Source organism: Diabrotica undecimpunctata, chromosome 2, assembly GCF_040954645.1.
Source record: "Diabrotica undecimpunctata isolate CICGRU chromosome 2, icDiaUnde3, whole genome shotgun sequence".
Lineage (NCBI taxonomy): Eukaryota > Metazoa > Arthropoda > Insecta > Coleoptera > Chrysomelidae > Diabrotica > Diabrotica undecimpunctata.
The window spans coordinates 36,239,132-36,453,904 of NC_092804.1; the positions used below are offsets into that span (position 1 = coordinate 36,239,132).

The 214,773-nt window shown below is 32.8% G+C and overlaps 3 protein-coding genes and 1 non-coding gene across 7 annotated transcripts; 1 reads left to right on the top strand and 3 right to left on the bottom strand.

Moving 5' to 3' along the window:
• Window positions 1–9,124: 9,124 nt before the first annotated feature.
• LOC140434412 (uncharacterized) lies at window positions 9,125–64,845 on the bottom strand. The gene is made up of 4 exons (XM_072522656.1): window positions 64,522–64,845; window positions 50,864–51,043; window positions 16,076–16,194; window positions 9,125–13,957 (listed from the first exon to the last, which is right to left on the bottom strand). Exons 1-4 carry the CDS (start codon window positions 64,616–64,618, stop codon window positions 13,142–13,144), a joined length of 1,212 nt encoding a protein of 403 aa, XP_072378757.1. The 5' UTR covers window positions 64,619–64,845; the 3' UTR covers window positions 9,125–13,141.
• LOC140434413 (single insulin-like growth factor-binding domain protein-1) lies at window positions 46,081–197,135 on the top strand. 4 transcript variants are annotated; one of them, XM_072522658.1, is made up of 4 exons: window positions 46,081–46,148; window positions 187,588–187,691; window positions 194,843–194,966; window positions 196,785–197,135. In XM_072522658.1, exons 2-4 carry the CDS (start codon window positions 187,627–187,629, stop codon window positions 196,929–196,931), a joined length of 336 nt encoding a protein of 111 aa, XP_072378759.1. In that variant the 5' UTR covers window positions 46,081–46,148; window positions 187,588–187,626; the 3' UTR covers window positions 196,932–197,135. The 4 variants fall into 4 exon arrangements, with proteins under 4 accessions (XP_072378759.1, XP_072378758.1, XP_072378760.1 ...); XM_072522657.1 differs by lacking the exon at window positions 46,081–46,148 and adding an exon at window positions 149,139–149,399; XM_072522659.1 differs by lacking the exon at window positions 46,081–46,148 and adding an exon at window positions 181,796–181,927.
• TRNAR-CCU (transfer RNA arginine (anticodon CCU)) lies at window positions 131,585–131,657 on the bottom strand. The gene has a single exon. It is a non-coding gene; the product is annotated as a tRNA-Arg (tRNA).
• Window positions 197,136–197,907: 772 nt separating the features above from the next.
• LOC140433646 (uncharacterized) lies at window positions 197,908–203,025 on the bottom strand. Its single transcript, XM_072521627.1, has one exon. The coding sequence runs from the start codon at window positions 203,023–203,025 to the stop codon at window positions 197,908–197,910; it is 5,118 nt and encodes a 1,705-aa protein (XP_072377728.1).
• Window positions 203,026–214,773: the final 11,748 nt, after the last annotated feature.

Sequence of the window (214,773 nt, forward strand, 5' to 3'; positions counted from 1 at the left end):
TTCAAAGGACTTTTAAAAAACAAGCAAATATGAAAATCGTTACGCCTTGGAACTGGCAGCAGTTAATCCGCTCTACAGGTGCAACTGTGATTGAAATGGAGGTATCGGATTTCAAAAATTTCGAAATATTGTATGCCAAACCACAGTTACCATGTATTGGTAAAAAACGGAATAGTGAAAAACCAGAGTTCCTTATTTCAACTGTGGTGCACTTTAAAATTCGCGCTGCATAGCCCTTACAAATTTTTAATAAAACAAACTTTACAAACCAAAATTTTACGATTTTGAATGTGTCAAGTAATAGACTTTCATTTACGTAGTATAATATACCAATAATGTTTAATTCAACGTAATGGAAGTACAAATTTTTTAATAGTTTATTGACTAATCTGTATGTTTTGCGCTTTCTTGCAAATGTCTACATTATAGAGATACGACTGTTTACCTCAACAGATATATATATATACATATATATATATATATATATATATATATATATATATACATATATAAGAGTAAGAAAAAAGAAGTATAATACTTGTGACTCGTTTGGAAAAAATATATAAATAGGTTTTGGCTGGGTTGGAGTCAATAAAAGGGGCTATCGTCTAACTATTTATTATCTCGAGCTTTCAATTGTGTTTGCAATTACTTTCAAGAGATGCTAAAAAATACAAAATATCTTACAAATTGGAACTAGAAAAAAAAATTATATTAACGCACCAAATCAAATTAGTTTCGTTAATAAATTGCTGCTAAACATGCAGCATTTTAAAATATGTTTATCAGCAATTTATTAACGAAACTAATTTTATTTGGTGAGTTAATATAATTTTTTTTCTAGTTCCAATTTGTAAGATATTTTGTATTTTTTAGCAGCTCTATACTGCCGTCCTAACATGATGTTTTATTTTATATACTTCTTATGTCGGAGAATAGAATTTAGTTGCTAGTCATAATTTTGATTTATTCTTTCTAGGTTACTCGATTTTTGATTATATTGTCACTTAGGACAATTTAACTTAGTGTATATGAAGTACGTTTTTTTTATTTCTTACTGAAATTGTCATAAATAAAACTGAAATTCCAATTAATTGAACACTTTAAATTTTATTATAATAAGTTTTACACTTAATACACAATTTACATCGTAATATATGTAATATAAATTATGCATCGATAAAAATATTAAAATAATACTAATAATAATCATTTTCTTCCTTAAAAGCATGTTCGTTAACCGGCAAATATTCTCAAAATTATATCTCAAATTATATCTCAATTATCTTCTCAAAGTACGATTTTGAGGAATGTGCGCTTTTAATTTGGATATAAGATTTTTTTCTATCTAAAGTTACAGCGCGACATGTATTACGAATCTTGGGACTCGTTAGCCTAGCCTTAACGTATCTCATTATAAAAATATCTTTTAAATCAATAAAATTGTTTTTAAAATCTGTTTTGTAATAATTTCTTCTTTTAAAATGAAGACAAACTATATCTTTTAAGTAAACGCGAGAAATCAGCTTTTGTAAATTATATTTGGAGATACAGTCAGTGAAGTTAAAAAGTAGCATTTTTATTAAATTAACTTTTGATGAATTGGCTTGTTTTACCGTTTCGAAAAAATCGTCAAAATCGTATACTTTTTTTTTCTTTTGGGGGCAAGCTCAAGTTGGCGATGAAATGAATCTGCTGCCATAAAAGTATGACCTGGCTCAAAAAATTTGATTATTATATTTTCTACAGCAATGATCCTATCATCCTCTTTTTCATAGCCCAATGTCGCCAAAAAAATATCTTTTCACGCTTTTCATTGTACAAATACAAACCTCTTCGGCTTTCTTTGATGTTAGATAGTATTTGTAGGAATACACTCTTGGTAATATTAGATTCTGAGATGTACTTCTTTTTTTCTCACTTAATTTCAAGCAGCTCAAAACAAACTGTTTTTGGTGTTCTTTTCCAATAGCCAGTATTGTGTATTAATGTCTTTTTGCCTAGTATACGAAATTTTTTCAGCGCAATTACATTTGAATTTACCTTTCAGACCTTTCACACTTTTTAACTTTTTAAGCTCTTATGTAACTCTCCCTTTTTTGTTTCTTTCTTTCGACAAATGGCTCTTCAATTTGTTTTCTTTTTCTTATTTTCCCAGTTTTTGCATACAGTTTACTCTTAACTTTATCAACTGTTTTGTTTATAATTGTGAGCTGTAAAATGAATATCTCAAATGAAATCCTGAAAGAAGTTAAATTCGTTTTCTTCTGGTTCTATATCGGATATTATTGTCGAATTCATTGGACGGCCCATGTACATAATCTGGATCATTCTCTATTTTGGCTAAATACCATAAGTTTACATCTATCACTGTTCCGGCTGTGACGCTACATTGCTACTACCAATGAATTTAGACGCATATGCGTCTATATTTTTTGCTACTACTACAAACAATAATTACATTCAGTTATTGCTTATACCTAAGGTAACATTATTAAACTTACCCTTCATCCATTTCTCACAATATACATATATTTACTTAAAATACAAAAAACAGGAGCGTACACCCAATGTCTGACAATAACAAATACCTTTTATAATTAATTATTTGAAGTTATGTTACAAACATGCTTTTGTCATACTACGCAAAATTGTCCTAACTGATGCCGTTCAGTATAAAATGCTACCTTTAATAGTCCTAACTGCATTTCTACAACATTCCGACAATTTTTCTTAGCATATGTGAGATAGGACAATTTATGTTAGTAAACATTGCTTTTTAGTCAGTTAGGACAAACCATTTAGGTATATAATAAGGCACTTAAGACGCTTATAGGACAATTTCATTTTGTACTTACATAGATAATACTAGCAGACCAACTCGACATCGAGTTTTTTAAATGAAATTTTTATTTTGCGAGAAAAATATACAATATATACAATGACCGGAAGTAAAAATATTTTTATCAATAACTCAAAAACTATAAATGATAATTTCGTGAACTTACATTTTTGAACTCTACGTTGAATTCTCTATTGATTTGACTAATAAAAACGAAACCGGAAGTCGACCTCAAAACCGGAATGCAATTTTTAGTTCATCAAATGTTGACATGGATATCATTTAGCAGTTAATTTTGCATGCTGATCACGAATCCGGTGTCAGATTTGCTCTATCTTGACGTTTTATGCGCGTTTCGGGTCACTTCCGGTGTCGGATCGCAACCGGAAGTACATATTTAGATTCGTCTCGACGAGACCTTTCGATTCATATATACATTGTGGGGTCTAAAACTTAAAGTAAATTTTAACTTCCGGCCATCTCAAAACCGGAATTGAATTTTTGTACCAAAAGTATATCTTGACAATCTCATACGTAATACTAATAATATTCCGAAAAAATATTTTAATTATCTAATACGGTTTTTGAGTAAAGTGGTGGACAAGAAAAGGGCTTAGCGTTTTAGTATATAAGAAGACCAAATTTTGCAGATAGGACCTTTCATATTAGGATGGCAGTATATTTACTTATATATATATATATATATATATATATATATATATATATATATATATAAATATATAATTTTTAAAAATATTCTTCATTCACATCTAAATTGTTTAGACGTTTTTTAAAGTTTAACATGCAACCGATTTTTTTAAATGAAAGTTGAGTACACGAAGGACTCTGTATAAATGGGTCAATGTATTTTGTTACAATGATAAGTTCTCGCAGATTAGTGCTGTACCGAACAACAAACAAAACAAGAGATGCATTCTTATTTAATAATAAGAGCATCATTTTTTTGTTTACAACTGTTCCTCGGTCCAGATACTCGTTTAAATTATTTCATTATTATTAAGTTCATACGAGTTATATTAGATTTTACAATACTAACTTATACCTAACCTGTTACTAATATATCTATATGTAAATGATGGATTGATTGCAAATGTGAGTCTATTTTCAAAGGGTAAAAGAAAAAAAATGACTTACTCATAATTCATAACGGTTCATCGGTAGTGTTGTTTTATTAAATTCTCAGTTTTTTTATTAAAAAACAACAGTTTAATATTTTTTAAATTAACGAAAAAAAAAAAATACTATTATAAGTAATAAAATAATAAAAATACAAAACGAATTTATTTACATTTTTAAAAAAAGTTACGATACAAATAAAATGAAAACTTTGAATTTGTATCTTGGTATAAAACATTTAATTTAAATATTTTTGAAAAGTGTCGTCCAAAATTTACAGGCGCATAAGGTGACGTTTTCGATCTAGTTCAGATCATCCTCAGTGCCTTCTGTTTGTACTTGAAGCTAAAACTAAAATAGTAGAGGTGACATCATTATATGGTTTTACATGTTTAAAAATTTAAATTTTAATGCGACCCTAGGTCGATGACAATGGATAAAGATTTTAATACTTAAAGAACAACATGTTTCTTTGCTCAACTTGAACACGTAGTTCTTGTCAGTTAAAACGACACAGACCAAGTTGCACAACGTTACTTTATGCACCTGTAAATTTTGGACGACACTTTTAAAAAGTTTTAAATTAAATGTTTTATAACAAGATACAAATTTGAAGTGTTTTACTTCTGTATAAATTTTTAAACTATGGTATACAGCCAACTACTGGGATATTCCCATTAATTTTTAAATAAAATGAACAGGAAGTAAAGAATCCTAAAGAAAAAATTATTGAGATTTACAGCAAATTTAAGAAATTAAATCTACCTGTTTTTATACAACGTCTCTGTCGGCCCATCAAATGTTTAATTGGCCTCCTAGGAGTTAAGGATTACATTTCCAATAATCTAAAAAAAAATACCAGAAAAAAAAATACCAAAAATTGCTATTGATCCTACTACACACAAAACACAATTCTTCACTAAAAACGGCCTATTCACAAACTGAAGCACAATGACTTTTGCTCCTACTACATCATTCCACTTGACATTGACGGGTACTAACTGATTTTTCATACCATCTTTCTATCAGTTAGCCCTAGACTCCAGCACAGATCAGAGGTAATGTAAGTCGATAAAACCTCACCAGCTCCAGGGGGTCATGTAAGATGCCCCATTTTCAGTTTTTATTAATTAACAAATAAATTAATTAATAATAAAAAAATTAATTCCGACCAATCTTGTTATATGGAAGCGAGAGCTGGGTTTTAACAAAGCAATTAAAAAGCAAGATACAAACCATTGATATGAAATATCTAAGACGAGTCAAAGAAATAACACGACGAGACAAAATAAGAAATGAAGATGTTAGAGAAGAACTGGGCATAGAATCTGTACTACACACTATTGAAACACAACAAATAAAATGGTTTGGTCATCTGTGCCGAATGAGCGACAACCGACCCGTTAAGCAAGTCTGGAAGGCTAAAGTGAAAAAATTTAAAACCAGAGGCAGACCACGGAAAACCTGGGATGACGAAGTAGGGCAGATTTTGAAAAGTAGAGGAATGGAATGGTCAGAAGCTCAAAATAAGGCAAAAAACAAGAAAGAATGGACAAAATTCGTGCACAGAATAGAATAAAAAAAATTCTGTATTTTCATTGGATTTGAGATGTAATGTATATCTGTAACCTGTATTTGTATTTGTATTTACCTCACACCTTAGGGTAGAGAGGTGTTCGATTATATATATATATATATATATATATATATATATATATATATATATATATATATTAATTAACAAAGTTAACAGTCTATTGCATTATATTGCATTATACCTTTGTAAATACCATGAGGATTGTTTTTTAATACTGATGTCCTTCCAATGTGTTTCTGTGGCCATACAATGTTTTTAACAACTTTTTATGTAAGTAGTAAAAAACCAACGTGTTCTTTCTATATATTTAAATTTTAACTTACTTACTTGTTTTTTAATATTGGTATTTTTACTCTCTCTTTTAGTAAACTGATGATGGAATGATTCAATTCCGAAAAGATCTTTAAAATAAAAATTTTAACCTTTTAATAAGCATTTTTTATACCTTAATACAAACGAACACCACGTGCTTTGTATTCAACAGGTATACTAGCCACTCCTGGATATCTCCACTTCATGGTTTTGTTTCAGTTTCACTTTTAATTTTAATACTAACAAGAATCAATAACTTTGACAATTAGTTCTTTTCATGTATTTATATTTTCTCGGTAAACAATTCTTTCAATTAATCCCATAAAGAATAGTCACCAAGATTAAAACACGGTGATCGACGTGGTCATGCATAATGCCTTCGTGTCTTATTCATATATTTCCATAAAATGCACGAAGATGTTGACGAGCACAACTAAGAAATGTGGTGAAGCTCCATCGAGCATAAAGTACATATCTCAGGCGGCTACATTGGCTATTATATTCGGCAAAATATTTAAAAAAAAAATCTAAGTACACAGCAGCTCTCAACAATGCATTAAAAAAGTGGGGACCTATTACTAATTGTCTGTCTATTACTTATATCAAAACATTCACTGAAAATGTATACCTACTGCGAACAGGATTCAAGAATCTTCTTCTTCTTCTTCCTTCTTGTATGTAGGCTTTAAAGCCTGTTCCTTCTTCAACATTAGCCTCCTAAATTGTTTAAATTATCGCACCAGATTTTTCTTGGTCTGCCAATACTTCTTCGTCCATTTGGTGACTTATCTCATGCTATTGGTACTATCCTATCCTCTGCCATTCTACTAACGTGTTCGTTCCACTCCTGTTTTCGTTTTGTCACCCATCCATTTATGTCTTCTATATTGCATGCTCTTCTTATGTTTTCGCTTCTCTCCCTATCCATCAGACTTTTCCCTGATATTCGTCGGAGTATTTTCATCTCTGTTGTTTCTAGTAGTCGTCTCGTTTTAGATGTATCAGGTCTCGTGTCCGCCGTGTATGTTACTATAGGTCTAATTGCTGCTTTATAGATTCTTGTTTTTGTATCTTAGGTGTTTGTTCTTCTAGATTGTGTCATTAAGAGATCCCGCCGCTTTACTCGCTTTTAAGCTTTGTAGCCGTACTTCTTCTTCAACATCTCCGTAACTAGTTATATCTATTCCCAGATATCTAAACCTTGCTTCCTGCTTTAATATTTTCCCATTAATTTCGATTTACCTGTAACCATTACCTTTAAGTACTGCTTGTATTATTGCATCCATTATTATATAAAAGAGGAGTAGGCTTAACGAGTCACCCTGTCTGACTCCGCTTTGTACTGATATACACTGTGTTAGTTTTCCATTTATCTTTGCCTGTATTCGATTCTGGAAGTAGATGTTTTCGATGGTTTGTATAATATTGATTGGCATGTTTCTTTTATACAGTAGATGTAAGATGTCTTCGACCTGGATGCGATCGAAAGCCTTTGTTAGGTCTATAAAACATAGACATGCTGGTTTATTGTACTCGATGGCCTTTTTTGTGATTTGTCTTAGTACAAATACGGTGTCTATGTAGGATCTTCCGGATCTAATATTTGTTATTCTTGTTATTCATCTGATAAAGTTGTTAGTTTATTGATTTTGTTGTTTAGAACGTTTGTGGTAAGCTTAAGTGCGGTGTTCAGTAGATTTATACCTCTATAATTGTTTGGGTCTTCTTTATCTCCTTTCTTGAACATTGGTATCATTATGCTGTTTCTCCATGCGTCTGGTATCTTGCAGTGCAATATTAGTTTTTGTATAAGTTTTGTCATTTCAAGGGTTATACTTTCTCCTTCGTGTTTTAGAAGCTCTTTGGTTATTCCGTCTGGTCTTTGTGACTTTCTATTTTTATTTGAATTTATAGCTATCTCTACTTCCTGAAAATTGATTTCTATTTCGTGTCTTGATTCAGGTACGTTATTTTGTTGATTATTATTTTCCTTTCCTTTAAACAGTTCCGTCAGGTATCTTTCTCATTCGTTTACTGGTATGTTATTGTATTCCTTTAATTCTGCCATTTATTTCCATTGGTTTCTTATGAATCTCCAAATTTGTTTTTGTGTACCGTAGAAGTCGCTTTCCGTTCTTTTTATAAACTGTTTTCAATATTCATTTTTTGTTCTTCTTACCAACCGCTTTGTTTCATTTCGTATTCTTCTATAGGTGTCTCGGAATTGTGGAGCATTTGATGTTTTGTACTTCGTGTAGGCCTCTCGTTTCTCTTTACATTTCTCTTTTATGTCTTTTCTGAATCATGGTGTATTGTTGTTGTTTCTTTTGTTCAGTATGACTTTGCGTTTTTCTAGAGCTTCTGTTGCTGCTTCTTCAATGTTGTTTTTAATTTTTTCCCAGCTCGCGTTTATATCTTCGATGTCGTCTATTTGTTTCAGTTGTATCTTCTATGCTAGCCTCCTTTGGCACATTTCTCTTGTAGAGTCGTTCCATAGTGATTCTACATTGAATTTTTTCTCGGTGATTTATTGCAAAAAATGTGTTGGTGTTATTTTCATTCTTATTTTTGCTAGTACTAGTTTGTGTTCACTCCCTGCGTCTGCTGAGTAGTATATCTAGAATCTGCTTTGGGTGGATTTTTCTATTAGTAACTACAAAATCAATCATAGATTTGAGCCCATGGAGTTTTCAAATGGAGAAGAATCCACCTGGAGAATCGCATGAGGATTTTCGTCTGCACAAATTTGTGAGTTGCATGAGTTTTCTATTGTAACTTTTTATGTGTAACGTTTTACCAAAACATTGGAGACATCAACCTTACCGTTCAAAAGTTATGACGAATAGAAAGTTCAGTCAAAACTCACAACTCGCCCTGTCCCTGTATATTAGTAGATAATGGGAGCAGGCACTTTTTAATGGTCATTTGATATTTCCCATAAGAGGTAGGAGTGTAATCAATTTTTCATGACTAACATGTACATATTTCTGTCTATATTTCTCTATTTTTGTTGTTCCTTCTGGTATTTCAAAAAAATTATATAAATATTTTGCATTTAGTAATTTTCTGGTTCTTGTATTTTTAGAATATTTCATACTTTTTCAACTCAAGGACAACTAAATATAATACTCTACCGCAATCATTTCGGAAATCCATTTGGATTTTCCAGTTCTTTTTAGAACAGATAAAAAATTTGGGACAAATAATGATTCTAGGAAAACAATACAAATATGCTTTTTAATTTATTATGGTACAAATGTGTAAGAACATGTAAAAATATATACTAACTTATAATCTAAAATAAATAAGTACAAACTAAAAACTAATGTAATATTATCATAAATTAAATGACGATGCAAATCTCTTTAAATAATATTTTTAAATAACTTTTTAAAATGTAGCAACTTTATTTACTGTCAAGTTACGTCAAGGTAAACAATAATTCTTATTTATAATTAGAAACGAAAAAATAAACTTTGTATACTAGTGATAAACAAATTAAATATAATCCCATACAAATCACCTTTAATTTTACTAATTCATATCGTGAAATACACAGATGGGAAGAAGGAAATTTCAGGAAAAATGTCATGCTTGATAAATAACCAGTTCTGAGTGAAGGTGAATAATTTTCAAGAATATTAAAGCTGGAGAAAATCTAAAAAGACTAAGAAAAGAAAAATGTGGCGTTACATTATAACAATAATAAAAATCTGATGTAGATGACAAATTACATAAAAACCTAAATGATCTCAGATCAGCTAAGTGGGCAATACAACCAAAAATTTGAACTTAAGTACGCTTAACCCTTAACCCGAAACATTGGTCTAACGGACCATAGCGAAAGGATAGTCTGCTAATGGCGGCAACAGTGTAAGCCGCATGCACTGTCCTTTTAAATACCTTCTTAATAGTGTAAAACAAGCATAGTTCTGTAGTATCGTAGCGATCGCTTAGTGTTAGTCGTAGTACCAGTAGTTTTCAAAACGTGTAGGTCTAGTAAGCCAGGTGTTTCGAAATGCAGTGTTTTTATGATATGTCTAGGAGGCCACTTGTTACGGATTGTGTACTAATAAACAATAAGGTATTTCATATTTTTTGTATAATAAACATAATTACTCTAAACATTTTTAATTTTGTAGTAATAATGGATAGAGCAGGACCTAGCGGAACTGGCCGTAATAAAAAAGTAATTCTATCTGACCGAGATTTTGAAAAGAATATACAAAGATTACTACTTGCCGATGATCAAGATTTATATTTATCAGAGCAAGGGAGTGACGAGGACATGAGAGATGTTATAGATGATTCGGATGAAGATCCCGACTATGTAATTCGGCAAACTGAACCCTCTAGCAGCGAAGAATCGAATTCAGATCACAAACTTTTGGAATCAGATGATCCGTCGAATGATTTACAATCCAGAACCGACTTTTTACAAGTAGAAGGGGATGTGAACATATTCAAAGGAAAAAATGGTTTTCAGTGGCAGGGAACAGAGCCTCCGAGAAATACAAAGACACGAACACATAACATTGTCAGATAATTACGAGGCCTAACAGCGGTAAGCAGGACTCTGGGAAATAACCCTTCTAAATCAGATATTTGGAAGTTGTTGATTACTGATGAAATATTGGAACAAATTGTAACATGGACAAACCAAAAAATTATTATAATGAGAGAAAAGTTATCTGATTCGACTAATACATCAAACTACAGAAGCACAAATATAGTTGAGTTAAAGGCTTTGCTTGGGCTTTTTATGCTATCTTCAATTATAAAATCTTCTTATGAAGATATGCTTCAACTGTTTTCCAAAGATGTTTTGGGTCGGCCAATATTCAGAATAACGATGTCTTTGAAAAGATTTGAACTACTTTTGTCGTGTCAGATTTGACAATAACATGTATCGCGAAGAGCGGAAGAAAACTGATAAAACAGCGGCTATTTCAAATATTTTTAATAATTTTGTGACTAATTGCCAGAGGCTATACACGTTGTCAGATTGTGTAACTGTGGATGAGATGCTACTTCCATTTAGAGGTCACTGTGGTTTTCGAATTTACATGCCCAGTAAACCTGCGAAATACGGCATAAAAGTAATGTGCATGACAGATGCTAAGAACTCGTATTTCTATAATGGATATATATACTCAGGAAAAGATTCGGATGGTGTTGGACTTTCAGAAGAAGAACTGAAGCTTTCCAAGCCTGCTCAATGTACCAATAGAGGGCTCTAACCGAAATATTACTGCTGACAACTATTTTTCTTCAATAGAGTTAGTCACAGAGTGGCAAAAACGCCACCTCACGTATGTGGGTACAGTAAAAAAAAATAAGCGAGAAGTTCCTTTGGAATTCCAGGCTAATAAAAGTAGGAAAATTAGTAGGAAAAAGTAGGAAAAAAAATAGAGCTGTTCTTTTATTATCCTCTATGCATCACAGCAAAGACAATGAATTAGAAAAACCAGAAATAATTTGATACTATAACAGTACAAAATCGGGAGTTGGTGTTTTAGACATGAAGTGTGCCAATTATAGTGCAAACCGCCGGACAAGGCGTTGGCCCCTAACCGTATTTTATACACTTATAAATATAAGTTCAGTCAACAGTTACATCCTTTACCTTTGTTACAAAGATAATAAATTACTTCCACGTTTTAAATTTGTAAAAGATTTGGCCTTTGAACTAATTCAGCCTCATCTAAGGTAAAGACTTGAAACAAATCTTCCCCGAGACCTTAGAAAGCAGATAGATTTTTTTGGGAATAAATCCCGAAGTGCCTGTTGAGAATATCGGCGACAATGTTTCAGACGAGAAGCTTCTTAAAAGAAAATTGTGTAGCATTTGTCCATCATCAAAAATGAGGAAGACAAATTATAAATGTGTGCGTTGCTCAAATGCTATTTGTTTGAAGTGTAGTAGAAAGGTTTGCGTTACTTGTCTTCAAAATAAGTAGGTAGCTGTAGTATATTTTTTGTTTTATCTAGAAATATATATGTTTGTTACTTAATTACGCCTAATATTGTTGTTTTCTATATTACACATTTTGTTTTATGTAAGTTTTATATATAAATAAGTTTTTTTTGCTCGTTTATACCTAATAAACCCTTTAATATTTTGCTTTTCTCTTCAAATGCTACATTTGTTTTTGATTTATTTCAATTTTTACCTATACTGGTCCAATAGACCATATATTTCGCATTAGCAATAAAAGTACTATGTTTCGGGTTAAGGGTTAAAAAGTTAACGATTTTTTATAGCTGGTAGATGGATAAAGACGATAGATAGGGAAGCCTGAAAGAAATTTGTTAACGAGGCTGAGACACACATGAGAATGTATCATAAAATGAATTTCAATTAGACAGAAAACTGTAAAACATTGGATCATTTAAACTTAAAATTTAGATATTTGACGTGGTAAAGAAGTCTGCAGAATACAACAAACCATTGGCACTAATATTTGTCGACTACGAGAAAGCATTCGATACCATAAGCCGTCAGAAAATGTTAAAAGCATTGAAATGCAAGAAATAAATAAATTCTGTATACAGCGAGGAGTACGGCAAGGGGACACAGTCTCTCCATAGCTATTCACGACGCTTTTAGAACATACTTGTAAGAAGGCACATCTGAACGAGCATGGTATCAACCCATAAATGAAGAGAAGCTCAGTCATTTGAGATTTGCAGATAATATCGTCCTTATAGCCGATCGTATGTATAATGCAATAATAATGTTTGAAAAATTATATCGCAAAAAAGGTAGTTAATAAGATTCGTGTTACTCAGATAGCTAAGGAGCGTTAGATGTTGGGTGTCTCTTTGAGCGACCGTATGCCAAACGAAGAAATACGTCGTAGAACAAAAACAACAGACGCTATCGAAAAAATCACGTATTGGGCAGTACACGTCACCAGATTATCAGACAATCGATGGACAAAACGTAACTGGATGTAAGCCGCTCAAGACAGAGATAGATAGGAAGAGCTGAGGGAGACCTATGTCCAGCAGTGAACGCATACAGGATAATGATGATAAAAGAACGCATTAACAGTTCCGTGAAATTTGTAACTATTTATCCGAACAAGAGGAAATGATTGTAAACTAACTTCTGATGACACGAAAGTATGTTTAGTTTCGGTTCATTTTGAAGATCATAATTTTATATTTTTATTTCTTTATTATTGGGACACATATCAAATGAAAAGAAAAAAAAAAAAAAGAAACATGCATCGGTTTCAATTTTGTATTTAGTATACAAACGTATATTCTCTCTTACAAATAGGGCATATCGTCGAATTATTTAAGCATTGTCGCAAGCATGTTGCATGAAACATATGGTGACAAGGTGTAATTCTTGCTCTTTCCATAGGACTAAGGCAAACAGCGCATACATCATCACAGTTCTTAATTTCGTCTTCAGTAGCATGTCTGAACTGACCTAAAACTGCTTGTTCGTGCTTTAGCTGTTTAAGACAGTTTATAACCATATCTTTAATTCTTAAAAATACTGTAAGATAAAATGCTAGGAGTGTAAATCGTAGTTGACCGTGGAAGCTTAAGAATATGCATATAATAGCGGCTAAACCAATAGTATAATATCTTAAAATTACAGGCGCATATAAGGGCTCTAATGCTTCTAGTGATTTAAGTTTCAACCACAATAGCAAGGGCAGGAATAGATCTACAAATACTTTTTCTGTACACATGTAGTACGTCCATGTTACAAACGTATACAGCGCAGTAGGTTGGTAGTGTTCTAATCCTTGTTCCAGTCCAAATACCAGCAACATAAAGGTAACAGTTATGACAAATGTCACAGCTTTCGTCCACTCCAAAACAATCTTCGTAGCTGACATTGCTACATGCTTGATATTGCTGTGTTGTGTCATCCTTACTGTTACTGACCAGTCTTCTTTTTCAATAAGTTCCTTGATATAACTCGTACAATACGCTATTACGTTGTAAAACATAAGGGAATAAAGACCGGTGATCTTTTTTTGTGGACAATGGGTACCACTGAAGTTACAAAGTAGAACTCTGTCACACATCATGAAGAAAATCAACTGAAACAAAATAAATTATTACTGTTTAAACATTAAATAGTAAATTATAAAAAAATATATTTAAAATGTATTTTTTCCTTATGTCTTATATTAAAACTAAATGTATTATCCCTTTATCCCTTAATTTTTGTTTATTTTATGTCCTACTTTTACTTTGTTCCATTTATGTCATGCTTTGTCTATTATAAAGATCATTCTCATCTACTAGTCACTTTCTATATCAGTATCCCATTGTCATTCTCCTGACCCAATTTATCGCTATTCTAGTCTAACGATTATATCCCTAACAGTTTGCGGATAATTTTATGACAATTGTTTTTGGTGTTGTATGGCTATCTACATTGATCAAGTAAAAATTTTATATTTATTAAACTTATAAACGTTTCGTTCAATTTCGGTGAACAATTTTCTTACTATTTTTTATCACGTCATCATCACATAGTCTCATAAGTTTACTGCTGAACATAGGTCCCTTCCTCGTGTTTTCAACCCCGTTTAGCCAGCGCTGCTCTTTTTATTTAGTTTTTATTAACCTTCTTAAATCATCAGCTCTATAGGTCGTTCTAGCTAGGTGTCCTGACCATCTCCATTTTAGTCTGGCTTTCCTTTAGATAGCGTCAGTCACCTGGGTTCTTCTCCTGATCTCTTCGTTTTTTATTTTTTCTAACAGAGTTATTCCTAAAATGGATTGCTCCATTCTTCTCTATGTGACTGTCAGTTTGGTAGTCGAGGCTTTTGTTAAGTTAAGTTTTCTGCTCCGTATATCAACACTGGAAGGACGCTTTGATAAAATTCCTTTTTTTCAGACATGTTGGTAGTTCACTTTTAAAAATTTCCCACAGTTTTCCTTGTGCTGTACACCCAAGACCGATTCTTCTCTTCGGTTCATGTGTCATTATCCCTGACAGTCATAATTTTATGTCCCAGATATTTATATTTATTTATGACTTCTATTTCTTGCCCACCAGTACTGATATTCTGGTTGGGTACCAAATTTGACATTTTTTTTTTCGAGATATTTTTATTTGAACCTACATTTACTGTAGCCACAAACGGTTTCTGTACCATCTCTTTTGCCATTCCTAAGTCTGCAGCTATTATGATTATATCATCGGGGAAACGTAAGTTGTATCGATATTCTCCATCTATTTTTATTTCCTTTGTCAGCCAATCCAAAAAGCATGTATCAGCACAGCATTAAAAAGTTTAGATGACATTGGACTCCTTGTCTAACCCACAGCTCAATTTCTATGCGAATACTATTAGTATTTAATTTGACAGAGGGTGGTGCCTACCTACAGGTATATATTGTTTAATAATTTTTGTATAGTCTAGCTTGCATTGTTTAAGCACCTGTAATATTTTGCTTAGCTCAACTACTGTGTCAAAAGCTCTGTGAAATCGACAAATATTAGCACTAAAGGTTTACTGTATTTCACTACTTGCTCTATTAGGGTTTTTATGCTTTATATATGGTCATTAGTTCCGTAACTTTTTTGGAATTTTTCCTAACTTAACGCGTTGGTAAGATCACCAGAACAAAAAAAAATGATTTGGGCAACCGCGCTTTGATATCCTTTGGAAATGTTATATATTAATCCTAAATCCTTGTTATTTAGATATTTTCACCTTATTCCTAATTATATTTGCTATTACTTGGTAATAAGTTTAAGAACTGAGTTCAGTAAGGTTATATTTCTGAAGTTATTGGGATTTTCGTTTTATTTTGTGTAAAAATTTACTTTCTATTAAAGTAGCAAGGACCGTATACTCATATTACCCTTGGTGTCTAGGACTTTCAACCACTAAATCTTCCCTGAGGTGGTAATAGAAGAGTTTCCATTTTGTAGTTTTTTTTTCGATGCTAATATCTGGCTGCAAAGTAGTTCAGAATCTTGATGTAGTACTATTTTTTGAAACTTTTTGGAAATTTTAATGCCTCTTCTGTTGGGCAGTGGATATTTATTGTATCTTTCCCCTAGAACAATTTGTGATATTGAACTTCAATATTAATATATGTACGTAAAACCCAATACTAGTCATATAAGGCATAATAAATTTGGACAATATCTACCAATACTTATTACACAAAATACCTTATTGAGCAAAAATATTCACCTGAATGGTTAGATTGCAAATATTGGACATCTTCATAAACACTTTCTCACATCGATCCAAGGGTTCATATATTTTATAAAGAACGTAGCATACTGGTTCGTAATATCTCATAAATAGATCTGAAAAAAAAAACAAATTTTTAATAAGAATATTTATTAAAAACATTTAAATGCACAACTAATTTATTTCAAATAATTTAAACAATTAAAAATTATTACAATGTCTACGTATTCTTAATAATAATATTGGGACCATTATCGTATCCTGTATATTGCTACAAATATCTGGCATATACAAAGCATTAAAAGTAGAAAATGTTATTACGTATACCAAATACGTAGTGGATTTCTGTAATTTAATAGTTGGCATAAGTTGTTCTTTTTACCGTAGAAAAACTAGCTCTATGTTCCGTTACACTTTTTTTAAACTCTTTTCTGTCTGACCTATGTATACTTCTTGGCATTTACCAGAGATCTTATATTCTACTCTTGAACTTTGTTTTATCATTCGTGTTTATCGTTATTATTGTATATTTATTTACCAAAAAAAAACTGTTGATTTTTTAAAGCTGTTTTAATACTTTTTTTCTCAAGTTAATCAAATTGAAGTTTGCAATTTTCTCAGCTGATTGGTTTATAAATTTGACGAACCGTGTTTTGTCTCGTGTAATAGGTTAGATAGATTTAATAGCTGGTTAGCATAATTTGTTAATAATTAAATTAAACTACCTGTGAATTTTAATTCATAACCATGGTTTATTGTTACTTGCTTAATGCGGCTTAATTCATTATTGTGAAGGGATTGGTTATGAATTGTAGTATCTCTATATGATAGTTAATGTAAGATAGCATCTTAATGTTTACTATTTTTTTAATATAAGAATGTTTTTAATTTAACGATCAGTAAGCACCAAATGAAAACAATATCGAAACTAAAAATATTAAAATTCATCGGGCGGACTCGTTGATTCAACTGTGGTTCTGTCTATCAATGAATGCTCTATCGCAGGTATTATCCCAATTTAAAAGCGGATTGTTATATTTTGTCTAATTTTCGTTTATTTTTCAAGAAAGAATTTTTGGCAGTGCTAATAAAATTCCCGTTATACCATCCACCTATCTTTTTAATTTGCCGTTATGGCTTTTGTTTGCCAATACTCATTTCTCCTATTTCTCCAACTATTTCCATCAAACAAAATGACTTTAATGATATTCGTTGATACCTAGAGACCTAGAGACAATGTGATTGATATTTTTTACATTGTTGCGTGTCCTTGTATTCTTAGAAAGGACATGGGACATATATGTCCCATTAGTGTTAAGCGGTATGATAAATAAATCCCATCAGTAAAGAAACAAACTTATATTTAAAATAAAAAAAGTACATTACACAAAAAAAAACATTACTTCTTATGAATGATGTGGTAAAAAACAATTTTTACATAGAGGCACATTGTACGCTGTACAAATAGTCGTAGTTCGAGTTTCTGATTTATATTGTGAACATCTAAAACACCTTGTCCTAGTATGTATTATACAGTGATGAGTGTCTTACCACCCGGCTTTTTAACGTAAGAGATAGAAAACACAGTTGCCCTGTAAAATAAAAAGAAATGAAACTCGTAAAAGTGAGAAATAATCGATAGAAACCTATAATTTACATTACATTACATTACCACTATCGATAGTCTCACACCTTTAGACGTTAGCTTCGAGCTAAATCACCTCGGTCATAATTATTATGTGTAACGTCGTATGTGTGACGTATTTCCATTTTTTAATTTCGCATAAAGTAAAAACTGATTGACCACAATAAAGCAAAAATGTGAATAAAATAATTTAATTAATAGTGATTATTTAATCTAAAGTGTTAAATTATTAACCAACAATAATTTCTACTATGATTTGAACAGCAGCAGAACAATAACCCAAACTGTCACTAAATAATTATTATAAAAGTCTGATGGATCAGAGTTCAAGGCACGATGTTCTCATCCAGGAGCTCAGGGTTCGAATCCAACATAGAGGTTTTACTTTTTTAAAAATTAAAATTTGAAATTATGCAGATATTATATCGTTTTGCTTTAAGTCACTAAACATTTATTTCAATCTTTATTAGAAGTGTTTATAGTAAAACATGAAAATCTTATTGAAAAAACAATGTCGTACTTTCGAAAATAAAGTAAAAATTCTTCAAACATAAAAGAACGTTCTAAATAAATGTACTTACAAAAAATGTTTAAATAGGTAGAAATTCTATAAAAATATTCTAAATAAACGTATTTTTTTCTAGTGAAATGTATTTACAAAAAATGTTCGAATAAGCCTCCATTAGCAGCAGAACAATAACCCAATCTATTATAAAAGTTTCGTCTAACATTAGTTAATGTTTCTGGACTAATACCTCTCATTGAATCAAAGACCGTTTCTCTTAATTCTTGGAGAGAATTAAGCCTATCGTCTTCAATTCCATATAGTTTGGACTTGATATATCCCCACATAAAAAAATCACAAGGTGCAAGATCAGGTGATCTTGCAGGCCAAAAAATATCTCCGTGACCACTAATCAATCGATTAGGAAAAGTCGCACTGAGATATTCACTGACGATGCGAGAATTATGTAAAGGACAACCATCGTGTTGAAACCATATGTAATCGAAAGTTATTGGTAAATTACGAAGGGCTGAGACAATTTGATTTTGCAGAAGTTCCAAGTATTTCCGCCCAGTCAACATACCGTCTATAAAAAATGGACCAATGACATGATTCCCTATTATGCCTCCCCAAACATTTACTTTTCGAGGACGCTGGGTACGAGCGACATAAATCTGACGAGGATTTCCTCGAGACCAATACCGAGCATTCATTGAATTATGACGGCAATGCAATGAAAACGTACATTCATCGGTGAACAAAACGTTCTCTAAAAAATGTTCATCTTGATGTGACATTTCCATTGCAGTTTGACAAAATTCTAAACGTCTATATTAATCCCCAGGGAATTGTTCGTTGGATTTATGAAGTTTATAGGGACGATATCCATGTCTTTTCAAAATTTTACCTACTCTAAATGTTGAAATTCCATATTGTTCTCCGAGACGAGATGTTGATTGGGTAAGATTTTGCTCAATACTTGCACAAATCAAAGTGTTCCTTAGTTCCAAATCTGGATTTACCTCCTTTCGTCTACGAACTCCTCTTGGAGCGAACACTGATCCATAAGTAAAAAAAAATACGTATAATAGACTGCACTGTTGATCGTGCTGGAGCCGGCCTATTTGGAAACATATTTACAAATTGTTGTCTGATAATCCATTCACATGCCAGACAACAATTTGCACTTTTTCCTCGACCGTTAAAACCATTTTTACGAATTGTTTTTTCAATAAAAAGTTTCTGTTTATCGTGCAAAAACACTTCTCGATATGTTATTATTTGATGGCTGAAGGCTTGATGATTTGGTTAGCTGTAAAGCAGGCAGCTGTTCGCGCGCATCCATTCCAATTGTTTTGAAAATCATTACCTGTACAGAGGAATTGATATTAACACTAAGAATTTAGTGATGGATTTAACATTAAACAGTCTTCACCGGATTATTTTGCATTCACAACTGAAGACTGTAAAACTGGAATTAAATTTGAATTATTTTGTATTTCTATTTTATAACATTGGAATAAGAATAAATTGGAAATAATGAGTTTTTCGAAAACTTGTTACCTAATATGTATCAAATTTTTTATTATTTTTTGATTGAATAAAAAGAAAAATTTTTTCCTTGGTGTGAATTGAACCCCAACCTTCTTGTCAATAGACCACGTCTCTAACTATTACACCAATTCCACATACAATAATTGTGTTCAGACTGACCATACCTACCTTTAGTTTGGTCAAATATTTTAGTTGAGTTATTTTTATTATTAACTAACTTAAAGATTTATAATTTAAAATCGCTACTAATTAATGGTTTTTACTATAATATTTCTTAATTTATTTAATCATTTATTCTAACATTAGAAATTATTAAAATAAAATATTTTCGAGGTCATCCGTATAATTATGACTAAAGTCAAATAGCCAGGTCTAAGAAATAGTTTATCGCGTACTATCTCACAACTTAATCTTCTATCCTTTCCGCTATTTTGCCGGGTGGTAAGACACTCATCACTGTATATGGTATATCCAAATGGTCTCCAACGTTGATCATCTGTTTCTGTCGTTTAGATATTCTTCCAGAACAGCCACTTATTCTTCTTTTTACATTAGATTTCGATCTTCCTAATTTAATTAGCTAGTCTGCTAGTGGCACCAGAAAATTTAAAAGTGTTGCTTATCAATAGGGTACATTACTAATCTATAAAGAATTAGATAGACCCGTCAAAGTTAGAGATTTGTGGTCAGAGTAAGTAATACATTAATAATAAAATATAAATATAATTATTATATAAACCAAATAAGATGTTTAAAAATAAAATTTGAGTATAGTTTAAAATGAATTTTTTAACAACTAACGTTAAAAAATTAATACAACGCCAGTATAGATAGTAGTGACGTGTCGTGGCGAACTATTTCGTATTGTGACGATATTATTTTGTAAACTAATATTACTTACATCATCTGAAATTATTTAGCCTGTAGATTTTTTTCTTCTTTGTAATATAAAAATTACGTACGATTTATTTTACGACTACGGTTTATTTTACAGTAAATTTAAAGCTTTTTAAATAAGTGCAATAATGATAGATATTACTCTACGAATAAAATTTTACGTATCAATTTAAAAATTAAACGCATGTGAAGTGACACTTCATGAATTTTTATAAGGCCTTTAATTTTCGAACTCATGACATGTTGTGTCTTTTACATCGCACCATAATATTTTTAGACAACGTAGATGCAAAGAGACGTCTAGCAAGGATGCTTACACATAAGTTACGTGTTTTCTTTATTTTTTAATTAGAATTTTACTTTTTTGTAGAATAATTTATTCTGAACCAGAATAATTAAAGGACAGTGACGGAGCTTTTAGATATGTAAAAAGTGAAAATTTATGTAATAAGACAAATAATTAATGTAATAAAAATTAAAAGAATCTCCTTCTTCAGGTGCTCTACCCGTTGCGGACTTGAGCTGTTAATATGGCAATTTTAATTTTGCTTACAGCACTTCTAAGTAGTTCGACCTATTTGAGCCCAAACCGTTTCCGAAGATTTTGGAGCGACTCAGGAGTGTCTTCTCCTCCCTGGCCCACTCCTGAGGTCTATTTTTTCCTGGATAGTCAATTGAAGTACTCGATAGTAATACTGTCTTAATATGTGCCCTAGATGTTTTCTTTTTAACTGAAAAACTAAGACTAAGAGGCCAAAAAACGTTTTTATTTCACTTCTAGTAGTGTCCTTCCAACGACTAATTCTTGATTGAATACCGCTTCTCGAAAGTAATTCCACTGCATGTGCATTTGCTTCAGCACAAAGAATGTCACACACCTCTTCCGTTACCAATAAGTAAAATAATCTATCTGCTCTGTCCCTCCTACGTTGACACGAATACCAGCAACACCTGTAAATGTAATAGCTGGCTTTTGTACCTCACGGTATGAACATTGAGAAGATGTAGTTCTTGCAACTGGTATAGTAGAAGCAGAATTTGTAAAAATTGGGTTAACTAGGGAAGAAGTTGTAGTTACAGATGTAGTTAGCGGTAATTCTAGTTCTATCTTCTTATCCGATTCACAGGCACTGGTAGGATTAAATTCGGGATTGTTATCACTATGATTTGCACGCAGTTCTTCATGTTCATCATGTATGAATTTTCTTTTATTGTCACACGTACACTTTTTCTTCGGGGCTTTATTTGCCTTTGAAGGCCCTGGTCTTCGATCCATGGCAATCTGTAACAGAACAAAAAGATATAAAATTGTTTGAATATGTGCGTACCACGTGCCAGGCACTGGTCAAGGCGTACGTGGTTTATACATAAATAAAAAAATATATAAATAAATACAGATATTTATAGTTGAATGAGCAGGAATATTTCTACATATTTCTACATCGATGTTAATTCTAGATATATACAAATATGAACTGAATCAACAAATATAATACTTACGTTTTAAAAATATTGCAACACAAATATTTATTTAACTGGACAGGTGCACACGAGAACTCCGAATCAACCACTATGTACGGTGTACGGTTACTAAATCAGTATTGTACGTTGTACGTGATGGGTAACCGATTATTCGTTGAAATCAAGCGATGTTCCTCCTTTCAATACAACGTTAAATTTAAACGACGATGAAACGCACCTAGCACGGTTGGGGCACCTGACGACAGTAAAAGTAACCACTGCGCTGTGGGCAGTGAATGTGTTAATACTGAATTCCAATCTGTAATGAGCATTAACTGAACTGGATAATTTCGTCCTGTAGCTTTGCTCTCCACCCTTTTAAGTAATACTGCAATTTTCCTACATTATTTTGTTCAATCACGATTAAAAAAGAAAGGAGGCTTATGGAATGACTTGTAATATCGAAAACATTATAAATACAATTAATATAAGATATCGTTATTGAACCTGCCAGTAAGTAGTTCATGCATCACGCTGTTGTTATTATTAGAGAGACAATAACAGCGTTGATAAAAGTTACCAGGAAATCCCTATCATATCTTGCTTCAGCCCGTGGAGCTGTTTGTTTCAAGCGGAATCCTAGACAGTATATTTATTAATGGAATTGCATAATTATTAAATTCAAAGTTCAAAGATGTGGTTGCTTTCTCTTTTTTAACAGTTGTTGTTTATATTCTTTTTTTAGATATACAATAAGTTGTGTTTGTATTATTTTTTGATAAAACGTTATCATAAGTGACTCACTGTATATATGCGTTAAATTAATATATATCTAAGGAAAAATATAGGTAATCAGCTAAGAATTAATTCATTTTATAACTTGTTTGTATACTAACGTCCTTTTTGAAGAGCTGGATAACATTTGAATGATTTAATTATTGTCTCCTTAATAACTCTTCTATAAATTAACTGGATTTAATCAAATTAAAATAATGGATATTGACTTTTATCTAATTATCTGTGTTATTTAGTTTATATTACACCATCGGTAATTGATACTTGATATAAAATTAATAGCTCACTAAATAATTTGAGGTTAAATATAATCCAATTGTTATATTATTTACAAGTTTTTTATCTTCGTACTTTTCTTTTTTGTGGCCTTTTGGTTTTCGTGTGGTAAAATTAATACCTTTTTATGACTAATATTATTTAAAATTGGCAATTTCAAAAATTTTTTATTCTACGTTTCAGTACGATAACATAAATCCTCTTTTGAATTTAGATAAAAATGGTCTGTATTTTTCAGATCCATTACCGAAACTTCATTTAAGGATAGCTCATTCATTACTTGAAACTTGAAAGCAACTATAACTTGCAACTTTAGACTTTATTAGTGCCACCCAATTTATCATATCCAATCGTGACCGTACAACTCCCCTGATAGCAGTTCTATTGTGAATTATGAAGAAGTCGAAGAAAAAGACTAAAAAATAGAGGCCCATAGATTGGAAATTTTCCACGGTTTTCCTCCATTTTCTTCTGTCCATGGCCGCAGTTCTCCAGTTTGTTATCCTGATTGTATGTAGGTCTTACTTACGCGCTTCTAGCCACTTTTTTCGTGGTCGTCCTCTTCTCTTCTTCCCCCCCCCCTCTCAGCAGCAAGTCCTTTACCAAACTTCCATCTCGCAAGATGGCCTAACCAGCTGTCTCTTTATTTTGACGATCTGGCTAATTTCTGGTTTCCTGTACAGCTCTCCGACCTATATAAAAACACTCAGATGTTCAGTATATTTTCTTAATTTTTGTTCATAACCGATTGAACATTCCGTACATTCCTGTACGGAAACTATGTTTCGTTTCCGTACAGGACTGTGGGTTGGATCACTGTTCGGTATAGTCTTAATTTTGCTTCTCTGAATATGTTTTGTGCGCTTATTAGTTTGAGTAAAGCTTCGACACTTCTTCATTCCCTTCCAAATCCGCTTTTTAATTTCTTGGCTTTCTTTCCCTTTACTTGTTAGGATTACTCCTAGATTCTCAAACTCCGTCACATTTTTGAAGCAATACTCTTTACTTACGTTCTTTCTGGTAGTTTTAAGTTAGGTGTCTTTATATGTGGTCTGCGCCATTTCTATATACCTTCTTTTTTGCCCATTAATAAAATCAGTCCATACTGTGTAGCTTTCGCTTCTCTATATACCTTCTTTTTTGTTCATTAATAAAATCAGTCCATACTGTGTAGCTTTCGCTTCGAAGCGTTTGAAAATCCTCAGCATTTTCCCTTTAGTTTTTGCCATTAACACTGTGATATCCCTGTAGTTTACGCAGATTTCTTTATCTCTTTTCTTATAAATAGGACATACTATTGCCTCTCTCCATATTCTTGGCATTTCCTCTTACTCACAGATGTTTAGCTGCAGGCTACATATCCGAGTTATAAGTGCTTCTTTTTCATGCTTGATTGATTCTGCAGGAATACCATTGCTGCCTGCACTTTTATTTTTTTTATGCTACATATGATTTCTCTTATTTCTTCCACGGTGGGATTCTTTATTGTTTCCACCATGTCGTTGGCTTCCCCTATCATTTCCACTTGGTCCTTATCATTTCCATCCGGTTATTCATCAAGCAGCTGTCTGAAATTCTTTTGCTATCTATGTAGCTTCCCCTACTTATCTCCTATTAGATGCCATTCTTTACTCTTGTAGTAATTCTGTTTTTTTGCACCTTGGTCACTGCCCCTTTTCGCCTATTGGTGAAAGTTTCTCACATTTTTATTAATGCAATGTTTTTCAATCTCTTAGAACTTTTTATCGATATGCTCCTTTTTTCGTCACTTAGGTTGTCCATATATTTTAGTCTTGCCCTGTTTCGTTCGTGCAATCGGCATGAAACCATCTCTCCCCTATATGTTTTAGGTTATGTTCTTCTCATGTTCGAGGAACCTATCCGGATTGTACTTTTATAAAAACTATCCGGTTGACATTTATTTTTACTTATTTTTCTTGTTTCCTCTATTGATAATCCCTTTATGTCCTCGTTTATTGCCATAGTTCCATTATTCTTTGATCCGTCACTGCTGATCGACTCAAGTTTGCTGGTAGGTCTAGCTCCACTTTTGTTCGGTTCTATCTCCCCCTTTTTACTGTTTTACCATCTCTTAGGGCCTCTTGGGGTTTTTCTTTATTCCCTCTTGCATTCTTTTCTCAGTTATTGTCAAGTCATCGCTTATGTAATTTTTTTAAAGTTTTTTAATTTTCTTTTATTTATCATTAGCTTCTCCTTTTCTTCTTGGTTTTGTAGCTGCATCAGACATGTTCTCTCTCCTATCTTAAGAGATTATTTTTAATCCCTACCTGCATATGTAAGGTTTGGTTTATTATTTTTCCCATAGCCGATTTCAGCACGTCCGGCTCATCAGCGTCTTTATCCAAACCTGTTACGATCACATTATTATTTTTCTTCTCTTTCTCTAGGTACTCAAGTCTGGTAAACTGCTCACTTCAAGTTGTCCAATCTCGTTAGATCCGTAAAAGACCAAATCTCCAATAAAGACCATGGTGTCTACGGCAAACCGACGAATCCACATCATATTTACGTATATTCTATATCTGTTAACATTCCGTTACTACTTCAGCCCTAAGCTCAACATTATATTCAGACGGGTTACAAAATATATTTCAAAAAAGCAAAAACCATCTCTCCTCTCAACTGCTTAAAATCAAGAATTATTCGTGAAGCCATTGAAATTGAAAGACGCCCCAACAACTTAAATACGCGTGATGACGCTAAAAGACTGCCGGCAACATGGCGACCGCTGCGACCAACAAGACATTAAGATCAAATTAAAATTTTATAAAAGGATACCTCCTACGGAAAATATAAATGTCCTTAATGAATGCATTACATAAGCTATCCTAGAAAGCCAACAGAAACGTTGTCCAAAATAAAGAGCCAAGAGAAACTCAGCAGTGAAACTAAAACCCTAATGAAACAAAGAAAAAATATAAAAGAAAATATAAACACAAGTGAAGTAGAAATGAGAAAGATGAATCAAGAAGTATACAATCCAATTACAAAAGATTTGAGAAAATATAATAACGATAATAAAACGATACAGGCAAATAAAAGCTTGAAGATACTTCAAAGAAAATTAAAAACTGGAATAAGTCAAATAATTTATTTAAAAAACAAACAGGGTGAAATATTAACCAAAGGACAGAGTGGTTAAAAACGGTGGAAGTTTTCTATCAAGAAAGACAAAAATGGCAACTGAAAAGACTATATTAAATCAAGGTTCTGAACTAATGCAACACACAGACGTGAAATCAGTCAAGCAATGGATAAGATGGAAGACAATACATCACCACGAGATAATACATTAGTAATCAAACCCCTCCAGAACGGGTACGAGACTGCAATCCTCATAATACAAAACCTTTTTGATTTATGCTTACAGGAAAAGCCAATGTCGTCTATATGGACTAAAGCATTAACGATTCTGCTAGAAAAAAGGAGATTACACTGACCTAGAAAATTATCGATCTATTAACCTGTTAAGCCATATATACAAATTCTTCACAATAATCAGCAAATGTACCAAACCAACGAGCAAGCAGGATTTCCATCAAAATTTAACACCAACGACCACCTGCAAACGATAAATTAACTCATTGAAAAATACATAGAATACAACATATCTCCTCTATGAGTGTTTATAGATTTCCACAAAGTATTTGACTCGGTGGAACTAGATAGTGTAATTGAGGAATTAAATGAAATTCGCATTGATAGCCGTTATTCCAGATTAGCATACAATATTTACAGAAATGCAATAAAGTTATACAAAAACAGTAGTAATATCACCAAAGCTTTTTATAGCTGCCCTAGAACGTGCTAAACTCTTGATTGGGATCATAAAGATTATAAATGTCGATGGGGAAAGACTACACCGCCTGAGTTATGCTGATGACATAGTTTTGATAGGAGATGACTTAGGCAAAATCAACATCATGTAAGAAGAACTGAAAAGAGCCTGCAGAGAAATCTGTTTAAAAATAAATATCCCCAGAACAAAATACATGACGAACCTTGTACCCAGTAACAATTTAACCTTGGACACGAACTTAGAATAGTAATGACAAATAAACAGGTGAGATATCAGGAAGAATAGCACATGGATGGGTAGCATATGGAGCTCTTCAAAAGGTATCAAATACTGCAACATACCGATTAATCTTAAGCGGAAAGCCTTCAATCAGTGTGTTCTGCCAGAAATTACTTACGGTACGGAAACACAGTCCCTTACAAAAAACATTGCGTTAAAACTAAGAGTAGCACAAAAAAGGATGGAACATTCAATGATGGCAGTAATAATAAAAGACAAGATTAGAAACGAAGATCTACGAAAAAGAACCAGAGTTACAGATGTGAAGAGAGCTTGCAGATTGAAATTAAGAGCGGCTGACCACGTGGCAAGGATAAAGGATGGAAGGTGGATACGCAAGTTAACCGAATAGAGATTAAGCACAGATAAATAAAGCAGAGGAAGATCACCTACACGATGGCGAGATGATCTGCGAAAGATGACGAATAATTGGATCCATACTGCACACTGACCGTGCACTCTTGGCTTTTAAAACGGGCTGATGATAATGATGATATATAAATATTTCTAGGTAGAGCTCTAACGTTAATAGTTGACAGTAGAGGCCGTGTAATCATAATGATAATGATGCTATAAATAGTCGTTATTTTGTCTATTCAACACTAAATTACAAGTTTCTCCATTTTTGTTCGCTGATAATTATATTCCAGTCTTAAAAGCTTATAACAAAGACTAAAGACTTGTTTTTCAACTAAAGCGGATAAACAACTAAGATCTCATAGTTGATCTTTCCACCCCAGTGTAGTGTATATATCTACTGTTGAAAGAATTTGTAGGTTCAACTAGATACTATTATTGTCAACAGTCGAACCCAAAGTTCATGTAAACATTGTTTTATGTTTTTTTTTATTAACGATCATTTATAGTCTTGTATTGAATCTAGGATAAAAGTTATTTTTCAATTTTGTTGACCAACGTTTTAATTCAAACAGGATAAAACTTATTTTGGTGATCTATCTACATGATTAAATTATTATAAATATTAACGAACTGATACGAATATAGGTTTTGAACACATGTTTAAATAAATTGTAGCTTTTAGTCAATGAAAAATTCAGTTTTTAAATCCAAAGCCTGTCTCAAAATATGAATAAATGTCAAACAAACGTTCATTATTTATCATCATTATTTAGTGGAAGCAAAACTTGAGATACAAGACAAAACTCCTTTATATATATATATATATATATATATATATATATATATATATATATATATATAAGTTCCTAGTATAAAAGCGTACAAATACATCCAAGGGAACTTGGACGTTAGGACAAAATATCAAAATAAACTTACAGAGAAGCTAGAGATACATTGGAATGAACATACAGATATCGAAAGTATATGTAACTATTTAAAAAACAGTTTAAAGAAATAGTTTAGGAAAAACATATCTGGGACAAAGAAATAATGATAATTATGAGAAGTATAAAAAAGTGAAGAAGAGTAGATAGAGACAATAAAAAATGCTAAGACACGAAAGTAGAAAGAGTTTGCACATAAAATGGAGAGCGACAGCAGAGGAAATGGTAAGCTTCTATATAGAACACTCAAAAATTTAAGAAAGGGTAAAGAAAATACCAGAAGTATTATTGAAGATGAAAGCGGCAAGCTACTAGACAGAAGAACAAATAATGCATAGGTGGTACGAACATTTTAAAGGAGTGTTAAATGCAGACAAATATATTAAAGAGTTAAAGCGAACCAATCTCGAGATTCAAATATTAAAAGAGGTGCAAGTAAATAAAAGGTGAAATAACATTAGAAGTTATAGAGTTGATAACCAGATTAAAAAAGGGGAAAGCAGTAGGCTCAAATAATATTAAACCAGAAATGGTAAAATACATGCCAGAAGCCAGAGTAACACTACTGCATAAAATTGTAAATTTAGCCCGGAAAACAACTGTATTCCTAAAGGTTGGACACTTGCGAATATCCTCTCAATGTACAAGAAAGGAGATAAATAGAAATACTGAAATTACACAGGCATATCTATTCTAAGCGTAGTATACAAAGTATACAAGACAAAAATGGAAGAAATATTAAGAAATGCTGTTGAAAAAACATTATATGATAATCAATGCAGCTGTGACCAAAAAAATGTACAACAGATTTAATATTCACAGTAATACAGCTATAATAGCAGGGAAAGCACTACATTAAAACGATAAACTATACTTTGGTTTTGCAAATCTGGAAAAAGCCGTAACACGGGAGGAAATATGGAAAACTTTTGAAGAGAGAGGAATTGATAACAAGCTACTCCTAGCTCTCAAAAGTATATATAGCTGAACAAGAAATGTGATCAAATAAAACAACCAAAATTCGAAAGAATTTGTTACGAGAATGGGTGTTAGATACGGAGGGGTACTAAGTCCTCTCTTGTTTTTATATTAATGGACAAAATAGCCAAAGAAATGTCAAACACGTAAGAGTTAGAATGAGAAAATTACGACAAATATCCATATCTGAATTAATTTACGCTAATGATTTAGTTATTGTGGCAAATAGCCAAAAAAACCTACAAAAAGTTTGCAAATTTGGAATGAATGTTTTAATAAATACAAAAAGCAAATCAACCTAGACAAAGCTGAAATTCTTGTGGTTTCCAAGAAGGCTAAAGAAAGTGATATGTCAGAATAGATCAAAGACAGATCAAGTAAGCTGAAAATTTCAAATATTTGGGATCGATTGTAAATGCGGAAGAGAAAATAAAACCAAAAATCAATAACAGAGTAAAGAATGCGACTAAAGTTAAGTACGCATTAAACAAGGCTTTAATCGAAAAAAGATCAGGATCAGCACCAAAATAAAAGTATTTGACAATGTATACGTGCCCATGACTATCTTCTTCTTGTAGTGCCTATTCGTTTCTGATGTTGGCGACCATCATGGCAATCTGTATTTTGCAAACTTCTTCTTCTTCATGTACCATGTCCTTTCAGAACGTTGATTACCATCATAGCATGCTTGTATCAACACCATACCAATCTCGCAAGTTCTTCAACCATGAGGTTCTTCTTCGTCCTGGACTGCGTTTGCCTGCTATTTTTCCTTGCATGATATTTTGTAGCAACCTATATTTGGGACCTCTCATTACATGTCCGAAATACTCCAGCATTTTTTGCAAAGTGCTACTCTGAAAATATTTGTGGTTGTTGTGTTGAACCACATACGTAGATTTTTCAGCCAGGAAATGCTTCGTCTTCCTGGTCCACGCTTTCCTTCTACTTTCCCTTGTAGAATTAATTGCAGCAACCCATATATTTCGCTGTTCCTTATGATATGACCGATTTATTCGATAATGGCTGTAATTATTGTGTTATACAACTCTTTTCCTTTTTGCATTTTTAATAAAACGTCCTGGTTGGTAAGGTGGTCGATATAGGATATCTTCAGGATTCGAAGAGCTACTATATGGCTCAGAAACTCAGAAAGTGACGGACAAAATTAAGATACAATCTTGTGAAATGCGGTAACTAAGAGCAGTTTTGGAAGTGACGAGAAGCAATAGATTAAGAAACGATTTTAAAAGGGAACAATATAATGTTGTATCGGTCTCAGTCGAAGTCGAACAAAACCAACTTGTGTGGTTTGGTCATATGGTCTGTATGGATGATAATAGAAAAGTGTAGCAAGTGTGACAAGCAGTAGTAAACAAAAAATGAAGAAGAGGCAGACTAGCAAGGACACGGAATAGCAAGATTGGAAAGGGGCTAAAGAGGCGAGGAAACAGTTAGTTGGAGGCAACCAAATTCGATTGCCAAGGAACACCGCATTTGCAGAGGCTTTTACTCCAAAATCTTGAATGCCTTACGCTCGTTTGAGTAAACAAGGCTTAAGGATTGAGTAAGTTAAGTAAGCAAGTAAGTAAGTCAAACGAACGTTACCAATACATCTGAAAATGCCACTTTCTACTATTCATCTTCCTTTCATCATTCAATGACAACTTCTGTTCGATAAAAATATTTGCATTTTTGTGTTGAATTTAATTTTAAATATAGCTTAGGAACACCAGATTTTTTTATATCCAAATATTTTTTATAAGATTCATTTTGCCATTAAGAATAGTTTATAGATGCACACAGCTCAAAAGAAGAATGAGAATAAAGTTATTAGAAATTATTAAAATTATTAGAAAAAAAATGTTTACCAATTAACAAAAATAAAGTTTGTTTAATTTGTATTTTGAGAATGACTTCGTAAATAAACTTACATTAAACTAAAATTGTGGCTAATTATCAGTAAAAATAGTAAATTTTATAGTTTCAATTTCAAATATTATTGCGGAATGTAATTTTGAAAAATCATTGTCTGTAAACAGAGCGAATACTTTACGTGATGGGCGATGTGTACACGACAAGATGACCTTGCGTTTCCCGTGAAATCACTGTTTTGATAGAATTTCTTGTCTCTAACAAGAAATTAACAACAGCGGTGATACCAAGGGCTTACAACTTTTGTCAGCATTCATTTAAGGGGGAAACCTAAGGCTATTGTACACTCGATAGAGACTTAATCGGTACAAACTTAATTTAACCCCAGATAATGCATTTTGTTTAAATATAATGTTTGTGCAAACATGTTATGAAGAAAGAGAAATAATGTCAACATGTTTGTACCAACATGTCAATATCTATTTGTTTGTGTTACCGCTACATGTAACAGCATTTCGAGAATTTTGTATGGGCAAACGGGTATGCGCATACCTAAATATCCGTGTAGCTCAACAGTTTGTTTGTACATACTAAACGTTCAAACACCAGAACTTAAATTTGCAGGATTTGATTTTTTGTTGGAAAGACAGTTCGCACAAACAAGTCCGTGCATGTAGTGGTACGACGAAATTTCCGATTTGTTATTTTTGGTAGTTTATTGAGCAACAAACAAAATGAGTTATATAAGAAATTATTCTAAACATTTTATAACCCAATTCATTGAGTTATACAGAGAGTTGCCATGTCTCTGGAAAATGATCCGTCAGAATTTCGCCAGTCACCTTGGGTTACAGTTCCATTTTCAGTATCTTCAATATCTAAACTTTGAACTGGAGTGTACGTTTGTCTGGAATTTCTACGTAAAAAATTATGCAAAACGCAAGTTGCCAAAAAGGCCTCTTCAATGATGGCAGGTTTTGTATTTATTGGTGTATGAAATATTCGAAACCTTGCAGATAATATTCCAAATGCATTCTCTATGATTCATTAAATATACGTTCTTCTTTACTCAAATTGTTTGTAGAAAATGGTTTCATTAAGTTCTTCGACAGCGGAAATTAGTGTTGCCCAAAATCGGTCTTGGTCTTGCAGTCTTGGTCTTGTTCTTGCGTTTTTGCAAGACCAAGACCAAGACCAAGACCGCCTAATTTTAGCAAGACCAAGACCAAGACTGACCGTGCAAGATTTAAGCAAGAACAAGACTAAGCCTGCGAGACTCTTGCGTCTTGCAGTTAGGACTGAGTGTGGTTTTAGCGAGAATAGTAGTTCGGGTATATGCTTAAAGACTCTATGAGACGCAAAAAAATATGTAATAAAAATTTGAAAAACTGGACTTACGCGCATTACAAACAATACCATAAACATACATACCGAATCAAAATATTCATTAAAAAAACACATTTGACACGTGCTCAGAGGTCATAATTTCAATGTAAAAATAAAATATTTTGTACATTCTTTTCCAGCAGACGACTTCTTCGCTCTGAAATTAATTGTCCATATTTTGAGAATAGCCGCCCTCTAATCATAAAAATAATATTCTTGCATTGCGACGCCGACAGTAATATCGTATCGATATTTTTTAAATATGTCACCCTAGCTAATAAAAAATATAATTGTTACGGACACCCACTTAATAATTCAATTTTTTTCCCGTTATAATTTAGTTAGGAGGAATCTAAATAAACAAATCTTATCGGCCTAAGACTATAAATTGTTTCTGCTGAGTGTGCGATGAGATCATTTGGTTAAACAAAATTTGCTGAAAAACCGTGGCTAATATTCAAAAGTACCGAGACAAATTAATAACAGATAATGTTAGTAATGAAATATTTAGACTAACGAAGTAACGATATATAATTCTCGGTTTGTTATTAGATACTTAGGGTATTGGATAGTAACGAACACAAAGTAACTAGTAGTATAGTAGTTACTTTTTCGACATAACTTAACTTTATTCCCAATTGAGCTTTCCATTGAGTCTAATGTAATAATTGTTTTTCATCTAATCCTTGTTGTTCCCTTCCCTGAGTGACAAGTTTACAATTTGACATAAGGGACAAAGATTAAAAGTAATTTGGTTAGTCTTTATTATGGCTATGTTAATTCAAGCTTAAAATGTATTTACTCTGTTACGTTGTTCTAAGATCTAAAGTAACGTTTAATAAATAGCAATAGGCTAATTAATGGGTAACTGCAAGACTTGCAAGACTCTTGCTACAAGACCAAGACCAAGACCAAGACCAAGACCGGGAGTGCAATACCAAGAACAAGACCAAGACCAGGTGTATTGGCGCAAGACCAAGACCAAGACTGTCTAAGACTCGTCTTGTTCTTGCATTTGGGCACCACTAGCGGAAATGCATCATCTGCAACAAAGACATACCGAACCGGAGTTTTATCCCAATATTCAAGTAACGGTTGTTCTGTCGGTAAATTGAGCTCATCTGATTGTAATTTTCTGTTAAATGTAGTGTTTTCCATAACACCACCAAAAGATATTCTTCTATTTGTTCTTATGTGTACCATGATAAATTCATAATTAGCATTAGCTATGGCAACATGTCAATGCTGTAAAATCGAAATCCTTTATAATTAAAGAAATAAATCCCACAACCAGGGGGCGGAACAATTTTTATATGTTTTCCGTCTAATGCCCCGCAACAATTAGGAAAATTCCAGGATTTTTGAAAATCTCTCGCAATTGTAATCCACTCTTGTTGACACGTTGAAAACTGAAAAAAAAATTTTTAAGGATGTTCTTCAAGAACCGAAGCAAACACCAACGAATAAAAAACGAAAAATAGATTCAAAGAAACAAAATCCGTATTTGCAGAAGGCTTATGAAGTGATCAATCAAGTTGATGACGAGTATATCGCATTTGGAAATCATATTGCACATCAGTTAAGATCTATGGCTAAAGACCAACAAACCACGGCAAAAAAAATTATTAACGAGACTTTGTTTTTTGGAAAATTAAATCAAATTACCATAGGCGCAACCACAAAATTTGCCAATTTTATGCAAACGGGGAATTTGTTTGGAGGCAGTTCATGTAATATTGCACAACCGTCTTGTTCAGTTAAATCTATTCCAAGTGAAGAGGGTTCTAATATTTATACTGCACCACCCTCTTCTGCAAGTATGCAAGTACACCTATGCCAAGTGAAGACGATACCCAGTTCAGGGATTTATAATTTTTTTTTGTTTTAGTTAATCTAAACTCTATATTTTACTTTATTTTCTTATTATTTGTTTTACAAACATGACATGACATGTAATCCTTGCTTTTTTTACTTTTACTTAGCTTACGAACCCCCCCCCCCCCCACTCCAGAACGCAAGAGCAGGATTTCGAGACTCTTATTCTTTGAGAGCGGCTTTGAGAGTTGGAAAACACTGATATAATGGGTTGTCTATTAAATATCTTATAATAAAAAAAGATACGGATTTTTGACACCTACGACTAAAATGTATGGAATTTAAACATAAACTTAGATATTGTTTCAGAGTTTCTTGAAAAAATCCCATAAAGAAAAATAAAAAAACTGCGCAACGTAATAAAAGAGAAATGCATAAAAATGGAAGACATAGATAACAAGGCGATACTCGACGCTATATATATATATATATATATATATATATATATATATATATATATATATATATATATATACATATATATATATATTATATATATATATATATATATATATATATATATATATATTATATATATATATATATATATATATATATATATATATATATATATATATATATATATATATATATATATATATATAAGTGTAATATCATACCCTTATTCATGTGAAGAGATAGCAGTTTGAATTCGTCTAAAAAGAGTTTATTATCGTTAAAATTCTACAATATAAATTATTAACAATAATAACATAACTAAAATAACTTAACAAATATACAAACCTAAAAAGAGAATCAAGAACAATGCTATTTCTTACGCCATTAAGTAATTTGACAATTGTACCATACAATTTACAATATGTCAATGTCAATAAAACTTAAACAGTCATACAACCTAAAACTTTAAATAACTAAAAATAACTAAGCCCTGCTGTTTCACTTAAAATAAACATAGGTTTACTTTTACATCCCCCTACCAAAAAGGTATGATAAACCATCTAAGTATATGGTTTATCACAAGGCATCAATTTTGAAATATGGAAATAATTCATATCATTCTTTTTGTATCCAATATCTACTTCATATAATGTATTTGAAATTTGTTTTTTTATTTGAAATGGACCTACTCTTACTTCGTCAAGTTTTTTTCTATTTAGTTTTGATTTATTTTCTACATATGCCCAATCTCCCTCTTTGAATTCATAGGATTTTCTATTTTTGTCATACAGTTTTTTATTATATTCATGATGTCGTACCGAATTTTTATAGGCTATTTCTTTATCTTTTGATACATTTGTTGTCTCACACAGTTCCTCGGGAACAATCGGATCTGCTTTTCCAAAAAGCAAATATTCTGGGCTATATCCGGTTACAGAATGATCTGTTTTATTGTATTCCTCTATACATTTTTCAGCTATTTTTGTCCATGCTCGAATTCTAGTTTCATTTTGTTTGCATCTTATTCTGTTAACTAATGTCTGATTAAGTCTTTCATTTAATCCATTCGAGAATGGACAGTCTACTGCTGTAAAAATTAATTGAATATTTAAATGTGTCATATGATTTCTAAATATTTTGGAATTAATTCCTGGATACTGATCTGTTAATAATGTTTTTATGGGGTGTTTATCTTGAATTTTGGCGATTAATTTTATGAAATCATCTGTGGTCTGATTTTTAGAAGTAACTGCAAACGCATATCTGGTAAAGTGATCTACAAGTAAGTGAAGGTATTTTTTTGTCGAACGATTGCCACCAAATCCTCCTATTGTATCTAAGGACATTATCTGAAAAGGTTCTTTTGCTGGACCCAATTGTGACAGAAGACCATATTTTGGACCGATTCTTGTTTTATTTTTACAGCAGATCTCGCATTTTTGACAGATATCCTTTGCTAGTGAATCTATATTCTTCATGTAGTAAAAATTTCTAATTTTGTTTGTTACTTTACTAGCACAAATATGACCATAAAATTTGTGAACTTTTGTTATTAACTCTTTTCCAAAATCTTTGGATAAAATTATTCTTTTTTCATTCTTCCTTTTTTTAAAAAAGATATCTTGGTTCAAAATTGTTCCTCTCATTGTATCTATAACTTGTCGATTATTATTTTGGTCTTGTTTTATCTTAGTTAATGTGACTAGGTTTACTGTTCTTATGAATGTTTCTGCATTTTTCATATTTTCCAACACTGGGTTTCTAGAAAGGCAGTCTGCTTCTACATTTTCTTTTCCAGGTTCATATTTAATGTCGAAGTCAAATTGTGAAAGAAAATGTGTCATATCTCCTAATTCTTCATCTGGTCTTGTACGAAGTTCTCTTCCCTCAAGGGGTTTATGATCAGTAATAACGAGAAATTTTCTTCCCATTAGCCAGTATTGCCAAAATTTTATTGCTTCTTTAATTGCCAGGCATTCTAAAAAAATAGCCTTTTTATTTTTTTGATATTTGTTCAATTTTTTTGAAAAGTATGCTACGGGTTTCATTTCTCCATCTCTTTGTTTTTGTTTCAGAACCGCACCAATTCCTAGAACACTAGCATCTGTATATATAGTTGTAGGAGCATTTGGGTTAAAAATGGCTAGTATAGGTTCAGAACAGAGGATATTCTTTGCCCTATCAAAAGCTGTTTGGCAGCTTAAAGACCAGTGGAATTTGATATCTTTTCTAAGTAAATTATGTAGTGGCTCTAATAACCTAGCTGAATCTTTTATATATTTGTGGTAAAAATTTACTTTTCCCAAAAACTGTCGTACTTTTCTTTTCGTGTCTGGTGCTGGAAAATCTCTGATCGATATTAAATTATCATGTAACGGACGAACTGAATTGTGTCCCACAATGTGTCCCAAATATTTAACCTCTTCTCTTGCAAAATTACATTTTAGAAGTTTGAGCCTAAATCCCTCTTCAATAATTGCTTTCATAAGTCTTTCTATATGGTCTAAGTGTTCTTCAAATGATAATGAGAATATTAAAATGTCATCTATGTAGTTTATACAAAATGAATTTAAATTATGCTTCCTGATAATATTACTTAAAATTCTTTGAAATATTGCGGGAGATGTTTTAAGCCCAAAAGGTAAGCATTTCCATTGCCAATGACCACTTTGAGTAACGAAGGCTGTCTTGTATTTATCTTTTATCCGAACTGGAATACACCAAAAAGCAGAATTTATATCTAAAGTAGTAAAGAACCTAGCATTCCTTGTTTTGGTCAAAATCTCGTCAATTAAAGGAAAAGGTTGGGGTTCAGGAATAATTAATTTGTTTAACTCACGAAAGTCAATGCACAATCTTGTTTTAGATCCTTCATCTTTTTTAAAAGCCAATGTAACAGGTGCTGCAAAAGGTGAAGATGATTCTTCTATTAAATTTGCTTTTAATAATTGTCCTATTTGAAATTCTATCTCTTTTTGGTCTTCTATCGAGCATCTATAGGGTCTTTTTGCAACAAATTTATGTTCTAAAAGTTTAATTTGAGCTTCATTATTTTGAACCTGCCCAATGTCAAATTTATGTTTTGCAAAAATATTGTCATATTTATTTAGTAATATTTCTATTTTATTTTTCTGATATGGCAATAAATGTTGTAATTTTGCTTCAAAAAGTTCTGTGGGAATTCCCTCATTAAAGTTTATGGAGTATTCTGTAATATTAATATTATAATTAAATTTTTCGATTTTTTCTTCAAGTTTTCCGTATAATCTTTGATAAATCTCTAAATCAAAATCTTGTTTCATTTGAAAATTTAAAATAGAATCTAATCCGAGTAGAATATCGTACTCAAAATATTCATCATTAATTACAAAAAGATTAATATTTTTCTCAATTTTATTAATTTTCAGTTTTGCAATTAGTTTTCCTGTAAAATTTGTTCTGCCATTTATCGTTTTAAACATATTCCTATCTTCTTGAATATCTAATCCTAACTTTCTTGCCACCTTCGAATTCAGAAGAGTAACATTTGAGCCTGGGTCATAAACTCCACATAATTCTTTATTATTTAGGAATACTTTTAATTTGATCAATGGCAGCAAATCTAGTTTTTTTGTTCAGTTACTGTTTCATTTAATGTCTCCTGTATAGCAATATTATTAATATATTTAATATCATTTGATTTGTTTTCTTTTGTTACCTTTTTATCTTTTTGCTTTAAACGGCATATTGCCTCTGGATGAAACCTCCCAGGGAATCCTTTTCTATCACAATATTGACAAGTAGTTTTCTGTTCTTCTGGTATTATAATAGATTTTTGATAAAAATTTGGTTTTGTCTCCAATTTATTCTTCTTTTTTATAACTAAACTTTCCAATTTTCGTAATTCACCTACCAATTTTTCCATTGTTGTAACGTCAGCTCTATTAATATTATCTTGTATATAAATTGGCAAATTTGTTACAATTAAATCAATTAGTATATCAATAGGAAAATCATTCTTTATATTTAGCAATAAATTTTCTTTACGAAACGCATAATCAACAATACTACCACCTATATACCTAAAAGAATAAGCTTGCCTATGATTATGCCAACCTGTTTCACAAAAACTATCTAAAAAATTAATTTTCCATACCTCAAAACTGTTATCTAAGCCTAATGTTATTATTTTTGATTCAAACCATTCTTTTGCTATTCCATCAAGAAACAAACGTAGAATCAAAATCTTGTCTTCATCAGCAACCACCTCACATCGCAAACATTCTGATTCGAAGGTCTTGAGCCATGAATTCATTGGAACATTATTTCCATCAAAATTTCGAAGTACAAAATCATCTTTTATTTTTTTTTAAATTTTTCTTTTCAACTTTAGGTAAATTTGTGTCATTAAATTTCTGGAGCAACTCAGCAAATGATGGAAATTGTTCAGCTGTTTCTATCTTCTCATACACTGGTAATAAGGTCTGTTGTAAGTACTCACTTTGATAAACCACATCACCATCTGAATCAAAATAAATCTCCTTCAAATTGTCTTCTAATGCTATAGTACATGTTCTAAAGGATCCTCTTGTTTTCATAGATGCTAATATATTCTTCACTTTTTTCAGATGAAATAGTTCAGAATGATCAATTTGAAGTTGTTTTTCAAAGGGGATTTCATAATAAAAACGGGACCCTGTTGGCTGCAGCCACTTAAATTTATATACATTTTTCTTACTATCACTACTGTTTGCTTCTATAGCCATGCAAATTCTCATTGATGTAAAATTCATTCTTAAATATCGTTTTATCCAAATAACGGCTTGGAAATTTATAGTTATCACTATATTTTTTTTTATCAGCTTAAGTTCTTGATTTATAAGTGTAATATCATACCCTTATTCATGTGAAGAGATAGCAGTTTGAATTCGTCTAAAAAGAGTTTATTATCGTTAAAATTCTACAATATAAATTATTAACAATAATAACATAACTAAAATAACTTAACAAATATACAAACCTAAAAAGAGAATCAAGAACAATGCTATTTCTTACGCCATTAAGTAATTTGACAATTGTACCATACAATTTACAATATGTCAATGTCAATAAAACTTAAACAGTCATACAATATGACTTTAAATAACTAAAAATAACTAAGCCCTGCTGTTTCACTTAAAATAAACATAGGTTTACTTTTATATATATATATATGTATATATATATATATATATATATATATATATATATATATATATATATATATATATATATATATATATACTTTTATGTATTTTCACAGAATGGCGCATAAACGTAGCTCAGTGCTCAACATCTGATTCCGTCAGACTGAGTAATTGTGTGAGGGTAGCGAGGTGCTTCCTGAGCTTGGTTGACGTAATGTCCAAAGGATTTTTTAATTCTGCACTGAAAACGTGTTTCTTTATAACTTAATAACCACATAGTCGTTCACACGGCGTAAGATTTCCAAATAAATGTAAGTTATTTTTGTTGATAATATTATCACGATACTTAAATAGCCTAGTTAAATGTTCTGGAACACCTTTTAAAAATAGAACTGGTACACCCCTACCTCTTTTACACCTCTTTTACCTTAATCACAATGCGCTTTAAGCTTTTCACTAAAAGATTTTCAGTAAGTCGTTATTAACTTTTTTCGTATAATAAAACGGCAACCTCTGTAATTCTCCTGATCTGCGTATATTTAAGAGTAGCACTCTGCAATATACAGACTCTAAAACTGTTACATATGACTCGATATCTTTATTAATTTTTGTTAGTTTTCCAAGAGCGGAATTTTTCGTATTTGTTAGTTAAACAACTTCAATTTTTTTTTAAATTGCCGTATTGTCGTATCCCAGTAAGAGCCTAAGGAGCTATCCATTGAATTATGACAGGTAACGGTGTTGGAAATCTTTTTTATATATGAAACTTCACGGAGGAAGACACCCTGTCACCTTTCGGCCGAGTAGGATACCTATAGAATTTCTACCACCAGAGTCTTATATATATTTTGCTTGTAAATTTTGGGTTTGCCTGTTAATTCTTTTAGTTTCTTGTCTAATAGAAGCTGTCGTGTGTATACTTGTATACTATATTCGCTTAGCTCGGGCACATTTTGACAGATTCATTGTTGGAAACCTACAACACAACAATTCATACTTCTCAGTATTAATAGCTTGAGTATCCTACTATTGCAGACTTCTTTCTTTAAAAAAAGAAGAATTATTCTAAATAGTGGAAGTGTATACTAAACCCATCAAATTTTGGGTAGAATATATTTAAAAAATATATTTAAGTTGTTATAATTTAACATAACTATTTATTATATGGTACAGATAAATAAATATTGATTGTCGGTAATTCGCAAAGTTCTATTTTATTTACTATTTAGTTTGTTTACTATTAATATTGGTTATGAGTATGTATGCTTGTTTGTATAGTAATTTCCAGCCACTTTTAGTATGTCAAAAAGTAACTAACTTCGCAAAAAAATAATTACTAAATTCACTAGACAGTTCGGACTGGGAATAGCAAAGCGAGTATATTATATTTATATCCACTGGGAATGCAGCTAATTGAATTAGCATTACTCGATCTAATAATGAGACAAACTTTCCTACAGACTTTCCAAGCCATTTCTTTAGTATGATCGCTAAGCCGTTTTGATGTGACTCATCGTTTATCCCAGAGTAATATTATTTTTAATTTTGCCTATCTATTCTGAATATTGACGACCAACATGGTTTGCTTACTTTGCTCGCGGCTACTCGTCATAATCCGGTTGTAGACTTGTTAAACCATTATCTTAGATTTTAAAGCCAAGAGATTATTCTTCTCGCTGGTCATTTTCTTCTGGCCCTAAAAAACAAGTTGTAACAAGCCATATGTCTGCTCATTCTCATAATATGGCCCAGATATTTCAATCTATGCTCTTTGATTTTATAAATGATGATCTCAAATTCCTTCTCAATTCTACGTAAAACATCTATATTAGTCATTCGCTTCATCCGTAAAAGTCTTTAGGAATGAAATTATTTTTTAAAGAAGCCTTAGAACGCGTCCAAGCGTCTACTCTGTATAATAAGGTAGAAAAAACGTAATATCTGAAGATAGCGACTTTCATTATGAGAGTTAAATCATAACTTCTGAAGATATATTTCATCTTTATTAATGCAGGCTGCCATCCATATGCACTGTTTTATTTCGATGGATCTCATTGAGCTCCACTGGCTGTTTTTCTTAGTTAACCCAGATATGTCTAAAACTTACTTTGAAATATGTTTTAATATTTTTCTCCAAATTTACGCTTTTATTATGCTAAAACATATGTATCGTTAAAACGAAATATTTATGCAATATAAGAATAAAAATACTTTACCAAAATATTGTACACCAGGCATATAACCTATTATTAAGTTTGAATATGGTATGAAACAAAACATTTTTTTATATAAGCCTGCATTGCATTTTGAACACCGCATTTTTGCTCTATGATGGCACAAACCACGTCGAGTTGGTAAATGATCTAGTCCAAGAGTGCTCAACCTTGTAGAGTCTGTGATCTATCACAAAATATTTTAAAGACAAGCGATCGACTACCGACTTCTACAACTAGACTGGAGCCTAGATACTAAAATACGTAGATTGACTGACAATGCTTATAAATACAAAATATAATTAAGGCATCTAACCAAGCATCTAATACTAATAATTGTAAAGTAATAATTTTCTTAAATGACTAATTTGCTTTCGATGTAGATGCATGGTCTTCTTCTTTGTCAACCATTTTCCATCCACTCCTGAATGTAGGTCTCTCCCAATTGCTTCCATCTTTCTCTATCTTGCGCCAATCTAATCCACTGTTTGCCTGCCACTGTTCTTATGTCATCTACCCATCTTTTTTGAGGTCTTCCCATGCTTCTTGTTGTCGTCCTTGGTCTCCATTCCAGAATTCTCCGTGTCCACCTGTTGTCATTATATCGGGCTACGTGACCTGCCCAGCGCCATTTCATTTTTGTAATTTCTTCCACAATATCCCTAATCTTCGTTCTACGTCTTATCTCGGTGTTTCTAATCTTGTCTCTTAGTGATATTCCAAGCATGATTCGTTCCATTGCTCTTTGCGTTGTTTCTAATTTTTTAGCAGATTTTTTGGTAAGGGCTACTGTCTCCGAGCCGTAAGTACAAACTGGTAGTATGCATGTGTTATACACCTTTTTCTTTAAGTTTACAGGAATGGAGGTGTTTTTCAAGATATATGCTAATTTGCTGAAAGCGCCATATGCCAGTTGTGTTCTTCTTTTAATTTCAGCATCTTGATTTGGTTTTCCTAGTTTGATAACATGACCTTGATATACAGAATGTGCAACATTTTCTATGGTATGATTTTGTATTGTTATATTTGTCTGGTCTCGGCTCAGTATTTGTGTTTTGCTGTAGTTCATTTTTAAGCCTACCGCTCCTGAAACTGCATTTAATTATTGTAACATATTATTTAGTTCTTGGATACTATCGGCTATTAAAACTATGTCATCTGCGAATCGCAAGTGGTTTAAGTATGATCCGTCGACGTTGATACCCTTATTGTTCCATTCTAGTTTCTTAAAAATGTCTTCTAGAGCAAGGGTAAATAGTTTGGGAGAGATGGTGTCTCCTTGTCTTATTCCCCGTTGTAGTCTTATGGGATTAGTTTTTGTGCTTTCGTCCAGCTTTATCTGCATGGTGGCATTTTTATATATGTTTTTAATTATGTTAGTGTATCTTGAATCTATACGTGCATTTTCTAGAAATTCAAGCACTGCCCATAATTCGATGGAATCGAATGCTTTATGGAAATCGACGAACGCCATATGAATTCGAACATTATACTCGGTGCATTTTTCTATCAGTGTTCTTACGGTGTGCAAGTGGTCTATGGTACTAAAATGTTTTCTGAATCCAGCCTGCTCGATAGGTTGATAGAAATCGAGCTTATGTGTTAGGCGGTTGGTTATGATTTTAGTTAGTAATTTATACAGATGTGAGAGCAAGGATATTGGTCGGTAATTCTCGATGTTTGCTTTGTCTCCTTTCTTGAATAGTAAAATGAATTCGGAGTTGTACCATTCTTGAGGAATCTTTCCTTTTTCAATTACTTTATTACTAATAAAATAAAGGTGCATGGTACTGCCTAGCATCCACAAATTATTCGTAAGATGTTTGTAATACTGACATAATGCTTCGTCACTGGAGCTTGTTATACACGAAATAGTCACTCGAGGACAATCGGTAACATTCGCCAAATCGCGCGGGTACAATGTCTCAGAAGCCTGGAATATGTAGATGAGGACCTGAATAATTCTAAATTCTTTTGCGATCGACTCCAGAAGCTGTCGTAATCGACCGGTCGATGGCGATCGACTGTTTGGGCACCGCTGACTAGTCGGTTATATCGAATATCTTAGCAAATGTTTTGTTGTAACAAATATATTGCAATTTGTCGTATCATTTTTTTCACCAATGAAATATTTTGTTTCATACCTGGGTCATTTTCATGTTCTGGGAACCACTTTACAGTTGCAGTCCTGCAGAGTTTGAACAAAGCGTTACTAAATTATTGTCATATCATTGTACTGCAATTATTTCTGTTATTTTATCCCTCTGTTTCCTTTTCTCATAATTTTCAAATATTGTAAATGCACTTTTTCTCATTTCCCATTTTCTTTAACCGTGTCGATGGCTAAAATCTTTCCGTCAGTTTTTTCATAAGGAGAATAGCGGTAAAACAGTACTCAAAATCAAGATTACACTTTTAATTTGGCCATATTTCTCTTAGCGCATCAGAGTATTCTAATAAAACGCTAGCTCCGACTCCATAATCTGTAAATATTTTCCGTCACGTAAATTATCTATCGGCATTATACCTTCAACACCAGAGTCTCCGTCTGCTAGGAGACCACATGCATGAAATAGTATGGTATTTGCCTGTAGTGCAATATTTTCTACACTAAAATCAAATAGCCTAACACTAATTACAAAATAATGATTTTACAAATTTTTAATCTAAATCGAAACATAATCGATACAAAAAATACCTTTTTTGCATAAATATAACAAATATTTAGTTATTTCGCAAATCGTACTTCTTATTCAGCCATATTATAAAACATAAACTTTATCGCAAAATTACCGTCAGATATCATAAAGCGAGCAATTCTCATCGATACCTTGATGATTAAGAGTTAATGAAAGTATTCAAGCAGTTACTAATAGAAAAAATTCGCACATATTTACAAGTCAAATCATCGTTAAGGTGTACATCTGGGTTTTAAACAATGGCTGATTATTGGTAAATCTTCTAAACTGTTTGCAAAAACTACTGCGTCGTCAGCATTCTCTTGTTTTTCCATCCTTTCTGGTTACCCTTTTAAATGTAAATCCAGATACCACTGATGATGGAATAGTTATTACGAAACGTTCTGTAATGTAACCTGATAGGGTTTTTATTATTGTACCTTTTATAAAGGAATTTTATAAATAAAATTTTCATGTTAAGAGTTCATGTTAAAATACAACGAGAAGAGCACCTTGTCCTTGTCTCACTCCTCTATCTATCAATATTATTGTTATAAAGTTATCTATTAAAAAAGATTTTACTAATTTCTTCTATTCGTATTTTCTCAATATAGAATATTGCAACTTTCATGTCTTGTTCTACTTTTTGATTTAATTTTTTTCAATATCTCATATTATCTCAAGTTTCAATATTTTATTCCTATTTGTTAATTTTTCGTGTTTCTTCTTATCGTCTTGATACCTAAATTTAAGTTAATTAAATACCCTTCATCTAAAAGTAATAACTTCCCTTCATTACGTACGCTTCTGTGTTCTTCCTACTGAAAAGAAACATGTCATTTTTTCTGATATGACAGGATTTAGATTCAACCGAGGGTGGATGCAGGATTATATAAACTAATATTTACCAAGAATCATCCTCACTGCTAGAACATCACTTCAACTACAAACACCCTTCTTTTGAAGTAAGTACTTACCATCTTTGTTATAATTATTTTTCAACTAGATAATTTTTGTGTTAAAGCATAAATATCAAAATCATATATATATATATATATATATATATATATATATATATATATGTGAAATTATCAAAAAATTAATTAAAATCAAAAATTAAGCAAAATACATCGAAAATTAGTACAAGATAATTAATTTTCTTAGCTATTCTCAGCGATTAATAATTTTATCTATGTTTTTTTTATTAATTAATAATCTCAATTAAATAAATTTACTTTTTCGCAATTTTATCCATCCAAATTGTTGGTTCTACACCATTTTATATTAAAACTGCAACTACTTTTGTAAATGCTGTATTATTTTTATTTATGATATCCTCATAAACGTTTTCTGAAGCTTGCTGCATGTGTTTACAATAAAAATATTATGCATTTCCTATTATTTTTCAACACAGTCTCATACTATGTTTTCTGGGGTCTCTTTTTTTATGTTTTACGAGGTTTATGTGCCTCACATGTGTCTGCTTTACACTTTTAGATATCTAGAAGTATCCAGTAAGAAGACCCGTACCAAACTTATCGTTTTTTGCTTACATCTGGGGTTCCTGAGAAGGAGTACGTGGGGTCTAATAGACCCCAAACTTCCAATTTTACATTTTATGTGCTTTTTGAAGTGGCGTATGGTATATTACACTGCGAAGTTTTATTTTCTATAAAAATACATAAAGTAAAACTTTATAACAATGAGATAAATTAAAAATAACAAATCGTCGAATAAAAATAATTTATTTTGTACAATTAGTAGTAGTAAAATATAAAATGAACATTGCAATTCTTATTATTATAACAAATGTTGCATAATATATTTACATGTTGCAGACACTCTATTTTTATATATTTTACAAAAATATTTTGATTCAGTCTGTTACCACGAGGACACGTATTACATCTGCGTATTTTGGTTTCTATGGGCAGAATTACGATTTCTTCTTCGTCTTTCCCTCTCAATCTCTTCAATCCACACCTTTTTCTTATTTTCTATCCTTAACTATTGATAATCATTTAGCAAAGGCATGCACATTTTTCCAAAAATAATTTATGCCGCATAACTTTGGTGTTTTTCGTGCAATAAATCGCAAATGAATTTATACCTGCCTCGTTCAAAATGGAAAAAAATAATTCAGTGGTCACCTTCTATTATTTCTGGACGTATTGTATAAACTACATAGTTGATCCAGAGTATCGACTCCACCTTTCGTTTCGTTGTAAAATGTTCATCTCTGGCTCCATTTTTCTCTGGAAATATGATCGATTGTTGGTGTGTAATGCATTGTACTGATAAGCATAACATTCTTGACTGATTTTGGGATGTACGAGACGATAGTTGCTTTTTTGTTCTTTCGAATAGTTCCAACCATTGTTGTGCTACAATCTTTCAATAAGTCCGTAACCAAATTGTAACTAGTAAACCAGTTATCTAAAGTCACATGATTTGTATTTCTGGTTGGAATAATTAACCTTTTCACTAGGTACATTATATGGTGAATTGCTAAGGGGGAAGTCCCACCGAGTTACTTTCCAATATATATATTCATAATTATTGTGTAGAATGTTCAGTAAAAATTTCATCAGTCAAAACAAAAAGTTCATCAGTCAATGTAAAAATTTTTATTCCATACTTTGAATGCTTATTAGACATATATTGCCTAAATGAGCATCTTCCTCGAAAATCGGGCAACGTTTCGTCCAAAGTAACCAACTTGAATGGAGTATAATTGTTTTTACAATTCTTGACAAACAATTAAAAAAATTCTCTGATTGGCGCGAGCTTATCAAAATGTTGTCTCTCCTGTACTCCTCCATAGATATGCCGGAGGATTTTACGCTCAAAGCATCTTAAACGTTCTTCATCGTTCTTTATCATCGTCCATGTTTCCGACGCGTAGGTGAGGATGGGCTTGGATTGTCAACATAAACACATAAAACATTTGTGTACTCAATAATAAATTTAACATTTTCATGGATATGAAGCAATCCCAAATAGCAACATTATCAAGTAAATCATGACATGGTCCTTCAGGTCCTAGTTTTTCATTTAGAATATTATATGCATGTTCACATGGAAAATTTGCTGTTTTCTTCCACTTAGTTTTTTTTGTCGCTCCCCACGAACTATTCCTCTGGAATTTCGTTGTTTTCCTCCTCCGTGGAGTTTCCTTCAATACATACATCTCCGGTAGTCAGATCGTCCAAAATAATATCTTCTTCTAAATCATCGCTGCTTTCAGAAAGTTTCTGTTCGTTTTTAACGTCTGCTTTTTCTACGTCAAACTCAGCGAACATTTCATCCATCATTTCCGAGAAGAAAGCTTGTTCCCTTTCTTAAGACATTCTGAAGGATTATTGTTGATTTATGTAAATATATGCATATACATACATACAAAGTAATCTATCTATATAAAAGACTATGATGATAAGTGATGATAAGTCACGCCGTTTGTCCAGTAACATACCGACACCATCTAGGAAAGAAATATGAACTACCATATTTCAATCATATTTGAACCGATACGTTTAATTAATCATACTCTATTAATTATATATAAATATAATTAATAATTAATTTTAATAATATTTTTAAACAGTTCTGACAGTTCAACTCATTTGACATCTGACAGTTCATTCATTTTTTGTCCTTGAAACAATATGGTTAATTAATAATACTATATTAGTTACATATTAATTGAATTAATAATTAATATTAATAATATTATTAAGGAATGATTTAATACAAAATAAATTAAAGCTTTATGTTAGTTTATATGTATTTGGTTTATATGTAAGAAGGTACATGCTGGTTTTTAACATCATTTAATTTTTTTTAACTTTTTATAACAACTCGAGAAATACCGGATCGACTTGGGTAATTTTGATTTTAAAAATAGAAAAAAATTAAATAAAATTACGTCAATTAAATTAATCGAATAAAATTAAAATAAATTACATTAAAAACCATGGCTCCGTGCTTAGACGATAAGAAAGTAATGCTTCCACTCCAAAAATTACAACATATATCAGTTTTTGATTTTTTAAAACCATTTTAATATAGTATAATGATAATCAAAATGAAGTCATTAAACATAAATACAAAATAATAATGAAAATGTAAATGATGAATAAATTCTATTTTATATTTATCAAATTTTGAAAATTATTAAAACAAATAAACAAAATTTTTAAAGGAAAAATTAAGATTTTTTAAACTGTAAAGAACTTGTGTGGTATTATTATAAAAAAATATTAAAAATTCACTAATAAGCAGATATGAAACTTCATTAACCCACATCTCCTTTGTTATTGGTCCGATTGGAGCATGTGATACGTTAAATATAAGGAAGGATATTACGAATATATTAAGATAAAAGAAACAAACAAGGCAACTGCCAAAAGGGTACTAAACAGTGTCTTCCTTATTAATGATAGTAGAGTTACATACGAGATGTCGTAGGGCACTATGGATAAAAATAGTTTAACTAAAAGACAAGTTTTTATTTACTGACTTTAGGAAGGCCTACAAAAATAGTTACTACGTTCGTATCGCTTTCACCTTCATTGAATATAAAAGACCTACTTGACTTATTTCGATAAATATTGACAATTCATATCACCAATCCTTTCACCAGCCACCTCTCTTCATTACAATACAATGGAAAAGCCGATTGTAGATATAATGCATTTTAAGGAGATTTATTATTAGTGTCTCGACCGTATGACTGAACAAATTTATTTTATTATGTCGTTTCCGGATTTTAAAGGATTATATTGCACCCAAGTGTAAATAGATGAATTCTAGGAAGCTATTAGAAACACCAGATACCTGCAATTTGTGTAAATATTTAAATTTTAATTTTGTTGTGAGCTGAGGTCTAATGGACCGTGCCGTACTAACGGAGGGTTAACCATGTTACTTACCTTTGTCACAACATGTTAACAAAATATAAATTTATAATTTTTCTAGCTAAGTCCTAACTGCAACCGAATTCCTTGATATAAAAATGGCCTGTAAGTTTTTGTTCTGCTGCACTTTTAAGTCTTGATTTGCGTGTTCAAATATAAAACAAGTCTTAAATACAGTTATAGACATACAGTTATAGATTATGTTAAATACAGTCTTAGACTTATACCCAGTCTACTAGTTTATGATCCAGACAAATTCGTAAAATCAAACTACATGCAAAGTTGTTATTTTTTATATTTACTTACCATCTATTTACAGCTATTAAAAACAAATAACTATGGAGTATGTTTTACTGAATCGTTTAATACTACCTACACGAATAACATAAACATTATAAAGTAGAGTTAATTATAGTAATAAAGCTAGCAATATATTAAATTTGCTGTAATATAATAAAAAATTTAATACATTTTAATAATTAAATTATAAAAATACTTTAAGTAGCAACTTATGAAATTTTCTTTGAACTAAGATGTGACTATTAGTTATGACATAAATATAATTTTTGCTTTATAGCGTCATTATTGGTTTTATTTTTAATTATATAAGGTATCTGAGAATCTGAGTTCGTATGTATTCCAAGTGATTCTTTGATCTATGTAAATTCTCCAAATTTAGATCGATGTATTGTTTCATTTACTGCCTAGAACGTATGCTAGCACGACCCTTTGCGCATTTTTGGTTTTAATTCCATTTGACTTACCTGCCACTTTATTACCCAGTTGCCGGAGCCATCTCACTGGATATTTGTAATTCGCTGAAATTAGTACTGGTAGTACTAGACACGAATAACTGGCTAAACACCATCCTCCAAGACTCAAGAGAAGTGGGGCGTGACCTCGGGAACAGTACGGTAATAGGAATAGTACTGACAATAGACAAACTGAAATAAAAAAGAACATAAAGTATAAAAAATTGACGTATTTAAAATTTTAACAATAATCTATAACATCAGTTTATCGATGTGTGTTTCCCTTTCTCTGGTTGAGAATAATTTTTAACTATAATCTATCCCGCTTTAATATAAAGTACTTTGTATTGACCAGTGTTCGACACTATAACGGGGTTTTTTAAAAGAGTTCATCATCATCAATGATATCATCATTTCTCAACAACTCCATTCCCTGCTATATTCCTCCCAAAGGTTATTGTCGCACTTTGACGTTCTCCTTATCCAATATATTTTGCACTTTGGTTATACCATCTCTACATATTAGTCATGATCCTCCCCTCCATCTTTCGCTTGTTTTAGGTTTCAAAATTATCAACATTTCTAGATACGGTATTTCTATGTCTTGTACTGTTGTCTCATTACCAATATTCAAGTGTTTGTTTTGTTGTATCTTAGACTTATGCAAAGTGTATATATTTTCTTTTTTCTTTTGAATATTTAGCTACTTTTAGTTGGATTTTGAAGAGACCAAACTCGAGTCACTGTAGATCATAACTGGATGTAGTAATTATGTAAATATTTTTTTTTGTTGTTGTTTGAAAGAGCATTTTTTTATGACAATATTTATTTACAATCTACATCAATAGAGAATACTAATATAACGTTACTATAGAATATTACGTTACTGGTTTTGGGCGTAAAGAAGGGACAGGGACCAGGTTCTATCCAGTCTCCTTGTGACCATTGTTGAATAATTCCCTTTCTATCTCATTTTGTGGTGAATAGTACGTTTATTTTAAGACTCCGTGGCTCAATTGATTTCTTCTCTGGTGACAGAAATCCTTAAGTCATAGTGAAATGTTTGATTATTTACGTACCATCGTACATCCACTATCGATCTTAGAACTTTAGACTGAAATCTTTGGATGATATTCAGCGACTTTGGCTTTGCACAGCCCCATAGGTGTAGTCCGTAGTGCCAGATAGGTTTAAGTATGACTTTGTATAGAAGAATTGTGTTTTGGATGTTTAGTTTTGATTTACGTCCAAGAATCCAATACATTTGCCAGAATTTAAAGTCAAGCTGTCTTCTTTTGGTCTGGATACGTTTTTTCCAAGTGAGACGTTGGTCAAGATAGAGGCCAAGGTATGTAGCATATGTTACTGTACTATTGGTATTCTCACATTACTCATTCTTACAGGTGGGCATATATTGTGGCGGTTGGTAAATTTTATTTGAGTTAATTTTGTTTGTTTACTTTTGTTCGATATTTTGTGTACCAATCACTGGGTATGTCCAGATGATGTTGCAGGTCTTATAATACTTGTATGTGATTTTCTATTACAGCTAGTTTTGCTACGTTGTCCGCAAAGGAAGCGATTGTAGTATTATTAATCTCTGGTATATGGTCTGTGTAGAGTGAGATAAGCAGCGGTCCGGGAACACTATCTTGCGGAACTCTTGGGTTAATAAGACAGCGCTTGAATTGCGGGTCGTTGAATGTTACAGAGAAATATCTATTTGTCTAAGAAGATAGCGTTGCAGTATTTCTTTTATTCAAGACTGAATATTTCATTTATCATTCGATGGACTTGTTGGGTACTGAAGTGATTTTCCCGAAAACCAAACTGATGTTAGAAATGTTAGAAATTCATTGGGATTCATTTGCTTACGATTGAGAGTAGGCTGATTTGTCCATAAGATGTTACTTCATTGGGCTCTTTTTCTGGCTTGAGGATCATAATGATTTTAGCGTATTTCCATATTTTTGAAAAGTATGATAAACTTAGCATACGGTTAAATATAGCTCTCAGTATAGTAATGGTTCTTGTACCGAGTAAATCATAACCTGGGGTCTTTTATGAGTTAAGTTTGTTTAATTCTTTTTTGACTTTAATTTTTTGATCGATAGGGATATTTGCATTAAAAAACATTTAAAAACTAAATTTAGCCTATTGAATGCTGTCCAATTGAGTTGTTTTCTTAGTTTTATTTTGTTTGACTATATTGACCACTAAAAGGTAAGTTTTTAACCAAAATTTACTTATGTGGTGGTCTCTATAGTTTCTTCATTTAATTGTATGTTTACCTAAAAATTTTATGGTTTTCCGTTACTTTTATTTTTGATGTATTTCTGTTTCGTCCTATTCTCTGCTTCTGGTTTGTTAGCCACCAACTATTTTCTTCAGTTAATTCATATTTAGTGAGGCCCTACTAAGACTGAAATAAAGAAGCAAATTGGACGAGGTAAGTACAAATCAATTAAATTATTTGCCATGGGACATACAACTTAGACAAGGTAGAAAAATAAGAATCTACAAGACTATAGTCAATGGAAATGGGATTTTGAAGACGCTGTTGGTTAAGAGATTTGAAAATGTCCTAGTAGATTATTGATTAGCTTTAGAGACAGCGGGTATTCTTGTAGAAGTATCCACTTCTTTTTATTTCAATCTGTTGTTTGTCGGTAAATAGGTTAACTGTTTTAGCGGCATCTATTTGACTTCTATTTAGAGAGGTTATTAATGCTCATGGTATTGGCACATCAAAAAGCTTTTTTAAATTTCTGGTAATTACCATATATAGTGGTATATTGTATGCATGTCATTTGTTATGTGTAAGTATTTGGTTCATCGTTCTGCACCTTTGTCTATATACTGCTGTTCTGGTGATTGAAATTCGTTTAGTCTAGAGGACATTCTATTTGATGATATTCTAAAGAAAAACGTACACATATGATATATTCAAGGTATAAGTCAATACGTACACTAACACAGACACTAGCGAAGAGAATTAGAAGTCAAATTTAAGTAGAGGACGATGTTAAAACCATGAAGAGCTTTACCTATCTAGGAAATTAAAAAAAAAAAAATGGCGAGCAACAAAGTATATTTCTCACTAACGGACATATTCCACTCTAGAATCGTATATCGGCAATTAAGGTTAACAAACCATAAATGGACCAATAGTATGTTATGGATGTGATATATGGGTAGTAACAGAAAACACAATTTGAACATTGCGAAGGCTTCTCGACCTTGTGCTACAATGCTACATGAAAATTCACTAATGTTTTGTAACCAAGGAACCTGTTTTCTATCTACACCTCTACGTCCTTCTATTTTGCCTTTAAGGATCAGTTGAAATATTCTATATCCAGAAAAAAGAAAAGACAGTTAAGATTTGATTTCACGTACAGAACGTTTGTGTATCCGCTTTTACGTATTTCACCCTAAAAGGGATCTTTGGAGCGGCTATTCACAACCGCTCTGAACATGAAAATAATCTTTCCTGTCATATTAGAAGCAACTCTAAAATGGCTTCGATCTGGACGCAATAGTGACATCTGATATATAAATCCGTAAACTAATTTTCGAAACCATGATTTATGCTTTATGCGTTTTATTTCTAAGTCTGGATCTGTGATATTGGCCCATTATGATAGTTCCCAAATATGTAATTTTGTGAATTTTTTTTAACTTGGACTTAATTTAATTGAAGCTAAATTTGGTTTTGTTTGAGTTTATTTTACTGCCCATTTCTTCTCCTACTTCGTGAATATAATCAAGCAGAATTTGGAGACTTTCAATATTTTTTGACAGATACTCCTGTTACTGTACTCCTACTACTGTATCGTCCGCGTATCTTATTACATTAAGTAGTTCCCCGTTAATTTTCATTTCGCCTGACAGTCTCTCAAGTGTCTTTTTAAATAACTGGTCCAAGTACTAATTGGACAATGTTGGGACAAATACTTTGTCAACTGGTTAAAGAATCACCTATCTCAGAATTCGATAGACTCCAGAGATTTCTCTTGGCTGGTTATGTAATGAGAATTGATGCTGACACACTCACGGGAAGAGCTCTATAGAGCTTAGATTTTTTTATTTGAACTTTACAATATTGTATCCTCTCCTCTAACAATTATTTTGCTGGTTTCGGGTTGAACTGCATATTACATTAATATTATTTGGTTTATTTAAACTTGTATATTTTCTAGTTTTCCTTCGCTATTAGCAAATATATCTTGATATAAATCATATTAAAGCGAGTAAAATGCCGTGAGACGAGCGTCACGGAAGGGCGACCTGAAATAAAAAACAGCGGTTCGTGGTTCACAGTCACAGTAAACAGTTGGGAGAGTCCATTTATTCGACGAGGGGAATTTTTTATAAAACGTGTAAACTTTTTTAATTTTATTAAAATCTATAAAAATTTTTATAAAAAATGTTTAAAATAATAAATAAATAATAAAATTATTTATTTACAAAGCACAACAGGCCTTGAAGTCCTAGGACTAAAATACAATTTATACTATTAATATATTACTTATATATTACAAAACTTGTATTAACTGGGATTACTTCTTGTCCAATCATGTTCCTTGCCTACTCCTATTCTCCTTCATTCATTCCTGTTTATTGCTTTTTCTTCCCAACCATCAAGTCCCCCTTTTCTGAGTTCTTTCAGTACGCTACTAAACCATCTTTGTCTGGGTCGTCCTTTTCTTTTTTTCGTGAGTGGTCCTCGTTTTAAAATCATCTTTGGCTTCCTCTTCCTTACCATTCTCATCACGTGCCCCATTTTTTGCCTCCATATATAGCTATCAGCATTTTCCTTTCCCATCTTTCCAATTTCTACATATTTGCTTTTTTCACTGTCCATACTTCACTACCATACGTCACTGTGGGATTTTTTACTGTTTTATATATCCCTAACTATGGTTTTCTCGATACATATTAGGATTTTATCAGTGGTCTTAGGTGTCACATCTTTTTATTTCCCTTTGCCAATCTGGCATTCAGTTTCCATTTTTCCTGACCTTTATCTTCTATTATAACCCCCATATAAGTAAAATGGACCAATCTCTCGAAATTATATTCCCTTGATTTATTAGATATGAAACTAAACTGACTTTTCTAGACTTTTCCTGGTCTATTTCTAGGTCAAAATATTTTGCCTCCTTTTCTAATCTTTTTATAACATTTTGTAATTTTTTTCTTGTTTTCGTTAGAATATTAAGATCGTCAGCGTAGACCAGACATTGATGTTCATTGTTGAAGATGAATCCACCCATTTTCCAATACCAAAATAAAAAAGCACCGTGAATAACCGATTTGTTTGTCTAAGACCTCTATTCACTTAAAATTCATCCGATGAAAATCCTCTCCAAACTACATGATTTTGTGTGCTGTTCTGAGTCATTCTTACTAACCTAACCAGTTTTTCGAGTATGACCAAGGAGCTCAGTGCTTCATACATTTAATTTCTTCTTATCCTATTATAGGCTTGTTTAAAATCTATGAACAATGCATGAAGGGTTGCCTTATAATCATAGCTGGCAGTCTGTATTTCTTTTAGTGTAAATAAAATTACTTTACTCAATTTAAAAAATATTATTTAAATTTTAAAAATACGTAAAATATAGTCACTTTTTTATGAAAGAAATAACGGTACATCTTATATAGAATAATGTTTTTACATATTCTACATAACAAACAATAATGTTTGTTCTACAACCCATTGTATATTAAAACAAATCAGTTTTGAAAATCAAAAATTATTAATGACGTTTTAAATAAACATCTTTTAAAACCATGCCAAAGGAAAATGGTTCTAAACCAACAAAAATATTGATCGAAGAGCAACATTTCAATTAGGATACTAAGTAAACACCTCTGTGTAAAGGCCACCGTAAATTTCGTACGGAAAACAACGTCGATCAAAGCAAAAATCACGTACGTTCAATTATTAAAAATTATGGGAGATATTTTTAGATAGTAAAGAAGATAACATTACGGTATTTTTAGCATCGAAAACAATGCATGTACACGAGAGAAACAGATGTACTACCTAATTTTCTAAGCCCTCATGTCTTGGATGTGTCCTCAAATATTATTTATGACCTGGTTGAACTGATAGTTTTACAGAGTCGTAACAAAAAAATCAAATAAATTATTACGTATTAGATAATAATTTAAGAAAGAAGTTTATCATATGATTTAATTAGTCAAATAAATTTATTAAAGTTCTTTAAATGTCCTTTCGATTGCTAACGTCTGGGATGGAATCAATATATGTAGTATAATGATCTTTGGTTCAACCCCGTCCAATCTCTTTTATTAATATGAAGATTTTTTTGGAATTTTTTTAAATACATATTTTATATATTTTCTAAATATGAAGAATTTCTTGAACCCTTTTTCACTTTCATTTTTTCCTCCATTATGAGATATAAGACGCTTTAACTCTTTGTAAATACGTGTAAAAGTGTTTTAGGTATTTTCGTAATGCTTACAGGTTCGCTCTACTGTTTTTATTATGTCTTCTAAATATTTAGCATTCTTCGCAATACTCATACACATATTTCATAGACTTTTAACTGTCTTGAACTATTTACTCCTAGGGTCCATGTTCCGCTACATAAAATAATATGCATACAATAAAGTGAAGTGATAAGGTGAAGTTTATGATAGTTTTTTATTCGTTGAAAATCTGATATGGCACTTCCAATTCACGTTCTTGTTTCAATATCATGATTAAGTTTCACTTCTCAGCTCTTCTGCTCTGTTTCTGTCTCTGCCTCTGTCTCTGCCTCTGCTGCATTCAGCAGCAGAGGCATTGTGACGGCGGTTACTTTTGTTTCCTTTGACTCTATATATCTATCTATCTATTTATCTATTTAAACAGCCGAAAGAATAAAGCTTTAAATAAAACAACCTCTTTCATCTTTTATAATTCTCTATTATACACAATTTGCATCGGTTTTGCCCCAAATGTTATCTAAAAAAATATCACTACTTTATACCATTTGCAGTGTCGATCTTTTTCATTTGCGGTTCTACGGTCTGCAGTGAATATTTTATTTTATCTCTCGTCTTTTTACTTTAGTAAAAATTAATTTGACGTTAAGTGTTTGTTTTGTCCATGGATTTTTCTGATTTTGCTACTTTTTTCATGAGTTCTTTTGTAAACGTCCAGGTTTGAACGTTTGTCCATTGTTAGAACATGAAATATAAATTGATTGAATACTTTTGACTATTGGTATTATTGATATTTCTTGTTCTTTAACAAGACAAGACGTACAACAGTTTTTCGTATGATGTCCACGCAACCTTATTCTTCTTGTTATTTCTTCATTTTAGTAGGTGATCGTTTATTTTATTATCATTCATCTGTAATTTAATATTTGCGGAACCTCTATTTAGCTCATCTATCATTCTTTGCACATCTTCTTCAGTTTTGTCTGTTATTGAGATATTTTCCGTTTATGTTAATATTCCAGTTTTCTCTGTATTTTTAATTATTTTATGTTTGACGTCTTCCTGAGTTATAGCGTTCGATACTTGCTGTAAGTTCCCAACACTTTCAGATTCTTGTTAACTTCGTTTACGTGTTTCAAGTTCTTTACATAGATATCATCATTCCGTATTAACATATGCAATATATGTAGATTTCTGGGTGTTTAACTTGATTATCTGCAAATAATAATGTAGATAAATCACGTAAAAACGTCTTTTCGTTGCTTACAACATTTAGAGCAGTGGCCCTAGTTTTTCTTGCAAGATATGAGAGCAAAATTTATTACCGTTGTGATGATGACTATGTTTTAACTTTAGTAAGTTTTAGAAATAAACTTTTCTTGGAAACTTTTAGTCAAGATTTAGAAAACTGGGAAAACATCTATTCAGGTTAGCTCACCGACAAATATCAGTCAATGTCAGAATGCCTGTAATAATTTCGTTAAGGCTAACAATAAAAGACTTGCACGTAGAAGCTGAAGTTTAATCGGAACGGAGTTTCAGAGCTTGTAATAATAGGGTATTAGAACTTAAAATAGTAGCTAAGACAAATGTAAATAGCAGAGAAAAAGTGATTGTAAAGATATAAACTTGTAATATCTATATCTAAACAGAGAAGATAATGCTATTATTTAATCCATTGTGGATGTATAATTTTTTCTATATATAATTCCTTAATATCAGCTCTGTTTTTACGTTTACTATTTTGTTTAGCAGTGATCTTTATTCTCATGTAACTTTTTAATGTATAATTTTTTATACCTGGCATTAAATTTTTGTTTTGCTACATATAATCTTAATCCTGATTTTTATTTTTTTTATTTAACCCTATAATCTACATATTAATTCTAGTCAATTGCAACTATTTTCATTATAATTATTATTGTTTTTATGTAACAATAAAACACTGAAAACTTTGTTTTCAAAACTTCCACAACATTTATTATAAAATCATAACACTACAGCTGTTTCGGCTGATTGCCTTTCTCAAGTGATCTATTTTTGGCATGCGTTTACAATTTAGTCGTGTTTACGAGTACACATGCGTTAGTCTTTAATGAAATAGGTTGAGGGGGGAGAACTGTTTGTCTCAAGTTGGTCATTCAGAATTAAATCTGTGTTTTTTAATTTGTTAATTTCCATAGATTCTAACAAGGATAGCTTAAGGAATTTATTTTGAATGTGAAGAATTTGAAATTCGTCATTAAAAGAATGATTATGATCTAGAAGGTAAAGAGCGTATGTAGAATCGGATTTTCTATTATTGAAAGCCCTTTTATATTCTGCTATTCGTTTATTAAAATTTCTACCAGTTTGACCGATGTAAGTTTTTGAACCGTCGCCACATTTAAGTTTGTATACACCACTGTGTGAGTGCTTTTTATTTTGGTTCTTGTTGTTTTTAATATATTTGTCTAAGTTGTTATTTGTTCTGAAAGCTGGTGTTATTCCTTTCTTTTTGATGCGAGTGTTTAAAAATCTATTTTAATTTGTCTGAGGTCTAATTTCAATTATGATAATAAAACAGATATAATAATGTTAAACCAAAAAGAAACTTTGTTTTCTAATCCAAGTACGCCACTGATCAAAACTAATTCGAAGCAAACAAAATAAAATGTTCTGAATTGGATAATGTGTTTTATTTTGTTTAGTGGGCGCTTACGAATAGACGAACCATTAATATTAATTCTATGGGCAATTGCCTTGGTAAGATCAAATCAAAAAATTAATTCCCTCGACTTGTGGAGTTATATTTTTGGGACCAGGAAATGTTTTGTTCTTATTATTAGAGAATATCGACCTTATAAGCCTGGTGATGATAAAATAAATCCCTAACCAAAAACTTTAATTAAGAATGTCTTCTTTACAGCTTAAACACTTTTTTAAATAAATTGTTAAATTTAAAGGAAATCGTGCGATACCTGTAAATAAAATTTTATATTAAAGAAATTAAATAATTAAAAGAACTGCTTTATTAAAGAAATTAAATAATTCAAAGAAAAAAATAACTGCTTTGTTTATATTTACTTTCCTAATTGAATCGTTTGTACTTAAGTACTTAAAGTTTTACTTATTTTTTTCACTAAAATCAACGATTTTTATTTTTCTACTAAATAAATTAAATGTTCTGAGTAATATATCCAAACCATCATAGTTGTTGTTTGCAGTAGAATATAGCAGAAGTAGGTATGCGCCTTTATTGTTCGTCTAAAGTAAAAACATAGTCCACATTTACTTGATTTTATCATTTGAAAATATTTTAAATGCTATATTCTGATAAAACGTTAGCCAGCGATAATTTATGAACATTACGAATATACAAAATAAACACATTTTTAAAAACTACAGTAGCATTTCCCTTCTGAATGCAACTTTTTAGACCTTCTATAAAAATGGAGTTCTAGAGCATTAGTAGGCATCATTGAAGACTTCTATATGCAGCCTATCAGGTCTTCATTGGTCTGTACCCAATAAAACTTCCAGGAACTTGAAACTTAACAATTCTTCCTATTGTTTAATTATCATTTTGCTAATGAACATCTCCTAATGATTTGAATTTATACCTCCTCACCAACATCAATTGTTACCACACCTAGACTTTCCATAATACAAACATGCTTAATATAATCCCTTTTTGTCATTCCTCATCAATCTACACACATTCGTTGAGATGCTTTCTTTTTAGCTATCCAATATTTAGTGTGACAGTATGACAATTTTATAGCATTTGTCTGTCTAACACTAGTGTCACAGCTAGTTTTAGAATGGGTGAGCAACAAACTCAAAAATTCTTAATACAACGTGGAGAACATCAGGGGGATACCATATTACCGAAACCGTTTACGACACTTTTGGTAGAAGAGCAAATCTCACCGACAAGGGCATAAATATAAGTATAGGCAAGCTTAGCCGTCTGAGGTTTGTAGATGATATTATGCTAATAACTGGCGAGACCAAGGAACTTCTAAATCAGCTCTATTGTTCCGCTTTACAAGGGGTATTGAAAATTAATTTGTTTAAAATGAAGATGATGACAAATCTTGTATTCAGCGAAAATATATGTGTATGAACAAGATCTATATACCAGGTAATAGTCTATAAATACCTAGGTCACTAGATTCGCACAGGAAAAGATAATCAAACCGTTGAGCTTTTCCGCCATATAAAACGGACTTGGGCAGCCCTGCGAAAGTTAAATCATATTTTCAAATCATTTAACTCTATAATATGTTTTGAAAGAACAAACTTTAATAAATGTGTACTGTAACCAGTATTGACTTACGGAACCAAAACGTTGACAATGACAAGGAGAATAGTGCTTGCAAAAGATTCATGTGGCTCATAGGACGATGGAGCGTGCTAGGTTGGGCATTTCTCTAATAGACTAAATCCCAAACCGCTAGAAGGTCAGAATGGCCGAAAATTGAACCATGTTTGGCATTTCTTTATGAGACAAGATCCCAAACCGCTATAAGGTCAGGAATGGCTGATGCTACAAAGAGAATAGCAACACTGAAATGAAACTGGGCAGATCACGAATGATAGATAACGGATGGACAAAGCGACGACTGGAATGGAGGCCGAGATAAAATGCCTACCGAAGTAGAGGTAGTTGCTCTAGTCGTTTTAGGATATTCCTTTTTTTTATTACTTTTTAGTGCGTTATTTTTGGATTTATCCTTAATATATGTTCCACAGAGCTATATTTTTTATCCTTAAAGTAATATTATATTCTGTTCTTGCTCTTCACCTTCTCGATCATTATCACTTCTCATATATTGATTCCTTTGTTTAGTAAGATAGTTTTGTTAGCAAAATACCTTATTTTTTAGGTTCTCTGTAGAAGAAATTGTTTCCTTTTGGAAACATAAGTCCATAATTAGATGGAATTCGTTTTTTATGTATAGTGTTCAGTATGACTTGGCTGTGGATAAAACGTAATAGGATATAAAAAAATAGAATGAAAAAAGAATAGTACGACGAGTACTGCGAAACAGTAACCAGGATAGAAATCTAGCACCAAAAAAATGGTTTAAGAGAGGTAGAGAATAAGACTTGGAAAAATATAGCAGAAGAAAGAAAGACAAATGCTGTACAAATAGACAAAAGAAATGAATTGATAAACTTATAGAAGAGTTGGAAGTAAATAGCAAGAACAATGTATATGTAGGTATACGAACAAGCTATATAAATATGTAAAATCACAGAACAAGAAAAAACCAACAGTTAAGATTGATGCCAAAATATGGGAGAAACATTACGAAGAGGTATTTAAGGCTAGGGGATGCGCTCACTACTGCACAGAAGAAACATATCTTAATGATAAAAACAAAATATGAGGATTTTTTACATGTAGTAAGAAATCTAAAGCAACAAAACGAAATACGACCTACTAGTAAGGTTTTGGAAATAAGAACGAATGCCCGAAGAATGGAAAAGAGGGTGGACATTTCTTATTCTAAAGAAAGGTAACACCACACAATGCAACTATAGTGGAGTAGCATTGTTAAACAGCTGCTACCAAATATTGACATCATTAATCAGACTAATGCTGCGCGAAAGATCTCTGCGGATGAGCGGTCGAACCATCTCCTCAGGTCTTTCAGCCACGAGTTCTGGCGTCTTCCTACTGATCTTTTGCCATGTACTTTTCCTTCCAGTATAACTTGAAGTAATTCATATCTTTCGCCTCTCAGCACATGACCCAAGTATTGCATTTTCCTCTCTTTGATAATTCTTAGTAATTCTTTTTGTTTACACATGCGACGAAGTACCTCAACATTAGTAACTCTTTGTACCCATGGAATCCTCAACATTCGTCTGTATATCTATATCTCAAAGGCATCTATTCTTTTTTCTATTTCAGAGTCCATTGTCCAACTTTCACAGCCATACAGTAAGACAGAAAAAACGTAAACATCTGATCATTCGGATTCTAAGCTGTAGACTAAGGTCTGATCTTGTAAAAAATGTTTTAATGCTCATGAATGTTTTCCTTGCTTGTTCGATTCTTGATAGGATTTCTTTTTTTGGATTACACTGACTATTAATATTTGTTTCCAAATATTTTATGGAATTTACCTGTTCTTTGTTGACAAAGACTCAAACTACATTAAAACTAAAATAGGAGACTATCAGCAGGGATTTCGAGAGGAAAGGTCAGCAATAGACGAAATACACATAACCACGCAACCAATTGAGAAGTGTTACGAACATGATATCTACTTAACACCTCCTTTTCATAGATTTTATGCTATCGAAATAAGAGGTAAAACCATAACATTGACGTCGCAACTTGTGGCTTACGCTGACGACATACCATTAATTAGCAGAAACCTATACAATTTAAAGGAATAATTTGCGAAGTTGTGCAAAGAAACATCTAAGATGAGTTTGGCAATAAATCAAGATAAAACAAAAAACCTAATATGCTCAAGAAAAAATACAGTTAATATGATATGATTAAATATTGGCGAATATGAGTTTGAAAAGGTAGGAAACTTTAAATATCAATCAATGAAAGAATCTTTATGGAAATAAAATTAATAAAATCAGTATTATGACGCTACATTGCAATAAATCTATTTTGCAAAACAGTGTATAAAATAAAAAAAATATGCAAAACACATACTGAAAATTTACATTAAGGAGGAATTTAAAAAACACGTAGTTCTGGAGAAGATAGCGCAGACAAAATGGTAATATGTCGAATGCAACAATATGTGAAGTTATATAGATAAGCTATAAAAAATAGACAAAAAATATTTAAAAGGAAGGATTAGTTTCTTTTACTACTCTGAGAATGAACGAATTAGTTTGTTTCAAAGGACAGAATGATTAAGACAAAGAAAGTAAACTATATAATAAAACTGGGGTATGTGTTTTATTTATTTGTATCCTGCAATACTGTATAACTTAGCTATTAACCTTGGTAGCTAGTATGTATTTTATATTAGTTTCTCGTAAAATATCTTTGATGTTTATAGATTCTTTATGAGCTATGAAACTACAAAAATATATTTTATAGACGACTATTTTAAATTTAGAAACATGTAACTGTGTTAACAAGTGTTTATTTGCGTAATAAAATGTGTCTATTGAGATTGAATATCAAAGGAAATATAAATTATCTTTGTCGTGACACAAACGTTAAATCTTTATATTACCTGTTTCTGCAATTTTTTCATCCCTTTCCTCGGGGTCCAACTTCGGCAAGGTGTGAAGGCTTCGTAAACGTCCTCTAACCCTGGTAATCATCCCCATTTCTCAAAAAATCATACCACAAAACCAAAAGTCCGTAACACTACTAAAAAGTTTTGACACAAAACTTCCACGTTTCCAATTTTCTGACGTTTGAATCGCACTGAAATAGATTTTCGGGAGAAACACTTCAAATACGACTTTTTGTGTTTATTCGAGATAGACCAGTCAACTTTTATTGAGGATAAATAAATATTTATCCCGATGGAGGCTTGTACGTGGCCTTTTGCTCGGGCAAAAATTTTAGAGGGGTTATTTGCGTATATAATATGCAACGTTGCCAAGTTTTAGCAAATTTTTGCATGGAACTTTGTATTTTTTTTATACTAAAACTGAAGTTCAAAGGACTGTTACTGTTTCGCAAATATCTATAAATCATCAACCGATTAGATAAAGTAAAGTTCGTGTAACTTTCTATTTAAGGTCTAGTATTAGGGTTTTTAGGTCACGCAAGCGCCCCTAACATTAGAAAATTAAAATTCAAAAATTTGTCAGTGCCGAGGATCGTACTCGATCCCTCCAGTTTGTCAAGTCAGTACCATATTTCAAGTAATTTTTGGTTGGTACAACCTGATCCTAAATGGCGAGTAAGGAACCTTGTGTTTCAGGGAACATCTTTCCTGATGTTAACCAATAGTTCGACGCTGTATTGCCGATATAGTCTTGGCTGACTCCATTGGGATGTCACTCATGAAGAGGTTTACTCATTCAGGTGCTCATTTTTTCGACCGAAGCAAAGTAGTTAATAAAGTTTGTCTAAATTGTATCTTAGCCTGTTGGTACTTTACATAATTTTGTTTTTGCCATCTAGATTTTATAAATTCAAATTAGGGGATGATGGTCACTTGCCATGCCTGCTCCTGTTTTATTACATACATCAAGCAGAGATAATCTGTATTTTTTTGATATGGCGATGTGGTATATTTGATTTTCTCTGGTATTACCAGGTGCAGTCCTTTCTGGATATTTTCATGTAGGAAGATGATCACACCAATACCTATGCTGTGGTTAGCCCATTACGGTTTTTAAATTAGCGTAGTCTTCTCCAATTTAAGCGTTCATGTCGCCCATCACTATAAATAAATCGCCTTGGTTTACTTGCTAAATCTTATTTTCAAGTTGTTTATAGAAAATGTGTTTATCTTTTTGGGGAAATGTGTTCGTAGGAGTATGGTACTAAATCAATATTATCTTAGGGTATCTGGTATCGAATCTGACAGTCATAAATCTATCATTATTATTGGTTTCTATAAAATAAGGCATTATTTGACTCGCTTGCTGAGTAGGAGACCAGCACTCTCTAGTGACTGCCATTGTCTTTGCTACTTTATAACACCAGTTCTCGTGAGCCATTTTGATTGGTTGAATGTTGTGTTCGCCATTGTCCCCCCCTCCATTTTACTTATATCGTTATAGAGTAGCTTAGTTTATATTGATTTAATTTTTTTACTGCTTCAGCTAACTAAGAAATCTCCTAAAGTGTATGAACATTCTAGCCACTAAATGGTGTCCATGTTTTTGATGATGCCAAAGTGGTTCAACATTCTATCCGCTCGGTTTGTTTCTTCCAATTTTTTTTATCTGAGTCTGGTGCCACTTTAGATTCCAGACAAGCCTCATGAGATAGAAATCCTGGGGGCAACTACATTTCCTTCGTGCAAGATATAAAGTTTATACCGCCCAGATTCGGTCGCTAGTCCTCGATTGTGATTATAATGATCACCAAAGTGAAGGTGAGGTTGACATTTGAGTAGGAGAGGCTATTTGAGACGCATCACTACCTAATGAAAACCCCAGGATATTGACTTAAATCAGTTAAATAGTTGACTGTACTAAAAAAGCAAAGGACTGCATAAAAACCCAAAAATTGGACAATCTTTTTAGATACCGAAATATCAAAGTTTCTGTGTTAAGCTAGTAATATACTAGATCAAAAAAGTACACAATTTTATATGTGATGCTTCTAGAATTAAATGCCTCCACATGCACTTGCATACTTATTTAGCAAAGTGGCAAAAGCTGTAACAAACAGACCCACCGCAATAGAAACGTACTTTTTTTACCAAAAATTTCTACATTTCAACGTTTCTTAGTGACAAATTATGAAAACATATCAACAGAATAAAGATTTGTCATGAGGAAAAATAGTCATTGTCATGAGGAAAAATAGTCTTTGTAAATTTGGATTTGTCGGGTTTTGATATTCTTCTGAAAAATAGTCAAAAATAAAGGTATAAAGGTATAATAAAAAAATTTATACAATGCAAATTCTGTATTGAGTCGTCACAGTTAAGTTTTAGAAATTACAGTAAAACCTCGATATAACGGACCTCTATTTAACGGACTTCGGATATAACGGACAAAAAATCCGGTCAAATGTAAAAAAAATAAAAACATACTGTTAATATTACACATGCGTCTCATATTATGTAATCAATATGGCATAAAAAAGCAAACTTTCGGACATAAAAAAACAAAAACAAAATAAATAAATTTGCATTCATGTGTGATGTAGGAGAGCATAGCAATCTTGGAAAACGAATGAAATTGGCTCGTGAAACTTCACTCGAAGAAGCAATATTAAAATGGTATGGCCAACAACGTTCTAGTGGGATCCTGGTCCGAGCAGTGGAATTGAAATTTGCTACAATTAAATTAGCAAATTATATGGACATACCAGAGCAAGTGATGGATGGCTCTTGCGCTTTCGTAAAAGGCACGGAATCATGAATCAAAGAATTTACGGCGAAGCTTCAACTGCACCTAAAGAAGAAACAGAACCTTTTAGGCAAAAATTAGTAGCACATATAGCAAGTAAGTAACGAAATGCTATTAGAATCTTAGATTTACAATGTTGACGAAACTAGTTTATTATGGCGTACTTTGCCTAAAAGCGCACAAGCCTCCAAATATAAATAATCGGATTCTGGAAGAAAAATCAACAAGGACAGGATCTTGGCACTGCTTTGTGCTAACGCTAATGGATCGCATAGATTAATACCTGTAGTGGTTGGCAAATCTCGTAAACCTAGAGTTTTAAAAGACATAATGCATCATATACCCCTTTCATATTATAGCTCTAAGAAGGCATGGTTCACCTCAGATACTTTCAAAAATTGGTTTTTCAAAGAAATTGTACCTTCAGTGAGAAAATTTCAAGAGAAGAAATTGGGAATACCGTCAGAAGAGGCGAAATGTTTATTGCTTTTAGACAACGCTTCTGCTCACGCCTCTAAAAATATTCTACGTTCAGAAGATGGAAACTTCAGGTGTATTTTTTTGCCAAAAAATACAACATCGCTTATTTAACACATGGATCAGGGAATAATTTTGGCAGCTAAACGAATATATCGTAGAAAGTTTTTAGACGAAGTAATGGTTGTATTGTACGATGGAGATAATGCAGAAGATACAAGAGCACAACGTACCTTGCAAAATTTAAGGTCTTACAATTTAAAATCAACAATTTTTAATTTTGCTGCAGCATGTAAAAGCAGGTAAGCAGGTAAAAGAGCAAACATTAAAAAACGGTTGGAAGAATTTGTTTGATGGCCAAGATGCAGACATAGATTTAGAAGGGTTGAAAGTTACTAATTTCTGTAGAACAATACGTAAGAATGCCGGAGAACATGTAGCTGAGGAAGATGTTTTACAATCGCTAGAAGTAGATAAAGGTGACCCTGGGTATACCATCATGACTGAAAGTGAAATAGCAGATGAAGTTATGAACCTTAAAAATGAAGACGGAAGTAAAGATAGCAAACAAGACGACAAAACAAGACTGTTAAAAATAAAGTTATCAGAGGTAAGATCGCATCTCGACGATCTAACAACATTTATTGATTATTAAATTAAACTGTATTTAGGGAGTTGATCATAGAAAAACAGCAAACATGGAAAGAGCAAACGAAACTTGTTCAAAACGGGATTACCGACAGCAAGCGCGTCGATATCCACAGCAACGTCACTTCACGACGAATATCCGAAGGCAATTACTTAAATAGAATTTTGTTTGTAGTTTGTATTATATATATATATATATATATATATATATATATATATATATATATATATATATATATATATATATATATATATATCTAATTACAGTGTATATATATATTTTCAAAAAAAAGTATTTTGATTATTTTAACCAAATTTTTATATGACGGACTTTCGGCTTTAAAGGACACCCCCTCCCCCCAAGTAGACCGTTATATCGAGGTTTTACTGTATTACGTTAAAACTAGGATATTTACACAAAAGGTAACTTAATCATTAGCAAATATTACTTACTGAGAGCATCTTTTTAGATTCGTTTTCACTAAAAAACTTCAAAATTGTCATCTTCAATTTCCTCTTCTACTTCTGTACTCTTCTGGTGTTTCTTCTGTATTTTTATTTTGATTTTTCTCCGATTGAAAGTAAAATTGAAGAGACTCAAGTTTAGCAACATCCCTAATTTTTAAGGGCTTTGGAGTCACTTCTTTTTCCATCTCAATCAGCATAATATTTTGATGTATGTCATTTGGTATAGTAACTTGCCTGAATTTACAGGTGTCTGTCCTATAAGCAACTTCGCCTTTTACCAGTTTTCTCTCTTTTTTTAAATCATTCGTTTGAAGGGGTTAAATCTAAATTGCCAATTCCCTGGTTTCTTTTATCTTCTTCTAAATGTCTATCTTTCAGAGATATTGGCGACCACATAACCCATCTTATTCTATTTATACCTTTTTAAATTCACGTTTAAATTCATAGACTGGTGCTGTCACTTCTACTTTGTGAACAGTGCCATATTTTGCCAGAAGCATAGCAATAAGAATAGTGTTCTATTTTCTCCACCACAACCATCAGCAAAACAATTTACTTTTATTTTTTTGTTAAAATTTTCATTTAACAAGTGGTGATAAAGACAGAAGGTGATTGAACTAAAGTTTTTTGGAAACTCACTCTCACACCAAGTGTAGCAGTGGACATTTGCTTTTGTTAGTTTGGTTTTAGAGTGGTCATTGATAACAGTAAAGTTGTAAAAGGAATACTGTCCGCTAAAATAAGCTAATTGATCCGGCACTCTGGTCAATAATAACTTCTTTTGTCAGTCAAATGTTAAAACTACGGTCTAATCATCAGCAGTCTTTAAAATTTCATAAAAGGCATCCGATTTTAACTTGTGTACTTGTTTTTGATTTTTTAACATTTGCTTCTTCATGTTTTTTCTATTTTTAACTGCTCATCCAGGTAAAAACATAGGTATATGTTCCAAACCAAGTATATGTTCTTGGTGAACCAAAACCAAAGTTAAAGTGAGTATTGATTACTCCTCGAAAATAAGATTTTAAGACGTTAATAACACAAGTTTTTGCCACAATTACAGCTAAAAAAGCTTATTCTAAAATGTACAGACTTAAATAGTTTTCAATGTTCTATCACCTTGTCAAAATCAAGCAGAATAAACTTGTGTGAAGAGATTAACACTCTCTGAGCGTGCTGGAAAGTCACATGACTGAACCAGGCGTCTCATTGATTGCGTTGGATGTGGCGAAGTTTGAAACTAAAGATGGCCAAAACGACGTTGGATTTGGCGTGTTTTGAAACTATTGGGATTGAAACTATGGGATAGGATGTCTAACGTCATTTTGAAGAAAAAGTGGATGTGACTGTAAATCGTACATCACAAAGAAAACCCTTTAAATAAAATTGCTAAATGGTTGAATCTACTATACTGTCATTTATACATAGGGCATAGCTTCCACCGATCATGGCTGAGTCACACAGCTGCTTAAGGCTATATAGGTGATAATATTGGACAAAAAATTAAAACAGTAAAATTAATTTTTCCAGGCATTTTTCCTTCTTCCATTTTTAAATATTATAAAGTTTGATTTTAGTTTTCTTTTATTAAGAGGTTGTAGAAAAAATGTCATGTTTAGGGGTAACAAGTGGCATTATTGTTCACAACTTATTTCGAGCAATAAGGTAGGTATTACTTTTCATTTTTATTACATAAAAACAATTTACTGGCAGAAATACCGTTCAAAAATAATCACATAAATGCAATATTAAGTTAATAAATTAATTTGTTTTCAACAAACTTAATGCATCCGCTTGCATCAACATAATTAACATAATTTACTAAACTTTCGTTCCTCATTAATTTTAAATCCACTTTTCAATTAATGTGAAATTTTAAAAATAAAACAAAATTAAGTATTACGTGTTTTGTGGCCATTTTTGTAGGCGACTTTTGGGAGTAACTTTAGTCTGGTCATTAATATAATCAAGGCCCCTATGACTTCATGGTCTACGTCATCTTCAAGGCAATCCATTTTAAGATACTAATTTGAAGTTTGAAGTAATACCGAGTTTGCGAATGCGATAATAATTTACGCCAATCTAGAGGGTGATCCGAAGACGTTTGTGGTTTAAGAAGTGGAATGATATAGACAACTTTTTAATTATTTAGGTACATATAATGTAGTATCAGTTATTCACAATTTTTAAATATTGAATTAAACACATTTTATTTGGATTTATTGTGGTTCTCACTCCCTTTACGGTGATAATCACTCTGAAAATAATCAATATTAAGAACAACTTTTTTTCTTCGTTTATCGCAATCAGTTATCAATAAACAATATGTACGAAAGATATAGAAAAAATGACACAGTGAGACCTACACCCAATGGCGTACATGTACAATGGCGTTTCCTCTCCTTCTCAGTTCTAATCCCTTTTGGGATGTGGTGACACCATCAGGCCTTTACAGTTTTTTCACGATTTTTCTCCATCCTTCTCCTTCATGTAACCCTTGGTTAATCAGTATTTTTGTTTGATCTACCCAACGGCTTGGAAATCTTCACCTAGGTCTCTTTCCTTCAACTCTACCCTCGACTATCAGTTTTTCCATACATTACCAAATGGTGTTTACATTTGATTGATTACAATGGTGTTTACATTACCAAATTTCTGATTTTTATACAAATGAATAACTTCTACCTAGTTTGTAGCGGTGGTGAGATTTAAAAGATCCAAACTTTTTAGTCTGCTAAGTAATGGTGGAATCACGAGATCGTTTGCGAGTGGATTTCGATGAGATGATAGTCTCTAAAAGTAGTTTGTACACTGAGTGACAGTTGATTCTTGAACAATTTTAACATTCAGGTCATGATGAATAATATAGTTTGGCACATACCATGGAGCATTGAAGACATCACAAAGGACTTTGGATTAAAATATTTGTAGTCTTTGCATGTCTATATTACTGGCAGTTCCGCAGATTTGAATCCCGTACATCCATACCGGTTGTAATATTGCCTTGTAGAGAAGAAGTTTGTTTTGGATACTTAAACCTAACTTCCGATTCATAATCCAGTACGTTTTCTTGTAAACCATGCCCAGTTGTAGTCGTTTGGACAATATATAATAGGTTTTCCTCAATTTAGGTGTTTATCTGTGTTGATACCCAGATATTTGACATCGTTCCTAGTAAGTAGTAATTTTCTGTTTATAGATACCAGAATGCAGTTCTCTCTTTTTAGCGTGAATGTGATGTGAGTCAATTTAATAATATTTACTTTGACACGCCATAGTTTTAACAAATCTTCTAATTGCTTTAAATGGTTTTGCAAATTTCTGGATGCTAATCTTGGATTCATATAAGTGGCCATTACGACGGCATCATCTGTATACGTAGCACTTGTAGTATTATTTCTGGTAGGGATATCAGCTGTGTATAATAATTATAGGATTGGACCGACTACACCACCTTGAAGGACTCCTGTCGAGATTGAATATAGGAAAGTGCAAGCTTCGCCATGATCAATTAAGAAGGATCTATCTGTTATATATGACTGTAGAATTTTGGCTATGGGATGTGGTTAGACCATTATGCCAGACCTTGTTAAATACCTGTGAGACGTTTAGGAAGACTGTACTGTAGGACTTGTTTTTAAGGGACATCATACCATGTTTTTGTCTAAAGCCAGATTGGTATCTTGGTATTAAGTTATTTTTCAAGATGATAGGTTCAATTCTACTAATCATAAAGATCTTTCTAAAAAGCATTGCAATAATTGGTAGAACACTTATCAAACTAGTTTCATTCATTCAAATCATTTCAGGTAAATTTTATTGTATTAGACCAGTGATACGATCATAACTGGGTGCTTTTTTTGTTTACTTTTGCAATGACCTGTAATTTCACAAATTTTTATTTTTTTGATCGGTCTGCATAAGCTTTTTTCTAATGAGGTTGTTCTCATAACATAAGATGTTTCGCAAAAGTGCTTGCTTTGTCTTCATCACTATGAACCCAGCTACCATCATCTTTTCTTATAGGAGTCATAGTTTGTTGTTTGCATTTAAGTTTCCTTGTCAGTTGCCATAGTAAGTAGTCTTTATTTTCACTTACAGAAAGGTTTTCCAAAAAAACGTTTAATACCAGCATCTTTGTATTCATTTAGTGCTTCTTTGAGTTGTCAGGGTTAGTTAAGTTAAGGTGTAGTTCTTTTTATATTTGTTTTGTCTATTAAGGCTCGAGTATTTTGACATTTTTTTCTTAGTTTTATTTTTACGAATCATCTTATATAAACAGTCCGGATAGGATATGAGCCTGGTTTTTTTATATAGGAGCTTTCTGGAGTAGCAGCTTGGACAACTTTTTAGATTGACATGGTTAGGTGTTGTATTGCATCGTTAACATCCTTTGTGAATTTTAGTGGTAGGTTTAAGTTGATTTAATCAGACACCAATTCATTAAATATGTTCCAATTTCTTATTTTGTTGGTTAGTGTTGGTGGTTTGTTGATGTGACATATCGCTGTGTTCACATTTATAAAGAAGAGAGAGTATTCAGAAGACAAATCAAATAACGGTTTATATTTAAGTAATTTGAGGCAATGCCTTTTATGGCACAGGAGTCAATGAGATATGGTATTTCTTGCCTGTCATTTGCCAAGTAAATAGGTTGACCTAAATAGTTGAGTAGAGTTTGTCCACATGTGGTTATGATCGTTGTGATCGTTGATCCCCAATCTATGATGCTTATTTTGGTCCAAGTATTTTAAAGTATGTAATATAATCATTTTCCGTCATTGTTTTTTTTTTGCTGGTCAATAAATAGCAGAACAGAAGATCAGTTGTCCACGCCAGTCCTTTATTGTTATCGAGGTCGTTTTATGTTTAATTCTCTAGTTTTGTTTGTTTCATGGAGACTAATACTGTTTGTTACCATTATTACAGTCACGCTATGAGCTTTTCCTTGTGGATTTTTAGTGGAGTAAGTTTGATAATTTTGAACCTAAAAATCACTTTGATATGTCATATAATAGGTTCTCGATCATTTAAGCAAAGAAAGAAAACTTTTCCACGCCATATAAGTCAGAAAAACATCATACTTTGGACACCCATTGAGGAATCACCAATATTTCCTCCCCAACTCGTAATAACAAAAAAAAAATTAAAAAAAAACCTGGAGTTGAGACAAAAAAACTGTCGTAGAAATTATGAAGATCAAATAAAATCAGCCGAGAGTAGAGAAAAATTTGCCGAAGAAATCGCACACATTCATTATTTGAATAGAGCGCCATAGGAAGAAGAAAGAAAAATATTCACTACGACCAAGCTCTTTGATGTTGACAAGCAGTCCCTTTCGAATAACCTTCAGTAGTAGAGAAGATACGATATAACGTCTAGGTACTTTCTGTACTCTATTTTCTCGATATTTGTTTTGCCAGGTTTACCAGTATCAACGAAGTTGATTTTTATTCTTCCTGACAAGAGTCCAAGTTTCTGCTAGAGTGCCACAGGTTTTGATAGCGCTTTCCAATATTTAGTCAGCGACTCTTTTATGTCTCTGCAAGGCTGCTACAATCCTTCTCACAACAGCTATGTCATCAATATGGGTAAAGTATTGAAGTAGCAATGTTCGAACATTGTAAGATCCAAGACAGGCGAACTACTTACTACAACAGATGACCAAGTAGAGAGATGGAAAGAGCATTTTCAGGAGATGCTAGGTATTCCCAGAGATAATGCAGACGAAATTATCGAAAACCCGCAGAATATAGACTTACATATTTCTTGCGAGGCCCCTTCCAAAACGGAGATAATAGCAGCTATCAAATCTCTGAGAAACAACAAGTCACCGGGAATCGATAAAATTGCTGCTGAAATACTTAAAGCTGGTCCGCATCTAACTGCTGAACTTTTGCTCCCCATAATCCGAGAAGTGTGGGAAACAAACCACATTCCAGCGGGCTGGAAAAAAGGTAACATAATCAAGCTTCCAAAAAAAGGCAACCTGACACTGTGCAAAAATTGGGGAGTAATAACCTTGCTTACTGTCATAAATAAAATTTTCACGACCATCATACTGAAAAGAATAACGAACAAGGTTGAGTTTCGAGCTAATCAAGCAGGCTTTAGACCAGAATCCTCCTGCATAGATCACATAAATACTGTGAGGGTAATAATGGAACAATCGGTTGAATGGAACACACCCCTATACATGGTTTTTTTGATTTTGAACGTGCCTTTGATAGCTTGTCTCACGCTGCTGTATGGAAAATTTTAGAGCTAAGAAACATCCCGCAAAAAATAATTTCTATTATAAAGTCACTATATACTGATGCGAAATGCAGCGTGACACACAATGGGATCAACAGTGACGAATTCGACGTACTTACTGGAGTTAGACAGGGATTCGTGCTTTCTCCGTTTCTTTTTAACATAGCTATAGACTATGTTCTCTCCAAACTAGACTCCGACACAAGTGGGATACAATGGACGTTAACCACACGCCTAAGCGATCTAGAATACGCGGACGATATCTGCCTATTAGGTCAAAGGTTCCAAGATCAGGCTTACCAATTTGAAACACTTTCCACTGAAGCCAATAAAATAGGTTTGAAAATCAATATTAGTAAAACCAAGTTCATGAGAATAAATGCAAGGAACAACACGCTATTTACTATCGACAATATGCAGATTGAAAATGTGGAAAACTTTACGTATCTTGGAAGTGTCATAACAGAAAACGGAGGTACAGAAGACGATATTCGTATGAGGATACGAAAAGCCCAACAAGCTTTCAGCACGCTCAACCCTGTTTGGAGATCTGGCGAGTATACTACAAGGACAAAGATCCGAATATTCCGATCAAATGTTATGTCTGGTCTACTCTACGGATGTGAAACCTGGAAAGTGACAAACACCCTCACAGACAAACTGCAGGTTATTGTTAACAACTGTCTACGAAGAATTGTTCGTATATTCTGGCCTAACACCATCAGAAACGAAGATCTGCTACACCTGACCAAACAAAAGAGGGTACAAAATAAAATTAAATCCAGAAAGTGGGGTTGGATCGGTCACACACTCCAAAAAAATAGTTCCAGTATCGCAAAGACTGCCCTAGAATGGAATCCCCAAGGGAAAAGAAAAAGAGGTCGCCCAGTATAAACTTGGAGAAGATCCATCATGGACGAGATAAGAGGCCAAGGAAAGTCTTGGAATGAGGTGAAGGCCTTAGCGCAAAATAGAACCCGATGGCGCGTTTTCACTGAAGCTCTATGCTCCACTTAGGAGTTCAAAAACCTTATATATATATTGAAGTAGCCTGTTAAAGAATGTGACAGCTGGCTTAACTCGAAGAGATTATCTTGTTCGTCTTTTTATAAGTTTTTGGGTAGCTCTATTTTTAAGTTTAAAATCAGCATCGAATCTTTTTTAATACATTTTAACATTTTTATCAATAGAAATATATCCTTTGCTATTTTCTTTATATTGTTACTTAGCTTTTGACTGAATTCTGTTTGATAAAGTCTCCGGAAAATCTAAATCTTCCAGCACTATAAGGGTATTATATGAAAGCATCGAAAAAGATAAATTATGAGTTCTACTCAATATTTCATTATTATAAAAAAAGTATCTGGTTTAAATCGTTGACTATTACAATGAACTTCCAATAAGACAGCGTATCTTCCTATTTCCTTAAAGAATTTTAAGTTGTTATAACAAAATGCTCAGTCTACAGCTTCACTGAAGCTTTTGCTACTCTTCAAGAAGCGAAGTTTAATTCAATTCGTAATATCTTCATAACTTTATATAATTTTGAAAATACGGTTTTGTTTAATTAGCTTTTAGCCACTTTTTCGGTTTGTCGGCAACGCAGCTCTCGTGTTGGCAGCAGCTAATTTGTGAATAAAACAAACGATCTCGGGTTTACTAACACACTCTGCGTTATTTTTATTTCGGGCTAAAGGTAAACATGTTTTCACTTTGTTACGATTTTGTTTTTGCGATTTCGGGAGGACGTTGAATGGGCCCGTCTGTTAACATCGACCCGTGGACTATTTTTTTCATTCGCAACGAAGCGAAATATTTTCTAGATGGGAATTTCAAGAAGTGGTTGGATTAAATTAATATTCCACCAAAGTTAAGGAATCATATCATACTGGTCCAACATCCGAGACTATTGTTATAGTTTTGTGAGCATTATATAAAATAAAAAGATACACTTAAAAACATTTTAGATAGAAGAGTTCTATCCTCATCCAACATAAGGTTAAATGTAAAATTAGATTAAATTAACCACCCATAGTAAAAATATTACCATCGTATACACAGAAGGTTAATATATGGAATTGAAAACAAACATAAGAGTTTATAAAACCTGTGTTGGACCAATATACCCGACATAAACAAGAGCTGACACAAAGAAAACAAAATAGATCCTGAGAACAGCTGAGATAAACACACTAAAACCTGTAGTAGTGACAACTAGACGGGATGGAGTATGAAACAAAGATATGAGGCAAAAATCTGATGTACAACATGTAATCAAATGAAAAAAAAAACACAAAGAAGAAATTGGAATCGATATATACCGAGTTATGGGAGAAGAGATAATAGCAAAAATTATAAGAATGGAAAAAACAAACGAAATAATTCTCCCAAGAAGACTAACAAAGAAATGACAAGAGAGTCACACATAGGACTTAATATTGCCCAATAAATATAGATCATAGACCTAATGCATGATAGAGGAGTAGGAGAAGATCTTACTGCTGACAGTAAGTAATACTATTATCCCCCCTAAAACATATGGAGTAAAAAATTAATTCTTATTAATCTTACTTTTGTAAGTTATTCTGTTTGCTATATCCACTATATTATATATTCCTCGATATCTTCCTATTCAGATAGATATAAAATTATGCTTCTGCACTATCCTTGTATCATTTTTTTTTCAACGATTTCTTGCAATTATATGTGTAATTGTTATATATGTGGACTAACATATATATATTTTTTTTAATTTTACTTGTCGTTATCTTCTTATATCCTTTTTGGTTGCGATCTCATTCAAATAAACTGAAACTCTATTTCTTTGTTTACTTATTTATTCATTTATAGTTATTCATTAACAAAGTAATCTGGAACTGATTTAGGAACCATTTTCCAGCATAAATCCAATCATACCGTATAATTTTGCACAATCATAAACTTTGTTTCAGTTTTGTCAAGTTTTATATTTAAGTTTATGACTTTTGCGCTAAATTCCTGAAGCATCACTCTTACGTCATTAAAGAATCGTAAAATTCCACTATATTGTCATATACATATATTTTTCCTTTCGTTAAAAATGTTTATTTTTTATGGATAGTAGTTTCGTAGTTCTTATTTTTTTGACTGATGTTCTCTCAAAATCTTTAAAATATACGATACAGTAAGTGAATATGTGTAACACATAGGTATCCCATCTATATTCTAACTTCTTTCTTTCATCTATGGTAGGGAAAACGTCCCTTTTTCTTGATTCTCGGCGACTGTCAAATTGATGTAAACAGTCCATGTTTTCTGCAGATGTGTAATATATCTTTCATTTATTGTATGCACTCCTAAATAATCTTCTATTATCCATTCTGTTATCGTATATTCATATTTTGGTTTCGTAACCCGACAAAAATGTTTTGACTTTATTAATTATTTGTTTATTTATTAAATTTTTTTAGTGCTTTAGATGTAGATGTTTACCGTCATATTTCTGCTACATATTTACTTTTATGCTTAGTCGGAACTCGGATTTTCTTGACGGTTGTAATAAGAATGCGTTGGATTTGGATAGCGTATAAAATTAATTATATGGAAAAGGGATTATCCAAATAAGCTATTGTTCTGTAGGATCTTAAATCGTTTTCAACTGCGATTGGTATAAATCATGTCAGTGTGGGCTTATACTTTTAGCTACGAACTAAACATGCAGACATTTTATTTAAGATAACAAGCATGTTTCAAGATTATGTCATTTCCAAATTTATGTGCAAATACTTCTTTTTCTTCTACTTCTTGGAGATCTTTCGGTCTGTTTAATTCTGAAGCTGCCTTTGGTTAATTTCCTGGGAGGTAGATTGCCAACTATCCCTCCATCTTTTAGGGGGTCTTCCGGGAGGACTTGAACGGGGCTGGTTGTTTTCTAGGGAAATTTATGGGAGTCTATTCCCATCCATTCGTCTTACATGATTGTACCACATCCTTTTACGCTGCCTTTACCATCTTACAACATTTTGAACTTTGCACTGCTCTCTAACATTTGTATTTCTCACCCTGTCCCTTCTTGTTTTGCCCACTATTGTTCTTATGGTTTTCATTTCGGCAACCCTTAGCATCTGTTTCGTTTTGTTGTCATGATCGGTCATATGCAAGTCTTGTAGATTCTAATTTTACTATCTGTGCACATATATGGATTTGACCAGACTATCTCCAGCAGACATCCCGACAATGCTGATACTTTGTTGATCTGACTCCTTAGGTCCTTTACTGGGTCGTGTGTGCTTGATATATCTATGCCCAGATATCTGAATTGCATCACCTGTTCTATGGGGTTGATCTCAACCACTAACTTACATCTGAGCGTATCTTTTGCTATTGTCATACATTTAGTTTTGTTGGTAGAAATGGTCATATTTAGTTGGCGGCTTATTTGAAAGAACTGAAAGAGCTGTCTCTAAAGATCATCTTCTAATTCGGCAATAATTGCTGCATCATCTGTGTAACACACCATACCAATTCTTTTATTGCCCATTCTGTATCCGAGATTGAGAGATGTTACTTTATTTATAATTTTTGTCATGAGTAGGTTAAACATGAAGGGGCTTAAACTGTCGTCTTGTCTAATTCCTTCCGGTGTTGGAATATTTTCAGTGAATTGGTCACCTGCTCTAATTTTGGTTACATTGTTGTTCAAACGCTGTCAAAACGCCTTCGTCAGATCAATGAAGCAAATATACGCTAGCATGCCGAACTCTAAAGCTTTTTCTTTTATTTGTTTAATTATGAATACTGCATCTTTTATATACCACCCTCTTGTAAAACCTTGTTGTTCTTCAGCATTAGTGATTTGCCTTTCCAATTTGTCCTTAAGAATACTCATGAAAAGTTTCATCGTTGTACTTAAGAGGGTTATTCCTCTTTAGTTTTGTGGGCAAGTTTTTTGTCCTTTTTTAAATATGGGGATTGTGATGCTCTTATGCCATTCCTCTGGTGTTTCTGTGTCATTTAAGATTTTGTTAAATAGTTGTGACAGTTTACTTGCAAGTTCAGGGCCTCCATATTTTAAGAGTTTATTGGGTATACCATCTGTTCCAGGTGATTTTCTGTTTTTTAGCTCCTTGATCTTTGCTTCTACCTCTTCCTCATTGATTATAGCACTTATATCTGCTTCGTATTCGTTTATGTTCAGCGTTTCTTTAGCATCATATAGCTTCTTAAAATGCTGTTGCCATGTTTCTATAGGTACTCTTTTGGTCTGCACGAACTCGTTAACTGGTTTTTTCCTGTTCCGAAGCATTTTCCATACTTTCTTTTGGGCACCATGTAGGTCGTAGTCCATGTCGCTGGTAAAATTAGGCCCATGTTCTCTTTTAATTGATTTCGTTCTTGCGTTTACTTCGTTCCTTACTTGGAGAGATTTTCTGCGAGAGCTTCTTCCGATTGTGTGCTTTTATATCTCAGGTAGCATTTGCGTTTTAATTCAGAGAGTTCTTTTACCTCTTGATAAAACCACCGTTTGGTGTGGTTTATCGCCCTTGTGTTAATTTTCCGCTTTCCAGTTGCTTCTTCTGCTGCTTGGTTGATGCATTTCCTAATTTTTTGCCAAGTATCTTCTACTCCCCATTTTGGTTGTAACTCGATCTCTTTTAGTTTGCTGGTAATCCTGTTCTCATAAAGGAGTTTTGTACTCTCTGTTGCTAGCGACTCTATATTGTGTTTTTCGATGAGCATTGGGGGTTTTCTGTTTTCTTGTGGACGTTCTACTATCTAGTAACATCTTGCATAAAACAAGGTTGTGATCGGTCCCCAGGTTAGCAGATGTTAGGGCTCTGACATCAAGTACTTGTGATGGTGTTATCACTCGATTTGTGATTATAAAATCTATCACTAATCGCTGGCCTCGATTATTGTTAAAAGTGTGTTGGTCTTGATGAGGAAATACTTAGATAATTTAAACGATCTGAACAAGAAAATTTAACGAGTCTCCTATTAATTATGGGACACAATCGATTAGAAGGATAGAAAATTTCCGAAAAATAAGCCAAAATATGTCCAAAAATACTTTTTATGAAACCGAAACACTTTTGAGGAATTAGCAACAGTGTAATGCTAGGAAAAAATGACATTGAGAAGATCGCAGTAGATTGAAACATTTGACAGACTTACAAGAAATGATACAATCAAAAGTACATCTAGGAACTATAACAATAGAAGATTTAGAGATGCACTAGTTTAAACAAAAAAGGACTAAGTATTTTCAAAGGAATCGTTACAGGTCATTGTCGACTCAAAACGCACCTAAACACATTGGATGTAGTAAATGTGAAATAATGAATTTTCTGTGAGGTATATCATAAAACCTCTATAAATATACTAACTGACATAGAAATCCAAACATCCCTAATTATTATATATGTTGAAAATATTTTGTTCAATTATGCAGGACAGCAAAATTAACAACGATCAAAATTTCAATATGATTAAAAAACTTATAGAGGTAAATCAATTAATAATGTGTTGATGCACCTCGATGGGCAACACACTTTTGAATGCACCTGAGCTCGCTTCTGATTAGGTGGTCAATAGCCTTCTGATGTATCTCGTTATATGCCCTAATTAACTCCTCCCGAAGTGTTCCCAAAGTTTAAGAAGGAAGCTTTTAATACATCCAAAACGTTTCAATTAAGATAAATCTGGGAATCTCGAACACCAGGGCAAAAGATTGATGCCTATTCAAAAAAGTCCATGGTGATTCTCGTAATGTGTAGGCCTTGCTATCCTGCTGAAAAATTGGATGTTGGAGCGTCTGAAGGTAGGGTATGAGATGAGTTTTCACAATTTCTTCTACGTATTACTGAGCTGCTATGTTGCCTCTGACAAAGATTACAGGTGACCCTAAACCACCAGCGATGGTGCCCTATACCATCAACTCAACAGTATGGTGCATGTTCCGTTCGACATAAATTGTAAATTTAATCTTTCACTACGTCGTCTTCTGACCCTGGCATGGCCATTATGCACCCTTAAACAGAGTCAAGATTAATCACTGAACACAACCCCAATTCATTACAGGTCCCAAGTCAATCGTTCTCTGCACCGTTCATGAAGATTAAGTCAAAACTGCAAATTTAAGGACAAATTGTTTCCGTCCCAATTTATTTTTTATGTTTTGCTAACCATTAATTTGCCATATACCTAATAGTGGAGAAGCGGTCTCTGTACTCCTTAATCTTCATAGCCAGCCTTCTTGACGGCATGCCCTATAATATCCTAAAACAGTGTCTAAAATTCCGCCATTTCTCAATAAAATTTCCGGCTTCTCTTAGGCCAACTATTCGCCCCTATGAAACTCGCTCAGTTGATGGAAATTTGCGCCACTTCGTATTATAGGCATTGTAAACGACTTTAAAAACGCACACCGCTAGATTTTGATCGATATTTACCTTACAATTTAAACATTTTAGGGGTTAGCATGCATACAGTCTTGTGCAGGTCATCATGCAGGGTAGAGTCGATGGCAAAAAGGGAATAGGTAGAAAGAGGAAGTCATGGCTGCGAAATATTCGAGACTGGACAAACATGACTGTAGACGAATTATTCCTCATTGCAAAAGACAGAGAAGCTTTTAAAAATGTGGTCGCCAACCTCCGTTAATGGGGACGGCATAGGAAGAAGAAGAAGGGGTTAGCAAATTTAGAAAAAAATAATGAATAAAAAACGAAAACCTAAATACACAGACAATATATGGATCTGTTCTTTTTAAAGATCTTTCTCATTATTTCCTTTCACACGTTGCAATATGGTATAAATGTTTGCTTGAAAAACGATGCAGTTCTTTCTTAAGTCAAAGCTTTCGCTAATTTTTGAATTATTGAAGTATATTTCTGCCCCCACTCCCTTTCTAGTTTTATATACATCTGTATAATAGATCTTATCCTGTTAGTTATGGTACTTCTTGTTTCTCCTTGCATTCCTGTGTTAAATAGACACCCTATATAAATTCTTAAAATTGTATTTTTTTGTCACTTGATGTGGTTTCTCAATAAAAATGTCCCTTGTCACAGTTCTTGTGGTACTCATATATGTTCTGTCCCTTCATTGCAAAGTTTTAGTGATTGTTTTATTCTGTAGGCTCCTAATCTTGCTTCTCCTTGTATTATCAAATAGGCCTAGTAGAGCCTGCATAGCTGCTGTTGGAGTAGTACGCATAGCACCAGTTATTCTCATATATGCACGACTTTGCACCTTGCTGAGTATGATTTTTGCAACTGTTCGAAGTCTCTTAGTCCACCACATCGTCGCTACTTAGTTAATTGAGGGTTTGATCACCATGATGTACACCTAGTGCACCATGTCCGGTTTTAATCCCCATTTCTTCCCTTACATACGCCTGACCTTTATAACGCCCAGTTCCACCGACGAGATTTAAGTGAAAATTTGATCTTAAGAAATAATTTTCACTTAAGTCCGTTGAGTTTCTTTCCATCAACTCAAAATATTTACTTTAAGTACAAATATTTTTGCTTAAGCTTAAGTCACCTACTATGACGACTTAAGCAAAAATTTTAACTTGGAGCATGCATTGAAATTCATCTTCTGTCATATATTGACACATAAGTGAGGTTAAATTTCTTCTGTTGATCGTCGATGTTAGGTTAACTCGCATTTTTTCGGTCTAATTTGATTTTTTATTTTTATATTCTTATTTAATCTATAGTATAGTATATCGTAATATCGTAGTATAGTAATCTATAGTATAAAAGTAGTATATAGTATATAATAGTTTATAGTGTATACTGTATATATAGCGTACGTAGATGTTTTTGTGTTGATAGGATTTTATTTTTATATTCTTTTTTATTATAAATTTCACCGAAGTGTATAGTTTATCGTATGTGTATATACAGAATATAGTGTGTACTATAGTTTAAACTATTATATTTATTTTACACTAGCTACAAAATAAAATATCAAAATACACAAGAACACAGGTCACCATTTACATTTACAATAAATATTGAAATGACATTGAATTAAAGACAGCATCAAAAATGACACAAATGTTTTTCTTTTTCTTCTTTTTTTGTTGTTTCTGCACTAATAACGAGTCAACAATTTAAGATTTTCTGACAATTTTGCAAAGTTGGTATTTATAAGAACTTAAGTATTTTCTTGGATAAGTTAAGTAAAAACTTGTATGGTGGAATGCAAATTACAACTAAGAAATTTTTTTGACTAAAGCAAAACTTAGATAAGATTTTACTTAGATCAGGTTGGTGGAACCGGACATAAGTGTTTTAATTGCCCAGCGTTTTATTCTTTTTATTGCCGGTTTCAGGTCAGTTTCGAGTCTATTATAACCCCGAGATACTTTTTACCTCTCAATTTGGCTGAATTACTTATTCCTGCAGCTTTAGAGGACCTAATCCCTCAATATTAGATTCCATTAACGTGTGAAGACGACTATGATGAATTTGTGGGGACTTATATTGCAGCTTTTGCAGCAACGGTATAATAAATATAATCTGGTTGATCCAGACTAGAACAGGTACCATATTACAATTTATTAATCTCAGCCACATTTTTGAAAAATCTATTTTTTAATTCCAGGAATAAATTTTATTCTTATGCTTGTGGTGGAATTCACTAAGCAGACCTATTAATTTTTAAATCATTCCCCTTAAATCAACAAGGAGTTAAAAATAATTTTGCATGATGAGGTTCAAACGTAGGGCATTGAACGGACCCAGAAAAATGCTTTTTGTGTATTTATTTATATCCAAATATTTTTCACCAATCTAAAGTGTCTTTAATAAACAAATCAAATGTTTTTATTTTCTTTTATTTGGATGAAATACTTTAATGAAAAATAACAATCGATTCCTGTATTTGTTATTTTTATCGCTTCTCTCGACAAAGGCAACCTTTAATAATAAACGGCGAACGAAAGATTTTACGTTAAATACAATTAAATGTAAATTTGATTGGAGTAAAGAAAGTTTAATATCGTATGTTTATATAAAATACCTTAAATTCCATCTTTTCTTCTTCATGTGCCGAGCTCGATTATCGAGCGTTGGCTATCAAATTGGCTATAGTAATTTTGTTGACGGCAGCTCGGAAAAGAGATGCAGAGGATCTGTTAAACCAATCTCTCAGGTTTCTAAGCCATGACGTTCTTCTTCGACCTGGCCTTCTTCTTCGACCTGGCCCTCTTCTTCCGTCTACCTTGCCTTTTATTATTAAATGGAGTATAATATATCTCTCTGGGTGGCGCATAACATGTTCAAAATATTCAAGTTTGCGATTTTTAACTGTTTTGACGACTTCCGTAACTTTTCCCATCCGATGAAAAACAACTTCGTTACGAACTCTATCCACCCAACTTATTCGTAGGATTTCAGTTTCAGTTTCTCAAGACTTTCAGTTTCTTGAGAAGTGTATCCGTCAAAGTCCAACCTTTGACACCATACAAAAGAGTAGAGAACACGTAACATCTCACTAATCTAATTTTCAGACTTAAAGTAATATTAGTTCCATATAACAGTTTCTTCATCTTAAAGAATGCAGCTCTGACCTTCTCTATCCGTATTCTAATTTCTTTGCTCATGTCCCAGTTCTCATTTAGATTACAACCAAGGTAAGTGATACTGTTAGTTCTCTCCAGTTGTTCATCATAAGCTGTTACCATTTCCGGTTGTATTGGCGTTTTACTGACGACCATCACGTTTGTCTTTGCGGTGTTTAGCTTAACGCCATATTCATCACACGTTGTGGTAATCCTATTAATTAGACGTTGAAGTACTTCGTAATTGCTTACAATTAACATTGTGTCATCCGCATATCTCAAATTATTAATATTGACGCCATTCATTTTTATACCACATTGAACATTATACACTGTTTTATTGAAAACGAACTCAGAATAGATGTTAAATAGTAGCGGGGAGAAAATGCAGCCCTGCCTTACTCCCCTTCGTATTTGAAGCTCTTCAGAAATGTCCCGGCCAATCCTGACGTTTGCACGTTGATGCCAGTAAAGATTTTTAATAATGCGTAGGTCTTTATCATCAATACCTACCTGCTGAAGAATGGCTATAAGTTCAGTATGTTTTACTCGATCAAAGGCCTTCTCAAAGTCAATAAAACATGTAAACTGGATGTCCGACATCTCTGCATATCTGTACCATAATCTGAATACTAAATAGTGCTTCTCTTGTTCTCTTGTTAAGGTTATGGCGGAACCAAAACTGTGTGTCACCAAGTTGTTGTTCTATTTTTTGGTACATCCTAGAGTGCAGAATTCGTAGAAATATCTTTAAAACATGACTCATCAAGCTGATGGCTCGGTAGTCACTATTTTGCATTTGCTGTTTTAGGTATCGTCACAAAAGTCGACAGCCGCCAATCCGTTGGTATATAGCCAGTTTCATAAATTTTATTAAACAGATAAAGGAGAGATATTTTACCTATTACCTATTTTATATTCGATACCAGTACACTATTTCTGATAATTTGAGTTGAAAAAATAGGTTATAAATAAACTACAAGTTTTTAAATAGCATATCTGCCATAAATTTTGACCTGACCAAATACCCTCGGTATGATGGAGATATTTAGATGATGTGATCTTCATTTTGCCTCATGAACCATTAATCAATTCAATTTACCATGGAAAAAGAAAAGAATAACTTACTAATATTTTTTGGATGGGTTAATCACAGCGGAAAATGCAGAAAGATGCAACCTAAATCTACAGAAATGTCAAAAAGAGAAATTGTCAAATCATTATATTGCAGAGCCCAAAACACCCGCTCAAACGAAAATTCTATCTAGAAAGAAAAAACCTGCTAACAAAGTTTTTAACTAAAAATGTTTATCCATCGTCATTTACAAACAAAGAATGTGTAAAGGTTTAACCAGAAAAATTAAAAAGGATGGGAAATAAATACATCGCAACAACATTTAAAACAATGAAGACACTGAGATCCTTGTTTTGTCCCAAACTAAACCAAACAACACACAGTAGCGATCAAACAACTGCATCTATAAAATACCTTGTCAACTTAACAACTTTTATATGGGAAAAACCTCAATAGCACTAAGCGTTAGAACAAACGAGCAAGAATCATTCACCAAAAACAGAGACTTCTACAGATTGCAAACATACCTAGGACAATTAGCACAAAGTAAAATGCAAAAATTCATAAACGAAACAGACTGCCATAAAATAAAAATCAAAGAAACAACCATCACCTTACTTAATGAAGAAAAATGTGTAGTAAACTTATCAACAGAATGTAGCAAACTCTGGTTTTTTTTAGAAGACATCTCCGCGACGGACGTCGACAATTATTATGGCTATTCTAATCTTAGATGCGGTTGCTCTGAACAGTTGGATTAATGTGGATTCGTACTATTCCTTCAAGTTACGCAGCCATGAAATTCTTTGCATTTCTATACTTCTCTGCCTGGATCTTCCCTTGTATAATCAATTAGAGTATGTCGTATTTCTCACCATGCATGACATATCCCAGCTATGGCAGCTTTCGTATTTTGATGGTTATGTATGATTTCCATTCTTTTGTTAACTCTTCTCATGACTTCGTTGTTTGTTTTAAGGTCGGTCCATGATATATTTAGGATTCTTTCATACATCCACAATTTGGCTGCTTCTAGCTTCTTAGTACACGAGTACACGAAAATATAGCACCTGTCTCTTAAGTCTAATTTAAGCTTTCTTGTACAACGTATCCTTCTCATTTTATTCAAGTTTGGTCGCGATTTTTGTATTCAAACTTTGATTTCTTTGGAGTAATCGTTAGTGTGGTTAATTATTGTGCCAAGATAGTTGTAGTTTTTTACTTGTTCTAAGGTATTACCGAAAATTATCAGACTTTCATGATCATTTTGGGTTTTTATAGCTTCATAAATTTAGTTTTCTTGGTGATTATTGATAGTCCATAATCTTTTCATTACTTAAGTGAAGGTTGTCCACTATTATGACAGTATCGTCTTGATGTTATTAATTATTAGTATTTCACTGACCGTTATTCCAGACTCTGGTTACCAGTACTAAAAGAAGAAGTCAGCAAAAAGAATATACCAACATTAATGGATTAATAGAACATCAGAGACACATCATCTACAATTAACTACCTAAACACACAAAAATCAGAATTTAATTTAAATCCGAGGGTACACTATCACCCTGTCATTAGAAAACTTTTAGTCAATCTGATTTAAGTCGTTACTTTGGTGTATGCTTCCTCATACATATACTTCACGATGCTTACTTACTTCTCAGGAACTTACAGAGCCTGTAGCGTAAGTCTTCGTGAAACAGCCCCATTGTATGCAGGTGCCCCTTGACTAGCGCATGTCCCATTACTGTCGTAGAGAACTGATCTGTGTACATTTGCCATAATTTCATCTCTTTAAATTTTTTATTTTGCTAAGGCCAAACATATAAAAATCATCATCACTCTGGTCGGATTCTCTTTTAATTTTTAGAATATTACTCTTTAAAATAATTGCACTATCAATGCATCATATTATCAGTGCAAATATATTGCACCTTATAATTTTGAAAAGGTTTGTATTATTCAAAATCTATATGAAAAAGTCAAGAGTTTTTTATTATTATTTTTTTAAATATTTAAGGGGTTTTCCAAACTTATCGTGGCCAAACAAGTGTCAAACAGGCGCAGGCAGCGCATATATTCATATTAATTTGGAAATTCCTTTAGGTAGACATTTCTCAATAAAAGTTTTGTAAAAGACATGTTTTTTATATCTTACTTAGAAAAACATTGGGACAAATGATCTGCTATTAATTTAAAATCTGGCTTTTTTGTTTTCAATTTTAATCTCGTTTATATTACAGGAAAAGAAAATTTGATAGGCCAGTATCAAATATTTAATTAATAGTGTCTAGAAAATTATCTATATCATTAATTAAAGTGCCATTTAGTGTTCGGTAAACAACTTGAAATATTTTTAGGTAAAAAACTATGATTTTTTTCTAATTATAGAATTAAGATAAGCTAGATTACACAACTATTTTCATAAAAAATATTAGTCATAATATGGGATACTAAATGAAGTATTAGATCAAAGTTTTTAGTAATGGAATATTAAAAAAAATTGGGAAAACTACCCCGTGGATTTTAACAATAATATTAATATATTTGATTAATATTATTTTACAGTTAGGTGGAAATCTAAAATAATTTCAGATTAATTTAGATCAGGTGTCTAGGTTAGATAAAACTTCCTTTAATTAATAATGGAAGGAAAAATAGAAGAGTGGTCCTGGCTGCGTAATATCAAGGATTGGACAGGACTAGACCTCCAAATCCTAATAAGAAAAGAAGTCCAGGTATCGTCCACTTATTTAAAGAAGCCCTTAAAAAAGATTAACAAAAGGGTAAAAGTGGGCGGTGTTAAAATACCATATACTTATTAGATTTATATCGACGACACTGTATTAATGGTAGCAAGATATAGATTTAAAAGCTCTTTTGAACGGATTAAGTAAGATATATGGGGATTTTGATATGCTAATTAACGGAAAGAAAAGCTAAAATTGGTAAATCGGAGAAAACAGTATATATACCTATCATTTATAAGTCAATAACAACGTGCTAGAATAGGTAACGATCCCAGAAAAGTCATACTAAACTTCAGGGTCCCGCCTGCGTCTACGCAAGCAGTGGTTCACTCTCACTTCCTCTATTCGAGAGGCTTGCACGTCGCAGCCTATCGTCTTTGCCGAAGACGCCAAATTTCCTAACCGATCCTTCTGACCTACTACCAGCCTACGAACCTTCTACCAAGCGGCACAAGTCAGCGTATTAGAGAAAATGGCGGGGAATCCCCGTCAATGAGAAACAACGATCCTTTGAAACTAGGCTTTGGTAGCAGTCTCGAACGTAAAGGGACAGAATAGACATAAGGACACGTCAGGCAGAAGTAGAGAGTAACTTACAGAAAGACATATAAGATGCAACCAGTAATAAACATCTTAAAGAAACGTTGGTGGACATCATAAAAAGACATAGAAGAAGTGCCAAGGCAAGCAAACAAGGAAAAATGAAAAACTCACAAAAGACGCAAAAAACTTAATGCAAAAATGAAGGGAAAATGAAAGATAAGCACACAACGAGTATAGCAGAGCTAAGGAATTTAAACAAAAACATTTTGAAAGCCATTAGGAAGGACATATATCTTCTAAAACAAAAGGTGAAGACAATAACGAGAAATATTTTATAAGTTAATAAGGACATGTCATATATGAACAACAAGAGATCCTGAAAATCATCAAAGGGTACTATAGAACATTGTATAGTCAGGATAATCAGATTCTAGAGATAGAAATCTGAGTTTCTAAACAATTTAAGGCTTGCAAACGAGATGGTCCTTATTGTAGATCGGTTAGATAATGCATGCCAACTTTTTCAAGACCTTCAGAAATCTTGTGCACAAGTTGGGCTTAACATGAACTTTTTCAAGACACAATACCAAGCTTGTATTGGACAAAAATATTTTAACGTATAGTACGCAAATTAAACAAGTGCATCTATAGTTATCTGTGCCACAAGATTAAATTATGAAGAGACAACTAAATAAGAGAGTTAAATAGAAGTTAATGACTAACATGGACAGCTTACTGAAAACTATGAGAAGTTTATAGATCAGATGTTCATACGTGCTTGAAAAAGAAGGCCATTGATCAGTGTGTGTTTTTGATTCTAACGTATGGGACAGAAACATTGACCCTTAGCAGAAAGTAATAAATAAATTACAAGTGGCATAAAGAGCAATGGAGAGGTCAATGTTGAATTGAATCGCAAACTGCAGAAAGGCAACAAGTCCAATATGTACGAATTTTGTGTATTTTAATAAAATTGTTTCCAGTAGCAAAACGCAACGTTTTCTACAAAAAGGAAACACGTCCGCATATTAGTATTGGCATGGCAACGCTTTCAATATTCTATTTACTGCAGAAAAGAAACTAGTCCAGGACACGTTTTCTTTCTGCGGTAAACAGTTGCGGCGCTAGAGCTGCGTGGCAAATATTCGAACTATCCTCACAGCTGAGTTTAGTCAGACAATATTGTGCTGTATTTATTGATGATTGTTGTCGTCTTCACTGTGGTTAATAATTAGATTAAAATGAGTGGTTCAGGTGAGGAATGGGGAATGGGAATAAACAAGAAAAGAAAAGGTGTTACGAATGATGACAAATATAAAAGGAATATAATAAAGAAGTCTAAAGTAGCTGGACAAGAACATGTAAACTGGGTTGGCAAAACTGTACCAGCTAAAAAACCAGGCTCAAATTTTTGCAGGTAAATATTGTTTTATTCATTGTTGTTAATTTGTACATTTTGGTTTAAATACGATTTTACTGATACTTTAATCTTGTGTATATTTCGAAGTAATATTAGGCTACTAAAACCTAACCTCAAAGTCATTTACTTATCTCCAATATCTTTTTCTCTAAATTACTGTTACAATAAAGTCTTTTGTTGTTTCAGTTGCAAATCCAATTGCCTTGGAGTTTTCACTGAAATAGATATGATTGTATTATTACCTATTACCTTAGACTAGTGTTGCCCAAAATCGGTCTTGGTCTTGCAGTCTTGGTCTTGTTCTTGCGTTTTTGCAAGACCAAGACCAAGACCAAGACCGCCTAATTTTAGCAAGACCAAGACCAAGACTGACCGTGCAAGATTTAAGCAAGAACAAGACTAAGCCTGCGAGACTCTTGCGTCTTGCAGTTAGGACTGAATGTGGTTTTAGCAAGTATAGTAGTTAGGGTATAGGCTTAAAGACTCAATGAGACGCAAAAAAATGTAATAAAAATTTAAAAAACTGAACTAATGCGTATTACAAACAATACCATAAACATACATACCAAATCAAAATATTCATTAAAAAAACACATTTGACACTTCGCTCTGAAATTAATTGTCCATATTTTGAGTATAGCCGCCCTCTAATCATAAAAATAATCTTCTTGCAATGCGACGCCGACAGTAATATCGTATTCCCATTATAATTTAGTCAGAAGGAATCTAAATAAACAAATCTTATCGGCCTAAGACTATAAATTGTTTCTGCTGAGTGTGCGATGAGATCATTCGGTTAAACAAAATTTGCTGAAAGAGCGCGAAAGTAACGAGACAAATTAATAACATATAATGCCGCCTACCGTAACAAAATACCGAAGTATTTAGAATAACGAAGTAACGATATATAATTCTCGGTTTGTTATTATAATTGGATAGTAACGAACATCAAGTATTATCGTAGTTACTTTTTCGTCATTACTTAACTTCATTCCCAATTGAGCTTTCCTTTGAGTTTAATGTAATAATTGTTTTTCATCTAATCCTTTTTGTTCCCGGAGTGACAAATTTACAATTTGACATGAGGGACAAAAATTCAAATAATTCTAGTCGGAACAGTGAGCGTTGGAGTTATAGATCTAAAAGACCTAAAAGCAAATTTGATGAGTCTTTCGAAATAATTCATGCATCGCTAATTGGTTTGTGTAAATTGTGCCTACATAGAAAGGTTGAAATAAAAATGAACAACAGAAACACGTCAGGTTTAAGGAAGCATCTAATATCTTTTCACAAAAAGGACTTACAAATATTTCTTCCTGAAAAACCAAAATTCGATAGAGATATCACAAGCTTTTTAATAACCGCTGGTAAAAGTGGACATGTAAAAAAATATACTTATTACCTTATTACCAACTACATAATATCATATACCTACTACTTTATTTTGGTAAATTAATGTATTTATTAAGTAGGTATCTCCTTAATTTAAAAGAACTTCTTTTGATTGTCATTGCTTTTTTACCTATTCTTTATTTTTTCAAGTTAGTTTTTTATATAAAAGTAGAGATAAGATTTCTAAAAACATTTATTTTGCTTTAATAAGTGGATTATAGTTTGTTATCTTATCACCTAAAAAATCTGTAATATTTTTTGCCCATCATGTCTATCAATCTCTTTCTAGGCAGATAATGTTCTTTAAAATACATGCTTATGTCATTAATTTGTTTTTTTTTTTGTGTTTTAACCATGTTTTAGCACATTTAAGCTTAGTAAATGCAAACGTTCATTAAGAAACAGATTGACTTCTGTGGGGCATGGTAGATAGCTGAGTTAGTTAGAGCATAGGCACGATAAGCTTAGATCGTGGCTTCAAACCCCACCCGATGTCAGTTGTTTAGACATTTATTAATTTGGTTGGTCTTTATTATGGCTATATTAATTCAAGCTTAAAATGTACTTACTCCGTTACGTTGTTCTAAGATCTAAAGTAACGTTTAGCATTTAAATAGCAATAGGCTAATGGGTAACTGCAAGACTTGCAAGACTCTTGCTGCAAGACCAAGACCAAGACCAAGACCAGGAGTGCAATACCAAGACCAAGACCAAGACCAGGTGTATTGGCGCAAGACCAAGACCAAGACTGCCTAAGTCTCGTCTTGTTCTTGCATTTGGGCAACACTACCTTAGACAGCTCACTGTAAACGTTTTTGGTGTGCATAATCTCGCGACACGGGAATGTACAATTTTTATCTATCATGAAGGTGAAGGGGGTAAAGGCTCAAACGAAGTTTGTACTATGTTAGATTGGTACATAAAAAACAAAATTGGCAGTGGTGTAAAAAACCTTTATCTGTTTGGGGACAAATGCGCAGGGCAAAATAAAAATAATACTGTGATTCGCATGATGATCTACTTGTGTGAGATAAAAAAGTTTAATGAAGTCAAACTAACCTTTCCTGTTAGGGGCCACTCTTTTATGCCAAATGACAGAGTTTATTTCATGTATAGGACATTGTTTTATTTCATTAAAATTAGTTCTCATAAAATATTCTGTTTATATATTGATTGTTTTCCTTAGAACTTCTTAAAGTTTCTTGATTACGGCAAAAAGGGAACATGTCCTTAACACAAAAAAATTCTCTACCCTCTCCTCTTAAAATATTTAAATATTTTATAAGTCTGTAGTAGTCCAGAATGCCCAATCACATAATCCTTAAATGCAAAAAAATTAATACCAGTAGTGTGTTTGAGTTTACCAAGTTTTTTATCTCTCCTGAAAAATTGGCAAACTTGGACTTGTTGCCTTTCTGCAGTTTCATATCATAAAAAAAGCTGGTATTACTGACGCACTTAAATAATTTCAACGCTGAAATAAAACTGGGTAGGACGTAGGCAGGTTTAGACAAGACATTGGACAGATAGCCAACTGGATTCTAAAAAATAAGTAACTACCAAAATCGTTCAAGCTAGTAATAGCTTTTTAAAAGTGAGGTGGCTTCTATGTGATCAACGTATTAGAAAGGTTACGTATAGTAAGTTTACTGTACGGAATAGAGAACTGGACCTTAAAAACAATACTTAAGTCTGAATAAATTAGAAACCTTTGACATGTGGTCCTTTCTACTTCTTCTTCTTCTTTCAGTACCCTGTCCGATTATCGAAAGTTAGCGATCATATTGGCAATAATAACTTTGTTTACGGCGGCTCTAAATAAATTAGCGGTGGTCTCTTGATAACATTCTCGGAGATTTCGAAGCCAGGATGTTCTTCGTCGGCTTGGGCCTCTCCTTCCGCCAATCTTACCCTTTATTATGAGGTGTAGAAGGTTATACCTCTCTGGATGTCTTATTACATGACCAAAACATTGTAACTTTCGAATTTTTATCGTTTTTGTCATTTCTGTGTTTTTTTTTATACGATGTAAAACTATTTCAATTCTTATTCGATCAACCCAACTTATCCGCAATACTCGTCGATAAATCCACATCTCAAAGGCCTCTAATTTTTTCATTAATGTCTCTGTAAGGGTCCAGCTCTCCATACCATACAGCAATGTGGAGAATATCTAGCAGCGTATTAATCTGACATTAAGGTTTAACGTAATATCTCTATTAATTAGAATTTTCTTTAATTTATACAAGGCGGCTCTGGCTTTTTCAATGCGTATTCTTATTTCTTTCTTTATATCCCTCCGTTTTGCTGACAACCATAAGTTTTGTCTTAGAAGTATTAAGTTTTAGCCCATATTCATCACATGCTTCGGTTACCCTGTTTATAAGTCGTTGCAGGTCTCCTTCATTGGAGGCAATAAGTACCGTGTCGTCTGCATATCTGAGATTGTTGACATTAATTCCGTTGATTTTAATGCCTGCATCTTCAGCTAAGGCTTCTTTGAAAATAAATTCGGAGTAGATATTAAAAAGTAGAGGCGATATATTACATCTTTGCCTCACTCCACGTCGTATTTCCACTGCTTTCATCGTGTTGTGTCCAGCTCGTATGTTTGCACATTGATGCTAATACAAATTTTTGATAATACGGAGGTCTGGGTCATCAATTCCCACCTGTTGCAAGACACCTATAAGTTTGTCATGGTTTACTCGGTCAAAGGCCTTTTCAAAGTCAAGAAAACACATATATACTGATTGTTCTATATCCCTACATCTTTGAACCATGACCTACAAACTGAAGAGTGCTTCTTTGGTTCCGAGGTTGTTTCTGTAACCAAATTATGTTTCACTTAGTTGTACTTCTATTTTGTTGTAAATTCTCGAGTGCAGTATTCTTAGGAAAACTTTCAGTATATGACTCATCAGACTGATAGTGCGATGATCGTGCGAAAAATTATTCTACGCTACATTCTTGTTGGCAACATTCTCTCTCCTGTTGACGACAAGAATGTAGCTTAGAATAATGTTTAAATAATTTTAAACTGTTTATCCTGGTTCTAGTGTAGTGTTATGTACAATTTATGTTTAATTTCATGTTTATTACATTATGCGCTTGCTGGATAGCCCAAATTTGACGAAATGCCTCTAATGATGCTGTAGAAAGCAAAAGTACTTGGGTAAAATTTAATTATTAAAATTGTGCTCGATATTTGCCTTTAATTTTTTCAAAGTTAGAAGAGAATGTTTGCCCTTATCATCGAGCAGTTTGATTATTTCGCTTGGAATTTCATTTGGACCGGTTGCTTTCCTATTCTTTGATAGGTTTTTAGCTCTTACCATTTCATCGAGTGTTATGTTTGGACCAGTCGATATGTTTTTGGTTTGAATTTCTGTTCTATCATCATCAAACAACTCCTTAATATATTCTTTCCACCTCTCTAAGTATTTCTTTCCTTTCTACGTATTTCTAAAATATTATGACGACGAATTTACCTTAACAACTAAGTGAGGAAAAACAGGCTATCTATAGCGTAATTTAAATAAGAAGTGGTATAGGTAGGGAAAAGCTCTTATAGCTAAGTAACAGTAAAAATTGGACTGAATTAATCCCAGAATTAATTAAAATATATGAAGAAAGATACGAATTGGCTATTGTAATCGCTAACCTCCAATAATGGAGACGGCTGACACCTGTAAAAGTAAATATTAAAAGATCAAACACCAAGATCAAATTTTATGTTAATGTACTTCGATGCTAGATTTATGAAGGAAGATAAAGCACATGAACTCGAAAAATTAAAACAAATAAACATTTATAGAAGGTAGGGATATGTAAACATTTTTCTTGTTTCGGTGACATCTCCACTTGTTAACTACCTTCATAGCAACTTTTAATAGCTCTCTAGTCTCCAGCTCTTTGGGATATGTCTTAAGCAATATTTTCCGCCTTGCATCATGCATCCTATGGGCATGATAGTGTTGGTATTGGTTAGCGCAGTGCTTGCAGCACAAATTGAACCGTATAATGAGTCAGTTGTGGGGCGGATGTTAATGTTAATGTTACAGTTAATGACATATCTTTAACCCCTATATAATGTTATACTTTTAGATGTTTTCGTTACTAGCTTAGATCTTCTTAGTCTCTGAATTGATGTTAATCACTTGGTTACAAATATTATTAAAAATATAGTTTTTTTCTATGTTTTAATAAAAACAGAATATTTTGAAACATATAATCTAAAATTCAATGTATGCCACGTTTATTGAAATTTGGGTAATAATATCGTTTTAACCACAGAAACCCAACAATAAAATATTATAGGTGTGTAAACAATAAAAAAAGTCAGTTTGGATTTTTCCTGTTTTATTTATTCTACTCGAGAAGTTACCGTTTTTTTAATGATTGAATGTGGTGAATCTTACATAACAATTACAATGTATATTCAACATATTAAAAGTGATCAGATTTTTCCAAAATTTACATAAGGAATATATCCTTTCCTCCAATCAGCAGTAAATAGTATTAGCTGTGTAGTGATTTAGAAATGTTGATGATCGTGTAGCACTTTTTACGTGTCTTCATCTGCCCTTCTTTTGTTTTGAACGTGCATTCTACGTGCAATAGAATGCACGTTTTTATGTAGAATGGGAAAGAAATAAAATATACTTCACACAATTAGAATACCTGGGCCATATAAAAAGAAATGAGCATAGATATGGATTGTTGCAACTCGTTCTTCAGTGCAAGGTGTATGGAAAAGGAGGACCTGGGAGAAAATAATTTCTTGGCTTCAAAGCCTAACAAAATAGTTCAACATATCTATAACCGGACATAGTCAGTAAAGTAATAATAGTCATGTTGATCGCCATCCTCCCTAACAAACAGCAATATGAAGAAAACATACAGGATGTCTTTTGATTTTTCGATGAAATAGCATAGATGCAAATTGACTATAGGCGAGTAGACAACTGATGTTAATTATTGTGTATTATCTTCTTCTTCCTATTTATCTGCTTGTTCATTATCTGCATTTTTTTCGAGGTCGTCCCATACTTCTTCTACCTATTGGTGATTTATCTCTTGCTATTTTGACCACGCGGGTTTGCCGTATTCTGCTTATGTGGGTATTTCATTCTTTTTTCTGTTTAGTGTCCATTTGTTTATACACTGTACGGTACATTTTCTTTTAATATCTTCACCCCTCTTTCGATCTCTCAGCGAATAAGTAGTATATGACTTTTAAACCGGGCTCTCCCATACTTTTTTACACTTTAAATAGAATTGCATTTATACCACTATACTTTTTCTCTATTATTTTCTTTAGAACAGCTTCAATTTCTTCTACCATTATATGTGGTTCAGTTTTATAAGCGTTTTCGTCAATGCTTGTTTATTATACAAGAACCAATAATTAATAATTACACATAATATTACAATAATTACACCACAACTATACCATTTGATCTACATCTGGTTACCAATGAGGTGCTGTTTTTATATACCACCCAGTTTTTTGGTTTGAACCTAGATGTAATATTGTTAATACTTTTAAAACAGCTCTCTTGTTGGTAACGAGTTGGCGTGCTAATATATCTGTAAGTATTGTTTAAGTTTCTAGGAAAGTTTTTATGAAACATTATATAAAAGTGAAGTTATTCCAGAGCTCATCGAACAACCAATACAAAAGGTACATAATGTAGGATCGGAGGATATACCAGATATATCACGAGAGGAAATTCAACATGCCCTCAAAAATATGAAAAATAATAGAGCTCCGGGGGAAGATGGTGTAGTCATTGAGACAATTAAACTAGGAGGTCCACTTTTGATGTCCCGAATACAAACACTTTTTAATCTATGTCTGCATAGTGAAAACATTCCAATTAAATAGAAGTATCTTCAAGATTCTGTATACACTTCCTTTCCACTTATTTTATTCACAGCAGCTCAAAATATATCAGTTGACGTTGGATCAGTCCATTGCCTAAGATTGGCCAGAGTCAGGATATAGGTATGTCTGCATTAAGGGCCTCTTTTACCCTTAATATTGCCTTGTAGGATCAACTGTAGAAGTCGGTATTTATTATTACGCCTAATGTGGCTGAAGTAAGCCAGTTTTCTGTTCTTTACGGTGTTAATAATTATTTTATCTTTTTTTAGCCTCTGGAGAATAGTTACGTTAATTGTGTGATGTATGTATAAGACCCTGAACATACGTTGTTAGAACCACATTTCAAATGCCTCTAATCGTTTAATGGCATCTTCTGTAAACTGCAGCTTTTTACTCCGTAGAGAAGGACACTAAAGACATAATAGATAAGAATTCTTATGCGTATATTGATACTTAGAGATAAGTGGTTATGATCGCAGGTATACTTTTTAGCTTTAATTTTGTAGCTGTTTTTATTTTTAGTTTTTTTTTTTCATAGCTATGATCCCAGGTATCCTTAATATTCCAGCCCAGATAGTATATTTTCTCCACTCTTTCTAATGGTGTATCGTTTATTGTAATTTGTGGTAAACTAGTCCAGTTCACCCTAGACTTCAGCACAGATCAGAGGTAATGTAAGTCGAGAAAATCTCACCAGCTCCGGGAGGTCATGTAAGATGCCCCTTTTTTTAGTTTTTATTAATTACCGAAGTTAACAGTCTATTGCATTTACCTTTGTAAATTCCATGAGGATTGTTTTTGTTACTGATGTCCTTCCAGTGTTTTTCTGTGGCCAAACAATGTTTTTTAACAACTTTTTATTAAACTGATGATGGAATGATTCAATTCCGAAAAGATCTTTTTTAAAATAAATGTTTTAAGTTTCTAATAAGTATTTTTTATACCTTGATACACACGAACATCACGTGCTATGTTTGTAATACATTATCCATCATCCTTTGGAGGCCCTGCGTACCATCTGCCAACAATACGGAATCGTCTCCATATCTAATATTGTATACAAGTTGGCCATTTACTGCAATACCCTCTTCTGATTCGTCCAGGGACTAAAGATATTTTCAGAGTATATGCTAAATAATGCTGGTGACAGTATGCAACGCTGTCGAACCTTTTCCGACTGTGAAGATCTCAGACAGTTCATTTTCGAATTGTTCGAGTTTTCCATGTGGTACTTTCAAATGCCTTGTCAAAATCAATAACACATGCATACACATCGCAGTCGACATCTCTGAATATCTGTATTAGAACTTGCAAACTAAAAAAAGATTATGCCCTCCTTATGAGTGCTGCTCTTAAATCGAAATTGAACTTCACTTAGGTGTTCTTCTAATTTGGTGTATATGCTCAAGAAAATTATAATAAGGAGTACATTAGTACATGGCTCATTAAACTAATTAAACTGTATTCTTCAGATGTCCTAGCGTTGGCTTTTTTAGGAAGTGGAATGAATATCGTTAGTAGCCAGTCTTTTGGTAAGAAGTATTTTTACTAATTCCGTTTTCAAGTATTCTCAGGAAAATCTTAAGTGTGTGGCTCATTGGTCTGATTAATCGATATTCTAAGTATTTCCTAGTATTGCGTTTTGCAACACCTTATGGAATACAGTCAAAATAGTAATGACTTTTGTGGTGACGAGTCTTGGTATCATTATCTTGAACCATCCAGTAAGCTGTCATTGATGTAATGCAAATACGCAAATTATCTGCACAAAATAAGTTTAAAATTCAACTTTCTGCAGTAAGGACATGTTAACATTTTTTGTCGACCATGATTTTTGGTCATAGAGTTTACAAAACCTTTTGAACCAGCTTCATCAAGCAATAAACGAAAATATTCAGGGAAGCTCTCACGTTGGAAGTTGGGTTTCAATTGAACAAGCCCCGTATTATTAATTTTATGTTTCTTTTTCGATTTTTTAACTTATTATTGTCGTAAATAAATAATTATTTAAACGTTTTCACAACAACTTATGACTATGCACATATTAAACATAAAAATCATGTTTAATACGTTGTAGAATATTAATACACGGAAAATTATGAGCATTAAATCTTTTCGTTGATTCGAGACTCCCTTTTTATAAAAATAACTTCAGTTGTTTACACTTTTTTGTAAATTACTTTTTAATTTAAATATTATTTCCGAATGATCTAGAAATTGCTCAGGTGAAGGTAATTAGGCAAGAAGTATTATAAAACTTGTACCAGGAACCTGGTTTAGTTCCTATGTCAAAACCATTTAAAAAATGCCATTAAAAATATTTCATCTGCCTTAAGGTTATATATTATCTTATGCATACGTCAGTTCATTTTCTTTCGTTACCACGCCATGCTGTAGTTTCGTCAATGTAATTGTTAAAATACAACCGTTGCCTATTTATTTATAAGCCAAGGCATTATATGAAGTGGTTTAAATTACATTGTTATCCAGTATGTTTTGTTGTTGCTATTGTTTTCATAAATACTCATAAAACAAAGAGTTAACTGAGTTTCTATTGTTTCTTCCAATATGTTACACATCCTTGACTGTTTCTTTTTTCCTATACTCTTATACCACCTGATTCATTAGATGTCCAAATTATGGTTATTTTTTAAATTTCAGTGATGTAGACCTCTTTGTTAGTGGTTTTGGTTACTTAACTTATTAATGGAATATCTAGGACATGTAATGAGAAATCAAGAACGTTACGGCCTTCTCCAGCTGATTCTCCAAGGGAAGGTAAATGGTAAGAGAGGACCGGGAAGAAGACGCATTTCCTGGCTTCAAAATTTACGAAAGTGGTATAACACGACTATCACTGAACTGTTCCGCGCTGCAATAAACAAAGTAAAGATAGCCGTGATAATCGCCAACATCCGGAACGGATAGGCACTTTAAGAAGAAGAACTTATTAATAACATCTGTTGGTACATCTACACTTAAAATGCCTTTAGTCTTCTATTGTTATCTAGGTATAGTATTTATTTTTCGAACCGTATAGTACTAGGAATTCTATAGACATCTTGTTGCTAAAACCATATCTGGCTTCTTCGCTTTTAATTTCTTTTCAATGGTCTAACTGGATGTTTATCTCTGTGCTCAGAGAGCTTTTTGCTCTTTGTACATTCTGTTCTGCTAACTACTGTGTTATTTTGCCTGCAATTTGTTCTTGAGAAGTTCTGTTAAATATCTACCGTTTCGTTTTGTAGGTTTTGACTTCCATATTGTGGCTTTCTTTTGATCTTTCGATGGTATGTCCATTCACCCTATTAGATACTCTTCCGAATTGGATGATATTACATCATTCAGTTTATCTAATATTCTAACTTATTCTTCTTTAATATTAGGGAGTAGGTTTTATTATTTCTTTGTCCCGTATCCTTATCATCGTCATTTTGTAGTTTATCATTATTTTCCATATTGTGACTTCGGAATATATTCTGTATGTATGCAGTGAAGAGGTTTTCGCTTTCCGGTGGTGTCATGGTCAGGTGTCCTTGTTCCATCTTATTTTCGAATTGGTGGGATTTTTTGAGTTGTGTGTTTATTTTTGGTGAGTATTCAGTGGCTTGGTCTTTTAGCATTTAGATAATTTTTCATGTTCAATGCGTATATAATATTGTTTAAATCTGTAGATATATGTCCTGTATTAGAGTTGATTCTTAAATTGACTCCCAAATGGAAAATATTCGTCTAAAAATTCTTATCGCATGACTTATTAGGAATTATGTTCGGTGATTTTAACATTTCCTTGTTTGTACTGTTTTGAAAGATTATACTTTTATTGTCTTTCATAAGGATATCATACTTGTTTTTAAATCGAGAGATTCTTCTACTTATTTCACTAATGCTCACCAGATTAAACCATTTTAGTAGAATCTATCGATCTATTTTCTACAGTTTTCTGTTCAAGTTCAAGTAGAAAAATAAACTATTTTGTTTTACTTTATATATATATATATATATATATATATATATATATATATATATATATATATGATACTCCACATGTTTTATATATATTGGCGACACAAAATAACAAAAGCAGTCAAATTTTCCGTACTTAAAACATAATAAATGAGATAGCCAGTTTAACAATTTTACGAGATTTTATGAAATAACCGGAAACAATATATTTTAAAGCAAATAAGTTAGAATATGCGATTGAATTAGATCACAATATAGTACAGTAAAAGAAAAATGTTGAATGCATATATATAAGCGAGGTTCCTGCAGGTTCTGCCGCTTCTCGCATTTCGACCGCCATCGTTTTCTGTCCATCCATTCGTCTTCTTTGATGGCTCTATCTCTCATTATGTGCCGTACATTTTCTTACCAGGCAACTGAAAGCCTTCCCCTTTTACTTTGTTGTGGTACATAATTTAGCTTTCTTTGGTCATCTATCTTCATTCATTCGCTTCACGTGACCATAACATACTAGTTTACTCGTTTCAATTCTGTCTACACTGGAATATACATTATTTGTCCTCCTTCTAATATCTTCATTCCTGATATGATCTTTTTTGGATACACCACACACTCTCGTTAGAAAATCCATTTTTACTACTTCTATTCTTTTTCTATCTTTTTGCGTGATCTGCCAAACTTCTGTCCCATAAGTCATAATAGGCTCTACCAAGGTTCGATAGATTGTCAATTTTGTTTCTTGTCTAATATACTTAGACCATAATAGAGAGTTTAGAATGTTTACCGCTTTTTTTCCCTGCTGCGTTCTGTTTTCTATGTCTCTTTTGGTATTGCCTTTTTTAGATATTATAGATCCAAGATATGTATATACATTACATGTTTTTGTGTTTTTAATTTCTAACTCTATATCTTCTTTATCATCTCCTATTTTAAGATACTCTGTCTTTGACATATTCATATTGAGGCCCCATTTTTCATCTTCTTTCTTTAGTTTTCTAAACATGTAGTCAACGTCTTCCTCATCATTCGCTACGACTACCTGATCATCTGCGAAAAATAAAGTTGTTAGACATTTACCACCGCCTATGTCTATTCCCATTCCGGATACTTGTTTCCTCCACTGCTCTAGCGATGATTTATATATTTAAAAAAAATATATTTTAAATAATGTCGGAGATAGGCAACATCCTTGTTTAAGCCCCTTTGTTATTGGAAATATTAAATGTAAAATATGAAAATAAATACCACATACTTTCCCAAACACCCCTTCTTATTTAAAATTGTAAAGGTAAAATTAACCCTTACTAGGGAGTTAAAACTTGAGAGCTAAAAATTCACAGAAATTCTTCTTTGAAAACAAAATTGGCACGTGTCTTTCCGATCTTTTATATTATTTGTGAAAATGAAGATAGAAAAGTTATTGCTGAGAAGTTTTCAAAATGTATTTAAAATTAAATGTTTTTACATAAGCTGCTTAGTAGTTTAAACTACAATTCTTAGTAAAATAGCATGTTAAGTTGATTCACGTTTGTAAATATTCACTATTAAAAATAGCATCGTTTCCACAAATTGATTAGAAATGCATTTAGCTAATCTTATTTACGCAGACTTAAAAAAACACCAAACCAAATGCTTTAGGTACTCGTCAACAAAATACTCATCTGCCCAATCATAGTAAAATTCATCACTACACCCTATCACAAGATTTGACTCATTTCATAAATGCGTTTATAAAAAGCATGGAAAACATTTGCTATTTTCTGTACATTACCTACGTCAATGAATCTGGCATTCATCCAAATCATTATCAACTTTTTTTACTATATATCTTATCATGTTCAGTATATTAATATAAATTATAAAATTGTTGGGGCAGGTTTAAATATATTAGTTTGACCTCCACAAATAATATATTATTTATAAAAAAAATAATTTAATTATACCTTTAAGTCACGTATTAATGTATTAAAAATTAAAAAAAATAACAATAGATAAATTTCATTTACTTTAGAAAAATACTATTTAAAAAAAAACGGGTGTGGCAGTCCAGTGGGACTGCCGGTGGAAGTTACACTTCTATAAACGCATTCGCCATTACAAATTTATTTGTGAGTGAATCTGCACAATCATTACATATGTAATTCTATAGGTAAGACATAGCAGAAAGAGAAACAGAATTAATAACAACTTACTAACGATGAAGGATTGACTCAATATTTTGATGAAAATGTATATTTTTATTTTCATATACGTATTAAAGGAGTTGAATGCAAAAATTTTTTTACACATACTCTGCAGTAAAATTCATTGTTTATTTTGTTAATAAATATAATAATACAATACAAATTAAACTGCAATATTCATAAGTATTTAAAAATAACAATAATATACATAAAAAAAATACACTGCAATACAGTGCAACATAATTCCATATAATAATACAATACAAATGCAATATCCATAAGTATTTAAAAATGACAATAATGTAATAATATTAATAAAAAAAGTCCTCCCCAACTGGGAATCGAACCCCGGTCTCCCGCGTGACAGGCGGGGATACTGACTACTATACTACTGAGGACATGACAAAAACGTATTTCAAAATTGACAGTTCTGAATCGTACAGTGATTTATTGAGATTATTATTTTGAAATACAAAAGACTAATATAATTATGAACATTTAATAAATAATACAAAACAAATCACATAAATAATAATATTAATAAATATTTTATTATATGTATATACATCTTTATATAATATATATAATATTAAATTATATATACAAAAGGAACATTTGTATATTCAAGAGAGGAAGAGAGAGAAAATATATCTTCTGTCTCGCTCTTACTCATTATCTTACATATGTAATGATTTCACAGATTCACTCCCATACAAATTTCCAACGTGGAGCGCGCGTATAGAAGTATAACTTCAAAAATATTCTAATAAATATTTATGTGTTAACTGCGCTAAATTTTTATTTTTCATTCATTTATTTGTCTGTTTTAATTACGCTTCCAGAGTGTTCCTATCCCATGGTTTTCGTCGACGACTTGATTTTCGTTTCATTGAAAATGTGTGTATTCTTTTTCTTCCTGTTGTATCTTCACCGATTAATATGTGACTTTTATTACGTTTTTGATCAAAAGTTTGACGCCAGTTTGTCTACAGTAGATAGTAAAATGGGAATGATAGTCCAGTAACCCCCTGATTTGAAACGTCCTTTAATATATGTCTATTAATTTTATTTTGATAAAATACTTTACAGTTAGTTAAATAAACGTTTAGATTTACGATTGTGAAGTTGAAGTATAAATGAGCTTTTTTTGCTTTTATATTTGGCATGGCATACCAGAGTTAACCTTCTTTTGAATGTCGGCATAAAAATATGGTTAATCGGGAATTTAAAGTGGAATGGAAAGAACAATTTCTGTTATTCTGTTATAAAGACATCAAATGAAACAATGGTAAAAGCTTTTTATGAACTATCGTTGGCCCGTAATAAAAACTCTGCTCGGACAGAGATGAAATAAGAAAAAAAAAACAGAGGTTAATTTTGTTCAAAATTTAGATGATACAAACATAAAGAATACTGCTACTCGTTTTCGTATAGTGGAGTCATGGACAATAATTTCATCTTTTGTGAATCCTTATTTAAATTCTTGACTTATTTTTCCAGGGCGTAATTTACTTTCTATAAATTGAGAAGTTTCATCCTTTTATTAATAGACAGTAGGTAATATCGTATTATCTGATTAACAAACTTAATTCTAATGGGACTAATCTTCTTCATCACTGGCTTTACAACTCGGAGTGAGTTTTCGCCGCATCCACTATCGCCCTCCATCCTCTACGATCTTGCGCTTCTATTTCCCATTGTTGTACCCCAATTCTAGATAAATCGGCTTCAACATCATCCTTTCATCTTTTTCTCGGTCGGCCTACTGATCTATCATCTAGTCTTTCAAAAAACACTGTCTTTAACACTCTGTCATCCTCTGACCGTACCACGTGACCTGCTCATCTTATTCGGTTTGCCTTAATATGTCTAACTATGTTTTCAGTTCCATACAGAGTCACAAATTCAGCAATGTATCGTCTTCTCCAATCCCCTTTCAAATACTAGAAGCTTATTGATTTCCCGCTGGTTGAGAGTCCATGTTTCACTGCCATATGTAATAATTGGGCGAATAATTGACTTGTACAGTGTTAATTTAAAATTTCTCTTTAGCAGCTTCGATCTTAATAATGTTGAAAGAGACTTTAATGCTCTATTTCCCTCAGATATCCTTGCTGAGACCTATTTTTCTATGTGGTTGTCCGCTGTGATTATCGCTCCCAGGTATTTAAACTCCTTTACTACTTCGAAGTTGTGATTAATTACTATTTAAATGGGAATAAGCCACAATTAAAGGTTAAAATACGTTTATTGACGTTTCAATTTCCACTTCGGAAATCGTTCTCAAAATACAAACATTAGTAAATTAAACAAATTTTGTTTTTTGTTACTTAGTGAAAAATTCTTCTAATAATTTAATTTTATCTGACTCATCTATATTGACAATTCAGACATACCTTATACATTTTAAAGTAGACGACTTTAAAATGATATTGCCAATATTGTTGAGTTGCGTTCCTGGGACGACTTTACTTATAAGAGATAGTTCATTCGATTACATGAAATCAACTTTAACTTGATAATATCCGTCAGAAAAGATCATAACATGTAATTCGTCTTTAAAAAGACAAATACATGCAATGATGACAGTAAAATTCTCCTGTTAGTGATTCCATAGTAAATTATGAGGGAAAAACCAGGAAAAAAAACCTCATAATACTATCCCGACATGGTAAGTATTTGATCGTGCATTTAGTTTACCTTCAATAAACACCAAATTCCGATTTTATATGTTTGTTATTTAAAAAACATAAATGATGTATTCTCTATATGTTACTGACTTACCAATACTGGTATTTTCCTTTTAATAACTTCCTCTTTCAATATGGGTAACCAGATCCTACTACATTCTGCCGAGGAATTCGCGACACAATTGGTCTCATTTAGCATAATTAGAGCCGCTTCTTTGATTTTTCTCTTTTTACCATCCGTTTCTTTTAGGACTATATTTGAATCATTCCATTGAATGTAATATTATAATAGTAATTAATTTAAAATGCCACAAGAAAATAGCTTCGAAGTTGTGATCATTAATACTGATGTTCTGCCTAACTCTTGGTCTTGGATTTTTGGTTATTACCATGTATTTCGTCGTTTCTTCATTTATTCGAAGACCCAGACTACCTGTTTCCTCCTCGAGCTGTGAAAACACCTCTTTCGCGTCTCTTGTAAAATGCGTGACTGCATCTATATCATCAGCAAAGGCCAGCAACAGTTTTGATCCTTGATCAGCAAATCCTCCTGTCAGCTCTGATGATATTTTGGGATTAATGTCAATTCAAAAATAAAAAGCAACTAATTTGAGTTCAGCTTCCTTCTGTCAACTGCTAACAAAAGTCAAATTGAGCAAAACATGATGTGTTAACATGAATTTGTAAAATTTGGATTTCTTTACAAATTCTTATTAACTCATGCAGACAGTACTTTTTGTCCAAATAACCAAAAATCAATTTTTTTCTACACACGGTTTGAAAATTCGTGATTGTTATGAATAGTTTTTATGGCAAAAGGTTACTACGGTCACAGAATAAATAACAATCAGAATGCCCACTCTCAGATGCCGCCTTTGAAGTTTGTCAGCACTCGATCGCCATATTTTAGACAGAAACATATAGACTCGAATTGAAAAATTTGTGACAAGCTACGACAGAACTGTAATTTTTAGAGATTAATAATTTAGTACATTTGAAATAATTTAATCTATTCTTCAACTAAAAGTACGAATAAAATAGTGCATATTATGTCTATAGTTGCCGTAAATAAATTAAGCGGGTTAATTTTTATACGCACATCAGATAAAATGCTACTGAACAGCACTGGTTCCGACTAAAACATGGCTGATTCCGTCTGCGCGAACGATGTGCGCGTACTTATTTTTTCAAGCAGAGTGGGCATTCTGATTGTTTATTATTCTGTGCTACGGTCTCTGTCAAGGACAGGTCTGACAGTAAAGGACTGTCAAAGGACTATTCCACTTTGTTTCATGGACACTAAATAAAAAAAAATGATTAGTGGTATGTATATTTTTTATCAAATAAATTGTGGCACTCTTCTCAAAAATGTTGGACATGGACAACACCCTTCCTTTAAATGATCGGTTGTGTTCTTTTAATAATTTTTTCGCCAATACATACCAATACTAATGGATTAATATTTGTGAATGTCAAAAAAATGGAATTTATTATTATTTTACATCCGTCGATTTTTCCAGACGTAGTCTTAAACGATTATTGCACTTATATTAAGAATAACCATCTAATAATAACTATCAAATATGCCAGAAAATCCACTAAACATCCGGATTGGGTTATCGAGATGACAAATCAGCTGACATACTTATATTTTCAGCAGTTAGACTTACGTGTATGTACACGTGTTGCTTCATTCATCCACAGATATTATTCTTAGAACCACTGGCATCAATTGAATGATTCTAGAATAAAACAACAACACATGACGACGCCTTCGTTTTTAAACAAATGATTCAAAAGTAAATAACCCAGATTTTTGTTTTTCAAGTTGTTGACTTACTTTTCTACGAATAAACTGAATGTTGCATCCTAAATTGTCCATATCCATGAATTGGCTAATATATGTTATAAGTAGTGCCAACTATAGAAAGTAAAACAATAAAAAAATCATACATACATTTTTTTATTGACTATTTCACTAGAATATTTTTAACTGACAAAACGTTATAGCAACGCCACGTTTCCTACTGACAAAACTCATTCCTGCCCGTAATTTCTTAGCGACAAAATTATAACAGATCCTTTACGAAGGTAATTCTATTGTTGTCAGTTTGACAAACGTCATTAGGCGTAATCAATTTCGGACAGATATAATGCATCCAGACAAAAAATCAATATTTGGATGCCAGTTAGGTAAAGAAATAAAAAAATTGGTTTTAAAAAATGTACCATTGAACACGCAGAGATCCAGAAGCTATATTTGAACCCAATTTTTGGAGTTCCTACGGGTGAGAAATTTTACGCTTGAAAGATGTACTACCATAACAGAACTAGCGGAAATTCTCGAGGTTTATGCCTTTAACATGAAAAAAAGCAATGGCGAAGACTATGTACTCAAAAATGGTACAAGAGAAATGTTTTTGGAGCACGGCATAAAAATCGACCCTTTCACACATATATCTTTTAAATGTGCAAGATTGGCCAGAGATACCAAGCGGAGGCAGCTTCAAAGTGTTCAAGAAAAAAGAAAATTCAGTTCAAAACCATTATCCACCAAGGAACTAATAAAAATCATTCAAAGCTACGACGAGGAAACCCCCGATTGAGCACAAAAAAAGTTTTTTCACCTTTGCTCATTTGAACTTGCTTGGAGAGGCAATGAGGCCGTAAACTGCAAGATTCACTTTTTACAAAAGGAATTTGATGGTATGGGAGAAGTTACAGGCCAAATTAAATACAACAGAATTTTTTCCAAAACAAATTAAGGCGGTTCGAAAAGTTTGGCAAGCAGAAAATGGCTGGTAAGAAATTCATCAAACGAAAATTCATGCCCAGTTAGATTATTTTTGAAATTAATAGAAAAAAGAGGACAAAAGATTTTATCAGACAGATTCTTTCTTACCGTTCATCCCAACTGAAAGGATGGATCTTTGTTTAAAAACTGTCTACTTAGAATCAACACCGTATGTAAGTAGAAAAAATTCAGCTGAAAAAATTGGAATAGACACAAAAAACCATAAAATAACAAACCATTCTCATCGATCTTCAGCTGTGTCAACCGGGTCACTCAAATGCAAGCTCTCCAAAATAATATCTGCAGCTGCATTTCAGTCACCACCAGAAGTTGATCAAAAATCTCAGAACAAGAACCTTCGAGTTCCAAATGCTACAGGTCAATAATACACAAAATCATGGTTTGGTAAAAAAGAATGGGCAAACTACTATAGCTTATAATAATTGTATATTTAATATTGTTAACAAATAAATAAAGATTATGTTTCGTTTATATGGTGCATTAATTGTCTCGTGGAATAGTCTTGTCGAATATCATTCGAGAGAAAATTATTCACCGGCAAAATTTTCTTCAGGTTTTATTCAAGTTTGTTGCCTTTTGCCAATTTTCGCTTATGAAATTTTGACAAAATCACTCTACTAACGTCTCGTGATTTAACTCCCACGATTTAATTCGCGAAAATTGCCAGGCAACAAACTTTCAGACCAGTCGAAAATATTACCGGCAAAATTTTCTTTCTTATGATTATATACGAAAATTACTATAAAAGTATATTTAAAAAGAAATTATTTTGTTACCACAATTTTATTATAATTTGCCTTTTCAACAAAACCGTATAAGCGTTGATTTATAACATTCATACACTAATGATATGCTGCGTACACAACCATTGATGTGCGCTTCTATATACTAATAATCTCTTTGGACCCTGGTCTCAACGGGCACTTTACGGTTCAGTTTACGCACTCCAGGTGGAAGGTTTTATAATATTCGGTTTCTTGCAAGACAATTTCGTTACAACTCACAATTTTTTTATCTTTTATCTGGAGAACTATTCTTGCGAAATATTCTGGATGATTTCTATGTTAGAATTAGTTGCCATCCCCCATAGATTCACCCTATATAACCAGCATAACGGGAACTTCAGCTGAAACCTTTGCAAGCGGTATGATTAGTGGCGCTACTAGAATTTGCCTGTGGGGGCTTGGTTGGATACTGAATTTTTTTTATGCTACCTTTCCTTTTGAGTCCTTAAAATTTGGGTTTTAGTTTAATTTAAAGTTCGAAAGAGCAGTGCCAAATATTCAGGCATCTGTTATCCTGCCTATGAACTAAAATCACCTTTGTCTACTTATGCGCAGTTGACTGTCTACCGTACTCTGAACGTGAGATAGCCGCTGCAAGTCTAACGACATTTTTTAAATACGCCCATCGCTTATCTAGATCTAATCTGTCGTTGGTCTGGTTGGTTTTTCTTTTCTTCTTTCTTTTTAATGACTGCTCGGATGTAATTGTATACACTATTCACAGGGTTCATACCTATTTCCCTATACATTTTGTTTCTCTCCACTGTACATCTATTACACTCCTGCATTGTGTGAGTAACAGTGTCGGAATATTCGCAGTATAGGCATTTATGTGTATCTGTCTTTCTGAAAATATGAAGATACGCCCTAAAACAGACAATCTACCCAGTCCTTTAGGATCGAGATCAGAATCTTGGTCCACTGATCAACTGATCCACTGATAAACATTTTCCGTATTGTTTCACCCTTCTTGCTATGTTTCCATTGATATTTCCCTTTCTTCTTTTTTATGGCTGTTGTCAAATGCTCTCTTCTCTCATGAATATGTCTCCTTTTTACTGCTAACACATGCAGAGGAACACAACCCGTGATAGTTTACAAGGCCGCTGCAAATACAGTCCTGTAGACACATGCTACTTGCAACAGACTCGTTCTGTCTTCTTTTATCATGAGCCTAAGAAGAGCAGTATGTATATCTAAATATAAAAAAAAATATTATTAATTATTGTGTATTAATTATTGTGTATTTATACAATAATTATTATATTCTACATATTTAAAATGGTAATTTAATTATTAAATTAGCGTTTTGGATTTTTTTGTGTGTGAAAGACAAGTTTCATCGTCATTATCATAATCATCATGCAACCCCCTCTGTCCACTGCTAGACATCGGTCTCTCCCATTTTTCGCCACTCTTCATAGTTCTGTGCCTCTTGTTGTCATTTCTTGTGTTGTCAGTACAATGTTTGTGCTAACTTTGTAAACTGGTAGTCTATTCTACTTTTTTTGAAAGAAGTTATAATGCTGTCTAATTCCACGGTATCGAAAGCTTTGTGAAAATCTACGATGAGTACCAGTGATCTGTTATATTCTATCGATTTTTCTATTAAGGTTTTTACTGTTTGTAGGTGATCGTTTGCTCCGAATATGGAGCGGAAGAAATCCATTTTTTTTTTCTAGTCTTGTCGTAATTATTCGGGTAAACATTTTATATACGTGGTTCAATAAGCTGATTGGTCTAAAGTTTTCTAGATGCGCTCTGTCTCCTTTTTTGTGTAGTAAAATTGTTACTGCATTGTTCCATGTTTCCAGTATGCAACAATATGTTAGACAAAGGTTAAACAAAATTTTTATTTGGTTGAGAAGGGTACGTCCGCTTATCTTTATAGCTTCTATTATCACTCCATCTTCTCCTGGTGCTTTATTGTTTTTCATCTTTTTCTTTGCGTCTTGGATTTCGCTTAGTGTGATCTATGGCATGGGCTCTGAACCCTGGTTGATGATTTTGCGTGATGCGGCAGCTTCCTAGTTCGTTTGGTCTTCTCTTTGACTTGTGTATAGTTCTTGATAGAGGTCTTTAACTATGTGTAGTAGTTCTTTATTTGATATGGGACTTCTTCTTTGTTCTATAGTTTGTGTATTTCACATTTTCCATTGTTTAGCCGTCTTCTCAAGACTTTCAGACTTTTATTCTCTTCTATAGTTCGCTGGACTTTTTCATTCTTAAATTTTCTTAAATCTTTCCTTATAGCTTTTGATACTTCTTTATTTATTTTTCGTAGTTTTTCTTCGTCAATGTTTTCGTTTCCTTTGATTTCTCTCTTAGTTTCCATTAGTTGCTTTGTTTCAATGGTTATTTTTTCGTCTTGACGACATTTAGAGCAGTATTTTACTTGAGCCTCTCGAATAGATTCTACGATATTTTCGTTTAGGATATTTACATTATTTATGCATTCATTTTGTTGTAGGATTTTATTGATATTGTCTTGGTATTCATGTAAATTCGTTCGGTCGATCTATATCGGGTTGGCTTTCTTCCTAATTATTTTGGATCTTTCTCATGGAAGTTACATGTTCCTACTATTCTTTATATATTTTTGACTTTATATGCCCTGGGGGAGGGGTTCAATCCCCAAAATCCCCCTGAGTGCGCCACAGGGTCTGATTCCATATATTGTTTTGAAACCATCTTTCTGCTGTATATGATTTTGCAAAAGTATTATAAATATTATTATTATTTTGTTGGGAGTCTGTTTGCCAGTGTGTAGTGTGTCACTGTAGCTCATAACGATTTATGGATAAGATATTCTTGAGCTTATATAGAAATCGTAACAATCATACAATATCAAACACTTTTCTATATCTAGAAACATTTCCTTTTTTTTGAGAGCCATTCTCAGTAATATTTAAAAAAATTTAAAATAACTTTTATAATTATCTTCTTCAGAAATAAAACAAGTAGGTATACGGTTAATCGTAGTAATACAATATTCAAAAGTGGGCCTAAAGGTGAAAGAATGCATTATTTGTGATTATTTCAATATCATGTGATTTGAACCTCGACGTCTGTGTATTGTATTTACCCTTCAAATGATCAAGTGATCCTACCACCTAGACCAGTGGTGCTCAAAATTATGCTGCATGAGATCTACCACATAAACTACAAGCTCCGGAGATCGACTGCTATACCATGTTTTTAAACCAGGAGGGATAATTGAAATTTACCACGCCGCAATGTTTGTTTGTAATTGGTCCAACCTTAAAAAAGTTTACTCCACTGTTATGAAATTTTGACACTAATGGCATTTCATATGATAATTAAGTTATATCGGCGATTTTTTGTGTTTTCTGCGCTATTCTTCTAATTTTTAGATTTTTAGTCTGCTTTTATATAAAAGAGAGTTGTGTTTAGAACTCTTTAGCTCCGTATTAATATAATATAATATTTTTGGATTACTGTCGAAGGCCGATATGATCAACCAAAAAAGAAGATGTATTTGGTAACTTTACTGTGACTTTCTTGGGTGTGAATCTGTATCTTTAGTTTACTGCTCCTGATTTAAAAACAAAGCATATTAAAAAAAAACAATTTTGAAAATAAAAAACTTTATTGCACATTTTTAGTTGATAAAAAGTTGTAACTACAGAGAGTTGTAATTAAAGTCATGGTTTTCATATTAATTTTATTTGGATGTTGATGCATGGCACTGTACCTATATCATCCACAAGTATTTCATATGATGGTACGTAATTACCGAGGGCCAAACGCAAGCATGAAGAGAGATGTTCGTCAGTTAGCCGATTACGATATTTTGATTTCACTAACTTCATTTGGGAAAATGCAGATTCACACAAGTATGTTGATTCAAAGAATACTGCGAGCTGCAGAGCTACTTGTCTCAAAGAGGGATATTTCTTAGACGATATAAAAGACCAAAATTTCGTATCGGTCGCTCTGGATTTAAGGTGTATTTAAAGACGGAAATAATCTCCATATTGAACGTAACGGATATTTCAGTGGCTATTTTTTCCACGTCTTCACACAATAAAATAGATTAGACGTGAATGCTACAATATCTATCAGTTTTTAAAATCAGCAAAGCGTCTTTCAAACTCACTATGAAGTGCTTGCACCTCCGTCTCGTAATAAACATAATTCAAATGAGCGGCTACCCTTTTTTCAACGATGGAAAGTTGTTTAAATCCTTTCTGCTAATTTGCTTAATTAATAATTTCAATTTGTTGACAAAAGAATGTATTGCGCTCATCATATCGATAATTGTTTTATTTTTACCTTGTAGTTCAAAATTAAGGAAGTTCAAATGATTTGTTAAATCTGTTAGGAAAGCCAGATCACTGAGCCATTTTTCGTTTTGAAGTAGATGAGTGTCGCTCCTAGAACCTATCTAAAAATTTTCCAAGACTTTCCAAACCACCTCACATCTGTATGCAGAAGTAAATCAGTGTGTTCCGCGGAGTTACTAGCTTCAAATTGCGCTTTAAAAAGACGTCGTTGCAAGCTTCGCGCTCTGATTGAATTCACAATTTTTGTTGTCATCTTCATGTCGTCCATATTTAAAATTTTGAAATACAAAACTTGCTGGTAAATGATGCAATGAAATAAAAAAAATGATGAAAAGTTATCGTTAGCTCGACATAATGCAACAAATCCATTGTTAACGTCAGTCATGGATGGTGCACCATCTGTTGTAATACACACGAGTTTGTAAATCGGTAGCTCGTATTGTTTAACAAAATTTATAAAAACGTTGTATATATCTTCTTCGCAAGTTTTTTCTTTCAGATGCAGCATTGTTAACAATTCTTCTTTAGCCAACATATCAGAAAATACTATCTGAATGAAAATACACAACTGGGCGGTATCAGTCATATCGGTTGACTCGTCATATTGCAAAGAAAAGTACATAGCATCATAATTATTTCGATCATGCACGTATGTTGAGTCAGGATAGTCCCCGTATTTTCTTCGTGAATCGCGATCGACTTCAAAAACTTTGGCGATCGACCGGTCGATCGCGATCGACCTTTTGAGCACCGCTGACCTAGACGATATGTTATTAATTCCTTTTTATCTACTACTTTTTCCTTATTAATATCAGTTACTCTTCTACATTTATCCGCACAGGAATATTTTACAGGAATTAGAATTTTGTGCATCTTCTGATTAAAAAGGATCTTCTTGCTCAATTTGATTATTTTACATATCTTTACAGTTTTAAAGTAATAATATGTCTACTTAAAATCTGCTAGTTATTTTATATAAGGACTATAATGATGCACTTTTGAAATTCCATTGTATAATAATGTAATTTACATACTCCTTTCTTCGAAAGCTTTAATCGTCTGCGTCCATAAGAGTAATTTTCATAGTAATTTTCGAATAAATTTTCATTTCCTACATTGTATTTTATGACACTGATTGTCGTTGGACTGTTAAAATTGTTGTTTTCCTCAAAACGATTACAATATGTTATTCATATTAAAAGGTTCCATAACTCGGATTCTATTTTATCTATTTATTTTACATTTAATTCCAGCATTGTTGCCCGAAACCTCTCATAAAATACCTTACCTACGGTGTATAGAAATTATTCTTTATACGAACTTCTCATCGACTTCTAAATGCGAATCTGCTCAAAAAAGAAGATTTTTCTTTTTAGATATTATTCATATATATATTTAGGGATTCTACAGTATTGACTGCCTTCCCTCGCTCAACCGTTTCCATCTCTCTCTGTTGTTCCATTCTCCATCGTTTAGTCCTCTCTTACTCATGGCGTCGTCTACTTCGTTCCTCCAGGATTTTCGGGGTCGTCCTCTTTTCCTCCTTCCTATGGGGCTCCATTCGGTTATTCTCTTTATCCATCTGCTGTCGCTAGTTCTTCTTACATGTCCATACCACTTTAGTCTTTTTTGTTCTATATATGTTAGTATGTCTGTTTCTATTGATGTTCTTTGCTTTATTTCGTCATTAATTCTCCTATCCATTCTTGTTACTCTGCAGCATCTTCGCAGGCATTCCATCTCTGTTGCTACTATCTTACTGCTGTTTTTCTTGTTTATGATCAAATTTTCAGCCCCATATGTCATAATACTTCGCACTAATGTTTTATAAATCTGCGTTTTTGTCTTCATATTTAGGTGTCTATCCCACCATACTGAGTTAAGTTGTCGGATTGCTGTTCTTGTTTGTCCTAATCTTTGTGTAATTTCTTCCTCTGTTGTTGCCTTTTTCGTGATTATAAACCCCAGGTATTTGAATTTATCCTTTCCTTTGATTGTTACGTTGTCATCAATCTATAGATCTTCTATGTCTTCTTCACTTGTAGATAGGTACTCTGTTTTCGCGAGGTTAATATCTAGGCCAGCCTTGGTATATTCTTCTTGTAGTTTCTTCATCATGTAGCTGAAGTCGTCTTGGTCTTGTGCAATCACTACTTGATCGTCTGCAAAACTTAATGTATATAGGTATTCGTTCCGTACCGGTACTCCCATGCCTTCGCATTTTCTTTTCCATGTAGTCAAGGCTTTCTCTAAGTATATTTTGAATAGGGTTGGAGATGTGGAACAACCCTGCAGGAGCCCTTTTGTTGTGGTGAAGTCTCCTATGATTCTTGTTCCCATTTTAATGGACACTTTATTTTCTTTATACAGAGCTTTTGTAGCTTCTATGAGTTCCGTCTGTATTTCTAATTTGTACATTGCCTCCCATAGTTCTGACCTTGGTACAGAGTCATACGCCTTTCTCAGGTCCACAAATGCCAAGTGTATATCTCTATTTTTTGCTTTTTTCTTTTCCAACAGTTGTTCCAGTGTGTATATGTGGTCTATGCATGATCTTCCTGCCGTGAAGCCTGCCTGATCCTCTCCGATTTTGCCTTTTATCGCTTGCTCTATCTTTTATTCCTCTGTAGTTTTCGCATCGTTTTCTATCTCCTTTCTTAAATATAGATGTCATATATGCCGCCGTCCATTCCTTTGGGAGCTGTTCTCCATTTATGGCTTTCTAAAATACCCATTGTATCATCCGGTGTAATTTTTTTAATCCGTTTTTTATAAGCTCAGGTGAGATGCCTCCAGGTCCCGGTGCTTTCTTATTTTTGATTGCTTTTATGGCCGTTCTCATTTCCCTATCTGTTATTTCTATTTCTTGTTGTGGGAATCTGCTTCGTCTTCGCCTGTTTTCTTTTCCAATGAATTGTGGTCTTTGTTCTGTTAATAGTTCCTTGTAGTAGTCCTTCCATTCTTTGTCCTGTATATTTCCCAATTTAATTTTTTCTTTTGAGTTTTGTTTCAATCCTCTCAGTACTTTCCATGACTCCGAAGTTCTTGTACCTCCTATATATGTTTCAATATTTAAGCAGATTCTTTCCCATTCTTCATTCTTTTGCTGTGTTATTTGTTTTTTCACTTCTCTATCTTTTTCTCTATATTCTTTATAAACTTCATCGTTGTTTGTAGTCAGCCATTTTCTGTATAGTTGCTTTTTTTCTTGAATTATTCTTTTTGTTGGTTCATTTATTTCATAATAGTGCTGTTTATTTGTTATATGTTCTTTTTCCCCAAGAGTTTCGAATGCTGCTTGCTTTATACTCGCCTTTATATGCTCGTATATTTCTTCGATGTTGCCGTATCTGAATTCTATTAATTTTTGGTCTAGACGTTGTTGGTATAGTTCTCTTATTGATTGTTCTTGGAGTAGTTCTATATTGTATTGTTTTTATCTTATAGTGTTCAACGGTTCTTCTGTGGAGAGGGTCTTGTTATGTTTCCAATTAATGCTCATTTTTGCTGTCAGTAGTCTATGGTCCGTTCCACATTCTGCTCCTCTTTTGACTCGCACATCTTTGATCTTTATTGTGGTATCTTGTTTGATTATTATGTAGTCTATTATCGATTTCAGCTTTCGTGTTTTTTGCGTCCATGTATATTTATGAATATTTTTATGTCTGAAAAATCCGTTGGTGATTTTAAGGTTGTTTAGTTCGCATAATTCAATCAGACGTTCTCCGTTATCGTTTTTTTCATCCTCTCCAAATCTCCCCACTACTTTATCGTTTTCTTTTCTTTCAGTTCTGCCGTTAAGGTCTCCTGTTATAATTATCTCCACGTTCTTTTTAATTAGCTCTATTTGATTTTGGAGTTGTTCCGTGAAATGTTCTTTTTCTACTCTCGGAGAATCGTCTGTTGGTGCATATACTCCGAGTATCTCCGATATTATTCAACTTTACGTAAAAATACTCACTTGGTTATAAATATACATCTGGAGATTTTTTACTCATCAAATATATCCTAAAGATATATATTGTATGTTTCAATGTTCAATAATATTTTACTTATTAGTCAAACAATGCTTGTATCAAATCAAACAGGGCATCACGGAGGATCAATGTAAGATGTTGTTGATGGATGCTGTGTATCAGTGTTACTTATAATTGCAGAATCTTGAAAAAGATAATGTTTATTGTCTTAAAACCGTATCTGAATGAATTATGTTGTCAATAATTGTGTCTTAGTTCTGATTACTAAAATCTAAAATTACTCATATTTTTTTTAATAAACAATTGTATTGTCGTATAATTTAAAAATTATGTTTTAATAGTAAATCAACATTTTAAACACGTAGATTCTAAACTAGTCTGTGCTGATATTTGTTTTTTATTTTCTTAATGCCTGTGATAAAAACTGCTTGTTTTCATATATTTAGAAAGTTCTGCTTCCTAAGAGGCATATTTATTTTAAGCCCTAACATCCATGGTTCCACGACAGTCAAGATGAAAGACAAAACATAGTACTTAAGCTTTTTTTGTTAGGAGAATTGACTCTTTTTTCCTTCTGTGTCTCATTTTTTTTCTCGTTCATATTTTATAAGCTTTGGATTAATAATGGTCTAGTAAAAAAATAGTTCACGTGATCTACCTTTCTCTTTATTTTGACTTGTGCCACCAATTTTTGTTATGTCGTCCTCTAGCACAATTATTGTTTTTCTTTTCTGCACTTTTATGTTAGGTATTTGATATGTTTACCTTGATTTAAATGGTTTGGTTAGGGTCTTCCCATGCCTGTGATGTCAGTTTTCTTTCGTATAATTCAATTTTTTATTTGCACAAAAGTCTAAGTTTCAATAATCATCATCGCGTACCTCATCGGTCAGGCAACGTAAAATCACCTGATTGTCTTACCAGAAAACGTGATGCAAAGTCGACATAGTCTACGGTGATATGCAATCCGGCTAGTAACCCATGCCACATCGATTAATATTCGAGTGGTGTAAAATATGCGACCAGACAGATGGATTTAATCAACCAGGCAACATCTACTAAATAAGATACTGAAAAATCAAACCAAGAATTGAAAAAAAACCGCATTGCAATATCGGTGACTATTGTAACCAGAAAAATTGTAAAAACAGATAAAAAAGAACTTCTTAAGGAAAGGATAGACATTTCGAAATATCTTAAATTTACTGGGATCATCAAAGAAAATGAGAAGCCACTCATCATAAAGTCAGAAGCTACAAAAAGGGACCAAAAGGCGAAGCAATAGTTTTTTCTTCTTTCGGTGCCCATTTTCAAGCGTTGACTATTCCCAATTCAGTATCATTAAATCATTCTTGATTATTTGCTGTACGGAAAAGATAGATTCAACTCTACATATTAGCAATGTTTATTTATAAGAATGAGACAACACATGTTCGTGGATACCTTCCAGTACATAATTGCATCATTAAGATAACTGTAACTAAATAACCAGTAAAAATGCACATAAAAGATACAAAGATGGTACATATGTGCCATCATCAGATGTGACAGAAGACCAACTAGACCATACATATTACCTGATGACTGACTCTGTCTTTATCTCCAACATTCATAAGAAAGGACCAACAAAAATAAGCAAAAAATGGGATGTAAAAGCAGAATACACAAAAGCAAAAGGCTAGTTGAAAAGAACGGTAGGCAAGTTTGCAATAGGCGAGCGAAATGTACGGGATGAATGGCTTTATCAGTTGTTCAGCATTGGCACTAAATGCAATGCAATGTACACAATGTTCAAACATCATCCCCAAAAGATATCCACATGAATTAACCTGTGATGGATACCTGAAAATTTAATAATTAAATAAAATATGATCTTGTCGCTAAACCAGAGTGGATCGTTTTTAATTTAAAAGAAAAACCAGCCGCTCATTGCGTTTCAGACCACAATATATCACAAGCAAAATTTCGTATTAGTGTATAAGCGGCATATTAGAACATAATGGAAAATAAATATCAAAAGAAACAGTTAAATTTAGGGAAGCATTAACATACTATATACTAGATACCCAGAACAGCACAAACCTTAAGAAAATAACAGTAAGAATTGTCTCTAAATCTTGTACAAGCAAGAAGACGACATAAATGACGCAACAAATGTAGCACAAAGATACATAGAGGGCCAATATAAATAAACGTATAAAACGCGTATACAGAAGAGATAAAAATAATCAAATTAAAAATCTTTGTGTACAACTTAAAAAAAACATGCAAATAAAGTAAAATATCTAGCCAAAGGATTCAAACCGCAGACGGAAATATTATTAAAGAAAAGAGTGAAAAAATCCTAATAAACCCATTACTATGTGGAAACAATATTGCAAGATGCTGATCTCTAGCAAAAATCAACTTCTTCTTCAAGTGCCATCTCCGCGGCGGACGTTGGCAATCATCATAGCTATTCGGACTTTTGAGACGGCTGCTCTGAAAAGTTCATTTGATGTACATCCGTACCACACTCTCAGGTTGCGTAGCCATGACATTCTACGCCTCCCTTTGCTTCTCTTTCCTTGGATCTTTCCCTGCATAATCAAAAATCAACAGATCAATACAAATCAAGAAAGCCATGAAAAAGAGCCACACATTCTGAAATCTAAAATTTAAGATTTTTCTAAGAATTAGAAATGTAGAGGAAAAAGACGAAATAGCTGCTGAAACAGTTGAAGAAATGGGAGAAGTAAGTACTCAACTTGCGCTTGAGATGTGCAATACTTTTAATCCTGTTTATACAAAATAAACACCAAAATAAATACAAAATAATCACCAATAAATGGCGGTAAGTATCATAAGCTGGCACTAATCTTCCAATCAAGCAAAGTTCTTCCTATTATTAATTAGAGACTAAAATCAATACTCTTGGCACAGGAAGTAGCTCAAGCGAAATACATACTTAATATTTGTCAAATTATAAAAAAAAATCCCAAGTATTCAATCTAGAAACATATTTGTGCTCTATCGACTACTCAAAGGTGTTCGACAATATTAAGTACGATCAAATGTTCAAATGTGGCTTATACTTAGACCCTTGAGAACAACTTATCTTTCTGTTAATAACAACTATTATATGTAAATAATACACCAAAGTTAGAGTTAACCAAGTAAATTCGAAAGACTTCAAAAGTTAAAACCAGGAGTTTGGCAGAGATGTACTACCTCCCCTATTCTATTTAATATATAGTGAGTACATTATGCACCTAGTTTTGGGGAATGGCAAATAGAAGTATCAATAATAGGAACAAAAAATAGAAATTGGCATAATATTGGCGCCATCTAAAAATAAGTCAAAAATATTATGACTAAACTTGCGTAATAAGCAGACTCAAGGCTTAAAAATAAATATTTAAAAAACCAAAGTAATGATTATAGATAGAAACAAAAATAATCAAACAGAAATGGAAACCTGGCGGAGTTTAAAGTGGTTGGAAAATTTAATATCTTATACCCCGTCTTCAGCCATGGGCTTGTCGTACATATATGTTTATATGCATCATGAATAGTTCTACCATTTAAGAAGCCAGCTTCATTAGAGAATTCTGAGCAATGAACCGAAGCAGCCAGCACTCTAATGTCTAATTTCTAATCCAATCAAAACATAAACATACCTTCAGTAAATTAAGGTATCAAAGAACATAATAGACGATACAGGATCAATGAAAGTAGTTGTAGCCTAAGAACCTCTAATTGTTTCCATTTAACGAAAATACTGAATTATAAAAAATCCATTTACGATGAAATGAAATAATTACAGCAAATATTTAAAGACCAAAAAGACCAGACTTTAACTTTCTTTGAGAATAATAAAAGGGGACTATACTATAAACAGAATATATGCACCAATGACAGCGAACTCTTATCCACCTGATCTTATCTCGATTCGTTGCTATTTTACATTGGATGCCCCATTCTTCTATTGTATCTAGTGCCGTCTGTAAATCTCTTTCTACTACGTCCAGGTCTCTGTGTATTGCCGTGATTGCAATGTCGTCTACAGAAAAGCTGAGTAGTGTTCCGGATGTTCTTGGAACGTTTGCTGTATATAGGCTATACGAAACGATGATAGATCCGCGCCCTCTCTGGTACTCCAGCTTCTGGTGTCGGTTAGGAATGAGAAGATGAGCTTCACAATGGCCCTTCTGTATTAATAAATAATCTATCATTATGTATGTTAATGTTACATGCCACACTCTGTCCAAGGTCTTGTTTACATCTCGGAAAGCACCTCCTGTATATTGCTTGCCGTTGAATCCAGCTGGTATGTTCTCTTTAAATATAAGTTCTTGTAATTCGCTGGAATGTTGAGCTCTGAATCCAAATTGTGGTTCTAGGATTAGTCCTAGCCTTTCTGTCTCTGATTGGAGTCTGAGTTTGAGCCTGGTTAATCTGCTCTAATATCTTGCTGACTACTGAAAGAAAGCTAATCAGTGTGTAATTTTGCGAAAATATGTAGTTTTCTTTTGGCTTCGGCATCATGATTACATGGGCTTCCTTTCATCGGTTTGGAAGAAGCCTGTATCTTAGTATTGCGTTTGTTATGTTGGAATTACTTTCAAAGGAAGATACTTCAAAGCTCTGTTAGTAATTTCGTCAGGACCAGGTGCGTTCCTTGGTGAACTTTTTCTGATCAGTTCACTTATTTCTCCGGGTGATAGGTAATTTACTATTTCTTCTTGTTCTTCGAGCGGTTCTAGTTCTGTTTTTTAGAATCCTTCGACAAAATCTATGTCTTCGGCTTAGTGATAATTCAGTGTATACTCTCTCATTCAAGAGTCCTTCTTATCACCTCAGCTTTCTCTTCTCAACCGAGTAGAGGATTCTGGTTTCTCCGTGAAGTGGGGAATTGGTTTTCTATCGTTTTTTAAAATACTTTTTGATTGTTTGACTTCTCCATTCACTCGGTTTGCCCTATTTTTGTCTTCCTGATTTCTTGTTCATATGGCTCTATTTTTGGGTCTGTTCTTTTCCGTTATCATTTCTTTTATTTTCTAATTATTGTCTCTAAATCTTCCCATCTGAATTTTATATTCTTCTTTATTAGTGCTATTTCTTAATGTTTCTTTTATGTTTTTGAGCTCTAGGATTTTTTCTCTATTTTTTTGGATTGTCGATTGTAGGAACTTTTCCAATTCCGATGCTTGCTAGTCGTTTGAGGTTTGACCACTTTGTATTCTTTTTTTTTTCTTGCGATTTCGTTATCTGCTTCCCATGTGCCTATTTCTAGGAGTATGAGGTTATAGTCTCCTGATCTTTCGTTTAAGGCTTTCAGATTTCTGTTTGTAGTGCTGGGATTTCAGCCACCATTATATCTAAATAGGTTGGTAGAGCATTTCCTTGAAAGTGGGTTGGATCAAATTGCCATGGTGTCTTTGTTGTTCACTAGATAATTATTTAATATTCTTGCATTTCTGTTTGCAGCTTTATACAGCTGTTTATAACTGGCAAAATGTCTCCACCTCGAACTAAATCAGAAACATGACTGGTTACTCTATGTCAAAAAAAAAAGCATGCACACGGATGAGATGAATGGGCAGCTACATGTAACCAAACTGCATAAAATCACTACATCCTTACGAAAGAGAAAGGACAAAGAATAACAATAAACCTCAAACTAATTTTTATTTTGGACTAGCTTAAGTTTGATGTATTTTTGTTTTATTTTTATCCATTGTTTTGACATTCAATCTAATTTTTGTCGCAATTTTAAAAATGGCTCTCCAAGTTTTTGGAAACTGCGTTGATTTTCTTGATGTGTTCTTGTATCTTAACTGTTATCATAGATATATCTAGTAAAAGTCCACACAATTTTCTAAAGTCCACAAAAGACAAAAGGATCCGAACATAATATCAAATTAGACTGTCTTTAATTATTATTGTCTATCCATGAGCACTTGGGGTGAACGATAAGTGATAATAATGAATGTTTAATATGTAATTTAATATGATTGCATGTTACTTAGGTTCTATATATAAATCGTCTGAAAGTCATACTTGTTTATGTTTTTATTTTTGTAAAAGTTGTGTATTTAAAGAAAACTATTCCATACAGCAAGTTTCTTGAATTCCAAGTATCATATTTTTATTTTTTTGTGTAATGTTTGACATGAAAATTATTAGAAATCTCTTTTTGATTCAACTATTTGACATTTTGATAAGACCATGCTCACATTTAAAAAAATATGTTGGCAATAGTTCACTTACTTACGTTTCTCTAATAAGTCTGTATAACATATAGGTAAGCAAACACAATATTTTATATACTATTTTTGGGCGTTTTACTATCTCTGGGGTACTGAACTCATATACATTTTTCTGTTCTAAATCTTCGTTACCAGCAGTATCAGTGAAATTTGTGATTCCTATAGTATAAGATCCCACTTCAGTATCAGTACGTTCATAACGTAGGTAATCAAACTCACATTTTTACATACATTTAAAATTAGGAGAATACATTTATAATAGGTTGCCAGTCAAAAAGTGACCGCAAATATTTTTAACTATTAGTTCTATTTTAATTTGGAGGCTGTTTGATTTTTCTCCTGCAACTAAGTACTCAGTTTTTTGCATAATAATTGTGAGGGCCTACTTGGTGTACTCCCCTTTCAGTTTTCTAAGCATATAGTCTATATCACTCTCGTCTTCAGCTAGAATGGCTTAATCGTCAGCATATTGTAGCACTTTCTTCTCCACACTAAGAGCGCTTTATGCAGATATATTTTGAAGTGTATGTAAGTGATATGCAGCAGTCTTGCTTTAAATCTTATGCAATACGAATTTTTCTAGTTAATTTGTTTTCAATTTTTATGTTTACCATCATATTTGTAGTTTTAAGTTATTGTACTGCTTTTATATATTTTTTTGTTAATTCCTTGTTTTTCCATTGCTATACAGAGCTTTGAAAATGGTACACTATCGTATGCCTTTGTCAGAATATAAAGACTATATCAGTTGAAAGCTTGGGGCTAATTTTTTCTCAATAATCTGCTTTAGAGAAAATATGCTTCCATATAGGATCTGCCTGCACGAAATCCATTTTGTTCTTCTGCATCTATCATCTCTTTTTCCATTTTTTAAATTGTTTTTCATTGAGTCTTAAGAGTTAATTTACGATACTTAGCACCCTGTAGTTTAAACAATTATTTCTATTTTCTTTTTTGTAGCTTTTATGCTTTTGTCCATACCGGTAGTAAGTCATATCCTTTACAGAATAACGCGACATACGCTAGTAATTCCCATAATACTTGTGGGCTGTGTTTTAGTAATTCGTTCTATATGCATGATTTTCTAAGGAGAGCGTGTGGTGTATCCAAAAAAGATCATATAAGGAATGCAGATATTAGAAGGAAGACAAATACTGTATATTCCAATGTAGACAGAATTGAAACGAGACAACTAGTGTGGTATGGTCACGTGAAGCGAATTAATGAAGGTAGATGGCCAAAGAAAGCTTTAAATTACATACCACAACAAAGAAGAAGAAGGCGAAGGCCTTTACTTGCCTGGGAAGGAAAGTACGGCACATAATGAGAGATAGAGCCATCAAAGAAGACGAATGGATGGACAGAAAACGATGGCAGTCGAAATGCGAGAAGCGGAAGAGGCTGAAGGAACCTCTCTTATCTACCAGATCAGCTGTTATTTTAGAGGATATATAAATATATATATATATATATATATATATATATATATATATATATATATATATATATATATATATATATATATGCATGCTTTTCAATTTTTTAGAGTTCTAGAGTCTAGAGTCTTCGTATTCCACTTCATATGTTGCTGTACTCTGTTGGTCTTGACCACGTCTTGTTTCAGTCATGATGATGTTCCATTCAAGACATTTCTTCCATTAAATCTATTCTGCTTGCTTCGTTTTTGTTTGTTCTCAGATTTTTTACCGTTTTCTACGCTTCTCTTGATCTTGATGACACTGTGTTAAGCCTTTTGTTTGATCTTGGCTGTTAGTATATTATCTGGGTCATTTGTTTGCAGCCACATTTGATATGCCTGTTTCTCGTTGTGTACTGCATTATCGATGTCATTTGTCCACCACAATGGATTATCCCTTTTGTTCCGTATGATCGTATCAAGCGCTTCATAGCTGCTTTATTGATATTATTTAGTATCTATTGGTACTTATTTATTTTGAACTGAGGAGAGTAGATCAGGTTTGTTAATTTTTGACTAAGCCATAACTTATAAAAATAATGTTGAGTCATTTTGCAGTGCATCAATTTTGTATTTACGTGGATTTATTTCCAGTTAGTTGGTGTCTTTTAGGTGTGGTGTTCGCCGTCGATACTGTAGGTAACGTTTTGATCTTACCATATAGTGGACAAGTCCACACTCCCGTACTTTTAACGTCTTGTACTTGTTTGTGTGTTTCTTGTTTTGTTAGAATATAATCTATAATTCACTTGGAGTGCCTCGTTGGTTGGACTCATGTATATTTATGTATGTTTTTATGTTGGCAGAATCTGTTTAGATGTTTTAGAGAGTTTATAAAAGCCCTTACAAGAAAAACACCTAATTTAAATGAAAAATTTTAAAACGTTTCCGATTTAAAATGAATTTTTTGTTTATAATTGAAAAAAAAAACGGAAATGAAGGAAAAATGAACGTGTTTTAGAGTGTTGCAGCCAATAATGCGATAATATAACTGGTGTCTAATATAAAATTATGAGAAGTTGTCATCTATATTAAATCAGCATCAAATCAGTCTAAAATACTAAAGAAAGAAGGTTACACACGCTGTATAAAATTTATCTTTTTTTTGGTCTTTAAACCTAAATACATAACATAATGTCTACTGTCATTATATAACTGGAGGTTATTTGCTTAGTTCTATAAATAATATTAAAATACCAATAACAATTTAGTTATTCCTAAATTTGTAAACAAAATGAAAGTGATCGTAAAAAGTGGAGATTACATTCATTGATATAGTTGTTTATAAAATAAGAACTATATTGAGTTTTAATTTATATTTATTAAATTTAAACATAGACTAAATTTTATATGACGTGGATAAATTTTTTTTTATTTTTTGTTTTATTCTTTAATTTATGTTTTCTTTGGGTTACAAGTAAAATGCATTTTTTTAACACCGTTCATAATTTATGAAATTTATTTATTATGTAATATTACAAATCATTCAATACACAAAGCATCTTGGCACCTAGATACTGTATAGAAAATGTTTTGGATTTTTCCCACGTCGAACAACACGTACGTGTTCTGCAAATTACATGCTATATTACTCAATTGGACAATGTTTTCTGCACTTTCCCTTTACCTTCCATCCAGCTTCTTCATTTTGTTACTGGCCATAGTTATCTTGGAACCCCTTTAAATCTTCCCATAAATTCACCAATGAATTAATTTGCAAGGACTGAAGCTTTATAGTTGCTTTTACAATTTACGCATTCAGAACGGATGCAAAAAATAACTAATATACCTATTTTCATATACTATTGTCTAGATTTTCAGGCAATATGATAGGTTGAGTGGAGTTGATAAAACAGATCGAGTCCTTCCCTCCCTCTGGTAAGTCAGTACCAGGCACTCCCAGAGACATGTCAGGAAGTTTCCTCCTCCTCATCCCATAGACAGCACCGTTAGATATCCGTCAATCTAACCAGATATAGGTGCCGCCTGAATCTGCCGTGGCCGGTAAGCATATTGACTACCAGAGAGCATCTACTACAATCATGTGAGTCAATATGTGGAGTCTAGCCTGTCTCATACCTCTATAACGCCCAGGAGTCCTGGAATCTTTGCAAAAGAAGCTCGTTGAGACTACTTCTAGTGGCTCGAGGCTCATTTCACTGGTCTTCAGATATGTTCTGTAACTTTATTAAGCATGATTATTAACTCTTGCATTAGTTGTTATCCTCTCGTTTGCTGTTTCATCTTTCCCCGGAGCCTTTCTATTATTTACTTTCGTTAGAGTTTCTTTCAGTTCGCTTACTCACTTATCTTTGGCAACGTTCACGTTTATTAGATCTTCAAATTCTGTTCTTTACCCTTTTATGAATCTCCACATCTCTGTTTACAATTCGTAAAGGTCTTGCTCTATTTGTATGAAGAACATTTCCTTTGTTCCGTTTTCCTCTTTCATACTAGTGCATTTATCTCATTATGAACTCTCTTGTATCTTTCAAACGCTCCTTATGTTATTTTCGATGCATAATACAAGTAAGGCTCTTTTTCTTGACATTTTATTTCGTCAGAAAACCACGGTGTGCGTTTTTCTTATTTGAATTTTTATTAAACCAATAAATAGTTATCAATATCTAGTTTATCAATAATTGAAAGGAAACTTAGAATACTTTGGTCATGTACTGGGAGGGGAGAGATAAGTCTATTTCAGCAAATAACGTAGGGTAAAATAGAGGGGAAGAGTTCGAGAGGAAGGCGAAGAAGGATGGTTAATAAACGTCTGTGAATGATTTGGCTGCACCTCCATTGGGGTATTTAGGATGGTAGAATCGAAGATAAGAATATCTGTAATAATTGTTAACCCCCGCGAGAAAATGGCACCATAAGAAGGAAACACATTGCAGAAGATGTTTTTGTATATAGGAATTACATTTTTCTCATAACAAATTACTTCGAAAGATCGATTTATCGCTATCTGATTATATTCTCACACACAAAAATATTGCATATTAATTATGAGTTTTATTTTTTCATTCTGCAATTTTCTTGCCGATACTCCACATTTAAGTGAGTTAGTGTTTGTTAAAATTGTTACTTTAGCCAATGAAAGTTAAAGGGTCAAAGCTATATCATGAGACTGATATAGCTTTATACGTACAACGCCAATGTATGACCAATATTTGAGAACAATTTTAATACGGAATTACTGATCATAAGACAAGTTAATGTAAGTGTTAACACAGTGACGAAAAGACCTAAAGAGGTTGTTTTAAATCCAAAATGGCCTGCAAGAGTTCTACGGCTTTGCCCACGGAACAAAACCCAACGGTTGCAATTTACAAGAGCCCATGTTAACTGGAACCACCTTCAATGGGGAAGAATTATTTTCACAAATGAAACACGTCTACAATTTTCACAGATGAAAGCCAGGTGGACGTGGTCGAGTATATAGAAGGTGTGGGGAACGTTTTGCAGAATGTAATCTTGTACACAGCTTTGCTGACAGTTTCACATAGCATGTTTTTCCCTATGTCGGCTTCATTGGTTATGATAACTAATACATGATAATGTCCGTGCAAATGCTGCAGGAACAGTCATACATATCTTCAAGATGTTGGGATTGAGTCTATAGACTGGCCACCAATGAGTCCTGATGCAAATCCCGTAGAATATGTATGGGACATCCTACGACGAAGTGTACGAGCAAGAAATCCGGCTCCAAACTCATTTGCAGAATTAAGAATTGCTTCACATGAGGAATGTAATCGACTTCCGCAAAAAACCATCCAAGACTTTCTGCGAAGCATGCCTAGAAAGATGCAGGCTATCAGTATATCAATCATATCAGTATATCAGTAAAATCAAACTATTTCATTAATGATTCTACAATGTTTTAACTCTTCAATATGCAAGTTACTTGACAACGAAGAAATGTAGAATACTCGAGCACAACTTATTTAGCAATAAAAAGTACAAAGCTTTTCAAAAGGAAAAAATAGAAATTTTGTCTGTGCATGTATATCAATAATTATAACTAATCCGTATTTTTTATTGCTCAATTTCATTTGGAAGTTAGCGACTTTGCATATAAGTCTGCTTGTGGATGCTGATTTTTCTTGTTTTAATATTTTATAAAATGCTTTTTTACAATTTACTAGTATTTTTGTATATATAAATATTTTTTAAGTAAACAAATAAAACTTTAACTTCAAACAACGGTGAAAAACAAAGGTTGCATACTTTACTCACATACTGATTTTTATAGATAATTTAATAGCAAACTTTTAGAAATAAATATGATATCCACAAACAAAAAAAAAACAAAAAGTATGTTTACCCCTGGTGGGACTCGAACCCACAGTCCCCGGCTTAGGAGGCCGATGCCTTATCCATTAGGCCACAGGGGCTTGTATATCAAACTAATTTAGCTATTAGATAACCCACAAACTGTACTAAAAATAAATAAATTATCTTAGTTTTACCATTTTTGAATGAAAATCAATAAACTCATAATTTTACAATTAAAAAATAAATAGTTTTATTCTCCAGTTTATATTTTACTAGATCAATGTCATGATACATTCGTCTTAGTTTATTATTTAGTACCTAAATCTATTTGCAGTTTTATTTAATAAGCCATTACTATAAATATTTTTTATCTTCTTCCTTGAATTTTTTATCAAATATATTATTATATTGAGCCTTTTTTATATAATCATAATAATTAATGTTCAATTGTCTCAATTCATATAAACAAAGGACTGTCAATTAGCAACTTTGTTTTCATACTAATTTTTGCTATATTTGGTAATTTGAAACTATTCAGGCTATGTTCCCATTGGTTTTCCCGATTACAACAATGAAATAATCAATTAATTACGTGATGTTTTTAATTATACATACTTTCAGTGCGTAAGTTCAGTGAGGCCGACACGCATGCTGTCGTTGCGTGAACATTCATTAAATTTGTTAAGTGATCCAGTTCAAGCAATAAAAAATGTTTACTAATAATCGGATCGGTACTCAAATATGGGTCACTGAAAACCGACCATATTTTGGTCTCTTTGTTTTGTTTATGGAGTAAATAAATATTTTATCTGCGGGATTAGATAATTATGGTTAAATAAATATTTTTGTTATTATTGGACAAAACGTGGTCAAGAGAAAGTAATAAATAATATCTAAAAAAATTAGTAAACTTCAATATTTTTATCGATAGTTTCGGCAATGGTTTACTCAGATATCTATCTAATAACTTTTGCCAATGAGTCATCAAAAATTTCCCTTGTAGCCACTGGCAGTTTCCGTCCATTCTTTCTTTGTTTGTTTTATACAATAATTACTCTTTTATGGTTTTTGTTTCATTTCCTATTAGTATTTTTTAGGTTATTCGGTCATAATCTGTTGGGTACAATGGGCTAACATGACTTGTTCGCTCACATGCCTCAATGTAACATTGTGTTAATACCGCCATGTATTGTATAGGTCCTCTGATTTCTTATAAATTTCTCGTTATAAAGATTTTACCAATGATATAACTTTTATAGTTACCTATTTCTTATTTTCTTTTTTTTTCTTCCTCTTTATATGTAGACATGACTGTTTTTCAATGTGCCTCTAGTAAGTTGTTCCATCGTTTTCCTGGTCTTCCTACTGATCATCTTCCCATTGGGAAACCGTCTCTTGCCGTCTTTACTACTCTATTTGTTGTCATTCGGCTTATACGATCGTTCAATTCTACTCTTCTATTTCTTTCCCAGTTCTTGATGTTCTCCACCTTGCATCTACGTCATACATCTGTACTTCTAGCTCTGCCCCATAGTGTCTTACCATCAATGTTTTCATCTCTGCTGTTTCTAAACATCCTTTTTGTCCTCTCTGTGTCAGGTCGTGTTTCTGTTGCGTATATCATTATTGGTCTGATGATTTGTTTTGTAAATTCTGCCTTTCATTTCTTTTCCGATATTTTTAATTCTCCATATTGTTTCATTCAGGCAGCTTGCGGCTCTGTTTAGTGTTTTCTCTATTCACTTGATCTTCCATTTGAAATTTGCTGTTATAACCATGCGTTTTGCCGTTTTTAAGGAAATTAACATGTTAAATTTTCTAGCAGTTATATTATATTGGTGCAGCATACGTTGTAAATCATCTTCACTTTGAGAGAGTAGTATTGCATAGTAGATTGTTTTAAGTTGTTTTTCTCCGATTTGGTATCCTTTTTTAGTTCTTACTCTTTCTATTATTTCATCCATAATCACGTTGAACAATAGAAGACTCAGGGAATCTCCCTGTCTTATCCCACTGCCAGCTTCAATAGAGTCGGTTAGTTCTTCTTCTGCTTTTACTTTTATTGTGTTGTTTTGGTAGATAGTTTTGATCGTTTTGATTATTCCTAGAGGTACCTCTCTTGCGTACAATAAGAGGATAACGTCCTTTAATTTGATCCGGTCATACGCCTTCTTAAGGTCCACGGAACATAATATGCCGGTTTTTTGTATTCTAATGATTTCTCTTGCACTTGCCTCATTATAAATATAGCGGCGATGCATGATCTTCACGACCTAAAACCTTGTTGTTCTTCTGCTAGTGTTATAATTTCATTCAGTTTATTTGTTATCACTTTGGTTGTTAATTTTGGTGTTGTGTTTAATAAATTAATTCCTCTGTAATTTTCCGGGTCCGATTTGTCTCCTTTTTTGAAGAGAGGTATTAGGATGCTTGATCTCTATTCTTAAGGAATTCTGGTTTGTTCCATTATTTTTTGGATTACTTTTAATAGTTGTTTGGTCAGATCTGGTCCCCCTTACTTTAGGAGTTCGTTCGGTATTCTGTCCTCTCCTGGTGATTTTCTATTTTTTAATTTCCTTAATGCTTTCTTTATCTCTTTTAGTTACCTATTTCGAACATCTTTATTCTTTGCTGTAAGCACCAAGCCATCTACGTACCAACAAACTACTTCCCTATATTATTTATTATTTAATGGACTCTGGTTACCACGAGGCAAGATTCAGAAAAAAATCGTTCACGCATTGATCAAGCGCGCGCTGTGTTCGTCAAAACAAAAAAAACTGTTGACAGCACCGTATTTCTCTAAGAATTAGAATGGTTTGGAGTTATGTGTCTTTCAAACGGAGTGGTAAACTGGACACTAAATAAGGAACTCCCTAAAAATATAATCCTTTGAAATGTGGTTCTACAGACCCTTTCTCCTAGACGGATGGATTCACAAATCTGTTATTACTGGAAAGACTGAATATTAAATCTGAAATTATATTTACTGTAAATCAGAAAAGATGAGTTCCTTGGCCACGTCTCTAGAGGCACAACATATGAGTTGTTGCAACTTATAATGCAAGGAAAGTTAGTTGGAGAAAGAAGTACGAGACGTAAAATTCTTTGCTGCAAAACCTTCATGAATGGTTCGAAATGACGTCAATCGAATTATTTTGTGCAGCAGTTTCGAAAGTGCAAATAGCCACGTTGATCAGCAACCTCCACAGGAGAGGCTGAATGCGAGATGTGTCGACTGTATTACATATACACATTTACGAACCTAATATAGATACTAGTTTATATAGGATCACAGACGAACTGTGATAAAACCATGACAAACCTAGAGTAATTATCACAGTAGAAAACTTATAAAAAAAGTAACCGAATACATTCAAATTCATGACAAATCACAAAACTAAGTAAAGAAGCACGAGCAAAAAACGAAATAGGAACAGCAACTTGTGCCCGCTAAAGTTATTGCTATGTCGATGAATTCAAGAATGCAACAGAAAAAAAAAGATGCCTAAAGAAAAATGCTTATCCGACGAACTAGAGCAACTAAACAGAATTACCAGACAAAAAGAAGAAAAGTGGATACACAGAAGTAAAAAACAAAACCATTTACATAAGGAACTTAAATATATAGAAAACCGTAATACAGAGAAGGAATTCAGAGCATTCTAAAAAAAAGTTAACATCAACAGAAAATAATTCAAGAAAACTACAACCCAATGTAGAAGTCTGAATGGTGACCTATTAACAACAAGAAAAGATGTATTGAATGGGTGAAAAGCTTTAACCGAGTACCTAATATCGACGATGAAGAAGAAAACCTGGAAGACGAGGCTTCCCTAGTTAATGACTTAATGTTACTCATGTTAAGAATTAGAAATGGATTTAACTTAATCAAAAAGAAATGAAACACTAGTTATCGCAAATGTCCCTGTTTATAATTTGAGATCGTCTTCATGTTTTGAATATTTTGTTATTTTGATATTCTATCGCTAAAAAAAAGGGTCATTTTGATAGCAATTGGTATCTAAACTTGCTTTGATGTATAGGTGTCTAACCGTTTTCACCAGATTTTGTTTAATCTTCCTTTTACCTTCCTTTAAGTAGCTCAAAATTTAGCGAATATCCGTATAAAATGAATATGATTTTCGAGTAGAATGTAAACTAACAATCTTAACCTGTGCTCTTAGTTTGGCATTAACTGGTGCCACACCTAAAGATAAGCATTCTTATTTCTGCAATATATTTTCGTTGTTCTTCTTTAGGTGTTTATAACAGGTTTACAAGTGATCTCCTTCCTCTTTTGATTAGATCTATTCCGCTGTGGCTTTATCGGGTACATCTTTATCCATTTTCCTAGTGCTCTGTAATACCAACTTAGATAGTTAAAATTTAACTTTTCACAATCATTTCAGCTATGTCTATAATATATGTAAACCAATAAAACACCTTGAAGACTATTGAAAAATTCTAATAATTTCATATAAATGAGTGTTTCTATTTATAATAAAAAAATATTTATATGTGTTTACAAAGAAAAATTTTCTATATATCTAATCTTAATATTAGTCCTTATTTCCGTGCAAATATTTTAAACAAACAATATAATAATACAAATTAGAGTTCAATTTTTAAACAATTGGTACTACATATTTATGTGTAAAACTAGTTTGAAATAACAAAAACTTTTACCATGTTGCTGTTGTACACTGTTCATACAGGTGTACTTCCAAAAATATTAACATAAAAATTTATAATAAATTAACAAATGAACTATTTTTAATAAAAACTATTCCAGTTTGTTAGATCTTTTTGCATTTTTAAAATATCTTAATGGTGTAATCTTAATATATTATTTAAGTTTTTGCATCTATTCTACATTTTATATCCAAAAATAATATTCTAATCCTTTCCCAAAAAATTCTCCGAAAAAGTTATACATCAGTATCATCTCTACCATGAGCTCCATCAGCATAGTAGGTATAGTGGAAGTTGTTTGCAATCCCAAGAAGATAATCCCATCAATTCTGGATACCGTCCAGAATGAGGTCTTGGAACTTGTCCTCATAATTGGCACGGACATTCTCAAGGCGCTTTGTTAATGTTCAGATAGGCTTTTTCCCTCTTTAGGAGCTCACATCAACTATTAACTTAGTTGATCTTGAGCCAAGTTTAAAGTTCTGTTCAGCGATAAACTGCTTAACAAGCTTTCAGAAGCTGGTTTTGTTATATCCTAGAACTAAGCGGAGAGCTCGGATTGCTTGTTCGAGCAATCAAACTTACTGGTGAAAGGTTGATATTGATTTCAATTCTGGATGTTGTTCAGAATCAGGTATTGGAACTTGTCCTCAAAGTTGATTCGGACATTCTCAAGGCGTATGTTAATTTTCAGACGGGCTTTCTCCCTGCTTTGTAGCTTACTTCAACTGTCAACTTGGTTGATCTTGAGTGAAGTCAAGTTCTGTTCAGCGATAAGCTGTTTATCAAGCTTTCAGAAGCTGGGTTTGTTACATCCTAGACGTAAGCAGGCAGAGAGCATTGTGCCATACTTCCACTAAGTTGTTAGAACAAGCAAACATGCTAGTGAGGAGTTGAGACTAATTACAATTAGCAATGGTATGGCGAGGAGGATAGACACCTAGATATTTCTGTTCAATCCTCTTAAGTGCTCTCGAAGTAATCGAAGAAAGACTTAAGAGCTCCAATGTATTTTTGGTAGAAGAGAGGTACAAGGCGAAGTAAGCAGTTTTCCACTGAGCAACTGGGAGAAAGGCAAGACCAAGATATTTGATGTCTCAAGTAAGAGTAAAATTTGCTTAAAATTAAAATTTGTTTAATTAATTTTTGGCTATTTTTGACTTTGGTGGGTTGGTTTAGGTTTAAGTCAATTTTAGTGGAACTGGTTTTTAATGAAAGTGTTTTAATGAAAATTGTATTTAGTCGAAGATGTTTTTAGTGTAAGTGGATTTTAGTGGAGATGGTTTTTAGTGAAAGTGATTTCATGGAGTGTTTTCATTTTGTGGAAGTGGTTTAGTAGAATTAGTTTTCGTGGATCGTGTTTTGTTGGAAATATTACCACCGACTCCTTGTTTAAAATCATTGTTGTTATTATGTATCTAAGCTTCTTTTAAAAATGATTTTTTATATAATATCGAATAAATATAATCAAATTTATATAATATCGAATAAATATAATCGAATTTCTATCTTTAACACAATTTTGTTAGTTCTTTATTGCTCTAAATTAAGACCTTAAAAATTCTGATGTATCGATTTTATTCTAATGGTCATTTAAAGGATCACTATTTTTGTTAAATTTTCCAAGTTTATTTTTACTTTATATTATAAATTAGATAATTACAAAATATTTGATTATTGTGTTAACAAATAAACATTTTATTTTTGTTTTTTTTAAATATCCAGCAATTTTTGTTTTGAGAATCAGCTTTAGTATAAATTCTAAAATGGTGTTATGACATGATTGATATGTGAAATCAAATTTCACATCGACTTTGTTTTGAATGAAACTACTTCGCAACTACTACTTTAAATGTGTAATAAAAGAAATCCAGAAGGTTTATTGAGTTGATTATACAACACCTATCACCCAAACTTGGTAAGATAAACTAATTTTATTTTTTTTTTTCGAATTTTTTTACCTAATTTTTGCATGTTTTTATTGTGAAGTCGAATAACTAAAAATAATCTTAAAACCCCAACCGATTCAGCCTGAATAAAATGAATACCTTGGGTGTACATAGAGGTATTAATATGCGGTTGAAGTTACCTTCCTTGTATCATCATCAACAGCTATTTCATCAATCGTCGGATCACTTATGTGTGTTTATTCATTTCTGTTTCATCTTCTTTTTAAATAAACATTTAGGTTAGGCTTTAAGAGTTCGATTTTTGAACCTTAAGTATTCATACGACTCAACCTTTTTATATTATTATTGTCACAGTTTATCCTCAGTTATATCTAGAGATTCGTTTGTTAGATGTTAAGTTTTTTCCGACTTATTCTTCGAGTTTGGCCTATAGTCTATGGTGTATGATTTTCAAAAACGGTTTTAGAATATAGCTCATTAAACTTATCGTGCGATATTACTTACAGTGTTTGGCGTTTGGTTTCTTTAGGATGGTTATGAATTTAGACGTGAGCCATTCTTGTAGTATTATGCAAGTTCTATAAATACCAATTTTTTAAAGTTATTTAATTCCACATTATGAACTGATATCTTTGGTGAACAACCACGTATAGATTGTTGCTAATCCCAAGGGGTTTGGATTGGATAGTCATATTATTTGCTTTCTTTCGCTTTTTTTTTCAATCAGAGCGTGTATTGTATCGACCTCCATATGCGTATGGCCTTTAAGCAAAAATTTGTGATTAATAACCTTAATTTGTTGCCATTTATAGAAAATCCAAAAAACAGGCTATTAGCATAATGTTCTTATTTTGTCCGTAGCAATTGTCTGACCACAAAGTTATTTCTTCGACATCATCATTGGGAATTACCAATTCTGCCCATTTGAGAAGGGCCGATGCTATCTCGTCACCACCGCGGCCAGCTTTTGATTCGTACCATATTATACCATGAGCTCTTCCGTCTGATGATTCATGAATAGTGAAATCAAATGTCCATAATTTCTGTTTGTAGAAATTTAATCTACATGTCAACATTGGAGTAAGCAAACATTTTTGCAGATTTGCAGTCAATACTTTATGTTTATTATTATGTTTGGCAATATCCTTATCAGCATTTTTAAATAAAATCTTTGCTTTGCATCGGCTAGGTGAGCATCATACCTTTTCTGTAGATTTTCTTGGTCGGTTGAACTTAAGAGATGGTCTTTCAATTGGCTGCAGTACATATCACAAGTATCAAATGTGTAATTTTTTACAACTTTAAATTTCAACTTAAATTGTGTAATAAAAACATGTGTATAAACCCAATATTTAACAATTTCAGACGTAGGTATATTGGTGTTCGCACAGTGTTTTATGTAAAGTTGATACATTTCTCGATATGTATTGTTCTCTAGAGTAATGACTCTCATACGTTCTGGATAACAACTTCGTACGTTTTGTTACTAGGAGCTTGTCGTCCCCTTTTTACTGATTCAATTATTTCCCCAGGTTGTTTTTTTAAGCAGTTATAACAACCGAAGTTGAAATTGCCAGCGTAATTAAAAACATAGTTTTATGTACTTTAATGGCTACATTGTTGATGAAAAACTATTAAATCGGCGTATTTTGTTTCGGTTTTGTAACGTTTCTTCTCATTGTTGCTGTGGGTTTACTTTCCACAAAAGAAAAAATAAAATGACGTTTGATATTATAATCAGCCGTAGAGATCCAATAGTGATTAAAAATAGTGAGCCTATCACTATGTGTACATTTTTCAAAGAATTTCATTCTACGAGAAAACACGGCTTTCATTTCTCTTGTAGAAGCAGTATTTTCTTTTTTGGACACATATGCTTCTTCAGCTACGTAACTTAGTCTTCGTTTATTGCATTTCCACGTATTAACGTGTACGACTTTATTTTTTCCCACTTGTTGAAGTTCCGTTTTGTTTTTGACTTTTCTTTTTTGAGTTCTGTTATCCGCATGTTCCTTTGCAGTTGAAATGTTGGTGCTTTAAATAATATTATTTTCTTTTCCAATAACATCTATATTACTATCTAAATTACCAGCTGCTTTTTTATAATCTAATACTGCTGCTTGATTATTCGTCTTTTGGTACATATTTACATTTGTATTTAAACTTGAATCAGATTCTTCCATACTACTAGGATCATATGTTTCATCAAAAAGAGAATCATCTGTACTGCTGCTAAATGAAGAAAGTCGGGACTGCTGACTACATGATGGTACCATCAGCTCATTTACTGGAGCTCCTGTAGGAGTAAATAAAATAAAATATGATATGGATCATAAACGTTAAGAAAGTAACCTGTATGGCCTTCGTTACTTTCCGCTTGAGAATTCGATCTTCTAGATTTCTACATAACGAAACATCGCTATCTGCAAACAAAAAATATTCTTTTAAATAAAATATGATATGGATCATAAACGGTGAGAAATTTTACCAGTATGAGAATCTCGAAGAGCATGAGAGTTGCCAACTTACACCGATCATATTTCTAAACACAATGAATCTCATGTTATACCTAGAGGAAGACTACACTATGTCCAGATAGTGTAAAGGAAATGTGACAACCTTAATAAGAAAACAACACCAAGTACTGTTGGTGATATATACCTTTATAGAAATTAATAAATAGTGTAATATACATTTCAGAATAATGCTTTTATATAAGAGCTAGGACATAGTGGATTATACCGTTAGAAAGAGAATGTAAAATACGTAACACTATGTCAAGCTCTCAATATTACACTAAAACGACATACCTAGTGTAGTTTACCTCCGACACACAGATATTTTCCAAATATATTAAATTTACGTTGTTGTTATAATCTGGTTCTGTTTCGTTTTTTTCTACGTTGTCCTTAAAAATGTTTTCAGTAAAGTTTTTCCAAAATTTAATCTTTCCGTTGAATTATTGTCGTCCAACCAATAAGGGGTTTCTTTGGTTTTTGTTTTTTTTTTTCTGTTAGTTTAATCACTCCAAAAATTAAAAGCGTCGTGTTTTTCTTGTAATTTTTCTATTTCTCCGCCTTATTTGTACACCAATGTTCTTTTGCACTTCTTTAATGTTCTCTAAAAATATTTAATTCATTGGTTGATAGTAATAGCGTGTAGATCTTTTATGTCTTTAAATTTTTTCAACACAAATTTTTGGAAGATAAAATTTATCAAATTTTTATAATAAATAGAAGACATCCCGCTCCGAAATTATTTATAGTTTTTAATCATAGAATTAGTGAAACAGTAAAAGTTATAATAATTTTTTAAGCTAATACGTGAAATTTTAGGTTATAATCATAAAAATTTACTATTTTAAAGATTTGTTCGTTTTTATATTGTTTGACACATTCACCGTCCTCTAATACGATATACGAGAAAGATAATATTGTTAATTGTTTAATTAATTAGAAGAATAATTATGCGTGATATATTTCATAAAAGACTTTTACATAAAAAATTGTTAAATAACTTTAGTTTAAACAAATCTCAAGATAATAATTAAAAAAACATGTAAGTGGATATAAACTAGACTTTGCGACTACTAATTTAAAACCAATTATAGGATTCTTCAGTTCATTATCGTTTATTTAATTTAATTATTTAATTTCCGGGCACCAATATTATTTTAACGTTGATAGATAATGCAAATGTTGTCGTTTATTTTCTTCAAACGAAATCACGTTTGTTGATTGTTAATAAAATATTTTTAAAGAATGGGAATGACAACCTCCAACCGACAGATCAGACTACAAGCCCATGGGCCATTTTTAATTAAAATGTAGCAGTGAAAGGGTTAAGGAGTCACTTGACCGAGCTAGAATCACATATAAATCAATACTACAATTCTTCTTCTTTAAGTTCCATTTTCTATCGAAGGTTGGAGATCATCATGGCCATGCGGACCCTGCTGACTACCACTCTAATGAGTTCTGCACTACTGCACTCAAACCATTCCCGCAAGTTCTTAAGCCACGATATTCTTCGTCTTCCCACATTTCGCTTTCCTCATATTTTGACTTGCATAATAAGCTGCGATAATGAGTATCTTTGCCCTCTCATAACATGGCCTAAGTTTTCTATTTCCTATTCTTCTAGTAATTTCTGCATTTGACATTCTTTGACTCCATGATATTCGTAGGATTCTTCCGTAACACCAAATTCAAAGGCGGCCAACTTGTTTTAATGTCCATGCTTCCAAGCTATGAAGAAGAGTATTGAATAAGTAACACCGAAGCATTCTTAGGCGTAGTCCTAACCTTATATCTCGACAATAAAGAAACTTTTTAAGTTTAATGAATGATGCACGTACTATTTCAATACGTGTCTTAATTTCTTTGGTTTGGTCTACATTTGATGTTATTCATGTCTAAGTATTTGTAGGTATCCACACTCTCAATTACAATATCCTTAACAATTAATCAGTTTTTTGCATCCGTTGATGTAGTCATAATCATGTATTTAATTGTTTTCAAATTAATCACTATTTAAATGGGAATAAGCCACAATTAAAGGTTAAAGTACGTTTATTGACGTTTCAATTTCCACTTCGGAAATCGTTCTCAAAATACAATTTTTTTTTCAAATTTATCCAGAGTCCGTATTCATGACAACATTCCTTAAGTCGTTGCATTACGTTCTGTAAATTATTGTTGTTATCCGTAATTATTACTGTATCGTCTGCAAAACTCAAGTTATTCAAAACTTCTCCATTGATAGATATATCTTCCATTTAATCTGAGAGTGCTTCTTTAAATACCGCTTCACTGTAGACATTGAAGAGTAGTGGTGACAGCACGCAACCCTGTCGGAATTGCAGCCATTGACTAGGGATTGTGGCAATCTGTTATATTAGATTTTAAAGAGTTCAACCATTACGTTAATAATATCTTCATCAATAAGTTTTAATAATTCTATGCGCACATCATCTGGTCCGGTAGCTTTGCCCTCTTTTGTGTTTTTGATGGCATAGATGACTTCTTCCCGTAATATTGATGGCCCGGTATCCTCTGTGGTTTCTAATGCTAGTTATTCTCTTTCATCATTAAATAGCTTTTGAATGTAATTGGTCCAGTGACACAATCTTTCCTTCATATCAGTAATAATATCTCCTTCATCATTTTTAAAGATATTCGTTCTTCTGCTTTTTCTATAACCTGTCCTTTCTTTGATTTTTTTGTTTAAATTAAAGCTATCATACTTTTTATCCAGATCTATTTTCTTGCATCTGTCGGAGAGCCACCTCTCTTTTGTCTCTCGAATTTTCTTTCTGATCATAAAGAAAATCCGAAGTTCAAGAATTTCTACTGTCATCCAAGGTTTTGTTTTTTCCCCAAGTGGTTTGGGTTTTTTTTTCCAATGCACAAGGGTATGTTGAATTTTTTCCCATTTTTTATCAATAGTTAGAGTTTCTGTATTATCTTCTTTGGTTATTTTAAATTTCGTTTACACATATACTACAATATGCAATAACAACTGTAGAAACTATGCCGTCAATTTTTATCGGTACAGGTGACTACACTGGTAAGTTAAACTTACCACTCAAGAGGGGGGCATTTTGGTGATATGTACAAACATATTTATGCGGAATTTATAACTTATGTAGGTAATATAAAAATAATGACCTGCAACCTAATTCCGTACAAAAATATTGGTACCAGTACCAAGGACAATCTTTGATTTTCGGAAAATTTTGACCCATTTTCGGCAATTTTATACTGTACGGCTATGTGTATGAATACCTAGTTTCGGATCATTATTTTGATTACTTTTTTGCCGTGCCGTACATTTCGACTGGTACAGGGGTTAGAAATCTAGGGCACACCACCCTATTTTAAGTAGAACAAGGGAGGTGATTGCAGCCAATATGAAATTCACTGATTTAAATTTAGTTGCATAAAATAATAACATTTTTGGACATACTGTATATTTTTCCCAGTACATGTGCTTATGAGAGAAAAATTAATTTCCCATAATAAGTAGTAACATCAAATATCAACAAAACCAAATTCCGAACAAAAAAATCGTTCTAAATTAACTTAAAAGTATTACAGTCCAGGTTGTGGAGCCGCTCCTGTAAGTAAAATGTTTCTGATACGGATTTCTTTACGGATTTCTTTTCAAAAACGCCCCCTTTAAAAAATTAAAAGGCTGCTGTGCAAAATTGTAGGGCAGACATTATTTAAACAATGTTTTTAAACAAATTCCAAAAATCACCTGTTTTGCTCCGAGAAACATTTGTTTAGGTTTTTGGGTCATTTTAAAAAAAAAGTCGCCTGTAATTTTTTTAAAGTTGAAAGTATTATTTTTTAGCTTTCTAACTTTAAGTACTTAAATTGAAGAGCAGTTTTAAAAAGGTCTATTAAGTTTGTTTTGTTCTTTGCATTTCCAAGAAATTTATCTTAAAATAATCAATAATAAGTTTTGTGGTGGCGGAAATACTAGATATGCTGACGACACAGTTATTATAGCAAATGACTGCAACGAGCTTCAAAGACTCATGCAAAGCATATACACAGCAAGTCAAGAATATGGTTTAGAAGTCAATACAACCAAAACTAAATGCATGCTCATCAGCAGAACACAACAACCTCCGATGCAATTGACATTAAACAACCGAAAAATAGAACAAGTGGAGACATACACATACCCTGGAACCACAGTCAACACAAAATGGGACCAGTCAACAGAAATAAGATCACGAATTGAAAAAGCGCGAAACGCGTTCAACAATATGAAAAAGTGGTTCACAAGCAAAATCTCAATGAAACTAAAATTAAGACTGGTCAAGTGTTATGTCTTCCCGGTCTTGTTCTATGGAGCAGAGGCATGGACCACAACGGAAGCCACCCTGAAGAAACTTGAAAACCCTGGGAGCTGTGGATATATCGCCGTATTCTTCGGATATCCTGGACAGACCACATCACTAACGTGGAAGTAATGCAGAGAATAGGCAATAGCAAAGAAATAATCTTCACCGTAAAGAAACGGAAGCTTGAGTACTTCGGACATGGCATGAGGCATACTAAGTACCGGCTGCTGCAGTTAATAGTCCAAGGAAGAATCGACAGTAGGAGGGGACCGGGAAGAAGACGACACTCATGGATGCATAACCTGCGACAATGGTTCGGACTAACATCGACCGAACTGTTCAGAGGTGCCGTAAACAAAGTCAAAATAGCCTTGTTAATAGCCAACGTCCGAAACGGATAGGGCAAAGGAAGAAGGAGAAGAAGAAGGTGGCGGAAAGGGTCGATAATAAATTAATAATAACATCGAAATAATGTTAAGAAAATGATAAATTTGTTTGAAATTTAAAATTATATGAAAAATATATAATAGAAAACTATATAATAGAAAAATCTAAAGGTTTTATCGTATTCTTACGAGTAATCAAGAACCTATCCAGCTTCGGAGGGCTGTTAAACTTAGAAAAATTAATGAAATTATTTGTAGTTAAAATTATTCTTTGAAATACTATCTATAATACTGTACATATGTCATTTTATTGTAAAAATGATTTAGAAAAATTATAAAGTCCAACAGAAATTTTTTTTCAAAAATTTTTATTTATTTTTGTTAATAACGTTTTTATTTTCCATTTTACACTAAAAAGTAATAAGTATAAAGTTGTGGACAATTTAATTTGCTACAAATAATGTCTATAAAATCCTCTCTATAATATTGTTCTGACATCATTTTTTTTTTAAATTACTACAAAAAATGTTATTTTAAGGCCTAACAGAACATTTCTGACCCAATTTTTAGATATTTTTGTTTATAACTTATTTATTTTCCATTTTATGATAAAAACTAAGAGGAATAAAGTTGTAAGCAATTTAATTTGTTACAAATAATATATCTATTATTATAAGTGGAAATTGAAACGTCAATAAACGTATTTTAACCTTTAATTGTGGCTTATTCCCATTTAAATAGTAATATAATTTTAACGGCGCGAAAACACTTTGCACCACTTTTTTCAAGAGTGACGACCCCACAAACTTAAACATCATCATCATTCTGGCTTTACAATCTTACGTGGGTCTTAGCCTCCTCAAGAATTTCTCTCCAGTCGTCCCTATCCATCGCCTTTCTCCGCAAAGCACGTATTCCCATATTTCCCATGTCTTCATCGATGTTATCAAGGAACCTTGTTCTATGTCTTCCTCTTCTTCTCTGACCAATGGGTCTATCAAGGAGCGTTTTTCTAGCTGGGTCATTTCATAAAAACTTAAACTTAAGTTTATATTTACTCTCCCAACACCTCAAAAGAATTGCGTCCTTTAAGAAATGTACGCTAAGTCCTAAAAAATGTAACATTTTAATATACTGTATCAACTGTGCAAAATAAATTTTTTAAATTTTTGTTTTTTTATTATTTTTTTATTTTTTATTTGTACCATTTATTATACCCGGCTATCAAATTAATTTGATAGTTTTAGTTATATTTTGTTAAAAAAGTGACTACTGTACAAAAAATAATTATTTTACCGAAAAAACAACAAGTATTATATTCCCAAATACAGATAAATGTTTAGAAATATTTGCAAGAACATTTTTCAATGATCTCAACAAATTGGGATTAAAAGCAAGGGTTGTGCCCTAGATTTCTCACCCCCTGTACCAGCCGATATGTACGACACTGCAAAAAAAGTAATCTAAATAACGATCCGAAACTACGTGTATGAATGCCGTAGGTACTGTAAAATGTAAAACGCACACAAATACATTAATTGACGAAAGTGGAGTCAAAATTTTTCGAAAATCAAAAATTGTCTCTGCAACTGGTGCTAATATTTTTGTACGGCATTAAGTCGTCAATATTTTTGTAGTCTTCTTCTTAAAGTTCCATCTCCTATCGGAGGTTGGATATCATAACGGCTATGGCTACTTTGTTGGCTGCTGCTCTGAAAAGTTGTAGTGAACTACAGTTAAACCATTCTCTAAGGTTCCTCAGAAAGGAGATGCGTCTTCTTCCTATGCTTCTTCTTTCTTGGATGCTTCCTTGCATAATAATTCTCAGCAGCTCATATTTTTCTCCTCTGGTTATGTGACCCAAATACTCTAGTTTTCTTCTTTTTATGCTGTTCATAATTTCTAACTCCTTATTTAGACGTCGTAGTACCTCAGCATTGGTAATCCTTTGAACCCACATTTTTCTTATGTGTAGTTTCTTCAATGTCCAAGCTTCCATTCCGTATAGTAAGATAGAAAATATGTAACATCTTAGAGCCCTCAATCTGAGATGCAACTGAAGGTCTCTGTTGGTAAGCATTGTCTTCATTTTCATAAATGCTTGCCTTGCAGTTTCAATTCGGACTTTGATTTCTCTGCTTTGGTCATTTTTCTCATCAACTTAGGTTCCCAGATATTTGTATGTCTCTACTTTTTCTATTTGGGTTTGTTCTATCATTAATCTTTCATTTCCATGTTGCGTTTTTGAGACAATCATAAATTTAGTTTTTCTCTTATTTATTTTTAGTCAGTATCTAATGCAATAATCGTTAATTCTATTTACCAATTCTTGTAGCGATTCCAGGGTGTCTGCCATTATAACGGTGTCATCAGAGAATCTTACAGAGATTCCATCACCCAGATCCGCTATCGCTTCCTGGAATATGGCTTCACTGTACACGTTAAACAGTAATGATGACAGAACACAGCCCTGTCTTACTCCTCTCTTTATGTCTATATTTTCGGACTTTTGTTCTTCTATCTTTATATTGGCCTTTTGATTAGAATACAGATTGATAATGATTCGTAAGTCTCGTCTGTTCATATCTTTGTTTCTGAGTACTTCTATTAGTTTTTCATGTCGGACCCTGTCGAATGCCTTCTCGAAGTCGATAAAACAGGAATAAATATCTAGGTTCATATCTAAGCATCTTTGAGAGAGGACATTAAAAGCAAACAATGCCTCTCTCGTTACCAGTCCCTTGCGGAACTCAAACTGAGTATCATCCATATCATCTTCTAGTTTTCTATATAATCTTCCATGAATCACCTTTAGAAATATTTTGAGGGTATGGCTTATTAGTGATATTTTCCTATAGTCTGAACAATCTTTGGCATATACTGTTTTTGGTATTGCTACAAAGGTGGACACCAACCATTCCTGTGGGATTTTTCCAGTTTTATATACTTCATTAAATAGGTCCAGAAGTACAGGTAGAGTTTCATCGTCTAGACATTTCAGTAGTTCCCCAGGTATTTCGTCTGGACCTACAGTTTTTCCGTTTTTTGCGTTTCGTATTGCTTGTTCGATTTCCTCTATTATCATCTCTGTAGTATCTACTTATAAATACCTATGTTATAAATGCCGTGTACCCCCCACCCCTTGAACAATAAGTTTACCTTATGTGTGTAGTCACATGTACCGATAAAAATTGACGGTATACTTTTTAAAGTTGTTATTTATATTGTAGTATTGATTTATATGTGGTTAATGCTAGGTCAAATGACCGCTTAAAAATGTCCCATGGGCTTGTAGTCTATAAGCCATGCTCACCTATCGTTCCTTTCAAATGGTCATCTATTTGGACAAAAACTGTCAAATATGTTCAAGAATACAAGCTTTATAAGTCATGCCTTTAATTATTATTCTAAGGAAATATTTTCCTGTTGTTTTTCAACTAAAAATAAATATATGTTATTTTGACATTTAAATAAAAAATGATCTAATTATAGCACATATATTATTATAATATAGGTATACGAAGAGAAATATCAGACAAACATCACGTTCACTAATGTTTTGAATTGATTAGAATTAAATTCGTAATAACTAAGTAATGTTTACAATCGTCGTACACAGTTATCCAACAAACAAAAATATCATTCCCACTCTCTTTGTAAAGCACAATGTTCATTATATTCTGGAAGTTTCGTGACCCGTCCGAATCCCCCTGTATAGTGAGAGAGATAAGAGTCGCCTAAAGAAATGTCACTCATCGATAGTGAGACTTCCAGTCGTTCTTTGGCTCAAGTGGAAGTTAGTTTGCCGATCATCTTTGGATGCACAGCAAACTCTCCTGTTTATTTTAACATGTGGTTGTAAATTTATTAATTTTTTAAATCGAATGTGCAAAGACCATGATTGTTTTAATTTTGTGATTATGCTAGTTTTATCCAAAGATTGTTATTGTTTTTGTCAATTCCAACATTTGGAATCTACTAAAGAGGCTGTGCGTATAATCAAATGCCAAAGAGGTAAGATTTTTATAAAAGCTATAATTTTTAGAAATCTTTCTTAAATTCTAATTATAATTTTCAAAATAATACACAGTTAATTTTATTCATTGTATGGGGAACAATTGTTCACAAAAAGAATTCCTGTATAATACGTCGATTTTCAAAACCAAATTCGTTTTGTTTTATACTTTGACTTTACATTAAATAACTGTTTTAATTGAGTATGGTGTTATCTGAATATTTTTTTTTATTTTGCACATCTCGAGTCTTTAATGATTGTAATATGTTGTATTTATTGAAATTATCTTACAAAAAATAGTTGGCAAAAACTATCTACAGATACAGACTTTTTTAATTCTTTTTAAAAATATTTGGTATACCTTGACACTAGTCGATCAAAACACTAGAATGTTGTGAACTTATTATCTATATGAAATATGCTACGATGCTTTAAGTGAACTTATATTTTTTGTTTGTTCTTATGTTCTAAATAATATTAATAATAAAAATATGTCGCCAACATACAAAATATAATATTTCGGCACAGTGTATTTTAAGTGATTCTGCATTATGAAATTCTTTAATTTCTTAGATTTATAGATCTTTTTCATTTTATACAAGATCTCTCTATCTTTCTTTAGAGTGGAAATTCCATTCTGAAACAATTCGACTGCGAAAATCTCTGGATTATCTTAACCCAGACTCCTAAATATCTATATAATAATAATAGTATGAATATTAGTAATTATTTGTTGTGTTTTTCTCAACATTAGATAACCTACTTGGCTATTGTATGTTTTGTTTACGTATCTGGTTGTACACAATGCATGGTACTGATCGCTAGTCAGGGCTCAACAAAAACATTAATAAAATATTTTCCCTTTATGCATATACAAATATAATTTGTAACAAATTTGGAAAGGTACATTTATCTGCCTATCTTATCAGTCGGGGACATTCATCTTTGGACGTAGGGCTCCTTCTCTTTCCTATATCGTCCTCTATCCTGCTAAGTTATTTGCATCCATTTCGGCTCAGCGTTTGTCCCTCAGCAAAAATTTTGGTCTCTCACTTTATTCATCTGTCTGTCCAGCAAATTGGCAATTAAGTTTAGTTACTTGAGTTCAAACATTTTTGCTTTGTGTTTATTACAAACGCAGTTATATATTTTTTTGCGTTATCATTACTTTTAATCGCGTTAGTAATCATTGCGTTTTCGCTATCTTTTCTATGTTGTTCTTGGTAACCGTCTATGTTTGAAAGTTGTATGATACAAGTGATAGTAATGATTGATTTTTAAAGTCACTTGTTTTTAGATACTGGAGGGATTTCTCATTCTTGGTTGTAGAGGAGGGTTTAACAAGTGGTTACCAAGATGGTCTTCTTTGAACTAACTAAAAGAAGACTTTACGTAGAGAAAAGCGGTTAAAATGAAAGTGGAGGATTGCATTTTCTTTGAATTATAACTCCACCATGATTCCACAGGTGTTTTTATTTATTTAACTCTTATCAGGAACACTTGTGATAGTACAAACTACAATAAAATGCAATCTAATTTAGCCGTTATTGTAAAATAACATGCCTGAGCATGCTCATGGTGACCTCTATACGAAGCAAGGAGTCAGGAGACTTATCTTCGATAACGAATTAGGTGAACTGCAAATCCAAAGCTTGCTGCAAGCTATTGAACGATATTAGTCGCATTAACCATAAGATGAGCAGGACATATACTAAAAGCGAATGACGAAAGACTATTAAATGCAACCTTCTGGGAAAGGCCCCATGGTAAAAGGTCAGTTGGTCGTCCAAGGATGCTGTAACAAGTGATCTACGTAAGATGGGAGTGCAACAATGGCAGACTCATTGTCTGGTGCAAGACCAACAAGAGTATAGGAAAATAGTAAACGCAACAAAGACTCACTTAGAATTGTATAGCCAAGAAATACGAAAAAAAAAAAGATGAGTTATAATGTCCGAATATTCCGACAAATCTTCCTAAAATTTCTATTCGAACCTTTGTTAATCCGCTTGCAGATTTTATATGACCAGTTTTTTACATTACTTGCTGATAATCATGTTGTATTTCCAGTTATTCTGAATAAATTTCTAGCAATTATTAAATAGCAGTTGAGATTTATTAGCAGTTAAAGATCATCTTCATTTTAGATAATATATACTCGTGTAGCAGTATAATATGCTTGGCATAATATGCTAAAAATGAAAATTTTCAATTAATAAATCTCCAATTTGCACATTTTGGAAAGTCTAGAAAGATTTATTTTATTCCCTAAACTTTGAAAATCTTTTTTGCCCATTTGTATATGTTATATTTTTGTTATTAATTTTTAGGCAATTCAGTTATGTGTATGAAACAAAATTTTAATTTATACATTTTCGAACATGTTCATATTAACGAGTTTCCCGCCAAAAAATTAAACGAAAACATCCTTCGTACATCTTTAAAATAATTAGTAAAAGTAACTTAATTTTTTTAACTACTTCTTTTATATAATGGACTAAACATGTAATCCTTCCTGCTATCGTCATTCGTAATCCGCTAATTACTTTAATTTCCTGAATAACCTAAATCGTTACTCATAATGAGTGTAGATATTGATGTGAAAGAAATAATTATCTTCTTTAAAATCTTTTGTTTTAACAGGATCTCTAATTTCGAATGTAAACAAACAAATAAGTATGATGTAAAAGAAAATTATCTTACGGTTTTATCGGCCATTAAAATAATCGAATGATTTCCCAGTTTGTTTGATTAATTTTGGTGTTGTGATTTAATCAATCGCATAATTAAATAGTCATTTTATTGCTAATTGAGTTATGCATAGTATTTGGTTAATAATAGTGATACAGAAATACCCAGTATAATTACTTAATTATGTAACAAAAGATACATTTTTTTTTAATTTCAGGATTCATAACTTTTTCTAACTATGTAGTGGTTTCTATATTATTGTGTTTAATTTTTTAACATATTAGTCAAAAGTGTTTGTTTATTTAATATTTATTTATTATTTATATCCTTCCTTTCAATCTATATATCTTAACAAATGCCTACTGATTATGAATATTGCGTTCCATATCTTCCAGGGATCACACTGCTCTTTTTTATATTGTCTCTCTATTTATCCCTATTTTGGGTGCCACTTACCGCGTTAACGAAGTTCATGTTTTATAAATTCTTTGTCCTTTCTTTCTTTCTTTGTCCATATTTGTTTTTATATTTCCTATATTCGCGCAATATTCGACAATGGACAGGAATCCACAGCTATGAAATGCTTCGCAATGCTGCTAAAAACAGAATTATTTAATCCAGAATATTTAACATATCACCTGACAAGACGATGTACGGTGGACGCCTACGCAGAAATGCATGGCACCTTAAGAAGAAGAAGTCCCTTGGATCGGTGATTGCTTTCGACTTCTTTCCTTTGGTTTTCTTTGGAATACTAATATCTCTATATTATCGGCACGTGTTATATATTCAAAAATTGTTAACATTTTTGAATGTATGGAACTGGAGAGACGTTGTGGATGGTTAATATCTGCAAAAACGGATATTGCCGGCTCCTCACCGGCTGAGCATCCAAGAGTTCTGGCTACCGAGCCCATGCTTGTCGTACATGGCCTCGAAGTTCAGGTTTCGCGAAAAAGTCCTCATACAACATGCCTGAAGGGCCTAAGCCTAAGTGGCTTTTATAAAAGCCTGCCGGCCTTTTATATTTACCCAAAATGAATTTAAGAACCTAGCAAAAGTATCAGTATTCACTTGAAAATTGACTTTTTTCTTTTTTTTTTGCACCGACCCTTCCTCTGTCCAGAAGTGTATTCCACCTCGCTCCTACTGGGTTTTAACGAGTTATGACCATTCGGCTCCACATTCCAGTGTCTTACTTACTGGAGTTCTGATAAGACCTGCTTAGCCGAATGTATTTTGTGTAGTCACAGCTATTTAACTCCACGACCCAGTGTCTTACTCACTGGAACCGTCTGATAAGACCCGTTTGTTGAACTAGCCTATATCTTATCATAACACCTCCGCTCTGCTCTACGTCCATATGCAGACCAAAGGCAGTTCTTTTTTAAGCTATTAGGCTTCACTTATCCTATGTATCCTAATGTTACGTGACATAAGGCTTCCGTGTACCCGCCACTTTGCCTTTTCAGGGCATCGGTCACCTCTTATCACAAACCACTATCCTGTGATAGTCGTGTGTGATGCTAGTTCCGGCTTAGTTTGGGCTACCCTCTGTCTGCCTAACTTAATTTTCTCGACTATTGTATGGCTATCTTATTCTTTACTAATCCTAGGTCTTCCCTATATTCTGTGATTTGGTGTTTTATCCGTCTATGTATCGTCCTTACGTTTTCATCGTAGTCTGTCAACTCTCTTAATTTCCTATTTGGATGATCTCTCAGGCTATTGAAGATTTCGTATGCCTTTTCGTTCATTGAACGAACGCAGGAATCTTTTTTTTCGTCTCTGACGTCTCTGGTCATCTGATTCTGTGTGTTTAAATCTTTTTTCTATGGGTTTTGCAAGTGTGGCCCCGTGCTGCTGAGGCATACTTCAATGTTGGCAGAATTATGCTTTTTGCCATTCTAATCTTTGTTTTGAATTTTAACTTGCCTTTCCTGCCTATTAGAAAAGGGAGTTGATTCTTTAGAGCTTTCGCTTTGTAGACCATTTGTTTTACGTGGTTCGTGAATGTTAATTTTTTATCGAGGGTTACTCCGAGATACTTTGCTTGGTTGGTCCATTCTATTGGAGTGTTAGCTATCCTTATTTCCGTGCTTGGTCTACTTTTCCTTTGTTGGTATATGACGGCCTGTGTCTTCTCCCGGTTTAGTGCAATTTTCCACTTAATGCACCATCTTTGTATCTGGTTTAAAGACCTTTGTGACTAGTTGCTAAATCCGGGTTTCTGCTGCTAGCTGCTATGGCAGTGTCGTCAGTAAACAAGCTTACATTAGAGCAGGTGTTTCTGGCTATATTATATAATAATTTGATGATTCCTTGTTTGATGTTTCCATTTACTTTTTCATTTTCTTAAACACGACAAATCTGAGGTTATGACTTGATCTGAGAAGTATTCAATGAGACCACCAAAAGTAAAAAAGAAGAGCAATTTCGTTGGCATATCCTAAATTATTTTTAACTGTAATTATATTCACGTTTTGGGTAAGTCCACTGAAATATTTCGATCTCATTGAAATAATAAAATAACTTATTCGCAATGAGCAATGGATATTTATAATTATATTACAAGCGCGCTTAACTTTGAAAGAGATATGGTTTTAACGGGTCATAAATGTTTGGAGTATACTGTAGCAATAATAATATCCAAGCATTCAATATTCAAAGAAAAAAAAAAGTAACTTTGTCTTGCCTTCTTAAGACCAGATTGAAATGCTTTGGCTCAAACCGTAATGGTACTTTAATTGAAGTTTAGTTATTTCTTATCAACGAAGTGAATCCATATGCAAAGTATATTTATTTATATTTTTAATTTGTTTTCGGAAACTAATTAACAATAATTTCAAGATACAACTATGCAATTAGTTTATGTTTTTAAATTACACGATTATGTGTAGTATTAAAAACAGATATTCTTAAATTGGTTTACAATAGTTTCAAATGTTACCGATAAAAAGAACATTATTATATAATAAACTGTATGGATTATGCAGAGTTATTCCTAACACGGATCGCTCCATTCTTGTTTATATTTAAACCTACATTTTCTGTAGCCACAACGAGTTCCTGAACCATCTCTTTTTCCATTCCTAAGTCCTCAGATACTATGACTATATCCTCGACGAAACGTAAGTTGTTTAGATATTCTCTATCTATTTTTATTCCTTTTGTTAGCCATTCCAAATTCTTAAAAGCATGTTCCAGTACAGTATTAAAAAATTTAGGTGACATTGGGTCTCATTGTCTATCCCCCCTCCATTTTTATGCGATTACTATTGGTATGTAATTTGACAGTGGTTGTTGCCTGAGGTATATATTATATAATAATTTTGTATACCTTTATAATACACGCACACAAATAGGATTAAGGAAAAAAGAAAAGAATTGTTGCCCAGGCATTTTATAGTCCCGAAGCCACAAGGAAGTCCACCAAAAAAAAAAAAAAATGTGTTTTCTGATTAAATAACGTAAATTCATATTGATATTTTTATACTTTTCATTAAACCGTTTAACGTAAATTTACCTTATATAGCAAATATAGAAGGGGCCCGTCAGGCCTTCTATATACCGCTCCGCGGACTAGGCCCTTAAGGCAGATCGAATGAAAGATCTACTCGCGAAATCCGAGCACTGAGGTTATGTGCGGCATACATGGGCTTGGTGGCCGGACCCCTCTCGGGTGCTCAGCCGGCGAGGAGAACAAAATTTATTTTGCCAAATCGGCGGCTGAGTGACCGAGCACACACTCTTTTCCGGACATAGAGTCATCAGCTCAGGCTGATGGCTCTATGGTCGGAACACACGCTCTTTTTTTCTTTTTTTTTTTTAGGGACTCAAGTCCCGACGTAAAGTAGAGTAAAATCAATAGAGTCAGTAAAGTAAATAGGGAGAAAAGCCTAGATGTGGCTACCCCTACAGTTAGGTGGCATAACCACATTCACTAAAAACCGAGGATGTCCTATTACCCAGGGCATCTTAAGTAAATTTCAGATCATAAGCCTCCTCACGTAAGTCACACGATGAGGAGGGGTGGTGGAAAAGCCTGGGGGTCAGATAGGTACCACTTCGACTAGCGAAGTGTGACCGGTTTGATCTTCGGACATGTAGATCCCATTCTTACATTGGTATACACATGTTCCTAGGGGCAGGGTTGATCACTGCGTGTGTGTGTGTGTGTGTACCTTTATATAAGGTATAAATTCCTTGTTGTTGACTTTAAATTTTATTAAAACATAGATTGACACCGTATGAGCAGCAAATAATTTAAGACGAGCATTAGTAGAATCCATTTTATTTTCTTTTGATTGAATTTTGAGAATGTACCAGTCTTTAGTAAAAAATTTCCCATATCCTCAAACTTTGAATAATGCATAACGGTTTCTTAATAAAGGAATAAGCCACAATTGAAGTTTAAAATAAGTTTATTGACGTGTCAATTTTCACTTCGAAAATCGTTCTCAAAATTTCTTAAAAAGATCTTTAAAATAATTTTTCGTTCAATTAAATATATTTGTACGTATTTTTAATGCGGTACACGCATTAAAAATTCTAATGGAACAACAATAACACCAAAATCAATTAATATTAATTTAAAAGGCGCCTATTACAACCAATGGACCTTTGCACTTCCGATCACAAAGAATGAGAGTGACCAAGAAGGGACCCTCATTGCTATAATGCCGTACTTCCTCTTTTTGTCCCCAATATGTATCCCTTTGGTCTTTGTTTACGATAAGTAAACTGAGTACCTAATATTATCACTTTTTGACATGATTTACTACTATAAAATGTGACTGCACTCAGATGTTGTATTTTTCGTCTTATGCAGTTTATTTCGTAGAATTTTTATGTTTTAGTCGTTGCAAATAGACTAAAAAATAATAAAACGATATAATTCTAATTCCGTTTATAACAAACATCTTAGTTTTTTAACATTAAAGATACAATTTAAAGTTAATTCAACTATATTTAAAGGGTTTTCTAGAAAGCATTGATGATGCAATAGTTATTCCGAAAACGTTCTGTGATGTAGCCCGTACGGTTTTTTTATAATAATATATCTTTTATAAAGGAATTTTTTAAATAAAAATCATGTTCCATTTCTTTTGAAAAACGTTCCCAGTTATCGTATGCCTTTTTTGTCTTGATTAACATATACATGTGTTTTCATTCGGATTTTGCACAATGTCAATTTATTATCGCTTTCTATTTTTGCTGATGTTAGTGCTCTTACATTCAAGATTTAAAGAAAGTGTAACTAACTCTTTATTGGACACAATATAGTCTATCATCAGCATCATTCAGCAAACCTAAAATAGCAATTTGCAGGATTCAATATCAGATATAAAGATCATTTAATTGTAAAGAGGACATCTTGAGAAAATAGGAGATGAGAAGAAAGACCACAAATGCAATGGGAAGACGACCTCAACAAATTTGGTATGAAATACATACATAGGACGAGAACAGAGTAGCCAGAATATTTTCTTAATACCTAAGAAAATCACAATCTGCACCTTAACATCAAGTCCGAATAAAAGACAGGAAGATGGTCAGAATGAAAAAATACTGATAAAAATAATAACTGATACTTTAAATAGATTAGTTGATGTTGTGGACAACCATTTCTTCAGGGTTTTTAACTATGATATTTTCCTTCTCCCAATTCCTCGCTTTCCGAAAACTTTGCCTTGAAGGATTATTTTCAGTAATCTGTATTTAGTGCCGTTTCTCATTATGTGTCCAAGATATTCTAACTTTATCCTTTTAATAGTATACATACATCACTTCTCCTTCTTTCCCCATTCTTCGAAGTACAGTCTCGTTGGTTATCTTGTCCGTCCATGATATCCTTAGGATTTTTCTATATAGCCACATCTCGAAGGCTTCGAGTTTTTTTTTCCATCGCTTCAGTGCGTGTCCAGGATTCAACTCCGTAGTATAATATCGAAAAGATATAACGTCGTAGGAGCCTTACTTTTATCTCCAGATTAAGGTTGTGGCTTAAGAGTTTGGCTATGTTGTTGAATGCACTCCTAGCCTTCTCTATTCTACATTTTACTTCTTGTGAGTGATCCCATTGTTCGTTTACTATGCTTCCAAAATACGTAAACTATTTTACTCGGTCCACTGGTGTATTCTTGATAAGCAGTTGGACGTCTCTTATTTTATTTTTGCTGATGACCATAAATTTAGTTTTTGATATGTTTACTTGTAGTCCAAATCTTTCACTTAGTTCATTTATTTGTTTATTAGTTGCTGTAAACTGTTTAAACTGTCTGCAAAATAACGGTGTCATCTGCATAGCGGATGTTGTTTAGGCGTTCTCCATTTAAAAGGACTCCATGTTCGCAATTTTCCAAGGCTTCACTAAATATTTCCTCTGAATATAGCTTGAATAATAAAGGTGAAAGTATACATCCTTGTCTAAAGCCTTGCAGAATCTGGAGCCCTTCCGTCGGTTCATCTCCAAGATTTGTTCTCATTCTGGCTGATTGGTTCCAGTAAAAATTTTGTAATATACGCCGGTCTTTATCATCTATTTGGGCTTTTGTTAGACCATCTATCATTTTTTGGTGTTGAACTATGGCAAATGCTTTTTAGTAGTCCACAAAGCAGGTGTAGATATCGCAAGTCATATCTCTGCATCTTTGGAATAATACCTGTAAACTAAACAGTGCATCTCTCGTACCTACGCCTTTCATGAGTCCAAACTGTGTCTTATATTCTCTCTTCGCATAGCTTATATATTCTGCGATATATAATTTTAAGAAAACGTTTTAGTGTATGGCTCATTAGACTTATTAGCCTATATTCTCCGCATTTTTTCGCTCCTTGTTTCTTTGGTAACGTAATAAATTCTGAAATTAGCCAATGTTTTGGAATATTGCCTGTGTCATAGATATTATTGAAGATTTTACATAGTATTCTTAAAGATTCATCATCAAAAACTTTAAGAAATTCAGACTGTACTCCATCTGGTCCTGGAGCTCTTGCTTCTTTTAGTAACATTATGGCTGCACTTATTTCTGCGACTAGTATAGGTGGTCCTGTTTCCGTAGGTATTAGGGACTAGTTCTCCCTCTCATCAAAAAATAAATTTCGTATGTAATTTTCCTAGTATTTATCAATACTCTTTGTCCACGATTACCTCTACGTTGTTATTAACAAGTTTACTTACTCTTCTGTTTTTACATTTGCCTGTAATTTCTCTTACCTTTTTTCAGTTTCTCATTTAAACTAAGCATATAAAAAAGATTCTTTTAATTAAAAAATTCAAGGAATACTATGTGCTTGACGTAGAAACCTTATGGAATTACGATCTGAACCGACAAAAGATTTTTTTTTAATTTTCCTGTGTTGTAGTCTGAAATATAATTAAGGTTTTATTACATTCTTCAGTTTACGATTATTTAAGCACCTCATAATTTAAGTTAAATAATACCCATTGGGTGTAGATTTCATGTTTACTATCTATAGTTTCACACTGAATCTTGCAAAGTTATGCCAAGTTAAAAATAACATAAAGATTTAATAGTTTTTTGTGCGACTTTGAGTCATTCACATAAAGGCAAGAAGAGCATCGCAGACGGACCAAACAAGTTTCCGGTCGGTTAAATTCTTTGGCAGTCAACGTAGTATGTTTATGGGATTTTTTTGAGAAAATCATCGCTGAAAATTTTAGTTCAGCATATTTCAGACATCATAAATTAAATGGGGCAGTTCGTTCACTCATTGTCACAATATATCAACATGGTTTAAGAAAGATGGTGCAGCCACCGCGGCATTTAAATACTGGCCTTCCAGGAATTATGTTGAATTTCTCCACAAAGAAAAAATGTGTATAATAATGTAGACATTAATCAAAACAAAACAGTGTAATAGTAAAGTATACCTTCTAGAAGACACAGTTAGAGATGTTAGATACTTCAAACCGGAAAAATTACGCAATATACACAATTAGGATATATGCAACGGGTAAACAAATAAATGTTTAAATTCGGCAATAAACTGAAGTACAAAATTGTTGAAAATAACTATCCTATTGTTCATGTTGAATTTACAATATGAGAGTTATATTGCCTGTTTGCTGAAAAATGTCGGCTGGGTTGGAAATTCAGCACCAGTTTCGGATATTGCGTAGCTGCGAATGGTGTTTTCTTTCAGATTTCACTTGCCATTTATTTTAAATTAGTCGGAACTTTACCCTGTCAAAATACGCAAAAATGTATTTAGTTGCAGTAAAATTGTTACATAAATAATAAATATAATAAAAGTTTACTGACAGCAAAAAAAAAAGAAATACAGAAAGAAATATTTACAATAGCAAACAAAGAAAAAAGTGGAAAACAGGCAAAAATAGGCTATAAGAAGTTGTTTGTGAATGGAAAAGAATGGCTATGGGATAAAGAAAAACAACAACTAAAAGAAAATACCAAAGAAAAATTGCCAAAAAACTAGTAGAAGAAAAAAAAACGGGGAGGTACTTAGAGCAGGGAACTTTAATAAACTTGAACAAATTATGGAACAATATACAATAGATATCCTTGCCCTGCAAGAAACAAAACAACTGAGAAATGAAATAATAAAAATAGGAAAAAGCACACTGTTCAAGACTGGAGGGACCAAAAGATATTTTGGGATGAAATTCATGGTGTCGGAGAAAGTAAACAAAGTAGGTGTAAATTTTCGACCAATATCAGACAGAATATGTTACTTGACAGTAAAAGGAAAGTATAGGAAGATGAGTATCATTAATGTACATGCGCCCGCTGAAGATAAAGACTGACAAACTAAAACAGAGTTCAGTCAAACAAGATATAGATGAAGAGTGGCAGACCATACAGATAGCCATATCGGAAGCAGCGGAAAAGTGTATAGGAAGAAAGCATATAAAAAGACGCAAGATTGGTTCGATGAAGAATGTAATAATGTTTTGGCAAGAAGAAACAGGGCAAAACTGCAAAAAGATAAAGAAAATACCCAAAATTCGATCGAAAACAATGTGACATAAAGAAGGGAAGTGAAAAAAATTTGCAGAAAGAATAAAAGAGAACAGCTAGAAAAGCATAAAAGGAGCCTATATAAACAAAGAGGTAAAGAATTTCTAGCAAGAAGATTAGAAATCCAGAAAAACTACAAATATTACTACTACGAAGATCTACTACTACGAAGATCTATTAAATACAGACCAAAAGGAACTCGAGGGAAATGAAAATTGGCAAGAAGATAAAGAAGGAACGTGCGACGAACAAACTTTGGATAGAGTTAATGAAATAATAAGAGACCTAAAAAATAACAAAAGTGCAGGAGAAAGTGGTAACCCAACTGATATTTTTAAGGAAGGTGGCAAAAGGTTGAAGAAAAGGATATTTTACTTGACACTAATAATTTGGCAAAAGAAAGAAATGCCGAAACAATGAAACAGCGCTCTTATTTGTCCTAAAAAAAGGAGACAAAACGGAGTGCAAAAACTATAACGGTATAGCACTATTAGAAGTAGTCTATAAAATACTTGCAAACATTTAAGGAAAAGATTCATAAAATATGATAACAAAGTGATTGGAGAATACCAGGAAGATTTTCGATCAGGAAGAACAACCACTGATCAAATAAGTATGTTAAAATTAATACAAAATAATAGCTATGGACAAAACTTAGGATTACATATGCTATTTATTGATTTTAAACAAACATATCACTCCCTAAATCGAACAATGCTATATGAGGCTTTCAGAACATTAGAAATAGCAGAAAAGTTTATAAGGCTAGTGAGAATGACGCTTAGGAACACGATGAATAGGGTAACAATAGAAGGAAGCTTTTCAAGACAGTTCACAGTGAACAGAGGTTTAAAACAAGGGGATCCGCTATCAACGAATTTATTCAAACAGAAATATTTTCAATAGCAGGAATAGCAGGAATAGTTTTGAAAAAGTGTCAGATTTTGAATACTTAGGAATAACCATAACGAACACGGGAAAAGAAGACAAAAAGATAGACAAAAGATTAATGAAGGGAAGCAGAGCGATAGGGTCACTAAATATATTACTGAAAGCAAAAAATGTGTCAAGAACAGCTAAACTGCGAGTCTACGAAACAGTAATCAGACCCACAGTGATGTATGCCAGTGAAACGTGGATTATGAACCAGCAGGAAGAAAAGAAAGTAGAGATCTGGGAAAGAAGAGTGCTCAGAAAAAGCTTCGGAGGAATAAAGACGGAAATATTTGGAGGAGACGAACGAATAAAGAATGAGGATGTATAGTAAACCAGCAATTACGGCAAAAATACGAGCTCAAAGATCTAGATGGCTTGGTCACATTATACGAATGCCAGAGAATCGAAATGTTAAAACAATACTGAAGGGGGGGAAAGTGGGGAAAAAAGAAGAGGACGTCCAAAGAAGAAATTGTTGGAAGCAGTAAAGCAAGACTTGTCATAAATAGGCGTGAGAAATTGAAGAGAGAGAAAGCAAGGGACCAAAAAAAATCGAGGGAAATAACCCAGTTTTTAGAAGCCAGGGGCCTATAAGGCCTGTAGCGCTGTTATATATATAAAACTTTACCGGGTACAATTGAGTGCTAAATAATAATCGAATACAACATGTTAATTTGTGCAGGCGGCGTTTATGTTTATAGGTTAGAAACGTGAATATTTTTGATCATAATCGTAACAATTTATAATTATATATGTATATATATATATATCTTTTGCATTGGATTTTTTAGAACACATAGAAATATTTATATAGTAAGTTAGTTTATATCTACCATCTGATGAAAGCAGATTTTGTTTTAGTACTTTAGTAACAAAACGAAATGATAAATAGCGCGTACTGAATTGAGTTTAATTGTAATTCTTGTTTCTAAACTTTTAAAAAATATTACCGAGATATTACTGTTAAAATTTGACGTCCGAGGTGCAACAATATCTATGAAACCAAAAACCTATGCAACCTAGGGAAGATTTATAAGGGTGCCAAGTTGAACGTAAACGATATTTTCATTATCTCTTTGACGATGCCAAACACATGCTCAAAAATTTTATAAACCGATCTTAACGAGTTTATTTTGTTTATAACTGTCCCTTTATTTGCCATCGTGTGAATGGTATCTATTTGTTTGTATTTTTTAGTTCTTCATACGCGACGTTTTTTTTATTACTATTAACTTTATTTTTTTTCCACAAACACGGAAAACGTTTATACGTTTCAATTAATTTCCCAAGAAATTCGCGGGTGCATTACCTCAAGGCTATTATTAAGTTTTTTGGGAAAAAAGGAAGCAAACTGGAGTGGAGCTAGTCGTGAACTGAGCCAAAATCGTACGTTTTGTCTTTATTTTTGTCTTAACAGTTCTAGCAAAATGTTACTTCTCCCATCAGTTCTTCAATCTGACCTTGGATTTCATTTCGATTCACAAGACGTACGTTTTGCTGTTTATAGGCTACGTTTTATGATAGGATTTGTCCTGACCCTCAAAACATACAATAAGACGTAGTGTGAAAACTTGCCTTCATTAGGAAGCGAGTCGTATTTGATCTCTCTAGGTAAGAATCGGGGTGTGTTCACCTGTAATTGTTACTAATACATTTACCGTTGACCCTACTTTGAACACCGTTGGTGACAAGATACAATCTTGGTGAATTCCTTTTAGTATCTCAAATGGTTCTATTTCACCTATGCCATCTGATTCCAGTATAGATTTGAGATGAAATTTCTATATTATGCTTTCCATCCACATTGATAAGTAAATGAACTTTTGAATTAAGTGATTGAAGACACATATATAAACCAATAAAAACAAGGATCAAATCTGTTTCTATATGCTTTTCTTACAATGTTCATACATCCTAAAATATAATTATTAGTGGCAATTTGTTGTGTTCAGTACTCTTATTCGTCCAACAAAACAATACATTTGTTTGGCACATTTAACCGATTGAATAATTCATTACACATTTTAAAAAATGGACCTTGATTTTAAAATTTTATTTTATTATTAAAACCGATTAAAAATAAAAACTTTCCGCGTTCATTTTTTTATCTCTTATAAGTGCTCGTAATATAATACAATGTATGTTTTGTCTTCTTTGAGTGATAACGCTATTAAACGGCATAGTGTCTAGACGTGTGAGGAACAAAGTAAAATATCAAATATTACACTCTAATATTATGAAACATCAGGTAAATGTGACTTTAGTATAGTGTGGTGGTAAGGTTATTTATATTCAATGGTGTCTATTTACGAGTACCAGAATAGTATTTTTAATTTAAGATGAACGTTTCTATTTTTTAATGCTTTATGGTTTTATATCAAACGACCAAGTCTGTTATTTCAATATTCATTACAGTAAGAAACCTACCCAACTTTTCATCATGGCTTTACAAAAATCATAAAATATATTACCTACGAGATAACTTTGATTTCCTAGTACAGATAACCTGTCTATTTAGCCAATGGTAACTCTATCTTTTTCAAATATAAGCGTTTACTTGCCCATTATTCATTGTAAATTACTAATTTTATCACCTAGTCGGAAACGGCACGTACATATTAGTACAGGTGAGATTGTACTACAAAAAATACAGAAAGAAAATTTCCCCTCTTTTTATCTTTTTGTATATCAAAGGAGAAAAATGTGGTTCCGCGTTTACGCAAGCAAATTCGAAATTATTTTGTGCAATGTATTTGGAACATTATTTGGTTAAAAATTATCATTTTAATGATAGCTTTTGTTTTTGACAAAAGGTGGTATTTGACTAAAATCGATATCAACCGCCCACGAGCGGTATAAGTTTGGAATCAAGTATACGACTACGATAAACTACTATACATATTATGGACCTTGATAATAAAAAATAAAATAAGGGTGCTGTGTTTTCAGTACTTCTTCTTATTTCGGTACCATATTAGGTCCCTCTGACGTTAGTAATTACATTGGTGAGTTGTTCGGCCGTATTCCTGTCCAATCGCGAATGTTCTTGAGCCATGACATCTGCTTCCTTCTAATTCCTCCGTGGCCCTCGATTTTACCTTTCATGATAAGCTGATGGATTCTGTACCGGTCTCCTCTAAGAACATACCCTAGATATGACTTTTTTCTTTTGTCACTAGTTTTTATTAATTCAGGAACGGCATTTTTTCTATTTAACACAGCTTCGCTGGTCTGCATCGCTGTCCAGGTTATTCGGACCATTCTTGTCAAACACATCTCAAACAACTCTAGTCGATTAATCGTATCAGTCTTCGGAGTCCAGATCTCTGAGCCATGTAACAATACTAACCAAATACAGCATTTGATCATTCTTTGGCGTAATTTTAGGTTTAAGCTGTGGCTAAAACAGATTGATTTCATTTTTGGAAACGTTGTGCGAGCTGCTTCAATTCTGAATTTGATCCCCTTTACTTGGGTCTTGTTGGTCTGCAATAGTAATGTATCATCCCAAATATTTAAAGTGGGGAACTTTCTTAATGTTTTGTTGATCTATCTATAGGGAAACATTGTCGTGAGACTGGCGACATTTTTAGACCATTTCTTTTCCTTTCGTTTTTACAAAATCCAATAACTCTTGAAAACACCGGGAGACTATCGCATAAGATAACAGTGTCTTTATCAAAAAAACAAAAAACAAAGTTTTTGGCTTACAAAGCCTGTTTGCAAATTATATCCGAGTAGATTTTAAATAACAACAAGTATAGAATGCATCTCTGTCTGACGCGTCTTTGAATATAACATTCATCGGTTAATCTCTCATCGAGTAGTTTTTGAGTACATTACTTATTATTTTGCTGTTACATTTTTTTTAGTTTAAACACATTTTTCACTAACTTATCAAAGTACTTATGGGTTTATTATTTTACAAATTTGCTTAATTATCTGGAAGTCACGCACAGTCCCAATTGTTATATGTTCAGCAATATTTAGCTGATATTTTTTATGAGGCACTTCAGAATAACACCAGTAGTTTGAGCCACATGATGTTTTGAGTATCAAATTGGCTATCATAATGTTAATAAGCGCTGATTATCCAGTAAGTTTCAAAACTAGTACTACACTTGGTCTATTATGTGCGAGTAGTTGGTCTGTGAGCATATTACGACCCCAATATAGCATTGTCAAACAGAGTATCAAGGACATATATTTAGTTTGTAGAAGTAGAGAAGATATAGAAGTTTTAGTTTAGTGGTTGACCCTGAACGAATATACTGTCTACTGGTTTATTCTGTTGCAGCAAATGCCTCATATTTGTCGTTTTGTGCTTTGGGATCTTTGACAACATTCAGATAAAATTACTTGATTATAAATTTAAAGTAGGAAAACCTTTTTATCGAAAAACATCTTTCCTGGTTACAGGCAATACTTTGGCGCTACATCGTTGACGATGTTTTGACTGACATTATTGGGATACAATTTTTTTCCAAATTTATGGTCGAATAATTAAAATCCTTTACATATCTACATTTGTTGTGCAACGCAAGTTTATGCAATTGTATTACAGGTTTCACATCCTTTACAGATGAACCTATATTCTGTAATAGGTAGAATAATCAGCTTGATGAATTATGTTTTAAAAGTGTTCTTGTGAGTGATACATAAACGTGTCTGCAAAAACTAGACGATAAAATAACAGGAAATCAACTGAAATTTAGAAAAGGCATAGGAACTAGAAAGGCATTATTTACTCCTTAAATACTTACATAATGGAATCAAGATGTCAACTATAACGTATTCATAGGTCTAGTTGACTTTGACAAAGCCTTTGACAAAATACAAACAAATTAAGGAACAGAACTATATGATCAAGATGTGAGAATTATTATCAATTTATAACGATATCAAAAAGTGATAATACGATTAGACCAACAAAAATCTAAAGAGATCATTATAAGACGAGGAGTACTACAAAGATGTGTATTGTCCTCTTTACTTCTTAATATGTGCTCGGAAGAGATGTTTAAAGAGGAACTAGAAGACGTAAGTGAAAGCCTATAAATTAAAAAAACACTAATGAATAATCTCAGAGATGCAGAAGATACGATACTCCTTTTGGACAGCAGAGAAGAAGAGTCTAAGAAGAATTGCGTTATGCAATGTCATTTCGTAGATTAAATATCGTTATGTAATGCCATCTAATGCATACATGGAGGTACATAAAGTAGATTGTCGTCCTACTGAAACTAAGTATTTCATATATTAACATGTCGTTCTAAACGCTCACATCTATAAGTCCTCTGTCCTCGAGGTAGTGTGACAATGTTGTTTTTGCACTGATGATTATGTTTATGTACCTTTGTAAGAAGTGGTAGAAAAAGTACCTTTCTTTTTGCTAAAGTTTTTTAACTCCTTCGTATAAAACCCTTAAGTTAAGGTTAAGTAAATCAAGGCAATGAAAGATTGTCGATTTAAGTCTATATGAGTAACATATAACTTTAACTACCGTTTTGCAGTAATTAACAGGTTGCAGATACGATAGTGAATGAACGCCGAACTTCCAATAATTTGGTGGGTTTTGTCATTTAGAGCACCTCAAGATCAATGACGTTTGGTATTTTTTACAAAATAACACCTGTTTTACCCTTCGTGTGAACTCGGTGTTAAGTTGAATCATCATAGGTTGATAATATGATGATAATATATTATTAGTAGCTGATCTACTAATGTTTTATATTTCATTCTGAGTTTGAGGGTAGAAGAGGATCAAGAAGAAAATTATATTCCTTGCTTAGAAACATTCGAAACTGATGTGATTCACTAACGCTGATTTATTTTTGCGACTAGCTGAAAAGGTAACTAAAAAAGAATAATGCATTAAGTAAGACAGCAATTGAAACGCTAACACTCTGCCAAATGTATGACACAAAAAGCAGAATATGAAAATTACATACTCAAAAATTTGACTTTTTTAAAACTGGTTATATTTTTAAAAATTTATTTATATGTACAGCTTCCGTAAATAGAATTGTTTAATAATATAGAGACAAAGAAATGACCATGTAGGATTAACATGAACGTTATCATCTCGTACAAATTATTTTGATCTTATTATTGTTAATTACTTAATTAGAAATCCATTTATACACAGTAAACAAGATACTGGGATGGTCTTCAATTAAAAAAATTTTGTTTCGTGTAATCGTTGAGTAAATTGATAGGAGGCATTGCGTGGGGTACTTTGGACCTTGGTATGCGTTTCATCTTTACAGTAGACTGCATTATTGTTACTATCAATAAATAAAATACATATGTGATAATTTTGTTTGGAGTTCTCAAATTAAATTTAACAATGTTATAAATTTACTAAAGCTAAAAATACTTTTATATATAAAAAACTTTTACATTGAAGTGAAAACTTCTGTTGAAATAGATATATTTAATTAAAAATAAATAAAAAGATTCAAATGGATTACAATAGTTGATTTTTGTTTAGAACGAACGTTTTCGGCATTATGAGACTATCTTCAGTTAACTTTGCTTAGTAGTTGCTATATAACTTCATTACCAAGTAGAGGGTGGGTTTAAATTTAATATTTCATACTTAAAAGTATTAAAATAAATGACATAATGTTGATCTTTACAGATTTAACTGTTCGGGAACCATATGTCCCTACTCGAAACAGCACACATGAGTTTTGCTGCTGCAGACCAAAACTTTTGCTGTGATTATTGTGTTCTTTTTAATTATATTTTTAATAAATATAATTAAAATCGCGAATAAATTCTAGATCCAGTGGGATTAGGAAATCACATAAAAACTGGTGTATAATACAAAGTTTTCCTTTTAGAGCAGCTTTTTAACCCTTTTCTTTTCAATGTTATATACTAATGATCCGCTAAGAATGCAACCAAAACAAGTTGTTAAAAAAATTAATATCAAGTTAACGACATTCTACACTTTTGATTATAGAGTCGATGTTTGTAAAAAAGAGTAATCTAATGATACTGTAAGATAAATTACCGGTAATATTGTAGGAAAACTCATTTATTATACATATTTGTATTATCAGTTATTTTTCAACATTTTTAACGCATTAGTACAATGAGGTTCTATTGTAGAAATCGTTGCAGTTAATTACCGAGCTAGGTAAACTTGTTTTTGATGGTTCGTTCATACATATATACAAATAAAAGACAAGTATTAATTATTCGTCCACGGTTTTCTTTGATTACTACTAATTTAATTACTAAAAGTCTTCTTCTTCCTGTGCTATATTCTTTAAGGACATTGACGATTATCACGGCCCATTTGACTCTGTCTCCAGCAGTTCTGCAGTGTTGTGTAATGTTTCCGTGTTTGTTACGTGTTGTGTACATGATATTTTCTACATTCTTCGATAACACCACATCTGAAAGCTGGCAAATCTTTTTTCAGTTGCGTTCGAACTTGTCCAGGCTTCAACTCCATATAAAAGGGTAGAGAATACGTGGTATTTAATATTCTAATATTCTAATTTTTATTCCCAGCTTTCCATTGCATAATACTACTTTCATCTCAATTAAGCTGACATCCCAAGTAATTCTAGTAATAATTTAAGTACTTTCTCGAAAGCTTTACTATATATATATATATATATATATATATATATATATATATATATATATATATATATATATATATATATATATATGTATATATATATATATGTATATAAATCATACATAACCTCCGCTTCCTCGTATGGACCATAGAAACACCAGAAAACAGAAATTGACATATAGTAGTAACGAACGGAAAGTAAAAGAAGAATGATGTTAAATATTGGGTAAAACAACTGTAGATAAAACGTGGAAAAATATTTTAAAGGTCTCTATACGGATACAGTAAATAAAAAAAAACTAATAGGAGACATTAAAAATTAAATAATAAATCAACAGATAGTAATCATTAAAGAGCAAATAATACAGACAGTAATCATCATCATCACCCAGCCTTCATTTATCACGTCCACTACTTTACATAGGCCCCCTTAAACCCTCCGCTACCAGGCTTAAAGATGAGTTGCACGGTATTATACCAGATTTAGCGAAAAATACAACTTTTTTAAAACATTGTTTTGCGTCCTCCGTTTAAATTTTTGGTGCATTGGAGAGCATTTTGTATTATTTGAAAAAGTATTAATTACCCATAGGCGCCGCACTAAGGGACCATATAAAATCAAAGATTATAAATAAATAAAAAATGCCTGCCTTGCATTACAACTATTAACATTTTTGTTATATACGAGTATTTTGAATGCGATTCCATATTTTTGTGTTAGTTTTACACAGTTTTATACAAAAGCTTATTGATCAGTGGCGTAGAAATGAGAAATAAAACAAAATAAAATAATTTTTCAAATGTTTCATAAAGGCAAGAAATAAACAAATTTTCTAATACAAATAAAAAATCACAATTTTATCATAAAAAAATCTTACTCCATCAATGTTTTCACCTAAGTTAGTTAAGTTGACCCACCTAACAATGCAAAACGTAAGCTCATGCGTTAGAATTGAAGGAGAAAACTCTACGTTCTTTGACATTAATAATGGTCTAAGACAGGGGGACGCGTTGGCGTGTCTGCTCTTTAATATTGCCTTGGAAAAGGCAATCAGACAATTAAATATTAGAATGAATGGAACTATTTTTAATAGATCGACGCAAATTCTCGCATTCGCTGACGATATAGTTATAGTGGGCAGAAGTATGAGAGACATGGTGCAGTGTTTTACAAGGCTTGCGGACGCAGCAAGTGAATTAGGACTTGTGGTAAACGAGGAAAAAACCAAATATATGTTGGTTTCTAAAAACCCTCGAAATATCCAACAAAGAATTCAAATTAACAACCATACCTTTGAGCAAGTCAAAGAATTTACATATCTTGGATCGCTAGTAAACGCAACAAACACGACAAGCGACGAAATAAAAAGACGCATAGCAATAGCAAACAGAACTGTTCACGGCCTCCAGAGACATTTAAAAAATAAAAATATAAAACGTGCACTAAAGCTTAATATATACAGGACCTTAATAAGACCAGTTTTGATATATGGGGCTGAAACGTGGATCTTATCTCAAAATGATAAAAGACTTCTTGGTATTTTTGAGAGAAAAATTCTTAGAAAGATTTTTGGGGCCGTAAATGAAAATGGGCTATGGCGTCGAAGATACAACTTTGAACTGTATCAGTTATACACCGATCCGGATATTGTGAAATTCGTTAAAGTGCAGAGACTTATATGGGCTGGACACATTGCTAGGATGTCAGATCACGAATACACGAAGAGATTAACATTTTCAAAACCAGAGGGCACAAGAAGCAGAGGACGACCACGAATGAGATGGATTGATGATGTGGAAGAAGACCTACAGATTCTAGGGGTTAGAAGATGGAGGGAAGTTGCCGGGAATCGACAGGAGTGGCGACTTCTTTGTGAGCAGGCCAAGATCCACAACGGATTGTCGAGCCACTTATGATGATGATCAATGTTTTCAATTTATTTATTCATAGCCATGAAATTCATTGAAATGCTCACTTGAACAAAAATTCGTGCAATAATTTGATGTTAGTTTCCTTTTCTTCTCATTTGCGTAACATGCTTTACAACACTTTCTCTTTCGTCTTGTTCCTTCTTCTTTAGACTGAGTAGCCATAACGTGCTTATGAGATTTTTCTTTAGCCGAATTCTTCGAACACTAACTGTTTCTGAAAATCCACTAAACTAATTTGTTTGTTATGCGCTATTGTATAAAACATTATTGCATTTAGTACCGTGCGTTGGCTCATATGAGAACCAACTTTTTTGAACCACTAGTAATATCGTAAGGCTCAATATCTTGATCTATAGCATCCACTGCTCCCATATGTTGGTTGTAGTGTTCAACCACTTCAGGTTTTAGGACTGATATATTATTCATGCTGGTTCTAGCTTGAAAACGTTCTTTTTCGATAAATCCTGTTATAAGTTTCATAGTTAGTACATACATTTCCCTTTTATCTTTGAAACGTACCATCAGAATGTCGCCCTTTCTAATAAAACAAGATTGAAATGTCTCAAGTGGAATTTGAGTGAGCTCTTTTGGCACTCCCCTGTTGACACGAATCGTACCACTAACATAAGTATTTCGTCGAAGGAGAAAATCCTCCAGGCGTAATGACATGTACCAGTTATCAAGGATAATTTTCTTCCCTCATCCAACAAAGTTTAGAAACAAGTAAACGACAACCTTTTCTGGCATAGTAGGATGATCAGTATTAGGGATATGGTCTATTGTATAACTGTCCTTTCCAATATACAATAAAAAATTAAAAGTGTAGCCACGAAACTGGGGATCACTGGGACAGAGACAAAAAAGTTTCAAGTCAAAGCGCAATTTTTTTTTAAAGCAAACATTTTTCTGTATTTTCATTTCATTTATTTCTACTGCTTGATGCAAAAAATGGAAGAGCAGAATGGAACGATTATATAACCCGAATGACAACAAATAGAGTAGTAAAGACGGCAAGAGACGGTTCCACAACAGGAATTCCATAATTTTGCCACTCATTGTATATATGTTTCATATATGTATATAAACAAAAAGTACCAAACGGACGGCAAAGTGAGACGGATAACAAAAATAAGAAGTAATTGAAACAAACAATGGTTACAGATACTAACTCCCAAAACCAGGGTTTGTAATTGGCAATAAACTGCTCATGAACTGCTACAAGGAAACTGGAGCTTAGGATACATTAATTTCCTATGCTAACTTTTTAATTTTACAGTTATTTTTATTTTTTTATATCATATTTTTTTATTTGTACATAAAAAATAGTTTTGATAATATCATGTAAAGGCAGATTATTAATGAGAAAAATATTTTTTTTGCAGTTTTTGCTATTGAGTTGTAAACACAGTCTAAAAAACATATTTGCATTTTTCCTTGATGTAAATTTCTCAAATCATCATTTTTCATCAATTCACAATTGATGTAAAATTATTAAAACATCACTAAGCACATATTCGTGTTATTCTTACCTCAGTTAACCAACTAATTGGTTTCGAATATTAATATATTAATACAAAAGGGTGCCCACACACCTTCGTAATACATTTCCTCCCTTGACACATTAACAAGCAAATAACTACGATTAGATGTTTTTAAGGTTTTTTCTGTGGTTATTTTGATGTCAAATTGTGTAAGAGTTAGAGAGGGTTAAAAGGAGATATAGTGCTTGGAAATTAGGAATTGGATACAAATTATAAGTGAGTAGAAGTATAATTTTTCATATAATATAATTATAATTCTATAAGTATAATTTTTCGAGATATGTTATCATTTTTATATTATGTCTGAGACATGTTTTTTGTGTAAATTACAAGATCATATCTGTTTTATCGAATATAATAAAGACTTGGTTGCATTTTACTGATACGTCGAAGACGTGGTTTAGTGTTTACGTTCCTTTCTTTTCTTTCACAACTGCTTGTTGTAGTCTCTCCATATATTGAATTATTAAATTTGTACGATTAAAGATTCACTTATTCCATTGTAGTTCTTAAGACAGTAGATATAACTGTACAGAAACATTACGTAATGCTATAGATTCAAAAACGAATATTTTTATAAAACCCTATCCCCTAACCAATTGTACTTTTAGGTGCTTTGTGTACATTTTCTACCATATTTATCATCTTTATCTTCGTGCCAAAGGTTTAAGAAATCTCCAACCAATCAACATGTTATCGAATAACCAACAAGGCACATATTATCACTACCAGGAAGTTTGTATCCAACTAATTATTTTTATTACTATGTGTTTGCGAAGAATTATCTCAACACGTGGAAATTTTTCTCTTGACATTTTTGCTTAGATACTGGAACGGGGGCATTTACTTGTTTTCTGTTTACGCAAAGAAACATTCTTGACACCAATACATTACATCAACACATAAACTGACAATATTTTGAGCCATATCTGGGATGAAGGACCCTACAAGGATGCCGCCAATGTTGCAATTCATAATAGTGTACAAGAGAGTAAATCAGAGATTTTGTGATTTTTTCTATTAGATCAGTTTTTTGTAGTTTTATGTACATTTGCATCATTACAGCACTATCTAGTGTTGTTCAGTAGTCAAAATAAGACAGTGGTGTAGAAAATAATTAACAAAATATGAAGATTGTTTTGTATTTTGAGGATGCGATGCAAAATAAATGAAAATATACAAATTTTACCAGACATAAATAAAAATTACAAATGTGATTGCTTTCTGGAAGTTAAGCAAAATAAAAATAAAAAAGGGAAAATCTCAGTGGTTGAATCACTATGGTATACCATAGTGTAAAAAAAGTTACATTAAAGTAAACAACTTAAAGTGCATAATGGTATATTTTTAAAAATTTTATAAAATTAAAATTATCCAAACGAATTAAAAATTTTAGAACGTTGTCTATCTTATCAGACCATTATCAGTGAAAATATCATAATAGGAATTGAATCTAGCCACATAGTAAAAAAACTTTTAGATTTCACTTTAAGGAAACAAACTAATCCATACTCGAAAGAAGGACGTGAATGCTCTTAGGAAGATACCAGCTAACTCATGTGTGGGCAACTTCAGTTAATTTGGCATTACGTATACATTTCCCACACTCAGATTACTTGAATTTAATTTTTTGTAAAGAGAAGTAAATATTATAAATATCAAAAATATTTTCTTTTTAAATATTAACAAATATGAACAAAGTCACTTTTTGATTCCACCTTTTTATGCTTTTTTGCGTTTTGTTTTTAATTTGTAGAACTATTTGAATTTTTGTACTTATTTGGTGCCGTTTTAATATATGGCACTCTCAGCAATATATAGGCACAATTCAAAAAAGTAGATTTGTGAAAAATCGCGTTTAAAGATTCTGGTTTCCGACATTACAGCTATTTTTTCAAATAACATACTTAGTATTGCAGTTATAAATATTAAATTTGGCAGATTTGTGATTTGATATTTGCACTAAAAATAACAATGAGAAAAAATAATAATACAAATAAATTCTATTAATTACACGTAATTTAAAAATACTTTCGAGTTAGTCCCATATAGTACAAAAAACCATATAAGGAACTGTTTAAGTTTGATCCCTTATCTGTCACTGTTTAACTTTTAATCGTAAATGGTACTCTATATCACCAATCCCAACCGATGATGTCTGAATTTATTGTTTTTGTTTTATAAATAAAATATCAGGTTAAATATTAGTAATACTTTATTAATCAGTGCAAAATGTAACAATAATCTAAAAAAAAATTAAACCAACAAAATTTCGCATTTATTTTTAACTACGAGTAACAAAACCAAAAAACATTAATTAGAAGCTGATATTGTTGTAATTTCAACATTCGACTATTTAAGAGCTGTTCTTCGATCTGTCACTACAATATTATATTTGCTGAAGAATCGTTCTGCGTCTACGCTGTTCGTAGGACTCCAGATGCTCTGTAATGCTGCTTTAGCAAATTACAGAAAACTGAAATGTGTAGCAAGCAAAATATCCTTGGGATCTTCGTTCCTTCGTATCGATGGAAGGATTAATCTACGAAAATGAGAATATCCATCTATGTACTCCAATTGTGTCATTGTTCTAAAAAAAGGAATTTTAAAAAAGTTTTCTGAGAATACACTCGGGTTCACAGTAAAACTTGCAGCTATACATGGGTTAAATAACTGTCCAATGTGTAAGAAAGCCTCGTTTGTGTCTTTTAAAGTCATATGGAGAGTTAGTTTATTAAGGGCTTTGTCGTTTGCTTTCATAAGCATTTCTCTTAATTTTAAGGACGATTTCTAATTTGTTCTATAAAAGATAGTTGAATGGATAAGTGGCTCCTTCCAGATCATCTATTAATTTCATTAATTTTGGACAGATCTCGGTGGTGAAGGTCATTTGAATTTCTAGTTTACATCTGAAAGTTTCATCAGCGTAATTGTCTTTCAGAAATTTAATACTGGAATTTTCATCCTCCCACACATCAAAAAAATTGAGTATGTCATTAAGATATTCAATTAGATACGACATTGCTGAGAATCAAGAGTTTCATCTAGTTACAACTGGTGCTGGATAAAGTTTTGCTGGGAGATTGGGCACGTTTTCTTTTAAATAATTTAAAAGGCTGACTTGACTTTTGCTCTAAACTTGTTTTACCTCATTGAACTCACCTACAAAAACATCACCAACAAGATTAACTTTATGAGTCAAACACTGGTAATGTAAGATATGTGGCCCTATTAAAATTTTTAATAGGTTAAAGCAAGCAGACATGTATCTTGCTGAATCTGATACCAGGCCTTTAACTTGTGAATAATCAATTTCAAAGTCTGTTAATGTATCTATAGTTGTCTGTGAACACGTTGATGCATTGGCAATATCATGGAAGTTAACTGCGGGAAGTTTCGTCTGCTACTATTAAAAGGGGCTTGTCTTTAAGCTGTTACTTTGTATTGGCTTTTTCAGACAGCCCACACCGTGGCACTACCTTTCTCCTTAAAGTGTCCGCATATGGAAGAGCACCCGATCCCGGCACATATTTAGCAATATATTTACGCACAGCTGGATGATCCAATTTATGAAGTGGAATGTTGGCTTTCAGACACATACTAACTGTATCCTCCACAAAAGTATCATATTCTCTTTTTTTGCTCGTTTCTGTTCCTCAAAGCCACTAGCAATTGACATTTGGCGCTTAGTTCCTGAAGTAGATGCTATAGATTTTTTCTTGTTAATGTGGTTAGTCGACTTCACATTTTTCTGCAGTGTGTCCTTTTTATCACCTTCCAAACTAGTATTACAATACTTACACATAACAATATTTGTGTCACACAGATATAGGCCATCTGTTGCAAATTCTTTGACTCGATCCCTCAAAATTGTTTTAGGGCGTCCCATTTTGGGGATACTATAAGTAACTTTATTTTACTATGAAAACTTCTCTTCTCAGTCAGTAAAAATTGACGAGATGAGGTTGACTAATTTATATGTTTAAAAAATAAGAATTAGCCGACTTTTATCCCTACTTAGATTTTTATATTTAATACAAAAGTCCGAAATGCAGATAACAACAGTCGGCTTATTTATATTTCTCAAAGAATCAACATTGAAAAATATCAATTCCTTATCTTATCTTTATCTATTTAATGATTAACAATGAAAGATCCTTCTGTTTCAATACGTGTTACAACAATAAACAATCCTTTCAAAAATTACAATGGAAAACTTTCCGAAAAATCTTTCCATACCTTCGTAACTACCTACTTATTTAGGGGTGAGTTGAGCACCTGCAGATATTTCGCGGAAATAAACAAAAACTCCATATTTCGAATTTATCGCATTTATGTTCAAAATTTCGCCGAAATTCACATCTATTTCGTAAAAACGAAAATTCCGTACCCCTACTTATTACTTAATTATGAATCACAATATCTCCACTTTAAACTTAGAAAACTATACATAAAAAAAATTATTCTAAAAAATAAATGATCAGTCTCAAAACTTAATTACTGTACTTTGACTATGTAATCAGTTTACACAAAATAATGTTTTGAAATCGAAAGATTATTTAATATTAAGATATGTTATTATAATAAGAAGCATAGTCTGGATCTATCAATTGTTTACTAATTCGATCCTTAAGATCATTCTTTTTAGCACAACTAAGTGGAAGTGCCTCGAGGTACGCTTTCTGCATGGATATTTCTTTAATATTTGGCATCCTCTTTCTCTTATCACGAACATTAACTTTTTTAAACTCGCCCTTATATGAACACTTATAATAAAACGAAAAGGGGTATTCTTTGATAATTTCCGTAATTTAGTACTATTCCATACAAAATTATTTTTCTGTTCATCTGTATTAACATTATCCCCAATTTTCTTGTAACTTCTAAAGATCGTAAAAAATATTCTGAGTTAAACTATGGACTATAAATGGAGCACCACTTTTCTTTGCTCTTTTGATTGCTGATATGTACTGAATTGGAGAGTATATTGGTCAGTTTTCCTATCTCTAGCTATCTGCTTTTGTATCAAACTATGTACATTATCAGCTTCGTTCAGACTGTACTCCTTTATTAGATATTTGTGAGTTATCGACGACAAATTTTTTAGATTGGCAACAGCATATAAGTATAAGCAAGATATTTATTCTTGTTTTGCCCACAACAGTTATCAGAAAAAAATGTTATATTTACTTCCCTGTCACCAGCTTTATCAGACACCATCTGTAAAAAATGGAAAACTCAGCTCCCTATCTCTGTAGCGCCTCTTTTCGCTTGAGTTTCGTCCCAAAAATAACAATGGACATTTTCATTATTATTTTCGTGAACATGAATTTTTTGTTCTTTATATTCTACCTAAAAACAAATTAAGTGTGAAAAAATACTATTTTTTAGAAATTTAATTTGTTTACATCAAATTTTGTATAAAATATTTATTTATTTAAGTTATTAGGTATTCTTTATTTTAGTTATTATTCTTTATTCTTTTTTTTTATTTATTGTTATTTAAAATTTTTATTTAATTTTGTCATTTTTGTCAGTTTTGTCATTTAATAATAAGAAAGACAGTATACACAAGTATTGGAATTAGAAGGTTTTTTTTTAATAATAAGTAGTGCACGGTTCTGGAAATTCAAAAGTAAATAAATAAGTCAGTGACTTCATTATGCGGTTGATTATGTAAACACTTGAAATATTAAATTTATCGCAAATTATTACCTAAATACGAAATATATTGTTATTTACATCGTGTTATTAAAAGAATTTAAACAAATTATAAAAGGTTGATTGACCCTATTTCTGTAAACAAATATAAATGTTTATGTTTCAGTAAATTCCAGTTATTCCTTGTTTAATAATACCTCTGTCTTCATATTCTTATATAAAGATAATTCTTCATATATAAGCTGCGGATGCGAAATGTACTAATACGTTAGGCGGTTTTAATCGATCACATGCGATTTTCTCTTTTCTTTCTTTCTTTCCATAATTTTATATAGAGCTTCTTTAAATGTGTATTACGATTCATGTGTTAAATAAAAGACGTATTAGTTAATCTGAAATAAAAAAGTTAATAATTTTGGCAAGTATAATTCGTATATTGTACAATCGAATCGGTATCAATAGAGTGTTATGACTCATTTCAGCATCCCTGGTTCATCAGACACTGAGGCTGATGCAAATTCAAACTCGGAAAGTCCAACGATTGTCTCCTAAAACTTGACCACTGCAGTGGTTAGCGTACAGAGGTGCCACCTACTTTGGTGGCCATAAACGAAAACGATTTAATAATATCGTTTTCTGTCCTCTGGGCTAAACGAAATATGTAAAAGATTTAATCTTTTAGCAGAAGGTCCATCAAACACTCGGGCTGATATAAATCCAAACTCTGAAAGTCCAACGAATGTCTCCTAAAACTTGATCACCGCAGTGGCTAGCGTACAGGGGTGCCACCTTGCCACCTACTTTGGTGGCCATAAATGAAAACGATTTAAGAAAATCGTTTACTATTCTGTGGGCCATACAAAATATGCAAAAGATTAAATCTTTTAGCAAAAGCAGCTATCGCTTTGTTAAATTAATTGGCCAAATATATGACCTAGGAGGACAAATTCGTTAAACTTCCCGTGCTCGAATCAGTATCAAGAGAGTGTTATGACTCATTCTAGCATCCCAGCTTCATCAGACACTCAGGCTGATATAAATTCAAACACACAGGCCCACTTTGGCCATATATTTGACCAACACCAGCTACTAACCAACCATTCCTTTAATCTGAGAGTATTAAGGAATATTGTCTTACAAACTAATTGCTTTTTAGGTAATAATAAAAAGACTTGATCTTCTACATCCTTCCTTTTTTTCTTACTATCCACTACATCCACTAAAGTAGCAATATATGGTTTTATTAAAATTAACTAAGTATTAAAAATTTGATCTCTAGTAATATCTGGAATTTCTGAGCAATATTTTTCTGGTTTCTTACATTTATTTGACTTACACCTTGGGCCAAGCTTTCGTTCACTCTCACCGTTTAGACGTAATTTTTTTCTCGTTTTCTCTTTGCTCTACTCTGTTTTTTTTTTTTTTTTTCATTAAATACTTCATCTGATATCATTTCACCTGTATTATTTTCTGTGGTTACAATTTTATTGGATAATTTCTGTTGGAACCAATTCGGGGGGTCCAGAACTTCAAATCGTTCTGTATTATTTAAGACTTTATGCAGGCTCCATATCAAATGACATTTTTTTAAACTGTGAATTGGTGTGCTCTTCTCTTGAAGACCGTTTTCTTCTAATCATTGTGAGACTTTGTCAGAAATAGTTTGAGTTTATTCAATTTCTATTTGAACATTGCTGACATCTGTGAAAGGTTTTGAAATAAAAAGCAAAAGACAGTTAAGATTTGATTTCACTTACAGGGCGCTTGCGCATCCGCTTATACGTATTTCGGCCTAATAGGCCTCATCAGAACGGCTTTCGCAATCGCTCTGTTTTTTTAAATAACTTGTTGAAATTTATAATTGTTGACGTCGGAAGGATATACTAGCATATTTATCTAATTAGTTATTTGTCTTTCATTGTTAGATTCCTCAAAGAACACATCGGTTCCAGTAGTGATAATGCTTGTAGCCATCTGCATAATGTTTTTACTTCTGGTCGAGTTTTCAGCAATTGTCAAACTGAAAGAAAAATAATTTTTGTAAAATGTATTTAAATTGGATACACTTGAAAATAAGAAAGGCTATTTTTTGTGAGAGTAGCATATCGAAGTTTGGGCGGGAATGCACATAACATAACGGAGAGTAACTATTCGTTAACTTTCTTAACGGAAAATAACCTCGTATTGGATGTAAATATTTTAAACTAGTTTTTAAAATTATGCCTTATTTAAACAAAAATATACATTTACACGCAGTACAATATAATCCTATATTATACTAACATACCTTTTTCAAGACACTTATGAAACTATTTCCAGAAATATTTATAAACAAACGAAGAGGGAAACAAACTGTTAACCTCTGTAATGGCGAATGGTGAGCTAGCTCATATGAGTTTTTCACGTCGAAATGATAAGATGTTACGCATTGTTGCCAGTTGTAATATACTATTGGGTTTCTTAATATTTTCATTACATTTAACGTGTGTATTTTTAGGGGAGTTTTTGACATGGCAAAAATCCTGCAAAAAACACATATTATATCCATGAAACTGTTTAGATAAATACCATTACCAACTTCGGAAATAAGAAATATGCGATTGCTTTAGAGAAAATTACTATTTAGGAGAAATAAATTTGAGTACTGCTTAAAAACTGTTTAAAATTCACATCTAACCTATCAAATAATAACAAAATCTTTTTTAAACATAATTAAACCTTACATAGTACCTATATAAAACGAATTATTGAGAAAATTGCGTTGTCACCGAAACCGATATCGTGGGTTTTTTAATAAATTTTGTGAAAATTTAGAAAGCAGCAATTTTCAGCATTTTGTTTACATAAATATCAACAATAAACAATCAATTGTTCGTCACAATAATGACAGTTTTATAGCTGTTTATGATACTTCGACGATAAAATCATAACTGATGAAAAACTTGTTCGTTCCTAAAGTGTTAGGAACCTTGATATCTAACTACCTAATTAAGTATCAATAAGAAAATGAATAAATAGGAAGAATGCAACCAAAATAGTCATTAACTTCAATGCCTAGTCAATAGAAACATCATTCAATACGCGAAGAAGACGTTTCGAATAAAAAAGTAAAAATAGAGCTGTGATATTGTTGTGATAATACCGTGGGGAGATCTCACTTGGTTAGTATAATTAATTTTTTGTCTAAAACGAAATAATATTTAAAAAAATATATTGGTGCATCAACATTATATAAAATGATCGACATTTTTATTCATACATTGTAAACTAATAATAGATATGTATGTCTGCGGTTTTATTTAAGTTGAGTTCATATTTTTTCTTTATTTCTGTAGTAATTTTTGAAGATTGATCTTTTTGCTTTTAATTTATAAAATTGAGACTGATTATTTGACATCAGTAGAATGTTCCCATTATTACAATCTAGTCTATAAAACCAATAAGCAATTTAATTCTAGGCTAACTTAACTAACATAATCTATTAATACCAAGTTACACTCTTTAGTGCTCTTAGTTTAGTATATTACTTTAACTTGTACACTTTACATCGCTTATTTTTGCACTTAATTTTAACACTAACTCTCTCAGATCAAGTGGTTTTGTTCGTTTAAGTCGTCTAATCACGTTGGTATCGTCTAAATGTTGACGAACATCTGGATTTACGTGCTGATGAAGCCTTTTTCAGCACGTTCAGCACCTTAGCTTGTTTTTTTATTACTTCAGTGACTGTTTCTACATTTAAGTCCTTATGGAGGTTATCGTTACGATCATACCAGGGGACATCGACTACGTCTCGAAGTACTTTGTTCGGGAATCTTTGTATGACACTTACATTGCTTGCACTGGTACATCCCCATAATTGGATACCGTAAGTCCACACCAGTTTGAGGACTTATTAATAGATTAGGAGGTTATTATATACTGATAATGTCGAATATCGACCCAATAATCAATACATTTTTTTGTACTTTAACTTGAGGTCTATTTGCTTTTTCTTAACATGTGTTTTCCATCTCAATTTAGCGTCCAGTGTCACACCAGGTATTTCGCCATGTTGACATAAGGAACTGCGTGCTGATTGATATGTATGGATTAATGGTCAATCTTTTCGTTGGTAAAATTCGTATGTGATGATTTCAGTTCATTTAATTTAATACGCCATTTGTTTATCCAGTTCTCCACTTCGGCAATTGCATTATGTAACTTATGTGTTGATTTAATTACGTTGTCACCAACAGCCATAATTGTTGTATGATCAGCAACCGTAGCTACAACAGTTTGCTCTAAAACTGGCAGGTCTTTAGTGCACCGGAGATAAAGGACGGGCCCTAGTACACTTCCCTGTAGTACCTTTGCATTAATTTTCATTAGTTTAGAATAAGCATCTTCCTGCTTAATCCTGAAGTATCTCTATGACAAATATAAAATTAAGATATTTGAGTATTGGACAGAAACGGCTATTTTTATCTTATGCTCCAATCTTTCGTGCCAGAACTTGTCGAAGGGCTGTGCTACATCCAAAAATAATGCTAATATGCTTTTTTTCTTTCAGTTATCCTTAAAACGTCCTTTATGGTAGACTTGATCAATTGTAATGTGCTGATTTCGGAATCCGAATTGGTAATCAGGTCTTTCTTCGATAATTGGTTTCAACCTCTTGAGCAAGAGTTTTTCGAACAGTTTTGACATAATTTGTAGCAAGTTCTCCTACTCTTGTGTAGATGTAATCCTACTATTTATAAATGTAGCGATGATGAAAGGTTTATTTTTGATTTGGGTGTATGTATATGTGTGCATTTAATCTTTTTTTATTGAAAAAAAGGAAAAAATAAGGTGTTGTTGCAGCGTCCAACTGCAACAATAAAATTGCATAAAGTAACATATTTAAAGTCAACAGTTTTTTTGCTTTTCCCTCTCATTATACTGTTCATTCATAATATGTATGATCGTGGCCAAATTGACGCTTGTTACAGGGTGTCAAAGGAAAATGTCCGTCCGACATTCTGAAATAATTCTCCAGGTTGCAGCGACTACATTTTATTCCCATTCTTCTAACATTACATATTCCATTTAATGAATGATTATTTACATGTTTGACTTCAAAAGTAAACAAAAAGCCGCATATTAAACTATACCACCGAATCGTTACTGATATACTCAAGCTAACTACAAATTGCAATGACAATTTTGTTGAATAAATTTTAAATTAAAGCAAAATTAGTTTTCCAAGTCTCTACGCTGAGAGTAAGTGTTATAGCGTGTTCCACCATAAATTTTACCTCGTAATTTAAAATTATATAAGGAGTACTGTTGATGTAATTGATGCAATTACAATGTCCACAGTGCTATGTCGTGGCTGAAAGGTCTTACGACAGTCTAAGTAATGTGTCTATTGGGAGTGGCTGGTGACTCGTTGGTGTCAATGAGTTAGTCTAAATATTTCGTCCTATTTTTAGACTAATTTATAAAATAACAGTTTGGACGCTTTAACGTTATTTTTAGAACAAATTAATTATCTTAGGATAATATTAAAAAAAATATAACTCAAGAAATTGATACGTTCTATCAGAGAACAGTTATTTATTAATTTGTTTATCGCAGATGCAAGTTCTTGTTTATTTTAGACGATATTTTTAACGCTTACTTAACGCGATATTAAGTTAAAGATCATTTCCACTTATAAAAAAGGACTAACTTTCCAAAGAAAGCTCTGTTTGAAGAGTCTTTTGATAACATGTTTATAATAGTTGTTCTTCAGCTACTTTGCGTCTTTGGATTTTAAATTCACTCAAAACTATATAATTAACAATTATTTACTTATTACCGCAATGATAGTTTTGTCTTCTTTAACTACAAATAAGTACTCCTTTGAGCGCCAAGATAAAAAACCAATTGCAATCATCGTCTAATAATAATCAATACAATAACGTACCTGAATTAAGACACGAAATAGAAATCAGTTTTCAGGAAGTAGAAATAGCCATAAATTCACTCAAAAATAGAAAGTCATCAGGACCAGACGAAAAAACCAACGAGCTTAGAGACGACAAAAGTTATACAAAAACTAATATTGCACTGCAAGATACCAGACGCATGAAGAAACAGCACAATGATACCAATGTTCAGATACAAGCAGTATGTAAGGATCATGGCTACAGAATGGGGAACAAAGAAATCCAAATATTATGTTATGCAGACGACGCCGCATTAATCGCCGAGACAGAAGACGAACTCCAAAGATTAACACACATCTTCAATACAACAACCAAGAAATACAATATGATAATATCAGCAGAAAAAACCAAATGTATGACATCTAAATACCCACTACGATGTAAAATCGAAATTGATGGGAAGATAATAAAGCAGGAAGCAAGGTTTAGATATCTGGGAATAGATATAACTAGTTACGGAGATGTCGAAGAAGAATTACGAAAACAAAACTTAAAAGCAAGTAAAGCGGCGGGATCTCTTAATGGCACAATCTGGAAGAACAAACACCTCAGACAAGACACAAAAACAAGAATCTATAAAGCAGCAATTAGACCTATATTAACATACACAGCGGAGACAAAACCTGACACATCTAAAACGAGACGACTACTAGAAACAACAGAGATGAAAATACTCCGACGAATATCTGGAAAAAGTCTGTTGGATAGGGAGAAAAGCGAAAACATAAAAAGAGCATGCAATATAGAAGACATAAATGGATGGGTAAAAAACGAAAACAGGAGTGGAACGAACACATTAGTAGAATGGCAGAGGATAGGATAGTACGAATAGCACGAGATAAGTCACCAAATGGACGAAGAACTATTGGCAGACCAAGAAAAAGATGGTACGATAATTTAAACAATTTAGGAGGCTAATATTAAAGAAGAAACAGGCTTTAAAGCCTACATACAAGAAGGAAGAAGGAGAAGAAGTCAAATAAATATATGTAACAATATGTCACGTTTAGCCACTCCTAAAATGTTTACTTGTTGTTTCAAAATTAAACTATCCCTTTAAACCGTTGAAACCTATATACCTTAAACGACATGTGATGTTTAAGTTCGTTGCGTTTGTCTCTCGATGCTTTCTTAATTGACCCAATTTGAAGAATTCTTCAACCGTAATTGGACTATTCACACATTGCAATTAAAGAGGCATTAAGTGTTTTGTTTGTGGTTATTCGTTCTTAGAAGTCTAGTGCGATGTTTTGCGAAGTTCTTTTAAGTAGTCCTTCGTTGATAACAAACACTGCACGACTAATAGAAATAGAGAAATCGTTTTTATTTGCGTGATTAATACTAAAATTTCTAACATGCTCTCGAATTGGCTTTATACGGAAGCGAATGGCAATACTAAATGATTTTTGTAATTAAACTTTATTCAACTACTTTTATACAATTCTTACCAATGATAGTCTTAGAATTTTTGAATAAATTTTGTTTTCAAGTCATTTTCGAATGTAATTTAAGGTTATAATCTTGTGACATTGAAAAATAAACTAAATTAAAACACCTAAGTAGAAAAGTGATGGTACAAATCTACTGTATTGAGCTAACGTAACTTATTAGCTATTTAACAGTTAATAACTGGCATATTGTATCTTAACAATAGTATTTGTTAAAACTTACAAATATTTAAAAACTAAACCAAACAAAAAATTCGGCTCATCTAATTTTTCAGGTATTTAACGTCATATTATTTTAAAAATTCTGGGAAAATACAATGGTACTAGTGATTTTGCCCATCACCATGCGATGAGGGATCCAATCAATTGCTATCTACAGTCACTCCACTAAATTTTTTTTGGCTTCCTCCTATTTAAGGCTAAGACGACGACAAAATGATATTTTAGTCTGTGGTACAACTTTCATAACAAATAAGTCATTTTTGGAGAATCGCTGAACTTTTCCGTAAAGTCTTCTTATAAAATCGATCTACGTACAAAACCAACGTAATTCTAGTTAGGAAATTCGTTTGTTGGGAAAGCTCGAGTTTTGTATTATATTTTTTCCGATCACCGATTTTTACCAATTTTTAAAATAAAAAAAAACTTCTTGCACGAAAGGACCCGTCTTGTCACCTCCAGATAAATATTGTCCTATCTGACAGATAGTTATCTGGAGGATAGATATTTATTCGTAGAATAAAACGTACCCGTCTTTGCACGTCAAATTATGTTTGATGTTTTAATTAGTTAAATTGATATAATGTTGAATGCTCGAATAAATGAACTTTGATCAAATAAAAGGCAGATATCGAGCACAGTTTTTTATTAAATCTTGCCCAAGTACTTTCGCTTCCTAGAGCATCTTCAGGGGCGTTTCGTCAATTTTGGCCTATCCAACAAACATGGAATGTTATAAACATAAAATTGTACATTACACTACAGGTCACAACGACAAACAGTTTAAAATTTTTTAAAAAATAGTCGAAGCTACATTATGGTTGGCATTAGGAGAGAGAATGATATTCAGCATTCAACAAATTTTTTCAGCCATATTATTCACCTTTATCTAAAATCTTCTGCCCACCTAAAGTTTTAGAAGTTGTTAAAATGAAATTTTTAGACGTAGCACAAAGATGAATAAAAAACTGTCATCGTTAACGTCAACACGACAGTGTAGTTAAATTTAAGTTTATTCCAATATCTAAATTTAAAGCTAATTCAAATTCAGAGCTTCAATGATATCCATTCCAAAGAAAATGTAAGAATATATTTGACAAATATTATACCACAGAGATGAATTTTATTTATTGGCGATCTATGTTTATGGAGAGAAAAAATGTTTGAACTGGTTGTTAAAATGTATTATTTTTGTTACAGGACAAGTACTTTTTTCAATCCCGGTGACGATAACAGATTATGGTTCCTAATTTCATCCTCCTAATTTTATCTGTCTCCGTTATCTTATTCTTGTGTCCACAGACGTAAGTATATTATTTTATATCAATATTATAATCTTAATAATTAAAACACATCATCACAAGTAATATTTAATTTAAGTATTTAATTTTATTTTGCGTATATTTAATTGTGTGTAGGTAATTTGGTGCCACTTGCATATCTTCCACATGATCTATTTTTATATAATAGAATCTAATAATTAACAGTAGGAACACTATTAATAAGGAACTATAAAGTTACTATGAATATTTGGTAAAGGAAAATAAAATAGAAGATTGAAATATGAATCCGACAATTAGAAAATCAAACAGATAACATCAAATTATAACGCTGAACTATCAAGAAAAAACACTGAAGAATTTTTGCTGCGGATTAAATTTATTTTAAGACCCAGTCTTTTTGTAGCTATATGGAGCTCTTGGAGCATTATCTGCGCATGTTTAAAGCTGTCCGCAATGAGAGCGATGTCATCTGCAAAATTGTGCAACGCAAGATTATTTAAAAATTTTCCATATACATTGATGTTCTTCTAGTTCCAATCCATTGTTTTACAGGCATATTCTAGCAAAGTTTTAATCATTTTAAGAGACATGTTGTTTCCTTGCAGAACGCCTCTTTCAATACGAGGGATCTTAATATCCTCATTATGTCTTACACAAGCTGAAGCATGCGTATAGATGTATTTGATGAAGATATATGTATCGGTGGTCTATTCTACATTGCGTTATAACAAGGAACATTTCACTTTGATTGACCGTGTCAAATGCTTTTTGTATCGTGCATTTTGACCTCAGGGGTCTATTATGTTTAATTGTTTTTTTAATTCACGACTTGATGGTTTGCAAATAATCATTTGTTCCGTATTCAGCTCTAAATCCTGCTGAAATATAAATCCGAGAATTAGAAAATCAAACGGATAACATTATTGCTCTGAAAAATTCAGAAAAAAAAACTTAAGAATTTTATTGAGAGCTCTAAAAAGCAAAGCTGGGGAAACCAAATAGACTTTAATACTAAACAAATATTTAAAAAAAAAACTGAAATACCCGTACATGAAATAAGTTACGCTCTGACTACAATGAAAAATGATTCACAAGTCCTATTTGAGGATCATGTCATAACCGAAATGATCAAGGGACGTGGTGAAATAATCCTTCAGAGATTAAAATTGTTGTATAACTTGTGCTTTCAAGAAGAGAATGTTGGAACAATAAAATAGTAGCACTGATCTTAAAAAAAGGTGATAACACAGGCCTTTAGAATTATCTTTCTATAATACCGCAAAATTACAAAAAAACTTGAAAATTTACAAACAGTCGAATGGCAACGCAAGCAAGTAAGCAATTTAATTAAACCCAGCCTGTGAGACATGTTCACCCGTAAGAATTACGTTCGGGTATAACAATTCATTGGAACGAGGTATATTAACTCGAGTAAAAACAGGAGTCACTCCACCGCGCTCCAATGCTTCAGACCATCCCTTCCCCCCTATAGAACTCCGATGCGCGATAGGGGCACAACTATCAGCCAAATGCTCTTCATGTAGGAGTCCTGGGTAATAGAACTCCAACATGGTTTCCTAACCGAATTCAAAACTCAGGACAGCGCATTGTCGCTATAATCCTGTCATCTTACTGTGGCTTATCCGCGAACTAAAATTGCTTACTTGGGCTTCAAGTCTCCGCTCTGAGCTAGGCTCAGTTCGGCGACCTGGTGCTCAAGGGGTTGGGCCCTACGTGCTCGGGTTTTTAATGGTTTTTGTTATTATTTTTTTGTGGCTTGCGCCGGTTTTTGTTAGTAGTTTTTTGATTTTTTGGTGGCCGAAGCCGTTTTTTGTATGTTTTTTGGATTTTTTTTTTGTAGGATGCCTGAAACAAAATCAGAATTAGTGCATATTATTATAATAATTATCTACTTAAAATTAACAGGGTTCACGCTGTACGTTGCGATTGTCCACGAGTTTTTTGAGCTACGAACTATCTTCTCGGTGCGTTGTTTTTGTTGTTTTTTGTAGTGTTTTCTCTCTGGTGTTTTGTTTTCTCTCTGGTGTATTTACTGATTTTCTCTCTAGTACGTTTGGTTTTATTGTACTATTTGTTGTTTGGGTCTCTTGTGCTTCCATCTGTGGAAAGCGTCGTACCTCATGATTTCTTGCAATATGTGACTAGGATGGTTCTCTATTTGCGCGAACTTTATCTTTGCTTTTTCCTTCATTATGTCAGTCACTCTATTTTGTTGTAATTCTCTGAAGAGGAATCTTTCTGCAACGTATCTCGGTACGCTGACTGCTTCTCTTAGGCTACTGTTATGTGCCGCTTGTATTTTCTTTTTTGTTGTGTTACATATGTGTCCCCATGCGAGAGATGCATATGTTAGTATAGGAAGAATTATACTATTTATTAATCTTATTTTGGTTTTTATTCTGAGTTTGCTTTTTCTTCCTGCTAGGCCTCTTATTGATGCTCTTGCCATGTTGGCTTTTTGTATTGTAGCGTCTACGTGTTTACTAAACGTTAAACCTTTGTCCATGATTACTCCGAGGTATTTTGCTTCGTTTTTCCACTCGATGGGATTGTCTTGCACAGTCATCTGTTCTTGTGGATGTTGGTGCCCCTTTTTGAAAAGTAAAGCCTGTGTCTTTTCGGAGTTTATAGCGATTTTCCATTTCAAACTCCATTTTTCTATGTCATCTAGCGCTGTTTGTAAGTCGAACGGCAACGTGTACCCTGCATTTAGGAGAATTTAGTACATGTAATCACTTGTTGACTGTTAACAATATCGCCGATAGTCAAATAAAGTCAAATTAGTCTCTTTCAAAAGGTTTCAAGATCAGCAAAGGACTAAAGCAGAAATGGTGTTTGTTATCGTTCTTTAAAATCTATCTAGAAAAAGCTTTAGAAATTTCCAACCGGAAATGCAATAATACAACGGTGTACACATAATGCTTCGCAGATAACCAGATAGTGCTTGCACGAGATGATGCGAAAATTAATAGAAGAATATAAAAAATGGTGCTTAGAGATAATTATCTACAAAGCGGAACACATGTGTATCGGCGGAGAACAACAAAGCATGGTACTTGAGAGATATCGACAAGAAATAAAACAATGAACGAAATGCATACGGGAATGTATATTACGGATTATGGACGAATGGATGAAAATATTAAACACAGAAATAACGAACAAAGACTCTTAAAACCATTTTTGGAGACATGCTTCTGATAAATCCAGGTTAGATAGTGTTAGAAAAAATATAATTCGAGAAGGAATTCGACTAGGATCAAGACTAAGTTGAAGAGAAGGCATTGAAACATCAAAGAAAAAGAAATAGACGTCAACTTGTGGGAAGACAGAGAATGGAATGAAATAAAAAAAAAACAGTTAGGCAGGAAGATGCAATTTACTCTGGCCTTAGAAGACATATTCAAGAACATCGATTAGGTCAACAAAGTGATTTAAACAAACGAAGAATCATAAGACAATATAAGACAGAGACAAGTGGAGAGTCATGAAAGAAGTATGTTTCCAATTCTGCATGCACGATGACTAAGACAGACAAAATTCACTAATTACACCATAATATTGACAAAAACAAAGATTAAAAAATAAGAAAGAGAATCGTGATTATAAGAGTATCGCCGTGCCGCAAGCCCTTATCTCTTGCTGTACTGCTCCACCATAGTCTGCTCCATTGGTCACTCCAGAGCTGACCAATGCAAGGCCCGCGGACCGCATACTCTGCGTTTAGAAAATATGAACGTATGAATCCGGAATATATGTAAATCTATGTAATAAAAAAATAAACATAGTAGGCATAAAAGTCTTGCGGCTTCTTATAAAGTAGCTATGGAAATTGCCAGAGCAAAAAAACCATTGCAGAATTCTGCATGGCAGAACAATTTAATGAACCAAAAAACTGTTTCAGTGCCTCATGAAACAAATTGCTAGACTTGTATAACATATTCATAAGTATGTTTCTAAAAAGTTATATGACACAATTAAAAAAAGCTTCTTTTTCTTTATGTCTGAACGAAAGCACTGACCAATCTGAATATTTAACTTGTAATTTTAGTTCGAATTATTCAAGACGACTTCTCTGTAGCAGAGGAGATGCTCAGTGTAATTCCATTATATGGAGCAATCATGCGAACTGACATTTTCGGTACAAAATCCGTATTGGACTATAGAGGATTCGATAAAAAATGTTCCTGCATTGTAATCGATGGAGCCAACGCAATGATAGGAAGCAAAACTGCGTTTGCAGGACTCTTAAAACCAAATAATATCAACTATCCTGTTATACACTGTATTGTTCACTAAGAGGCCTTGTCAAACAGATACCATGAAAGTTGCTGTTAAAATAACAAACATTATTAGAGAAGGCACTCGAGCACTCACTCATAGGTTGTCTCGTGATTTTTTGGCTGAAGTGGGCGCTGCATATGGGGACTTTATTTGCTGTATGTGGTCTCTGTTACACACAGAGATTTGTTGGTTAAGCACCAGAAACTGTTTCCAATGTTTCTTTGCTCTAAGCAAGAAAATTGTCCTTTTCCTAAGAAAATGAAGTCCAACAGTACGGAACTCGAAAATCAAATGGAAGAAGCAAACTTATTGTTATACCTTGCATTTCTAACTAACATAACCTCTAATCTGAACGAACTAAACTTGAAGCTTTAGGAAAAACAACAAAATATTGCCAATTTGTATCGTCATATAAAAGGATTTAAAAATAACATTAGGCTCTTTAAGTCTACATTCAAGAAGCAAGATTTCATATTTTTTCCAAACTCTAAAGAAGAAATGAAGCACTTTAATGAAATGTCATTTTCAACCCATTTTGATTGGATGAAATCACTTATAGAAGAATTTGACAATCGATTTGGTGACTTCAGGAAAATTGAAGAAGATATTTCACTATTTAGTCAAACACTCACTATCTGTGTTGAAAATGTAAGACCCGACCTTTAACTGGAACTGTGTGATTTTCAGTCAAATCCTTTTTACCAGGAAAGACCTGAAAGAGGATTAGACTTTTTCAAATTATTACCGGAGAAACGTTATTCCAATTTAAGAAAATTTGGTCTTATAATGGGTTCCATTATAAGACCAAACATACCTTGGAAGGACATACCTGTGTGAAAACAGCTTTTCAAACATGAAGTTCATAAAATCCAAATACAGATGTTCGCTCTCTGATAAATTACTTTCTCAGTTGCTTTGTTTGTCAACAGCAATTTGAAATTGAAATTAATATTGATTCTCCTGTTAGTAAAAATCAGCTTCTCATTAAATTTATGAATATATATATATATATATATATATATATATATATATATATATATATATATATATATATATATATATATATGTATATATATATGTGTTTTTTTATACGTGTAATTCTTTTTGGATAAATAAAAATGGATATCCGAAAATACACCAGTTTTATGCATTATATATAATAATTTATGCATCAAAGTCCCATATGATGCGTCCCTCAAAAACTTATTTTCTTATATGGTCGCCCCCAAACTACTTGAATTTGGACAGTTCTGTTCTAGTTTAAAGCTGCAGATTCATTTTAGAATTTTAAACAGCTGCGTTAGCCTCTCAGGGTTCCAACGCACATCCACTAGAGCATTTCAGCAGTGAAGCGAAATGATACCGCCTGTCTTGACTCCTCATGACGCCTGTTGGCTGTCTGATCGACTAGATCATAAGTAAATAAGTAAATTAATTGTTGGTATAGAAACGTATAATCCTTCAAGTAAAATATATGGCCCTTGCAGAGATAGTGTGACAAACGAATGGAGGCACAGACACAACAACGAGTTAGAGTCTCTCTTCGGAAAAGAAAATCTAGTAAGACATAATAGTATAAAGGCCAATAGGCTATGGCAGGACATGTGATACACAGTAATGACATTCGCTTTGTTAACACTGTATTTTGGGAAAGACTAGGTGGGAGAAGATCTATAGGATGGAGCAGAAAATAAAGGAAAGTGAAAGTAGTAAGACAAGATCTGAAGAAAATGGGAGTGAGACAATTGGAAATAGTAGCACAGGACTAACAATAATAGAAGGCAATAGTAAACGTGCCAAAGACCCGCCATTGATGAACAATTGATTGGTAACGTATTGCAGAAATACTCGCAGAGTTCTAAAGGATAGATGATATAAGTTGTCTGTATTATAATACACGCATGTAATATTTTTGTATACATTACATGAGATCATGTAACGATTTTTTAGACCATTTTTATGTAATTTCAATGGTATAATTGTGAATATATTGTCAGTATTGTTGTTTTTCTTATAGTCAGCATAACTATTTTATTCGGCATAATTAACTTATTTTATAACACTTTTGTCTTCATGCTAGCGAATCGTCCCGCTGTGTTTTCAGTTACAGTTTAAGAAGAGATCAAGTTTGCAAACGTTAAATTAATTTGAACTTCCTAATGTTCGGGAAGTGACCTTTCTTGCCACAGGGGTCAACAACATCTGCAAATCTCTATTGCAAAAACCAGCTTTGTCCCCCTATCGAAAATTGAGCACTGACCTACACCAATTGCGGTCACGTCTAAAAAATTACTACTTATTTTTATCTAGTAAAATCGAACAAATACTTTGTTTTGCTGCAGTGGTAAAGGACCTCTTGGAAACATAAACCGTTTAATTTAATTGGTCTTTAGAAAAGGGGCATTGTAGTGTTTGGAACAGTTCTTAGAATGACCGTCTCAAGGCTGACTCAAGTCAAACACCTTTTAAAGCCCCCTTTTGAAAGTCTTAAGAATTGCACATGGCATCAATTAGGCTAGACTTCTGATTATCGGAAAGTTACAGCAAATGGTGGCTAGGAATAAATTATCTACTTGATTCAATTTGTTTTCTCATGATAGTAAATATTGTCTAGGGCTCTGTATTAAAGCCAGTCAATTGTACATGCATTAAAGACCTTAAAACAAATTACATTTTACTGAAACCGATAAAATTATTTTCTTATATATTCTAAACTGAGATTATTTTTTGTATGAACAAGATATTATATTTTGTTTTTTTGCTATTACAAATGGAACCATCATGATGTTATAAAAAATATCTAAAATCTTAAATCACGAGTGCTATTCCTATATAGTTTAATAAAAGCCATTTACTTTTTGTTACAGTACAGCGGCCGGTTTTTGGGTCTGCAAACCTTGCAAAGACGAAGCAGAATGCAACGCGGACCCTAATGAAGTCTGTATGTGGGGAGAAGCAAGAGACGCATGCTTTAGAAGAGTATGTGCAAGGGTAAGATATATTTGCTTGGATTTTTTTTTATTTAAATATAGTTTTTGAGAAGGATCAGAGAAGGAATGGGAACAAGGAAAGCTTTGTTCTCAATACTAACATCACTTCAAAGGTCATGGAAAGTATAGAAACCAATTTACATCTGCTTTATAGATTCTGGAAAGGCAAAGGCGTTTGATAGGCTGTTTAAGTATCTAGAAATGATTGGAATAGTGATAGGGATATGCAACTTTTACATCTTCTTCTTCTTCTTCTTCGCGCGACTAGGATTACTCTACATGGTCTGCCTCTTATTCTGTTTCAGTCGTTGTTGACTGTACATTATCTTTCCACCTTTTTGGCGGCCTTCCAACGGGTCTTCTGCAATACGGCTTGTTGTTTTTACAGATGTTCGCTAATCTATCTGGTCCCATTCGGTTTACATGTTCGTTCCAGTTTTTTTTTTCTTATTTTTATCCACCTGTTAATATTTTGAATTTTGCATCGATCGCGTATACTTCCGTTTGTATGTCTGTCTCTCATTAATATGCCCGCTATTGATCTTAATACTTTCATTTCGATATTGTTGATTTGTTGTTTCGTCTTTCTTGTATCGGTTTTTGTCTCCGCTGCATATGTTAGGATTGGTCTTACTGTTGTCTTGTATACTTTCATTTTGCTTTCCGTGGTCAGTTATTTGTTTCTCCATATGGTTTCTCGGAGGCAACCACTTACTCTTGCCGCTTTTGATGCTTGCCTTGTGGTCTCTGTTCTTATATCTCTGTCACTGTGATCTCTACTTTTAGGTAATTGAATTTCATTACTTGTTCTACAATTTTGCCGTCTATTTCTAGTTTGCATCTACGCGGCTTTTTACTGATCACTATATAGTTTTCAACTTTTACATCTATATTAAAATCAATAAGCTTTAATTCTGGTAGGCGGTATAGAAACAGACAAAATTTTCATTTAAAGAGGTGTCAGACAAGGTTTTGTGTTATCTCTAACTTTGTTTAACGTGTACTCTAAAATATTATTTCACGAAACCTTGGAAGGGCAGTATGGAGTTCGAATTGGGGTAGAAACTATCAACAATATCAGATATGCGGATGACACATCCATCATGACTGAAAGTATTGAAGATCTTCAATTCTTTATAGGTCAAGTCACTAGAGAATGCTCCAATAACAAACTTGGCATAAAACAAAGATAAATTGCATAAGATAAACGAGACTTCCTGATGAAGAAATTAAAACTCGTATAGAAATTGGAAGAGGAGCATTTATGAAACTTCGATCTGTACTGTGCAATTCTCAGTTAAAATTACAGCTAAGAATCAAGTTCCTAAAATGTGTATTCTATATTACTATATGGACATGAAACCTGGATCATGACGGTCAATATGATAAATACATTAGAAGCTTTCGAGATGTGGCTATATCGCAGAATGTTCAAAATATCATAAACATAAGAGAATCAAACATAAACAGAATAGGTCAAGACGAAGGTGACTTGTTGAAGATGATAAAAAAGAGAAAACTTAAATATCTATGGCATATAATAAGAGGTACGAGATACAGGAGACTGCAGATAATACTCAACGGAAAGATCAAGGGAAAAAGATGAATTGGTAGAACGAAATATTCATTGAGGGCAATATCGGCAAACAGTCACGGAAGCTACCTACGCGTAATTTTTAGTTTTTATGTACTTAACTCTTTGTAAATTAATTTGATTATAATATAATTCATCAATTGCCTTTAATTCTTCTTTATTGTAACAATAAAAAAGTTTTATATTTTTTGTGAACTTTTCTTATAAATTTCATAATTGTTACAGGGACCTGGAGATAGATGTGGTGGACCTCTCGACATCCTCGGCCAGTGTGGTGAGGGTATGATGTGTAACAGGAAGGACGAAAGGTGCCACGGCTGCTCTCTTCAGACAATGCAGTGCTACACTGCTGGTAGTGCTGGTAGTAGTTAGGAACAATGATTGTGATCTCGAAAACTCCATTATCAGTATTATTTGTCGTTTCCAGTTAACTGACAATGACAACGCAACCTTGAATATTATTATAGTTTTATATGATGACTAAAATACTTCTGTATTTATATTTATAAATTATTACCGATCTCTTATGATGCAAACTAATAAAAAGGAGGGTACTTTGTACATTTCGGAAAAAAATATTGTGTTTTATTTTACTTCTAAATATTAAATACCTATTAAGCGTGGAGTAAGATGAAAAAGAAGATAAATTCTGTGAAATATCTACTAAGAATACAGCTTTTAACAAGCCTAGAATATGTAAATGAAAGAATAAAATTCCAATCCTATCCAATGTAAGATAATGCTGATAACGTAGCGTTGTTAGCAGATGTCGCAGAAGATCTACAATTTCTAATTAATAAGCTAATCAGACTTACGGTATTAGTCTTACCTATACGGTATTAGTCTAAAAATTTACACTACTTGTTGTGTAACTGTTCAGTGGAAAACGGAAATCTTGAATTCTTCCAGTTACTTGTTGCTAAATATTATTTGGACTTCCCGTGGTTTTAGTAAGGAACACAAGACCGTAAATTAAACTATTTAATACTTCTATGTAAACGTTATAATATGAAAAAACTTAATTGTTTGTAATGAAAATAAAAAATATTACAAATATATTAATATTATAATATTATACTACATGTTGTTACTTCGATGAATTGAAACAGAATGCTTTTGCCGTTTGCCGGAGGAGGGTTGGTTTTACCATCTTTCCGTTAAGAAGTAACGGGACTTCTTACTTATCTTCCCTTAGCGACAAGCTGTCGCCAAGCTATGCTTGCGTCGTTACAAAGACGACAGATCCGTCGTCAGGTCATTTAGATTTTAACATAAGCCGCCCCCTTTGAACGCCATAAGGGGGTTCAAAAAACTCAAATATATAATGTCCAAAAGTCAATATGAAAAACTAAAGTTGATTTTCGTTCGGTAGTACACATAACTTCACAACCGGACGTTTGTATACGCCAGAGTTTGTTTTTAGCGTTACACTACGCACAATTCCGTCACTGCCGGCATGGATGTCAGTTACTCTACCTAAGGTCCATCTAAGAGGTTCCAGTCCATCTTCTTTAACAAGTACTAGGGAACCAATCTTGAGAAGGGAACTGCATTGTTTCTTCCACTTGACGCGTTGCTGAAGAGAAGAGACGTATTCTTTGGACCATCGTGTCCAATAACATTGCACCATTTGCTGCACCCTTTGAAATCTGCTCAACCTGTTTTCCATAACATCTAACAGATTGCGGTCAGGAACTGATGTGAGAGGTGATCCAACCAGAAAATGTGCAGGTGTGAGAGGAAGTAGGTCTGAGGGGTCATTAGACATAGGAAAAAGAGGTCTGGAATTGAGAATTGCTTCAATTTGAATCATAACAGTGGAAAACTCCTCATAGGAGAGAACCGTATTGCTAATTACTCGTTTAAGATGGTATTTTACCGATTTTACCCCTGCTTCCCAGATACCACCAAAATGAGGTGAACGCGGCGGAATGAATTTCCAATCGATACCCTCAGAAGAGAGTCTGTCATGTATGGCAGAATTGTTAGTTTTGAGAAAGTTGGAAAGTTCATTGTTGGCACCTTTAAATGTGCTCCCGTTATCGGAAAGAATAGAAGCGCATTTACCCCGTCGAGAAGTAAAGCGTCTTAAAGCTGCTATAAAGCATTCCGTAGTCAGACTACTCACAACCTCCAAGTGTATAGCCTTTGTGGCCAGACAAATAAAAAGTGCTACATAACCCTTAATAGTCTTGTAGTTCCTCGTAAGACGGTCCTTTAAAAGAAAAGGTCCAGCATAATCAAGTCCCGAGTGGGTAAAGGGTCGTGAAGGAGTAAGACGTGAAGAAGGTAGATTACCCATTAAATAAGTTTCGAGTTTTGGAGCTGCCTTGAAACATGTGATGCAGTTTCTCACAACCTTTCTAACGACATAGCGTCCATTGAGAGGCCAATATTTCTCTCGCAAGGAAGATAAAAGTAGCTGTGGACCAGCATGCTGTAATTTCATGTGTTCATGCCGTACAAGTATGTCTGTAAAATGATGTTTTTGTGGAATTACGATGGGATGCTTTCTCTCGTATGAGATGTCAGCGTTGTGAATTCTTCCACCAACTCGAATTATGTCATCTTGATCAAGAAAAGGATTCAGGGTGAGAAGTTTGCTTTTATGATCGACCTTGCCATGCTTTTTGAGATGTGTGAAATCATCAGAAAAAGACTGATTTTGCACAATGCGAATAAGACAAATCAGAGAACAGGCAATTTCTTCACATGTTAAATTGGTGAAGGTTCTTTCTGGCATGGTTAGCCTGGAATTTTTGCAGAAACGTAATATGTAGGCTACAATTCGTTGTAATTTAGTTAAGGAAGAAATTTTGTAAATAATGTCGAGATTCATGCAAATTCTTACGGATAGATTAACAGAAGATCGAAGTTCAGGAATTTTAACCTGTTTGAAGGGTTGATGAGGCCATAAATTTTCAGATAATAAAAGCCATGGAGGGCCATGAAACCATAGATCGGAATTTTGTAGTGCCGTAGGTGAAATACCACGTGATAATAAATCTGCAGGATTTTCCTGTGTGTTTATATATCTCCAGGAATTAGAATTAGTCAACGATTGAATCTGTGAAATCCTGTTCGCAACGAAAGGTTTTAACAAGTTGGGAGATGTATTGATCCATGCTAGAACAATGTTGGAATCACACCAATAAACAATTTCATCAAAATTAATTTGTAGTGATTGCTTTACTTTGTCCACCAATTCAGATAAGAGTAGGGCTCCAGAAAGTTCAAGTCGGGGAACTGTAAGAATATGTTTCAAAGGAGCTACCCTGGTTTTGGCACAGAGTAAATAACAACTTATATTTCCTTGAGCATCTAAGGAACGAATAAAAATACAAGCACCATATGCTGCAGTAGACGCATCGGAAAATCCATGTAATTGTATGGATGTAAAATTTGAAACAGTAATATATCTAGGGAATTGTAATTTATTAAGATTGACTAATTGGGATTGATAATTTGACCATTTTGTATGAATATCCATGGGTACAACTTCATCCCAGGAAATTTTTAGACGCCATAAGTCTTGTAGAATGATCTTAGCGGTTATTGTAACTGCTGCTAAGAGACCAAGAGGATCAAATATCTTCGAAATTGCAGAAAGAATGTGTCTCTTAGTAATCCTAGAATTGTTTGCAGTAGGTTGAACATTAAAGAAGAAAACGTCTAATTTGGGATTCCAAAAGAGACCCAATGTTTTGACAGTTTCATTGGAACCTATGTCCAAAGGAGTGTTATCTATATTATCGATTTTTAATTCGGTTGAATTTGATTTCCATTTACTTAAATGAAAGCCATGTTTTGAAAGTAATTCAGTGGTTAAAGATTGAATACGTTTAAGTTCGTCTAAGGTGGAAGCACCGGTATGGAGATCGTCCACGTAAAAATCGCGTAAAATGATAGACGAAATATCAGGAAATTTGTCAGAGTAAATGTGAGCTACTTCTTGCACACATCGCGTTGCTAAAAAGCTGGCAGAAGCAGTGCCATAAGTCACAGTATTTAGAGTATAAGTCTCAATAGATGAATTTGGATCAGATCGCCACAATATTTTTTGTAAACAACGCTGATTTTCCTTTATAAGAATTTGTCGATACATTTTAACGATATCAGCAGTTAAAGCAAATTTGTGTTTTCGAAAACGTAAAATAATAGTAAAAAGATCGTCTTGTAGTGTAGGACCTACCATAAGTATATCGTTCAACGAAAAGCCAGTGTCAGTTTTAGCAGATCCGTCAAATACGACACGAATCTTGTTACCTTTGTAAACGCAATGATGAGGAAGAAAGAAGTCTGGATGAGATACTAAATTTGGAGGAAGTTTAGACATATGATTTAATGATGAGTATTCACTGATGAATTGAATGTAATCTGCTTTCAAAGTTGGGTTAGAGTTTAATTTCTTTTCCAAAGAGAAAAAACGTTTGGTAGCTGAAATCTCTGAATTACCAAGATTTGATAGAGGTAACTTTAAAGGAAGAGAGACAATGAATCTGCCTGTAGAATCAAAGGAAGTAGTTTCTTTAAAGTGTTTCTCACATTGAAGTTCTTCTTCAGAAAAGAACTTGGTTCTTGGAAATTCTTCAAGTTCCCAGAATTTCTGTAACTGATTTTCGAGATTTCTGTTGCTAGAAAAGTGACAATTTGTTTTGTTACGAGAAAGAAAAGGTATAGGACCGGATACAATCCAGCCAAGCTTGGTTTTGTGTAAAGTTGGTTGACCATGTGATAGCTTAATTTGACCAACGCATAAGAGATCCCAAAATGTGTCTGCACCGATTAAAATGTCTATAGGAGACGAAACGTTAAAGTGTGGATCGGCTAATGTAACATTAGAGGGAATGTTTAGAGATTCCCTGTTTAGTGTGACTGAAGGCAGTCTTCCAGTTATTTCAGGCATCACTAAACAAGAAATTGTACGTGTAAAGTTGATTGTATTTGATTTGAAGGTAAGAGAAGTTTTAAGATGAACCACAGAATTTGTTTGATTTATGCCATAGACAGAAAAATCAATTGCAGTTGTGGGTAATTTTAAAGTATTAAGTAACCGTTGAGTAATAAAATTACTTTCCGAACCACTGTCCAACAGTGCACGAGCTTCATGCATGTTACCTTTGGAGTCAAAGACCTTAATTAAAACAGTAGACAGTAAAATTTGCGACGAACTAGCAAAATGGTTGTGAGTTGTTAAGGAGTTTGTAGTTTGATTAGAAGGTGTTTGAGAAGATGATGCTTCCAAATTTGGAGTGTTCTGAATAGAATTATGAAAATGCAAAAGCGTATGATGAGGTTTGCCACATTTGCGACAGCCAGAAGATTTGCAGTTTTTAGTAGGATGTCCAGAACGTAAACAATTGATGCAAAGTTTTAAACGTTTTGCTTCGTTTAAGCGAGAGGTTGGCTGTAATTTGCTAAAATTAGGACACGAATAAATAAGATGATTTTGTGAACATAATGAACAATTTAAAGTGTTGCTGTTATTGTTCGTAGATACAAAAGATTTTGCTTTGGTGCGGAGTTTATCATCGTGATTATTAAGAGATTCCAGAACTCTACATTTTCCTTTTAAGAATTCTGTGAGCTCATTTAATGTGGGTAAATTTGTAGCGTTATCTTTCAACGATTGTTCCCATTCGCGGTGAGATGTGTTGTCCAATTTTGTAGTGACTAAGTAGATAATAAGAGGATCCCAACCTGTAATGTCTATTTGTAAAGATTCAAGAGATCGTAGATGTCGTTGTAAACCGTCTAATAAGGCTCGCAAATCATTATGTGAGTTTCTAGAAATGTTGGGTAAATTGAAGAGCTTTTTGATGTGGTTATTAACCAGAAGTGGTTTATTTTCAAACCTTTCCCTTAAAAGTGACCATGCTGTGGCATATGTTGCATCAGAAATATCTAAATTGCGTATTGTATCTGCAGCAATGCCCTTTAAGGATAGTCTCAAATAGTGAAATTTTTGTATGTTCGAAAGTTCGGAATTTGTGTGGATGATAGAGTTGAAAGTGTCTCGAAAAAATAACCAGGTGTCGTAGTCGCCTTCAAACGAAGGTAAATTAATGGTAGGTAAACGTATATTTTGTTGAGAAATGTTACCTTCACTTGTGGAAGGTGTAGATGATTGGAATATCTGACCAGCAGGAGGAGTCGAAAGTTTGGCAAGAAGTTCTCTAGCTAGGCCAGTGATAGAAAAGAATGGATTTTCAAAAGATGCTCGTTCCTTGTCATGAATAGTGGATGCATTTGTAGTATAGTTTGGGTCAGCAGCCTCAATAATTGATTGAACATTATCAAAATCGTCATAGAGCTTCTCAACTTTCTCAAGGCGTAACTGTAAATCCCTAAAGTTAATTTCAGTTGCAGGTAACTCTTTGACAGAGTTAAAATAATTCGAAAAACGAGTTAAAGTGCCCTTAATTGAAGTGCGTTTAATTTTAGCATTATCAGCAGCTTCAGCCATAGTGACAAGTAAATTTATTAAATGTAAAATAAGTAAGGTACAATGTTAAGTATTATAACTTGTGTGTTAAATGAAAATGTAACTAAATGTAAATTTTTTGTGCTTAAAAAATATAAAATAATAAAATTGCTGTAATAAAATAGCACAGAAAATGTGTAAATGATTAAAGTGATTTAGATGTAGCTTTATTTAGTTATAAAGCGTGCCCGAATCGTTGGAAAGCCGAATCGGTTGGTAAATAGTACCCAGAAGTTGTAAATTAAGAAAATATGTCAAATATATCCAGAAAGGATGTAGAAATGACGATAAGGTGTGATTACGATTACGCAAATGACGAACCGTATTGGTTATAGAACCCAAAAGTGTAAATTATAGCAAATTATAGTAAATACATCCAAATAGGACGTAAAAATATATATGTTCAGTGATGTAGTGTAAGAATGTAGAAATTATTTAAAAACAAATCAAATTAGTTATTTTTAAATGTAAAATAAGGAATAAAACCCTGTAATAGTACACCACCGCGTTTACACCAAGTAAAATAATCAAATAAATGTTTCGTATGTTGTACAAAATAGTGAGTAATAACAAACAATTAAGATAGAAGTAGTTTTCCACCGAATTGAAACAAATCAAATGTAAATCTCATGTGAAAATGTAAAAAATGAAATAAAGGTAAAAGGAAAAGCACTAACCTTTGATATTTCGTATTTCCAAAGCAGCAAGCATCCGGCTCGAAGGACCAGTATGTTGTGTAACTGTTCAGTGGAAAACGGAAATCTTGAATTCTTCCAGTTACTTGTTGCTAAATATTATTTGGACTTCCCGTGGTTTTAGTAAGGAACACAAGACCGTAAATTAAACTATTTAATACTTCTATGTAAACGTTATAATATGAAAAAACTTAATTGTTTGTAATGAAAATAAAAAATATTACAAATATATTAATATTATAATATTATACTACATGTTGTTACTTCGATGAATTGAAACAGAATGCTTTTGCCGTTTGCCGGAGGAGGGTTGGTTTTACCATCTTTCCGTTAAGAAGTAACGGGACTTCTTACTTATCTTCCCTTAGCGACAAGCTGTCGCCAAGCTATGCTTGCGTCGTTACAAAGACGACAGATCCGTCGTCAGGTCATTTAGATTTTAACACTACTAAAACCAAGATAATGGTTCTAGCTAAAACCCTAACTTTCAGGCAAACACAACTCTCTATGACAGGCTAATAAAACAAATGACAAAATTGAAATTGAAAAGTACTTGGCTGCTGGATAGCAAAAAATATAGACCCCGTCGAGAAATATGAGAAGTAAAACCAAGAAGGGCAAAAGAAAAGCATGAAGAATGGGAAGAAACATGTGCACAAATTGAACAATACATAGGAGGAACAAGAAATTCGGAATCCGGAAAATACTGAAATCTTTAAGGAAGAACAACAACGAAAAGGTCCAAATACAATAAATATCAGAAAAAGAGTGGGAAGACTACTATAAAGAACTACTCACAGAAAACCGCCCAGATTTCATAGAGACAGACACAGAACAGGAACAACAACAAAATCAGAATGAAGAACAGATTGAGATAACATTAATTGAAGTAAAATTTAAAGAACAAAAAATCAGGGGGACCAGGAGGAATCGTTAATGAACTAATTAAGTACGGAACGGACAAACTACACAGAATTATACACGAAATGTTCAGTAACGCTATAAACCTGAACGAAATACCAGATGAATGGTCCAAAACATATATAACCTCGATACATAAAAAGGGAAATTAGAAGAAATGCGGGAACTACAGAGGCATCAGTGTGATAGCATGTATGGGCAGGTTATGTGGAAAAATACTGAAAGAAAAACTGGAAAAATCTATCTCAAATAAAATCGGAGAAGATCAGGCGGGGTTCATGGCAGGAAGATCTTGCATAGACCACATATATACACTCCAACAATTAATTGAAAAAAAAGGCAAAAAATAGACCATTACACATGGCATTCATAGATTTAAAAAAGGCATATGACACGGTCCCCTGAAAACAACTATGGAATACGATGAAGGAAATCGGAATAACTCAGAGGTTAATAGAAGCCGTAAAAAACCTTTACAACAACAACAAGGTAAGAGTTTAAACCGGCAATAAATATTCCAACGAATTTAAGACCACAATAGGCTTATTGCAGGGATGCTCTACATCTCCGACACTGTTCAAGATATTTCTCGAACAAATATTAAAACCATGGAAAAGGAAATGTGAAGGGATGGGAATACCAATCCGGGACAACTTCTTGTACACATTAAGCTTTGCAGATGACCAAGTGTTAACGGCTCAAGATGAAGAAGATCTGTGCTACATGCTCCGAAAATTAGAAAAGGAATACACAAAAAATGGACTGGAACTAAATCTAGAAAAAAAAAACTGTGCTCGATATATGCCTTTTATTTGATCAAAGTTAAATCTAGAAAAGACCGAATATTTAACAACAGAGCAAGAACCAGTGAAAAACTTGGAAATGGACAATAATAGGAAAATTAACGCCACTGACAAATTCAAATATTTAGGATTCATACTCTCAAAAAATGGAACCACCGAGCAAGAGATAACCAGCAGATTAGCACAGAGAAGAACATGTATTAAACCAATGAACGGGGTACTGTGGGATAGACGGATTACCAGAAATACAAAGAAGAGAATTTATAACACCTTGGTACGCAGTATAATGACCTATGGAGCAGAGAATTGGGTAATAAATAAACGAAACAGGTCCAAAATCGCAGCAACTGAAATGGGGTTCATGAGAAGAAGCTGCAGAGTGACAAAAATGAATCGCATCAGAAATAAGGAGATAAAACGAAGAATGGCAGTAGAACAAGACATACTCAGCTACATCGAAGAAAAATTTGGTATGGACATGTGAGAGGAACATATCATACAAGGTAGATAGCAAATATTTCGGATTAGAGCCCAATAGGAAGGAGGAAAAGAGGTAGACATGGAAAGACGAGACCTTAGAGATGGAGAATGGCAGAACAAAAAGGACTGGAGACGTTGGCTGAAAGAAGGAAGGCGGCGACAGCTGTAAAAATCCTTATATAGAGAGATAGAAATGTCTAGAGCCACTTTCATTAAGACGAAGACCTTGCGTAGCGACCACGGCCTCAGCGGCTACGTGTACTTTGTCTTGTTGTATGATAAAAGACTGACAATAAAAATTGGTATGCTATGCTTAGAATATCCTGGGTGGTTGACGTCACAAATTACAAAGTTTTGAGAATAAGCATAGCCGCATCATCTGTAACCCGTAAAAATCTTATACAAACATGTCTTTTAAAGCAAATCTCTGTAAGGAACACAGAGATTTATTAACATTTTAACATTAACATTTATTATTTTACTCCAATAGACGCAAGCCTCTTTTTGAATGGTGTCAGCGAAGTGTACCGTATAGAATGTCTCGTCTTCAATTGGGATGTCTATATTGCAGCACTTTTTTCTCCACACTAAGAGCTTCTCATTCATATACATTTTGAAAAAAGTAGGTGCTATGCAGTAGCCTTGCTTTAAAATCTTAATAATAGGAATTGAATTTGTTTTAAGTTTACATGTTTACCGTCACAGTTTTGTTAAGCTGCTTTTATTTATTTTTTTATATACCCCTTGTTTTTCTATTGCTGCCCAGTGCATTGAAAGTAGTACACTATCATATGCCTGAGCCAGATCTATAAATAATATATGAATTCAAAGATTGTAGGCTTTTCTTTTTTTTTTCTACTTATCTTTTTTCAATAATATGCTTCAGAGAAAATATGTTGTCTATATAGGATCTACTTTCACAAAAGCCATTTTGTTCTTCTAAATCTATCATCTCTTTATTTATTTAATAAATTTATGATATTTAGCTCTCTGTAGTTTGAACAATGTTTTCTATCTCATTTTAGTTTATATGTGCTGTTGTCCACTTCGGTGGTAAGTCATCTCCTTTCTAGAATAAGGTGAGAACATACGCTAGTTATTTCCGAAAATACTTGTGGGCTGTGTTTTAGTAATTCATGTGATATACCTTGTGTTTCGCATGCTTGTCGATTTTTAAAGATTTTATGGGATCGTCGACTTCCTGTACTGTTATTTCATCGTCTTTATCGTATTGCACTTCATATGTTGTGATGGTGTTCGTGAATTGCGTCTTGTTTCAGTCAAAAGTTGTAAGTAATGTTCGATCCAATGTTCGATCCGATGTTCTTCTATTAAATCTATTTTGCGCTTTTCTTTTCTGTTTGTTCTGAAGTTTTTTACCGTTTTCCATACTTCTCTTGATCTTAAAAAAGTATATTTTGTATATAGATTGCTAATCTGGGCATCACCCCTCTTTCTAAAATTAAATATCAACAGACATGTTTAAGAAACCTTAATGAAATTGAACTTCCTCCCAATGTCGCTAAATTATTAGCTCTTGATCCTAAATTTGGATTATCTCCAACCCTAAAGTATTATTCAATTTGTAACCTTTTATCTGATGTTGAAAACATTCTTACAGTTTCCGAATCTACAGATCTCACCCAATTAAGCTCATCAGCCAAAAATATTTTACTTAATTTTACTAATGCTTCAAAAAATTCACAATCAGAAATTGTTCGAGCCTATATTGAAACTAAAAGTTTCTAAAAGACCATCCTGAACTATTGGTACTTTTAAGTGGTAAGAGTAATACCACTGTACTTATCTATAAAGAGCAATACATGTATCTCAGCCAATTACATTTACTCAGCCAAGTTACTCAGCCACTAATACGTTTACTTCCAGACCACATTTCGAATTTAAAAACATCCAGTCCTATCACGGATATTGTACCCAAATCCCTCAATAATTACAATGGCATCTCTCCGAGATTTTACTGTTTGCCTAAAATCCATAAACCTCAACTGTGCATGCGTATACCTATAGTATCATCCATTAATTCTCCTAATTGCAACATTGCACCTTTTTTGGCTAATATACTTTCAACAGCATATAATCATGATAACGATATCAATATCTAAGACTCTTTCAAGTTTAGTGATTTTATCAATAACTTCCAACTACCTTTAGGGTTCCAAGTAGTGAGTTTTGATATAGTGTCTCTTTTTACCAACTTACCTTTACCTGTTGTTCTTAACACTTTACATAATCACTGGAATCAAATCCAACCCCACTGTCCTTTTGGATGGGAAACTTTCGTGAAACTCATCAAGTTGGTGTTTGACACTAACTATCTGGTGTTTAATGATAGATTTTACCTACAGATTTTTGGTCCCCTATTGGATCTTCTATTTCTCCCCTTCTGGTTGGTTTCGTCTTGGATGACCTTATTGTAGATAGACTCAGTCACTTGTATTACAATATTCCTTTTGTTAAGAGGTATGTTAATGACTTGCTCCTGGCCGTACCCACTGAACAAATCTCCCTCACACCCTTTCTGTTTTCAATGAATACAATCCCCACTTGCAGTTCAGATGCGAGATAGAGGTAAATATCACCATTCCGTTCATCCTAAAAGATTCAAACACAACCTCGTACAGAGATTAGCCTTAAGGACTCATAAGTTGTCACATCCTTTATACCGAAGGGAAGCCACTCAGTTAATCAAAACTATATTAATTCAGGATTCTTATCCAACTTTTCTTATTAATAGATATCTTTTTTCTACTGCTAGGTCCTTACTTGACTCGACCTATACCAATGTGGGAGATCTTCATAATACCATACTTAACAACAATGAACTCCACCTTGATGAGGTATCCACATCTAAGTCTCCTCCTAGATATTGCTCATTACTCTATTTTCCATAGGTTACAGAAAAACTTACTAAATTGTTTAAACCCCTTTTTACTAAAATAGGCATCAAAAATTGCAAAACAGTTGGAAATTTCGTTTCACGTACTAAAACACCTTTAAATATTTGGCAGAAATCAAATGTAGTATACAACATTCCATGCTTAGACTCTCATTTGAAGTATATGGGCCAAACAAAAAGAACTCTTAAAGGATGTGTCTTATAAAAGCGATATCAGATGCAACACGAACTCTTGTGCTCTTAGTACCCACTCTATCTCTCTTAACCACCAAATCGTCTTTCAGAATATTAAATCTCTAGGCACTGAGAATAATTTCTGTAAGAGATCCTTCCTAGAAGTGTGTCACTTATTAAGGGAAAAAAGCTACATGAACAGACGTTCAGACATCGATAATCTCAGCATCATTTATCACTCCTTGCTGTTGAATAATCCTTAAACTCCTTTTACGTAAATGTTTAATCCAAAAACTTAACTTATGTACACCCAAATCCGATCAAGACATGGCCTAAATTTTCGGTTTTTGTCCTCTATGAATAAAAAGTAGCTACCATCGGTTCTACTTCGATACTTCTAAACTCAATCCCTTAGGTCGTGGCTCTTAAATATCTTGCTCATTCTGACAAATGCTGACCTGGCTTTTTCAATTCTTTGTTTTATCTCAACTGAGTGGTCCCATTGGTCGTTTATGGGGGTTCCTAAATAGTAGTAACGGGGCACTTGGAGTATTTGTTGCTGATCTACCAGTAATTGACTAGGTGGAATATGCTTCTGACTGATGACCATGTACTTTGTTTTCTTGATGTTAAAATCAAGCCCGTATTCTTGACTGATTCTCCACAATTACGTTACTAGTGTCTGTAAACCTTCTAAACTGTCTGCAAAGAGGATGGTGTCGGCTGCATATCTGATGTTATTCAGGCGCTCACCATTTATGAGAATACCCTCTTCGATATGCTCTAAGACCTGGCTCATGACGTGTTCCGAATAGACGTTAAAGGGGAAAGAGTATGCAGCCCTGTCGTACTCTTCTATTTATTGCAACTTCTTCTGTTAGTTGGTCTTTCACCCGAATGGTTGCTGATTGGTTGTAGTATATGTTCTTGATTACTCGAAGGTCTTTGTTATCCAGATCAGTTGCCTTTAGTATATCCATGAGCTTATTGTGCTTGATTCTGTCGAAAGCTTTCTGGTAGTCGATAACGCATACATAAATATCGCAGTTGACGTCTCTGCACCTTTGAAATAATACCTGAACCTCGAACAAGGCTTCTCTTGTACCTAACGCATCCCTGAATCCAAACTGCGTTCGTGAGATCTGTGATCTGTCTTTTATCTCTTACACCGTTTTAAATAATAACAGCTTTATTACTTCGTTCCAATTGCTTGGTATCTTTGTCTGGCTAAAAATTTTATTCATTCCGATACATAAAGTATCAATTGATATTTGTTCTCCATCCTTTAATATCTCTACACAATTGTACTATAATTTTCCTGGTAATTTACTATTCTGCATTTCTTACAGTGCTTTTTGATTTCACATTTACTGATTTCAGGTTGTAGGTTTGAGTTGACTTCTAAGTGTAACAAAATCATAAATGTCCCACTAATGAGAATTCATGAACGTAATATGTGATTTTAAATAAGAGGATCCGAATAAGGAAGGTCTGATTTATCTATTGGAATTTGAGCCTGAATTTCTGTCCATTTTTCGCATAATCTGACCACCATCACATACAGCACTCTGATATTCCTCAGCCAAGATTTCTTCTTTTTTTCTCCCAAGCCTTTTCTCCCTTTACTCTTGGTTTTTTATTGTCAAATAAATAATATTTTTTAAAAAATATCTATCGCAGTAGTAAAACTCGGTACCTATATTTTAAATAGTATAGTTGGTTGCCTACCACATAACAACCAAGAACAAATATTTTATTATAATACCTGTTAAAACATTGAATTACCTATATGAAAATAAATTACGAGGAAAAATTGTTAGCCTACTATAAAAGCAAATCAAATTTGAAAATCAAAATATTTTATTATTCGATATAAGTATTCTCTCACCCGGAACTTATAATGCCTTTAGACCTTTCAAAAAATGGTATTATCCTGCAATTCGATGGTCTGTGATCATGCCATGAACTGAATCGATATTTAAGGATGGTTTAAATTGTAATTTATCTTCAATAGAAAACTTACCTCTACTGAAGCTTGCAATCCAATTTTTCATGGTCGCATACGAAGGTCATTGATCGCAAAAGGGCTCCTATCGTGTACGTATGTTTCACCAATTATGTTGTTTTTAATTTCAAGTTTTACTATTAGTTTCACGCCCGCTGTTTCCCAGTCAGTTGTGTCATCCCCTGACGAATATATAAAGCAACCATCCTAAAATTCCATCATACCTTGGCCCATCTTTTTTATTTTTGTTACTTTCTAATAGTCTCTAATATATAATTTCGTCTCTCCAACAATTTCTTTCTCCTTTTAATTAAGATTTAATTGTATTGGTTTTTGGTTTGTATCGTTGGATTCCTTTTAACCTTAGTTTAATATCTGTCCCAAGGGGTTGGTGATCAGATCCAATATCTGCTCCTGGAAACATAGTGACTTTTTTTGACGGCATTTCGGAAAAGCTTACTTACAAGTATACATTTGGTCTATTGAAGACCCAGGGTTGCTACCATCCAATGGGATTTCATCATCATCATTCTGGCTTTACAACCCTGCGTGGGTCCTAGCCTCCTCAAGAATTTCTCTCCAGTCGTCCCTATCCATCGCATTTTTTCGCCAAGCACGTATTCCCATATTTCTCATGTATTCATCGATGTTATCAAGGAACCTTGTTCTGGGTCTTCCTCTTTTTCTCTGACCAATGGGTCTATCAAGGATCGTTTTTCTAGCTGAGTCATTTTGTTCCATCCGCATTACATGCCTTATCCATCTCAGACGGCCTATATTAATATGTTTTATGATATCATGTTCCTGATATAAAGTTCAAAGTTGCATCGTCTTCTCCACTCTTCATTGTCATTCACTGCTCCATAGATCCACCTTAGCATTTTTCTTTCGAAACGTCCTAAAATGTTTTCATTATTTTTTGTTAGAGTCCAGGTCTCTAAACCATATGTTAGGACTGAGCATATGATTGTTTTGTAGAATTTTATTTTTGTATTTCTCGATATAATTGTGGATTTAAGGAGGAGATTTAGCCCAAAATAGCATATGTTGGTCGTGCAAATTCTGCGGTTTATCTCTACCGTAGTATTATTTTCCGTATTAAAGAGCGCTCCCAGGTATACAAATTCATTTACTGCTTGGATGACGTCGTTTTCTATAACATGTGGTTGTAGGATTTGTGTTTATTATCAAATCCATTTTTGTAGCTGAATCTTTTAATGCTACATACGCATCTCGTACAGCGTTTTCCGTTCTCCCAACAATATTGATATTATCAGCATAGGCCAGGATTTGCACTGATTTATTATATATTGAACCAGTGGCTGTGATTTGTGATATACGTATTACTTTTTCCAGAGCCATATTGAACAGTATACAGGAGAGAGGGTCTCCCTGGTGCAGCCCATTATTTGTTTTAAAAGGTTCCGACACTTCCCCCTGAATTCGTACTTTACATTTAACTTTTTCAAGAGTTAGTTTTACTAAATTTACCAACTGATTTGGTATTCCTAGCTCTTTTACTGCTTTGAACATTTTTCTTCTATTCACAGAGTCGTAGGCTGCCATTTAGTCTATAAATATGTGATGAGTATCAATGCCATATTCCCGTGTTTTTTTTTTCAAAATTTGTTTCAGGGTTGCAATCTGATGAATTGTCGATTTACCACCTCTGAAAAAAGCCTGATATTTTCCTGCTATCCGTTCTGCATATGGTGCCATACGGTGACATATTACTGTGGAACATATTTTATACACTACATTTAGAAGCGTAGTTCCTCTGTGGTTAGAACACTCAAAGATATCTTCTTTTTTGTGTATGGTACCAATTAAGTAAGTATTCCGATATTCCAATCATTGGGGAGGTATTTCTGTGTCCATATTTCTTTTATAAGCTGCTGTAATGCCATTATGGTATCATGGCCACCTTCTTTATATAGTTCAACTGGGAGACTGATTTGTTTCTGTCTAGTTTTTTAACTGCATCTTTAACTTTAAGAATCGTTGGTGGTTCCTCTCTCTTGTCTGTTCCCGTTACCTTATCTCTTTCGTCTTCCAGGTGTTCTTCTTCCTCCTCTATATTAAGTGCTTGGTTAAAGTATTCCACCCCTTTTTTTAATATTTAATATTCCACCCCTTTATCTTTCCTTGTTGTTACTAGGTCACCATTCTCATTTCTGCATTGTCTTATGGTTGCCTTGAATTATTTTCTGTTAATGTTAACTTTCTTATAGAACGGTTCTTTCTCTCTGTTGAGGTTTTCTATATATTTGCGTTCCTTCAAATGGGATTTATTAAGTATATAGTCATCGCTTGGGTAGTTTGTACCAGGTGTTTACTGCTGGTGGTTACTGGTGTTATTACCAATGACCATGTCGTTGTCTTTACAAAACTCATTCAATATCTTTTTCTTCGTCTTCGATAGTTAGCTTGTCCAAGACCGTAGGACCTACAGTTTGACCTCGTCGACCTTCTCCAAGCTATAATATATAAACTTTCATGTTTACCAAGCTTTTGTAAGATCAAAGTAAACGGGGAAAATCCCAGTGATTGGCTGTATATCATAGTTTAAAATAGTTGGCTTGTATTACCTGGTGGGCAAAGTAGCCGCAGGGAAAAAGTATGTTCCCTTTAGGTGAAGTCTTATAACATCGACCTCGTGTCATTACTTTAATAAATATAACCATGATTTTCATCTGATTTAAAGGTTTTTAAACCCATTTCAGAACTAGTTTCAACTACTTTTCAAAATGTTTTACTGATGATTGTCCAACTGGACTAAAAACGTTTTGGAAAAATTGTAATCCTTTTGGGTAAATTTTAATTATTTTTTAATAAAATAAAATATACCATTATACACTAGAAATCTTTACTTTTCTGTAAGTTTTTTTTCTGTAAGATGTCTAGGATTTGATTATGAAGTTTTTCAACTTCACCGTCATATTTCCTATCTGTAGTTAGGGCATACATTTGAAGTATATTTGTTGTGAATGGATGAGTATTTATTTAGAGTAATATTGTTCTATCCGAGACTGGTACGAAGTTGATCACATATTTACTCAGTTCTGATGTTACTTATATACCTACACCACTTTTTTGACGCGTGTCTTCTGTGCTGTTACCGGAATAATATCACTACCGTCCTTTTTACATGTCCCTGGCTCTGGCCATCTCAATTCGCTAATTCCCAGTGATCTATTTTCATTCTTATTGAAACATTAGAGATATATAATTCATAGACGAATGAATATTGAAGATACCTAAAATGGCAACAAAAACTGAAGAGGAAGTACTAAGGAGGATCAAAAAAGATGTAGAATAACTAAAGGCTGTTAACCAAGACATATATTAAGGGAATCTGATATAGAATACTTAACTAATTACTTAAATGCAAAATAGAAGGTCGGGGATGTGTAGAAAGAAAACAGGTTTCTTGGCTAAAACACATTCGTGAATTGACTCAGACACCAAAGGCAGGACAATGATTCCATTTGGCAGAACATCGAGTAGTCTTTGCAGTGGTGATCGCTAGCCGCACAAAACTCTAATACATATATGGCACGTGAAGATCGTTTTAATCCTTTTATCTAAAATTTCTGTACCCGAGAATTAGCTTTTTATTTTGAACGCTAGTTTTTATTTCATATTCTAGAGATTTATGATTCTTTAGTTCTCTATTTAACATTTTTAAACCTTAATTTATTATTAAGATTATTTAGATAGATAGATTATTTGGAA

Coding starts and splice junctions, on each gene's coding strand:
- LOC140433646 (XM_072521627.1), bottom strand. CDS start 203,025: ATGGCTGAAGCTGCTGATAATGCTAAAATTAAACGCACTTCAATTAAG.
- LOC140434413 (XM_072522658.1), top strand. CDS start 187,627: ATGGTTCCTAATTTCATCCTCCTAATTTTATCTGTCTCCGTTATCTTA. Junction 187,692..194,842: donor TTATTCTTGTGTCCACAGAC/GTAAGTATATTA, acceptor TTTTTGTTACAG/TACAGCGGCCGGTTTTTGGG. Junction 194,967..196,784: donor TTAGAAGAGTATGTGCAAGG/GTAAGATATATT, acceptor TAATTGTTACAG/GGACCTGGAGATAGATGTGG.
- LOC140434412 (XM_072522656.1), bottom strand. CDS start 64,618: ATGGGGATGATTACCAGGGTTAGAGGACGTTTACGAAGCCTTCACACC. Junction 51,044..64,521: donor TGAAAAAATTGCAGAAACAG/GTAATATAAAGA, acceptor TTTTTATTTCAG/TTTGTCTATTGTCAGTACTA. Junction 13,958..16,075: donor TTTGCAATCTAACCATTCAG/GTGAATATTTTT, acceptor ATTTTGTTTCAG/TTGATTTTCTTCATGATGTG.